This window comes from Mustela putorius, unplaced genomic scaffold, assembly GCF_011764305.1.
Source record: "Mustela putorius furo isolate JIRA1106 unplaced genomic scaffold, ASM1176430v1.1 tig00003867_pilon_pilon_pilon, whole genome shotgun sequence".
Lineage (NCBI taxonomy): Eukaryota > Metazoa > Chordata > Mammalia > Carnivora > Mustelidae > Mustela > Mustela putorius.
Genome location: NW_025422019.1, coordinates 20,448,934 through 20,737,291, shown reverse-complemented (window position 1 = coordinate 20,737,291; position 288,358 = coordinate 20,448,934). Strand labels below are relative to the sequence as shown.

The window sequence follows — 288,358 nt, the reverse complement described above, 5'->3', positions numbered from 1 at the left end:
CCAGTGATTTCAAGTTAGAGTTTCTTAAAGGTCCGACTCCCAGCACACACCTTTATAACCCTAATTACCTTTTCTCTTTGATTCTTCTCTGAAATCTGGCCTAAACCACAGCCTTTGCCATCCCCTGGGCACAGAGATTTAAGATCTCCCAACTCCATCACAGCTTTGTCTCAGATCAATGAGGTGACCTTGAAAGAAACCCACTCTCAGTGCTTCAGTTTCCTTGCAGACAACACGGGAATGCTACCAAGTTTTCATACTTGACTAGAAGCACAAGGGCAAAGCCCTCTGAGGACATAAGGTGCTAAGTAACAAACAAGATGGAATATGTAATTCAATCAATCATGTCCCAACACTGGCTGTGCCCATTTATTATTACTTTTCAATTTCTAAAGTGATGGCAAAATGGAATTTCCACTAATTTTTCGAGAACCTAAATCTGATTCTTATAATCCCAGGCTTTATGTTGCTGATATATTGTAGATATAATTTTTGTGTGTTCCAAGAGGCTTTCTGCTCACAGGGCATTGCTGTAAGTTGTGGATAATTTATTTTCCCCTGCTATTATATTGTGTAAATTACCATGTTGGCAATATTTTAGCCTTTCACACTTTGAATCAGTGCCCAGAATAATTCTAACAAGGTTTTGATTCTCCGGAAGCAACTCCAGGAAGAAAGCCCTTCAGAATGCCTGCATATTCATTTAAACTTCAGCTGAGAGAAACATCTCCTCCAGGTCAAGTATAAGGTGCACCTGAAGGGTAAGTGATACTTATCTCATATCCCTGCTGATATCTATATCCTCCTCTGCTGTCAGGAACAATTGTAGAACCTTGCCAGCTGAGCACACATTCTCTGGCATTTCCACCTCAGGGTGCAAGTTCTAGAATTGGAACCCAGTTTGAAGCCTTCCAGAAACCTCAAAGATGAATTTAATTCCAGTCGTCCAGCCACATAACCAAGTCTGTGGTTTAATTTTACACCCAAATGAGATATTTTGGTTTTCAGGCAGGAAATGGCTCATTTCTTAGTACCAGGAGTAATCAGGAAGGGCAGAAAATGGAAATCAGGCTGCCCAACGAGGGCAAACGGGGTACTGCGGAAGCAGACACAGAGCCACGTGGTCATGAAAGGCTGAGTAAGGACAGGGACTCTGTGCAGCTCTTCCTTTGCTGTTGAATAAAGAGACAGCCTCACACAACAATAGGAAAAGAGGAAACATAAAGCTTCAATTTTGTTTTGTCCCCCCTACAATCCCACTCCTATACCAACTTCATGGGGAAAAAAGTTTCTAGAACTCATTACTGGGACCCCAGGGACCAAATCTGCCTCCATCAAACCCTCCAGGTCCAGCAGAGAAGTATGCCCTCCTTAGGTGGTCTGCTTCAATCCTGACAACTTGAGAGTCTGGCAAGGTATTCTTTCTCAATATTCTTCATTTTAAGAATGTGGGAATGTTGTTAATAATGTGCTAATCTCACAAGGATGTTGTGAGAATTCAATGAGCAAATGTCTATGTGCCTTGCCCAGCATATGACACAATACAAGTTATCGACTGTTACCATTCTGAATTGTTCTCATTGATATAACATTAATAATAAGGATATTCTGGCATTATAAGGAAAGAGGCAACATCTCAATATCAATGACTGGTATTTTTCCTTAAGAAACTCCCGCTCCAAGTCAGGATTGATTATGAACACCAGGGAAGGGAGGGCCCAGCTAGAGGGAAATAAATAGTCTCATTTCCCCTTCACACACTCCTCAGAAATACATATCAACTTTTATTTGTTTTAGCTAAGCTCTTCTTTTATCTATTCATGCTCCTATCTAAAAATGCAGAAGTAGCTTGAGAAAGGAAAGAAAAGGCCCTTTGAAGTACTTTTAAATTTCTTCAAGTTTTCTAATGAACTTAATAAGCTCCCCAGATACATCTTACAAAGTAAAGAAACCTTCGAAAATATTAAAGTAATTTTGTTTTCTCCAGTGGTAACAGAACATTCTAGGTGACTAGTAAGATATATCATCATCAATTTTACAAGTGTTCAGTTAACAGTGAAAGGAAAATCACAAGAGAAAACACTTCCTCTTTGATGTCTTTTAATATATTTGGATGGCGCACTGTTGCAAGATTTTTCACTGGACCAGTTTCTCTGAGTTTGCACCTCAAATTCCAGTTCGATGATGACAATTCCAAATGTTCCTCCTCTAACTGCCTGGCAGGCCAAGCGATTTTTGACACCACCAGGAACTTGCCAAGATTTTTGATCAAAGGAATACACTAAATTGAAATCACTGTCACTCTTGTTGCTATTCTTACTTTCTCATGTGAATGCTCCCATGAGAAGGGCACTGCTGTGGGATTCCAAGACTAGAAGAAACAAGTGAAATACCTTGAGTTTTGTCATCAACATCATAAATCTCCTCCAAATGGCAAAACACACATCAGAGTCCCAACCAGAAGAGGCATAAAACCACATATGAACCACAGATCCATAGTCAGAAGCAATATCTAAGATGCAGGGCACTTTACTGGTGATCAACTTCATGTGACTATTTTTATTGTCCTGTTGGCTTTCTGCAGACCAGATATCAGGAGTTTCTTGCCCAAAGCTCGTAACAGGCAGGAAGGTGTTTTATTCCCCACTGTCTAGGCAGGGCGTAGATTTATTTACTAGGCAGTATTTCCCTGATTGCAATCTCTGGACCACTTTTATCAATCTCACTCCAGCTGCTTGATTAAAATCCAGATTCTTGGGTTCTCAGTCTAAGCTTCCTCAACCAAAGTCCCTGCCAGAAGTCCTGAAAATCTGAGTATTTAGTAAACTATCTAGGTTATTTCCAGGAAAGCAGGCATTTGAAATGAGAACCGACATTATAACACATGAATATCAAAACTACATGTACTCCTTATGTACAGAATCACTTCCAAGGTGATACTGGGGGATTCCAAGAAAAAGAAGTCATGCCCAACTGCCCTTAAGCAACTGAAATGCAACCTGATATGAGTATCTATAAAATAACAAGACTAATTAACCCTGAAAGGGATCAGAGTAAAGTCAGCATCTTCCTTAGGTAAATGGCCAGTAGCCTGGTCACAGAGTTGTGTCACTCTTCTTGGCTAAAATGGTTTCCTGCTTTCTTTTAGAGTAGAATCGAAGAAAAGGGTGACTCTGGCCTCTGTAGACAATGTAGATCTGCAAAACTAAGGATGCATTCTTCTTGAATGTCTAGAAACTCATGTTTCTAATATCCACTAAAGAAGGTATGAAGATTAGGTTCCTTTGGAATGGTGACAATTCAACCAGGAGATGAGGCTATGTGTCCTTCTTCTCCCCATGCTGCTCTGCAAGACCACCCCGCCTCTCCAGGGTCTGGAGCAAAGTCATCCCTGCAGCTTCAGGGTCTGCTTGTTCTGAGCATGCAATCTAGTTAGAGGGGGATGGGTAAAACAAGTCTATCCAAGGCATTGTGTTGACTATCAGTCACTCGAATCAGTTTCTAAGCTGCTCTGTATTAATTAACTAAATAGCTATCATCTCTCAGGGCTTATCTTCTATGAAAAATGTCTAGCCTTTAAATTATAACTAATTCATAAAATTATGACTTCCTAAAGCAGGAAAGAAATACGGAAATTTGTGCATTACTTTGAATATAGGCTTTAAACAGACTTAGCTCATTATCTCATACACATTAGATGCTCCCCGAGATTTGGTTTGATTTCCTTGTTGTTGTTTGGATTGGTGGATGTATTACGGAGATAAGAACTTCAAAGCCCATTTGGACTCCAGGAATGAAGGAGAATACTTGGCCCACCTAAGTGAATAATAAAACAGTACTCGAAGCAGGTGTTTTCCTAAATCACTATTGCTGAGCCCAGACAGAGGGAAAACTGAGTTCCTTCTTTCTGGAAGATAGGGAGGCACCTATAAGTAATGTTTTGGGGTCTTAGATTTTTCAAGGTGATGTCAACCAATGTCTTGGTATGTATCTGATTCAGCTTTCTGTAACCAGCGCTACAGTTAATGGAGATTTGTGCTCCCTGCATGGGATTTCATACCTATAGATCAGAGAGCAGAAGCCTAAGCTGGGGCCCGAGAGAACAGGGGGAGCTGCAGGGGCAGTGTGACATGCTGGGATGAGCTCTCTGTCCCTGTCAGAGCAGTTTCTCACTGAGCCAAACTCCTGTCATCATGTGCTATTATCTGTAGGAGATGAAGCAACAATTCTATAAAAAGGACATATTTTGAACTATGCCTATAAAAGTGTAAAACATCAAGATGAATATTTTCCAGATAAATAAATCTCCAACATAAGCAAAAGAAGTAAATAATGAGACTGATTCTGGGACAGATACTTAAAGAAAATGAGAAAGGGCTGGACCCTGCTGGGGGCCCCTTCTGTAGGATTAAGCAGGAGGGCCAGAGTACTTTTTCCACCACCTCTGAACAGTGGTTTCCATGACATCCACTGCACCTAGGAGCATAAACTCTGCCCAGAAGGAGACAATCATAAGGATACTACCTGAAGCTACTACTAGCATTGCATTTTCCAATTAGCTTGAATAATAAACAGAAAACAGCATGGTGTGAGAATACTTAGACTAATAAGCCTGCCACAAACCTTGAAACAATCCAAATCTTGAAACTATTTGGAAGTCCAGTTCATACAAGCACAATTTTCTTAATGAGATTGAGACTACGATGTCTTCCATTTCCACATCCCAAGACCACTTACTGTTTAGTAGTCTAATATCTCAGAGTCTTTATATTAGGATGCTAGCACTCACAAAATCACTTTTAATGAAAGAAATCGGGAAACTATTCTAGAGCAAACAGTCAAATTCTGATCCATGGACTCCTGGGGATTCCTGAGACCCTTTTGGGGACATGTTCATAGGATTAAAACTATCATCATAGTAATACTAAAAAGTTATTTGCCATTTCATTGTGTTGACCATGCACTGATGGTACAAAAGCAGTAGTGGGTAAAATTGCCGTAACCATAGCAAAAGTCGGATCAGTGGTACTAAGCTGTGCTAGTAGTCACAGTATCTTCCCCACCAAACAGTTGCAGAAATGAATTAATCAATTAAAAAGAATAAATGTTAGCTTCACTTAAGAATTTCTTTGATCAAACAATAACAATTAATTTCATTAAATCCTGACCCTTGAATGCATATCTTTTTGATATTTTATGCCATGAAATAAGAAGCACACAAAAAGCACGTATGTGGCTTACCAAAGTCCAAAGGTTATCTCAAGTAAAAGCATGGGTGTGATTGAGTTATGAGCTGTTCTAGCTCATTATTTCACATAAAATCATTTCCACTTGAAAAATAAATGACAGATAACTATGGTTACCATTTGGGAATTTGACAATACAGATTAATGAAGTAAGCTTTCACATCAGGGCAAATGAATGACAATGTGTGTTTTTAATGAGAGAATTTTCAAGTGAATATTAGAATTTCAGAAAACTTGTAACCATACAAGTTATAAGCCACACAGTTTCCTCATACATAAAGACTTTTCTGCTGAGAACAGTGGTAATATTAACTAATATGTTTTTGGGATATCATTTAATGAAACATGTCAATGTCTAAAAGAAATGATCAATACATGATACTACAAAATAATGCATGGATACATGATCCAGTCAGAGTATAAGATAGACAAATACATCATGATAGAACTGAGGATGAAAAGGTTTATTTTTAGCATTTCCATTTCAATGTTTCAATTAGCCTCTAAGAAATTACCACTTGACAAGGTTGAATGTCACAGCAAAGAAGAATATCTACAATTATCTAACAAGACATTAAATATTCCTCCCTTCCAAATAGGTATCTGGATGATACCAAATTTTCTTCATATAGTTTATCCAACTAACAGATTGTTAGATATTGAATACAGAAGTAGATTTGAGAATCCAGTTGTCTTCTATTAAGTCAGTCATTAAACAGATTTGGAAAGTGCAAAATATGTCATTTTTCTCAGTATTGTTGCCTTATATTTTATATGGTTTATTTTTCATTAAAAAAACATGGTATTTATACTAATAGGTATTGACTATTACTATTTTTTAAATAAAATAAAAGGGAAATGTTTTAGAATTCTTTTAGTTTTAATTTCTTATGTTGTAATTGTCAATTGATATAAACAATTAAAAAAAAACCTCACAAAACAAACTGAGGGTTGCCGGGGGGAGGGGGTTTGGGAGAAGGGGGTGGGATTATGGACATTGGGGAGGGTATGTGATTTGGTGAGTGCTGTGAAGTGTGTAAACCTGGTGATTCACAGACCTGTACCCCTGGGGATAAAAATATATGTTTATATAAAAAAATTAAAAAAAAAAAAAAAAAGAAAAAGAAAAAAAAAAAACCTCTCCCTAGCCCCCAATTTTTAAAAGAGGAAAGTGTTCCTAAAACCGAACAGTGTAAGAACCGCTGCCCAAAGTCCAGGGAGGAACAGTGGGTCTATTCCCCATTCCAAGAAAATCACAAGGAGATGAGAGTAAGCAACATAGCAAAGAGCAATGCAAACCGTTTAAGAACCATTATTGGTTTATATCCTCTAAAAAACAAAATTTAGAAAATGCAAAACATAATGATAAACCGTGAAACAACTAGACCACCTTTTAGTGGCCCAAAGAGCAGCAAATGCTTGTAGGTCAAGTCATTGGGAGAACATAAGAGGGTAATTCTACAGAACTAAAAAGTGAGACCTCCTTTCTCTTAGATTATAAAAATCTATCACTTTTGACAGGAATCAAAGCAGAGGACAATGATTAATAAGGAAATAAAGAAAGAGGGTCTCCGAAGCAGGGATGACAACGGCAGGAAAGGCAGTCATGTGTGTGAGTGGGAAAAGGTCATCCCAAAGAATGGTAAGAAGGAAGTTAAGACAAAAACACTAGCATTTGAGGGACACTTGTTAGGTATAGAATATGACCTCTACCCTTCACATGCGCCCTCTTAATTCATTTAAAGGGCAAGACCAAAAGGTAGGTATTGTCATCACAGAAGCCAGAGTCAAACATCTTTCTTCCAGGTGTCTTCCTCACAAACTCTTCCCGGAGTTCTTCAAGACATGAAGATACTCTGCTACTTCAGCTTCTCTGAGCTCCTCCCTGGGGCTGAGAATTAAACAGAATAATGTCTGTAAAGTTAGTAAATTACTCATGTTTATATTCTTAAATACATAGCTACTTGTGAAAATGCTTTTATATTTTCCCTTTGATATTTTTTGATATTTATTAGGTAGAATTACTACACTTTCAGATTGTGGGTACTTAAGGTACTTAAGAGCATGCTAAATTTGCAGTAGGCAGAGTAAGCAAAGCAACAAAATGTACAAAATGCAAAACATAATGAGGAAAGTCACAAGGGAATGGCACAAATACAAACACCTCTTATTAACAATCATCTCTAAGGCATTAAGCTTCTCAGAATCCATGTATGGAAATTCATGTTTGGTGCCAATGGGATCGATTCAAAAAGGTGCTGTATTTAGAACTCTGAGCTGTTGCGTGCACCAGTAACTTACAATCATTTACTATAAATATAAGTTAGCCTTCCTGTCGGAAGGTCCTAGCACCCAGCACCCCTACACTTGGACCTAGGATTGTTTCAGTGGTAGGAAGGTAAATTTGCCTGTAGCTCTCTGTGTTCTCCTGAGTGCTGCTGATGACTAGTAGCAGGACTGTGTGAGCTGGTTGCTAGCACTAAATGGCATGCCCTCTGGCTACAGAACAAAGCTTACCTAAGTGGTCGATGCAGGGATCAAAACTGCAAATGAGTTCTTGCTTAGCACTGAGTTGACACAACTAAAATAAGCAGCCAGCATAATCAAAGAATCCTATGAAAAACATGTTAGTGTATTAAAATCCAACATTTTTATTAAATACCTACTTGCAGAGGTCATCATGCTGCTTGTTGTCAAGTAATTAAACAGGCACCAACATTAGGGGTGATTTTAGCTAATGTCAGAGGCATTCCTCTCATTAAAGTCTGCCTAATCACTACATCGTGATTGCCTGAAAAAAGTAAAATTCAAAATTGCTGAAGGCATAAACAAAATCTATTTTCATATTGCCTAGTTATCTGAGGTGTGAATATAGATGATTTCACAATTTGGGGAGCAGAATCTCCAGGATGATTATATGCAGCAAATTTCTTTTTATAACTGTGAAGGAAAAGTTTCCCAAATCTAGGGGGAAAAAAAATGTTTGTTAACATCTGTATTCAACATGTTGGGAATTCATTTATGCAAGGTTTGCACATAAGTCCTAAGCATATTTTGCTGCTTTATTACAACCAAAGACTACTCAAATTTTTATCTTTCATTTCCTCTAAGATTCTTCAGTTTTCTTGGTTAAAAAAATAGTTCCTGCATGTCAAGTTTCTTAAGCTCAATTTCACTGCACATAACAAGCAGAATACATATTTCAGAAGCTTATAAATTTTCCCAAATAGCTAGTAAGTTCAGCATACTTGCCTGTTGTTTAGTTCTGCATAACTTTTTGTTATATTAAGAAACATAATAGAAGATAAGTAAATTCTATTATAAAATGAGCATCCTTCTAGTAATTTAGCAAGAATCTGCGTTTATTAAGCATGTCTTAATATCAGTCTAAATATCTAATGTCTAAATATCAGTGAATCATTCAACAGGAATTTAACAAATCCTTATTTTCTGTGTGGTCCTGGGCATTACAGGAGATCTAAAAATACTAAAGCTGCCCTTCTTTAAGGAACTTACTGGGTATTATGAGAAGTAAATAGGACTATGTCAGAATATTTTTGGCATGCTAAATCATAGAGGTTTTTACATATTTGTGAGTGTTTTTCTACATATTCTGAGCCATTTCTCCCCTCTCTCCAATGGTGCCTCCATATTTAAATATTTAGCTAGGCACAAATGCTTCCAATTTTCACTTTACATATGAGATGTGACAGCATCAAGTAGAGGAAAAAATATATTTTTTCCTTGTCTTTTGATTTTCAAAAGACTAGCACTTAGGAGAATGCAAAAGATTGCACATAGAAGAGAAAGGTTTTGCAAAACACAAATAAAAGTAAGCCTGCACTGTTCCCGATCTTTGTCCATCCAGATTAGAATAGAATGTCTAGCACTAGGATGGGGAGGAAGAGAACGGACAAAGGCATAAATATTGAGGCATCCCAAGGATAAGGATCACATACCCACATGAAAAGTAACAAAATTCTAGGAAGGCTTGTGGTGTCAGAAAGCAAGAGTCCTGTACCCCACTTCTCAGATAAAGACAAGAAGAGGCAGCAGGACTCCTTCCCCGTTGAAGACATGAGAGAGGAGTGGCCGCCTGCTGCACATCGGCAAACACAGCCTTCTGTGGCCTCTGGGATTTCCTCCCCTTTCCTGGTGCAGGAGCACAGAATGATGGCCACATGCCAAAGATGACATCAAGGCAGCAGAGAGAGCAATGGACATGTCAGGGCCATATTGATAGGATACAGATACATCTCCAAAACACCCTAATTACAGGTGAACGCTAGCAGGAAATATACCACCCCAAAATATGACTGAAGGAGCTCAGGACTTCCCAACACAAAATATGCTGCAGCATATTGATTGCTTTGAACCACAGGTATTGGAAAAATCGCAAACGTGGGGAGAAGCTTTTTCTGAACTCCTTTTATTACCTAAAGACAGATATTCCAAAAGAAACTTAACTGTCACAATTCCCCTCCCTAAGAGTTTCAACAACCAAGGAAAATTGACTCTTACGGCAGGAGAAAGAGACACCACACTTAGACAAACAGTCATAAACCATCATGCCTCCCACCTATTCTTCTGAGGGCCCATTCATCTTTCTTAAAACTCATGTACTCTCTCCTAAGAGACCTCTATCTTCCCTCCCTTTTATCTATTAAAATGGCATTTAAACTTGAATTCTTTTTTTTTTTTTAAGATTTTATTTATTTCTTGAAGAGAGTGAAAGAGAGAGCCCAAGAAAGGGGAGGATCAGAGGGAGAAGCAGACTCCCCGCCAAGCAGAGAGCCCCAACAGGATTACATCCCAGGACTCCAGGATTGTGACCCGAGCCCAAGACAGAGACCCAACTGGCTGAGACACCCAGGTGCCCCTAAACTTGAATTCTAAGTTACCTCAGAAACTTGGTCATTTTCCCCTGGGTATCTGCTATGTATACATGAGGTATACATGTTAGTAAGTTTCTTTTGCTTTTCTTTTGATAGTCTCTTTTTAGCATAGGAGTCCCAGCCAAGAACTCATAAGGATAAAGGGGAAATTCTTTTCCCCTACAACTGAATGGCCAAGGCAATGAATACTTTAGTGGATTTGAGTTTTGACTCTGAACATTGAAGATCTAATGACCCAACACCCACTGCAGAATTCCTAAGGCTTTAGGATCAGATCCTGTAGAGTTTAGACAATATTGGGGTGGAAGGGGAGTATAACTTCTCACTGGGATTGTATGTTGATCACCCCAGTAAGACAGTCAAAAGGGAAATTCACTATTACAAGAAATGAACAAAGTTGTATTTTTCCCCTATTTTAAAAGTGTGGGCTGATATTTATAGCCAGCGTTCTAAAGCAAAATCATTAGCATCTGATTAGATCCTACCCTACAGATAGTAAGAGCTCTCAGATCTCCCATTTATGGAAGGGCACTTATGTACCTGCAATGTACAGTAGCATTGCTACTGAATAAAAGTAATCTGGAAGGTTTCACAAGATAGAATGAACCAGAGCTGGCCATTGGAGGACAGGTAATGTTTAGGGATGATGAGTATCAGGAAGGGAAACTTTCTTGATAGGAAAGAAAGAACAAAGAAAAAAGGAGCAAATGGGATCAGCATTACATGTCACAGAGGAAGATGAGTGACCAGATAGGAACTGAACTTCTATGGATGGAGAATAAAATGAAAATATTTGACTAGGGATTGTAAGGTCGTACGAGCTCGAACACCAATGTGTCCTGCATGACCATGCATGACAAGGCGCGAAAAGCTCAATCAATGTTAGGATTCTCTTAAATATGATCATTTTCAACCTTTATAAGCAGTCTTAAAGATGAGGTTTTCTGAAATGAATGGGCACACCAGATCATTCTTCTCACTTTCCCGAGTGTTTTGTGGCTGGAGGTACCGATAATAAACCACAGAGCAAAACAGTATAATCGGCAAGGAGGAGGGCTTTGAGGGAGGGTCTTTCATCACCAGCACTATAACACAATGGCATTTACATGAAATTGATTTTCGGTGGTAAAATTATGCTTGTGATGTTCCATTGTAAATATTGACAGCATTAAAAGGAATGTCTAAAAGACGGGCACTAAAATGTCACCAGAAAAAGGCTGACGAGTATTTATGCTAAATTCCTCAAATTGCATCCCCTTTTTACATAAGTAGTGATGCCTCAAGAAACAAAGCAGATAATTCTCTAGAGCTATGAAGTGAAAGGAAATGAATGTGCCTACATTCATGTAGGAAGACACCCACTGCCCCTCTCGTCATAATGACGCAGGGTGCTTTTTCTCCCCATCTTTGAGGATTTTCAGATAAGAAAGCTTACATGTTTCCTATCTTGAGCTCAGAGGATGAATAGACAAAACAAATCACCACAGAAATAAAGCACCCTCGCAAACATGAAAGGATTTCTAATCCTGAGTAGAGAATCATTTATTGATGGGACTTCGCATTTGAACTTAGAATCATGTTTATCTACTTAACGAGGAATTAGACGAGCAACTTGTTAATTATGGGAGGGGATAAAATCAGACTCTGTTGCTTCTCTATTAGTTGTCATAAAACAAAGGCCAAAAGGCATAATCGGAGGATTTCACTCAGCTAAGTTTCTAAAAGCTTTTTGTATGTCTTCTATCATCTTCTCCCTTGACATCTAGCAGTTTCATTATGAACCATTGGTAGCCTGTGTACTGTCTAATTCAAGAAAATAGGCTGCAGTCTTGTGATCTCCAATATAATTTTTAGAATTATATGCAATTATTCTGAAAGAAGAAACTGAAGAACTATCCTGGAATTCATTTTAAGAATATTATTTCTCACATAGTACATTTATTAAGTAATTTAGAGCAAAATATTTTATTGGGTTGCTAATTATATTACAGAACATTATATTATATTTTTGAGCTTGTGCTAAAATATCCTTGGAATGAATCATAATTCTAGGATTAATAGACTTACAGGTTTTGAAAAAAAGAAAGGTTCTCTTTGAAATATTGCAATTAGTGCTTTGCATTGCTACTGAATAACACTTTCTTCCTCCAGTTATTCTGAGGAATGTAATTTAGAGTGCTTTGTACAGAATCTTATTATAAGTTTGAATTTTGACAATGACATTTCACATCAAAAGGCAAACTTGTTGAGAAACACCAAATGCAGAAATTCTAAGACTGCCTCAGAAAGGTAAATACCTTCTACTATGATCAATAACAAGCAGAGGCATAAAGGTACAGTTGCCATCTCATAAGAAGTCTATGGATTTCACGAAGAATTACAATCAGCCATTTACTTGGAGTCAGCTAAATAGTGAAGGTACTGGTTTAAGTTGAGTATTTGTGCCAAAGCGACGATAGAACTTACTAAAACAGAATAATTGGCCGAAAATAGACCTGTTCTTCAAACGCCCTCAGAAAACTTTGGGCTGTGAGAAAGTTCAGTGCTCATTTCCTGGAGATCTATTAGACTGTGGCTTCCTAACATGAAGATGGTAGGTGAACTCAATGAAGAGCCAATGAAGCAAGTTGCTGGCCTCAAGGAGAAAGTTGGGACGACTTGGCTAAGGTCACCTGGGGACAAAACTCAATTCTGAGTAGAAGCTTCCCAATTCCAAAGTGAAGTCTACACACTACAGTCTTCCTGATTTTTTTTTTTTTTCAGGAAAGGAAATAGAGGATATTGTACATTTATTTATTTGTCTAGTTATGTATGTGCTTATGCATGTGTCCGTGATTGCAGGCTGGAGCGGGGTAAACTGGCTACTTATTGGGGAAGAAGCATAGGTTGGGAGCTCAGAGTTTGGAGCCTGAATTAGAGCCTAAGGCTGGAGGTTTAAAATCTGACGAAAGGGCTGTTTTAATGATCAATGAAAATAATGCCAGTGTGAAATAGTGGAAAGTTCACGAGAAAAGTAATAGAGAGATGCAAGCTTTCGTTGCAAAAACAGTTAAGTCTGAATGATTAGCTGTCTGTGGGCAAATAACTTAACCCCTAGATCCTGAACCAGTAAAATAAAGAAACTGGAATAAAATCACTTTGTATTACATGAGAACTTTTGCATTTGTTCTATTTAGGAAAAACAAAACACAATTTCAACCTTTCTTCATTTTTTCATTAGTTAAATAAAAACTTCAGATATTTTGATTCATCCTTAGTCTAATCAAGGTATTATGCCTCATAAATACTAAGCTTGCAAAATACTCTGTTCAATGAGTGAACTTATTTCTGAACAAATTAATAAGTAAAAGGTTTCATAACATAGGATATCATTTTGTAACGGACAATGAAATCAACAGTAACCAAATTGATTTCTCATGCTCACCACTATTTCTCTATGACTGTATCTTACAGGTCTGTCTGAATGTACATACACTATCTCTATTCCTCTGAAACACCCTCCAATCCTGGATTTCCTCTTGCTATCTATTTTGAACACTATTGTGTTCTGGGGCTGCAATCTGTTTGTACCAATAATAAAGTCAATGGCTCCCAAACTTTGTCAGCTTCTAAAAGGCAAGGAATGCATCTGTCTAGATACCCCTTAAGCAATTAGCTATAAATTATATGGTTTGAGAAGGGAGTAAGTGGTATGTTTGCTGAAGAGTTCATCCAATTTGATCCCCAAAATTACCAACCTAACAAGGCCAAAAGTTTGATATCCAAATATTCTAGTCATTTTAGTTACTAAATCATACCACTGAAAAATGTTTCTAATTCATTACTATGAGATTAACCTTAAGAGTAGTTAAATTGACAGGATTTACCCCCAAAGCCTGGTGAAAAGAGAATTGTCCCATTGATCATGGTTAGCATGCCTCCACCTTAACCATTCTCTGGACCCTGGTCTCAGGCCCCATTACTTAAACCTGACATGAGTTTAGAGGAGAGAAAAATCACTATCAGGCTAGAAAAAAAAAATAGTTCAGAGTCTATCATTGTGTTGGAATTATTAGTAGGATTCTAAGTAAACCAGGCCACCTTGGAAGGACCAAGAGACCAGAAAATTGGGTAAAAGACCTCTCCTGAGGGGAGACTAAAGGAATCCTGAAGACAGTCTTTGCCCATTTAAATTTTTCCAAGGATCAGTTCAACTCACTAAATTCAAATACAATTTTTGCCATTGGATGAGAACTCTAAGGTAATATTATAATGAAGAGAGACAAGGTATGTCTACAGTTTGTTGAAGATTAAATTGGGAGGTAAAAGCCAAATCATTTATTATCTATCTTAATTTGATCTAGCTACCTTTTTTAGAAATACATGTTAAGCCAATTCTAAATGAGGGTTTGGATCCTAAATCCAGGTTTGAATCCCGTCAGGTCACTGGGCACTGCCTAAAAATTGAGATCTTGAGAGAAAACTGAGTTTGTTTTCCCCTGTAAGATATCCTTAATATGCCTTAACAACCTGCAGCCATAAATTTTAGTGTGTGTATGAAAGGTCTACAAAGAAAATTTTAGCCTCGGAGCTGGGTCAGCAGCATTCAGTTGAAGCCTGGCCATTCAGCATTTATGCTACTTACCAAGTGGCAGATACCTATAAAGGTAATGAGTTCTAGGGGCTTCATCTAATGTAATGGTGCTTTAAGCCAATGTCTAACAAAAACTCATTTGGAAGTGAGAGAGGAATCACTGCTTGATTGGGGACAAAACAATAAGGTATTTCCATCCTCAGCAGAGATAAGAAATGAAGTGATAACCGTGAAGTAAAGCAGCATCCTCCAGAAGGGGTAATGTACAACCAGTGGCTCTAAGTGACAGGATCTGGCCATGGCCCAGCGTACGAGAGGCTTGTGTTTGGAGTGGGCTGGGCCAGGGAATTAGTCGTGGAGACCAGCAAGATGGGAGCAGAAAGAGAGGAGCGAAGAGGAGAAAGGTCAGGGTGGGCAAGAAGCAGGAGACTGAGGCAGGAAGCCAGTACGGTTGGGGGTGGGGAGCAGTTGGGGGAACAGTCTTCAATTAGCATCATACTCCCACAATTTACTCAGCTATTTTGATGTCCCAGATTTCCTCTAAGTAAGATCCCCACAGGATCTGCTAAGTGCAGATCATTTTTCTGTTTGTCCTCTCTTCCCTTTCTTCTTCTAAGGGCCTAATGAAATGAAAAAGAGGAAGAAGAAAAGAGATTTTTAAAATAACGTTGTTTCAGGAATACAGACAATAGCCACGTACCCCCTCGGTATTGATCCAGCACTCTGCCTTGCCAGCCTCTTTTTAAGTAATTTTAGAACAAATGCAACTCAACAGGTCTATGAACTACCTAGAATACATGAAGAAAATAGGATAAGAGGCAGAGTGCTCTAAAGATCCCTGTAATCCCTAGTCACCATGGGCTTTTTTCAAAGCTTATGCTCATCTTACGTAAATATATTTTCTCCTGAGAAGAATGGAGTGTTAAGAAGTTGGAAATGAAATCAACTAACCTATATTCCTTATATTATACCAGAAGAAATTGCACCCCAAAGCCATTGAATGTTGTCCTAGAACATACACAAGTCTGATAATGATAACAAAGTAATGCCCAATTTTGCTGGTATTGCTACAGTATTAAGGATGGTATCTATGCACACTTAAATGGTTATCTGTAGTTCAGTACACTACTCACTCTTTTCTTATTCACACAACAAAAAACCATTGGGGCACCTGGGTAGTTCAGTGGGTTAAGCCTCTGCCTTCAACTCAGGTCATGATCTCAGGGTCCTGGGATTGAGCCCCACATCAGGCTTTCTGCTCAGCAGGGAGCCTGCTTCTCCCTCTCTCTCTCTGCCTGCCTCTCTGCCTATTTGTGCTCTCTCTCTCTCTGTCAATTAAATAAATAAAATCTTAAAAAAAAAAAAGCTTTAGAAAAAATCTTTTATTATATTTTATTTTCCCTAATCCATGCTTCCTTGATCTCCTGAGACTAATTCTGAGCAAACAAAAACCTTATAAACAAGTCTTAGAAATGTGATATCTTTAATGCAGTGTGAATTAAAATGTAATTACCAATAATCTTAAATTGATAACATAATGAAGAATTCACTTTTATGGTTCTTTCTGTCTTAAACAGTAGGTTGAATCTTCAAGAAGTTTCTTAAATGAAAATAAATGGCCAGTTAAGAGTTGAAAAATGTGTTTGAAATTTTGAATATAGTCATCTATCTATTATTTCAAAAAATTTTCAATATTCAGTGACAATGTATTCCACTAAGATGTCTTCAGTGATAACCTGAAAAAAATAAACACAAGTTGAAAGGATAACATCGGGGGCATCTGGATGGCTCAGTCTAGTGAGCACTTGGCTCTTGGTTTTAGCTCGGGTCATGGTCTCTGGGGAGTCCCGCATCAGGCTCCGAGCTCAGTAGGGAGTCTGCTCGTCTCTCCCTCTCTCTCTTCTTCTCTCTACCCCTCCCTGTGCTCACGTGCTTGCTCTCTCTCAAATAAATAAATAAATCTTAAAAAAAAAAAAAAGAAAGAAAGGATAATGTCAGTATGCCACACTAATATGAAGAAGAAAGTGTGACAAAAAATAGCCATTAGTCCTTTGAGGGGGGAAAAATATATAGATAGATAGATAGATAGATAGATAAAACTTCTCAAGTTTAGTTCTATCTTTACCAAAAAAAAGCCAAACAAACAAAAAATGAAAACAAAACAAAACAAAAAAAATAGTGTAATTCTTTTAAAATGTTCACTGATGAAATGGAAACTCTATAAAAGGGTATGTGGAATGTAAAGCATAGGAACTTACTGCCATCTTGTGGAATGTTTGTATTCTGAAGTATCTTCTCCCCTTTATTTTCTGGCATGTCATTTTCCCTTGCTATTAGTTAGAAAACGACTCAATAGTTCCCCAGCAACTAACCAGAACTAATATTATTTACAAAACAAGACTCACGAAAACTCATGCATTTTGCATGATGGAGATTTTGATTCCTTAGTTGAAGATTTGATTTCCTCAGCACCCCTTGTTTTCAGTCATTTACTTATCTACTTCCCCTGGTAAGTGGATTTCCCTCTTAATTTAATGTTTTTATTTGTCAGAGATTCAGCATGGAAGAAAAAAAATGTTAGCAGAGTGTTAATTGGCAAAGAAAAAAAAATCAAAGAGCACATTCTATTCCCAGCATCTAGAGCAATTGTTAGAGAGTCTTTCCATCCGCGCTACCCAAAGCTGGGTCCCGGGCCTGGCATCACCTGGGAGCTGTTAGAAATACAGAAACCTGGGCCCTATTCCAGACCTGCTGAATCAGAATTTGCATTTTATGAGATCCCCAATTGATTCACATACACAGGAAAATTTCAGAAGCACTAGCACAGGTCACCTTAATTCCCTCCACTTCCTTAGAGCAAAATATGCATACACAGACACACACACACACACAGTGTTGCGTGGAGTTATGAGAAAAGCCAAGCATCAAAACACCTGGACTCAAGTCCCTATTACTTAATTGTGTGCATCTGACTTTAAGCCCCAGTAATTTAATTTTTGCGAACCTGAGATTCTGCCATCTGTAACTTGGAAGAAGGTGTTTACAAGATGATTCTAATGTCCCTTCTCATTCTAAAATTGTTAGATTTATTATTTATGCATCAGTTGTTCATTGGGTTAAACATCCATGCATGAGCAAATTGACTGTCTCAATACTGATTTTTTGACATAATGATTAAATTTTAAAATCATAGCTGGCAAGCTGTTTTGTCCCAGGAGAAATGTTTCATCTGGTAAGCAAGGTATTTTAAAAGTTTGAAATTATTTACCAACATTTTTTAAAATTACGATTTTACCACAAAACTTTTGGATTGTCTTCTCTTGAAAAATTAGAAAACCTGCCAATTCTTAGCTCATATTTCCACATGGAAGCAATTACCAATGGTGGGCTCCCTGTCTGCCCTAGTCTCCACTCACCCCTATTCTTTACATTGATGGTGGTCCCTACAGGCTTTGGTGGTGTCCTCAACCAAGTCTTTTAACATGTTCAAATGCTATTATGGACTAAAGGAAAACCTGCCCTTCACAAACTCTAATCTTCAAAGCTGGATGGTCTATTTCTTCATGGTATTAATACTCTCATTTGAAAGTGACGGCTAGAGGTGTCTGGGTGACTCAGTCAGTGGAGCTCTTGATTTCAGCTCAGGTCATGATCTTGGAGTCATAGGACCGAGCCCTCCGTGGGGCTTTGCGCTTGGTGGGGAGTCTGCTTGTCCCTGTCCCTCTATTCCTGCCCCTGCTTACACTCCATCTCTCTCTTAAATAAATAAATAAGCAAAAATCTTTTTTTAAAAAAAGATATTTTTCTTCTTTTTTTTTTTTTTAAGATTTTGTTTATTTATTTGACAGAGAGATCACAAATAGGCAGAGTGGCAGACATCGGGCTCACTGCTGAGCAGAGAGCCCTATGGGGGGCTAGATCCCAGAACCCTGAGGCCATGACTTGAGCTGAAGGCAGAGTCTTTAACCCACTGAACCACTCAGGTGCCCCTAAAAAGATATTTTTCAAAGGTAACCACTGAGTGCATTTAAACAAGTAGAAGCCACATGAAATGCCTTCGATCATAGGGGTTTTCATACTGCAAATATTTATTGAACAATGCCCAGAGTGGTAGAAAAATTTTACACAAGACAGACAATTCCTGTTTTGTCTTAGGCCTTACAGCAGAGAAATACAAATGAATGAGCAATTCTAATAACATATGATGGTGGTTTTTGTTTTGTTTTGTTTTAAGATTTTATTTGACGGAGAGAGATCGCAAGTAGGTAGAGAGGCAAGCAGATAGAGAGGGGAAGCAGGCTCCCCACCCAGCAGAGAACCAGATGTGGGACTCGATCCCACATGACCTGAGCTGAAGGCAGAGGCTTAACCCACTGAGCCACCCAGGCGCCCCTGAAGGTGGTTTTGATAGAGAATTTGAGCTGGTCTAGGCGTTCATTGCTCACAATAGCCTTTAAGCTGAAGCCTAATGGGCAATAGTAGTTAGTGACCAAGATGGGAAGAAGGTTCCAGAGAAGGAACAGCATGAGCAAAGCCCAACAGGGAGAGAGAGCAAGGCAACAAAGTAACTAAAAGATAAACAGTGCTGCTGGAATGAAAAAGAAAGAAGCAGAAACCTGACATGAAATGAGCCTGAAGAGACAGGATAGTTTCTAGATGTTGGACATTCTCCTAGGAGCCATGGAAGGTGACTGATGGGCCTTAAGCAAAGAGTCATTTTTGAGCTTTTAAAGCATCACTCTGAGTTAAGTATACGTCTATGAGCTTGCACAGCCACAGAAATTACAGACATCAAATAAATTCGTAAATGCACCACCATCAGATTCATATTTTGCAAATGGATGAAAAATGTGAATTTCTCACACCCTAGAAACACTGTGGCATAGGACTAGGACATAGCTTTCACATTTTACAACATATTTTTCATCCAGTTATGAATCTCCGAGATAGTATGTAGAACTTCATTGGGGGGTAATGCTGAAGTCTCAGTTCGCGCCCTGTGGATGGACAGGCAGGTGGAGCCCAGTGCCCCCCCAACCCCCCGCCCGCCCGGCACCACTACCACAGGGTCTGCTGTACCAAAGAGCCAGAAGTATAGCCAGTGATATTCACTCCTGGGTGCACAGGAGGGTGTATGCATTATCCCTTGACCTCCTCTCTTGACTGAAAGCCAGTCTTGTCTGGATGATCCTGCTGTTTCAAAGCAGTTCACAGCTGGGTGACTCATTTAGGATGGCACTTCAGGGTTTTTAAAGCATTCCTTCTGTTCAACCTACTTATTTCATCCCACTTAATGCAACGGCTAAGCACCGCTTGGGTCCCCTGCTGTTGGACATTGACTGCATGTTTCAGTCTGAGCAGAGTAAGATGGATATTACAAATAACAGAGAATGCCCAAGTCTCCGAAATTAATTGGGAATTACTTTTTTTTTAAAGTTGCAGAAATCTGGCCCACCCTCCCCCACCCCCCAAATTGTCCTTCATTACCCGATTTTACAGCCACTTTAAAGGGTAGAGTGGCCTTCCTTTTTCCAGGCCATTATTACCATGTACTAGCAGTTTTCCTGTCAATTACCTGTCATAAGAGCCTTACCCTAGTCAAATTGTGAAAGGGATGTTTCTTCCACTACAAAAATATTTTTCTCTGTTTAGCTCTAGACATCTGAACCAGAAAAATCACCTTAAGTGATGAAAAGCATGGTGTGCAAATCGACTCTCCGGGTGCTTGTAGAGATTCACATCCAGGTAAATAACTCTTTGGGCCCCCTGGTCAGGACTTATCAGTGGAGGCCCTTCCGGGCAGGTAGAAGCTGAGAGGCAGGCGAGAGCAGATGCGCACAGTGCAGCTTCAAAAGGCAGGCAGATAACTAGACAGATCTGCCTCGAGGCAGGTCCTCGACAACAGAAAGCCTATCAGACAGGGAACAGCTCTTGCCTGCCTAGAAAATAAACTGAAGCCACCGGGGTGCTGGGGTTCTGAGCTCGGAAACTGCCTCAGCATGTCCTGGAAGGCAGGTCCGTGCAAGGCAGACGGGGCCATGGGGCACGGAACCACAGAAGCCCACCGTGTAGGCTCCTTTCAATAAGCCTTCTCGCACCGTAACAGTATCTCTGGAAGAAACATAATTTCTTTTAATGAAGTACTGACATAGACTGTGAGGCAATGCCGAGCAATCTTGCTCTCAAAAGATAAAGGGAGGGTATAAGCACTCGCGTGTGTTTGTTGTGTGGGGCATATACCTGTAGGTGTAATTACGAGTGTTCTGTTCATATGCAGTTGTAGCATCGATGAACAACCCCGTTAATGATTCTTATATTCTTATCTTGAGCTCACAGCCTATGATTTCAGGAAATTTATTTTTAAGTCAAACCCGGAAATCAAATAGGAGAAAGGAAACACAGCTGGCAGATTATTGAAAACAGCCACAGCAATAACAACTTATATATTCTTGAATTTCCTCAGAGAGGTAATGGATAGGAGAGAACAGTGATTAGAAGAGATCCTGAATCTGTCTTGCACACCCCAACTAGGGATGCCCATTGGCTAGTTGTCTCTGGGAAGTCAAGTTAGAAATTTGGGAGTCTCAAAAAATAGACCATGAAAGGGTTGAGCAGATAATTGTGACTGACTTAATACCAGTGAGACAGACACGATGAAGACACAATGAAGTCTGAATCAATGGTTTGATATCATGTTGCTCTAAATTTCCTGTCTTTAAAACCAATTAGACCGTGTAAATTGGGTTGTAGTACACAGTGTATCTTCTAGAAGTTTTTGGTTACCCAGACTGGTAGGAGGCTAAAAGAATCCCAGCCCCTAAATGCTACCAATATCCCAAATCTAGATCAACTCCGCTTCCACTGGAAGTAACGCCATTTCTAAGAGCTTGTTTGTAACTATCAGATCAAAAAGTGACTGCTTTTATTAGAGAAAGAGGAGGAGAAAGGTCAGAGAAATAAGAACAATGTGATCTTAGATAAAGACCCTGGATAGAGCTAGGAAAGACATGTGAGTAGAACATTTAAACACCCAGAAGAAAGTCAAGTATGAAAAGCGAGAAGTATGAAGAGATCAACACAGATGGGATTTTTTTTTTTCCTATCCTGGGTTAATAGCAACTTCTCCAAATGTATATATATAATGCATTATATGACCAAGTAATGTTAGAAAGAAGCCAGGTCACTGGGCGTCAAAGTATGAAATTGTGAGAAAACATTCCAAAATGTCTATAGTCCAGACGATTAAAATCTGGATACTAGAGAAATTATATGGAAAAAAGCACTGACTCAAAAGACATACATACCACATAGTTCCTATCACATTCCAACACATCATTAATTCATCCAACCATCCAAGAAATGTTCATGGAACATGGCATCTGTTGTCGTAATGCACACACATTCTAGTAAAGGAGACAGAGAAAAACATAGACAAATATGTGACATGAGAAAAGATTGTGATGACTTTTAGGGTAAAATGCATAGGGTTAATGCTTGGGCAGAATATGAACGGGGAGCTCTGGTAAATAGTAGCTCTTCTACACAGGGGTTTGAAAAGTCCTTCCTGATTAACACAGTGAAGTCAGACCAGTGAATATCTGGAGAAAGTCACGTGAAGCAAGAACAATGAGGGTCCAGCTGGAAGAGAGTGGTAAGTGTCAGATGCTCAAGGAAGAGGAATGAGCCGGAGTAAGCAAAGGGAGAGTGGCAAGAACTGAAATAAACAGATGGGCAGGGTGACCCAAGCGGGGCTTTGGCCTTCCTTTTCTACATGCATAATTAGAAATCACTAGGGATATGGCATGATCTGGTCTTTGACTTTTTTTTTTTTAAGATTTTATTTATTTAATGGAGAGAGAGAGAGAGTGAGAGCATAGCCACAGGGAGGGGCAGTGGGAGAGGGAGAAGCAGACTCCCCGCTGAGCAAGAAGCCTGATGTGGGAATCGATCCCAGGACACTGGGATCATGACCTGAGCCGCAGACAGATGCTTAACCAACTGAGCCACCCAAGCACCCCAGCTGCTCTTTGTTTTTAAATGATTTTTATACCTCCTGTCCAGGAAACAAATTATATCCCAGAAAGAATGAATGGAAGCAGGGAGAGCAGGGATAGGATGCTGTCACGGTAACCCAGAAAGAAGATGATGGTATCAGAACACAGTGATGGGGAGATGGTAGAATGTGGATTATGACTTCAGTTTCTCTGTGCCTGAGAAACCTAACAGAATCACTATATTTCAATATACAAATTATCTCAAAACAGGCCTCTCTATTCCGTCAATTACTTTGTACCCTAGGGCTGTGTTCCCCTGATCATGGGGACTACTTCAGCACCCTGACTGAGCCTTCACCTGGAGTTTCTGATTCTGTAAATGTGGTTTAACAAGTTCTCTAGGAGAATTTAACGATAGGCAAGTTGGGGAGTGCTGGCTTTAACAACCAAATTTCCTTATTCTCTGCATTAATATAGATAACTCTGCCTCCCAATGAAACAGGGAGTCCTCATGATTAAGGGTACGGAGGATGTCACCAAAGACATGGCTGCTGGTTCTGGATGCACTTCAAAATCACACAAAACCCTGGATAAAAATGCTTTCACTCAATAGAACAGAGCGGGCATGTGGTTTCACTTCTCCTACACATGTCTTCTATTTCTACTTGCTACTGTGCTGGTTCAGATTCTTATTATTTGTACTTAATTTCATTTTTTAAAAACTCCATCTGGAATTCCATTGCCAGTTAAATCTTCATATCACACCATATTAAAAAATATTTTTCCCTGCTTAGAAACTCTCCTTGGGTCCCATTTTCTAGAATTCCCCAAACTTTGGTTGACTTTTCAACATGTATGACTGAGCCTCTGCATGACTTTGTAGTTTTCTCTGTTCCATTTCCTTTATGTATCCTCCTATACTGCCCTTTTGGGGCCAACCCTAACAAGGACTTCACATTTTCTGCTGTTTGCTCATGTCAATCTTTCCTTCTTTCTAAAATGGTGTCTTTCAAAACTTTCCCCCTCCTTCAAGGCCAAAAGTGGGCTGCTATACTCCGCTAACTGTCTTGGAACATTTTAGCTGGCCAGAAGTGATTTCTCCTTTACCTCAACTCCTATAGAATGACTCTTGAGGCCTTTTCAATGGCTTATCAGCTCCATATTGTGGCTCTTAGTTTAGTGTTCATTGCTCAGTGATGACAAGTATTCTTTTTCAGGAGAGTCTGTCATATCTAATGGATATTTGTTTGTATTCCCAATTGGCTTTGCATAAATCAAGCATTTAAGTTCTCTATGATGACATTGGAAACCAGAGGAATGAAGATCTAGAAGCTTACGGCAGCTCCCCACACAAGTCAGGTGTATCTGTCCTCTGGAGCCTGCCATGGATGGTACACTGGGATGTGGAGCCTGCTTCCCTCTCCAGTCTTATGTCTTCTTACTAGTCTCCTCCTAGTTGGTGCTCCAATAAAATCAAACTGCTTTTTGTTTCCCCCAGCACAACAAAGGAGTCTTTTATTCATCCTGCAGCTGGTATAGTCCTTTGTCACGAAATTCCTTTCATTCTTCTCCATCCTGCTTATTCCTTAGCATTCTACAGTGAGGACACAGCTCAGCAGCCACTTTCTCCAGGAAGCCCCTCTTGCCACCAGCTGCACCCCTTCTACCACTAGGCTAGAGGACCTCCCTTCCTTCTCACATAATTTGAGAACTAGATATAGAAATGCTTTTCATTAATCTCCTATCAGTAAACTGTAAGCTTCTTAAAGTCAAGAAATATGTCTTTTTTCTTTTAATTTCCAATATCTGACACAAATATAGCTCTAATAAATATGACACCATATAAATATACATTTGACAAAATAAAAAATAAGCATATTGACAATGTGCCCTGAACTTGTTTATATCCTTCTTATTCCCCCAGGTGATTCTGATGTTGCACCCGGATGCAGCATGGCCTTAGACCAAATGTCATTGGCACTAAGTAAAAATCAGCTGAATTCCCTGACTGGACAACACAGCCCACCAATTCTAATAAAAAGCAAAAATGTCTACACTGTAAAGCTTAGACACAATTAATGTTCAGGATCGAAGCAACTTCGTTAATAATCTAGAGGTATAAAACCTTCCAAAATGAAGTTGTCTGATTTGAATTGTCCCTGTGTTCTCTATAGATTGATCTAACTCACTGAAAAATTAAACTCATTTTTACTTCTTCCAGCCTCAATAGGACACAGCTGCACTGATGTTCATCTCAACTGATGGAGTGAAGAAGCCTCATCTTTATTCAGTGTGAAGCAGCTGCCAAGAGAAATGGCCTTTGAGAGAGGTAATAAGTTCATGAGGATCACCTGTGTCGTGCAAAACAATATTTGATTTTTTTGAAAGTTTAAGCCGATTGGAAAGAACATATGAATTAAGTATCTTGCTCGTGGGTGAGAAGTTTGGCTGCAGGGTGACAGAGTGCACCATCAAGGTGATACATTTCAGACATCGCCTTCCTGTGACACGAGGGAATCGCGAAGCAAATGGGAACAGAGGAAATGATGACCCACTGGCCAGAATGGATTTGTAACACAGGAATACCACACAAATATACTCTGTTCTTATCTCAGAGAGTAAGACTTCAGACAAATAAAACAAATGCCAAAATATAGGCTTCCTCTGTGAATGAACATAGTCAACAAAACAAGGGTGTGATGGAAATTTGTGATATATTTGGTAGACTAGTCTCTGCTCTTCCACAAACGTCTCGCCTTTCCTCCTTATTTTCAAATTATGAATTTCTCCCTTTCTTCCTATTCTATTTGGTTCCAAAGCTTCTTGTTTGACTGCTCACAAAACCTTTATGCTATGCTCCAAAGGAGGTTCTCTCTGCTGCTGTCTGTCAAACAAATGACATATGTTCAGTTTAACAGAATTGCTACCAAGGGAAGGCACACACTCTCTAAGAATTACAAAGCCATTTTCTTAGACTCATCAAGGTTTGACCTTTTAATAGAAGACAGTGTTTACTTTAAGGTGCTATTATATTGAAATCAAGAATGAAATATTGAGTTCTTTCAGCTGGAAAAAAAATGTGGAACGAAGATAAACACTGGCAAATCTCCCCATACGTGACATGGGCAGTTATAAGTAATTTACATATAGCTATTAATTTGCTTTCTGTAACAACCCTTTAAAATCCCATTGTATAGATGAGGAGGTAAAACAGAAATCACAAAGCCAGGTCATCCAGCTAATAAGTGACACAGCCAGGATTTGAAACTAGGTGGTGTGGCTTTGTCGTCCTGATTTATCCTCTTGAATACATTATGTTAAACTTCTACAATAGATTTTGGTTGGGCAATGTAAGCATTCATAGACCCTTGAAAAATTTCTAGCTAAAGTGGTAATTTCTCTGATATAAAGAATCTAAAGAAAATGACATACGATTGTCTGGGATAATTATAAGGTAGTCCATCTTCTGAGCAAGTTATTATACTGATTTTTTCTTTGTGTCCTTCCTGTTACATTGCAACAAGCAATAGCAAAAAATGTAATATTCTTTCTGCTCCACCTCCAGTGGAGCTCTCCAATGTACTTATCATCATTCTTAAACTTGAACCCTTCTTGCTATTGCCCCCCATTCTAAGCACAACTTAGGGAAAATCTCTATATTGATTTTGTGTTTTCTCATTCAGAGTGAGTTAAGTATTCACTTACTCAGTTACCCAGAATAAACAAAGCTTTTAGATTACTTTCATTATTATTCATATTATTATGAATCCACTCATAGTATGCACTCACATAATCTTCATTTAAATTACCTCATTATTACTTTTAATAAGGGCTGTATTCATCTACAAGAAGAAGCCTGAGCAGGTTGGTCTAAGAGATCTAAGCACAATACAAAAGATAGTAGACAACAGGTGAAATAAATTCCCCTTAAAGGTGGTTCTTGAACGTATTTGCAAAGGACTGTTATAACAAAACCAAAGCCAAAAATCACTCTTTAAATCTTAGGTAAATTTCATGAAAATATATGCCTTGGTCATTAAACAGAGTTTAAGAGGATAAGTTCAATGTTGTCCTCAAGGGTAATAGAAAAGCAGCACACAAAGCATGTCTTTTATGCCAGATCATATAACATACAAGATACTCTAGGAGTGGCCTAAAATATATGCAAATACAATTCAATTGACAGGAGTTGGCAAGACTGGACCTAAGAGAAATACATTGAAGAATAAAGTGGTACCAAGAAAGACTATATGCCTTAGGGACATATATGGCATATATGAAGGACTGAGCTTCCTTCTCAGACTCATGCTTCATATCAGGAGAGAAAGCCAGGCATTGGGAAAAAACCATGGATCATGGTGCCACTTAATGTCAAGTTAATAAAAAGGGACTTTATTATGTAAACCATGACCTGAAGATCAGAGACTAGAAAATGGTTGGTGCAAAGGTGATTATAAGAAGCCCACTCCTCTAGCTTGTGAAATGGCTCGAGGGGACATCCTCTAAGGGAGAGCAATGGAGACTTGTGCACATGAACTAGGGAACTACATAAGGACATGGGTACCCATAGAAGGTACATTACATAAGATACATCAGGTCCACCATTCATGGCACATAGTTTTCCATCCCTTCCAACTCTTTACAGATTAGAGAGATAATTATAAAGTAATGGAGAACTTAATTAGAAGTCTGCTTGAATTTATTTTTTTTTATTTTTAATTAATAAAATAATTAATTTATTTTATTTGAATTTATTTATAATCTTTGTGAATTCATCTCAGAGAGAATAATGGAAAAGTTAACATATGGCATCAGATGGCAGTCACTCTAGGGCATCTGGGTGGCTCAGTCAGTTAAGTGCCTGCCTTCGGTTCAGGTCGTGATCCCAGAGCTCTGGAATGGAACCCTGTGTGGGGCTCCCTGCTTCGTGGGGAGTCTGTTTCTTCCTCTGCCTCTTAGGGTTCCCTCTGCTCATTCTCTTTCATTTCTCTCTTACTCTTTCTCTCAAATAAATAAAGTCTTGGGGGGGGGCAGTCACTCTCTGTTACTCTCCCAGCTCTGTCTCAATCACCCCAACATCAGGCAAAGAAGATGCCTTTACTGTGAGACACAGGCTGAGAAGTACCTCACTGGCAGATGTCAGTCCCTTAATTTTGCCACCTCCTCAGAAAATAATGACAGACATGTTCTGTGGCCCAAGAATAAGTAACCTGTCACAGAAGTTACAATTAAATACTTCAAAGTTGAAGGCCCACTTAGACAAACATGGATGTTGGAACTTCTTTGCCCAAGGTCTCCGAGGTGCTCGCAGCCAGCTTTTCATTTTCCCAAGTTGTTTAGCTTCCCTGTACTCCCTCATTTCAAAAGACTTAATTCCATGCCTTGATTTTGTGATGAGCTTTGAACACCTTACTTTGGTTCTCCACAAGTAATACTATTCACTACTGCAATAGCCCTTTCTTTTCCTGACCTTCCCTCCAGGGAATCACAATTAAATCTTTTCCTGCATCAAACAAGAGATACCTCTAGGCAGTTCTGATTATTTGCTCTAAGAGTTACATAGTCAAGAACAAAAAGCAAATCACTACAAAGAGTTGCTATGTCTGTGTGGTCAGAAGGCAATCTAGTCCCTTCCTTCAAGGGTAGATAAGGCTAATTCTCCCAGGTCATATCAGCCAGGGAATAGAATAAATTCACAGTAACATTTTCCAAGCCAGAACTCTCTGGCCCATCTCTCTCCAGGAATATAGGAAAAAATAGCACACAGTTTTTCTATTTTACATATATGGAAAAGCAGATAATTTTTCTGTATATTGAGACGAACCAAACTCAGAGGGGTTCACCAAATGTCTTACATGCATGCTAAATAACTATAGTAAAATACCTGATATGCTACATGACATCAACTATTTCCTCTTTTGCGGTTCCCCAAAATAGTTATGAACTTACATTTCTTTATTATGCTGCAGTAATTGTTCCACAGAGGTAAAGTACATGCCCTTGGTTCACACTCTCAATACGCTATAAACCACAAAATCAAGTTTCTTGTGCTCTGACTTTATAGCAAGATCTTTAGTTATACTACATATAATTTCATTAGCTCTCATTTAATCCCTTTTCCATCACATCCTTCTGGGTTACACACCCTGGGGTTTTCCTAGAAGAGCATTCTAGTCCCTTTTCTCTTTCCTATGACCCTCTAATAGATGTCTACCCACTAAGCCTTTCCGTGTAAACTCTTTCTTTCCTCAAGAAAGTTCCTTCTTCACTAGACCTACAGCAGTGTAGGTTACTGCACAGATAAATTCTGTCCCTCAGTAGAAACTTTAGGGACTGTGATATCAGTGCCAGATCAGCCTCAATACTGTGATTTTTTTTAAACTACATGGGTATTCCATCTGCAGTTAGGATATACAAGGTCTCATGGTTTTGTGCTATCATTATTTCACAGTTCCAAAGTCTAAGGGACTTCTAGTCTTACAATATCACAATCCATTTCAGCCTTTACTTTTCTTTGTACATAATGCCCATATTTCAATGGACTCAAAGGACTTCAAAGGACTATAAAGAAGCAAGAAAATGTGACTCTGGTCAATAATCAGGAGAAAAATCAGTTAATGAAAATAGCTCAAATTCTGGAATTACAGAAAAACATAAAAATAATGAGGATAAAATTTGTATGAGAATCTATCAGATATTATAAATATAATGAACAAGGAAATGTGAAATTTCAGGAAAGATTTTAAAACCACAAAAGAAAACCAAAATATAAATCTTGAAACTAAGATGTAAATATTTGAAATAAAATATTGACTAAATGTATTTAAGAATATACTGGACACAATGGAGGAAAAAAATCAATACAGTTGAAGAGAACATTAGAAATCACTCAAATTGAACCATAGGTAGAAAGATTTAAAATAATGATTAGAGTGTAACCGTATTAAACAGTAAAACATATATTATTGTCATCCTACAAAGAAAGAAGGAGAAAATGACACATGAAAAAACATTAGGCAAGATAATGGCTAAAAACTTTTAAAAACTGATCACAAACATCAAATCAGAGATCCAGGAAGTCTAGTAAATACCAAACATAGTAAATATAAAGAAAACCACAGCCAAGAATATCATACTCAAATAACAAAAAAACAAAATAAAGAAAAAAAATCATATGGGGGCATAGGAAGATCCTAAACTCACCCCATCCCAGGGACACACCAAATTGCAGTTTGCATATGTATCATTTCCCTCTGAAAAAGATTTGAAAACTAGATGAACAGGTTCTCCACAATAAAGAATAAAAGAACCACATTGAGACCAGTAGGAGAGGCAGAGACATAGTCTTGGCAAAAGACCTCCCCCTAAGTGCTACCATAGACAATAGAAAGAGATCTCACCAGTCCAATACTTTTGCCGGAGGAATAAGGGATTCGTTCCCCACATCAGGCACCTCAGACCTTGAGAGAGGACATGAGAGATGAGTTTCCAAAAATGCCACGAATTACAAAACAAATGGAGTTAAGGGACCTAAAGTGCTATAGAAACTGAGATTCTCCCTTAAAAGGGCTCACCTCAGGTCTCACTTGCCCCAGGATCCAGTGCAAAAGCACCAGTTTGAAAAATGCCCAGACTATATGTGAAGGAAATTCATTTTCTCGTCTGGAGGCAACTGCTAGAGGGACAGGGACAGTTGGGGCTCTCTCCAAAGACAGAGGCACTGGCAGATGCCATCTCTATACTCCCCACCTACCTGTTAGCACAGCTGGGCACACATGATGCAGCACCCTCCTGCTGCCTCCCCAGGACAAGCAGAGGCACAGGGTTACGGCACTGTCCCACTACCTTGCTGAAGCAGAAAGCATGATTGCTGCAGTGATCCTTAGCTCATGACTGGGGCAGATGACCTCCAGTATTCATGACATCCTCCTCCCCTCAGCCTGGGGCCTGCATGTGTCTGCAAACAGGGCACTCTCCCCTAGCATTACTGGAGCCTGAATGAGCTCACAGTCAAGGCATTTCTCTACTGCCTTTGTAAACCCAGTGAGTGTGCCCTGTCCTCCCACTCCTCCAGCAGCACTGCTAAAGCTGGTGGGTACACACAAACCACACAGGGTGGCCAAGGGGGCTGGTGCTCCTGAGCTGATTTCAGAATATACTCTAAAGCTACAGAAATTAAGGGATGCCTGGGTGGCTCAGTCAGTTAAGCATCTGCCTTCAGCTCAGGCCATGATCTCAGAGTCCTGGGATCAAGCCTCACATCAGGCTCCCTGCTCAGCGGAGAGCCAGCTTCTTTATTTCCCTCTGCCCTGCCCTCTTGCTTGTTCTTTCTCTGTAGCTTGCTTTCACTCTCTCTATCTCAAATAAATAAATACTCTCTTTAAAAAATAATTCTAAAATAAGTAACTATAAAGCTACAATAATTAAGACACATGGCATAGGCAAAAGGATAGAAAAATAGACCAGTGTGCTAGAATTGGCTCTACAACTGGAGCCACATACACAGGGTTCATTGATTTCAACAAAACTTCCAAGATATTGAGGAAAAAATCTCTTTTCAACAAATAGTGTTAAAACAACTGGATATTCATATAGGGGAAAAAAATAGGAGATCTACCCCTTCCTCATACTATATACCAAAATTAATTTCAAATGGATCAAGACCTAAAAATATAAAGAGACTAGAAATATAAAGTATACAGAAGATAAACATTAAAAAGTTATACAGACATAGTGAACAGAAGGGCCATCTGTACCCCAATGTTCATAGCAGCAGTGGCCACAGTCACAAAACTGTGGAAAGAGCCAAGCTGCCCTTCAACAAACAAATGGATAAAGAAGATGTGGTCCATATATACTATGGAGTATTATGCTTCCAACAGAAAGGATGAATACCCAACTTCTGTGTCAACATGGACGAGACTGGAGGAGATTATACAGAATGAAATAAGTCAAGCAGAAAGAGTGAATTATATGGTTTCACTTACTTGTGGAGCATAATAAATAACACAGAGGACATTGGGTGAAGGAGAGGATAAGTGACTTGTGGGAAATCGGAGGGGGAGACGAACCACAAGAGACTGTGGATTGAGAAACAAACTGAGGTTTTGGAGGGGAAGGGCGTGGGTGGTTGGGTGAGCCTGGTGGTAGGTACTAAGGAGTGCACATATTGCATGGAACACTGGGTGTGGTGCATAAACAATAAATTTTGGAACACTAAAAAAATAAAATTAAAAAAAGAAATTACAAAGATTTCTAGACATAAACTAACCATATTGAAAAAATAAACTATCAAAATGTAAAATTTTTGTTTTTCAAAAGGCAAGACAGATTGGGATAAGATAGCCTCAATACATATGTATGGCAAAGAACTTGTGTCCAAAATATATTCTTAAAAACTCTTAGAACTCAATAATGAAAATTAAACAACTCATTTAAAAAATGAGCAAAAGATTTGAACAAATACTGCACAAAAAAATATTCCAGTGGCTTATAAGCATATTAAAAGATGCTCAAAGTCATTCTTCATTGGAGATATGCAAATTGAAACGACAGTGAGAAAAAGCTCCAGTCATACTAAAATGGCTAAAAATAGAAAGACTGACAGTACCAAGTGCTAGAGCAGATGTGGAGTAACCGTGCTTCTGGTAAACTTGGAAAACAGCATAATCCCTTTGGAAAACAGTGTGAAAACATAAACTGAGGCATATTAAAAATTTAAGAGTTTATCTAAGGCAAAAATCTATTTCACTTGGTTAGTGCCAAAGCAGAAGCTCTACCAAAGGAGCTCCTGGAAAGATTTTTACAGAGAAAAAAGGAGAGGTAAAGTAAGGCAATTCCTGATAGGTTATTGTTTAAAGCTTAATTTGGCTCTTCGTGATTGGTTGTTCTTAGGTTTCAATTTTGTAGCCTTGAGGCATTTGTAGGCTTAGATTTTGGTTTGCAAGCATTGAAGATACCTCAGTCTAATGTCTCCTAATGTAATGGTTAACCATTTTCTTAGAAAATCAAACATAATTTTGCCACATGACTTAGAAATCCTATCGCTAGGAATTTCCTTGAGAGAAATAAAAACATAGGTTCACACAAAAACCTATACAGATATATTTATAGCCTTTTTATTCACAATGGCTCCAAACTGGGAAAACCCCAGGTGCCCATCAGTTGGTAAATGGCAAAACAAAAGTAATAACAAATAAAAAGGCATAACTTATTGATACACAAAACAGCAAGGATGGATCTCAAAAGCATTATGTAGAGTAAACCAGATAGACAGAGGAAAACATACTATATGACTTAATTTCTATAAAGATATAGAGGAAACAACACTAAGCTATGAAAATAGTAATCCTATCCCTCAGAATAAGGATTGAAAGTATGGAAACTGATTTTATACATATTGAAAAGGTAGGGGAGAAGGTGTTTCTCTTCCAGCTACTAGCGGTTAATGATAAAGGCAAGGGTCCCGCAGCATTTCCAAAATGAAGGCAGTGAAAATTAGAAAGCATGGTCTATTTGGCTCCCTGATCTATTCACACTGGTACTAGGGTGACCTCGCACCCAAGGGATAGCTGCTAAAGGGAATAATTCGGAGATACAGAGCTTCTGATTTGTTATGGGTTTTTGTTTTATTTTGTTGACTCCTGCCTCCACACATGTTCTTGACTGATAACTGATTCATGTCCCTGAATTAAAATGACTGACATATGACAGCATCAAAGAAAAAAAAAAAAAAGAAAGTATAGAAATTACCTCTAAAGTAGGGTATTGGAGGCATTTTGCGATGATGGAAATACTGTATCTTAAATAAGGTGCCTGTAACATGGGCATACTCATTTGTCAAAAGTCATCCCACTGTGCTTTTATAACATGTACATTTTAATCTGAGTAAATGATACTTTAATAAAGTGATTAAAAGTTAGAGAGGAAGAAGGAGAGAGAGAGAAGGAATAAGTAGATATTGTTTGCACAAAAAGGTTGATTTCCAGATGTGCACCTTTAAACCCTTCAGTCCTTTTGTCTGGGTCCTTGTTATTCTCTAATGCTTTGGAAAGGCAATTTCTCATTCTACGAGTGAACTGGGGAAACCTACTCTAATTGATTTGATCAACAAACCCAAACCCACCTCTGTTTAAAGAGAAACCAATTTGAACATTCTATAACTACATGCAGACCCTGCCTTGCTTGAAGGGGTCTGCCTAGCAATGCCATAACACATAACTCTGCTTCAAATGAGATTGTGGGTACTGAGGCAGAGCAGAAACATTTGCTGTGCTTATTTGCATTAACCAATAGTCAGACTGGCCTTGGGGCTCAAAGCTATTTGTGGAAGGCTCTGTGGTCTACTGAGCTGATGAAATGTAGAGGTATGGACAAAGGGGAGGTGTACAAAACAAAATTGGCATATGTAAGGTGGGATTTTCCTGTCTAGCTTTTTTTCCTTTTTATGCTTTCTTTTCATTGTTTTCACATTTTTAGTGAAAAAGTCATATGTGCATATGATGAAAATCATAAAAATAAAGCAATAGTACAGAAGACTGTATAGAGAAGAGTAAGTATCCCTCCCACCACAAACAGCTCACCCCTCGTCCTTCTCTATCTAGAGGTAAAATCTATTACTGTTTTCATAAAGTTTCAGAAATAGTCCACATATTTGTAACTATATTTGCTTCAAAATGTAGCAAACATGACATAAAGCAGGAATTCCCAGGTTAGCCTGCCTGAAAAAGCATCCTAATCCTATTGTGTCCTGAGTAAAGATCACTGAAGGTATGCTCTCAATTCCCTCATTTCTAAATCGTGCAAAATAATCACACCCATTTTATGGGGTGTGGTGAGTATTCAGCAAGTCAACCAACAGTAAGTCGTCCCCTAGAATAATGCGTATTCTGTGCCTTGCTTTTGCCACTTAATGAAGTGGTATGGACACTTACAGGTCAAGTCATACAGAGGCATATGAGAGCTTCTGACCCGCTTCTTTTTGTTTCCATTTCACAGTTCCTTTTCACATCATTTGCCCCCCTCCAAAATGACCACCAATAGTTTGAGTTGACTGTCAGCCCTTTTGCTTCATATTGTCAATAGCTTAATTTTTCCTATTGTACAGCCTTTAATTTACTTCTGTTGATATTTGTCCTGGCTTCTCTAGCAAATATTTTAAACATTCAGTTATTTTCTTGCTCTTGCCAGACTGTTACTACTGAGAGAATATGTGAACCAGACTTGGACTGCATGTCAGAATTCAGTTTTTCCTCAAGCTACCACTCACTTCTCTCAAAGTGGATATATATGTGCTCTTGATGTACATATGCTGAGGGGCTAAATTAGCAGCCTTCTCCTTTATCACATATTTACTTTTTACCTACACATCTGCTAAGTGTAGGATTCTGGTCATGGAATATTACTGCTAATAGTAGTAGCAAATACCACATTAACACTTATAATAAGGCTGGTTTTGATCCAGCCATTTTGAAATCAGACATGGCCAGAAGCACAATGTTTACTGTTGCACAGATAAACCAGGCTTCTCTCAGGACCCAAGGTTGAGATTGGAGATTCTTGGAAATACAGCTCTTTGTTTAAGGAAAACAGACACACCATTTTTATGCACTTATTATTATTCTTCAGTCTGGAAGAAAATGCCATTATGGAGAAAAGACAGTCTCCGTTAACATACAGCCAAAAAGGGTAGGATCAATGTTCATAACCCTTACCCTTCACAAGAAAAAATGAAGTCAGAATCCTAGTGGTACTTTCATATTAACCTTGTGTCCAGGAAATTGGGAAATAAAGGCTAAGCTCTATAGCTTAAGCTTTTCAATGTTGCCACAAGACTCTGTTTTCTTACAAGTAAAAATAAAGAGTATAATATTATCTACCCTCATAGGTCTGCTGTGAAAAATAGAAGTTAGAGCAGCCAAGTACACAGATAGAACTCACTAAGCATTAGCTACAATCATAAATGTTTGCCAATAAAATCTTCCAGTGATGAGGATTTATCTGTTGATTACCCAGGAGAGGAACAAAATGAGACTGTGTGTACCATGTCTACGTAAAGCTTGGGATGAGAGGCCCCAAAAAGGTGGGCCAGATGTGAGGCAAATGGTCTGAGCAATAAGTCAGCTGCAATGAAATGAAAACCAGGGAGCAGGTGGGGGCCTGAGGAGAGTCTCCATATTTAGGGGTACAGCAACCCAGGCAGAGTTTCTGGATTACAATCCAATAATGTAAGTTGAATATGGATTGCACACCATGAGACTAAGTGAATTGTTCAAATGTATACAGCAAATCCACAGTAAACAGGCTGAGGATCCAACCCTTCTTTTTGAAGACAGGATCCATTCATCAATTCAAGCAAGATTCAAGGAGTGGAACACAGTGCATGCAATGCTCTTTTTTTGGAAGTTTGTCAAGATTCAATCTCTCCCTTAATCATGGAGTGAGGGGGAAATGCACTGAGTTGACCCCCAGGGCTGCCCTTGCATCCCCTTGCTTGGCAGCCAACCAGCCTCACAGGGTATGAAAGGGGTAATAAGACCACCCTTTGGAGACACTCCATACAGTCCTGGAGGAATGATATGTGGAATCATATGTGGAAAAGGGGACAGTGGCAGAGGACTTTACACTTTCCTCATATACCTCCCCAAACCTCTGCTTATAACTTTGGCAACTGATCCAATTTTTTTCTTTAACACCTAATATATACCTTTTTTTTTAACTACTAAGTAACAAGCTCCTGTTTTGAAAATAATAACCCTATACTACTCTTAATCATGCTTTGATATTCACATATTTATATACTGCACATTTTTCTTACATAAACTCATTATTTCTCTAAATGAAATATTCATGCTTGTTACTATTTTAAACAGACTAGGTATACAGGCACCTCCGTTAGAGTAGAATTTTTTTTAGGATTTTATTTATTTATCTGAGAGAGGAGGAAGGGATTGGGGAGAGGGAAAGCAAACTCCCTTCTGACTGGGGAGCCCAACAGGAGCCTCAATCGCAAGACCCTGAGATCCTGACCTGAGCCGAAGGCAGATGCCTAACCGACTGAGCCACCCAGGTTCCACTAGAGTATACTTTTTGTGTTATGTCCTTGGGCTTCAGTCTCCTCACCTCCATTTGTGGGGCATTAGGTTCCTTCCAATTCCAGAACTCTATGAATCCTACTTCTCTTGGAGGATTTTCACTGTGTGAACTTAGCTAAGCTGACACTCCACTGCCTCAAATTTTCTTCATGGCACAGCTTCTGATTAGCAAGGGGCCATGAGAGATTTTGTGCAAGAGTTTGAAGACAGAAGCAATATAATGGCCAAGTGCTTTTAGATGGGAAAGTCAGCACATGGGAAGGTTTCTTAGCACAAGTACATGGCACTTACCTGCTGCCTCATTTTGTTGGTGTTTGTAGCAGCATCTGGGCCCACAGCAATTCCAACTCCTTCCAGATCCTTTTTCAGCCTAACTCCTTAGTCAAGGTGTGTTCAGCTTCATGACAAAGAGCGATTGCTTTTCTAGCAGGATATTCCCATCATAGAACGTGGAGGCTGGGAGGTAGTGAGAGACTAATGTAAGTTCTAGTCTGTTATTGTGGTCCCCTCCCCCCTCATCCTCATTGCTTCTAGTCTGTTCCTGAATTACATGCTTCACAGCCATCTTCCCTTCCTAACTGCCTACCCTCAGACTTCAGGATCCTGAGACAGAAGAAATAGCCTCCTATGACTATTTAGCCAGTCTCTATGGCTTTTCAAGGTCAAAATGCTGTAATAAATCCAGAGATAGACAGATGACAGATCAATACATAGATAGGTAACATATGGATGACAGCTGGATAGAACCCTTGTGATTCCGCTTCTCCTCCCTCACCAAATCCTAACCTCCTTTCATCTCTTTTTATTTTGTGTGTTATTCTCTACTTGATCATAGTCAACTAAGCTCCTTGAGGATAGAAGGCTGCATATATGTTTGCTGAATACCTCAAATACTTACTAACACAATGCTGGCACATCGTAAACTCTGAACCAATGGATCCTGTTGTTCACGGTGTGATGTTTTTTCTTAATACATTTACATGCACCAAATAACTCCCAGTCTTCCTAACCTTGTGGAATGTTTCATCTTTTAAAACCTTGTAGTTACAGTCATAGTAATAATAATAATAGTGAATCATGAGAGACTATGGACTCTGAAAAACAATCTGAGGTAGGAGGTTGGGGTACCAGGTGGTGGGTATTATAGAGGGCACAGATTGCATGGAGCACTGGGTGTGGTGAAAAAATAATGAATACTGTTATGCTGAAAATAAATATATTAATTTTAAAAAATAAAACTACATTGAGATATCACCTCTGTGTTATTCTTCATGGATGTGATTTGAGAATAACAAGATGTCCTATGACAACAGAAGAGAAAAGAATGATCAATAAAGAAAAATTTCACAGAAAAAAAAATAATAATAGTAACTTGTACTTATATGGTGCTCACTAAATGCCAGACACATATATTACCTACCTGAATCTTCACAACAACTCTGTGCAAATCACAACCAAGCAGGCTAGCTCTCAAGTCTGTGTGCCTAACCATTATGCTACCCTGCCTTTCAATGCAATGGTCTGTGATATACAGATTTTATACTCTCTAAGATTACGCTAACCAAAATTTCTAGTGAATGAAACTTCTATTTGTAGGATGTATCTTTTTGAGTAATACACATGTCAGTCAAGGTCCCAACAGGAAACAGATGGCACACTCAAAATAGGATAACTGCAGAGGATGTATTTACAAAGGGAACAATTACATAATGAAGGTGTAGAGGAACTAGGGGTGGTGTGTTAACCAGTGCCTTCATAGCAGCATGATGATGAGTATGCACCATCCCCTGGGTCTGTGGAAATAAGCAGGCCAGTTTCTGGAAGGAGAAAGAATTATAAAGTGTGCCACCATGAGAGGTCAAGGTCACAGCCAGTCTGAGGTGACTTTGAGGCAGGAACTAGAGAAAGAAACACTATGAGTTTTCCTTCCATTCTCCAATCTCCTCTTGGGGATTCTCCACTGGTAAAATCCAACTGAAGGTCAGACAGGTGGAAGGGGTCTGTTGATGTGTCCTGTACCAAACAGCCTCCTAGAATCAGAAAGTGGAGGTGGAGGGGGTGGGAGGAACGGGGGCGGGGATCATGAAATATTCTGGCATGGGTAAACTCTGAAATGTTACCAAATAAAAGGCGTGGGGCAGCTCACATGCTCATCACCATCTTCCTCCCTGGGATGTGAAATATATGTTTTCAAAGAAGACAAATTAAAACCTATAAATTGGGTAGTAGTACAGATTCTCTTTCTGCCAAACAATTAAGCTATATCTAATATATGTAAACTTAATTTTAAAATTTCTCCTTGATCATAGATGAATCTCTGCATAATTTCCAAGATATTCGTGATTCAGTTCTGTTCCAAGTTCATCCTGATGACAGCTGGCTTTTTCTATGGCTTAACTGTGTCTTTAAAAGCAAATCTCCAGATAACCATGTCACACAGAATAAAGAAGGCATTTCCTTTTTCCCCCTCACTCTGCAACCCTTTGCTTTCTGATATTGGACACATGCCATGCATTTTGCATTAGCTCTGTGGCAAATGTCTAGTGTTACAATCCAAGCACCAGTGCTCATTAGCCTTTTTAGGAACTTGGAGACCAGAGTTGGAAAGGTACAACTCGGAGAAATAATTCTCAGTGAGCAAGTAGCAATTTGCCAAGCAGACAAAAAAAACTGAGGAAGGGGGAGGAGGAAACCCAGACAAAGTTGTCTGAGTTAATGAACCAGAGTCTGAACTCATGACAGCAAAGGAAAAATAAAAATAGGGAAAGAACTTCTGCACAGCACTTGCTGTAAAGAATAAAAAAGGATGCCACAAGTAGGATTCTGTGAGTTGTTTCTTGTAAATTCACTGATGCTTAGCACCTATGTCAAAAGAGAAAGGGCCAAGTGGTTGGGGAGTGAACCTGGACCATCCTGACAGATGGAGGGGAGGGCAGATCATCAGGAGGCCATATCATGTTGAAAGAGGGCTGGGTGCCCAGCCTGTACACCAGGGCCTCTGCCCACCCTGGGCAGAAATACCTCCAACTGGAAGGATAGGCATAGGTAATGCCAGCCTCTGTTGAAAGACCAACCCATACCTGCTCTGTTCCCATCTTCATTCAACACACATACATATAATCATGAATACCCCAGGCACCTTTCATGCTTGCACAAACATGAGAATTACATGTTAGCTGAAGCCAAATACTATAGAATATCCTATGAATGATGAAACAACCAAATCTGCTGGGGTTCTTTGTGTTTATCTGGCATGATAGAGCCTGAGGAATATTTAAGAAGAGTCTTGCCAAGAATTCACTACAATTCTAGTCACAAATTACAATGTGTGGGTGATTTTTCTCACACCACCAAGCAATACCTGGACACCAGCATGGTGTCCTACGATTCAACTCAATTCTAACACTATCTACCTGGAGGGAGCATCAGATTTCAAGGGTTGGGGGCTCAGTCAGATTTATTATTATAAATTGCAATGTCACAACCACAAAAGCAAAAAACAGCATTTTAATCATGGAGGAATATAGACAAATAGGAAACTTGTCTTACTCATTATTGATGTTTTTCCTATTCTTAAAAAGATGTGGAATTCCAAATTTTTCCCAATCCATTTAAGGAAGCAGAAGGTTGATATAATGATAAACTAGATGGCTCTGTCAGGATGAAGAGTCTTTATGAGAATGCTTAAAAAAAAAAAAAAAAAAAAAAAAAAAAAAAACAAGTGTCATCCCATGAACCAAGGAACAGGGGCCTTCTGCTCTATAAGTGAGAACCTTCATCAAAAGCTATGTGTGTCTTAAAAAATTATTTATAAATGAAAAGCTGTGTATCCTCTCCTCTTCTTCCTCCCATGGGCAGGGAAAAGAATTGGATGCAGTGTCAAGTTCTATAGTAAGTTTAACAGAGTATAATTATCATCTCCCTCCTTACCCCTCTTATCCAGACAGTGGGGAGAATGGGACCAAGTCGTCATGTGCATTTTGTCTGCCCTAGAGATCAGTGGAAGTCCTTGTTCTCATCATCTTGGTCCACATGATCATTGTTCTCCCTGTTGATATCACCCATTAGGAAACTTCGTAATCACCCAGTCTAACCTTACCCAGACCACAATACATTTCTACCATTTCCTCAAATTACCAGAAATTTCCTATCTCATGAACAATCTAATAAACACATGTGTGGAGAGGAGTTGAAGTATATATACATTTCAACTCAGAGTTGCTTACTACCTTTTTTTTTTTTTTCCCTAAAACTAACCTACTCTAGAATGATCATTATAAATTGTGGTGGCTCCATACTGAGTACTTTTTTGTTAAGTAGGCATTGTATCTGCCAGTAGATTCTTGTCTGTGTAGTTCTGAGCTTGGTTTGTCACAGAGAAATACTCATGAGAGTTGGAAGGTCGAGTTGAAGGAGTAGCCATTTCTACGGTCAGGAGGTTGGTCACTGTGACAATAGCCTACAGGTTCCATCACTGATCAGTAGCTTACCTTGTTGGGGGAGTAACAAGCCAGCCCTTGGTGGCCCTCTCTCTCCTGCCATGTACCCCCCTCCAACTTCTCCAAGCCCTAGGCTGGATATGTGTACACTTCCATGGTAAAGGCACCAGCTTCTTCTGCAGTCGCCCACACCATGAAGATTTAGAGATGGCAAACTTCAGGTGTGGGTTCCACTTTGTCCCCATGGATTCTAGTTCGTCCTTAAAGAAATAATTTGTCCTTGTTCTTTCCAACTTCATATTCTGATGTCCTTTTCCATTACAGCCAGTACATAGTCACTTCAGGCCCAACACCTCACATAAGAGGAATAGCCTTGCATAGACTAATCCCACGATTTCATAAAACTTACCTGGTTTTCTGCCTTTTCCCTATTTTAGGGGAACTGGCATTATGGGAGAGCCAGAGCACTCCATTCGATGTTCACTCTCTTCCCTCCCACCTCTACAGAATCTTCTACAAGCACAGGAAGCTGATGACCTTCCTTTTATTAGTGAAGAAAAGAACACTTCTGTTTCATTATATACTTTTCCTTCTCCTCTTATATTCTATGACTTCTATAAAAACTCTATTATCTGAGTCAGCCAGGCTTGGTTCCCGTTAGAAGAGAGATGCTTTTGGAATTTAGAAAACTCCCATTCCCTCTCAATAAAGCCTTGCTCTGAAGACACTATGTCACTGTGACCTATAAAACGCCAATCAGAAACTAGAGTTCAACAATAAGCCTTCTGTTTAAGGCTTCCCTGAAGCAAATAAATAAATAATTGCCTCTGAATCAATGTCATTTAGGTACTGGGGACAATATAGAAAAAAACACATCAGTGTAATGTCTCAATATTATTCTAGCATTATACCTTTCCATTTTTAATTATCATATGTAATAGTTTATAGGGATTATAGGTAAAAGTGAAATAATGAACTTTTTAATCCATAGATGCTTAAAATTGAAAAAGACCACAAAGTTGGGTGGTTGACTGTACATGTTTCTGACAGGAATTGCATTTGGCTATCCATGAGAAAGGCGGGAAATGCAAAAGTCTATAAAAGATGGAAGTTTTGTTTTGTTTTCAGACTACAAACAAAAGGAGGTAGGCAGTCCAAGCTGATAAGGCCCTGAGGAACTGAGGCTGTTTCTGTCTTTTTGTCCAACCATACTAAATGTGTCTCCTTCATCCTCAAGGTCATACCATCATTCTAAAGACAGCTGGAGCCACCACCAACACATCTGCATTTCAGGCAGGAAGCCAGAAAGAGACAGGAAGGACAAAAAGACTATGTCAAGAGTTCCATCCAATGATTGCTCCTTATTGATCACACTTATCTGCAAGGAAAGCAGGGAAGTGTAATTTTTCATCTCGAATAATAATTTCAGATCCTGTCAGTAAGAAAGAAGAGAAAGGATCCTGGTTAAGTGCTGAGCCATCACTGGTACAACACATCTCTACTAAATCTTCATCCAGTTTTGGGTGATCATCTGCAGTGACTGCAGTGATGGAAAATCTGCCACAATAAAAAGAAAACCAACTGAAGAACAGACTGACTTTTTCCCAAGTCCACCTGAAATCTGCCTTCAAGGTGCTCCTGCCTAGTCACCGGCTCTGCCCAGTGCAATGATGAGAACAAACAGCATTCCTCTTCTACATTTGCCCTTCAGATACATGAAAACACACATTTTTCCCAAAACTTCTTATTGTTGTCCTTGTTATTTTGTTTTGTTTTAAATGTTCTACCAGACTTCATCTGAAATAGTCTAGATTAATTATTTTCTTTTCTTTGAAAGTTTCTCTGAAGGCAGAATCTCAGGTTCAACCTATCAACAGCTCCAGGTGTTGTACCAGATCTAAGGAATTGATTGAAATGGACACTTTCTTAGTTGGTTAGTATACTAAGTTATAATTAACTTGTCTTTATGGAAATAGTGGCATCAATCCAGAGTAGTTTCCACAGAACTGGTATACATTGACTCTGTCTTTGTGTTTTAACAGAAGCGATCATTTAGTCTCCTGAGTGCAGAGCTAGTTATAAATACACAGACATATAAAAACGAACAATACTCCATAGCTACAGCATTGTTACATTACTGAGAATATAATTCCGTAGCTTAGAATGAGAATAATATGAATAGAAAAGCCAGAAAAAACTCTCGCTCAGACTATTTTTACCTCCCACTCGGTACCTCCCACTCTGGCTTAGTCCTCCCTTCCCTAAGCCTGGACCAAACTCTCATTTTGCCATATGCTGCCTGGAGTTTGAGCAGTACACTTATTTCTATATGACATGGAAATGGCACTCGAGAGGAACTAAATGCCTTTGACTTACACGACTGAGTGAGAATTTGGAGGGAAAGGGCCTCTAGATGCAGATGGAAGAGGTACACACATGCGGCTCAGCTGTAATTGCTGGAAGGCTGGGTTTGCTGAGGAATAAAGATGCTGACAATAGATACCCACATAAAAACCAGGCGTGTCAGACCTACCAATCTTTAGGTCTCACTGAGGAGACAAAGCAGGATAATATTCTCTACCATATGGCTGCCATTGATCATTCTTCCAGAAAAACCCAGCCAGTCCCATAAATCCAAGTCACCAGAGAGAATAGCAACTCCATCCTTCAGCTCACCTGTAGTCCCCTGGTACCTGAGGGAGGGGCTGGCATTGCTGGTTTACATTATTAGGAAAGTGAGGTGTTCATCAAACCACTCAGAGACAATAAACCAACAGGAAACCAAGCCACAATCCTTGTGTTCAAAATATTGTCCATTTAGCATGCCCCAGATGCCAGAAGACATTTGACTATGCCTGTCCAAGAAATATGCTTTTTGAGGCTATAATGCTTACTATGAGTTATCACTGGGTTTGCCCACAAAATCTTGGGATTTTGTGTTGATCCCAAACTATTTAATTCATTACAAACTGTATGAGCAGATTTGCATGCTAAATCCACACTAAGCACTTGGAATAGTAAAATAAGCCATGGTGGCTGCCCTCAAGAAATTCACAATCTAGTGGCAGTGAAAAGGGAGGAAATAAAATTTGAATATGCTAAAGTGATTTCAATTTCAAATCAGCAAACTAGACCAAACTGGACTGAGTAAGCCAAAAGAAAGAACTGGGTGTCAGGAGGCAGGCAGAATTTATTGACAACAAAACTAGATGCACCTGGTTTCTTCCACAGATGGATGAAGACAGGTACTTAAACAATATTATCAGGACTCTGGCAATGTCCTGGACCCATCCTCCTGTTTTGCTTTTATTCTCACACTTGAACTCTTCCCAAGATGTCAGGGATGACCCCTCCACAGCACCTGATTATATGAAACTCAGTACCCTCAATCTTTGAAAGAGAAAAAGCTTCTCTACAAACGATTCCAACAAATATCCCAGAAAAGTGTTATCATTCACTAGCTTGGTTCACATGCCCTGACCAACTTCCCCAAAGGGCAAGAGGTTTGGGAGATATGGCTTCATCTTCACTACATGGTGGCGAGGAGTCCCTCAAGGAGACGAGCTGTTTTACCACCAGAAGAAGAAATAGACAACTCGACGGACCAAGGCAAGAAGGGATCTTCACACAAGCAATCATATGAAATAAGAATTATGCAAGATAGAAACACAGCCTTATGGAAGAACAAAACAAAACAAGACAAAATAAAAAGCTCAAGTGCAGAGCTTTTTATGAATGAATGAAGCTGGATTCACACCACCAGTGCTGTGACCTTAGGATTGTTACTTCAACTCTCAGCTTCAGTTTTCTCTGCTGTAAAATGAGGATAATAATCCTACCTGAATGACATGTAAATAGGTACTCCACATAAAATGCTTAGCTTACAGCCTATACAGGAATAAGTGCTCAGTGCGTCTCCATCATCATCCTCATCATCATCATCATCATCATCGTTGTTATCATTACTATTATTATGGTCATTATTTTAAGAGAAAAGAGGAAACTAAGGGCAGGAGACGGGTGAGAGTTTAGGATAGGCCTGATGTTTTGTGTTGATTAGGATGGTATTGGCATTAATGGACTGAGGTTGGGACCAGACTTTGTGCTACAGTTAGGGGACTCTAACTCACTGCGTGTCTTGCACTTTGATACCCTAGAGAACCATGAAATGCTTCTAGTACAAGAAGCTGCAACAGAAGAGGTTTCAGGACATCACTAGGAAGCCAAAGGACAGGGCTCGTGGCCTAGTGGCTACGGGTGGGTAGATTGCAGTCGCCCAGCCCAACTGTTCACTTCCCATTCCATAATCTGCACATCTTGCCTCAGCAGAAAGAAGGTAAGTACTTCCTGTCTTAATAAACCTCTTTCTTGCCTCTCTCCTCTACCGACCTGCCATCACTAGCACTAAATGTAGTGGTCACTGCTGAATAACTTTGCCTATTCCATGTGCCCCTTACCAGTTTGGGTGACCTTTTCCTTCCTACTGCCAGCACCTCTGGCTCTTCAACATACTGCCCCAGCTACTGACGATGCTTTGTGCTTTCTTACAGAGAGCAGAAATGGCTCAGAAATTCATATTTCCCAGGGAAACCTTTAGACAATGAGGAATGACAACTGTAATGACATCCCAGAGTCCCCAGCAGGTGGGGCTGAAGCCACCCATCTCAGTACTGTGTCCAAAGCTGTGCCCTTGCTTGGCTTCTGTGCCTTCCCTTTCCTGCTTCCCCTACTACCCCACCACATCCTTATGGATTTACTACCTTTGAATCGGGGTCTACTTCGGGGACCCAACCTAAGAAAGTTGCTGACCATCCTACCCCTGGGAGATATTCAGCAATGTGGACAGCTTATATGCTGCCCTCTGTCATGTGGGTTTCTTAAGTAAGCATAAACAATAATTTATTGGAAGCTATGGATTCTGCCCAGAGATGGGGGGGGTGTATATATATATATATATAGAGAGAGAGAGAGAGAGTTCCTGAGCTCCCTGAAACTTACCCATGGACTTCAGTTTCCAAACTATTGATTCATAATTTAATACCAGGAAAAAAATATATAAGATACCCAAATGCCAGAGAGATTAGGAAAAAACACACTTAGTGTTTTTCACGTCTCAAGGCCATATTAACTATATATTCTATCTCGTCTCACTTTACTTTTTTTTTTTAATTTCCTCAAGTTGGCAGTTGTACTGGATGTGTTTAATTGACCCTTCAGAGCACTTTTCCCCACCTTCTCTGTGCTTCAGTAACTGCCCATGTGAGCTGCCTTGCCCTCTGGAATTCCACTTGGCCAATGGGAACAACCACTCAGAGGCAGGAAGGAAAGGGCATAAGAAGGTCTGAGGTTTCTTTTCTTCCACAAGGTAACCACAGACAGGCAGTGTCCTCCAACCCAGTTTCAGAGCTCCGTCATGGGACCCTCTCCACAGGATCCTCCTGCTCCACATTCTGGAAACAACTCCCTCCCCTGTACCTTCAGGCTAATTTTAAATTCCTGGGGTACCCCATTCTCTCATGTGGTTTCTCTATTGCTTACACAACTTTGTAAATAGCCCTTTTATTAAATTCACATTAATTTACTTTAATTTGACTGCCACCTGTTTCCTGATAATGCTTTAATTGATGCATAATAATTCACCAAAAGGCACTGACTACTCCTTTGTCAGGGCAGATGGAGGTAAGGACTAGGCTTGAGCTTGGATTAAGATTGGAGTTGGTAATAGCTGACACTAGGCAGGAGATATAGAAAAGTTGTTTAAGGGAGGAAATCACCACAAGGAAAAAAATGTGGGGTTTTTTTCTCTGGTTTTTTTTTTCATTTTTTTTTTCCTTCTTTTATTTTAATTGTATGTATCTGAGAAAATGGCAGTCAGCTGAACCTATTGTGGTCATCATTCCAGGAGAGATGAAAATCAAATCATCACGGTGTGTGCCTTAAACTTACTCGGTGACGTATGTCAATCATTTCTCAATAAACCTGGCAGAAAAAAGAGTAGAGCTGAGAGATAGTAGCTATAAGGATGTGCCCTCTTGTTCTTCTTTCTCAGCTAGAAATTTCAAGTTCAAACACCAGCCAGGATGAATTTGATCTCCTCCCATGAGCTACCAGCTGCATGACTATTGAGCACTTCACACATGGGGACTGATTTGCTGAGACAGAAAAATACACACCAGATGTTGACAACCAAATATTAAAGTGAAGACTGTGAAATATCTCAATAATTTTTAAGTGGATTTCATGTTGAAAGAATAACATCTTGGAAATATTTGGTTAAATATATTATTAAAATTAATTTCACTTATTCATCTTTACTGTTTTTACTAATACTACTAGAAAATTTTAAATGGCATACAGGGCTCACATTATATTTCTACCAGACACCGCTAGCATATTGTCACCTGGTTATGTTTGTTTCTCTTTAGAACTGCATAAATTTCGGTCCCTCACAGCTAGTTACTCTCCTAATGCCCTGCCCTAAGTGCCCTACTACATAGTCACTGTTCTACAGAAGCTCCTTCTGGGAACTTCTTCTGTCAGTCTTAGTGTCCTCTATTTTAACTTCGCTGCTTTGTTGCAAAGTACATGGTTCACCGAAAACACAGAAAGCTAAGAGTATAACACCCAGCATACAATCACTCCTGTCTAGAACACAGGCTCTGCCTCTAATTTACATTTTTTATATGCTCTTGTTACACTGAGAAAGTAAGAAGTGCTAGTCCATTTAAAGGGCACATAGCCAGCCATTCAACGTGATAGGAATTTTCGCAGGCATTTTACTGAAGGGTGAGCAGATTTACACAAATAATGCACATGTAAAAATATCCCATCTTTTACTGAGAAAACAACATGGATTTCATACTTTTATAGTGTAAGAAGTTTTTTCATGGTATCTTGAAAATAAAACTGGGCAGCAAACAAGTGTTACACATAGTGTGGCCGTCACCTTAGGGCTAGAAATATTAAACCTAATACACATTCCTGCTAAAACTATGCCATGTGAAGTAACATGAACTTCCAAGCAAAGACTCTGTCCTAGTCACTATAGAGCAGAGTAGGATACATCTGTTACCTTTAACATGATGGGAAAAACACATACATACACACTAGGTTCTTTTTAGGAGAACAATAAGATTTTCTTTCAATGCCAATGAATTGTACAGAACTCTCAGTGGCAAAAAACCCAAAGCAAACAGGCCCCATTGGGAAAAGGGAGTTTATCACTTATAATGAAAAAGTGTTCAAAGTCATATAAAATCTGTTTCTTGCTATCTCTCAGTTCTTCTTGCTTCAGCATTAACTTGTTTTTCAGGAAACCTCTTTCCATATGTTGACAACAAGAGGAACAAGCTAATCAATGCATATAGTCTGCCATCTCAGCAACCTGACCAGAAAGGAGTCGCCTCTTTCCCAGACTTCCAAGGCAGCCTGCTCCTGAGTAGAGCTCTGCCCTTGCCTTCATCAATCACTGGGACTCCAGTTGGCCAGGCTGTGGTCATGAGCCTGACTCTGAAGTAATAAGGAAGGAAAAACTAGGCTTGAGAATGTGGAAATAGCATTACCCAAAAATGAAGGGGGACTCAATTAGCAGTGTAAGAATTACTAGATCTGCCAAATTATCAGATGTGCCTAGCAACAAGAAAATAAGCAAATGATAAGCTAAAGGGAGAAATAAAACCCTCTTTCCTTAATCCAAATTGCTTATGACACATCACAGACTGAAATTCTTCAATTCTTTTTAACCATTGTTAGTGAGACATGGAGAGACTTTATCAGTGAAAGTTCGAGAAAGGATGTTCTTTCCTCAACCATTAAGCCTAGACTTAATTCTGAATAAGAAATGGCGGGGGGGGGGCAGGTGGTCTTTTCAATCTAAATGTATCCTGGGGAATCATGATGAGTAGAAGCAGAGAAGTTAAAATTCTCAAATCTAAATTTTAGATTCCACCCCGTTGTGTCACTCAACCCCATTTCTGTTTGATACTTTCCTAAATTGATGATCTGTCTTTGTCCAGTAGCACAGAAGCAGTCCTAGACTAGAAATGTTGACTATGTTTAGATTACTGTCAATCAACAAATAAACTCTTAATGTTTGCTGTGAGGCTGGTGTAATGCTCAATGCTCTGAGAGATACTAAAAATGCCTTAGACATGATCCTTAGCTTGAAGGAGCTCACCATTAAACTGCAGAAATAAAGCTAACATGCATGAACCAAAACCAGACAATATTGAACAATGGCAAAACATACAGCTAAGTGATCTGCTGCAGTTCAATGCTATGGAAACTCAAGGCAAAGGAACAACACTAGTCATAAATTATCATGTGAGAGTGAAGAATCCAGTACTTGGGGCACATATGGACTTACAGGAAAGAGTAAATAAAGGTAAAAGGCTAAATTATTAAATTCTGACTTCCTATCACTTAGCACTCTATTTTCTAATTGTTTACAAGAAATGCATAAACATGTTTTTAAGCATTCTCTTTGTTTTTAGACTATTTCTATGCTCTTGAACCTCTTAAACATTTATGAATACAAGATCAAGTGATGTTCAAAGAAACAAAGAATCAAGGATAAAGAAAACCTCAGGCAGATTGTTGATATAGTGTAAACATCAAATTCTTTTCTTAGGGTCACTATCAATTCACTAATTTTCACTTCAAATGAATCCAGTCCTCTACAGTAGCTGTCATAAGCAAAGACTAGGCAACTGATATATGTTTGTTGCATAAAAAATAAGAAAGTCTTTCTGTAAGAGTCCATTGCATTGGTTAGAATTTGGGGGATGTTTTGTGTATGTCATTTCATTAATTGTCTGAGGCAGGTGTCTGTTAGGGCTGCTCCCAGAAGAGGTCATTTATCTTTGGTTTGTGGAGCTACAGAGGAACCAAACTTTACTGATCCAAGTACTCAGCTGGCATTCTCTCCACTGATTGGCAGTCTGGAAATCCCAGTGGGATATAACTAATGTGTAAGGTTTGTAAAGGTAATTTACTAACCTAACAAAACTGTAATACTGTTTCAAAGACAATTATTGTGAAAAATCACAACTACCCTTAATTGATTTCTACCTGATTGTTGAAAATGATAAGGAATCTTGGAAGGTGCTTGCAAATATGTCAGGGTTTTAATAAATTTAAATGATGCACTTTTAAATGCACATATTCTAACTTTCTTTCTTGCATTTTAGCCAGAATTTTTTTTATGATGCACTTTTAAATGCACATATTCTAATCTTCTTTCTTGCATTTTAGCCAGATGCACTTTTTTTTTATGATGCACTTTTAAATGCACATATTCTAACTTTCTTTCCTGCATTTTAGCCAGAAATTTAACTCCCAACATTCTTTTAATTTTAACCCGTCATAAGAACTATTTATTTATTTATTAAGATTTTATTTATTTTTTTGATGGACAGAGATCACAAGTAGGCAGAGAGACAGGCAGAGAGAGAGAGGAAGGGAAGCAGGCTCCCTGCCGAGCAGAGAGCTCGATGCGGAGCTCGATACCAAGACCCCGGGTTCATGACCTGAGCTGAAGGCAGAGCCTTTAACCCACTGAGCCACCCAGGTGCCCCCATAAGAACATTTTAAAAGTCCTTTTCTAATTTATTACATCAAATATAAATAAATGTTGTTCAAGGTTAAAACAATTTTATGCTGACAGAAATCAGATATTATACATTTTTTAATTTAGAGCCTAATAGTATATAACTTATAGCAGCTTGCATTTATGTCTATTTAAAGCAGCACTAAGTGACTAATAATATCATATGATTTATATTTTCATATATATATAGTCAAAAACCTACAATTTTATATACTTAAGGCTTAAGTATGGGTTACAAACTACAAATGTTCTCCATTGAAGATCATATTATATTAATAAAATAAATATTTCTGTCTTATTCTTAAAGATACATATTAGTTTTAAATCTAATCTCTTGCCCACAGAACTGATGCAGTTTCATTTTTATTTAATAAGCAGTTTCCTTAAGAATTTTTGTCATTATTTTTTTAGTGTTCTGTTGTATTCTGATAAGCAGATATTTTAGCTCTGAGTATTATTTAGCTTAGTCTTCTGCCTTCCCATTTCTTCTATTCGAGGCTCTCCCACAAATATATACCAAGAAATGGCTTTTTTGGTTTTATAAATGCCAGCCTCCACCAAGGTTAAAAAATGAAGTTGGCTCTTTTTAGGATATCGATAACATTAACTTGCCTTTTGAATACTTGTGATTCTCAAATATTTTTGAACACAGCAGATTTAAATTGGGCAAAACTCAACTGATGCAATACTGAACTGAGTCTCACATTCTACTGGAAATAAAACAGTGTGAAAAAGAATTTGAGAGGACCTCATACAAATTACTTATCATTTACTTTTTTTTTTTAAGATTTTATTTATTATTTGACAGACAGAGATCACAAGTAAGCAAAGAGGCAGGTAGAGAGAGAGAAGGAAGCAGGCTCCCTGCTGAGCAGAAAGCCTGATGCAGGGCTCACTCTCAGGGCCCTGGGATCATGACCTGAGCAGAAAGCAGAGGCTTTAACCCACTGAGCCACCCAGGTGCCCCATCATTTACTTTTTAAAACAGGGGTCACAAAACTGTGATGTGTAAGCCACACTGACTCATCAATTGCTTTTGTAAATAAAGTTATTTTTTGGTTTTTGGTGACTTTTGTGGTTTGTTTTGTTTTTTTATCATAACCATGCCCATTTGTCTATTATCCATGGTGGCTTTTGTGCTACCTCAAAATTGAATAGAAGTTATAGACTCCTTAGAGTCTGCAAAGCCTATATTACTTACTATCAAGCTCTTTACAGAGAAAATAAAGTGCCTATCCCCTGCTTAAAACAAGTACAACAGCATATATACTTGTATATAAGAGCAATAATGCTCTATGAACTTATAATCAACTGATTAATTTTATAGGCTTACTTTGATCATATGTTCAAGGTACTTCACAGCCCTAGCCAGAGAACTGTCATAATAGAAGTAAAGTGTAGGGGCAATGTCAATATGTCTGCTTTAGGAATTTTCATATGGGTGGAACCACAGTGCAAAAATTTATTTTTTTTCTTTGTGTCATATTATTTTTTTAATTTCATTTTTTTCAGTATTCCAAAATTCATTGTTTATGCACCACACCCAGTGCTCCATGCAATACACGCCCTCCATAATATCCACCACCAGGCTCACCCAACTCCCCACTTCCCTCTCCTCCAAAACCCTCAGCTTTTTTCTCAGATTTGCCAAAGACAAAGGAAATAAAAGCAAAAATGAACTTTTGGGACTTCATCAAGATCAAAAGCTTCTGCACAGCAAAGGAAACAGCCAACAAAACCAAGAGGCAACCCACAGAATGGGAGAAGATATTTGCAAATGGCACTACAGACAAAGGGCTGATATCTAAGATCTATAAAGAATTCCTCAAACTCAACACACACAAAACAGATAATCACATCAAAAAATGGGCAGAAGACATGAACAGACACTTCTCCAAAGAAGACATACAAATGGCTAACAGACACACAAAAAAATGTTCATCATCATTAGCCATCAGGGAGATTCAAATCAAAACCACATTGAGATACCACCTTATACCAGTTAGAATGACCAAATTAGCAAGACAGTAAACAACAAGTGTTGGAGAGGATGTGGAGAAAGGGGAACCCTCTTACATTCTTGGTGCAAATATATTTTAAAACTTCATTTAGAAAAATGTAAATGTGTTATATGCAAAGGGTTAATTATGCATAAACTAAATGGTGGTGATATAATAGAAATTTATAATGACAAAGCAAAAATAGCTATTGAAAGCCATCACTAAGGCAAGACAATATTGATACTACCCTACTAATAGCTAAAAGACCATCCTACTTTGACACATACATCTGTGCTTTTTTTTTTTTTTTTTTTTTACTGTTATGTTAGGCACCATACAGCACTTCATTAGTTTTTGATGTAGTGTTCTATGATTCATCATTTGCATGTAACATCCATGGCTCATTGCAATATGTGCCCTCCTTAATACCCACCAAGGGGCTAACTCATACCCCCATCCCTCTCCCCTCTGAAACCCTCAGTTTCTTTCCTATTGTCCACAGTGTCTCATGGCTCATCTCCCCCTCTGATTCCCCCCCTTCATTTTTCCCTTCCTTCTCCTAATGTCCTCCATGCTATTCCTTATGTTTCACATATAAGTGAAACCATATGATAATTGTCTTTCTCTGCTTGACTTATTTCACTTAACATAATTCCCTCCAGTCCCATTCATATGGATGCTAATGGTGGATATTCATCTTTTCTAATGACTGAGTAATATTCCATTTGTATATACAAACCACATCTTCTTTATCCATTCATCTGTGAAGGATATCCTGGCTCCTTCCACAGTTTGACTATTGTGGACCTTGTTGCTATGATCATTGGGATGCATGTGCCTCTTCTTTTCACTACATCTGTATTTGCTGCATCATTGGGTAGCTCTACTTTTAACTTTTTGAGGAACCTCCATACTGCTTCACAAAGTGGGGGTACCAACTTGTATTCCCACCAACAGAGTAAGAGGGTTCCCCTTTCTCTGCATCCTCTCCAACATTTGTTGTTTCCTGCTTTGTTAATCTTTACCATTCTAACTGTAAGGTGGTCTCTTAATATGGTTTGGATTTGAGTTTCCCTGATGGCTAATGATGTTAAACATTTTGTTCACGTGTCTGTTGGCCATTCACATATCTTCATTGGAGAAGTGTCTGTTCATGTCTTCTGCCCATTTTTTGACTTATTTGTTTTTTGAGTAATGACTTTGAGAAGTTTTTTATAGATCTTGGATACCAGCCCTTTAATGTCATTTGCAAATGTCTTCTCCCATTCCATGGGTTTCCTCTTTATTTTATTAACTGTTTCCTTTACTGTGCAGCTTTTATTTTGATGAAGTCCCAAAAGTTCATTTTTTCTTTTGTTTCCCTTGCCTTTGGAGATGTGTCTTGAAGGAAGCTGCTGTGGCTGATGTCAAAGAGGTTACTGCCTATGTTCTCCTCTAGGATTCTGATGGATTCCTATCACATGCTGAGGTCTTTCACCCACTTAGAGTTTATCTTTGTGTATGGTATAAGAGAATGGTCAAGGCCCCTCCCCAAGAAGACAGGGTGGAGGAACAAGAGGACTACAACCCTAAGGTCCCTATAAAACAGCTGCATCTTGCTTGGATTATGGTTTATACTTTGGACTCTGTACATTCCCTCAACTACCCCCAACAGAATGACTAAGAGGAGGAACCCCCAAAGAAGAAAATATTCAGAGACTGTGACCTCTGCAACAGATCTAATGGATATGGATATAAGCAAGATGTCAGAAATAGACTTCAGAGTAACAATTATGAATTTAATATCTAGGCTTGAGAAAAATATTAGCAACAATATAGAATCTCTAAGGGCAGAAATGAGATCTAATCATTAGGCTGAACTTAAAAATGTTATGAATGAAAAGCAGTCTAAACTGGATACTCTGGCTGCCACAGTAAACAGAGCAGAAGAATGAATTAGTGAGCTAAAAGATAAGATGGTAGAAAAGAGGAAAAATGAGGAGGCCTGGGAGAAACAGATTAAAGCCCAAGAGAAGAGACTGAGAGAGATTAATGATGCCATGAAACATTCCAATGTCAGAATTATTGGGATCCCTGAGGGAGTGGATAGAGAGAGGTCAAGAAGATATATTTGAGCAAATTATAGCTGAGAACTTCCCTAATCTGGGGAAGGAAACAAACATTCATGTCCTAGAAGCAGAGAGGACCCCTCCCAAGATCAGAGAACAGATGGTTGCGCTATGCACAGAAGTGTTGCAACAAGACTTTGAGTAGAGTCCTGAATTCTGGGTCTCAGTAAACACTAGCAATGCAGTAATTTTACATTAAGAGAAGATGTTGGTAACCATTAGTCAGTCATCTGTGAAAGCGAAAGTCTTTAGAACTATGAAAAAGCTTCTTCTAAAGATCCAGAAAGGACTTGTCCAAGGTCCACAGTTGCTAAGCTGTGTACCAGTACCCCTATCAAGGTAGCTTGACATACCGGCCCTCAGCTGATTAGTTGGCTAAACTTAACAGCACATTCTAGGAACGGGTATAGTAGATCACCCGTAATACAGAAAAAATAGAAGGACTACTTCACACTCCTTTTCTGTGATTCTCAGTTATCACTGTTCATCAAGCCAAGGCCCAAATGGAGGGAAGAGTCTAAGACAAGGAATGAACCCAAGCAACACTTTCAGCATGTTTTCTTTTATCATGTTTCTTTATAGTGTGAACTTCAAAGAGATAAATTCTCCACAAGCCCAGAATGAAAAAGTTATAAGGCTGTTTGATCCTGCCCCAGTATTTTGCAGATGAGTACCCACAGCCAAAGGCAAAGTGGTCTCCTCAACCATAGGTCTCCTGATTCAGGCCAGATGCTCTTTCTCCTACCAGTGGTACACCCTTCTTAGATGCTTGGATTGCTCAGCACATGGAGAGCATACTAGCTCTGAGTTCTAACAGGGAACTCCTTGCAAACCCATTCTCTCTATCCACCATTATTTCTCCTTCCCATCTCATTGACCTTAAACTGCTCCAAAATCCAATGAACCTTGGTCTGTAAAGTTCTTTAAGAACCTCAATTACAATCTTCTTCATTGTATTGAGACACTACAGTCTTCATACTTTATAGGTTGAATAAAATTATATGTATTTTTAGATTTATTTTCTTACAGAAATTCAGAAAATTTCTAAACTGCTCTGCATTATTTTTTCTTCATTTTGTTTCAGTTCTTCTATGAAATGGACTCTTATTCTTAAGTCCTTTGCTTGATGTGTCCATGGCAAAGGGATCTTTGTCTTGCTCATTCTGTCATGAAGGTTATCTAAAAGGGGATATATTCATGCCACTGCCTTCAGATGGAGTGCTGCAGATGGAAAGAGGGTGCTCGGGGGAGAAGAGAAATGAAAAGCGGGATCACACTGTGTATTTCATTAGTATTTTGTAGAAAGATTATGGTTCAGTGGGTTGAGAATATCATATACATCTATTTTCCTAAATGGTGAATAAATTCAAAGCTTATGCCTAAACTAACTTCAATTCTATAAATATAATTCAAAAGCTTTCAATGTACACATGATGGCATATACTTGCATTGCCCTGGATTGAATACCTAAAGCAATAACTCATTTGTGGGAGGCAGCACAGGGTGGTGAACATAACACTGGCCTCATGGACAGAAAAACAGAACTCTGAAGCATGCCTGCCCCCAGCTAGCATTAGGAAACCTCAGCAAGTCACTCAACTCACCTTGAACTTGGGGCCCCCATCTTTAAATAATTGGACTGTGATAGTTTTAGTAATGTGCCCATGAATCCAGGCAAATCCTTAGTACAGCGACCTATCCACCCTGGAGGAAGCCAGGGCCACAGGTTAGTCCACATATCCAGTGGGTTCCATTTGGAGCTGGCCATCTAATGCCAGGTCATCTTACCCAATCAGTAGCAAAGCAATCAGTAGCCTGGAGTACTATTATTTGGGAACACATTTCTAATGATAACCTTAAAGATTTAAGGGTCAAAATTGTTCAGGGGGGGAATAATGAGGGAGCACGAGGCTGGTTGAGGACAAAGCAAAGGCTGGCACCTTGCACCCCCTCTCCACTCGCTCTCCTCCCCTTGATAATGTGTGTGGCATTTCTCAGGCACCCCTGACCGCCATAAGAAACAAATAGTTAACTTGCAGAGATCACATCTTGCCAGACAGGAGTCTCCCTTGCTTTACAAATATCCTAGAGATCTATAAACAAAGAAGCTACCTTATCAATAGCACAATTTCCAGAGGCAAATAACTCAGTTCCTCAGCCCTAAATAAAAGTTAAATTTCTTCTAAACCCAAGTCTCACTAACAAAGACACTTGATAGCAAAAATGTGAATTGGTCTTCCGGCACCTCCTAGGCCTTCTTTAGCATATGAAAGCTCCATTGAAACCTCCCTTCCCCTCACCTTCCCCCCAACCATAGGGTACATAACCTGCCATCCCTCACAACCCATGGCAGCAGCTCTTTCTGCCCATGGGTCCTGTCCCCGTGCTTTAAAAAAACCACCATTTTGCACCAAAAAAAAAAAAAAAAAAAAGAGAGAGAGAGAGAGAGAGAGAGAGATAATTGATTAAAGATAAGCACAATCAACTCTTTTCAGTACTAACATTATATAAATCAGCAAATTTCCCCAAAATCTTTGCCCTGAAAGAAATTGGACTTGAGCAAAACAAAACCAGGCAGTGCCAGTTGCTAATATTCCCAGAATTACTGAAATGATACCAGAAAGTCTGAGAAGGCAATGAAATTTGTTTCAGATTAGTGGAAGTCTATCTGAGCCTACTGAGTAAGTTACTATAATTTAAATCACCTTGGGAGTCCAAGTAGCCAATTCAATACTGAAACCATATAACTGAGAAGGGAAATCACTTTTGCTTGAAGCTTCTATTTCAGAAACCAGAAAACTATTTTAGTAAGATGACCACCTGAATTTCTACTACAATCTTAAGATTCCATGTACATTTTTTTTTTAAAGATTATTTATTTATTGGGGCACCAGGGGAGCTCAGTTGTTAACCATCTGCCTTCGGCTCAGGTCATGATCCCAGGGTCCTGGGATCCAGTCCCACATGGAGCTCCCTGCTTAGCAGGAAGCCTCCTTATCCCTCTCCCACTCCCCCTGCTTGTGTTTCCTCTTTTGTTGTCTCTCTCTTTCTGTGAAATAAATAAATAAAATCTTCTTTTTTTTTTTTTAAGATTATTTATTTATTTATTTGTGTGTGAGAGAGAGAGAGCCCAAGGGGGCCGGGAGGATAAAATCTCCACAGATTTTATATAAAATCTGCACAGAGCAGAGGGAAGGGGAGAAGTAGACTCCTTGCTGAGCAGGGAGCCTGATGTGGAAATTTATCCCAGGATCCTGAGATCATGACCTGAGCCAAAGGCAGACACTTAATTCGTTGAGCCACACAGGCATCCCAGAATCCTCATACATTCTTTTTTTTTTTTTTAAGATTTTATTTATTTATTTGACAGAGAGAAATCACAAGTAGATGGAGAGGCAGGCAGAGAGAGAGAGAGAGGGAAGCAGGCTCTCCGCTGAGCAGAGAGCCCAATGCGGGACTCGATCCCAGGACTCTGAGATCATGACCTGAGCCGAAGGCAGCGGCTTAACCCACTGAGCCACCCAGGCGCCCTCCTCATACATTCTTAAGTCAGTCTATATTCTCTCCAGTTGGTGTAGATGTATGAAGCATAGCTGGAATAGAAGTGGTGCCTGGTCAAATCCGTAAAGAGCAGACACTCTGTGAATACCTTTTGGGAAGGTGACTCATGCCATCACTTTAGAATTTTTGTTACTAGAATCACATTTTTGATCAGCATCTTTGATTTTTCATTCTTATTATTTGGCTGGCAGATTCCCATAAGCCCCAGTGTTGGTTTTGCTGTTGTTCAAGAACAAAACTATGGGAAATTTGTTCTTTTATTCATCTATTCATTTAAAAAGAAACCACTATTGAAATGTGCCAGTCTATGCATCTCCTGAGAAATACAGAAAAATATCTCTTTTCCGTCAAGGAACACAGCCATAACAAATGACAGCAACATATCAGTGCCATAATAAAGATATACAAGACACTGAGAAATCACGGGGAAAATGCATTTGATTCTTCTTGGTGTGGGCAGGAGAGCTTCACAGAGGAGGTGACAGTGTTAGAGAAATCAAGGATTCTATGCAAAGAGAATAGCATTTACAAAGGCAAAGTGGAAACTACTCTAAGTCACCTTTAAATAGCTGTTTGCATTTAGCACCCTTAAAGCTAACAATAAGAAAGTAAGTATGTATCTTGTTAGCTGTAGCCCACACCCTCAATAATGTAGAATATTCATTGCTAGGAATTGGAAAAGAGAGGATAGAGTGGTGGGAGAGATGTTTTCTGTCAAAAGATGTCACACATTCCAAAAGAAAGAAGAGTAAAATTGGTAACAGGAGAACAAGGCTACTTCCACACAGCCCCACCTCGTTCTACTGATTATCAGTTTGTCAGGGTGCCTGGGTGGCTCACTCAGGTAGGTATCTGCTTTCAGTTTCAGATCATGATACTGGCATTCCAGGATCCAGCCCCACTTGTGGCTGCCTGCTCGGTGAGGAGTCTGCTTCCCCCCCTCCCTCTGCCCCTCACCCTCTTCCTCTCTCTCACTCTCTCTCAAGCAAGTAAATAAAATCTTTAAAAAAATTATCAGTTTGTCTCCAGCCTACGACTGTTGTCTTGGATCTCAATTCCTGGCCTATAAAATGGGGTTAAGTTTTTATACTATACTTTTATACTATAGGATTATATACTTATTATATATATACTTACTATATATATACTTATTATATAGGGTTATATAAAAGTATATACTTTTATACTATAGGATTAGTGGGGATAAAAGTTCCTGGATATTCTGTAAAAAACAAAAGCCCCCCAAATTTGATATTATTATTATTGTTGTTGATTTGTTGATGGTCTATATAAATTCTGTTCTTTCATTATGCTTCTGTTTTCTTATTTCTAAATCAGGAACAATAATGCTGTTTCTCAATAATGTGTGTCATGTAACTGTCTACTAGGCAAATATTAAAATGCTTCTTTCATAGATGACTTGAAGAAGCATGTCTACTGCCACTCAATTTCAATTGCACTAATATTTACTGAGAATCTACCTTATGCCAGACATGGTATTAACTAGCAGAAATTCAAAGTTGAAAAAGCCAAAATATCTGCAAATTACACCTGTGGTATAATTTAATCTCTTTAATTTTTAGAAAGTTATACTGGCTTTTACTGTATAAAAAAAATCTTCAATATCTTCAAATTTTATAAAGAAAGCCATTATGTATATTTATGGACACATGCCAATATGCATTTATGATCAATTGTGACAGATTTCAAACTTGTAGTTCTATATTTGTTATACAAATTCAGGTATTCTTTAATTTGTAGCTTTAAAAAAAGGATATCTGCCTATTGAAACCAGTTGTATTGACTTTTTCTCTTCTGACAAAACACAAGGTTCATTGATTTCTCTATATTAGATATAGGTAAATGTATTTAATTTAATTTAATTTAATTTTAATTTAATTTAAATGTATTCTGGAAACTTAAAAAAATTAAGTTTGAATTAACTGCAATGAAAGTTTATTTCTGCTTATACATAATTTTGTTTTCTTAAAATAGACTGGGAAAGGAGATTCGCTTCCCGAAGCTTACTTGGAAATCAATCAAAAGGAGTATAAAAATCTAATGCTCTTCACAGAGAACAATGTGACTACTGACAGTTGAACTGTATTTTTCCAAAGAGTTTTTTAGTAAACAATACAGATTGGTTGCTGTTAGTCTCTTCCAATGTGGGAAATCAGTCTTGAACCTGGGAATTCTCTCTAAATACCAGTGACTAACCACCATTGTTCTAGTAGCCTAGGAAAGGACATAAAAGTATGGCATTCTTTATTACTGTCAATATCCTTCACCTATCTGACTTCCTTCTTCAGTCCGTATTCTATTTTTGAGAAATCTTCCTTGACCCAGAATAATAGCCTTTGCCTGGAGACCAAGCATTTAATCTTTCTTCCACTTCCTTGACATTTATGCCTTCTTGTACCTTTACTTTCATTTCTTTATGTCTTTCTCCCCTCCTAGACCAGAATCTTGTATTTATTTCTCATAGCCTCTGGCACACAGTAGGCACTTGATGTGCTTCCTAATGATCCTTTTATTCCAGGAGGTACCAAATGCAATAGAAGGGGGGGAGGTAAGGGAAAGAGTGGCTAACAGAGCACGCAGATATAAACAGGTCCATTTATTCATTCAAGTGATATTTATTAACATGATTTTTTTCTAGTTTGCCAGACACATTCAAGGCATTGGAAATATGTCAGGGAACAGAACAACAAAGTCTCTGTTCTTCTGAGTTTACATTTTAGTGGGAAGAGATGGACTACAAAATGTATGTACCCATACACACACATTTCAAGGGTTGATAAGTGCTAGGACAAGATCTATAGAGAGGTCATATATTGTCAATGGCTGCTTTTTAGATAAGGCATGGGGAGGTTAGACTGAGGGCAGTAAGAGGAGAAGAATAAAGAGGACTTAGGAGGCTACCACCTCAGGAGGCGGTCATCCGATGAGATAAATCAGACTAGAACACTGGAAGTGGTAAGAAGGAATCGTATTCCACATGTATTTTGAAGATATATTTAACAAGATTTGTTTCTTGGATGTGAGATGTGAAAATAAGGTCAGAGTTGACATTAGGATTTTTACCTGAGCAACTGGAAGGATGGAACTCCATGTACTAAGATGGTAAAGCTTGAAGAAGCTATTGTGGGAATAAAATTTAAGATTTCTGGTGTTAATGGACTGAATTGTGTCCCTCCAAAATATGGTGAAGCACTAACTCCCAGTATCTTAGAATGTGGCTCTATTTGGAGATAGGGACTTTTAAGTGGCAATTAAGATTAATTGGGTCATAAAGATGGGGCCTTGATCCAATCTGACTAGCGTCCTTAAAGGAAGAAAAGGAAGAGACTCCAAGGATAAACATGCACAGAAAAAAGTCCTATGGGGACATATCAAGAAGGCATCTATCTACCAGCCAAGGAGAAACCCAGGAAAACCAAAGCTGACCCCTTGATCTTGGACTTGCAGCCTTCAGAACTATGAGAATACCCATTTCTATTGCTTAGGCCACCTAGCCTGTGGAATTTTGTTTTGGCAGCCCTAGCAGACTAGTACATCTGGATATATTGCCTTTTATAATTATTTACAGTTGTTTAGAGGTGAACAGACTTCTGATGTTACCATATTTGCTCACTTGTTTAGTATTTGTGCACATGAGTTTGCCTAACTGCCTGGGAGGGCCACATGACGAGCCACAGGGAGGGCACACAAGTATAAAAGCTTCATCTTGCCAAAGTGTCTTCCTCATCAGATAACATGCAATTCCTCCTTTCCTTTTGAATTAGCTAGTTTCGATTTCTTGATCTTCCATCTGGTAATCATTGTTCTTGTCTTCACGGGGTATAGTTTTACAAGAGTTTCACATATATCCTCCATTGCATTCTTTCAGACAGGTTGCAGGCCAAGTCTTAATACTGAATTCTGGGGCATCAGTACAAAAGCCTGGTTAACTTTTAAATCTCTGATTAAATGTCAGAGCTATTGCTTGCCTATTGTATTCTTAGTTATGTCCTGGTAAACACACACACAGAGGCTTTGATTCTTCTGTTTCCTTTGTATCACAATTTGAACTCATATGGCTCCAGTATTTCTGGACAAGCAGAGAGTATAAACTTTATTGGAAGTTGAAGCCTCGAGATAGACATCAGAGGCAAGGAAGGGAGGACAGTATTAATTTTCTACCAAAGTAATTCAATTCTCCACCTCACTTAGTTTGTGCAAACCTGGCTTAAAGACCTGGTTTTTAACAGCACCATCAAGGCCATTCCTAGAAATTGGAGCATTTGCTAACCCAGAGGTAATGGCTTCATCCCATGTGCCTCTTTCAGTATTGAATTCTAGAGGGTGCATAATTGCTTTGGTGAAATATTGCAAAATGATTTTATACTGCGATTAAAATATTTTCACAACTGTTGTCAAGGGAACAGTGCAAATAGATTTTTTTAGTCTGATTACTAGATAACCCTGAAGCTTAATGATGTGTCCCTGGCTTGGAGCAGGTTAGCATGAAATTTAATTTGTGGTATTCTGCCTCAGACCAATGGAGGACAACCTAACCTCTAGCTGAAGTTCACCCAGCTTCCAGCACACAATAACTCCAGGGTGGCATCTCTCTAGAATGGTGCTTTCCTGTGCAAGGAGGTAAGGAGTGTGTCTCCCCAGAAGAAATCATTCACCAAAGCTTGTCTGTTCTCCCTTTGTTATAACTCTCTCTTTCACAGTTCCTCTTACCATTGCTGTCACCCTTTTTGAGGCTCTTGTCACTAACTGTGGGTGAGGAAATGGCCTTCATCTTGGATTCCCTACTTCTCTCCACCATTCCATCTATTTTGCTTATTTCCACCTGGTGAATCTCCCTAAAGTATGTATAATACCATGAAGTCACTTACTGAGAAACATTCAGTGGCACATTTAACCTGGCATTTGAAAACAGGTGCCTTTCCAAACTTCACCTCAGTGAGTCATGGTTTTAGCTCTTCTATTCTATCCAAAGAGCATACTGACAGACAGTCTTCCCAAGATACAATGCCTTTAACTGTCCCTCTGGTCTTTCTGTCAGTGTCACACCTACCTCGAACGTACTTTTCCTGCCATTCTTCCTACCCATCCTTTGGGACACTTAAAACTGTGCCTTAAAGTTTTTCTAATCTCAGCCTTGACCAAAAGCAAATTCATTCTCACCCTGACTGTGCACATCATTTTCAGTATTCAGATCACAATGAAGCATTTCTTGTATTACCTTCACCTTAACAAAATACATATACTTAATAGCAAAATACTAGAAGTTGGTTATCTGGAGTGGGTGAAATAAATAAAGGTCAAGGATGTTGTGTTGAAGCCAGGGATTTAATTAGTGTTATTAAAATGAAATTCAAAACACTTTAATTGGAAGCATCAGTCAGCATTTGTCTTTAACACAGCCTACTGAAGAACTATCTTTGAGGAATCTGACCAGCCCCCAGGAAAAAATCTAGGTATTCTGATTTGAGGATTCTTCAGTGAAAGATGCGAGTTAAATCAAGCTCCAGCAAAAACTATAGCCAAATTACCCCATGCATGGACATAAAACTTGGAGCTTTTTATGACCCTCTCTTAAGTATAATGTGACAGTGGCCACATTTCAGAAGTACTCAAATACTGAATACAGAACCTGAACCAAAGAGCAAGAGTAAACGTGGAGAAAATAGAAAGTATGAGGCAGAAGAAAGGTTCACACACAAATAATTATTTTTATTGTCCTCAGGGATAAGATGATATTGCTCTCCTAAGAGAATACCATAAACACAAATATTCAGAAAATAGACTGGAGTTTTTAGAAATTAAAAGAAAGATGAAGACATTAAGAACTCAGAAGAATACTTGGGTGATACATTTGAGGAACTGTGGAAGGGAAGGAAAAGGAAGGGAAGAAAAGAAAAAGGGGAGGACACATTACCAGCCTTTGAGACCTAATAGCTGACTTATAGGAATTTCAGAAAGGCCATGAATGAAAACAGAGTGAATAAATTATCTCCAAAAAATAATTAAGTTAATTTCCAAGAACTGCAGGCCTTGGGCTCACAGAAAGCAAGAGACCCTCACAGTGCACACAAATGCTCCCTACAGCACAACAAACCAAAGCAGTCACACACCGTGGCTCATCATTATAACATTTCAGAACCTGGGGGCAGAGAAAAGATCCTCAGATCTTCTAGAAATAAACAAACATATTCTCCACAAAGAATTGAGCAATACTGTTGGAAGAGATCACTGAAAAGACATGACCACAGGTTGACCTGTGAGCTGAACTCAGGCAATGGGACTCTCCTCACCCCACGAACCCTCACTCCCTCCTACCCCAACTCCCCAACTCAGGCTTCCGCATCCTGCTCACCTACACCCACCCCCCAAGCTTCCCCAAGGACACAACCTTCAGGTAGTGTCTGCACAGTGTTCCTGAGGGAACCCAATATCACTTTTAATATTCATCAGGCAGGGGCACCTGGGTGGCTCAGTGGGTTAAAACCTCTGCCTTCGGCTCAGGTCATGGTCTCAAGGTCCTGGAATCGAGCCCCACATGGGGCTTCTGCTCTGCAGGGAGCCTGCTTCCTCCTCTCTCTCTGCCTGCCTCTCTGCCTACTTGTGATATCTCTTTCTCTCTCTGTCAAATAAATGAATAGATTAAAAGGAAAAAAAAAAAAAAAAGATTTGTCAGGCAAGCACAGAGAACCACCTGTCCCAAAGCCACCCAAGACAAGTCTCGTGAGTAAGTTCCCTTTGCTTATTAAAACTGCCACCACCAACCTGGAGTGGCCCACCCATTTCTTGCATATCTTCCTGTATCCAGTGTACCCCGGGCAGTTCGAGATGATGCCGGGATGCTCCCAAGTTGCTTGTGTGTTCACAGAAACAAGAATGCATTGGAGGAGCGAAGTCTTTGAAATTCTGAGAGAAAATAATTTCTAATGGAATTCTACATTCAGCAAGACTATCAGTTCAGTGTAAGGATGATTTCAAAAAGATGTTCTGGGATGTGCAAAGTCTCAAAATTTACCTGCCAGGCATTCTTTTTCAGGACTGCTGGAGAAATCTGAGAAGTGGGAACACAGGGGAACACAGGACGAAGAGAAGAGATCCAGGAGGGCAGCACCATACAATTTAGCAGTGGAAGCAGCAGGACTGGAGCAGGTAAAGAGGCTCAGGACACAGCGCTGCAGAAATTGAAAATGAGAGGATATTGATGGCGAATGAAACACTGAATTGCCATTATACATCTGGGAGACAATTTAGGAGTAAATTGGTCTACTTTAGTGAAAAACTGAACAAATTAAAAATAACATAAGAGAACAATCACCCCAGAGAAATAAAAGTTGATAAAGAAGGGAAGAATCATCATAATCAGAGTTCAGCTAAGAATCATATTTACATAATCATAGTGATGCAAATCCTGCAAATTAGTGTAAATTATAATTATGATGGGAATTTATTGAAGCTAATAGATGACAGATGTGTGTTTGCATACACGTGGGTGTGAACATTTGCTTGTGCTTGTGTATAAGTTGTGAGAAAGTGTGTAAGAGGTGTGAGAAGAGTATGTGAGAGGTGTGAGAAAATGTGCTTCTTTAGTAATGGGAATTCAATATATTGGTAAGGCCTACAAAAGAAAAATTAAGAAGTCACTGATTTAGAGACAGAGATATTATTTTGAGAGAGAAAGAGATAAAAAGTATTTTTTAAGTGTCTAAAGAATGGAAAACATTGAGAGATGTTTTGGGAAATTGTCCAAGCATTCTGTAGAAAAAAGAAAATGTTCATATACGATTTGAATAAAAATTAAAACTAAGTTTAAAGGGAAAGAAGAAGCAAGATGGCAGAGGAGTAGGAAACTGAAATAGCATTAGACCCCAGGAGTTCAGCTAGATAGTTTTCAAACCATTCTGAATACCTACAAACTCAACAGGAGATAGAGGAGAAAAGCAGCAATTCTAGGAACAAAAAATTTACCACTTTCTGAAAGATAGGAGTGAGGAGAGATGAATCCAAAGCGATAGGAAGATAAACCCGGGGTGGGGAAGGGGGGGCAGGGCTCCTGGCAATTGGTGGAGCAGTGGAGCACGAAACAGAACTTTTAGAAATCTGCTCCACTGACGGACATCACTCCAGAGGCTAAGCAAGGGTGGAGACCTTGCAGGGACAGTGTAGTCTCAGGACCCACAGGGTCACAGAAAGACCAGGGGTGTCTGAGTGTGGCAGAGCTGCCAGGGAGCAGGGAAGGCAGCTATAGAGCCAGAGCCGAGGAGGCAGCTCTCAGCTTGGGGTTACCTTAAACTGTGATTCAGGCACAGTCAGGTCACTGCTCTTTGAGCAGGGACCCCACAAGTAGCAGATGCAGAGAGACCCCCGCCTCCTCCAGGGGAAGCAGTGAAGAAATGCAGGGCAGGAATCTGCTGGGATGGGAGAATCCAAATGGGGCTGTGTGCCAGAGAAAGAAACAGTAGGTCACAGGCCTGGTGAGCATGGAGTGCAGCCAGGGACAAGGAGACAGGAGGGATTGACTGCTATTCTCCACTCCTCTGGGCCGGAGACTGGGAGGCCGCCATCTTCATTCCTGTCCTCCAAAGCTATATGGGAATCATTCAGGGAACAAAAGCTCCTGAGAGCAAACCTGAGGAAAATACTTAGCCTGGCCCCTGGCAAGGGTGGTACAATTCCACCTCAGGCAAAAACATTTGAGAATCACTGCAACAGGTCCCTCCCCCAGAAGATCAGCAAGAACATTCAGCCCAGACCAAGTTCACCAATCAACGAGAACAGCAGAACTCGAAGCTAGGAGAAACCACACATAGAATTCATAGCTTTTTTCACCTAATCCTTTAGTCTTGCAAAGTCAAATTTTTTTAATTTTGTCACTTATTCTATTTTTTTTAACTTTTCCTCTTTCTTCTTTTAATATTTTTAAATTATTTTTTCTTATCGATACCTTATTTTAAAAAGTCTTTTTAAATATTCACTGCTATAGTCATATTTTATCCCTTCATTGTATTTAACCTTGTTTTTTGTATACATATTGTTTTTTTTTTCTTTACATTTTTGGGATATAATTTCTTCTAAATGTATACCCTAAATCTAGCTCCGGCCTGATCACATTCTCTCCTCTTTTTTTTTTCCAACCAACTTATCTCATCAATTCCTTTTTTAGAACATTTTTTAATTTTCTTCTTTTTTTTTTTTAAAGATTTTATTTATTTATTTGACAGAGAGAGATCACAGTAGGAGAGAGGAAGGGAAGAGATCACAGAGAGAGGAAGGGAAGCAGGCCCCATGCTGAGCAGAGAGCCTGATGTGGGACTCGATTCCAGGACCCTGAGATCATGACCCGAGCTGAAGGCAGCGGCCCAACCACCTGAGCCACCCAGGCACCCCTAATTTTCTTCTTTACATCATATTCCATCCCTTAATTATCTTTACCCTTATTTTATTATATACGTAGGGTTTTTTTTCTTTAAAATTTTGGGAAGTAGTTTCTTCTGAGGTACCAGAATACACCCAAAATTAAGTGGGTGGCTCTGTTCTACTCACCACTCTAATACATATATTTTTTTTATTTTTAATTTTTTTTATTTTCCCCCATTTCTTCTCCCTCTGGTTTCAGAGCTCTTCTGTTTGGTTAGCATATATTTTTTCTGGGGTCTTTGCCACCCTTTTGGTATTTTACTTTCTCATTCATATATTATTACATGAATAAAGTGACAAGGTGGAAAAACTCACCACAAAAAGAAAAAAAAGGGGGAGCAGTACCAATGGCTAGGGACCTCATCAATATGGACATTGGTAATATGTCAGAACTAAAGTTCAGAATGATGATTATCAAGGTCCTAGCTGTGCTCAAAAAAGGCATGGAAGATATTAAAGAATCCCTTTCTGAAGAAATAAAATCCTTTTCTGGAGAAATAAAAGAACTAAAATCTAACCAAATTGACATAAAAAAAGCTATTAATGAGGTGCAATAAAAAATGGAGGCTCTTACTGCTAGGCTAAATGAGGCAGAAGAGAGAATTAATGATATAGATGATCAAATAACAGAGAATAAAGAAACCGAGCAAAAGAGGGACAAACAACTACTGGAACACTAGGGGAGAATTTGAGAGGTAAGTGACACCATAAGACAAAACAATATTAGAATAATTGGGATCCCAGAAGAAGAAGAAAGAGAAAGTATATTGGAGCAAAATATAATAGAGAATTTCCTTAATATGGCAAAGGGAACAAGCATCAAAATCCAGAAGGCACAGAGACACCCCCTCAAAAATCAATAAAATTAGGGCCACACCCTGTTATCTAATAGTAAAACTTACACGTCTTAGTAGACTTGTAAAGTCTTGTAAAGAGAAAATCCTGAAAGCATCTTGGGACAAGAAGTCTGTAACATACAATGGTAGAAATATTAGACTGATAGCATACTTATCCACAGAGACCTGTCAGGCCAGAAAGGACTGACATGATATATTCAGAGCATTAAATGAAAAAATATGCAGCCAAGAATACTATATCCAGCTAGGCTGTCATTGAAAATAGGAGAGATAAAAAGCTTCCAGGACAAACAAAAATTAAAAGAATTTGCACACACCAAATGAGCCCTCCAGGAAATGTTGAAAAGGGTTCTCTAAGCAAAGAGAGTGGCTAAAAGTAGCAGACCAAAAGGGAACAGAGAAAATATACAGTAACAGTCACCTTGTAGCCAATACAATGGCACTAAATTCATATCTTTCAAGGTATCCTCAATGTAAATGGGCTAAATGCCCAATCAAAAAACACAGGGTAATAGAATGGATTAAAAAAAAACAAGACCCATTGATATGCTATCTTCAAAGAAACTCATTTTAAACCCAAAGACAACTCCAGCTTTAAAGTGAGGTAGTGGAAGACCATTTACAATGCTAATGGACATCAAAAGAAAGCTGGGGTGGCAATCCTTATATCAGACAAATTAGATTTTAAGCCAAAGACTATAATAAGAGAGGAGGAAGGACACTATATCATACTTAAATGGTATGTCCAATCTAAAAATTTTAAATATCTATACCCCTACCATGGGAACAGCCAATTATACAAACCAATTAATAATAAAATCAAAGAAACACATCAACAATAATACAATAATACTAGGGGATTTTAACACCCCTCTCACTGAAATGGACAGATCATCTAAGCAAAAGATTAACAAGGAAATAAAGGCTTTCAGTGACACACTGGACCAGATGGACATCACAGATATATTCAGAACATTCCATCCCAAAGCAACAGAATACATATTCTTCTCTAGAGTACATGGAACATTCTCCAGAATAGATCACATCCTGGGCCACAAATCAGGTCTCAACCGGTACCAAAAGATTGGGATCATTCCCTGTATATTTTCAGACTACAATGCTCTGAAGCTAGAACTCAATCACAAGAAGAAATGTGGAAAGAAATAAAATACATGGAGGCTAAAGAAATCCTACTAAAGAATGAATGGGTCAACCAGGAAATTAAAGAATAAATTAAAAAATTCATGGAAACAAATGAAAATGAAAACACAACTGTTCAAAATCTTTGGGACAAAGCAAAGGTGGTCCTGAGAGGAAAGTATATAGCAATACAACCCTTTTCCAAAAAATAAGAAAGGTCTCAAGTACACAACCAAACCCTACACCTAAAGGAGCTGGAGAAAGAAGAGCAAATAAAGCCTAAGCCCAGCAGGAGAGGAAAAATCATAAATATCAGAGCAGAAATCAATGAAATAGAAACAAACAAACAAAAAAGTAGAACAAATCAGTGGAACTAGGATCATTGAAAGAATAAGATTGATAAACCCTTGGCCAGACTTATCAAAAAGAAAAGAGAAAGGACACAAATTAATAAAATCATGAATGAAAGAGAAGAGATCACAACCAACACCAAATAAATACAAACAATTGTAAGAACATATTATGAGCAACTATACACCAGAACTACCAAAACTGAGCCAGGAAGAAATAAAAAACCCTAACAGACCCATTGGTTATTACTGGTTAATAAGGACATTGAAAAAGTCATCAAAAATCTCCCAACAAACAAGAGTCCAGGGCCAGATGGCTTCCCAGGGGAATTCTACCAAACATTTAAGGAAGAATTAATACTTATTCCCCTGAAACTGTTCCAAAAAAATAGAAATGGAAGGAAAACTTCCAAACTCATTTTATGAGGCCAGCATTTCCATGATCCCAAAAGCAGACAAAGCCCCATCAAAAAGGAGAATTACAGACCAATATCTTTGATGAACATAGGTGCAAAAAATTTCACCAAAATACTAGCCAATAGGATCCAATAGTACATTTAAAAGATTATTCACCATGACCACGTGGGATTTATTCCTGGTCTGCAAGATTGGTTTGACATCTGCAAGTCAATCAGTGTGATACATTAATAAAAGAAATAACAAGAACCATATGATACTCTCAATAGATGCTGAAAAAGCATTTGACAAAGTACAGCATCCTTTCTTTTTTTTTTTTTAAGATTTTATTTATTTATTTGACAGAGAGAGGGATCACAAGTAGGCAGAGAGGTAGGCAGAGAGAGAGAGAGGAGGAAGCAGGCTCCCTGCTGAGCAGAGAGCCCGATGCAGGACTCGATCCCAGGACCCTGAGATCATGACCTGAGCCGAAGGCAGCGGCTTAACCCATTGAGCCACCCAGGCGCCCTACAGCATCCTTTCTTGATCAAAACTCTTCAAAGTGTAGGGCTAGAGGGTACATACCTCAATACCATCAAAGCCATCTATGAAAAACCCACAATGAATATCATTCTCAGTGGGGAAATACTGAGAGATTTTCCCCTAAGGTCAGGAACACGGCAGGGATGTCCACTATCACCACTGCTATTCAACATAGTACAAGAAGTCCTAGCCTCGGCAATCAGACAACAAAAAGAAATTAAAGGCATCCAAATTGGCAAAGAAGAAGTCAAACTCTCACTCTCTGAAGATGATATGATACTTTATGTGGAAAACCCAAAAGACTCCACTCTAAAACTGCTAGAACTCACACAGGAATGCAGTAAAGTGTCAGGATAGAAAAATCAATGCACAGAAATCAGTGGCATTTCTATACACTAACAACAAGACAGAAGAAAGAGAAATTAAGGTGTTGATCTCATTTACAATTGCACCCAAAACCATAAGATACATACCAATAAACCTAACCAAAGAGGCAAAGAATCTATATTCAGAAAACTATAAAGTACTCATGAAAGAAATTGAAGAAAACACAAATAAATGGAAAAACATTCCATGCTCATGGATTGGAAGAACAAATATTGTGAAGATGTCTATGCTACCTAAAGCAATCTACACATTTAATGCAACCCCTCTCAAAATACCATAATTTTTTTCAAAGAAATGGAACAAATAATCCTAAAATTTACATGGAATCAGAAAAGACCCTGAATAGCAGGAGGAATGTTGAAAATGAAAGCCAAAGTTGGTGGCATCACAATTACAGACTTCAAGCTCTAATCCAAAGCTATAATCAAGACAGTATTGTACTGGCACAAAAACAGACAAAAATATCGATGGAACAGCATAGGGAGTCCAGAAATGGACCCTCAGCTCTGTGGTCAACTAATCTTCAGCAAAGCAGGAAAGAATTTCCAATGGAAAAAAGACAGTCCCTTCAACAAATGGTGTTGGGAGAATTGGACAGCCACATGCAGAAAAATGAAACTGGACAATTTCCTTACACCACATGCAAAAATAGGCTCAAAATGGATGAAAGACCTCAATGTGAGACAGGAATCCACCAAAATCTTTGAGGAGAACACAGGCAGCCACCTCTTCAACCTCGGTCAGAGCAACTTCATCCTAGAAACATTGCCAAAGGCAAAAGAAGCAAGGGCAAAAATGAACTATTGGGACTTCATCAAGATCAAAAGCTTTTGCACAGCAAAACAGTCAACAAAACTAAAAGACAACTGACAGAATGGGAGAATATATTCACAAATGACATATCAGATAAAGGGCTAGTATCCAAAATCCATTAAGAACTTGTCAAACTCAACACCCAAAGAACAAATAATCCAGTCAAGAAATGGCCAGAAAGACGTGAATAGACATTTCTGCAAAGATGATATCCAAATGGCCAAAAGACACATGAAAAGTTCTCACATCACTGGGCATCAAGGAAATACAATCAATACCACAATGAGATACCACCTCACACCAGTCAGAATGGCTAAAATTAGCAAGTCAGGAAATGACAGATGCAGGCAAGGATGCGGAGAAAGGGGAACCCTCCCTCCTATGCTGTTGGTGGGAATGCAAGCTGGTGCAGCCACTTTGTAAAACAGTATGGAGTTTTCTTGAAAAGTTGAAACTAGAGCTACCCTATGACCTAGCAATCATACTACTGGGTATTTACCCTAAAGATACAAATTTAGTGATCCAAAGGGGCACATGCATCCAAATGTTTATAGCAGCAATGTTCACAATAGCCAAGCTATGGAAAGAACCTAGATGTCCATCAACAGATAAATGGATAAAGAAGATGTGGTATATATACACAATGGAATACTATGCAGCCATCAAAAGAAACGAAATCTTGCCATTTGCAACAACATGGATAGAACTAGAGGGTATTATGCTAAGCGAAATAAGTCAATCAGAGAAAGATAATTATCATATATCTCTCTGATATGAGGAATTTGAGAGACAAGGCAGGGGGTTGTGGGGGGTAGGGAAGGAAAAAATAAAACAAGATGGGATTAGGAGGAAGACAAACCATAAGTGACTCTTAATCTCACAAAACAAACTGAGGGCTGCTGAGTGGTGGGAGAGTAGGGATATTGTGATTGGGTTTTGGACATTGGGAAGGGTATGGGCTATGGTGAGTGCTGTGAAATGTGTAAGCCTGATGATTCACAGACCTGTACTCCTGGAGCAAATAATACCTTATACGTTAATAAAAATAATTAAAAAAAAAAAAAGAAAGATGAAAGGGTCTTAAAATCACTAGTAAATTAATTTAACCATTTTTAAAAAACCCTAAGTTTAAAAATTCAATTAACCATACACACACACACACTCTCCCACAGACACAGATTGGAAAGCTTCTGAAGGCGCACCAGATTAATTTCCAGCATTAGAATAGCTTGTCCCTACAGCATTAGATCAATGTCATATCAATTTGATGTGGGAAAATCCCCACAGATCTGCCTTCCCTGATTCCAAGACAGATATCACTACTAGCTCCAGGCCTTGGGCTGCCCTCCAACATAGGTAGAATATCTCAATCTCTAGGTCACAACACACTGGTATAGAAAGATCAATTAATTTGTAAGTTCTAGAGAACTTGTTAATAAAATACATTAATTAGTGAATAATTTTCTTGTTTTCTGAGTTATTGCAGATGCAAATTTATTCCTATTGCAGATTGAAGTTTTTACACATTCTTTTATTCTATTTTCTTGGGTGGCAGAGAAATGTGTGTAATTACAGAAGTTATGGCAGAAATTTGGCTTAAGCTGAAACTTATCTAATTAATGTTGCTACCAAAATATGAGTAGTCTGAAAAATCATCCATCATGTGTCTTTTATTATTTTTTTAAAATGTGAGTTTCTTTGGTGTAATTAGATGCGTGAATATATAAGAATCAATGTTGTTTGTTACAAATGACAGAAACTGCTGAAACTAACTTAAAGCAGGAAGAGCTATATTAACTCATGGAGTTTGAAAGCCAAGGGGTGATACCTTCAGGTATGGCTGGATCCAGGGGTAAAGATTTTGTCAATATGACTCTTTATTTATATGTATCAGTGTCAATTGCAATTGGTTATTTTCTTTCCTAAAAGAGACACATTTTTCCAAGCAGCTAAGATTGATGGCAGTAAAATAATCCAGGTTTTCCTAACCATAATTTAGAAACTCCAATAAATTTCTTTTTTTTTACTTCATGTATGAATTTAAATAAAGAATTCTGATTGATATTCATGAGTGATATGCCTACCACTTGGACTAACTCCTTTTCTGGGAGACAAAGGTTCAGTGATTGACCAAGCCTATATTGTATACATTCTTATGGTATACTAAGATCACCAGTCCCACCAAAATTACACAGAATGGGAGTAGAGCATTTATTTAAAGAAATGAACTTTAATGCACCCTCAAACCTATCACCTACTCCTTCACTGGTATATGACATTTGTCCCATCATTAGAACTAAATATTTTTTTTAAGGTTTTGATCTTTTTTAAAAACAGGTTCCAAGAGAGGAACCTGTTTAACCTATAGACATATAAACTCTCTGCTCCAATCAAAGTACTAAGACCAAGTTTGATGGGTTGAAGGAGGGGCATGGGATTTTTTATGGTCAAATTCCAAAGCAGAGGTAGAAACAACATGAAATTACTAGGAGTGAAGGCACTTTAAATACTTTGAGGGCACTTTGATTACTTTGTCTTGATTTCTGTTGCACTTAGCTGTGAACGCAAACAAATTGGTCCCAAAACCTAGGTGCTTAAAATGACCATAATTTTGTTCTTATGTCTCATGGTTATGAAGGTTGATGGATATATGTGTAAAGATTCTTACTTGGCATCTGCCATCCAGAGAAATTCAGATGGTAGCTGTGACTGGAGTTATTCAAAACTCCTCACTTACATATCAAATACCTGGCCTGGAAGAATTGGCAACAGGTCAGCAACTCTCTCGTCGTGTAGCCTTTCCTACCTTTCAAGTAGGAGCTTCTCCACAGTATGCGGGTTAGTCAGAGCACTCCCATTCTTCATGTGACGTGTGCCTTCTACTATAGGGTGCATTCCAAGAGAGCCCTGCAGAGTTCCCACTTCTCTTAGAGGCTAGGCTCGGAACTGGTTTGGCATCACTTTTGCCATATTGTTCAAAGCAGTCACAGACAAGTCATACTGAAGATGACTGAGGAAGAGGTTCCATCTGTTAATGGGAGAATGGTTAGCACATACGGGAAGGAAGGAATTGACAGCAGCCATTTTGCTGACAAGCTGCTATAGCTACCAGGGATATTTTCTGGAAACAGCAAGCAGGAAATCACTTTGTACCATCTTAAAAGGTATAGAGGACCACTGACGGTTCGTTTGCTCACACTTCACTGCCTCCTCTTACATTCTTTTTACTTCAGAGATGGATGGAAGTTTTCAAACCCAAAAACACTGAGTTGTATAATATGGTGAAAAGTTGCATAATTCAAATCTTAAAATAATGCAATTTTTGGTGGGGTCTAAAGGAGCTTTTAGTTTGCTTATTGATTTTTTACCTACCAAGTTATCAAAAATTTAAAAACGTATTCAAAATTGAAAGTGTGCTATGAAGGATATGGTTTCATATTTTATAGTTGAGAATATAATATCAGGAATATGGCAACGTAACTATGAGTGTAAAGAATATGAAATGCTAATTTTCTTTGCCACATTAACTCCTACTTTGGGAAATCTATCCTTAGCTAGTTACTTGATAAGTATGGGGAGAACAACAACAAAAAAAGTTGTATGTAGAAAAGCATATTGTTGCATAATTATTTATAATTGCAACAGTTTAGAATAACTTAAGTGCCCAACCATGAAAATATGGATAATAACATTGGTATACTAACTTAATGGATCTTATTTAGTCATATAAAAATGTATTTATAAATAATATGTATTATGAAAATACTTTTGCTTTCATTTTGAAAAACGAAAAGAAAACAGGCTGCAAAATCATACAGAGAGAGCATAATCACAAGTATGCAATACAAAGGAAAAGCTATACTGAGGAAAAGGACTAGAAACAAAACCATCAAAAGATGAACAATGTTTAGACCGCTAGTTGCTTGAATGTGAGTAAATCATTTTCTTTTTCTGACCTTTATTCCTGCTCTACCAGGCACCACGGATAGGGATATGGGAAAGCTAACTTGGGTAAGAATTCTCACCTTTTGCCAGCTTCTTCCAGTTTTCCCAGGATCCCTCTCTCTAAGCTCTGGAGTGAATGACCCCATCCTTGCCACCAGAAAATACAGAGGAAGAAAAATAACTTTCCCTCCATCCTGAATGGTCAGGGCTTGGCTGAGATCCCTTTTCTCTAGGACACCTCATAAATGGATAAGCTTATCTAGGTTGAAACTGTTCCACTGTGCCCACTGTAAGTCAAGGTTTTCTTTGGTAAGTTTAACCTGCTTGTTCAGCCTTAAAACGACACTCTATTCACTGGAGACGTCACACTGGATGAAGCAGTCCAGCTGAAATCAGACCGGGTAAACCCAGTTCATTTCCAAGTCCAACCCCATCCAACACCAGCCAGTTTCTGGACCCAGTCTGGAAAAGGATATATTCAAATGAAGTCTGAAAGCTCATAACGAAAGAGCCTTGAGGTGGGGTCTGAGAGGGACTGACTAATCCTCATTAGAAAGCGGCAAGCTGGGGGTTTGGGGGGGTGGCGAGGGGAAGGGGCTCAGCAGGCACTTTGCCTTGTTGCTGCTGGGTCAGGGGGACTCTGGGGCTCGCTTTTGGTTTCTTCTTCTGACACCAGAACTAGCAGAAGGTAAACTGAGACATTGTAAACATTAAGTTTATTTGAGCAAAAATCTATTCAAATCAGGCAGTGACAAAAGAGAAGTGGTTATGAACCTAAATTTCTGTAATGACAAATGTCATTCATGTTCTTTAAAGAATGAGTTCAGCCTTTCTCCCCTTATCATATAATCAGGCAGCCTCCAAGAAGATAACACCTTGGCAAATGGAAAGAGAACATCGTCTCTTATTACTCCGACCGGGGGAAAAAAAATCCAGATGAAGATGTAGGGGCACTTGACCCGATGGGAAGTGGAGTCTCTCCCTCTGTACTGGGCCTACACTAAACAGTGACCTTTCTGTACTGAAGTAGAAAGCCATTGTGCAGAAACTCCAGGCATTTGTTAAAAGTTCAAAGGCCCTGAGGAAAAGGAGACAGATGGGCTTTAAATCATCAAAACACTATAGGCTGATAGCAAATCATAAATGATCCCAGAGTCTGAAAATTTTGCTGCTTTATAGACCTTGGCTGTAATTTGAACAGAACTTAGATGAATTTCTGCTGAAAGTTCAGACTCTAAAATGCTTATGAACATGTTCCAATTCAATTCAACAAGCATTTATGAGATAGTGTGAAAACATTTTGTAAACCTGATGTGCTAGACAGCCATGAGGAGTAGATCATAAACCCACACCATGGGTGTAGCTCCAACCTAAGTGGGCAGGGGTTAATCAGAGAAACAGGAGTGTCCCTCACAGCACTGTGTCCCCATAATCTGGTGCACCGTGTCCCCATAGTCTAGTACAACCACCCCTTTGAGAGAAAGTGGAAATAGTATAAGCATCACCCAGTGCGGCTCTACTTGTGAAAAGCCATGTGTTTGGCCTTATCCCAAAAGAAGGTGATATTTTCTGCTTAGAAAAGAAGCAGAGATTCCGTCTCATGTTTTCACATCAAGGATTAAAGCCTCTCTTGTTTTCTTTAGCACCTTAAAATGAAGTAAAGCAAGCCTTTCTGCAATTTGCCATCTCAGTTTTCTAATGAAAAACTATGGCCTAAATTAGAACATGTGGCCTCTGACAGGAGATGTTCCAGGTCTTAGAGGAGGCATTTCATTACTGTACCTGTTTGAGTATATGTGGGGTTGACTGGCAGTCATTGTCCATAGGGACAGAGTCCCATTCATTCTAGCAGAGCGGAGCTGAGGTTACACCCAAGACCCCATGTACTTTTTAAGGCCCGGTACAAAATAAAATGTAGGACACTTGTTTTAAAAAAAAAAAAAAGTATTAAGAATTTTAAGGGGAGATGAACACTAAATGAAGCACTGGGCCCTTCTGACCATGAATCCCTTCTCAGCATGAGACCCTTTTGAATCAGGGGCCTCTGTGACAGCATGGGTCATATGCCTGTGGAGGTGGCCCTCATGATATCTATCCTTCCAGGCTTGCATCCTAAATTCCTTCCTCTTTGGATTCTCTAATAAAATAGGCTGGCCTTCCTCAAATTTAGAAGTAGTGATTTCTGTTTCCACCCCCATCTCTCCACCCCCACGACTCCCAGGAGTCGGTGATTCTCTGCTTTTACCCGATTGCTCACAATCTTCCTTGATGACATCCTACCCAGGCCAGACTCTCCGGAGAAGACTCCTGCTTAGGACAACCTTTTGACCCCCCAAGATGATTCATTTGACAAATATTCATTGAGCATCTACTTTTCACATTGCTCATTACTTTAAAAAAATACATACAAGATTATAGCCCAAATATTGTCTAGACATGGCTTATCACACCAGTTGTCTCAAGTCAAGTGTTTTGAGAAACAGATTCTGAGATGGTTTTTCTTTTTTGTTTGTTTTCTTTCCTTTTATTTCAGTATAGTTGACATGCATTGTTACATTAGATTCAGGTGTGCAACTTAGTGATTTCACAAGTTTATATGTTATGCTATGTTCACCATGAGTATTGCTACCATCTATCCCATTGTATCTCTTACAATACCACTGTATTCTCTCTGCTTTGCTTTCATTCCCATGACTCAGTCATTCAATTACTGGAGGCTTATATCTTCTACTCCCCTTCACCAATTTTTGCCCAAACCCCCACTCCTTTCCCCTCTGACAACCAACACTTTGTTCTCTATATTTATAGATCTGATTCTGATTTTTGTTTGTTCATTATTTTAGATTCCACTTATGAGTAGATCATATGGTACTTATCTTTCTCAGCTTGATCAATATCACTTGGTTATACCCTCTAGGTCTATACATGTCTCAAATGGCATAATCTCATCCCTTTTGATGGCTATGTATTATTCCTGTGTGTGTGTGTGTGTGTATGTTTGTGTGTGTGCACCACTTTCCTTATCCATTCACCTATTCATGGCCACTTAGGTGCTTCCATGTCTTGGCTATTGTAAACAATGCTGCAATAAACATAGGGGTGTATATAGCATTTTGAGTTCGCGTTTTCATTTCCCCTGGCAAATACCCAATAGTGAAATTATTGGATCATATGGTATTTCTATTTTAATTTTTTGAGGAACTTCCATACTATTTTCCACAGTGGCTGTACCAGTTGGCATTCCTACCAACAGTGGATGAGGGTTCCCTTTTCTCCAGATCCTTGTCAATACTTGTTGTTTTTTGTCTTTTTGATTTGAGCCATTCTAACAGGTGTGAGGTGATATCTCACTGTGGTTTTGATTTGCATTTCTCTACTGATGATATTGAACATCTTTTTTAATCTGTTTGTTGGCTATCTGGTTGTTTTCTTTGGAGAAATGTCTACTCAGGTCCTCTGCTTATATTTTAATTGGGTTGTTTGGTTTTGGATGTTAAGTTGTATAAGTTCTTTATATAATTTGGATATTAACCCTTTATTGGATATAACACTTACAAATATTTTCTCCCATTCCATAAATTGTCTTTTAGTTTTGTTGATGGTTTCATTATGCAAAAACTTATTTTGATGTAGTCCCAATTGTTTATTTTTGCTTTATTTCCCTTACCTCAGGAGACATATCTAGAAAAATGTTGCTGCAGCTGACATCAAAGAAATTATTACCTATGTTTTCTTCCAGGATTTTTTTTTTAAAGATTTTATGTATTTACTTGAGAGAGCACGAGAGGAAGGAGGTTCAGAGGGAGAAGCAGACTCCCCGCCAAACAGGAAGCCCAGTGTGGGACTCAATCCCGGGACTCCAGGATCATGACCTGAGCCAAAGGCAGTCATTTAACCAACTGTGCCACCCAGGGTCCCTCTTCCAAGATTTTTATGGTTTCAAGTCTCATGGTTTTGTTTTTAATTCATTTTGAGTTTATTTTTGTGAATGGTATGAGAAAGTGATCCAATTACATTCTTTTACATATAGCTGTCCAGTTTTCCCAGAACCATTTAGTGAAAATACTATCTTTTCCCTACCGTATATTCTTCCCTTTTTTGTCATAGCTTATTTGGCCAAATAAATGTCAGTTTATTTCTGGGGTCTTTATTCTGTTCCATTGATCATTGTGTCTATTTTTCTGCTAGTACCATACTGTTTTGATTCCTACAGCTTTGTAGTATTATCTAGAAATTTGGAATTTGGGAATTGTGATATGTTCAGCTCTGTTCTTTCTCAGGGATGCTTTGGCTATTTATGACCTTCCGTGGTTCCATACAAATATTAGTATTATTTGTTCTAGTTTCACGGAAAATGTTATTGGTATTTTGATAGGAGGTACATTCAGTCTATAAGTTGCTTTGGGTAATATGGACATTTTGACATTAATTCTTCCAATCCATGAGCATGGGATACCTTTTCGTTTTTTTGTTTCATCTTCAATTTCTTTCATCAGTGTTTTATAGTTTTCAGAGTGTAGGTTTTTCACCTCTTTCATTTAGTTCATTCTTAGGAATTTTATTCTTTTTTGGTGACATTGTAAATGGTGGGGGATGTTTTAGATTTTATTGATTTATTTTTGCAAAGGAGACAGAGAGAAGGAGAGAGCAATCAAGTATGAGTGGGAAGAAGGCCCAAGGGAGAAGTAGACTCCCTGCTGAGCAGGGAGACTGATGTGGAACTCCATCCCAGGACCCTGGGATCATGACCTGAGCCGAAGGTAGACGCTTCGGCTGAGCCATCCAGGTACCCCAGTTTCTTTCTTTCTTTTTTTTTTTAATTTCTCTTTATTCAAACTTGTTGTTAGTATATAGAAATGCTACTGATTTCTGGGTATTAATTTTGTATTCTGCTGCTTTACTGAATTCATTATTTCTCATAGCTTTTTGGCAAGTCTTTAGTATGTTCTATAGATAGTATCATGTTGCCTGTAAATAATAACAGTTTTTCTTCTTTACCAATATGGATGCCTTCCATTTCTTTTTCTTGACTAATTGCTGTGGCTAGGGCTTCTAGAATTATGCGAAATAAAAATGGCAAAAGTTGACATTTGTCTCATTCCTGACCTTAGAAGGAAAGTTCTCAGTTATCACCATTGAGGATGATATTAGCTATGGGTTTTTCATATATGGCCTTTATTATTTTGAAGTATATTCCCTTTAACCTCATTTTGTTGAGAATTTTTGTTATGTATAAATATTAAATCTTATCATTTTTTCTCTATATACTGAGATATGACTTTTTTATCCTTTGTTTTATTGATGTGGTGTATGACATTGATTGATTTGTGAATATTGAACCATCCTTGCACCAAAGGAATAAATCCCACCTGATTGTGGTGAATGATCTTTTTAATGTATAGGTAGTTGTATGCAGTTTGCTAATATTTTGTTGAGAATTTTTGCATATATATTCATCAGAGATATTGATTGACCTGTAACCTTTTTTGTATGTGTGGTGTCTTTGTTTGGTTTTAGTATTAGGGTAATAATGGCCTCATAAAATGTATTTGGAAGTTTTCCTTCTTCTATTTTTTGGAATTGTTTGAGGAAAATAGGTATTACCTCTTCTTTAAATGTTTGGTAGAATTCACCTTGAGTCCATTTCGTCCTGGACTTTTATATTTGGTAGTATTTTGAGTACCAATTTCATTTTGTTACTTGTAATCAATCTGTTTAGATTTTCTATTTCTTCTTGGTTCAGTTTTAGAAGATTGTATGTTTCTAGAAATTTATGAATTTCTTCTAGGCTGTCCAGTTTGTTAGCATATAATTTTTCATGATATTTTCTTATAATCCTTTGTATTTCTGTGGTGTCCATTGTTAATTCTCCTCTCTTGTTTTTTATTTTATTTATTTGGGTCCTCCTTCTTTTTTTTCTTGATGTGTCTGGGTATGGGTTTGTCAATTTCATTTATCTTTTCAAAGAACCAATTCTTTATCTCATTGATTTTTTTTCTTTTCCTTTTTTTTTTTTTTAATCTCTGTATCATTTATTTCTGTTCTGACTTTTATTACTTCCTTCTTGTATTCCCCTTGGGCTTTTTTTTTTCTTTCTTCTAGTTCCTTTAAGGCATAAGGTCAGTTTATTTAAGTTTTTTTCTTGTTTCTTGAGGTTAGGACTGATTTTGCTGTATCCCGGAGATTTAGGACCTTTGTGTTTTCATTTTCATTTGTCTCCCTGTATTTTTTTTTTTTTTTTGGACTGCTTCATTGACCCATTGATTGGTTAGCAGCAAGTTATTTTGTCTTCATCTGTCTGTGTTGTTCCCATTTTTTTCTTTGTGATTTATTTCTAGTTTCATATCATTATGATAGGGAAATATACATGGTATGATTTCAATCTTCTTAAATTTATCGAGGCTTGCTTTATGTCTTAATATGTGATCCATTCTGGAGAATGTCTCATATGCATTCAGAAAGAATTTATATTCTGGTGTTTTTGGATGGAAGGAATGTTCTGTATCTATCTATGGTGTTCAGCTGGCCCAATGTGCCATTCAAAGACATTGTTTCCTTATTGACTTTCTGTCTGGAGGATCTATCCATTGATGTAAGTGAGGTGGTTAAATTCTCCTACTATTACTGTATTTACATTAGTTTCTCTTTTTGTGTATATTAATATTTGCTTTATGTATTTAGATGCTCCAGTATTGGGTGCATAGATTTTTAAATTACTGTAAGGTCACATTGGATTGATCCTTTTATCATTATGTAATGTCCTTCCTTGTCTTTTGTTAGAGTCTTTGTTTTAAAGTCTATTTTTGTCTGACATAACTATTGCCACCCCAGCTTTTTTTCATTTCCATTTGTGTGGTGAATATTCTTCTATCCCTTCACTTTTAGTCTGTATGCATCATTAGATCTGAGGTGAGTAAAACAGTATATAGTTGATTCTTGTTCTTTTTAACCATTCCACCATGTCTTTTGATTGGAGCATTTAGGCCATTTACATTTAACTTAACCATTGATAAATATGTACTTATTGTCATTTTTAAAATTTGTTTTCTGGTTCTTTTCTTCTCCTCTTGATCTCTTTCTTTGTGATAATTGAGTACTTAGAGTGTTTTGCTTGGCTTTCTTTCTCTTTATATTTTGTGTGTCTATCATAGGTTTTGGGTTTGTGGTTACCTTGAGGTTCATATATAACATCTTATATAAATAACAGTCCATATTAATTGAATGTTCATTTAAGTTGAAACACATTCTTTAAAAAACAAAACAAACAAACAAACAAAAACACCAAAACTAATTTTTCTTTTTCCCTTTCTCTTCTCTTTTTATTCCCTTCTCCACATTTTAAGTATATGTGTCATATTTTATATACCTTTATTCATATTTCTCTTATGTCTAATTATGACCATGTCTTTTCCATTTACATAAGTCTCTTTAATATTTCTTGTAAAACCGGCTTAGTGACAATAAACTCTTATTTTGTTTGTCTGGGAAACTTTATCTCTCCTTCAAATCTGAATGATAACTGTGCTGGATGGAGCATTTTTGGTTATCTGTTTTTGGTTTTGTTCTTGTTTTTTTTTTTCCTTTTAGCACTTTGAATATATCATGCCGCTCTCTTCTAGCTTGCAAAGTTTCTGCCGAAAAATCCTCTAATAACTTTACAGATTTTCCTTGTAGGTAACTTTTTGTTTCTCTCTTGCTCCTTTTTTTTTTTTTAAGATTATTTATTTATTTGACAGACAGATCACAAGTAGGGAGAGAGACAGGCAGAGAGAGAGAGGAGGAAGCAGGCTCCCAACTGAGCAGAGACCCTGATGCAGGGCTCAATCCCAGGACCCTGGGATCATGACCCGAGCCGAAGGCAGAGGCTTTAACCCACTGAGCCACCCAGGCACCCCTCTCTTGCTCCTTTTAAGATTCTATCTTTAATCTTTGATATTTTAATTATTATGTGTCATGTTGTGGGCCTTCTTGGGTTTGTCTTGTCTAGAATTAGATATCAATTTTTCCCCACTGCGTTAGGGAAGTTTTCAGTTATTATTTCATTGAATAAGTTTTCTTTTTTAAAAAACGTTTTTATTTATTCATCTGTCAGAAAGAGAGAGCATGCACAAGCAGGGGGAGCAGCAGGCAAAGGGAGAGGCAGGCTCCCAGTTGAACAAGGGGCCTGATGTGGGACCTCCTGGGATCATGACTTGAGCTGAATGCAGATGCTTAATTGACTGAGCCACCCAGGCATCTTGCATCAAATAAGTTTTCTATACTTTTTTCCTCTCCCTCAATTTTCTGAGACCCCATAAAGCAAATGCTTGTTTGCTTGATTATTCAAAAGATCTCTTAATCTATCCTTATTTTTTTAATTCTTCTCTTTCTTTGCTATTCAGTTTATCTCTTTTCATTACCCTATCTTCCAGATCACTGATACATTCTTCTGCATCCAAGTCAACAAATGTATTGTTGATCTCTTGTAGCTATTTTTTATTTCGTTTATTATATTTTTTTCAACTCTGGTTGGTTCTATTTAATATTTTCTGTTTATTGAAGGCCTCTGAAATCTTCCTTTTTTTTTTTTTTTTTTCTCCAGGCCAGTGAGTGTCTTTACAATGATTACTTTAAACTTTTTATTAGGCATTTTGCTTCTCTCTATTTTATTTAGTTCTTTTTCTGATGTTTTCTCCAGTTCTTCCTTTGGAGCATATTTCTTTATCTCTTCATTTTGCTTGACTTTCTATGTTTGTTTCCGTGGATTAGATGAAACGATTACTTCTCCTAAAGTTGAAGAAGTAGTCTTGTGTATGTTGTCCCTTATGGAGACTGTGTGCACTTGGTGATTTTTCCTGACTGTCTGGAGCTGTGGCTGTACGTACTAGTTACTCATTTATAGAAAGAATAAAGAAAAATAATAATAAAATAAAAAATAAAATAGTAAAATAAAAGAAGGAAAGAAAAAAATAGAGAAAAAGAACAAAACCAAAAGGAAAAAAAAATAATAAGAGGAGACAACATTTTAAATAGTTAAACACACAGACACACACACACACAAAACCATGGCTCATTTTCTGGGACCCAGCACCACAGGGAGGCTGGTTGGGGCTTGCAGACCCTTAACTGGTTGAGGTCACAAGTTCAGTGTGAGCCAGATTATGCTCTGGCCTGGCCTTTTAAGGTGGTGGGGGAGAGAATTTTCCCATAGTTTTTCTACCCTTTGAAACCATGGCCTTTTTTCTGTATCCCAATGTGACTGGGGCTGATGTGGGCATGAGGACTCTGGGTTCACTGAGGTTGCAACTTCCCTGTGACTACCAAATCCACTAGTTATGGTGCCTAGATATGGTGTTGGGCCCTCTAATTACAGAGTCTGAACCTCCCTGTTATGGCATCCAGGCCCTGATCTGGTCTGTGCTTTTAAGGCAGAGGATTGGGGAACCTTATCACAGTTCCTTGTCCCTTTTAAACTACCACTTTTTTTCTGGTCCCAGACATACTGGTGCTGGTGTGAGCTTGAAGATCATGAGCTTGTTGAGGTCACCAGCTTCCTGAGATGATCCGACCCACCAGCATCAGGATCTACTAATTATAGGGTCTGACCCTTATCCTTAATGGCAGCCAGAATCTGCTCCAGTCTGAGCTTTTAACATGGAGGAATAGAGAGCGCTCCTACAGTTCCTCAGCCCTTTTACACCATGGCTTTTTTCTGTGTCTGCATGTGACTAGGGGTGGTATGGACAGTGGAGCCTGAGCTCACTGAAGTCACAAGTTCACTGAGACAACTGGATCTGCCTATTATAGCTTCTAGACCTTGCTCCTGTCTAGGCATGTAAGGGGGACTGAGAATGTAAATCCTGTTGATCTCCAGTACCTCTGAGCAGGAGAACTTCCCCACGGCTCCTCTGCCACTTTGCAGAGTTCTAGTATTGTCTCTTTTATATGTTAGCTGCTCTTTTAAACTGTAGTGCTTTCTTTATGTGTCCAAGGACAGAACTTGGATGTCCAAAGACATCCATCTTTCCTGCTGTTCTCTTGCTATATTCTCTAGGGCTATTCAGTAGCTGTTCAGTCAGCCCTCAGTACTTCTTCAGGAGGAATTGTTCTATGAATAGGTATAATTTGGTTGCTCTGGAGGAGGAGAGTTCAGGGTTCCCCTACAACCCTGAAGTGGACCATCTGAGATGGTGTTTTACCTGATGGGTCTTTCACTAGGGAAAGCCCTTGAGATTACACTTAAAGAAAAAAGGAAAAAGAAGAAGGATTAGTCAGAAGGAGAAACAAAGCTGCAATTTAGGCAAAATGTCAACTTTAGCCAGTCCCGTGGGGTCTCTGGATCTAGAAGTCCCACACAGAGAAATCTCAAATAGGAGCAAAAAGATCAGACATTTAAGCTCCATCATCCATCAGTCATTGAGTTTGTGCAATCCTAGTAAGGGATGGTTCTTTTCAACTGAAACAATCCTTAAAGAACCTAACAGTTGCTTCCACTACACCAGCTGTTAAAACACTGAAATACTCCTTCTATGTCTAGTGTGACCAACGACTATGCTCCTACCTGGGCCACCTCAGCATCTTCTGATCTCTAAAAATGATCTAACCATATGTTATGACTAGTGTCTGTTCTGATTAGTGCTTGTGCCATACCAATGGTTAAACATTTTGTCTTTGTTTAATAAGTCCTTTTGTGGGCTTTTAAAATTTTTTATTTTAATTACAGTTAGTTAGCTTACAGTGTTTGATTCATTTCAGATATATAATATAATAATTTAACACTTCCATACCTCACCCTGTGCTCATCACAAGTGCACTCCTTAGTCTCCAATCTCCATTTAACCATTTGAACATCACCTCTAGACCACTAAGAATATCAGCTGAAATCAAAGGGTAAGACCATGATAAGGGAAGCCTAGATTTATACATCAGGCTATTTGACACACCCTTACAAGAACTTAAATTTGTCTGATTGCCTTTAAGGTGCTGAAAGGGATCCTATGTATAAATATTTAGCTAAAAATAAAGTTTACTAGAAATTGGCATTCTGGATAAATTAGAGAAGAGAATCTGAGAGACAAATAAATATAAAATGAGGAGGGAGGTGGAGAGCTCTGGAAATGTGCTGAATCCAAAATATGCTAAATTCAAATTTGGGGGAATCAAAGTTTACCAGTTCAATTTTAGATGATGAACTCCAAATTTAATTATCTTTTTTAAGTTACAATTCATTGATTACATGAAGTGCTCTTCATTTCTGTCTTAATTAGAAAGATCGCTTAATTTAATTTAGGCCTGCTGACCAAAAGACGATTGAAGAGTTTTTGAATTCACAATGCACAGTGACAACCAGGTTAAAGGGATTTTTCTCTAGAGTGTTACAAGATGGATTCATTAAACAGCATTCAAAACATTTTGTTAAATGAAAATTTCTGAATCACAGCTAATTTTAAAATTCCCATAAAGTATTTCAGAAGATTTATAACGTCAAATTGACATTTTGTGATCAACTCTGGAACTGAGGTGAGAAACCAGTTATCAGTGTGAGGTTAACTTACTCCTATGAAAGAACCATTTAGGAAGAGCAGGTCAGAGAGGAACACAGAACAAAAAGCCCTAAACACTTTATTGTCTCATTGGCAGACCCACCACCTCAACTGTGCTATTAACTCATTCTCATATTCAACACAGAGACCTTCCATAAATAACGGAAAAATATGGAGCCTGGGACACCTTAAGACATTATTTTCCAGTGATGCTCAGTGAGTGTTAGTAAATATGCAAGATGCTTAGGGTGCTTACAGAGGAACAAGAGGCGCTGTGCAGGGGGCTCCTGGCCTCCACTTCAAACTGACCCGGTCTCCTGTATTTATGTTTTTAGAGAGACTTCTTACAAAACATTTACCTAAAACAAAATAAAACAGATTCCATGGTTTAAAAAAAGTTTTCAGACAACTACCATGAAGTGGCTTAAATTAGAACTAGAATAAAAAAATTACAAACACATGTCATTTTAAGATGACTAAATATATGCAAGTTGGATAAATTGAGAATTCATAAATTGATCATGTATAGTAATGTAATCCTAAATCATGATCACATAGCCCTTTTCACTATGTGAGGAAAAAAAAAAAGGTCAGCACAGAAAAGTTCTGACTAGTCAAGAAGGAAGGTTTAAGAGACTGACCCAATTTCAAGGTAAATTTGCATACAGTTTGATACTTACAAGTGATTCTGATTAAAGCAGGTGAGATGAGCCCTTACTTATTGTTAGTAAAGAGTCACATTCGTATAATTGGTTTAAAGAAAGTTTAATGACATGTCAACATATCTAAAACAAGAAATATTTTTACATTTATGAGAGTAACCTTTCAATTCAATCTGAATTAATTACACATAAATATGGGCTAACTTAATTAATAGAAAAAATATACAGCTAAGTAACATAATCATATAGGCAAAAGCAGAATTACCTGATAGCAGCCATAATAAGTCAAAAAGCCTTAAATTGAGGAATGAGAAAAAGAAAATTTAATCATTATAATGTTTGTTTTATTTAGAGAGTATCTGTTGAGTGTGACACAGAAGAAAATTAAAGCCAGCAGGAGAAAAAAAAAAGAGCATGAGTTTCAAATGTCAAACTGCTTAAGATTTAAGATGATAATCCTTTGATTCAAAGTATTTTTCTTTTAACATTGAGTTAAGAAACTGTTATCTGTAAGGAACATTTCACAAGGAAAATAACAGTTACATTTATTCTTAAAGAATGATTTCAATTCCTTCAAAACAAAAATTATTACACTTGAACTTGAATCTGGTCATAAGCTCTGATCTAACAATCAGCTTGTAGGAGAAACAAGCCCCAGAGAAGCAAATACAATGATACCATGGAGAAGTGGACAGCAAAAAGCAGAATAAGGGGCATGCTATTTAGCCTGGACTTGTCCGCAAATCAATGGCAAGAAGAAACAAAGAAAGAGGAGACCTTGTAGACTAAGAGATTTAAAAAACATTGCAATGAATTATAATATATTTTTCTTTTTTTTTTTTAAGATTTTATTTATTTATTTGACAGAAAGAGAGCAAATGAGCACAAGCAAGGGGAACAGCAGGCAAAGGAGAAGCAGGCTTCCTGCTGAGCAAGGAGCATGATGCTGGACTTGATCGCAGGACGCTGGGATCATGACCTGAGCTGAAGGTATGCACTTAACCCACTGAACCATCCAGATGTCCCTACAATGTATTTTTTCTTATTTAGATCCTCATTTAAAAACCTAAACAAAATATGGACAGTGGGGAAATCTAAATATAGCCTAGGTTTAGATTCTCAAATGTTAGAAATACATACTAAAACATTTATGAAAAATTATAAGATTTTATAAATTTCCTTCAAAATAATCTTGCAAAAAGAATGTGTGTCGCTGTATATGAAACAAGACTGGCTATATGTTAACAATTATTGATACCGAGTGAAGGGCACATGGGGTTTATTGTGCTATCCCTCTGCTTTTGATTCTGAAATTTTCCAAAACAAAAAGTTACCAATAAAACAAAATAACAAGACAATCATATTTGTCTATGTAAAACTAAAATGATTGAAATTTGAATATAGTAGAAGGAAATTCCACATGTTTTATAAGCAGTGGAACTAGTCTTGCTCTGTCTTGATTTCCACTGGTCCATTGCATGTCAGCTTTATACCTACAGCTTCCTTGGCTAAAGGTGCAAAGTAAGCAGGACACGGGAAACTGAGATCAGATTTAGATCTTCCCATCAATGAAGTAAGCAGTTAAAAGTATGTTACAGACAGACACACACAATATTTCCTGAGAGTTCTCTAAACTGGCCTGCCAAGGGACTACATACATTACAATAGTATATGTACTACATACATTAGTATCCTCAAACTCAATCCATGCCTCGGCTCACTTTTTTTCTCTTGTCCCCTCATGGTCACCTCCCAATCATTCGAATCCCCCATAGATGGGTGTCTAGCCCAACCAGGATTTAACCCAGCATCAGGCTCCTTGCTCCACAGGAGGCCTGCTTCTCCCTCTCCCACTCCCCCTCCCTGTGTCTGTCTCTCTGTCAAATAAATAAAATCTTTTCAAATAAATAAATAAGCAAGTAAGCTTGGAAAAATAAAGCCAAATGACACCATAAAAAAGACTCTCAAAAACTGTAATATCAGGTGTAGCAGAAAATATATTCTCCCTTTCTTCCTTCCAAAAAAACTTCTGTATACTTAATTAAAAACCTTTCCAGACTCTCTCTCAAGAGGGTTGGCCATATAACATAGTCTCTACCAAAGAAGTTTAAGTGAAAGATTTTGAAAGAAGATCCTGAGAGAATATGGACTCTGAAAAACAATCTGAGGGGTTTGAAGTGGCAGGGTTGGGGGGGAGGTTGGGGTACCAGGTGGTGGGTATTATAGAGGGCACGGATTGCATGGAGCACTGGGTGTGGTGAAAAAATAATGAATACTGTTATGCTGAAAATAAATAAATTTAATTAAAAAAAGAAGAAGAAGAAGATGATCCTGGAAATAGTCTTTCAAAAAGAACCAACTCATTGGGTTCTTCCCTTTCCCATTTTCCTGTGTGGATTGTAGCATTATACCTGTTGCAGCAACTGCCATATTGCATCCATGGGAACAATGGCCACATGCTAAAGATGACAGAGCAGGAAGAAGAAAGAAGCCTCATTCCTTAAATAGTTGGCCAGCCATGACCTACCTACCCCCCAGGCCTTATGACATGAGAAAAATGGATCCCTATTTTATTAAACTACTGCAATGAGATTTCTGCTATATAGAGCTAAAAACAATCCCAAAATGATGCAGCGGCCTTCTGAATGGCCAAAATGTGAAAAACATTATTCTTACTATTAAATTCTTGGGGGAAATAGCAAAGTCCAAAAATTAAATCTACAATGTTCTATAAGTATAAATCAAATTGTAGTAAGGTAAAAAATGCTGTCCTAAAAATCTCTCACTGGGCTTGATCTCAATGACAAGGTCCTCAACCAGATCCCTTGGAATTACAGATGTCTTTTCTATCATTAATATTCCATGTGCCCATGACTCAGTTTAACAATGTTCTATTGAGAACACACTATATCCTCACATTTTATTTGGGCTAGCAGTAAAAACAGATGTGAAATGTAAGCTTCTAATCTAATTCTAAAAGAAACTCATACTTTTACTGGAAAGAAAAACATGCAAATGTACTGATTCAAAATAAACAAAGATTTACAGCATCCTGTTAACCACACTGTAACATAAAAGGTCAGAATAAGGCAGCATCACCATAAGACCATATCCTGCCTCAATGCAAATTAGAAAATCGTGCCTCATACATGGAACACCTTACTTCTATCTGATCTGTATTACACAAATATACAAGGATGATATACAAAATATATGATGTCATCAGCTCCCCTGGAGATAGGCAATGTACAGCCTGCCCAGGGATCCGCCCAATGCGGAATAAGGAGAAACCACTGTGGGCTGAAGAAGGCAGAGAGGACACATACGGGAAGAGTTTTGAGTTGAGTCCTCAGTAGATTAGTAAGACAAAATAAAGGAAGTGTCAAATTTTGTGTTTTAAGGATTTTAAATCAGATTTTCATTATTTTGAGAAAGAGTGTCTATCCACAGGAGTCACTAAACCCTAGTTCCAATACCAATCCCTGTATCCTGCTAAGTCTGGAAAAGTAAAGAACTATTTAATTTCGCTATTAGAAATGCACAGATGCCTACTTTCCCATGCCATAAATGAATTCACTCACAGAGTGGCACTAAACCAAATTTCAGGAGAGCTTTTTTATGGCCTTGAGAATCACACATTTGCTGAGGAATGAACATATGTGGTGGGGGGAGCAGAGTAGCGATCGCCCATCCTGCGATAGTCCACCTGCAGCTGCGCATATCTGCGTGGCCGCAGCTCTCCTGGCTGAGACCCCCGAGTGAAGCTTTCATTTTGTTTTGTTCTAAAGAATAGAGCTTTTAAGCCCCTCCTGAACAAGATGATCACAAAGCAGAGGGTCTTGATTTAGTGGCTCTTTCAGTAAAAATCCTCACTTGAGGGTCCTGGAAAATGCCCTTCTGAATTTCCCTATGGCTCTTTTCAAATAAAAAAGGGGCAGAAAGGATGAGCTCATCCTTGGGTGGAATCAGGTGGAAATTCATTTCTAGATAGCTGAAGTCAAGAGCACTGAGCTTGATAGAGCATCCAGTCACCTGCGGAGTTTACAAAGCCAATGAACCCGCCCATCTCACTCCTTTCACCCCTGCGTGGAACCAAGAGTCTCACTCCTTTCACCCCTGCATGGAACCAAGAGTCTGTAATTTTTTTTTAATAATCCCATACACGATTCAGGTGTTCGTGAGGTATTAGACTGATAGATCAGTTAACCTTTTTAAGAAAGTAAACCATCTCGTTATCCTGTTTCACATTTATTTTTCTATAAGACAATGTTTTCCGATTTCTCTTGGGCCATGTCACTCATTGAGAATAGCCATATTTATAAAGCACACTGGATAAATCGATGAGGTTGTCATAGTCAGAGACAAAATATCTGGGGGTCCTAACGTTGCAGTCTCTGACCAGTCCCCAGAGATCGAGAAAATCAGGAACGTATGAGCCCGGTCCCATACATACCTATAACCCATTCAAGGAAGAGAAGGAAATCTCATGGCCATTATTTGTAACTTAGAAAAAGAAAGAAAGGATCCAGGACATTGGGGTCCAATTAGTTTTCCTCTCCTCCTCAAACCCAGAATGGTTTTAACTCTCTTTAAGTAGTAAGGGAAAAAAAAAAAAAAAAATATATATATATATATATATATATATATATATATAATATATATATATACCTAATTTTGCTCTGCCTATACTATGATGTTTAGAAAATATGTAAGTTCTATTCCATCTGGTTTGGAGTATATAAACCCAACTCCTAGTGAAACTTGAAAATCAAAAGCATTGATTTTAGACTATTATCTAGCTATGGACTTTAAAACTTTAAAAAGTCTACTTTGAAACTCAAAGACCAAGGAGGCTGCTTTGTTCTAGATGGAATTCACCTTCAACTTCCCTGGACAATACATTTCAGCTTCAAGGCAAATGCCTCAACATGGAATACAGTGAGGAAATTTATTACACATTGTATTATGTATTCCTTTATTAGGTGAAGAGGTGATTCTTCAATAGGATATGAACCAGAAGGTTACATATACTAGAGAAGAGGAATATGCAAAGGGTTCTTGGAAGTCCTTAATTGAAGTGATTTTCCTAAAAGGCAAAGAATATTTTGGGAGGTATTAATCTGATATTTACTCATAAATATTCCTTATATGCACATTACTTTTCATTTCAGCAACATGTTTGTATGCACAATGCACAGTAATGCTTTATTAATTTAACCATTGTCAATCAACAAGAATTCAAGTATATGAATTTTCTAGACAAGTACAGCCTACCTCCTAAAGATGTGATTCTAATATTCTGCTTTACAAGCATGGGGGCAGCAGGCAGAGGGAGAAATAGAAGCAGGCTCCCCACTGAGCAAAAAGCCTGATGCCGGACTCGATCCCAGGACTCTTAACCAACTGAGACACCCAGGGGCCCTTCCCTTCTCTTTATCTTATCTGTACTCACTATAGGTTTTTGTTTTGTGGTTATACTAAGGCTTACTTGAAACACCATCACACACACACATATATATATATGTGTATATATACATACACAACACATATACATATACGTATATGAATGATGGTGTTAACCATCATTCATATACGTATATGTATATGTGTGTGTGTATATATATACAGACACACATATACATATACGTATATGAATGATGGTGTCCTTGTTGGACAATTCTTGAATCTCCATTTCTCTCGGGTCAGTTAATGGAGTTTACTGTGTCTCTTTGGTGGTGTATTGTTTCCCTGATTTGTTATGACCCCTGTAGCTTGTGTAGGTGTCTGCATATTTGAAGAAACAGTCACCTTTTCCTGACTTCATGGACTAACTTCAGTAAGGAAAGGCCTTCTACAGTAGGTGGGGATATGCTAGAACATTCCATGATCCAGAATCTCCTGATGTGGGGTATTAAGTGCCAAGGTGTGTGGTGGCTCTGGGTCTGGGGTGGGACATGGCGTCTCATCAACTCATGCTTCTTGAGTCCCAGCATCAATAACTGTATGGTCCTTGGCAGCGCCTGGGTTTGGGGGGGCAGGGAGCAGAGTGCTTTCGAGAGCTACTGGGATCTCCAGTCCAGCATCTCCAGCATCCAGATTGTTATGGACTAGGGCAGACAGTGGGGCTGGCAGGAGCTGGTGGTATACACAGCCCCACAGTGGGGGCTAAATACAGATGTGTGTGTGTAGTGGCAGGGACTGGTCACAGACACATATAGCAGTGGGGACCAGGGCCAAATGCAGGTATGCTGGCTGGTGCAGAGGCTCTGGCTGTAGGCATGCACCCCTGTGGCTCCAGGTGCATGTCCTCACAGGTGCATACCCGGCAGTGGAAGAGGAAGGGAATCAGGCCAAAGTGTGCAGGTGCATAGCTGGAGGGACTAGCTGTGGGTTATTCCAGTGGTGCAGGCCAATGAGTGGAGATAAAGCCAAATCTGGTCCCACAGCAGTTGTGGGGCCTTGGCTGTCAGCACGCACTTCCATGACATCAGGATCTCACCAGCATACACACAGCAGCAGAGACCAATGAGAGGAACCAGGCCGGCAACATACAGGAGCACAGCTCGGGGGCTAGCCCCAACTGCACACACACACACACACACACGCACGCACATGCACACGCGCGCACACACGCGCGCGTGCACACACACACACACACACACACACACACACGGGGTCCACCATGGTGTCTACATGGTATCTTGCACTCACTCTGCTGCAGAGGTTTGGCTGGCTGCCTGGGCAGATCCCAGGCTCCAGTTTGGGGAGGAAGGTTAGGGAGAGACTCAGGTGGCTGACATTGGTGAATGCAAGTATCTGGAAACTGATGAACTCTGCAGGAAGTTCACGGGAGTTTTGCCAACCATCAGTTCCTTCAGAGGGTGGAAGGTGCTAGGGTCCTTTTCATGGCAGGTCAGGAACTGTAGTCACTCCTGCTGTGTGACTGATATTGGCAGCCCTTGCTCATCTTCCTTGTTCCCAGCTGTCTCTATATGTCTCAGCTTTGCTGCTTTCTGAGCGGGATAAAATTGACATGAGTCCTTGATGAGGCATCCTGAAAAGCTCAGGACGCTGGTCACTTACTCTGCTCTCCTTCTCAAGTAAAGAACTCCTTGTGCTTGGAAAGTGATCTTTTGGCACCCAGCAGTGCCGGCATGGGGGCTGGGAAGATACAGGCACAACAGAGCTGCTCTCCCTTCCCTTTTTGTGCAGTTGTTCCCAGGATTTTTGTACCTTTCACGGTATTGATCAAGTTTCTTAAGTGGATACCTCAGCAGTTGCGGAGCTCACACATTATTGACTTCTGTTGGGTGTGGGTGGAGGACTACTGTTGCACCATCTTGGTGCCATCACTCTTATTTCTGCTGATTCTTTTTCATGTTGCCTTGTTTCCTTGTGTTCCCAGTTATCTTTGACAGTTTGCTGATTATTGCTTTTGGACAATTATTTGTGAGGGTTCCCTGGGACCAGGACTTACTCTGTCCTCTGCCAATAAGATATTGTGCCTGCTTCTTCCAGGTGCCTGGCAAACTACCACGAGTGACCTTTTTAATCCAAATTCAAAGGTAGTAGTTCCTTGACCAACTCCAGCAATGTGTAACCTATGACCACAAAATCCTAGAGGTGATATTCATTCATTTTTCTTCTGTTCTACTCAACGCAGGATAGCTTTCTTCGAAATTCAGGGTGTGAGGTTAGCATTTATAAGTATACCCAGTTAAATTTGAATTTCAGATTAACAAAAAATCATATTTCTTAAGTTTAAGTATTCCCCCAGATATTATATGGAGCATAATTAAACTAAAAAGTTTTTTTTAATGTTTAGCTAAAATTAAAATTTAACTAGACAACCTATTTTATCTGACATTCCTAATAATAGGTTCAGTTCTTGTTGTACTTATGCTGTTAGTGTTCCCCCAGTCCTCAGGCTTTGGCTTTTCTCCCTCCTGTCCCAAAAGGCTGCACATAAAGAAAGGATATAGTAGGGACAAATCCCCCCTCAAGACAAGTGGCTTTGATGCCTGGGTATTCTTTTCTTTTTTTTTTTTTTTAAGATTTTATTTATTATTTATTTGACAGAGAGATCACCAGTAGGCAGAGAGGCAGGCAGAGAGAGAGAGAGAGAGAGGGAAGCAGGCTCCCTGCCGAGCAGAGAACCCGATGCGGGGCTCGATCTCAGGACCCTGAGATCGTGATCTGAGCCGAAGGCAGAGGCTTAACCCACTGAGCCACCCAGGTGCCCCGATGCCTGGGTATTCTGTTTGTGTATCTGATTCAGGTTGTCTTCTCAAAACTGCTCTGGCAGTGAGCCACTATCTTTTTAGCTTATCGATGTGAAATGGGATTTTTTTTTGTGGGTGGTAGTAACTTCAACCCACTCTTTTGTTCATGTTGCTTAAGCATAAGCTAAGGAGGCTTGACTTGGATAATCTAGTCCCACTGGCCCAGAACATTGGGGGGACCATCTTCAATCACTGAGGCCTGAGGACTGTCTTCTAAACAAGCTCCTTGACCAACCATATGCAGTGTAATTGCATATTAAGTGTGTAAAAAGGGAGCTGCTCCTCAAGAGGCAGGCATAGATTCATTTAGCAGGTATTTTTTCATACGTGAAGTGTAAGTGAATTGAACATGTAAAACTGAAGCTTTCATCCCAGCTGGAATTAATTACCCCTTCCTCAGGGCTCTCAGAGCAATTTGTAACTCTAATATGGCACAGACACCTTCCCTGAGGTTATCGATTTGTGTAGACATGTCTGCATTTCTGTTTCAGTTGAAAGCTACTTGATGGTATGGTTTTGTGTCCTCACCTTCAGAGCGAGAGCCCTCGGGATGATGATGGCTGATACGCTTTCTGTACTCAAAAGGTATTGCTAAATTACATGGAATGAAAGGGAAAGTGGTAGAGATTTTATCCCAAAGCAAAAAGCAATGTGCTTTCTGACATTAAAAAAGTAGAGACGCAAACAGGCAAAACCAAGCTGAAGGCAGCCCTTCTTTGTGAGTATTATGCAAGATAGGCAGCAGAGCTGGTATATACTATTAGCACCTCTTTCCAAATCAACTTGCTAATGGCCCAGGTGGGGACAATACTCAGAAAGGATGACACAGAGGACGAATCTATGTTAATGAAGCCAGAGAGGAGGTTATGTCTGGAGCTTGGGAACCTCATGAACTGTTGGGGGGCACAGTGTGGGACCTTAGAAAACCAACTGCAAACAAGGGATGTGCTGGGCAGCGGGGTGGAGCAACAGAGCTGAGTGTGTAGGACTGGAAACAGGAACGGAAGAGGAAAACTGTACTGTCAATGGTACCTAGCATGTGCAACCATCTTCCTGCCAATGGCCTTTATAATGTTGGCTGAGGGCAAGAGAGGGGGTCTGATAAGAGCAGGGTCCCAAGAAGCTAGATCTAACCCTCCTTGGCTTATGTCCCCATGATAAGAAATTTGGGTCCTGGGGAGCTGATTGCTAAGTCATCTGTATATCTCTCTGCACTCACAGCAGTCTATCTTGCCATTTTGTGTCCCTGCTTCCATCAGGAGAGTTTGAACACAAAGCTCCTGCTCTAGGGCCTCAGAGACAAATAGAACAACGAAGCGAAAGAGAGGATTAGTGTTAGTAAAGGGCATCACAGGCAGTGCCCAGAGCAGAGCAGCCAATCATCATCTGATGTATCATCTTGCACAGGGCAGGGGAGGCAGGGCAGACACCACAGGAGCCCAGATAGAAGGCAGCAGGTAGGGCTGACTGAAGACTTTCCTTTTGGAAAAAATGTGTGAACATATGGTTTTATGGCTGCTGTGTGTTTGGCTGGTGTTCTAGGTTCTGTCAAATGACAACTGCATTTCCCTGCCTCAGGTGTGATGGGCGACTTTATGTGTCAACCTGTCTGGGCCACAGGATGCCTAGATGTTTGGTCAAACATTATTCTGGGGGTCCCTGTGAGGGTGTTTTGGGAGGACATTAATGTTTGAATCAGGGGACTCTGAGGAAGGCCAGTCGCCTGCCCTTAAGTGGGTGAGCCTCATGGTACCAACTGAAGGCTTGAATAGCACAAAAGACCAACCTCCCAGAACAAGAGAGAATTCTCCAGCATTTGGCCTTCAGATTTCGTCTGCATCATTGGCTCTTTCTGGTTCTACAGCAGACTGCCTTCACCCTCGAAGTGGAACAAGGGCTTTCCAGGCTGTCTAATCTGCCAGCACAACCTGCAGTTTGGGACTTGCAGGCTTTCGTAATTGAATATAGGGAATGAGCTAATTCTGTTTATTACATCTCCTCATATACGCATGACTTATGTGTTAAGTTTCTCCAGAGAACCAATACAGAAGGATACTTACAGAGGCTGAGAAGATGGCTTATAGGCAAATAGAATAAAAGTGACTCCACCCCGCACCCAAGAGAACAACCACATGTAATATTTTTGAATAATTTTTTAAAGATTTAATTATTTATATGAGAGAGAGAGAGCGTGAGGGTTAGTAGGGGTAGGGGAGAGGGAGACAATTTCAAGCAGGCTCCCTGTTGGGCACAGACGCTGATCTCAGGACCCCAAGATCAGGACCTGAGCCAAAATCAATAGTTAACTTAACCCTTCACTTCACTTAACCCACTGAGTCACCCAGGTGCCTCTACTTTTGAGTAATTTTTATGGCCCATTTCTTCATTTCCTTCTAGCTGTGACTCCTTAAGCCCTGCCATGTCTTTTAAAAGACCCTATTGTTTGGCACAATACTGGTGAGTTCGTTACACATGTAGTGTCCATTTCAAGGAAATCCAGTCTCTTACCAAGACTACTCCAAGAGATTACAAAATTCTTCGTAAACATCACTATCCAGAAACACTACCAAGTTTTATCATTAGGGAGGCCAAACAGTTTTTAAAATATTACCCTTTGACTACCCTCTCTATGTGACTTATTTTTTAAGAAAAAGAAAAGCAAAACAAAATACTATTTTCAGAAATTTTACCCAACTGGGATGGTTGGTCTCCCACCCTCTGTAAGAAACAGGATGCAGGGGAAGGATGTGAGGATAATGGAGAGCTCCTCCATCAATTAACCTTACACAGACACCTTGCAGCTCATGCCCAAACTTCAAAACTCCCTCATTTTAAATGTTTTATAAATTAGAGAAAGGAAAACCATCTTTCTTCACTTATCTTACCTATACCCAACTTTATGGAGGACTCTACTTGACCACAAATACAGGAATGAACCACCTCAACACAGAAGGAACAAAAGAAAGTCATGACATAGGTATCAGTCCATGCAAAAGCATTGTCTCAAAGGCCATTAGAAGTGACAGAGTCAAGAGGTTACCCCGAAAGGATTATTTCATGTCTAGGTCTATGGAGATATATCTTTATGTATATAAATATTGTAATTCCACTAATTCACTCCAGTACTTTAAAAATAATGATCATCCTGGTTCCAGATGATTTGGGTACTATAGGACAAAGTTGCTTGGCACATGCAGTGTGGTATAGCAGTTAGGAGCACAAGCTCTGGTGTTGGACCACTGGGTGAAAATCCTGGGTCCACCACTTGCTGTGTGTCTATGGCTAAGTTATTTGTCCTTTCTTAGCATAAGTCTCCTGTTTTTAGAAGAGGGAATGATGAAGTACATACTACAGGGGATTGTTTTAAGGATTAAACAAATCAACTCATTCAAAGTGCTTAACACTTGGGAAATGTTCAATAAATACTCTCTTTATTATTAGATCATTATTATTCCCAGATAGTTCATGTGCATCAAGAGTCCTAGCAAAAGCTTGGGGTAGACAATAAACCAAAGAGGTAGGAACCTTGCATGAAGTGGCTGTGTCATGAAAAAAAAAAAAAAAAAAAAAAAAAAGACCTGCTTAGCATTCCATTAAAAAAAAAAATCACCTAGCAAACTATTTTGTGCTTGTTGCCATACAGAACCTGGTCCATCTGTAGATGGCCACAGGCCTTACTTCAATATGGAGAATCACTAGGGTCATTCAGACCCTAAGCACCACTGGATTCAACTTCAAATAAGTCAGATGAATAAACTCCTGACCCATTAGGAGCCAGTTTTGGCTAAGAATATTTTGCAAAATGATATATCAAAACTGGTCTGAGTTATTGCTTGACAGCTTCTTTATCAGCTTTTTACAACTATAGAAAACTTTTCTTATTGAGATAATTCATAAATATATTAATATTTTAGTAGGTAATAAGTATTTCTTATTTTTTCCCAAATTTAAACTGATGGTGCTTATTTGCAGCTGTATTATTTCATACCCATGTGCTAAAATGCAAGTAGCAAAGAACAAAAATGATGTAATGTGAGCTTGATTTTTACCAGAACTGAAAGAACTGAGTTATAATGGCTCTCAGAAGGCCTCCCTGCTGGGAGAACAAAGCTCCAGTGGGAGATAACAGTGTGCATTTGTTCTGTTTGCTTTGTTGGATTTCCAGGACACTCTTCTGTTCCCTATCTCCATTCTTCACTAAAAAAAAAAAAAACAAAAAAAAACGGTAATTTGTCATTCTTATCCAGATCATGTATTCTGCCTGCTAGCAAGTGAATAAGTAAGTTTGAATTTTCCAATGTACAAGAGGAAGGATTTTGAAAAAATTCTGCTCCAGAGTTTCTCATGTCCATTGAAAGTGAACTAACTCTCTGCTATCTGTGGTGCATATGAATTCTTATTTGAAAGCTATCACTCTTGGGGTTAACAAAGACTCTGGACCTGCCGGGATCAAGTTCAGCTATGAGAATCTGTTATAAACATCTCGTCATAGGAAAAGGTCATTCATTATTTCCTCATCTTCCTGAAGGAAGAAATTCATCCTTCAGCCTGAACTTGGCCTTGAGAGAGAGAAACCACAGATAGAGAATCTCTGCTTCCTGACAATGAAGGGAAAAGATGTCTTGGAGGCAAGCCTGTGCTGGAGAATAATGTTAAAGATGACAACCTTCCTGAAGTCACCCTGCAGTTAAGAAAGAATGAACCATGGGAAAGTGACTTGGAAGATGCCCAGTCCTTCTTAAAGAACCTGTATCAATTTCAGTACAGTTTTTCTTGATATTTTGTGAGACTTTCCAAAAAGTTCATACTGGAAGGGAAGAAGTAAAACTATCTTTATTGTCAGACAACATGATAGTGTATAAAGAGGGTCCTAAGAAATCTACAAAAGCTATTAGAACTAATAAGTGAGCTTAACAAGGTTGCAAGAAAAAAGGTCAAAAACAAGGATTAATCTCATTTGTATATATTGCAGTATATGAACCCTTGAAAATTAAAATTAAGTCAATAATTCAATTTATAATAGTATCCAAAATGTGAAATACTGAAGGATAAATTTGACTAATATGTGATAACTATTGAAACTACAAACCATTATTAAAAATTTAAAGACCTAAATACATGGAAAGATACACCACTTCATAGATTGGTTGAGTCCATATTGCTAAAATATAAATGCAATTCAAACCAAAATCATATTGGATGCTTTTGCACAAATTCACAAGCCAACTCCAAAATTTAATTGAAAATGCAAAGGACCTAGAATAGCCAAAACAACTTTTTTAAGAAGTACAAAGTTGAAGGACTTAAACTCTTAATTTCAAGTTCTACTTTAGGGCTAGAATAACCAAGATGTAAGAAAAGACATACAGAACAGAATTGAGAATGCAGAAATAGGTACACACATTAATTTTTCACAGACTACCAGTAAAAAGGGGAATGTCTTTTCCATAAATGATGTTGGAAGTGAGAACAACTTGAAAAAATTAACCTCAATTTTTACTTCAGTGCACTCACAAAATTAATTCAAATAGCTTATAGACTTATATGTAATAGTACATACTATAAAACTTCTAGTTGGAATATTGTGATCTTGAGGAAGACAAGGATTTCTTAGGCACAAAAAAAGTACAAAGCATATTAGAAAAATTATATATTGCATTTGATAAAAACTAGAAACATTTGTTCTTCAAAAGACACTACTAAAAAATGAAAAGGCAAATCATAGACTATAAGAAAATGTTCATAGCAGATATATGTGACAAAGAACTTGTATTTAAAGTGTATTCCATTTCTGTTAACAGACAACTTAATTAAAAGCACAAAATGATTTCAATTGACACTTCACAAAGTAAGAAATTTGAGTAGCCAGTAAAGACTTGTGAAGCTGTCCATCTTCATCATTCATCCAGAAAATGCAAAATGTTAACTATAGTAGACTCCCTCTCTATACCTATATGCATAGCTAAAATTAAAAAGACTAACAATATCAAATGTTGGCAAGGATATGGAAGCAACTGGAACTCTCAAGCTTTGCTGGTGAAAGTGTAAAATGGTCCAAGTACTATGAAGAACAGTCTGGTTGTTTCTTTAACTCTTGTACATACACCTCCCCTATGATCCAGCCACTCTACTTCTACATATCTACCCAAGAGACTTGAAACTATATATCCACAGAGTCTCGCACACAAATGTTTATAGCAGCTTTATAAATAAGATCTCCAAACTGGATGCAACCCAAATGACTACCAGCAGTTGAACAAATAAATTGTGGCTTGTCAATATACAACAGGGTACCGCTCAGCCATAAGGTCCAAACTATAGATACATGCAACATGCATAAACCTCACAAGCACTGTGTAAGTGAAAGAAATGAGACTCAAAAGAGAATATACTGTTACATTTATTTGAAACTCTAGAGAAGATTAATCTAATCTGTAATGACAGAGGCAAGTCCGTGTTTGCTTAGGAGTTGAGCTGTTAAGGGAGTTGACTGAGAGGAGCAAAGGAATCTTTCATAGTGATCAAAACATTCCATATTTTAATTGCACTGGTTATTACATGGGTATATACCTTTATCAAAACTCATTAAGCTATACATTTAAAATGAATACATTGGATTATATGTAAATTATACCTTAGTAGTCAATAATCATAAACTTCACTGAAACAAATGTCAAAAGGTAACCTCCAAAGTCTGTTTCTGCCATCTTTCCCCATTGTCATTTTGCCTTCTCTCAAGCTGTCTGTCACACTTAGAAATAAGAGTACATTGGTACTTGTTAGAGTTAACCAGTCATACATACAGAAAACTAAATATCATGGGGGAGAGGGACAGGGAGGGAAATCAGTCTATCCTGAAAATTATTTAAAATTTTGGATGCTTAGAGTTGATCACCATAAGCATTATTTTTTTTTTCATGTCATTGGTCCAATTGTTTGTTTGTTTTTTAATTTTTGTTTTTAAAATTTCTTTTCAGTGTTCCAGAATTCATTGTTTATGTACCACACCCAGTGCTCCATGCAATACGTGCCCTCCATAATACCCACCACCAGGCACACCCAACCTCCCACCCCCTTCCCCTCCAAAACCCTTAGTTTGTTTCTCAGATTCCACAGTCTCTCACGGTTCATTTCCCCCTCCAAAATCCCCCAACTCCCTTCTCCTCTCCATCTCCTCGTGTCCTCCATGTAATTCTTTATGCTCCACAAGTAAGTGAAACCATATGATAAGTGACTTTCTCTGCTTGACTTATTTCACTCAGCATAATCTCTTCCGGTCCTGTCCATGTTGATACAAAAGCTGGGTATTCATCCTTTCTGATGAAGGCATAATACTCCATAGTAGAAATGGAAGATATGGACCATAACCATTATTTAAACATTTATTTAGGGACACGCGGGGGGCTCAGTCGGCTAAGCAAGTTCCTTTGGCTCTGATCATGATCCCAGGGTCCTGGGATCGAGTCCCACCTTGGCTCCTTACTCAACAGGGAGACTGCTTTTCCCTCTGTCTGCTCTGCCTACTGCTCGCCCTGCTTGTGCTCTCTCTCTCTCTGACAAATAAATAAATCAAATCTAAAAACATAAATAAATAAAAAACAAAACAAAAAGTTATTTATATTTCCTTTCTTTTCATTCAATTGTAGAATAAACCAAGAAAATAAAAAGGCATAGATAAGCAGTAAATAAACTTTTTTTTTTTTTAATCGCCTGCCTGAGTGCTTTCGAAAATAGCCTGATTTCATCAACACTGGGGATAATTCTTCCTAGTGTAGAATGACTTGGCAGGCTACTGTACTAACATGAACTCGGTCATGTTTCTTGTGCCCCTCAAAAGTGCAGGCAACAAGGAGAAAAACTGAAATCTCTGACGACGCTGCCCACCCCTGTCCATGACTCACACACCAGCTGTGGGCTTTTGCACTTTCTCATGTTTTCAACTCAGCATGTGCAGGATATCAGAATGACCATCTACGGTGCAACTGAACCTTAGTTGAAGTTTGAAGAAAAAAAAAAAAAACCTGAACGAAATCAGCTCCTGTTCCTTCTGATTCCCAGCCCCTGGGGCTCAGATATTTTATCAAGACACAGACGCTGGGAAGAAGGTCAGTGGAAATGTTTGGTATGACAGGATAGATCCTGTCATAGATAGATCCAAACACTGTTGGGACTCCCACTGTCTGGGAGATAAAATTTTATGCTTGATTAAATGGAAGAAAAATCAAATATGAAAAAAATAAATATACCAGTTCTCTCCTGCTTTTTTTCAGAAGTATGTTTAATCTAGAAAATTACTGTTCAAATGCTCTTCCAACCAGCCTTCACTCCCTAGTGCTAACTTGCTAGCATGTGAAAAATGCTGATACTGGAGGGGCTAAAGGTCACAAAGAAGAAAAAAATTGGAAACCAAGAAAGATCTACAAGGGCGGCTGCAAATAAAAAGAAAAAATATATAATAGTAATATGATCAGGCTTTCAAAAATGAGTCCAGCTCCTGTTCGGTTACCAAAGATTGCCCAGTCCTCTCCCCTTTGACCAGTGTTGTGGAACGGTTCACATTACTGATCCCTCATGCACGTACAACACACACACACACACACACACACACAGCCACATTCTTGCCCTTATCCCCTCACTAAGCTGAAGAACAGAACAACAGTCTGCAGAAGTACATTCCCAATTCCCTCTCTGCCATCACACAGATTTCTGCAGCGAATTAACCCCCAAACTAAATCATCAATACATTCATGTCTTTAACACATTTTTAAGGATCGGTTAGATACCTTACTGACCTTGTTTCCAAATAGTTTCCAGCACATCAAGAATGCTTCTGGTTCTTAGTTTTATAAGGTCAAAGTATGCTTGACATTAATGGTTTTATAAATGTCAGCATAAACAGAAAGTCTACTCTAAGGATGAAGAAATGGGAGAAGAGAAAAGAGAAAAGGAAGTGCATCAAAGGACATCAACGTCCGTTGCCCAAGTGCAGTCTTCCATAACACTTAGCGGAGGGCCTCATTCTGGACTGTTTGCCCGGGGAGTGCCATCAACTCAAAACTGCAGGATGGACCAGTGACTCAGAGCGAATGGTCTCTGTCTCCTTCCACCTGCCCGCCTTCCTTCCTCACTTCTTTCCTCCTTATTTCCTCTCTTCTTCCCCCCCCTCACTTCCTCTCCTTCTTTCTTCTTTAATCTTTTGAAAATTCAAATCACCTGTGAATTCATTTACATCTTTAAAACACATATGCTTATTTTGCACATATTCATGTTTCTTTGTAATGTTTCTCTGCCATTTTGCTTGCCGTACGGTTTTTCTCTCCAACTCTTTTAAGCACTTGGAGGACAGAGTCCACCAATCCTTTTTGTCAATGTCTTCCCTTTTCCACTTGCTTCACAGTCCAGTTTACAAATATAGGTAGAGGCTTGCAAAAGCTTCTGCTCAAGATTGGTTCTTGGTACATTCTTATTCTTCAAGTGGGGGGCATTAGATAAGCCAAATAGAATTGCACTTACCATGTGAAATCATGTAGGTACATTAAAATTTCATTAAAAAGAAACAGTACTTTTTCAAATGACACTGAGTTGTCTAAACATAGATTTACATTTATCATATTTTTTCAAGTTGACTCTAGGAGGAGCGTCTTTTTCTAATCCTGCATCATAATGAAATATTCACAGGATTAATTTAGTAGATGCAATGTACTGCATTAACAGCTAAATGACATCCACTTCGTATCACTTCATTCGTTGATCATATTAAAATCCTGAGACTACATTTGAATTACCTGTAATTTTGAGAACTTCAGAAATATTCATATATTCCACACTTTCAGCTTTCTAGTCTTGAGAAGATCAAAGAGATTTGTTCAACTGTGAAAAACCTTCTTAAGAGCTTTTTGAGACTCTCCACATCATACACATTTCATATATAAGCCACGATGTAGGAGAATTTAGGCCACAGTGGTATAAATGTCAGATTCATTTGCTTATAATACAAATAATGCAAATATTCTTGTAGAGCAGGCATGAACAAATTCTGCTTTTTGATGAGATATAGAAGCAGATGGCCCATTCATGGTGTAATGATTAATGCTAAGTAAAGTATTTTAGTATGACTAATTTAGGGAAAGAAGTAAGGAGAGAACGTGGAAAGTTGAAAAGGAAGAAAGAGACAGAGAGGTTCTATTTAAATAATTTTGAGAGGTTCTATTTAAATAATTTTATAATTAGAATAGCTGGTGATAGATGATCTGGTCCAAACAAATTTAATTTTTCAGGTGTGGAAGCTGAGGCCCAAAATTTAGAAGTAGCTTGCCACTTTCCTTATGTTTCTGTTTGCTTATTAGAACACCACTTGCCTTAGTAAATATATGCTACAGTGTCCTAAGAAACAGTCAACCTGTCATCTGCTAGATTTAAAGAAACATAAGAATCCCTTTATCTTACTGGAATCCCAAGTTAAAGTACTTTCATTCTGGTAAAATCAAAACAAAACAACTGCGTCTATTGAATAAATAAGATCAAATAATGAGCCTAGGGTCAATCTCTAGATCTCGAATGAACATGGAAGTGGGAAACTGTTATATTTACCCTAATATATTAAAGGAAACGATGAAGACTAAATGCTTCCTTAGGCAAGAGTTTAAGGAGTTCAGGGGAAAATAATGGAAAATAAATAGGCTTTAGAATTAAAAATAGTAGTAATAATAATAACTGAATTTGAATTCCTCATCTAATTCCTAATGGCTATGTATTATGGAGCAGGGAACATAACTAACTTGACCTTGGTTTCTCTCATCCTTAAAATGAGTATAATGTCCATGTTATGCAATTATAGTGCAGATGGTAGGAGACAACACATTTAAAAAGACAGTACACAGTCTAGCATGTAAAACTCTTCAGTCAACATTATTATTGTGATGTGTATTATTTACCATCATCTTTTTGGCAGCATTGTTAATCACAATATTATTGGTTCACCTTCAGAAAATCACCTAATCTGTGGCCAGATCCTCATCTTTGCAGGAGATTCTAAAGCTTAATTGTCTCACATTATCCAAACTCACAAGTGATAAATTTGAATATGAGAATGTTTGTTTATATTTTCTTTCAAAATGGAAATTGGTTATGGATGGGGGCTGCCACTGTACTTGAGAGACAAAATTATATATCAAGGCATGTTTGATAGACATAACAAAAGAAGGTGAAAACCAGTAATAATAGCAAGTATCAGTTGGCGGTCACACTGTGTGGAACAGCTTTCTCATTCTTTTACTTGATCCAGTATAAACTCTGCGAACTAGGCACTTCCTGTATCTCCATTTCACAGATGAGATAAACTAAGGTATGGCAATTCAGTACCTTGCTCAAGTTTACAGAGCTGAATTTGAAGATAAGTGCTCAGCTAACATTATATTAATGTGAAAGAAAAGGAAAACCCTCAGCCTTCCACACCATCCCATTTCTGTCTACCTAATCTAGGAGTAAAGATTCAGAGTCTCCTCTCCCTCGAATGTTGTTATGAATATACTGACACGTTCCATACTCTGCATTTACATATCCCACTATAATTGAGCTTGCTTTGGCATTAACATTTTTCCTGGCCAGTGATGTGTTACTGGTCCATGGAATTTTAGCTCATTGTGCATTAATCATATATGCTCCTCAGCCATAAAAAAGAATGACTACTTGCCATTTACAATGACATGGATGGAGCTAGAGGGCATTATACTATGTGTGTGTGTGTGTGTGTATACACACACACACATATATATACAGATATACACACACATATATACACATATATACACACACATATGTATATACGTATGTATATATGTGTGTGTATATATGTATATATATGCATATATATGTGTATATGTTTATCTGTATATATATATACACATATATATGTATGTATGTGGCTGGCAATCCAGAAGAGCTGATGTATACTTCCATTCTGAGCATAGAAGACCAATATCCCAGCTTTAAAATAAGTAGAGGACAGAAAATTCTTCCTTACTCTGCCTTTTGTTCTGTTCAGGTCTCCAAAAGTATTGGATGAAGCTCATGTGAATGGGGGAGGGCAATCTGGTTTACTTATCTCCCAATTCAAATGTTAATCTCACCCAGAAATATCCTTAACATGCCTAGAATAATGTTTAACCAAATATCTGGGCACCCATGTCCCAATCAAGTTAATACATAAAGTTAACCATCACAGGAGCCAACAGACACAGAGAAAGATGTAATCAGTGAAATGTGAATCAAAACTACAATGAAATTATCACCTCTCACCTGTCAGAATGGCTAAAATTAACAACCAGAATTAACAAGAAACAACAGGAGTTGGTGAGGATGCAGAGAAAGGGAAAACCTCTTGCACTGTTAGTAGGAATGCAAACTGGTACGGGCACTGGGGAAAACAGTATGAAGGTTCCTCAAAAAGTTAAAAATAGAACTACCATATGATTTAGCAACTGCACTATTAGGTATTCAGCCAAAGAATACAAAAATACTAATTCAAAAGGATACATGCCCCCCCAATGTTTATAGTAGCATTATCTGTAATAACCCAATTATGGAAGCAGCCCAACTGGCCACCCATGACTGATAAAAGGATAAGGAAGGTGTAGTATACATGTAATGGAATATTACTCAGCCATTAAAAAAATGAATGAAATCTTACCATTTGCAATGACACAGATGGAGCTAGAGGGTATTATGCCAAACAAAATAAGTCAGTCAGAGAAAGACAAAATACTCTACGATTTCACTCATATGTGGAATTGAAGAAACAAAACAGACAAGCAAATGGGGAGAAAAAAGAAAGAGAGAGAGAGACAAACCAAGAACCACACCCTGAACTATAGAGAACAAACTGATGATTACGAGAGGAGAGGTGAGTGGGGGGATGGGTGAAATAGGTGATGGGGATTAAGGAGGGCACTTGTGATGAGGACCGGGTGATGTATGGAATTGTTGAATCATTAGGTTGTCCACTGGGACTACTACACCATATTTTAACTAACTGGAATTTAAAAAACAATACTTTAAACTTAAATTAAAAAATTAACCACCTTAGGATGAAAAGATAAAAACAGGGATCTTGATAAAGGAATTGCTAGATTTGCTAAGCTGTTGGAGGAGAAGGCAGTGATATGAGATCAAACCCCAGTCATCTAAATGGACTGGAGAAGCAACTATCCAGGGACTGAAGACTTATTAGACAATCACCTCGTTAAAAGTTAGGGCAAATTGGATTATTTCCTTCCTGAAAAACAAAACAAAACAAAATAAAGCCAAAATGAGTGAACCACAAAAACACTGTGAAACACTATTCTACGCTTTGTTTTTATTTTTCTTATTCTCTTAGGCAATGTCTTCAGCAAAAATTCATAAAACCATAACCTCCTCTTGACTTTGGTCTTTAAAATAATCAAGCTAGCTGGTTTCCTTTAAGTTCTGCCAACTCGGAGAATAGCACCATGGCAACAGGATCAACTGTGTTACCTGTAGAGGACCACAAGGGTCAAAATGTGGTGATTGTTCCTTTAGCAAAGTTTCTTTAGAAAGTAACTCCATTTTATTTTTCCTGCCAGAGTCAGAAAACAATGCAACAGGCTCGCTTCAGTAAGTACTGGAAAATCAAATGGAAAACCAGACAAATATCAGAATGGGTTTGGAACAAAGCAGCAAGGTTTCTGGGCCTCCCTGGGCACAAGGTTTCAAATATTCACATCATGCTGTTCAGAAGCAGAAGTAATCATGGCTCTGCATCAATGTCCTTTCATTCTCCAAAGGCAGTGCACTCAGAAGCTGAATGAGAAGGGACACCAACCTGAGCCTGATCAATCACCCTAAAACAGAGACATGCACGTGTCTCCCCTTGCGGGGCCCCCTGCTGCCCTGACGAGTAGACACAAGCCTTTCTAAAGAAGGACAAAGCTTTTGGCAGCTTATTGCCCTGACTCTGATAAGGACAGCTAACTGCACTTGTTTTACCCCATGAAATTGTATCTTCTTGGTGCACTGTGGATTTTCAGAGGGTCTCTGAATGCTTCTTCAAATGACATCTCTTCCTCAAATGGTGAAGATTCTTCGTGACAAATGATGGACCCAGGGGAGAACAGCATCACAGACAAGTTGAAATTCAAGTCGTTCTCACTGGAAATTGACAGCAACCTCACACTGAGGCCTGAGATGTTGTTTTATTGAGCATGGAGAGAGTATCTGCTTAACAACCTTGAAAACCGAATTACTCGGGAACGGGGTGTTTTAGTTTATTGGACTTCTGGTTCTCTGAAAGCCCTTGATATTTCAACTTTTATCACTGGAAATCTTTGAACTTGGAAGAGTCAGTTTCCCATGTTAGTATGTATTTTAGGAGTACATTGAACATGACTGAAGCCTTGGATAGGGGCTTGGCACAGACACTTGAATTGTCAGTAGGTAATGGATGAGGAAGGTGAGGAATTGGAGCTGAGTAATACTGACCCCAGGACATATACCAAAAGACATAATTCATTAAGCAAATAATTATTCAATTTCTATTCTCTGTCAGGCAAATACGCCCGAAAGGCAGGGGAGGAATCAACAAAATATTTCACAAATAAATATTTAATCACAGCCAGCTGTGTTTAATGCTATAGAAGCAGTGAGCAACTGACAAATTACAAGGGGATGTTGTAATTCCTGCCCTGGTAGTTAGGGAAGTCTTACTTGAGGAGTTGATGTTTAATCTAAAACCAAGCAGAAGAAAGAGAACTTACAATTATTTTTAAAGCAAATTTCTGTTATTTTACACTATTTTTAAAATAAGCTGCAAAAAACTACAATATACAGAAAATCAGTGTATCTTCTTCCATAGTTGAATATGGTACTCAAATAGCACACTTTACTAGTAAAATGTATTTGCAAATATCATAATTGCTTTAATTTGCATTTTTTATTGTTTGTGAGGCTGAGCATCTATTCAAATATTTATTAGCCACATGGATTTTGCCTTCTGGATATACCTAATCATATCCTTTATCCATTCTTTTGCACTTTGTCATTTTCTTATTGATTTGGGTGACTTCCCCTGTTCCAGAGATGAGCCCTTTGTCTATACACTGCAAATCTCTCTGATTCTGGTGTTACCATTCTGCTCACAGGCTTTTACCTTGTGCAGAGATTTTTTAATATTAACCTGGTCAACACAAACAATCTTCTCCTTTAAATTGTGCATGTTTTAGGCTTTAAGATATCATCGTTTACTCTCAGCTTGTAAAGGTATTCTGAACATTTTTAAATAAACCTTTCAGATTTTGCTATTCACAATTGCTCTACATTTAATGTGCTTTCTGGTGTGAATAAAGCAAATTGTTTTATTTATTTTTTATTGTGGACAGGACACCGATCACCACAGCATCATGTATTGAAAACATTTTTCTGGGACGCCTGGGTGGCTCAGTAGGTTAAGTCTCTGCCTTCGGCTCAAGTCATGATCCCAGTGTCCTGGGATCAAGCCATGCATCGGGCTCTTTGCTCAGCAGGGAGCCTGCTTCCCCCTCTCTCTCTGCCCGCCTCTCTGCCTACTTGTGTGCTCTGTCAAACAAATAAATTCTTAAAAAAAAAAAGAAAGAAAGAAAAATATTTTTCCTCATTGATCTGAACTGTCTCCTCTGTCATTTACCGAGTTCCAGTAAGTGTTCCTGGGCTCTCTAATCTGCCCACCTCCCTTTATTTCCATTTGTTTACCTCATGACCTCTAAATACTACAGTTTTATAACCAGTCATGCTATCTAGAAGAGTTGTTCCCCAACTTTGTTTATTTAAAAAGAATTTTGGGGGTTTTGTCCCTTCATTCTGACATCTGAGTTTTAGAATCTCCTTATTAGGATTATGATTGCAATCATACTGAACTGGAGGGACAGCACAGCCATCTTTAGATGCCATCTTTAGAGCCACCTGGGTGGCTCAATCGGTTAAGCATCTGTCTTCATCTCTGGTCATGATCCCAGGGTCCTAGGATGGAGCCCCACATCAGACTCTTTGCTCAGCAGGGAATCTGCTTGTCCTTCTCCATCAGCTCCTCTCCCTTTGTCCCTCACCCCTGCTCATGTGCTCACTGTCTTTCTCTCAAATAAATAAATAAAAACGCAAAAAAAAAAAAAAGAATAGCCATCTTTATTATATTGAGACTTCTAGTTCATAGATCTGGTTCATACCTCAATTTTCTCATTATTAAACTTTTTTGCCATCTTATTGCACTTTACAAAGAAATATTAGAAAAATAAAATTCTGATTATCTTAGTTTTCAGATGCCTGATGTTTGAACCTTAAGACACGGGGCTTCCAAAGAGCCTTGGATGTAGTGGCTTGGACTCAGAAGAGTTAAGTTCCTCATTCTGAAGTGTCCTAGATGACAACTCTAGGAAAATCACAGTTCATAGCAAGTACAATGTTTTGTGAACCATTCTTAAGGATTACAAACACCATTTTATCTCAGGAATTTCCTTTTACCGTGATCTTTGTCTGCTGAGTCTTGGGGGATTTTTTCCCTATTGCCTTTCTTATTTCTAAATTGGTTTTAGCCAAGAAGAAAATTGCACATCTGCAGGAGATACAGCTCCGCTGCAGTCTGATTCAGTTCTACAGCAGGTATTTGATTTCAGGCCAAAACTTCTAACAGCGAGTATAACAAATGTTGAAAAGAAAATGAAAGTATAGTATAACTTCATTATTTTTATTTACAGTCATTTTGGTCTTGAAATAATCTTTTCAGACCTTCTTTCCCAGCATACAAACATCTGTTACGTTTCCTTTTCTTTCTGTTTTTCTAGCTCTCTGCTAATTCCATTTTACATTTTCTGATAGACAAGGAAAGCATATTCTCTAGAGTTCCAGCAGATGGCAGCATAGAGCTATTGTTCCAACTGGGATGCGCCCTCAGTTCTGCAGAGCAGAATCAAGACTGTTTAACAGTAGTGAGTCCCAGATACAGAATGTGAGCTCAGTGTGTAAGCCAAGTCCAACCCAAGTGACAAATATAACATCCCCAAATTTCCTGTGCACCATCCAATGAGCCTTCAGAGTGAAAACTATCATATTGCAAATAGCAAATAAAAGGAAAACAAATAAACTTCTTACATGCTGGCTGGTTCACTGGAATCATTTGGAAGGCAGTAAAAAGAACATTTATGAATTTGAATATTCTTTATTGGTCAGTTAGGAGAAACAAACTAGAAGCCTAAGTGCTTCCTGCTGATTACTTTGTTACCAGGACTGATTAAAGGTAGTTAGCTGCTGGTAGGACACAGGGTCCCCAGCCATCAGAAACTTGCCTGACCCGCCAGCGTAGGATGCAGAGAGACTCATCCCCTTACCGTGCTTGAGGGCTGAACAGCATCGGTCTTCCTGGAAATAACAAAAGCCCTGGAGACTTATTGCAGGGAGACTTGGGGATAACTTAAAGCTCTTCCCCTGTTGGCCATCTTTTCTGACTCTCAATTTTTTCACTTGCCAAACTGCAATAATAGGACCTTCTCTGCTTCCCCTATAGAGCTGTGATGGGGACTGGAGGAGGTTAGTAACATGGTACCAGACATCAGGGGTAGACTGAGGCAGCAGAATCTGGGAATACAACTGTGGGCTCTGCAGCCCCCTATAAGGGCTTCAACCCAGAGTCACACCATTAATCATTCAACTGTGGACAAATTATTCAAGCTAAGTAAGCCTCAGTGACTCCCATTGTAATATAAAAAGTTGGATTTTAACCACATTTGTTTCAAATACATATTATGTATTTGTACATTGAAAAGCACCATATAAATAAGAAATACCCTTACTGGGTGCATGGGTGGCTCAGTGAGTTGGGCCTCTGCCTTCAACTCGGGTCATGACCTCAGGGTCCTGGAATCGAGTCCTGCATCGGGCTCTCTGCTCGGCAGGGAGCCTGCTTCCTCCTCACTCTCTCTGCCTGCCTTTCTGCCTGCTTGTGATCTCTGTCAAATAAATAAATAAAATCTTTTAAAAAAAAAAAAGTACCTAAGTGGAACTCTGAAGGAAATAGATAAACTCAGCTGACAGGTGTTTTCACGGAAGTGGCCAGGTTTGGGGACTGAGTTAATCAGAGGCTTGTTCCCATGGTCTATAAATAGGGCTCCAGGTAATCAGAATACAATCATATACTTGATGGCTGTTAAATAGGTGATGGAAGCCAAGGGCAAACCAGTAGCAACCGCTCCTGGAATGCTGGCCAACGCTGGGCCATTAGGGCTTGAGGAGCTGCAGGTGTTTCCTGAGGGGAAGAAACCTCAGAGCCAGGCACCATTTGACACTGACACTAGAGAAGACTCTGCTAGACCCTTCACGGTAGTTCCGTGAATGTCAGCCCTGGCTCATCCATGGCTTATCCTGGAGAGTCAGAGAATACGGATTTGTACCATTTACTCTCCCCTCCCCCCAAAATCAACTCCATAAATCTGCCAGAGGTTTCCAAAATTAAGCCATGCCAATGAAGAAATGGACTACTTACCTGTCAGATGTTACAAATCTGGAATGTTTCTTTCTTGTTACTTATCAGGAGATCAGAGCCTAAGGAACCATCATGAGCCCCTTCAACGGAGTGATGAGGAAAGGCCACGGTGAGGCGCTCAGGCTCAGAGCCCACTGGCGGAGTGCTCCAGTGAGGAGCCCAGGACACATGGAGGAAGCCCAGGACACATGAGGAGCCCAGGACACATGGAGGAAGCAGACGCCTGACAGATGGGAGAGTTCACCCAGGTGGGAGAAGAAAATGAGAAGTTCACCAACACTTCTCAGGGCTCCAGAGCTGAGTCTATCATCACCAGTCGTGCGAGAGCTCAGTGAGCTAAACAGAAGATGGAAAGGCCTGATAAAATGGACAGTGTGGTTCAACTTCCGTCAAGAGTAAACCATATATTTTTTAAGGATTTTATTTATTTGACAGACAGCGATCACAGGTAGGCAGAGAAGCAGAGAGAGAGAGAGGAGGAAGCAGGCTCCCTGCTGAGAAGAGAGCCCCATGTGGGGCTCAATCCCAGGACTCTGGGATCATGACCTGAGCCAAAGGCAGGGGCTTTAACCCACTGAGCCACCCAGGCGGCCCCGAGGGTAAACCATATTTTAAGACATTCCAGGCAAACCGAAATAAAGCCAGAGGCTTCCCGGTGAGTGTAGTGAATTGGAGCTAAAAGACATCTGGAGAAGATCCAGGCCAAAGATGCCGGGGAGAGCACCATCTCAGCTAGGGCCTACAGACATCCCCAGTCCTCCCACTGTCCTTTATTGACGGACAGTTGACCTCACGGTCCTCCGATGATCAGCAAGTGCAGGTTGGACGAAGAAGGAAAGTTTTCTAGCAGGTTTCTCCGCCATGCCTACAGGCGCTGCAGGTGCTTCATGAAGGAACAGCTTCTCCCTCCTGCCCGCCCTTTCCTCTGATGCCACCAAACGAGATTTCCTGCTTTTAGTCTCTGATAAACGGTAAGGATTTGGGAGGGGAGCACTTATGAAACCCTTTATGTATTAACAACCCTCACCTGATGCACTGATGCACATTAAAAAACCCACTTTATTCACAAGGAAGATAAAAATCAGATAATTTAAGTAGCCTAATGCATGATATTTAGTAAACAATGTTCGAAGGTTTGAACCCAAGAGATCAATCCCTGAATCCATGTTTCTAACTACACCAAGAAGCAGGCAACAGCAAAGTTGCCCAAATACATAGAGATTGGGAGTTGAAGTGAAATGTGGGCTTTAAAATCCCTGCTATCATTCCCTTCAATAATCCTCTGTGTGCTATCCCCTGAAAATAGCAATGTTATCAATCCAATCTAGATTAAATAAATTAACAAGCAAGATCATTCATCATATAAAGAACTTTCAATATTGATATACATGGTGTTCATTCAAAATTAACAATAGGAATTTAATATATGAAATCAGTATTTCACTCACAAGCTTTTGTTCTATTATACTGCAGAATGATCAAAGATAGGAGTATAATAGTGATTCTCTATATTAATCATCTTATATTCACACCTGGAAAGAACAGTGTGTATTGTTTTCAATTTTTCATTCTTTTTTCATATGTTGCTTTTTCTTAATTACATTTATTAAACTGTAATTTTGCCTATTAAATCTAAAAATAAAGAATTGAGACTTGCATGTGTAGTTTTATTTATTTCATTATTCTAGTAGTTAATTTTTAGTTTATTTTATGAAAGTGTCCACCCCAGTGGCTTAAGACGGGAGACTGGTGTTTTAGCATAGTTAATTAGGGAAACACTAGGGTTATGTATACAAAGGTAAGTCAGACAAGAATTTTCCTGCAGCAGAGTCTAATGGACCTATCAATAAGAAAAAAGTTCATTTGCTTATAAACAAAACCAAAACAGTTGTGTTTTAAACCAAAATAGGTCTCAAGACCATTTCCCAGCCCAGACTAGCTGGTGCATTTCAGCTACTACCTGCATTCCAGATAGCACAAATGAAGTAGAAAAGAATGGCTTGCCTCCCAACTTTTATATAGATTCCTAGATGTCTCATACATTTCTGCGTATGTATCTTTGGACAAACCTTACTCAAATAATCAGTTACTGCAAAAGGGGGCTTTCACTAATGCGGTATTCTATTACTCAGAAGCAAAGCAGGGAAAGGTGCCTGAGTGGCTCTGTTGGTTGAGCATCGGACTGTTGGTTTTTACTCTGGTCATATTCTCATGGGTTGTGGGATCAAGGCCCAAGGGGGGCTCCATGCTTAGTTGGGTGTCTCTGCCCCTCCCCTCACAAATAAATAAATCTATTTTTATAAAAGGGAAGAGGGAATAAATGCTAGATCAGAAACTAAACTAACTCTGTCATTCTCAGTAAGTTACAAATTGCATGTCAATAAATAAAATTAATGTACCATCTAAAGGCCATGAAAGAAATGCAGATAAAAAGCTAAGGGACTTCCAAACCTTCATCTAAAAGGAAAGGAGATAACAGTACTGAATACCACTATCTATTAGGTATTGTGCTAGGTGAATTACATACTTGACCTCATTCTTTCCCATAACAATCCTACCAGATACGGTAAGTAATGGTTTCAAAATTACACAGTGGATAAGTGGTAGAATCCTGATTACGAAAGAAGGGATAAGAATATTCTAGCCAAAAGAAGCAGGACTAGATGAGTAAAGATAAGAGATTGCATTTTTCTTCTGCACCAGTAATTACTTCAGTTTCTCTGGAACACTGGGATCCTAGGAGGGAATAAGGCTGCTGGGTGGGCCCAGGCTGGATCCTACATAGAATGGATGAATCCCAGCCTGCAGAATTGGAAGTTTAGTTTGTCTCTTGACAGGATTGTGGAACATGCCATAGATTTCGGCCTGGGAGAGTAAGAGGATAGGAGGTGGGGAGTAATCATTTATAAAAATAGAATCTAGAGGAAGGAGAGCAATTCAAGTTAGAAGACATCTTACTAGATGGTCAGGAACAATACCTACTCACATTTTAGAAGTGGCCATAATGGGGATTATCTAACACACTACAAGCATGCATTAAACATGTGTCTCAATTGTATCAAAGTAGACAGATGCATTATCTTTTTACAAATAGTGGTAAGAATTCCTCATTCTCTCTTGTATAAACTACCTCTTAAATGCCTCATCTATAATTTCCAGGCTTTTCACAGGTCTTAATAACATTGTGAAGCAAAGTGAGTACAGAGTCATTGTAGATTTTTACAGTTCCCCAAGAAACTTTTAGATGTAATTTGACATCATACTCTAACAACTGGGCCTTATTAATTCCAAAGCATTAAACATATTTTTCATAGAAAAAAGAAGTTTCTTTCACACTTGTATTTCATCACTTAGTCATGTAATTACAATAACAAGTTATATAATCACAATAACAACTCCAACAGGCATAACAGGTTTGGGAACCAACACAAGTGACCGTTGGTAAGAATATGACTCAGTAGATGGGTACATAATTTCAGGGTATCTGATTAGCCATGAGATATGTAAGTCATACACTTATGGGCCCAGCCAATATAATGTATGTCATAGAAAAAAGAGAAACTGGTCAGTTAAACAACATAATGGGTTAAACAGAAGTCAGGTAAGAGAGCATCTACTGTATTAGATATGAGGTATCACTATTCATTTTTTTTTCCTTAAACTTTTCCCCCATAATTTTGCTTAATTTTTTTTTTTTTCAAATACTTTCCTCAGGGAGTTTCAAGCATCTATGCCACGTGATATTATTTCTATTCCCCAAAACTTAACTCATGGATTGCTCTTGCACTAACTCCAAAATGATACATATGATATGTTCCATCCTAATCCTCTCTGAGGTAATGACACATAGTTCACAAGCTCTCTCAATTCAAAAACGGGTTGAGGCAGAAGGATTTTAAAGATCATTAAGTTAAACACCTACATCCTCTAAATGAATGTTGCCCAGTGGAAATATAATGCAATTCACAAATGAAAATTTTCAAGAAGTCATATTAAAAAGTTAAAAACAACATGAAATTAATTTTAATGTATTATTTAACCCAATATATCAAATATTATAATTTCAACATGTAAACAACATAAAAACAATTATCGATGAAATATTTTACCCTTTTTTGGTACTAGGTCTTTGAAACCAGGCATGCATTTCACATTTATAACACATCTCACTTCAGACTAGCCACATTTCAAGTGTTCATCCGATGCATGTTACTAGTGACTACTATACCGGACAGTGGCGCTCTAGGTAACTGGAGTGGATGAATCTCTCCTTCAGGAAGTTTAAACAGCTTGCCGGAGGTCATCTAACCATGATCAGTCTTAGGCCATCAAGACTCTTCATTCCTGCCCCTAACATTGTGGGTAAGGAATGGTGTTAATGTAGATTGCCAAACCTAACAGAAGGTTCACAGATCTAATGACTTACCTAATATTGCATTCTTCTGATTATAAAATGTAATCTCAATCTCAGGGTCATGAGTTTGAGCTCCAGGTGGGGTGTAAAGATTGCTTAAATAAGAAAACTTAAAAAAAATAGTAAAATCAAATGTAATAGAATATAATCTTATGGAAGAGAATGTGAAAAAACTAGAAATACATGTAGGAAAAATTTTTAAAATCACTACTGAAAACAACCACAAATTTTTTTTGAAGAATTTATTTATTTATTTGACAGAGAAAGATCACAAGTAGGCAGAGAGGCTGGCAGAGAGAGAGGGGGGGAAGCAGGCTTCCCCACTGAGCAGAGACCCCCCCAATGTGGGACTCAATACCAGGACCCTGAGATCATGACCTGAGCCGAAGGTAGAGGCTTAACCTACTGAGCAACCCAGGCACCCAACCACAGATATTTTTTTAAAATACTACAAATGATACCATACTCATTTTTTTAAAAAAACTAAATATTCTAAATACTGTTTTGAGGCTTATTCCCTTCCTTTCCTAGTCTTCACATATATTTCTGTGTTCTCAAAGTTTTCTCTCTTATTTTAAATTGTTCTGTCTCTGCATTTAAAATATTGTGTAATTTTTTAATCCTACTACCAAAAGAGCAGCTGTCCAAAATGTCCATTTATTAGCATGGGGCAGAGAAGCACAGCTAGGATCTGGCATCATTGTATATTTAAATACTTCTAATGATCCAAATGTAGGCCTGCCAGAGTCTTCCAGCTGTTAAGAAAGGTAGACGCCAGGTTTATGAATTCATGTATCCCAAATCAACTTACTGTTAGATTAAAATATTTTTTTCAATAAAATAAAATTTCCTTTCTCTAGAGCACAGCCTGAAATATGTCACTGGGGCTGAAGTACCTGATAATTTAAACATAGTATGTTCATTTATATTTAGTTTTACACAACAACCCAACCAACGGCTAGATACAATAGAAAGTCAGAATGATCTGTGTAAGAATCACATTCTGCCACTCAAATGGAGGGCTACTTTAGGTACTTATACACATGAATAAAGTTATGATTATAAAAATAGAAGTAAGATTTTTGGAAGCATATGGTATGTAAGAGAAAACTCAGGACATCAAATCACAGCAGAGAAATACAAAGAAAATTGAAAAAGTGAATTAGAGGAGGTAAAAGGATAATTGAGTTATTTCCAGCTAATATCACCTAATTGTGACCAATCCAGGCAATACCAAATACTTATGCTAATTGGCCCCTTGTTGCAGCTAGGGAGTAACTCAGCATACGTGGAAGAATTATTGGCCATATTTGTAGGAGGGGACAGAGTTCTGCTTTTAAAATGCACTCTACAATCAACAAGCAAACCCCTCCCTGAGCAACGTGTGTTGAAGCACACAGAGCCAAATTCTCTGACAGCCAACTACTCCCCACAATTCATCATATTTGGCTTCACGTTTCTCAGTCTGTTCTGGAACATTTGACCTGGCTTTGATTGTGCATTTAAAGGCGATCTGTTCTGACTTGGGCTCCCCAGCTGGGCAGGAAGATTTCATGGCATCAGGCCACGCAACACAGGCAGCATCTCCACATCTCTGCCCGCAGACTTTCAGCAATTGTGTTACAACGGAAAGGAGGGCTGGGAACCTTTAGGGGAGATTTCTTCTATATTTTTAGTGGCTTCTAGAGTTAGAGGAGGTTGTTGATTAAAACAGTTTCAGAGGGTAATCTGATATTCATTGCAGTTGGGCAGGAAAACAAACTGGCACTGATGTCTCCCTGAAATTTACCTGAAATATCCATCAGTCTTATCTCTTCATAAACATGTTAACATAACCCCCTTCTGGCCAAATTAGTTTGTTTAATATCACCTCCACACACAAGGCTTTTAACTTCTGCAACCTTCGTTCATGCATGGAAAGCCCTTCCAAGCTCAGGCTGCCGCCAGGGCTTCCCAATTCTGATGGCCCAACTGAATCGCTCACGCGTGAAGCTTTTCAGGATCTCCAGAATGGAGCCCAGGCAGCTGAAGTTTCCAAACCTACCATGGATGATTCTGTGCCACAATCAGTTACAAATGACTGCTTCAAGCCACCTTCCCCAAATACTGATGTGTGAGAGAAATAGAACACTGACACAGTTGTTCAACAGAAACAAACAAACAAAAACTAGTCAGTTAGCCATTTCTGTGGCTTCACAACGAAGAGGAAAGAACATGTTTACCCCTGGAGGAGCCCCTCTCCTATGGGGGCAAAACTAAAAAGACAACAACACAAACAAAGCCTACTTCTTTATGCCCTGAGGTCAAAATCTGCCAAACTCAGAAGTATCTTGCTACTTTCGTTTTTAAGGGAAGCAGCAATTTAAATATGAAGATGGTGCATAAATTTGAGAATAAAAATAGCTGATTACATTGCAGGTGGTTGCTTTTCTTTGATATCTAATTTAGAATATTTTTTATTGTTCATTGTCCTTTCAGCGTATGTGTGTTCCCCCATTACATATCCCCATGAGTTGTTCATCGATTTTTCACTGGTGACTATAGAGGAGGATTTGGAACGAGTCCTATTACAGCCGGGAATCAGCCAAAAACTTGTGATTTAAGGTATATATTTTATTTCCTAAGCCAGACCTAGCTGGTGGGATGCCTGCGGGTAGAATGCCTGGCCTGAGTTTGCAAGACTAGGAAGATGACAAAACTAATTGTCTCTCAGTGTCACAGCTAAAGGAGCTAAAAGACTTTAGCTCTTGGCATTCAACAATCTCTCTCTTGAGGAGAAAAAGTAAAGATAAACCAATGTGCAAAATCGAAAATGAGAAATCAAGAATTTCTCACCCTAAACCAAATAAAATAGGGGGGAAAATGTGAAAAAATTCTCATCCTCCAATTTTTATTTGTTCACCAATGATCGCCCAACATCAAACACAAACTGGAACATAGGAGGTGCTTATTTGTTGAATGGTGAATTAATTCATAAATAAGTTAACTACTTCTGAGAAAATGCTTGCTGATACTCTAATAGACTTGGAGCTTGAATATCAATAAGACCAAAAGAGAATAATTTAGATGGATTTGTATAATAAGATATGTATGATTATCATTTACATAGTTCTTTCATTGCAAAAGACACCTTAGGTTAATCAAAAAGTATAGCAGACTAGTTAATAGCATGGATATAGTAAGCAGTTTGGATTTGACATTAGGTAATTAGACAACTTTGGGAAAATTGCATAACCTCACTGAAATTCATGTTTTATAATGAATATACATCAATTTTATAATTAGGAAATATTAATAAATTTTAAGATTAAACACTGTGCTACATGCACAAAAATTGGTTACCCAGCCCTAAAATAATATATAAATACAGTAAGGTGCTAGAATTGCAAAAGGAATAATTATTTGGGAAATGAGATATTGACCAGAGATGAAAGGGCAGCAGTAGAAAAGGTTTCCCTCCCTGCCCCCAAAATAGAAAATAATTTAAAGAAAGGAATGTGTGGTAAATCTAGTAGTTATAAAGACATCACATATGAAAATGATTTACCTGATAGGATATGGACTGGTTGGGATGAGACTGGGGCTGAGCTCAGCAGAATAAGAAAAACTAAATTTTATAAGAGGTAAAGGAGGAGGAGAAGGTGGAGGAGGGAGAAAATCGTGCCATTAGGAACCCCCACTGCCTTTCCCTGAAAATTTCAGGGAAAGTTGGACACAAGAAGGAAAAATTATTTTCCTGCTGGCCAAGAAGGGCCAAATCCTAAGAGGCTGACTGCTGCAAGGGGCTATGGGAAGCACAGCTGTAATGGTTTCCCCAAAGGAAACAGGAGAAGAGCCCTGAGAAGGACAGCTGCAGACATGCAAGCAGTATCTCTGATTGTGAATATGGGTCCTCTCCTGCAACCTCCCACCCCACCATAACTAGAAGAGAGGTAGACCTCTTGTGAGTCAGGCTGGACCATATTTAAGTGTCAGTGGAAATAACACCAACAATGGTGTTATTGTAAAAGGCTCCACAGTGGAGCACCTGGGTGGCTCAGTGAGTTAAGCCTCTGCCTTCAGTTCAGTTCAGGTCATGGTCTCAGGGTCTTGGGATCGAGCCCCGCATTGGGCTCTCTGCTCAGCGGGGAGCCTGCTTCCCCCCCCCCCCGCCTGCCTCTCTGGCTACTTGTGATCTCTCTCCTCTGTCAAATAAATAAATAAATCTTATTAAAAAAAAGGTTCCATGGTGCTTCTTGATTAATTGGGTATAAAGAATCAGGGTAGACAAAGTTCAGCAGAATGCTGTGACCATATAAATACATCCTGTCCAACTAAAATACATTGAACAAATTATAACCAGATGTTACATGTAAATGCTTCCTGTGGTATCTGATGGACCAATGAGAAATCCACACAACTTAAAATATATCTCCCATAACCTTGTTCCATGTGGAATATTCCCCATTCTTGACTCCACAAGTGACCTTTCTAAAGAGAAACAACGCTTATAGCCAGTGAGATGTGGTATAGTAACTAAAAGTCCAGGTCTTAGAAGTAATCAGATTGAGGTTCAAACGCCAAATTGACTACTTCCCTATCTTACGACTTTACAAAATGTTCTTTAAATGAAGTCTTTGCGTGTTCTTATGAAAAGCAGTATAGTAACACCAGAAATTTAGATTGTTTTAAGGATTACGTGAAAATGTGCGTAAATCACTTAGCACTGTTTCAGACATACGGAAAATGCTAAATAAATAATAGCCATTACTATATTCTCAGGGAAGGATTACAGAAAAACAGGGACAAGGAAACTAATGTGGAGTGTGCTTCTCAGCACTATATATGCTTTTAGTTATATATGCTTTTAGTTAAACTTCACAATTCACCCAAGGTCACAAAGATAGTAGAGTTTGGATTTGAATATAGAACTATTTGACATCAAAGACCTTGCCCTTCTCACCAAAATTCCCAACCCGAATTTTGTTAGCATATCATCAGATCAGGATCCCTTTTCTTTTTCTGATCTCCACACATTGCTTGGAAAAGACAGTACCTGTGTGGAAATGGTACAGCTGAGAAGGGATGTTTGATCAGAAGAACAGAATAAATAGTCTCATAAATTTGGCCCCTCCATAGAGGATCTAACACAGGGGACTCCCCCGCCCAGTACCATGTGAACTCACCCAGATGCCAAGGGAGTAGGGGAGATGAAGAGGAATGAGGAGAAAATGAAAGAGACAGTTTAGAACCAGGAAGATGAACTGTATAAACAGACCTACCCAAATACAAACACTTACGAGGCCAAATACTTAAATTTGGAGTCATATTAGGCATCTTAATATTTTATTATAATATCAAACACTGAAAGTTCATTCAAATTTGTTAATACTTAGAGATATCAGTCTTGTACACCGCATACTCTCACATTCTGTAGAGATAGAGAAGAACATAAATACCGTCTCTCCCTTTAGGGAGTTTGCCAGGTGGTGCTTCTGATAAGAGAATCTCAGATAAAAATGGCACTAACAGACACCACAGGTTTGAGAAACGTCTAATGAATGGTGCTCACAAATATATATGGAAGGAATGCAGATGCCAAGATATGACCACCAGTTTTGTAACCCAGAGAAAGTTTCACTTGAGTCAAACTTTTGAAAATGGATTTGAAATAAAGGGGGAGGTGGAATTTTGGAAAAGGCAAGGGAATAAATTAATGGGCATGAGGATAACACTGTACGTCAGAGAACTCAGAGCTGTTAGTGATTTGCTTTGACTGGAGATGAGAATCTAGGTTGAAAATTTATAATATATAAGGCTGAGAAAAAAAAAGTTGTTGCTGAAGGATAGATGACTTCCAGTCTCAGGCTATAGGAAGGAGCCTTTAAAGTTTGGGTTTTGTTTGTTTTCTTAGTCAAGAAATGATCAATAAATTTAAAGATTCTCTCTACTAACAAAAATGTTCCTTATCTTTTACCAAGCTTTCCTCTGGGTGCCTAACAACGGTTTAAGGACATTCATGATTTTCATCTCCCTTCAAAGGGAGGAGCTATAGCCATTCAGTAGGTAAACACAAAACCAAAAGGAGACATCAGATTGCTAACAGCCAATCTCCAATCTCCTGGTTTTTTGTTTGTTTGTTTTAAGGATTTTATTTATTTATTTAACAGAGATCACAAGTAGGCAGAGAAGCAGATAGAGAAAGAGGGGGAAGCAGGCTCCCCGCTGAGCAGAGAGCCCGCTATGGAGCTTGATCCCAGGACCCTGAGATCATGACCTGATCTGAAGGCAGAGGCTTAACCCATTGAGCCACCCTGGTGCCCAAGTTAAGCTGAATCTTAACAAATGTTTGAAAGCAAGTCAATGGAGAAAGGCTTTCAACAAATGGTGGTAGAATAAATGGACATCCATGCAAAAAGCAAACAAACAACTTTGATTCTACCCCCTGGGATATTTAAAACAAACCAACAAAAAACTTAAAAGGATCATAAACTAAAGGCAACATGTAAAATTATAAAAATTCTTCTAGAAGAAATCTGCATTGCATTGGGTATGTCAAAAAGTTTTTAGATACAACTCTAAAAACACAACACATAAAAGAAAATATTGATTACTTGGATTTGAAAATTTTAAACTTTTCTCTGTGGAAGACACTGTTAACAAGGTGAACAGACAACCCGCAGAAGAGGAAAAAAAATTTGTAAATCATGTATCTCATAAAAGTCTTGTATTGAGGATATATAAACACTCCCCAAACTCAATAATATAAAAACAAAAACAAAAACGCCAGATAGAAAATGGGCAAAACAGGGACGCTTGAGTGGCTCAGTTGGTTAGGCCACTGCTTTCAGCTCAGGTCATGATCCCAGCGTCCTGGGATCAAGTCCCACATTGGGTTCCCCGCTCAGCGGGAGCCTGCTTCTCCCTCTGCCTTTGCCTGCCACTCTGCCTGCCTGTGCTCTCTCTCCTCTCTCTCTCTCTCTCTGACAAATAAATAAAAATATTTTTTAAAAAAGAAAAGAAAATGGGCAAAACATTTGAACAGACACATTACCAAAGAAGATATGTAGATAGCAAAGAAACAGATGAAAGCACCCTCATCAGCATTACTTTTTAGGGAAATGCAAATTAAGAACACAATGAGAATTTACCACCTACCAATTAAAATTGTTTTTTAAAATCTGACAATGTCAAATGTAAATGAGGATGTAAAGCAACTGTAATTGTCACACACTTCTTGTGGGAATTCAAAATGGTACAGACACCGGAAAATAGTTTGTTGGTTCCTTTTTAAACTTAAACATACGTTTAACATATGATCCAGTAATCCCACTACTAGGTATTTATACCGAGCTAAACTAAAAAACAAAAGTTCACACAGCTTTATTCATAATTGCTCAAAACAAGAAAAAACCTTGATATCCTTCCATAGGAGAAACAAACTCCAAAACATCTGTCCAACACAACATAGAAATTATCTATTTAGTCACAAAATGACATGGATGAAACATGTGGACATTTTGCTAAGTAAAAGAAGCCAGACCCCAAAGGCTACATATTTTTTGTTGTCCAGAAAAAAGGAAAGCCATTGGGATGGAAAATAAATCAGTGGATGCCAGAGTTTGGGATTGTGGGTTAAGTACAAAGGAATAGCTAAGACGTTTGTAAGGAAATTGAAACTATACATTTGCCAAAGTCCAGGAAACCATACACGAGAAAGAAAGAGTTTTACTGTATGCAGAACAAAAACAAAAAGCATCCACTTCTATTCTACACTAATTTTAATTTTCTCAGAGCAGAAATACGTTACCTATTATTAAGGGATAAAACTGGTTATTACAAAACCTGGTCTCTTACCAGGTCCAATACGTAAGTTTAACTCACAACCTTTGCTCTCATTTTTTCCTTCCCCAGGATCAATGCAGAGACAAAAATCCAGACATATTTGACTTTGTACATGACCCACTAAATCCCTCTTGTGCGCAAAAAGACAAGGCTTTTATATGGTTCTCTTTGTGTTTCCCAAAATACATGTTTCATTACAGTAGTCACAAGAGAGGCACTCAAAAACTTCCAAGAAAAACAAATTAAGGGCTTTAAATAGTCTTTGAATAAATTAGTTTAATTTTATTTCATCTAGTCTTCCCTAAACTTGGTTGAACTCAGAATTTTTTCTTCTTATCTATTAACTTTCTTTGGAGGTGTTTCAGTGAAATATACTTTGAGAAACACTTATAGATGTTGAAATACATTTTGCACTTTGGGTAACACTTAAAAGATTAATTTTGGATTCAGAAAAAGTATTGAGGGTCTTGAGAAATTTGAAAGATTTGAGTGAATTATTTTGACTGACAATTTAGAGACCATGAGGCATTTATGAAGCCCACTTATATGCCTATAACCCTTACAAAGTCACAGCCACGGGCTTCAGTCCCCCAGAGGGGTCATAGTTTAAAGGACCCAATCCATGGGACTGAAACTCATTTTAAAATAACTCAAGCTATTTACTTAATAAGTTATTCATTTTACTTAACCTATTTACTTAATATTAACTTAATTTTTTGAATACCATGAAAAAGTAATCTAGTCCATGTAACATTTTTAGAATCCCCCTTTTCCCTTTGCACTGTGTTTAGATACTAGAACTATTTTCACCTCTCTCCTATTAACCACTCCTGGAAAACCCCTCCAACCTCACTACCCTATGTCTCCTTCAGTTCTGCTTCTCTCAACATTTACTCTTGAAGTGCCACTTAGGTCCAGTCTCGCAAGGCAGGACTTTCTTCCCGGAGGAGAAAGGGGGAAACAATCAGCAGGCCCAAGAAGAACCCTCTTTAGCAGGCAGAGGAAGGAAAAGCCAAGAAATACTCAGTAGTAATATTTTATTTATTTATTTATTTATTTATTTATACTTTAATTAATTTATTTATTCCATTAAAGGCTAAAAGAGGAGCATAGCACTCCTTGAGAAAGACTTTTTTGCAGTCAGTAATCAGGCAATCAACATCAGGGAACTGAGCACCTCAGTGCTTATTAACCAATTGTGACCACTGTGGCCAATTTTCAGCTGGATAAATACAAAAGGAAGATAAAACTGAGAGACGATGTCAACCAAGGTTCAGTCAGGATGGGCTGCCTGGCTTTCTCAGTCAGGTAAGAGCATGTGACTCTTACCTCTGGGTTGTAAGTTCAAGCCCTACAATAGGTGTAGAGATTATCTAAAAATAAAATCTTAAAAAAAAAAAAAAAAGTTCCGTCAGGATATCAGGCTATTCTGAGAAGCCAAGTAAGGTCATAAAGGGGAATCCATTAGATGTCCTTATGACCATCACTCTGTGGATCCACACCAAGCATCTAGAGAGGGGCCTGGGGCGGTGACTGGGAAGAGTGGGATACGGTGGAGGAGAGAGAGAGAGCAGGCTAGAACTCGTGGGTCCCATATGTGTCCCTCTGCTAAAAATCGAAGACATTGAAAGAATAATGGCTGTGAGCTTTCAGATCTCATGCAGACACAGATCTCTTTGGCCAGATCTACCACACAACACAAGAGAAAGGACATTGGGGAATGTGGTTCCTAGCTTGATGGAATCTCATAGAACAACCTAAATCAGGGGTTATTAATGAAATGAAAAGAAGTAAAACTTCTCCTTTCTAGTTGAAAACAGCATTTACATGATTCAGATTTAACAAGTTTTGGGGTGATCCTCACTCAAAGTCAACATTGTGGCAGATATTGACATACATACACACATGTACACATAACTTCTTCAGTGGTATCAAATTATATGCTACTTTTCCCCACTTCTGTTGTTTAAAATAAGAAAAATGAAGAGTTTGGGCAGATCTGGAACTTTACCAAGATGTAAACAACAGTAGGAAATAATATTGTGTGATGGTTAGGATAGAAAGTTCCAGATCGTCTGGGTCTAAATCCTGGTTCCTGTCATCTAAGAGATAAATGATCTTTGGCAAAATACTCAGTTCCTCTCTCTATTACTTAGCTTTATCATTGCAAATTTCAGATAATACCTGCCTTACAAGGTTGTTATAATAATTATATGTGATAATATATGTACAGCACCTGGGGTTAAAAAAAATAGAAAGTCCAATTTAGGAATGATTAAAAATAAGTATTAGTAAGATTCCTGCTTATGCCTATAAAAATAATTTTTTAAATATTCAATTGCTGAAACAGAATGGTTTTATAGCTATATATTTATAACATATGTTCTCTTTTTTGCTATCAATCAAAATGCTGATATGTATTATTTAATAACATACAGATAACTCAATATGTTGCATATATCATACAACCCCAGAATCCAGGACATTTAATTTCTAACTTTAGTTAGAAGTAGAACACATAGGTATGAACTGACATGTACAACCCCAAATTACTGAATAAACAATTAAAAATAATTGAGTTAAAGGCAGAACAAGTTGTATTTTAATAACTTAAAAATTCAGATAAGACACTCTATTGCCCTGTATACTGTTATAACTACAGCTTCATAATCTGGATCCTTGCCTAAGTATATGTCAACCCATTAGTTCTTTCTCTTTATTTTTTCTTGATAATCAATAGCGATCTCCTGTCCTTGGTTCTTCCTTTATAGCTATTTGCCTAAATGGGACAATCATTCATTTTGCTATAGTAAGTAAGATCTCATGGCTCTTTGGCTGTGTCTCTCAAATCACTTGACATTGACTCTTACTTGTTCACTGTTTTTCACGCCCTCCTGATGTGCTCTTTTCTGCAATCCTCATTAAAGCATAATGTACATCTCTAGATAATCTATAAGATTCTTAAAAAGGAAAGACCCTGGACAGAAAATATGGTTTCGTGAGCATAAATCAGATGAATTTTAACTCACACAAAATATTGGCTATCTCTTAGGTTTCAAGTGTTCTGATCAATACTATTAGTATTGGCATGTGCCTTTTACCTAGTAACAGTGCAAATTAACTGGAAAGGATTTTTTATTAACTTCTCTCTTCTTCCTTTTCATACGCATGAAGACATGGGAACATTGATTGATTCCGTATAGCTCATTTTAAATTAATGGCTTATATTTATCCATTCACATTACTCAGGAAAGTTGAGAATCAGATTTAGGCTAGTGATAGTCATCCATTTAAAGGAGGGACAAGCAGGCCTGGGCCTGTCTGTTACATTTCACTTACGTTACACTTGTATGACTCCTAATTGAGGGATCCCCTGATCTAGAAGACAATGAGTGATCCCTAGCAATGAAATCACTCAAGAATGCAGGTCCTCAGTGTGTGTCAATATGTGCTAAAGAGTATGGTCTGTACTCAGTCCCTAAACAAAGTCACACTTAAAAGAGTCATGACAGTTTGCCAGCAGCTCATGCTTTATGAGGCAATGCCACATTTGGCCAGTAGATAGCACTCAAGATATTTCAATAAATGAAGAGACAGTCTCTGTGCAATTATGAACCCTGCCAGGGAAACATCAGACAAGTTCATTTTAGATCAGTGAAGGGGCAATATAGATGCCTCCAAATGCTTAAAAATTGGGATTTTTGTACCAAATCCCAGTAGCCTTTTAAAGTAAATCTGCACTTCATTAGGGTAGGAAAATTAGCCCACTTGTTTCCTAAGACAATTGTTGTCTGAAGGCAAGGAGACTACCATTCATTTGACACAGCTTGAAATAAAACAGGAAGGCAGCACTTGAATAGCAATGCCCAGGTTCAGAGGGACCACAGAGTGGAATACGGCAGTTGCATTTCACAAAAAAAGACTCAAAATGTAGTAGACATCCGTCCTGCCAAAGAGCACAGTTCAAAAGTGACGTGTATTTCTGAATGCAACGTTTGAATAACTAAGAACCTGGCTGTAAACAAAAAACTGACTCATAATTGCTGGAAGCCCATGCACAGTGCCTTGGTGTGGTTACACCTACTAGTAAGTGTGGCTGCAGCTATGCCTTGGTAAGTGACGGCCTCCGTGGTGCATAAGGAGGAGCTCTTGTTCTTTAGAGGCAGGAAGCAGTAAAGCTAGCTGCTGCTGTGATTTTGCATGCCCAGTTCTTCTGATACAGCAAGTGTGGGTCTGTGCTTACAAATGAGGTGATGGGTATTGAGGTTCTGTCCAGGCCAACACAGAAAACCCAGAGCGTGAGCAGTTAGGAGCTGAGAGTCATTCAGATATCTACCAGAGAAAACTGGAGGCACTTTGGAGCAAGAAAAGACCATGTTAAGAAAAAAGAAAAAAAAAAAGACATCTGAAAAGAATCAGTGAGGAAACTAAAGAAACAACTTCAGTTTCCTTCTGCAGAAAATTGGAGGTGGTCGCAAGTGTCAGGCTATTACAAAAGTCAGCTCTTGGGAGGACTGGTTTTATTCCCTCCTCTCAGGGGTCAGACCTACCTCAAGCTGTCTGCAACTGCTACCCCCAGCCCACTTTAATGCCCTTACACACTCAAGAAGGCCAACCCAATACTCTGTGCAAAAATTTCTAAATCTAGCCTCAAATTGAGTGAAACTCCTTCAACCTCCGAACTTCCATTCATGGGAGCCATTACAGGCTTCTGTTGTCATTGTTTGATTTAAGTCTGGGTTTGGGCATGAGCAACCAAGAGTGCCTTGTTAATATGGAGGGGGGAGGGAGTCCTCCCAAAACTTTCTGCATCCCAGATTTCTGAACCCTAAGCATTCAATTCAAATTGGAACATTTCCATTTGATTACCCAACATAGTATTGTGCAAGTGTGTTTTTCCTTTGCTGTCTCTTTCTTAATCATTGTGGATCGGCTAGGCACTCCATCCCATGCCAAAATAAGCCTAGCATAGTTGGTCAGAAGAGCAACTGATCTGGATCTGGTGTTCTCGGGCCATGGCCTGGCTGTATGACTTTGGGAATATTGCTTTCCCTCTCTGAGCCTCAGTTTCCTTATCTATAAGGATATCTATCTATCTATCTATCTATCTTTCTATGAGGGGTTAAGCAAGATGTTATAATTTTAGCTTTCTATGCTCTGTTCTGCCTTCACACCACCTAGGAAGCAACATTCAAAACAGGCTAAATGATTTTCTAGTTGTGATACCCATCATATTTAATGTATAAGTGGAAAAGGTGTTTATTCAGTCCAATAATCAAACATATATGGACAATGCATGGAAACATACACGGAACAATAATGAAAGGTTTATAAAAAAAATCATTCCTATTTGTAGAGATGTAGTGAGATGTAGCACTCAGGGAGAGGCTCTCTCCTGCCTTGTAAGAATTGATGTTCTCTTTACCCAGCAGCCCTCCCATCACAGGACCCACTGGGAACCCCAGGTCACCTATCTCCCCACTACCTCTCCTTTTGGCTACCGACAGTGGCATCAACCAGCAGCTCACTCCTGGTAGCACCTTCTAACATCCATGGACAAGATGGTGAAGACATACTGTTGTGGCCACCAACTGTGGAGAAAAGAACATTTCACTACAGAGGAATCCTTTGATTTGTGTCTGAACCAGGAGCCACTGAGATGTTTATGTGATAAAACTTTTATAAATTCCCCAGACATTTCTACACAGAAGATCTCTAGTTCTCTCCTGGAAGTCCTATGTAACTAAGAATGTAAATAGGTTCAAACAATATTCCATTAAAACCTCAATGCATTCCAAAGTTGGAGGGGTGGCTACAATTCTGTAGGGGAAAGAAGGAAGGAAGAAGGGGGACGGGAAGAAAAACAGAAGGAGAATGGGGAGAAGGAAGGAAGGAAAAAATACATTTCTGGTAGACTAGTACTTCTCAGCCATGACTGTATAATGAAAACTGGGTGAAAAATAGCAGTGCTCAAGCCCATGTGAGAGATGTTAAAATTCCCCAGTGACTCCATGTGCATTCAGGGTTTAAAATCAATGTCATGTGGCATCATATTTTATTAAATAGCGACTCAATAATATTCAGTTACTCAACAAGAGTGGGAACTAAAACAGATTTTAAGTTGTTAAGAATCGCTACTAAAAGCCCACCTGCTTATTACAGGGGTCTAAGAGTTCCAAAGGCTCTCCGAGGATTCTCTCTTTCCTTGGGGTAGGTACTGCCATATTCCTGAGTCCTGAACCCCACTTTCTGAGGGCTGCAGAGGAGCCCCACACCTTGTAATTCTCCCCATGTCTCACTCTTCTAAAATTGTTGCCAGATCGATGCTTCAGGCTCAGTCCAGTCACACATCTTTTTCTAATAATAAGACAGACTCTGGGGCTTTTAGCATCCATAGATCATTCCCACAACTCTTATTAACTAAAGGTTCATTCATTCACTACATCAAAACTTTTATAACTGCCGGCCAGTTGAAAACGACCTGAGGCAGAGTGATGAATTGGAAAGATCACCACCGCATAGGAAGCTGAAGGCCTTGAATCAAGCTTCAGATCCGTCTCCCGATGACCTGCAGCTAGTCACGTAACACTTGGAGTGTCTGTTTCCTTAAACATAAAGTGAGAAAGTTGGTTAATGTCTACTATCTCTTGCGACTCTGAAATGCAACTCTGCATAGAATATTCTTATCCATGTGCTGGTGATGGTGCCAATGGACAATAGAGCGAGAAAGTAAGTACAGAGAAGCCTAAGAAGAAAGTTAATGGTCCAGATGAGCAACAAGTTGACAAATTTGCTCTCAAAGCATTGGCATCCCTGTAAGTCGCCTGTTTGAAAGGCTACAATGGAGTCATATGGCAGTAAAATTTGTTAGGTTCCACTTTCTGCCACTTGTCTGTATGAAAAGACAATTTTCACTCCCCTCACACTGTGAAAACCACCCTTGCAAAATGAAAAGGCAATGATCTGATTCTCTAGCTGTTAAATTGCCTATACGAGAGAAAGTGGTGATGTTTAAAGTGAAGAAAAAAAAAATTCCTCCAATATGCCAGGAAAGTGTAAAAATATTCCAACCCCAAGTTCAGCTCACTGTTCCTTTACAGCAGCTCATGCACCCACATCTCTGCATTCTTGTCTTTCCAATGACCATGGCCATCTCATCATGTGACCTCCTTCTCAAGACCACCCTTCATGTACATCTTTGCCACTTGATGTGACCTTCCTCCTCCAAAAAGTTGTAAGACTCCTTATTTCCTGCAGATCAAGCTAACCTGTTCAGCTTGGCATTCTCAGATCTCCACTGTCTAGCCCATAACCTAACTTTCCTCTCACTTTTCTTCAACATATTTCCTCCAGCCACTTTGCTCTACTTATTGTCCATCTATCAGTGATGGCATACGAAGTCCCTGCACTTTGCCTTGCTCAAGCTCTTCCTCCCACATGGAATGGCTCTTCCCATTTTCTCCCACATAGACTCATCTCGGGCATTCTTGGCAACTGAGCCAGCTCCCATTTCATCTCTGCCATGAAGCTTTTGTGTTGGTTTAGAATGATCTTTCTCCCCTCAAATTGTACGAGGTAGCACTTAAGCTTACACTTTCCTGTAATGTCTACTGTGTTGTTTATTATGTGTTTCCTGATTAGACTGTATATTCTGAAGGACAAAGCAACACATTAAATGCTACTTTCTGCCTGTTTCTTCTCCTTTCTTCTGTCCTTTCTACCTTCTTTTCCTTCCTTCTTTCCTTCCTTCCTTTCTCCTACTTTCCCATAGTATGCACAGCGGAATAGAATAAATTATCAGTAGTCACCTTATTAAAAAAAGAAACAGCACAGTAATACCAGATCTTAATCAATCAATGGAATACAAAAGTTCACTCATGTCCCTTAGCTTTTAGCATGGAATTCGACACCTTTCAGCGTATTCCTTGGTGAGTATACTTTGTACTACTCAGACACATTCCAAGTTTAGGTCCCCTTAAAATGGTGTGTCCACAAAGGTATAGAGATGTCCCAAGAAATATGAGCCACCTTAAAAAGTTAAGTATTACAGTAATTAAATCGCTTAATTATTTCTTTCAGTTGAGTGTTAAGTCAACCACTCATCATTTAGAGAGTTAAGGATAACAGAATTAGAAACTACTAAGTCAGGAAGGGAGCCCACCTTCTGGTTTTATAGATGAGTCAGCTGAGGCTCAGACACCAAGTCTAAATGAATCTAAATCTCGCAAAGTCCTTTGCCCTCCCCTTCCTCTTCTAGCAGCATGTCTCTAAAAAGGGGTTCCTCGATGTCTGCCAAACCCTTCCCCATTTAGTCCTTTTTGTTTCCCAAAGACTGTCTATAAATAGCATGCAGCCTTACACAGGGACCTAAAGTTGGACAAAAGGATCAACCCATAGAGATCTCTTCCAATTTTTGAAATGATCTTATTTATGCTTTTAGGATAGAAAAGCTTTCTAGAAGCAGCCTCTAAGCCTTGGTGAAGAGAGAATTTTTATGGACCTGAGGGCTAGCTATAAGAGGTGAGTTATAGATTTAGATATGTAAATAATGATTGTGTCTAAGAGGCAGTTGCATGGAATAGTAAGAGTCTGAGGACAAGCAGAAGTGGGACAGAGCTGGTGCATCCTTTGCTACTGGGTTCTGGAACTCCCAGTCAGGCTTGGCAAGGGGTTAAGAAGAACACATGGCCCTCCTTTACCTTCCTCTCTCCATACACAGAATGGAGTTATGTTAGAGAGATACCCCACCTGTAGCCTCAGAAACAACATGCTTTTAAAGTCACACTGGGATCCCAGAATACTCTCTCTCTTCGTCTGTATAATCTTGGCACACCCAGTGAAAAGGTGGGATCTTGCCGCACCCAAGGTAATCCTACTATTCTTGGAACCTACCTGCAAGACCCCCCTGCTTCAAACGCGGTCCTGGACCATTCAAAGACTTTTCGACTCCCTTTTCATTTCTATTTTAGGATGGGAGGTGGGTTGTAAGCGGAGAAGAAAGGTTTTCCTAAAATTCCCCTAGGAATTTCCCCTAACATTTCAGCCCAAACTTCATTTTTGTTGTTTTATTTTTTGAAGACTGGAAACCAATTGCAGTTCTTCTCCCTTGCCTCAACATGTTTTTCTTCCATAAGTAAGAGTTTTGCGTTTCTGGAAGCAGGAAATAACCTTATTTTGCTCATTCTTTTTGAAGCAGCTGCTTCGAGACTCATCCCTGGAAAAGTAGTTTTATTCTCTCTGGATCTTAAATTTCCCACCTGCTCAATAAAAGGGTTGATGAGGGATGGTTAAATTCTCATCCACCATAAACAGTGGAGGAGTCTGAGGCCCACTGCCAGTTGACTTTTCTCCTGGAATGTCCAGCACAGAGGTAGTTGAAGGTTAAGGATCTCTCCAATGCCATGTGGTTAACATGGGGGTGAGGCTCACTGGCTGCAAGTTTGCAGCCTCTCCGTGGCTCAAAGACACCCCTCTCCAAGATTCTCGAGTGTAAAGCTGCTGCCGGGTCTTCTCCATTCTTTCCCGCGTCCTGGCGGAAGGTTTGTGTGGCCCAGCTCTGTCGGTCTCCCGGCCACCCAGCTGTCTATACCATCTTTAAACCCAGTCGAGCCCGCACCGCACACCTAGCTCGGTTTCTCACGGTTCTGCCACTACCCCTCTCCTCCAAGTGCCTCTCGGTTCCCACTATTTCGCACTTCCAGAAATCCCTTCAGCCACACCAGCCACACTTTGCACTCCTCGCTTGAGGCTCTGGAGCTAGGCGCGGAGGTGAAGTGGGGCGCTCTCCCGGGGCGTCCCGGGCTCCACCTCCACCTCCCCACATCAGCCTTTCTTGTTCGCTGCCCCCCACGCCCCGCCCAGACCCCTGCTGCCTTCCCTCCAAACTCCTTGTGTGTTCTCCCGGAGCCCTTTTCCTTGCATCCTTGTAGGGAGACTCCTCCCCGCCCTTACCTCCCCAGTAAAACGGGAGCGGGTCAGTGGGTAGGGCGGCTGGCCCAGCCGAGTCACCGGACCGGCTCTCCGTTGGGCGGGGACGGGGACAGAGAAGGCTCCGGGCCTTCCTCCCGACTCCAGGGAGCGCTGAGCTCTGTCGGGCAGCCGCACCGCGGGTCCGGATCACTAGAGCAGCCTGGAGCGGAAACCCGGCACCAAAGCGCCCGAGCCACTGCCTCCAGCCCGCGGGCGTCCCCCGCGCTCACCCCGACTCCGGAACGCCGGAGCCTCGGGCGCCCCTGAAGCCCCGCTCAGCGTGCGGGTCTCGAGCGGCACAGCGCGCTCTTTTCCAGGCCCCCAACAAGGAGGGGCGCGCGGGGGGCCCCAGAAGCACCTCCCGCCAGCCCGCCCTCCCCCTTCCCCGCCCGCGCACCGGGTCCGCGCGGCGCGGCGCTGCGCTCGGATTCCGGGAGGAAAGCGCCGCGCGGTGTCCCTGGCGTCCTCAGTCCTGCCCCTCGAAGTGGAGATGCGCGAGAGGCAGGCGAGGGCGCGCAGCTCGTGAGACGCCGCGCCAGCCGGCACCATGCGCCTGCGGCCGCTGCCCTTCGTCGTGGTCCCCGGCTTGCTGCAGCTGGTGAGTGTCCGGCTCGCCGCGCGCCTAGCGCGCGGGGGACGCGTTTCGGCGGGAAAACCGCGTCCGTGGCCGACTCAGAAGCGGAGACTGAGGTTGCACGGGACCTCGGGGCTGGGAGCACGCGGGGTGGAAGGAGTTTGGGGTTGCTTTAGGGGTTGGAGGGGAAGAATCGCGGAATTTAACAGGGGGACCTAGAGGCGTTTGGAGGGTTTAGCCAGGATTGGGACTTGAGGGCTGGGGTAAAGTAGGCAGAAAGTGACCGGGGAAGAATATGCGAGAGGGGATGAGAGTAGAGGGGTACGATGAGGATGATCCGCAAGATTTGCCTCCAGGCCAGAGTTTGAGGGGCTTGGTGGTTTTTGTGTTTCACATGGTATTTTGCCCGGATGACACTCCTTTCAAACCGGGCTTCGTGCATCCTTGTTCTCAGTGTCAGTTAGTAGCTCCTTGCTAGGGGAAACTTAGGCAAAAGACAGATTTGGGAATCGGGGGGAGATTGGATTTGTCTTCGTTTTCCGTCTGGCTCAGGGGACTAGGATGGGGCTTTGCGCCGGTGGGGTTGCGGGATATAACTTTCACGCCCAACTCCACGCTGGAGCCCCCTCTCCGGAATCTCTTAAGCAGTTTGCTGCCAAAGACCTCTCCCACCTCGTCTGTCTGAGGGGGCTCTGAGTAATATGAAGGCCGTTAGAGAGTGGTTCAGGGTTCTCCGGCGAGAACTGTTGGTGTTAGGTGACTGTTAGTCCTTTAACTATCTTCTCTCCCTGGTTTTCCCGCGTGGCGCCGCGCTCTCCTCCTTCCGAAATATGCCTCCATTATATATATATATATATATATATATATATATATATATATATATACTGTTAGTTAATTATACTTAAGGAAGATCCCAAGTAAAACCTTCCAGAAGACAACTTTTAAAGTAAAATAGAGAAAGGGACTGCTTTCGCCTGTGGATTTCAGTTGTTCTCTAGGCACTTAACCTTGATACAGTGCTGTTAAGGGTTTTCTCCAGGTTCCACGGCTTCTTTGGTCCTTACACTTAAGATTTTGCTCAGTTAGCTCTGGGCTGTTAAAACAAGGTTAAGGAAACCAAGCTCTCAGAGAATGATTCATCTCTCCTTTTCTCCTCTCCTCTCTTCTCTTTCTCTTTTCTCTTTCTCTATTATTTCCTTTTAGAGGGAAAGATAACTAACTTAAGAAAGTTTCTCTGTGAGATGTGTGATACTGTAGATGCCGAAGTACTTGCACATTTTGAGAATGGAAGGGATTCTAAAAGGTCTTAGTGAAGGGGAGAGGATAAGGAGAGGCCTGTCCATTCTGGTTACAACAGAGATTAGCTTTACTTGCACAGCATTGGGTAAGAAATTCTTCAGTGACATCAAGAAGAAAATGCAGTGATGTTTCCAAATGTCCTTCATGGAGCCATCACATCCTGCCTATATACAGTATTGCATATTAAAATAAATTTTGCATCTAAGGCATTGTGCATGCAACATATATGCCACATTAGACTTTAGTATCACTTGCTTTTTAAAAATGTTTAAGCTGGATTCCAATAAAAGATGGTCTAACCAGCAGCATTTGTATGGTGTATATAAATAAAACTCCAAAGGCCTAGAGAAATCAGGTACTTAAGTAAGATTTCCAGGATATCTTCATGAATCTCTTAGTTAATTTAATTTTGCATTCAGTGATCATGAACTGTGTATCTGTTCCACTGTGTAAGACTCTTAAAGATGAGGAAATATATTTGGGCATATGATGGGAAAAAGTTCTCCCATCAGCCACCGTATTGGAAATGTTACATTTTTTTTTTCACACCACCAGAGTCAATAAGAAATAGGAAATACATCTTGAAGGGATTATATACCCTCCTTAAGAGCTAGATTCTAATATTACAGCATGGATTGATTGATTCATTTTTAAGGAAGCTTATGTCAAATTCTAATCCGTTTTTGGATTGTGCTTGGGTTGTAATGTTTTTTTCCTGGAGCACTTTATCATGGTAAGTGAGGTGTGAGCTGCAGCTGTGTGATAAGCACACATTCCTTACTCTGCCATCCTTTTGGACAATAAAAGGCTGTTTACATTCTCCACATTCTTAGAGCTGTTTCCAGCCACACAACACAAGGGGGTTAGGATGTGAGCTGAAAACAGAGTGACTGAGGAAGGTAAAGCTAAATGAAACCTTCCCCAGGCCCACCATGTACCCCACCCTGGCAGGTATCAAGGAGGGCAGGTCATAACTGGACCCTTTGGATGACTCACAGTTTTATTCTACCTTTTCCAAGCTGATATTGGACTTACTTGCTCAGTCCCAACAGCAAGTGGATAAAGTGTTTTCTAGATGTGAAACTGGACTTTTAAATTTCTAGGAACTAGACATAGTTGTATTTAGTAGATCTGCCATGGGGGGAGTGCAGAAGTGGGGGCAAGGTTGGATTATTGCTGGAATTAAATTTCATTTTTTCAACCACCTGGGCAACCTGAAGAATGTACTTTTTAAAACACGCTAAGTATTTTAAACCAGTAGTGGATTCATTTGGGGATTTTGAAATGGAATTTTAAGAAAATGGTCTGTTTCATCGAAAACAGTCACATGGAATTGGGTCCAAATAAGTCAATGGGTCCAAATAACCACATGATACTGGTACAATAACTAGAATGTTTTTACTTGTTTTTGTAATACTTAAAATTTGTAAGAAAACAGTCGGATGAATTGGTAAATATTGCAGGTAGCCTATGAAGTACGTGCGTATTAGCTGCCCTTGTCCAGTTCTCCTTCCTGCGTCCAGTGTTTTAGCAGATAGATTGCTCTCCTAATTAATAGGATTGCTAGGCAGTTGCAAAATTTAAATATCAATCCTGAATGTATTATTTTTTCTGAAATCCTTATTCAGCAACCATTCTTTATTATTGTATTAACAACACATTATTTCTTTTCTGCCATCTAATGATGAGAAAATTAGCATTTGAAATTAATATTATAATATAATGAGTGTTATTTCCTGACATGATGCAAAGTAAAGACTTCTCCAGATGACAACTTCTTACAGATTTACATGATAATTTAGGACTCATAATAAGTGTGATTTTTGCCTTTAAGTAAAATGCAGATTGTAAAAGATTAAATTTGAATTTAAATAGATTATTAGCTTGAGTTTAAGTTAAAATTCAGTGATGATTTTTAAAATAAGTTTGTCATACATTTCATCTTGTTTTTCTGTGTTACAATGATTTTACAAAGTAAAATATAAATTAGAAGTGATGTAAGATAGCGAATTTTTAGAATTCTATAAAATCAGAACCCTTGTGAGGAAAGGTGTTATAATTTTAAGTTTATCCTCATTGTGTAGTGTCTTCCCACATGAACTTCCTTTGTTTATCTTTTAATAAATTAGTAATTTTAGGATTTGTTTACTATGATATTCATAACATACATTATTCTCAGCTCCTTGTTTACTATGATATTCATAACATATATTATTCTCAGCTCCGTATTTACAAAAAGTGGTAACTCATGACTGTCTTCCATTCAAAAATCGTAATTTCCCTCATACAGTTCTGATCAATAAACATCAAAACAGTATTTTCTAGTGTAGGATCAATAGTCTCTTGGCGAGATGATGATAACGCACAGCCGTAAAAATACTGCAATATCATGGCTACGACTTAAGAGTTGATGGGGCATTACAATTAATTCCTCATTAAAAACACCATTATCTTAGACGTTCTTAAAAATGAGAATTAGGATTAGACAGCTAAGTCCTCTATTCTCGCCATTCATCTCTCCGTGCATGTTGTGTTCTCTTGGCCTATTCTGAGATTTATGTTATCTGGTTCAGTTTTAAATGCCTTCCACATAGGAGATTGACTCCTCTTGGGAACTTATTTTATAGCTTAATAGATTTCCAAATGGAAAAGAAAAGCTTTCTTAATCTTCGTTGTTGTTTGTTTTTCTTTAAGATTCTTTTTGTATTGTTTTTGATTAGTGATCAAAATGCTCAATAAGGCAGAAGGCTTTTTGGAAAACCTTTTAGAGGTTTTACATTGTCAGCTTAAAATGTGTAGCTCTTGCAAATCGAATGAATTAAGAAATGTTGATTTTATAATATGTTGTTCACCTTTTACCTGTTAAAGAGCTAATCAATACACTTTGAATGATTTAGACATTTGGTAGTAGCAATCAAAGGTGAATATAAATGTGTCACAGGTTTGTGATTTTGTAAAAGCTCTAAGACTGTCTCTTACTGTTTACATATTCTGTGGACTCCTTTACCTGAAGCATTGCTGGGTAAGATTTGAAAAAAGAATTACAGCTGCACACTCAAGTGCCTACAGTTAGGGCTGTGTCAGCGTTTCTGTAGAGAATCTCATTTCTATCTTAGCCATAAGCATTATTGCTGGTAAGAAGTTGGCATTTAATATCTTGATCTGGGAGTCAATTATTTTAAAGCTGCTTTAAAAAATTGGTCCAAATGATCTTGAGCACTCATCCATGTGAGGTTACTCTCGCAGTATTCGTACAGTACGGAAGACCATGATTTAACAAACTAATTTCTGTATTAGTCTGGCATAGACATTATAATGTTTAAATTATTTTAAATAATCCTTTCCCAATTAACCCATTTATTGCACTGTTGTAAGACTTTGAAACACTATTTCATCATAAGTGTTTTTTACCGTGCCAAAATCAGATGCCCTAATGATTATTTTTATGAGTTTTTACTTGCTAACAATCTACTTGATTTTTCAAAAATTATTTTTGAAATGATCAATGGTGTTAATACAACTCCATTCCTTATTTCAAAACCCTGTTCCATTAAAAAAAGGATTTAAAACAATTTACCGCATAGATTTTCATATTATAGAAGGAATTCTAAGATATGATTGAAAACGTTCATTTTAGGTTATTTTTAATTTATGAAAATCTAGATAAAAACCTTCAAACAACTGTTTGGTTCATTGTGCTATAAGATCAGTATATAATAAGGGATTCTGTTTCTTTGTAGAATGACCATTAAAAATTAAAATGTCATTATCTAAACCCAAAAGCTACAAATCGTATTTTCCTTTTTTCTTTGTCAGATCATTTAAGAAGTTAAAATAATGTCTTTAAACTTGCCGTTCTTATCAATTTTGTCTGTCCTTGATTTATGGACGTACGATAAGGGACAAGGGAAGTTTTGTATACTTAAATTACAATAATAATGCTGTCTTAAAGGTGCACGTACTTACTATTTTCAAGTTTCTTCCATACAGTTTATCATGTTCTGTTCTCATAATAAAACTATAAGATCAAGAGGGGCATTTTAAATGTCTCCATTTGTGTATTGGAATGAACAATGTTCCTTTTTTTTTTTTTTAAAGATTATTTATTTATTTATTTGACAGAGAGAGATCACAAAGTAGGCAGAGAGGCAGGCAGAGAGAGAGAGAGGAGGAAGCAGGCTCCCTGCTGAGCAGAGAGCCCGATGCGGGACTCGATCCCAGGACCCCGAGATCATGACCTGAGCCGAAGGCAGCGGCTTAACCCACTGAGCCACCCAGGCGCCCCAACAATGTTCCATTTTTAAATAAATTGCACACTCAACAAATATTGACTGACTGGCTGTTTTGACCCAGACAACCACACCGAGACGACAGGAGACATTGTGGATGTACCAGTAAGCAGAGTAGGACTGCTCTGAGAGTGTGAGTGTGTGGATGTTGCCCACACATTTGTGTGTATGTGTCTTGTGCAAGTCCCTTAACAACCTCAACCCTTCATCTATAAATGAAGTCATTAATGATAAAGTGGATGAAAAGTGCTTTCTTGCATCACTTTCCTTTTTATCATATGGTAACAGTGTTTCTGGATTTTTCTTTTTATGAATTACATCTTTAATTACTGTAAAATTTAAAGTATGTCTTAACACAAACATAATTGTTTTAAAGATAAGTTTTACGTGGAGTTTATGCTGTGTAGCCACATCACAAATGATATGTGTATTTAGAAGTAGATTTAAAACACTGCAAGATTGATTAATGTTATCACTGTTTATGGGAAGAGAAAATTAGTGAAAGTAGGCAAAGGGAATTGATGAACATTTATTTAACCCATATAATCACAAAATCAATAAAATTTAAATTAAAATGGTGTATTCAGGCTTTTTTCCCCATCTATACTATTTTTAAATTGTAAACTACGAAAATCCTGTTATTGCTTTAATTTAAATAAAAGTAAATTGATGCTGAGTTAAATTCTAATAATTAAGATAAACAACGTAACGCTGTAATACTGTACTTCAACCAGAAAATGATCATGTGACTTTTGTACACCTCAGTAGAATCCAGCCTATTTAAATCAGAAATAGTTTTAACTAACTAAAAAGTTTTCAGGAATTTAGATGTAAATGGTATGGAAATTTTAAAAGAAAACCAACAAAGAACTGGCATGTGAGACCCTATCAAAGGTGGAGAAAATGTTAGTGGTCTTAACATTAGGAAAGGAGCCATCTGAAACAGACCTACTAGTCCTGGGGTTCACTCCAATTACATATTAAACAATGTAAATGTCTTTAAAAATGAACCCTGACAGGGCACCTGGGTGGCTCAGTGGGTTAAGCCTCTGCCTTTGGCTGAGGTCATGACCCTGGGGTTCTGGGATCCATCAAGCCCTGCATTGGGCTCTCTGCTCAGCAGGGAGCCTGCTTCCCCCTTTCTCTCTACCTGCCTCTCTGCCTACTTGTGATCTCTCTCTGTCAAATTAAAAAAAAAAAAAGAAAAAAGAACCCTGACATTGTGATATTACTGTTTGGGCCAGATAAGCTAAGTTTATGGTCATAAAAACACTTGTTTAATTCTCTTCATGTAAGAATATGCAAGATTATGACTTTCAAGCATTGTAGTATAATACTGACAATATAAAAACCTTATCAGTTTTACCTTAAGTTACATAGATGTATATTTATTCATTCACAATAGTAACTTAAGAAATAGTCTAGATTATTTGCAGAGGGAGACCGCATGTTTAATTTATATAAAGTCCATGTGATTCCCATTCCAGAATTCTACCCCTCGTTTATGTGTACAGACTTAACTACTGAAAGTGTTCGATTGAGTATGACAATCGCATGACATTTTGAATGGATAATGTATGCAATAAGAGAATAGGGACTCTAAAGAACTATTTAACCTTTTGCAGTAGTGATAACAATCATTTTTATTAACAAAGTCTTACTTTTAATAACCCAAACAGAAGACAATTGGGATCAGTAAAAAAGAAAGGGAGGTGAAGTTTTCAAACGTGTGTTTTCCATAACTGTGAATTCACCTGTTAATCCCATGTCGATGACTCCCAAATTTGCACCTCGGTCCCTGACCTGCTCTTCAGACTCCAAGACCATATCTCCATAGCTCCCTGTTCATTTTGACTCGGATGTTTTATTACCAACTCACACCCACTCACCATGTTCAAAGTCACATCTTTCCTGAACAAGTGCCTTCTAATATTCATGGGTTCAGATCTTCAAGTCACAACCTCCCCCTTTTTAATGTCTGGTATCTTTGTGTTCAGACTGTGGAGACAAGTGACTAGGTATAAAGCGCTACATGGTTTACTAGATTCTTTTCCCATATGTGATCCTGTGTTTTATCTTCGCATCAGCTGTGAAAGGTAAGCAGAACAGTAATGACTTTAGTGCATCCACTTTGCAGATGAAGAAACAAAAGCGTTGAAGGTTTCAGAAATGGGCTGTAGACCAGAAAAAGATAGTTCAGCTAAAAGGTCAGGGCAGTATCCACTCACAGCAGAAGGTCATGAGATCTGACTTTGACCTCCAGAACGCCTCACTCTGTTCAGTGTCCATGCTGAGGTAGAAACCTCAACTCATTCATTTTAGGAAAGTTTTACAAGTTTGTCATAAAGTCAAAGAAGGTAAACACAACAAACAGGTTCTTGGATCATGTCCTTTGGTCAGCAGTTCCATTTAGAATTTAATCTCCCAGAGTCCAGTTTGCCAAGTACTTTGGCCAGTAAATGTAGCTCCAGTTATGATCAACCGAGGATCTAAGAGTTCCTCTAATTTCTCAAGATCTCAACCTGCACCACTTGAGATGAAAAAGATGAACAGGAAGAGAGCAAACGGTCTTAATTTCTGTTAAGGGCCACTTAATCCCAGGTGTCTAAGGAGAAGGTCGCAATGTGAGAAGGAGCCTGGGGGATGGGGCCGGGCTACATAGTAGGTACTTACCCTTGTGCTGAACTTGGGAGCATCCGTATATGATTGTTCTTTAGCAGTAGCAAACTTCCTCTTGTTTTCTTTTCCCTTTCTTACATTTGTAAAGGTAGTATATTATTGACTCTCCATCCTGATCTCTTTGGATCTCTTTTTAACATTTCTATGCACAACCCCCTCCCCTCCACTTTTTGATTTCCATTCTAACTCTGGACAACGGTAAATCTCCTGCAAAGAAGTACCCCCAAGTGCTGGTGTTGGATGCACCTTGCCAGGAAGCACTCAGAGTCAGAATGTCCTTCTGTTCTCTTCCCTCCCCCTTCAGCCAGCTTTTAACAAATGACTCACAGGTGCCAGGGTTGTCTTGCTTGGAGACTTGGCGGAATATTCCAGAGTTTCCTTTGAGGCAGCAGGTTGAATCTACCTCAAGTGGATTTTGCCTGACATCATACATTTCCATGGTTTCCTTCCACTCTCTCACCTGCAGCTCCACACTCTTACCAGACTTCCCTGGAACCTCTTCATTAGAAATCACTCGCATTCAAACACTGGCTCAGGGTCTGCTTCTGGGGAAACCGACCTAAGATTTCTGTTTAAATTTTTTTTTTTAAATATTCAGAAACTTTTAAAATAGGTATTCTCATTCCTTTCTGCTTTCTGCCATCTCACAGTAAGAGATAATCACTACGAATACTTTAATGTGTATTTTTCCAGAAATTATGGATATGTATGCTTTTATCATAATTATATCAACACAACATAATGTGCTATAACATTTTTGTTATAGAATATATATTATGGCCATTTTTATATAATATAGAACAGCTTATATTTTTGAGGATTCATAGTATTTCATAGCATTGACATACCATTAATGTATTTGATCAATCCCTTATTAATATTTTAACTGTTTTGAAGTTTTTGTATATACTTGTAAATATGTAAAATGAATTCCTAGAGTTGAAAATTCTGGTTCAATGCTGGGAATGTACAATATGATTTTTGATAAATATAAATTGTCCCCTAATTGCCCCCTAACAATACCAAAATAGAGTACCACACACAGTGTATTGGCACATGTGCGTTCCTATCTGGATAGTGTTTTCTCTTTTTTTTAACTTTTCCAATCTATTAGAGGAAAGAACTTCATTGTTTATAGTGAAGGTGAAGTGTGTTTTCATATTTAACCATTGTATTTCTTATTCTTATTAATTTTCTTAATTTTTCCATTCTTTTTTTCTACAGCTTTAAATTTATATGTCTTTTATATTGCTCTTGCACAATTGTTGTTTATTTTATTTTATTTATATATATATTTTTAAAGATTTTATTTATGTATCTGACAGAGAGAGACACATGGAGAGAGGGAACACGAGCAGGGGGAGGGGGAGAGGGAGAAGCAGGCTCTCACTGAACAGGGAGCCCAATGTGGGACCTGATCCCAGGGCTCAGGGATCATGACCTGAGCTGAAGGGAGATGCTTAAGGACTGAGCTACCCAGGCGCCCTTGTTGTTTATTTTATTACTCCTTGGATATTTTATACATTATGGGGTTGTTGTGGATACTGTTTCTATGCCTGACATTTTAAAATTATTTTTTGCTGGCATAGAAGGAAAGATATTTATTTTAGTGTATTTATGTTTGTATGAGTTCTATTTCTGAACTAGATTCTTTTTAATAATCCTTTAATTCGATTCTCCTGGATTTTACATATAGATAATTTTATTACCTGTAAATAATCTTACATTTGTCTCTTTAGTAAACATTGATGCCTCTTGAGTTAAAATTTTTATTCTCCTAGTGTATTGAGTAAAACCTTCAGAATACTGTTGACTAACACTGGGAAAGAAAGAGTTCTTGTATTTCCAGTGTCAGTGAACACTTCACTCAATATGTTTACTTTTAGCTTCTGGTAATTTATCAAGTTAAGAATATACTTTTATATTTTACATTAAAAAAATTGTTGATCTCAGAGGTCGATTTCAAATATGTTTTTAGCATCCTTCAAAATGATCATATATTTTTAAAATGCTAACCTCCATGTATTTCTTACTTATATAACATAATTTTCCCAATATTTTTCCTAAAATTTTTCCAATATTAAGCTGTTTAAACCAAGTTAAATGATCTATATTTTAATATACTGGTACATGTGTTTTTATCTTCTTAGTATTTTATTTAGGAACATTGATAATAATACATAAGTAAAGTATAACAAAAGTGGTTTTATTTTTATTTTTATTTTTTTTAATTTTTTTATTTTTATTTTTTATTATTTATTTGACAGAGAGAAATCACAAGTAGACTGAGAGGCAGGCAGAGAGAGAGAGACAGGGAAGCAGGCTCTCCGCGGAGCAGAGAGCCCGATGTGGGACTCGATCCCAGGACGCTGAGATCATGACCTGAGCCGAAGGCAGCGGCTTAACCCACTGAGCCACCCAGGCGTCCCACAAAAGTGGTTTTACATCAGGATTATTCTAAGGTCGTAATTAGAAAGACTTCTTTTTTTTTTCCTTAGTTCTGGGAGAAATTAAGATGAGAATTGCTTCTGCCTTGGAAGGTTGTTGGGAATCATTTTAATCCACTTGAGGCTTTTTGTTTCAGGAGAGATCTATTGGAAACATTTAATTACCATTATGACTACTTATCCCCTCAGATTTTTTTTCTTAAAAATTTTATTGAGTCCCTTTTGTTATTTTAAAAGAAAAGTATGCATCTTTGCACATCTTCAAATTTACTTCGTGTAATATCATATACGCTATTACTTTAATTTTTAAAAATTAACTTCATATCTGTGAATTTACACCAAATCCCCCGGATCCTCCTGCCCCAACCAAGTTTGTGTGTTTCGGAACAGCCGTTGCTGGGGGACGGCCTTCATTCTTTTTGTAGATCTATGGCTGTAACTAGAAACTTTCTGTGGCAGATTCCAGAGTTAATTCTGTAAGCTGTCCAAGATGAATGAAGCCTCACGTTAAAGGGTGAGCATCTAGAGCCTCAGCCCTCTTTCTGCTCACTGGACAGACATTGCAGCCTTCTGGGAACAGCCCTGGTACCTGTGTGAGCTCCCAGCTCTCCCTGGGCTGAGCTTGGTGGTGGGAAGAGGGTATTCGTGGGTGGGAGCGATGGGGAGGGGTGGTTGGGAGTAAACCCCAGCTTACTGCTCAGGTGTTGTTCTCCTTTGTCTTTGATTACGGGCTATTCAGCACATCTGGCTTTTGCATCATTCTGATCCACTCTTCTTTCCTTCCTCTCGAGGTTCTCACATCTTGTGGACTCTTGGCTCCTTTCCTCTTTCTAGCACCACTATGCATTCATTCTTGTTTTTGCATTCCTAGTTCATGTCGTGGGAAATCTGGGAGGGAGGCAAGGTAAATACATTCACTCAGCTTTCCCCATTGCAACTGGAAATCTTTTAGTCGTTTTTGGCTCATTTTTCTTCATCCCCTACAATATCCATTCAGTCACAAAATCCTACGAAATTTCCTTCCAAATCCTTCTGTAAACTGTCTCTTCCTCTCCACCTGGTGCCATTTCATCACTACAGCAGCTTCTAGCTGGTCTACTTTATTCCAAAACAAGCCTTCTAAATTCATTCCACATGCCATAGAATCAGCTTTCTTAAATCCTCTTTGAATTTACTGTATCACTCAACTTTTTTTTTTTTAAGATTTTATTTATTTGAGAGACAGAGTGAGTGAGAGAGAGAGAGAGCACATGAGCAGGGGCCAGAGGGAGAGGGAGAAGCAGACTCCTTGCTGAAGAGGGGGTCCAACATTGGGGCTTGATCCCAGGACCCTGGAATCATGATCCTAGCCAAAGGCAGACACTTAACCAACTGACCCACCCAGGTGTCCCTGTCATTCTACTTTTAAGAATGAGATTGTGATTCCCGTTTTCCTAACATGTGGTATCTAAGTTTTTTTGGCCTGGGTTTCTAGCCTTTAATCTCTTGTCCAGTATTCATCACATGCTACAAACTGCAGCCAGGTCTGCATCCTTAATACTCTATGGATCCTTTAGAGTAGAGGGAAAGCTTAGGTTTTGATGACAGAATGATTTGGATTCAGTGCTTTCTTTGGCATCTTGGACAAGCCAATACGTCTACTCAATGTCAGTTTCTTCATAAAATAATGTCAATTATAGCTATTTCATAAAGTTGTGATGATTGTCTAAAAAATGTAAAATGCCTAGTACCTAGTATTAGCTTAAAAAAGATCAGCGTTCCTTTCCATCGGCAACATCTTAGCTTCTTGGTATGCAAGCAACGGAAGCTGACTCTGACAAACTTAAGCAGAGAAGAAATTCATGAGAACAGGGCAACTCACGGGAAAATTTGGAGAACCAGGCATGTCTAGAGCAGAATCAAGGATCTGGGTATCAGGAAAGTATCATTTAGACAAGAGGATGAATAAATGCCAACTTTTTTTTTTTTTTCCTCCAGTCCTTCTTTTGCTTCATTTAGGATGTCATGTTCAGGTTAAGAGTGTCTGGTAGACTTGAAAAAGTTGGGCTGCTTAGACCAACAGTTCTACACATCCTAAGGAATCAACACTCCGTGTTCCCATTAGAGAGAGCTTGTGATCAGAACTCCTGCTAAAGGAAGAACTCTATCAGAGGAGGAGACCCAAACTCCTACAGCTCTTCATCTTGATTAGTGTGATTTTTTTTGACTCATAGATTTAAAAAACCACAGATCACCAGACATTTAAGAGAAATCATTGACAAAAAGGAGGAGGAGGAGGAAGAAGAGGAGCTACCCTGCAGGAAACAAATAATATAGTGGATAGATTTCAATTTGAAGGATTCCTAATTAGTATTCTCAGAAACTCAAGAGGTTATTGCATCCTGAAAATAAGAATAGACTGCTATGAAGAAAGATCAATTACTCAATGAAAAAGAATTCCTGGAAATGAAACGTATAACAGATGAAATTTAGAAGTTGAGGAAAAGATTGAAAAGAGCAGGGCTAAAGTTTATGCTGGTGAACTCTTTTTACTTTTTCTTTTTTTTTTTTTAAGATTTTTTATTTATTTACTTATTTGTTTGATGGAGAGAGAGAGGGAACATAAGCAGGGAGAGTAGGAGTGGGAGAAGCAGACTCCCTGCTGAGCAGGGTGCCTGATGCAGGACTCTATCCCAGGGCCCTGCGATCATGACCTGAGCTGAAGGCAGACGCCTAATGACTGAGCCACCCAGGCACCCATGCTGGTGAACTCTTAAGAGGAAGTCAGCCACAACAGAACCAAAAGACCAAAATAGGAAATAGGAGTTAACAGTGATGAGACACAGAAGACAAATTCAGAAAATCCAGTTAAGATGCTCCAGAAACAGGCACTGTGAGGGGAGGGAACATAGTAAAAAATTTAAAAACAAACAAAACAAAACAAAACAACAACAACAACAAAAAAAACAGTGTTGAAGGGGCTGATTTCAAAAGAAAAAAAAAATCTGGTGAAATTTCTGAACTTGAAGGAGAAAATAGAAAATCCTGAGAGTTTTCAGAGAAACGAGATTACGCCCCCCCCACACACGCATACACATCTCATTAACCACACTGGATGTTGGAAGCAAAGGAATAATGCCTTCATCGTTCTGAGAGGAAAGGGGTATTGAACCAATAGCAAAACTATAAAGTATGAAGGAAAAAGGAGAAAGAAAAAGCAGAGAAAATAAAAAATGACTTGGGCATGCAAGGATCTCAGGGGAATTGCTACTCACTCCATATGGAACAATTTTCAAAGAAATACCTCAGCCAAGCAAGTGGAAATATAGAACGGGGGGATGATGTGGGATATAGTGGTGTCTGAATAGGAGTCAGAAGTGAAGGAAACTGGAAAAGGATCCGTTAGCCTCTGACCTTGGAAAGGTATGGGGTTCCGTTTCCTTTTCTAGTTCAGTCACACTGTGGCTCTACAGGGATTTCCATTTCAACCGTTTCAGTTCTCTAAATGCTGTTTTTTAGTGTTTAGAATGGATTTACACACAAAGCATGAATGATTGAAATATAGTCTAAGAATGGAATGTAACTGCAATGAATATTAATGAACTTAAGTAACAGAATATTTTAAAAATTTGGAGGTAAATGGAAGACACAGGTGAAGATAAGCAAGCATGCCAGTTTCCTTATCTTTCATAGGAAGCAGTTAAGAGGAGCTGTCTAATGTTAAAAAAAAATTAAGAAATAGAATTCAAGGGGCACCTGGGTGGCTCAGTGGGTTAAGCCGCTGCCTTCAGCTCAGGTCATGATCCCAGGGTCCTGGGATCGAGCCCCGTATTGGGCTCTCTGCTCAGTGGGGAGCCTGCTTCCTCCTCTCTCTCTGCCTGCTTGTGATCTCTCTCTGTCAAATAAATAAATAAAATCTTTAAAAAAAAAAAAAAAGAAATAGAATTCAAGTATTAAAAGCTACCAAACAATAGAAGAATTAAAAATAACACAACCAACAAAAATTCTCATGTGAATTTATTTACAGTGCGCTTTTATTTTTTCCTGTCATATAAACAGATTAGAATACTAAATTTAATAGTAACATCAGGAGATGGGATTGTGACCTTCAAATGTGATTGTATGAGTGCACTTCTTTTTGTGTAGTGTTTTTGACAAATATTATCACTATGAATTTCAAAATAAGGGAGGTCTTCTTCGTAAAGGGAGCAGTTGTAAAGACATGCATGTGAGGTAATGTGTGCTTACACAGGGATGTGATGGGTATGTTAATAGCATAGATTGCGGTGATATTTTCATGAGTGAATACTTATCTCCAAGTGTATATGTGATAAATGTATAGCTTTTTGTATGTCCATCATGCCTCAATAAAGGATTTGAAAAAAGGGGTAAGCAGAGGTCATCTCTTGGGTCTTGCCATAGGGCAGGGTTTCCCAACCTCAGCACTATTGACATTTTGGGCCAAGTAATTACTTGAGTGAAGGGTTGGGGTAGTGAAAATGGGGCTGCTCTGGGCATTGTAGGATGTTCAGCAGCATCCCTAGCCTCTACCCACTAGATGCCAGTAGCACACTCTCCCAGCTGTGACAACCAAGAATATCTCCAGAAACTGACCAATGTGTCCTGGAGGACAGACACTCCGGGACTGAGGCCCACCATGGTAGGAGATTCCTGGCTGTGAGAAGCAGAGCCACGTGACCTCTTTGGCCTCTGCCAATTAAATACTCTATCTTTGCGCTATTGGGAAGGGATCAACATGTTGCATAGACCTAATTTCTTAACACTTTTTTTTTTCTTTTAACCCCATCTCAGTTTCCTTCAGTTCAGTTTTCTTCAGGTCAGTTCAATTCAAACTGTTTTTGAGTGCAGCTCTGTCAGACACTCTGCCCAGGGTACCCACCTCTATTAATTTTCATTTATAAGGCAAATGGATAAGTAATTCCTCTGATATTGCCCTCTTGGATAAGATTTCCCTCTTAGTAGAAATTCACATGCTTCATTTTGCCTCAGGTACAGCTCTTACCAGTTGTTAGGGCTGCTCAGAGAGTTTTAGTAAAGCCTTTGAATTTCCATATTTTAAAATGTGATAATAAGAAGTTTAAAGACAGCAAATAAAAATGAAAATGGTGATCATCAATGATAGTTGGCTAATAAAAAAGTGAACTAAATCACACTTGATGTATGTATTTGTTACAATTAAAATGTAGTGGGATTACAGTCTTCAAAAGAGTTTATCACAAACCTAGATTACATTATGCACATCAGAACTAGAGAGTAGCACTTTTTTTTAAAGATTTTATTTACGTATTTATTTGTCTCAGATTGAGAGAGAGAGAGAGAGCAAGTGCACATGCGCATAAGCAGTCAGAGTGGCAGGCAGAGGCGGAGAGAGAAGCAGGCTCTCCGCCGAGCAAGGAGCCTAATGTGGGACTCGATCCCAGGACTCTGGAATTGTGACCCGAGCTGAAGGCAGTGGCCCAACCGACTGAGCCACCCAGACGTCCTAAGAGTAGCACTTTTGAATGGAAAATTTGCTTCAGTGTTTTTGAGATTTTTAAAAAGTAGCTTAAAACTATTAAATTCAACTCTTAGGAGCTAGAATATGTTTCCTTTTTATTGAAAAATTGGGGGATTTCAAATTTGCTGAAATGTAAACGCTGAGGTACTCTATTTTTATAAATAGTATGAATCACTTTCTTCTACAATGGAATGCTTTTTTAATTAAATTTCTTCCTTAAGGCAATTCTTAAAAAAAAAAAATGTATCTATGAAGGTATACTAGAAGTTGCATCTTCTCCCCTAGAGATAAACATGGTAAGAAACAAGTAAATAGACCCTGGCTGGTGTTAAAATTTGAAATATAGTATATTTTCATGAAATTACAGATATGTATAAATGGTGACTTTCCTTATTGGGATAAAGTCTGGGAACCACAGTGGGCTATGCACTATGCTTTTCTGTCTATGGTGGATAAGCCTCTGCATAGGCTCCCATAGCCTCTGGAGTGAGTGTGTTGCTCACCCCCAGGGCAGGCCAGTACATCCTTGTTCCTGCCCTTATACACACACACATGCACACAGATATACTCTCCGACTGAACTTTTCCCACCGCATCAAAAGTGGTATCTTTTGATTGGCAGGGAGGATATTTAGTCTCTACTTCGGCAGTTAGAGACCTGATTATATTGTGCTAATGTCACTCTCTGCAAATGCCCAAACAAGCCAGGATTTACTGGTACACTCTTAGCTTCCCTCAAAGGTTAGCGTAGGAAATAGCCATAGAAAAACATTTTTTTGGTAACACATATATTCATATTTTCATTCACTGCTTTGTTTGCCAGTTTAAGGGTCTACTGTAGGCGTAGTATTCTGCCAAACTTTTCTTTAGAATATTTTCCTAGGGACAAAAGTATTTTTCCTGGTAAGTCAAGAATCCTTAAAGAATGAAAAGTTTTCTACTCAGTGTTTCCTATTAACTTTTCCTACCAGGAAGAGCAGAGCTAATTTATAGCTCATTGCAACACGTATCTTTACTAAACCCAACTTTCTTCAAGTTTTTCTCTCCCACTATATAGTTCTTGACCTTCTATTCTATTACATTCATAATAGTCCTATTATGTATAGCTTATGTCACGTGCCTTGAAAATACTTTTTGAAAGTATTTGAGCTGAAATTTTCTTTGCCAGATGTTTCTCCATTGCTGTTCTGATGTTCTTGAAATTTGGTGGGGTCTTTTCACTTCTGTAGGTATGAATTTCCTCAAAAGTTTTCCTTGTGAAAACTGAGGTGGTTCGATTCCACTGTCCTTGTATGCTGGCCCCCGTGACAGCCACAGCGAGAAAGCCTATTCAGGGCCTTTGGGCGTGTTACCTCAGCGTCTCTGGGTTGGGGCCAAGGCACCAGGTGTTGCTGGGGCCCAACCAGGTTTAGGAACCCCTAGACCAGATGGTCTCCTAGATGTTCTTTGGGTTTATGAATTTACAATGCTGTTGAGAGCCCTGACCCCCAGTGGGTGGAATGTAAGCCAGCCCCAGGGAAGGAGCCTAACTCTCCTGATTACACTGCCATTGTTACAGGAAGGAAACCCTCAGGTCACACAACAGTGTTCTTCCCAGCTTTTGCAGACCTTTCCTCCCGAGGCACGTGAAGTGCTTCTCTCTGGGCTACTGCACACAGGGCACACCTGCGTTGGAGCGTGTATGTGATGGTATTTACGGATGTGCACTTTTGTATATCCCACTGAACTTAAGTGCAGTCCGCAAACAGAGAGCATGGCTGTCCATCTCTAATGCCACAGCCAACCACCAGTAGGCATCCAGTAAATGCTCAGGTGACTGAATGAATGAGCTTTTGAGAGAAATCAGCCAGGAGCCCCCTGCTAAGCTGTGCTTCAAAGCTAATGGAAAACCACCTGGGTGACAGATCACACGGAAGAAATTTCAGTGGCAAATTAAATCTAAGCCTTTAGATGTCAGCGTCACTGACCTCCTCCAAAGCGTACCTGAACCCCCTTTTTTTGGAGCTCTGGATTTCTACAGGAGAGGGTTCTTAACTTTTCTTAACAGTATTACAAGGATCCTTTGGGACAGAACTTTTACACCTAGGTTACACCATCATACAAAAATAGATTTATTTGTTGTGTCTGTTATCTTCTACTAGAATGAAGAAAGGATATTCTCAATAGTCAAGGAACTGATTGATTCCATTGTTTACTCTTTTATAAGGCAATATAGATAAGCACAATTAAAATTTGTTGTTCATTAGCAAATATGCACCTTATAATGCTTTATAATCTCTTCCCATGATTATCATAGACTCATGATTTTAGTAAAATATGCTTTGCTGTTGTTCTTCTTAATATATTAATATTTAAATAATTAGAGAAATAGATAATATAGGAAATTTTTAAAAAATTTATTAACATAATGCATTATTTGCTTCAGGGGTGCAGGTCTGTGAATCAACAGTCTTACACAATTCACATATTTCTAAAGGTTAGAGTCAATCATTTGATAGAAAAAAAATCATGAAAATAAGGATTTAGATATCCAACAGTTTTATTTTTTTTAAAGATTTTATTTATTTATTTGACAGAGAGAGGGAGATCACAAGTAGGAGAGTTAGGTGGAGAGAGAGGGGGAAGCAGGCTTCCCGCTGAGCAGAGAGCCCGATGTGGGGCTCAATCTCAGGACCCTGAGATCACAACCCGAGCCGAAGGCAGAGAGAGGCTTAACCCACTGAGCCACCCAGGCACACACATCCAACAGTTTTAAATTTACGATCAAGTTTTCTGATCTGGTTTTAAATTTTGATATTTTAGTGCTTTTCCACACAAATCTCCTTATTTCAGCTATTTATTATTTTCTGAGACCGCAGGTTTAATCTGTTGATATTTATATACTAAGGCCACTTTCTTGGTATAGCTTAATTTACCCTCTTTTTAGATTGTAATCATATATCAGGTTTTTATTTAGCATTAATTAAGGTGATTATTTCCTCGTTGAATCTTTAAAAAATCTCAAAGGCCACATGTGGTTTTAGCAATCATCACCTTACCTATGAGTAAGCACCGTAACCTCCTTGTAACAATGAGCTATGCCCCAATTCTCCCACCTTATGTATAAGTAGATGTAATGCAACACAATGGCGCATGTAAGTAAGCATGGCCTGACCCGAGGAGCCAAGTATGGCTCTGTAGGGAATGGTGCCTCTTCTCATTATACTAAACAAGCATATTTCTAGCAGATAAGGGAGCAGGTCTACTTTCAGTTGAAGATTATTATGTGTAGACAGTTATGGTTTAAGCAGGACACAGCTCAGCAGCTCCGGGTGATAAAGGCATCCTCTGTTTACCCACAGCAACACAGACTGTCAGGGAAGGTTTTTGCATTTTCATTCGGGACCAGCTTTTCTTCTGGGTTCTGAACAACAAAATATTATGGTATAAGAAGCCCTTTTAATACATTGTACCACACTTAAGTTAGCACATCAAAATTGACTCAACAAAGGCATATGACCAGATCATTAAGCAAATTTCTTTTATAATATTTAGTTTTGATTTGTTTGTCTTTGGGTTTATACTGGAGAGAGGTAGAACCAAATCAAATGTATCCAAGTGGTTATGAAATGACACGCCTGCAGCCGAAGAACAGTAGTTCACGAGTGCCTCCAGTGAGCAAAAGCTGTCATCTTTGAATGTTATTAATGAGAGACTTAAAAGTTTCTGTTAAGAATTCTGGGGTGCTAGGGACTGCTGGGTAAAGTGTGAATCATGGGGGGAGATGTGCCAGTATTGGTGTGAAATCTGGTTCCTTTAGTGATGTGATAACATGTCATAGCTTGCGGACTCCCATTATCTCAAGCTGACCTTGTTGATGACATAATACAGTGTAGTTCAAGGCTCTTGTCTCCAGACATGTCAGAGAGAGGTTACAGGGTGTGCTTGTAACAGAAGCAAAAGTCATGCTTTTTCACTTTACATCTGTTGCCTCTTCTCGCCTCACATACACCCAGCTTTGAATCTACTTAATATGCTTTCTAACAGAAACTTCTACTAAGCTCTTTCTCTGGGGACCCATGTGGTCCTGGCTATTTCCCAATTCTGTATATACCGTAATTCTCTAAGACAGGAAAAAAAGCTCTCTAAATATCAATTGTGCCTAACCTGTACACTACGCTGGATTTTAATAAGCCTAATCTAGGATTTCAGCCTTTGTAACTGTGTACTGTGAAATGGGGCGACGTTTTGTATGGTTAGCTCTACTCCCATGTCACCCTCATGAACACCTACAAGCATCTTAAATGGTTAGCTTCAGATGCCTGGCTTTTAATTTTCTAAATCTCAGAGCCCCTAGGTTTCTCTTTAGCTGAATCTGCCAACCTTCCTTTTTATCTTCAGATAATCCATACATTTGAATGCACATGATGAAACATATTTTGCTTTAGATAGGTACTTCAATCAGAATCTTTGAAAGTTAAATTTTCTTGTATCAGCAAGTGGCCAGAAAACCACTTTCCCAACTTTATTTTAGTGACATATAGGGGATAGAGGAAGATGTACTTGGGTACTAAAGCCCAAGCCAGGATCCTCCTTTCTCAGCTTCAAATGGCACAGGAAACCCCCATCAGATTTCCAGCATGCTGTCCCAGAATAGCACTCATTCCTGTTGCCACAGAACATGCTTTGGCTTCTTGCTGAGAGCCAACAGGAGGCACAGCAGATGTATTAGTAAATCACAGAAATTACAAAACTATGAAGAAATACAGCCACAGGACACTGAAAAGCTCTGCTGCATAAATGTGACTGGGAGTATATTGTGGCCCCTGACTGTTGAGGACCTGGCCAAGAAACTGGGTGTTAAGGTTGTCCCATTGCTAGGACAATCAGCCATAGGTGAGTGGTGAGATCAGGTACTACAGATCAGAAAAAATGTGAGGCATGGGGGTTAGGCAAGGGCGGCCACAGAATGTTTTCGAGACTGGCAAAATGACTGAGGTTAGGCAGGGCATAGGCAGGGAAGACTGGAAAGATCTGGAGAGGTTCAAATTGAGGGAAGGGTTGGGGCAGGTGGCAGCAGTAGGTCAGGCACAAAGACAGAAGATTTGGTCCATGATGGGTCTCTAAGTTTCAGGTAGAGTTAGCTCTGGCACCCTGAACATCTCTGTAGGACAGGCATCTACTTGGTGGCAGTGTTATTCAGTTGGAGGCTTGTATGTGCCATAGGCTGGTTTCATCTGGTGGCTGCTCATGCCCTGATATTTGCTTAGCAAAGGGAGCTCAGGACTTTATCCTCAGCCTTGCTCCTGTAAAAAAGTGAAATTATTGTTCTTTCAGAATTTGGCTTCAGAAGGAAGGTCCATGTCTGGTCTGACTGACAGTTCTGCCAGCCTGTCCACTCTGCCCTGAGGCTGGCATATTAATCTAAGAGACTGGTCTTCAACTTTTAATTTGCAACCACCTGGGAAGCTGCCTAAAACTGCAGGTTCTTAGCTGCTGCTCAAGGAGATAGATACCAGGTGTGTAAGGTGAGGCCCAGGAGCCTGGATTTTAAGCAGCATTTAAAGGGTTTCTAAGCCCTTAAGATTTAGAGATAATTGGAGAAATACTAGCCTAAAGGGAGCTGGTTCTACTTTATTTTAGAAAAAATGTTGCTCTAGGGCCATTAATGACTGAGCATTTCTAAGGACCCTGACTGAATTTGTTCTCCAAAGCAGGGACCCTCTGCAACAGATGAAATGTAGTTCCTACTCATTACACCTTCCCAGGATTTCACCATTGCTAAGCGTGTTTCTAACACACAGTCTTTTTCGTTATGAAGGGTCAGGTTGAGTCATCTTAAAACTTAAGCAGATATTGAGTATGTGGACAGACTCTGAATATGCAACGGAGCAAATAGGAGAGTGGCTTACAGATAGATTTATTATTCACTGGTAATTGGGGAACTGGAGGCCCATTTATTTTACTGTTGTGTATCTTAGACATATGGTATTTATCCAATTTAGGGTTGGCTTTGTTAATTTCCTCACTTGTCTTTCAGAATGAACAAATTGCAGGTAAATTTTAGCTTTTCAATTTGGAAAAAAAAAAAAGTTCATAATGGCTTATGATTTTGAAGCCTTTTTCGGAATGATTGTTAATTTAAATACTTTATTGAAGAATAGTGGTATAAGTGTCTGTGACAGATACTACTGGCTGGCTGTCATAATCACCATCAACAGACTCTTTGTTCTTTGTAAAATTCTGGCACAAGTAGAATTGTAAAATTCTTAAAATTCTTAGAAGATATTACTAGGGACAGTGGCATACAAGTAAAAATTTGCCAGGAAACCTTTTGCTTTTTTGATTAAAATAAGGATATATTTGGTTGGAATGCCTTTTGCCCTTTGGCACTTTACCTCCTTTCCACTTGGATTGTAGAATTGTAGCTAGGGGGTGCAGCAGCCATCCTGTGAACATGAGGCAGCAAATGCAGGCAGAGAGCTACATCTTGAGGACAACAGAGAGGAATGATGACAAAACCTGGGTCTTTTATAGCTTTGTGGCACATCTGTGTCAGCAGTTGCCTGCCTGTCTTAGGGCTTCTTGTTTCTTGAGTACCTGACTATTTAAGCCACATATTGTCCTAATTGATACAGGATGCTAAAACATTTTGTGACATGTTCCACCTTAATAAAAATATCCATTATTGGGGCACCTGGGTGGCTCAGTCAGTTAAGCATCTTATTTCAGCTTAGGTCATGATCTTGAGATCCTGGGATAGAGCCCCACTTTGGGCCCCTTGTCTATGCTCAGCGTAGGAGTCTGCCTCTCCCCATTCCCCCTGCTTCTGCCCCTAGCTCACGTGCATGCTCTCACTCTCTCTCTCTTAAATAAATAAAATCTTTAAAAAAATTTTTTTTTAATTAAAATACCCATTATCAAACATAGTTGCAAACCATTATGAACAGGATATCTTAGTTAAAAAGAAAGGAAGAAAGATGGTGGGTGGCTCAGTGGTTTAAAGCCTGTGCCTTCGGCTCAGGTCATGATCTCAGGGTCCTGGAATTGAGCCCCGCATCTGGCTCTCTGCTCGGCAGGGAGCCTGCTTCCCTTCTTTTCTCTCTGCCTGCCTCTCTGCCTACTTGTGATCTCTGTCTGTCATATAAATAAATAAATAAAATCTTTGAAAAAAAAAAAAAGGAAGGAAGAAAGAAAAATGTCTTACAGATCATTTATTAGAGCCTGGTGGGATTCAGAAAGAATTACAAGGAGTTTCGAATGACAGTCTCTTCCTCTTAACGGCATACATGATGGCAAATTACTTTGTAACTTGAGGTAGTGGCTACAGAATATCTCAGGATCTGAGATGGTGAGTTCTGCATCTTATAAAGTAGCCAGAGGAAACACTTTCATAACATAAGCATATTACGGTGTAAGAACTGGACCAACTCTCATCCCCTCAAAATCAGAGACAGAAAATGGAATGTTTCAGTATAGATCTTCAGTGAACTTTTGCTGGGTTTCTTGGTGGGGGACAGTTGGCGTAAATAAAACCTGAGTACTTAAGAATTCTCCAGACTTGGTAAACCAGTCAGAGAATTAGATCTGCAAGGCCACATCTCTAATTATGAGTCTTTCAATTTTGAGAAATGGAATGTGGAAAGGTTATCATGTGACTTAACAAACTTGAGATGTTTCATAGTGAGATGGGGCATGTTTCAACCAGAAGGCTTATGTAGGAGTTCATGGGGCTCAATCAAGTGGAGACATGAGTCAAGCACAAAAATAGTATTGTGTAAGGAACTCTCGACTGGGGACATGAATTTGAACTTGAAAATTAAATTCTTGTTAACTAGCTGCTTGACTCAGAGTAAGTCATATCACTCAACCTCGGTATTTTTCCCTGAAAAATGTTATATACACTTTAAAGTTATGCTTAGGCTTAAAATTCTGTGATTCTACAGTAATTTCACAAGGATAGAGGGAACAGGTCCTTCGTGTCAAAGCAGATTTCAAGCACAGGCCTCCTACATACCTGAGTAGCTCCTTGGCCAAAATACCCAGGTGATAATATTAAAAATTCAGTGATCAGTTTTTTCAAAAGAAGTGCAGTCTTATTCAGCTATGATTTTTCATTCTTCTGGAGTTCTCTGTGTTAAAAGAGCTTTGGCCTCTTTTCTGAGATCTAGTCTGTGGAATATACGAGATAGAAATTTCCTTAAGAAGTTGCGTCTGAGAGTCATCCCTGATTCAGCCTGTGCCTCTCCCTTCTCTCATCACACATCTTGTTGAAAACTACATCATAACAGTGGTGTTCCTTGGACCACCACTCTTGTCACTCAGAAGTATGATGCTGGGAGAAAGTTCATTGGTGTGTGCCTTAGTCAGGCTTCAAGTAGGCAAGCAGAACCAGTGAGAGATTAGATAGATGAATAGAGAGAGGATAGATAGATAGATAGATAGGGACACACACATACGTGCATGCATACATATATATCTATCTAGCCATATATGTGTGTGAACACATTGTTCACTATCCACTGATCCTAAATTAAGGTTATAATTTAATAAATTACTTTTTAACCCACAGCCAGACTAGTGGCTTTAACTCTCTCTGTCATACTGACAAATCCTAGGGAACAGTGAGAGTTTGAATTCATTAGATACCTTCCTGAGCACTTTCGAAGCAGAAAGTGATGATGAGACAGAGTTTCTGTTGTTGAACCCATTTTCTTTCTCACGCAGTTTATTCATGCCACCTTCAATTGTTATTGTGATTCTGTAACATAGTTACTATTTTGAATTGATAAAAATTCTTTCTGAAGAGAAAGATAATGTCATGTATAAAACTTCAGTTAGGTGTCTTTGAAAAATTAAATAAGGGCTAATTATTTTTCTAATTGCTGGAAAATTAGGAATGGGCAAGACAACTGGAAAAAAGACAAACACTTTTCTAAAACTCTGGGCAGATTCTGTATCCAGATTACTTTGCAAGTATGTTCATTTGGGAGGTACTTAAAGGAATTGATACAGTAAATCGTAGAGAAATTATGGTTTTCATAAGAAATATGACATTGTAACTGCGATCATGGGCCCATTCTCAGAGAGAAGCTTTTGATCTTACAAAAATGGACATATTTACATTTTGATCAAAATAAAAAAATGTTTATATTAGAAGTCCTTACTAACGCATTAACACAAGGAAAGTAAGCAGTGTTCATATTAGAAAAGGATGAATAAAATGGGTGATTTGATTGTGTAACTAGAAAACCCCCCAAAATCAGTAACAGCAAAAAATCCTAGAACTAATAAGTGGGCTTAGCAAAGTCTCAGGATATAAGGTTAATATACGAAAGTCAATTTCTGTCTTATATACCAACAAAGAACAACTGGACTTGAAAATTTGAAAAATAATAGCATTAGAACAACACCCAAATTAATGAGGTACTTATGTAAGAAATCTGAAAAAAAAATGTCAGGATCTATCTGTGAAAAACTACACAACACTGATGAAAGAGGAGCTAAATAAATGGAGAGAGAGGCCGTGTTCATGGTTTGGAAGTCTCAGTGCTGTTATGATCTCATTTTTTACTAACATGATCTACAGATTAATGCAATACTATTAAAAACAAAAACAAAAACCAGAAGGCCATTTTGTAGATATTGACAAACTGGTCCTAAAGTTTATATGGAAAGCAAAGACCCAGAAAACCAGTATAACACTGAAGAAGAAGAACAAAGTTGGAAAACTACCCTAATTTGGGGACTTACTATTAGGCCATAGTAATCAAGACATTGTGGAGTTGGTAAAAGATTGATCAATAGAATAGAATAGAGGGACTAGAAATAGACCTGCACAAATCTAGTCAGCAGATCATTAACAAAGGAGCAGAGGCAATTTAATAGAGAAAGGACAGTCTTCAACAAATGATGCTGAAGCAATTGGTTATATATATGGAAAATACATAACTAGACACAAATTTTACATCTATCATAAGAACTAACTCAAAATTATAAACCTAAATATAAATTACAAACCTATAGAACTTCTAGAAGAAAATAGGAGACAATCTGGGTGATCTTGGGACTATTGATGAATTTTTAAATGAAAACCAAAAGCACAATCCAGGAAAGAAAAAAGTGATAATATGGTCTTCATTAAAATTTAAAAATTCTTGGTGAAAACAGTAGTAAAAGGATGAAAAGAAAGACCACAGACTGAAAGAAAATGTATGCTGAGTGTGTATCTGATAAGGGAATTGAATCCAGAATATACAAGGAATTCTTATAACAATAAAAACAATTTTAAAATGGGCAAAAGATGTGAATCTCATCATAGAAGATATATAAATGGCTAATAAGCATATGGAAAGATGCTCAGTATCATTTGTCATAGATAAATTGAGCATTAAAACAATTATGAGATACCGCTACACACCTGTTAAAATACCTACACGCCAAGTAACTTCCAATACCAATTGCTGGCAAGGATGTGGAGCAACAAGAACTCTCCTTCATTGATGATGAGAAAGTAAAATGGTACAAACACTTTGGAAGACAGTTTGGTAGTTTCTTACAAAGCTAACCATAGTTGTATCACAAGATTCAGCAATTGAGCTTTTACATGTTTATCCAATAGAATTAGAAACATATTTATACACAAATATTTATGACATCTTTATTCTTAATCACTAAAAACTGGAAGCACACAAGATGTCCTTTAATAGGTGAACAGATAAACAGATATTGGTACATATGTATAATAGAATATTATTCAGTAAAAAAAACAAAACAAAACAAAAAAACCGTGAGTGGTCAAGCTACACTTCATGGTTGCATGACAGTCTGGAAAAGGCAGAACTGTAGCGACTGAACAGATTAATGATTGCTAAGGGTTCAGGGGGCAGGGAAGGATATGAATGGCAAAGCATAGGAGACATTTTAGGGCAGTGAAGCTATTCTGCATGATACCATAATGGTGGATATATGACACCAGGCATTTGTTACAATGCATAGAATTTTGTTGCACAAAAAGCGAATCTTAATGCATGTTTAAAAAAAAAAAAAGAGTTTAGGAGCGCAGGGGATTCTAGGTTGGAATACAGAATATGACAAAACAGTTTAACTGCACTAAAAATGTATGAGGTGACCTCACTGAAGAGGATAGGGTTCGGGGAGTTGCTGACCTAAGCAACTATAAATGAGTCGGGTCTGCAAAACTAAAGGCAAAAATCTGTACATAAGCACCGTACTTGAGTTGATAAAAATTTTTCCCTGGAGGTCCAAGTCACTAGTCCTTACATCACTATACATGTACATTGGAATCAATCAATCAAGTAAGTGCGTGGTGCATGTTGGAGCTAGACTTCTTACTTTGGATCTGGAATCTACAGATAAGGAAGGGAGGAGGCTACAATGATCCATGTGGTAATGGGTTAGACTTGGAGTCACCAATACAAGCTCATGTTTAGAATAAATATAGATGGTTGTACTTAAAAATATTTATAGATGTGTGTATATATGCAAGTTAGCACACACCCATGTATTTCCTTGCTCTGCCTGCTGAGAGGACCTTGCAGCAACAACACCCCAGTAGCAATGAGCACACCCATCAACCACATCTTAGTTTCTAACACCATTTTTTCAATAAAAGGAACCAGAGCTCCTTAGAAAAACAACCAATTCTAGAACTAAGGCAAGAGATACACAGTTCATGTCTGGAGCATCTTGCAGTGTCAGAGAATAAGAAATTGTTCAAAAAGAGGGGAAAAAAAAAAGAAATCCTCAAATGATGACAAATGTCAAAAGGACACAAGAGCCAACTGAAAGAGCTTCCAGTGGCCAAAGCTGGGTAATGTGAGCAGCAAGATAAATCATTATGGGATGCATTGTAACCCAAGGTTTAAAATAAGTGAGTCTTTATTGATACAAATTACCAAATAAGCAAATCTCCACACGGAAGGATTCCAAATGATTTTATATAGATACGCCACCTTCAAGGAGGAGTGAAGTGTGGCTCTTCTCCTTAAGCTTGGTCTGCGCATAGTGACTTCCTTCTAAGTAGTACTGTATGGAAAGGGGAAAAACTAATTTGTGGAGAAATCTGAGTGAAGTATGGGCTTTCATTGATAATAGTGTACCAGTATTGGTTTCTTAATTACAACGAGTATGCCATACTGATGGAAGATGTTAATAATAGGGAAATCAGGGAGAGGGTAAATGGGAGCGTTGTACTACTATATTCATGATTTTCTGCAAATTAAAAACTTATAAACTGAAGTTTCTTTAAAACACGTTTAAGGTATGTGTGATGTGTAATGTACATATCCATCTCTTTTCAACTGGCCAAGGCCCAAGGGTCGGGCCCAATCTCATCAGATCAGAAGCATTCTCCAGAAAGCTCTGCCATTAATTCAGGACCTGGAATTCCACTCGATGCCTTTCTTTTTTATTTTATTCAGTCCCTACCGCAACACTGTGGGGATGGTGTTTTTCTTCAGCTCTATGAATAAGGAGCCTGATGCTGAGAGGAAATGGGGGGCTTGTCAGAATTCTATTTCTAACAAATAAGATTTGAGTGGAAAAGAATTCATATGGGGGCTTTTCCGCTTTACATTTCCTTTTTCACACTGTTAGATATAGGAAGCTTTTAAAGCCATGTTGTTAGCTAGAATTAAATCATTCTCTATTGCTCTATTCTCAAAATTTATTTTTTAATCCCTTCAGGCCTCCATTTCATTAATGTGTCTTTGAGACCAAACACAAAGTAATTTAGGCATCTCAAATATTCCTGAAGTTATCGCCCTATAATCTCAATGATGTCTGTTACTCAATTTAGTATGGAGTATTTAGTGTTGAGTATTAAATTTAATATTTAGCATTACAATTCAAATTCAGTATTCCCCACAACCTTTAAAATAAGAATTGAAGTTACCCTAGAAAGAAGAATATAGTAAGATTAATTTAAGAAAAATCTAAACAGAGTTATGAGGTGGATAAACAAATACTTTAGCCATAAAAGCTAATAGAGTTGTTAAAATTCATCATGAAAGCTGCCAGTGTTTTATCTGGTGGCCAAGAAAAAGAAGGAAATATTAAGTTATATTTCTCCTTTGAAGAGGGAACATACCAGATTTTCAGTAAAACTTTCCCTTAGTTCAGATTCTGAAAGAATTTATTATTTAGGGTATTTCGAGGGGGTAAAACAAAAAAATTGTTCACAATAGTTTCACAGCCATTATGAAAATAAAATTTATATAATTGTTTCTCATAAAAACTGACTAAAAGATTGAAGTCGTAACAATAAAAAGCAATTCAATGCTCATAGTTATTTGAGAGGATATTGTGATGTAGTCCATGTATATTGTAGGAAATTCCAAATTCTAATTCACTTTGAGGATACATTAGACAAGTAAGAGTGTATATACATAGCTTGTTCCTAAAATGATCTTCTCTAAATATTATCCTTCTCCTCTGGGTTTCTGGGAGTAGCTGGGTCTCAGAGAGAGCATGGTATATTTTCTAGTACGTGATCTGTACTGTTCATTGATTTCTTGCACAAATATTTCTTTCCGAGGAGCTTCTGTGTCCCAAGATATCCTGGTTCATCTAACAACAGACATCTGTCTCCTGAGCATGTGCTCTAGTGAGAAAGACCCAAGAGAACAAGGAAATAAGTCATTAGGAGATGGACAGACAGTAAGGGGTGCTATGGAAGAAAAAACCCAGGGTAATGAGACAGAGGTGGGATGAGGGGTGATGGTGGGGACGCATGTAGGGTTGAGCAGGTGGAAAAGTTTTATAGAAGGTAGTAAGCCAAGGCTTCTCAGGCTCAACAGTAGACCTGAGGTCAGAGGGGAAATAAAGAAGCCAGACATGTAATACCTGAGGAAAAAGAATCTGTTTCCAGAAAGAGGGAACAGAAGATGCAGTGATGCCTATTTGGCTCATTTTTGCCCATTGTAGGCATTAATAGCTTACATAACAACAAGGTTTAAATAGTAAATTATAAATGTTAAATGAAGGATGCATAGGCTTCTTCTGGCATTTCACCTTTCACATTATCTGGTTCAGCAGGAAGCCTTTTTGCCTCCCATGATGGTGGTGGTATCACAAGGCAGCTTTTGAAAAAGTTTAATAAAACAGGAGACTGTGTCCTTGAAAGATGAAAATAGACTTAAATTTTTCTTGGAATATTTTTCCATAAGATGAGGAAGATTTTAATGAGGACAGACTTGCTTCTTCATTAAAAAAAAAAAAAGTATACTGGATCAAGAGACATAAATTTGCTGCTTATTAAAAATAAATTTTTTAAAACTGGAATAATTCTGAAATCTAGTATTGAAAGACTCTAGTAACTTGATGGGCCTACCATTGTAAACACCAACTGTATGGTCATTTTAATTATAATTTTAATTTATGTCAGGGAATTATCTCTGAACTAAAGGGTAAAATGGGGAAAATGATCTGCCAGTGGCCAATAGAGGAGTGTAGGTGTTAGCAGAAAGAAGTATTTAACGAGGTCTTCTTGCCTAATCTAACGAGAAGCTTAGGACTATGGATTTTGAAGCATATTTCCGGGAACTAAAGAGCTTTATGTCATTACTTTATGGTTATGTTACACACCATTCACCAAGTAAATACATTCCCAAACTTATTACAATTCTAAGCATTAAGCTTAGGGCCTCCCATAGGGATTTATTTTATACTTTTTTTTTTTATACTTTTTTAAAGTAACAAACTATTTGATAGAAAATACTGAATAAAATAAATTCTTTGTTTAGTTTAACTCAGTACAGTCAGCTCACTTTCGGTTAGTTTCTTCTGAATGCTTTTAAAATAATCTACAAATGTGTGATCATGTTCGGGGAGTGCATTTGGCTACAGAATGTTCTCATTCAGGCTTGCCAGATCCTTCAGCCGAAAGATCTGTCCATACCACACCACGTGAGAAGTCACAAAATAGCCTCTGGCACTAGAAACCACAGCTATCATTTGTAACTTGGAATGAGTGCCTCAACATTTCTGATTTTACTATAGCTTGTAATATTTAGATTTTTAATTTTGGCTATCTTAACATGGCTGGGGCTATGCATACATCTCTTTTTCCTTTTAATTTCATTTAAAAAAAAATTTTTTTTAAATTATTTGACACAGACAGAGATCACAAGTCGGCAGAGAGGCAGGCAGAGAGAGAGGGAGAAGCAGGCTCCCCACTGAGCAGGCAGCCCGATGTGGGGCTCTACCCCAGGACTCTGGGATCATGACCTGAGCTGAAGGCAGAGGCTTAACCCACTGAGCCACCCAGGTGCCCCTACTTTTAATTTCATTTTTGAAGTCATACTATTGCCCAGTAGATTTTGGCGACAGTATCTTCATTCACTTATCTGGAAGGTAAAGACTGGTTCTTATTCACCTTTGTGTCACTAGTACCTAAGCATAGCTCCCATCCTTGTAGCAGTTCTCGATAAATGTTTGGTGAATGAATGAACGGACACCAGGGTGAGTCTTCACTCTGCCGCTACCCAGCTACAGCTCTGCTGGCTGGGCTGGAGCCATGATGTTGGTGACATCTAGACTATATTCCAAATAGATTTTCTCCTTACTTCATGAGCTTCTTTTATTTGAATGCCTACATTGAATTATTTAATTCTTTGTTTGCTTATGTCATTGGCTGAATTTGGACTGTATATTAATGTTTAGAATTAAATCATTTGCATACATTCCAAGTTTGGGGCTTTTAAAATCTTTTTTCCGTGGGAGATACTAAAAGCAGAATACATGGATGACTTTCACATTCACAAAATGTTTCTTTTGAAAATAGTAAATGGTGAACTATAAAAAGAAACATTTCAGTCCTCACCATAGAGGAGAATAAAATAAGACCTATATTTTGGATGAAACAAAAGATTGCATTATTATTTTCATCCTGTAGGAGCCTCACATCACCCCATTGTGTGTGTATCACTTGTGTTTTCTGGTTAAGATCACAAGGAAAAAAATGTTGGAGCTAAAATGCCTACCATTTCCCTATCTTCCCTGAGATTCAAAGGAATGGACGCCTGCCCCCTAGGTTTCTGGCTTCAACCTGACATGTAAGCATCTTTTGAAATGAAAAAACAAAACAAGTCTTTTGTAGAAGCAACACAGTCCCTGCTATTGGTTTGATTTAAGATACCAGAAAGCGCTTGCACTGGTCTTAAATTAAATTGATAGAGGAATGTTTGCTCATTTAAATTCATCCTTATGAGGAACAAAACTTAAATGTAGTGTTTTCATAAGAGAAACCTTTCCTGTCAGTAAAATTTATTATTGCATCCTGATATTATAAACTGTACTCTTAACTATTTGTGATTTAAAATTATCATTTCTTACCTCTGTAGTTCAAGCAACTATCCTCAAAACTTTGAATGTTTTTGCTGTTTTACTTTTTAAATTAAGAATTCAGCTTGGGATAAAGAGGCAGGTGAAAGGTAAGGTATAGAGAAACATCGAATTCTTGAATTTGTTTTAGATTTTCTGTTTTCTGAATAAAAAGTTTATTCTTTGCAGGATCCATCATTAGAAAATACAAAAGCATATTAATAACATAAGGCAAAGATATGAAAGTAATTTGATAAAAATAAAGGAGCATATAAAGTATTATCATTAATAATAACTTTACTAAATCAAATCTGAAGATTCAGGACTGAATGAATGAAGTCATGCATTTCAGCCTTTTGGTAGGAGAAGAAGCAGGAGCAAGAATGCAAACCTACATTTCTTTTATTCCACTTTATTATATAATCACAGAAGAATCCTGAAGTTTGCTGACCACAATGCATACTTTTTTCTAAAAAAACTCCTTTCTCCAACTGCTCTGTTTTATGTATTGCCTCCCCTTATTCTTAGGGTTGCAGTAACATGCCATCTTTGATTTCTAAAAGCAAATCTAATAGTAAGTAGAAGTTTCATTTCCGCTATTTAGATATGTCAATTTCTCCTTCCTCTCCTAATACATTTTCCACAGTATATTACCGTGTGTGTGTGCGTGCATGTGACCATACATCTCAAAGGCAGACATTTTCCATTTCCAGCTCATTTCTATCCATTATAGTAATAAATCTTTCTAGCGGACACCATAACGTTTGCACACCTTTGTGTTGTTTGTTCTGTCGTTCTTGTCCAGCTATGGACTGGACCACGATGGGGAGTGGCCCCGCTGGACCAGTGGATACTCATGCCATGCAGACCTGTAAAGGCTATAAATGACGACTCTGAGCTAGTTTTTAATGAGCGGCCACTCTGAAACACTAAGCTAAGTCAGAACTTCCCGGCAGTCCTCCTCTCAGCAGTCCTCTGAGATTGATATAACTCTTTTGTTCCCATGTCACAGAGGAGGAAACAGACTGGCGAGGTTAAACAAACTAATTGTTTGTCATTCCTCATCCTTCCTGACACACGGCAGGGTCACTAGTACGTGGCATGGGAGCAGGCACCTAGCAACATCCCTGCAACATTGCATGAATGACTTCATGAAGTCACTTGCCCTGGTCAGTGTCAAGGCCAAAAGGGATCCATGGCCTCTGATTCCAAACCCAGTCACCTAACCTCAAGTATACCGTGTCAGAAAGAAGCTGTTAACATCACCTAGAAACAGCGAGAGGAGCAAGGAGAGCCTGGAAGTGAGAGCAATAACGGCTAGGGGTGTGGAGGCAAAATTGAGTCTAAGTCAGGACAGAGGAAGACAGTCAGCAGATGCAGCTGTTTCCGTAGCTTTGCCAACCACACAAGGAAAAGTGAGAGCCCGAGGCACATGTCTGCATTTGCACCCGAAAGGTTGCATGGCTGAGGTCCTCGACTCTTGAGGAACAGGTGACCACTTACTTGCCCACTGGGCATGGACATGGAGATGGGAGGAAGTCTCTGTAAGCAGCAGTCTGAACTCAGAGACGCCCACCTAACCTGGGGAGAATGAGTCTGACTCGGTCCTTGCACGGTGGGACTAGAGCCTGGAAGAACTACTCCCTTCACAACAGTGGAAAAAGCCAGACGAAAAGGACCAGAGTTGTGACCAAGAAGCAGATTCAAGGTGGTCCATAAAGGAAGGGAGACTTATGAAGAGGAGGGAGGTCTGGACACCAGAAGGAGGGAGACAGGGAAGATGATGGTGGAGTAGCAGATTGAGGGAATCAGTAACTGCAGGGGGGATCAGATACACCCGCCCAATGTCAAAACATTGAGCTCATCAAAGCAAAGCTTGGTCTAGGAGGTGGTGGTATACACTGATAGGATAACATGTTCATACAGGCCTCTGAAGACTGACGGGACATAGTAGGACCAGTGCCAACGATGACAGTGAATAACTGCCCTCCTCCCCTCTGAGAGCCTTTCGTTTGTCCTTTTCTTTTCTTCACCTTCTTTTCTTTGGACAGAAAAGACATCCATTCTTAAGCCAGTCATCAATTCACATATTATTGGTCTGTACTTGTTAGGGGGAAAATGCTCTCATATATTTTATTGGTGGAGACAAAATTCTTAGAACAGTATATTCTGATAGTCACAGCCAAACCACATTATATGCCTGCAGAAAACACACAGTGTTTTTTGTTTGTTTTGTTTTGTTTTGTTTTTAATGGCCAAGCCACTCTTCTACTAGTAATGATCATAAAGAGAGAGTAAGATGTTTAAAGCTATGGATTTAAAAATAAAATAACAGGGTAGCTTCAGTCATTTTAAAAAAGATTTTATTAGGGGCACCTGGGTGACTCAGTGGGTTAAAAATATTTTATTTGTTTATTTACTTACTTACGATGAGAGGACAGAGTGGGTGGGGGGAGGGAGAGGCAGGAAGAGAGAATCTCCAGCAGACTCCCAGCTGAACGTGGAGCTGATGACACAGGGCTCAGTCCCACCATTCTGAGATCATGATCTGAGCCAAAATCAAGGGTTAGAGGCCCACCAAACTGAGCCACTCAGGTGCTCCTAGCTTTAGTCATTTTTATAAGTTTCATTAATATGTAATTCACAGACCATAAATTTGACCCTTTCAAAAATGTACAGTTCAGTGGTTTTTAGTATATTCACAGAGTTGTGCAATTGTCACTATCTAATTTTAGAACATTTTCATTTTATCCCCAAAAGATATCCTACCCATTAGCAGTCACCCTCATCTCCTACTTCCTCCAGCCAGAGACAATTCAAGTTATTTCTTTATGGAGTGACTATTCTGGGCATTTCATACAAATGGAATCACATACTAGCTGGTCATTTATGACTGTCTTTTTTCACTTAGCATAATGTTTTCAAGGTTCATCTATGTTATAGCAGGTATCAGTACCTCATCCCCTTGCATGACCAAATAATATTCCATTATCAAGATACACCACAATTTGTTTACCCACTTACCAGTTGATGGACATTAGTTTGTCTTTTTCAACTAGAAGTGGTTCATGTCTGGATAACTATGACCTCAAAGTGATACCCCATGGCATATGTAAATCCATTTCTTCCTATGTTGGGTGCAGACTCACGGCCTTAGTCACAAACACCCAAACAACTACATGGTTGCAATGGCAACTTTCTTGAAATATATTTGAGAATTCTTTCTTTTGGCCAGCTCTTTGAAATGTGAATTACCTATATTAACCAGAAGAAATAGTCTTGCAAATTAGAAGTGATCTCATGGACTTATACCAATACATGTTGAATTAGAAGTGAAAAGTCATGAAAAAATATTTTTGCTGTTTGTGTTTGCCATATCCATGTCCAAGCAATATTTGTTACATTTAAACCACTACCATATCTCTAGTCTCTATTATGATGTTGATAATAATAGTAGTAGTAATGTTGTAATGTTCCAGGTCAGTCTATATGCCTCCCAGATACCTTCGGACATGGCAAAACTTGAGTCGAGATTTAAATTAAGTCACTATTTCATTTTCTTTGAATTCATGGAATAAATAAATAGGTAAATAAAGCTGGCTTGCTCTGGACCCAGGAAAGGTTGGAGGGAAAGGGAGGCAGTGCCAGCTTGCTGGGAGTGAATACAGTGTCAACCAAGTGAGGGATCTGCATTGCTCATTGGTGTGTCCTGCTGTTGTTTTACACACACTCCTGTCACATTCATACATTGTGACATCCACAATGTTGATGTTTTGGGAATCTTGGGAAGAAATCTTTATTCTCATTTTATGTGATTATATATTAATGTCTGAGTTTTTTGTTTTTTGTTTTTTAAGTTGAAATATAGGTACACATAATGTTCCATTAGTTTCAGGTATATAACATAGTGATTTGAATTTCTTTCTTTTTTTTTTTTATAAACATATATTTTTATCCCCAGGGGTACAAGTCTGTGAATCGCCAGGTTTATACACTTCACAGCACTCACCATAGCACATAACCTCCCCAATGTCCATAACCCCACCCCCCTTCTCCCAACCCCTCTCCCCCCAGCAACCCTCAGTTTGTTTTGTGAGATTAAGAGTCACTTATGGTTTGTCTCCCTCCCAATCCCATCTTGTTTCATTTATTCTTCTCCTACCCACTTAAGCCCCCATGTTGCATCACCACTTCCTCATATCAGGGAGATCATATGATAGTTGTCTTTCTCTGCTTGACTTATTTTGCTAAGCATGATACCCTCTAGTTCCATCCATGTTGTCGCAAATGGCAAGATTTCATTTCTTTTGATGGCTGCATAGTATTCCATTGTGTATATATACCACATCTTCTTGATCCATTCATCTGTTGATGGACATCTAGGTTCTTTCCATAGTTTGGCTATTGTGGACATTGCTGCTATAAACATTCGGGTGCATGTGCCCCTTCGGATCACTACGTTTGTATCTTTAGGGTAAATACCCAGTAGTGCAATTGCTGGGTCATAGAGTAGTTCTATTTTCAACACTTTGAGGAACCTCCATGCTGTTTTTCAGAGTGGTTGCACCAGTTTGCATTCCCACCAACAGTGTAGGAGGGTTCCCCTTTCTCCGCATCCTCACCAGCATCTGTTATTTCTTGACTTGTTAATTTTAGCCATTCTGACTGGTGTGAGGTGATATCTCATTGTGGTTTTGATTTGTATTTCCCTGATGCCAAGTGATGTGGAGCACTTTTTCATGTGTCTGTTGGCCATCTGGATGTCTTCTTTGCAGAAATGTCTGTTCATGTCCTCTGCCCATTTCTTGATTGGATTATTTGTTCTTTGGGTGTTGAGTTTGCTAAGTTCTTTATAGATTTTGGACACTAGCCCTTTATCTGATATGTGATTTGCAAATATCTTCTCCCATTCTGTCAGTTGTCTTTTGGTTTTGTTAACTGTTTCAAAAGCAAAAGCTTTTGATCTTGATGAAATCCCAATAGTTGATTTTTGCCCTTGCTTCCCTTGCCTTTGGCGATGTTCCTCGGAAGATGTTGCAGCGGCTGAGGTTGAAGAGGTTGCTGCCTGTGTTCTCCTCAAAGATTTTGATGGATTCCTTTCTCACATTGAAGTCTTTCATCCATTTTAAATCTATTTTTCATGTGTGGTGTAAGGAAATGGTCCAATTTCATTTTTCTGCATGTGGCTGTCCAATTTTCCCAACACCATTTGTTGAAGAGACTGTGTTTATTCCACTGGACATTCTTTCCTGCTTTGTCGAAGATTAGTTGGCCATAGAGTTGAGGGTCTATTTCTGTGCTCTCTATTCTGTTCCATTGATCTATGTGTCTGTTTTTGTGCCAGTACCATGCTGTCTTGATGATGACAGCTTTGTAATAGAGCTTGAAGTCCGGAATTGTGATGCCACCAACGTTGGCTTTCTTTTTCAATATTCCTTTGGCTATTCGAGGTCTTTTCTGGTTCTATATAAATTTTAGGATTATTTGATCCATTTCTTTGAAAAAAATGGATGGTGTTTTGATAGGAATTGCATTAAATGTGTAGATTGCTTTAGGTAGCATAGATATTTTCACAATACTCATTCTTCCAATCCAGGAGCATGGAACATTTTTCCATTTCTTTGTGTCTTCCTCAATTTCTTTCATGAGTACTTTATAGTTTTCTGAGTATAGATTCTGTGTCTCTTTGGTTAGGTTTATTCCTAGGTATCTTATGGTTTGGGGTGCAATTGTAAATGGGATTGACTCCGTGATTTGAATTTCTATCGGTTACGCTAGGCACAGCTCACCACAAGCATAGCTACCACTTGTCACTCTACATTGTTATTACAATACCATACCAAAGTGTTTTTGAAATGAATATTCAGCAAAAATATTAGTAAGAAAAATCCTGTCAAAAGTGCATCAATACTTCAGATCCAAATTCATCTCTTCATTATTTAAAAAAAAAAAAACCTGCTTTTTGTTTTTTGTTTTTTGTTTTTTCTCACTGTGCTCTATTGGAGATCACTCACTTTCTTCCAGGATTTCTAAGTATTTTAACCTAGATAGGTTCCAGAAAAACATCCACACCTCCTTCGGGCTCCAGCCCCTCATCCAAGAGATTACCTGAAGACAGATTCAAGTGTTAGCTCAGAGACGTCTCACGTGTCTCTGATACATGAGATACCTAACTCAGAAGTTGTGGAGGATAAATAAAACAATCTGAATTTTGAGCCCAAGACTCATTATTCCTGGGATTAATACCTTCGTAATGAACTGGTTCAATTCGAGCCAAATTTTATGTTTCTCCCTTTCATTTGGAATGCTGACAGTTGGCTGGAATTATGGGCTAATGATGGCATGGGATTGACTTTTCAGGCTCATAAATAGAGAGCAATATGCTAGCTTCTGCAGAACGTGTAACCATGAATTAGCAATAGTGCATTTTACCATGGTAACATTCTACCCATTAATGCCTAAATCGAGTGCAATACAGGGCTTTCTGTACTTCGGGGATCCTCTACTTCTCTCTGTTCTGCATCTAGGTAATTATATCAGATCTGGGGAAGCAGAAACAAATGTAGTTAATATCCAAACAGTTCTAGTAGCAATCCAGAATGGAATTAGATGTAACCACTATGGAAAGTATATAATGCACTAAACCTTGCTTTCACATCAATTTCTGCTACTTTTGTTCAATTAACTTGGGTTTTTTTCTTGTGAAATTAAGATATTTGTGTTGAGGTTATTTCATTTCAGGACCACGAGTAATTTACAAGTGGTACAAGTTCCCCATATAGGGAAATTAGATGACAAGAGGTACCGTCCCCAGTTGAGAAATTCGTTTATCTCTTTCAGAAATAACTGGGATTTGGATCATATAATTTCAGAACTTCAATAGTGAGAAATATGAACCAAAAAATGGGGGATGATTTCCTGTTTTTCTAACATTCTCAAAAATCACGTCAAACAGAAGGTAAGCAAAGGTAGCTCTCAGAGACCCTGACCTAACGTTTCTTTATTATTTCTGAGCTCCCCAGCTCTCATCCCTGAGTAGCTGCACGAATGCGGGTGTGCATGGCTGTGCAGGCCATCCATCCCTTGGGCCAGTGGCCTCCGCAGCTCTGCCAACACCATCTCAGATGGTAGCTATCTTTGAACACTATGCTACCATGGACCGATTTCCCTCATTTCCATGCACAACAAAGGCGAACCATCAACAGCGTTCCCGTAGCAGAGAATCAGGCCAAGTTGTCAGACAAAGGTGTTTTCATTCCTGTTCTCAGATCTGTTAAGTGGATTTCTGTTTTGTTGTATTTTAAAATAAGTCATTTTCACCAGGAGTTGATACAACGCCTCAGACTTGCCAGGAAAATGCGGAGGGGGAGTGGGAAGCAAGGGGATTGTCCCAACATGGCTCTTCTCTCTAAGGATCTGTTTCACAATGTATTTTTTTCCCACCCAACCCCCACTCACATCTCTCCTTACACTGACTGTTCAAAAGTACAGGAGGCACCAGCACTGGTTTCTGACACTGCCTTAGCGAATTTGCTGTGTGGCTTCATGCTTATCCTTTCAGATCTGTGGTGAGGCCTCCTTCCCCCACCCCCCCCAAAAAGCCCCATCGTGAACACATTCTTACTGTGATCTATAAAGGAAGCAAGAGACTCTAAACTTTATAATGCAATAAGAATTAAAATTTGGATGATAAAAGTTACTACACATGAGTGAGTTTGTCTCTCCAAATCAGGGAAATAAATTAGGTTCCCTGCTTTGTAGCATATGGTATCCTCAGAATTGCCTTCATATAATTATAACTCTGTTTATTAAAAAGAATTATGTAACAGTATGGTTGATTTATTCTGATGTGATTGGCTTAGTAGCTTAATTGGACTAAAGCAATATACTCGAGATAAAATTAATTTAATTAGCTGATTCATTTCAGGATGACTAGAACCCCTCATCACACTTTGATAATCTTCTGAAAAGGTGTGTGGGCAAACAAGCAAAGTTCAAGAACAATCGGATACCCGTGTGGTATGTTGATTAAGAGAGAAAATAGGGGGAAAATAGAGTAGCGGAGTACCTATTGCCAGAGAGATGAAAAATAATACTTTACCTCAAGCTCTTAACTCTTTTTTTTCCAATGGACAGATTTTCTCAAAGACGTCTGCGGTCCTAGAACCCTGTCTTCCTAAGTTAACCAGGACCTAGTTACTAAAGTCTACTCCTGACTTGTCCTTCCTTTTTCTGCCGCAGACTGCAGTCATGATCTCCAGCGGGGCAGGCCTTTTGTGCCCCCTGGGCGCTAAGGTGAAGAACTGAGCATGAACTTGAGCCCAGTATGAGCCAGTGTGCACGGTTCTTTTCTGTGGACTGAGAACACCAGTGTGCAAATTTGTACCATTTCAGCAAAAGAGGATTTTAGGGATATGGATGGATTAGGGAAAAACTGCCATGGCTGTTACAAAAGCAACTCAAAGTGCGCATATCCAAATAATTCTAGAGAGTCAAGAACTGTATCTTCTCACCTGCTTCTGGTCTGTTCTCCCTGCTCGTGCCCCCCCCCATAGTCTAATCTGTTCTGTACAGTGCCAGTAGATAATATATTATATATCTTTTTGTTTCTTTATACGTATGTACAGCTTCTGCCTCATTCCTGAGGCAGATTCACTACTGCTGGGTTAATCTTACACTGCATCTTTGATCATATGTCATTTCCCTACTTGAGAGCAGATGGCTTTTCATCAGCTAAACTGCAGAGGAAGAAAATCACAGTTCTTCAACCCGGTGCTCATGTCCCTCTGTAACCTGCTCCCACCATAGTCCTCTGGCCTCGCCTAATGTGACCCCCACTGAGGGTGACAGGAACTTGGGACTTCTTGCCCTTTCCTCCCGGCCACTCTCGTCCTGCATACCGTGGCTCATTCCGTATTCTCTTTCCACAGTAGCTCCTCACCACATTTCATTTCTGTTTACCACAGGAAATCTTTTCTGATCGTCGGGGTCAATACTTACTTCTTCCTCTTCTGAATGTGTGTGTGTGTGTGTGTGTGTGTGTGTGTGTGTGTGTAAAATTTCAGGGGATAAATATTGTGAATGTTTGTTTGTGTCTACCTAGTTTTGTTTCCACGAGGGCTGTGGCCCATCTTCTCTACCCCCCGCACGTCCTGGTGCAGCAGTCAGATCTGAAACCTGAGGTGGCATTCGATGATTACTTGTTGCATAAATGAAAGCACATTACTGTGATTGTGGTTGTGGTGTTGCCTATCATTGTTGTTACTTTATTTTTATCACTGATACAGACATACCTAAGAGCCTGCGGGTTCGGTTCCAGACCACTGCGATAAAGCAAATATCATATTAAAGCAAGTCAAATGATTTTTTAGTTTTCCAGGATCTATAAAAGTTATGTTTCAGGGTGCCTGTCTGGCTCAGTCAGTAGAGTGTGCAATTCTTGATCCCCAGGTTGTGAGTTTGACCCCATGCTGGGTATAGAGATGACTGAAAACTAAAATCTTGGGGGAAAAATGTTATGTTTACAGTCTACAGTGGTCTGTTGAGTGTGTACTAGTATTATGTCTGAAAAAATGTACATACCTTAACTATGCAAAACTTTGTTGGTAAAAAATTGCTAACCAGGGCACCTGGGTGGCTCAGTGGGTTAAGCCGCTGCCTTCGGCTCAGGTCATGATCTCAGGGTCCTGGGATCGAGTCCTGCATCGGGCTCTCTGCTCAGCGGGGAGCCTGTTTCCTCCTCTCTCTCTCTCTGCCTGCCTCTCTGCCTACTTGTGATCTCTCTCTGTCAAATAAATAAATAAAATCTTTAAAAAAAAAAAATTGCTAACCATATCTGAACTTTTAGCAAGATGTTAATGGCTACTCAATAATCAAGAAGGTGGTTGCTGAAGGTTGGAATGGTTGTGGCGATTTCTTAAAATAAGGCAACAGAGAAGTTTGCCACATTAATTGACTCTTCCTTTAACATGAACAATTTCTTTGTAGCATGTGACACTGTTTGTTTGATAGCATTTTACCCACAATAGAACTTCTTTTAAAGTTGGAGTTAGTCTTCTCCAACACTGGCACTGTTTTATCAACTAAGTTTATGTAATATTCTAAATCCTTTGTTGTCATTTCAACAATCTTCACAGCATCTTTACCAGGAATAGATTCCATCTCAAGAAACCACTTTCTTTGCACATCCATAAGAAGCAATCCCTCATCCGTGAAAACTTTATCATGAGATTGCAATTCAGTCACATTTTCCGGCTCCACTCTAATTTTAGTTCTCTTGCTGTTTCCACCCCATCTGCAGTCATTTCTTCCACTGAAGTCTTGAACCCCTCAAAGTCATCCAGGACGGTTAGAATCAACTTCTTCCAAACCCAATGGATGCCTAATGTTTTGACCTCTTCCCATGAATCATGAATGTTCTGGATGACATCTGGGAAGGTGAATCCTTTTCAGAAGGTTTTCAATTGACTCTGCCCAGATCCATCCAAGGAATCATTATTTAGGGCGGCCACAGCTTTGCAAATATATATATTTTTTAATAATAAGGCTTGAAAGTCAAAATTACTCCCTGATCCATAGGCTGCAGAATGGATGTTGTGTTAGCAGGCATGAAAACAACCTTAATTTCATTGTCCCTTTCCATCAGAGCTCTTGGGTGACCAGGTGCATTGTCACCAAGCAGTAATATTTTGAAAGGAATCTTTTTTTTTCTGAACAGAAGCTCTCTCAACAATAGGGTTACAATATGCAATAAGCAGTGCTGTAAACAGATGTGCTGTCATCTAGGCTTTATTGTTCCATTTATAGAGCACAGGCCAAGTAGATTTGGCACAATTTATGAGGGCCCTAGGATATTCAGAATGGTAAATAAACATTGGCTTTGACTTCAAGTCCCCAGCTGCATTCACCCCATCAAGAGAGTCAGCCTGTCCTTAGAAGCTTTCAAATCAGACATTGACTTCTCCTCTCTAGCTATGAAAGTCTGAGATGACATCTTCCAGTAGAAGGCTGCTTTGACTAAATTGAAAATCTGTTGTTGAGTGTAGCCATCTTCATTCTCAGAACTCAGATCTGAGATCTTCTGGATCTAGATCTCCGCTAGATCTTCTGGATAATGTGTTACTTCTGGATAATGTTAATCTGTCAGCACTTCCTGCTTCACCTTCTACTTCTAAATCACAGAAATGGCTTCTTTCCTTAAACTTGATGATCCAAACCTGGCTAGCTTCAAACTTTTCTTCTGCAACTTCCCAACCTCTCTCAGCCTTCATCGAAATGAGGAGAGTTACGACCTTTTCCTGGATCAGACTTTGGTTAAGGGAATGTTGTGGCTGGTTTGATCTTCTCTCCAAACCAAGGAAACCTCCATTTTAGCAGTAAGGCCATTCCCCTTTCTTATTCGTGTGTTTACTGGAGTAGCAATTTTCACTTCCTTCAGGAACTTCTCTTTTGCATTTGCAACTTGGCTGGCTGTTTGGTACCGGAGGCCTTGCTTTCAGCCTGTCACGGCTTTCAACACACCTCCCTCACTGAGCTTAAGCATTTCTGGTCTTTGCTTGAAAGCAAGAAGTTTGTGACTTTTCCTTTTGCTTGAGCACTTAGAGGCCATGGTATGGTTACAGGCTGGTCTAACATCAATATTGTTGTGTCTTAGGGAATAAGGAGGCCCAAAGGGAAAGAGAGAAAAAAGGGACTGGATGGTTGGTGGAAGAGTCAGAACACACATTTATATATTATTTGCTGTCTTACATGGGCATGGTTGATGGTGCCCCAAAAGAGTTACAGTAGTAACACTCAGGATCACTGAAGACAGATCCCCATAACAAATACAGTAATAACAAAAAAGTTTGAAATATTGTGAGAAATACCAGAGTGACACAGAGACAGACATGAGCAAATGCTATTGGAAAAATGAAGGTTGCCACAAACTTCCTGTTTGTTAGGAAAAAAAAAAGAAAGAAAGAAAGAAGAAAACGAAATAAAAGAAAAAAGAAATATCTGCAAAACGCAAAAAACTGAAGGCAAATAAAATGAGCTTTGCCTAAACAGTGCTTTGTAGTTTCTGCTCCTTCTTGGGCAATAAAACATCGCCTATGGAAGCAATCATTGCTAACTTATTCACCATCCTGTATCCAGTGTCAACTTTAATCTGTTGCTTAAGAAGTATTTCCTCTTAAAAAATAAGACCCTGTTTCCTAAGAGTTTGTTAATTTTTGAAGCCTTTGAAGGCTTTGAGGGTTTTTCTGGCTCCCATCATACTGGGTAGTCTGTGGGTTGCAGGCAAATAAGGTCTCTGAGGATGGTGTCACAGGTGTGTCCATAACCGAAGAAGCTGATGAGAGACAAAATCCCAGTTCACCTGCTTCTGCCCCCTTTGATGCTACAGCACATGTGGCATGTGTGATAACATGTTTCCCACAAGCAGCACTAACCAGGCAGAGCAAGGGAAGCAAATTCAGGCAGTCCCCTCGGTTCTGCCTCTTTGTTTCAGTGAAGTTAGATTAGGGTTGCACTGCATTGCATTGAACTTGGGTGCTTTGATTTCTTTTGTTGTAGGAACAAAACTGTAAAAGAGAGAATAGAACAGAGGTGCTTCTATAATGAGCATTGAAGTGATCGAGGAAATCTATATTGGACAAAAGACCCATTTATCAGTGCCATGAAAATCCTTTGAATAACCACAGTGTTTTTTTTTTTTCTTTAAAGTCTTTTATCCCTTGTCGTCTGAGGTAATAGGTATATCTCTAAAGGTTAGATAAAGATTTTTGCACACAATGAGAGAAGATGAAAATATGTTTTCCAAAATAAAATTACAAATAGTGATTACTATATGGAGGTGAGTCGATTAATTGTTGTGAGCTATTCCCAGTATTTTTTTCCTTCATCATTTTATTTAATTACAAAACAAGCCCCATATTGTTACCATTGTTACCATTTTCCAGTTTAAGAAATTAAGTTTTAGAAAGCAATAAAGTGGTTTGGAATCCAAAACCTAATCCAAACTCTGCTTTCTTTCTACTACACTGGATTTCATCTATATATGAGAATGAAAATGTACAGCTTAACTGGACAATGGAACAACTCCTTTGTGTTGGTCACTGGATTATTAACCACAAATTAGACTGGCAGTGACTTTGAAAGGATGACACACCACATAATGTTTCAAAGAAGCACTCTCCTTATTAGTTGCCTGAAAGTTGTGTGTTGTGTATTTTATAGACACTGATTAGGATACCAGCAATTTGGCAGGGCTGGGCATCCAGTTCTGACTAATTCCAACACATTGCTCTTGACTTGAGAGATAATATCCCTGGATGGCCGAGACATTCCAAAGACAGATTGGCACTGAAATATGTAGTAAAATGTGTGGGGATTGGTGATAGGGGAAAGTAAGAAAGAAGAATACCATATAATGGGATCCTAACTCTAAAACCCACAAAAATCAGTCTCAACCATCAGCTATTTTTTATAGTACCTATGAGATTTATGACCTTTTAGATCAATAAAAACCAAGTCCAGACATCCAATATCGTTTCCAGACTAGTACCATATTTATGTTCAAGAACAGCTTTTTGCCTGCCACAAACTCCTTTCCCACCTGACCTCAAAAGACTGACTTTTCAAGATTTTATTCTTGGCTTTCTCGCTTAGTAAAATCTTCTCTACCACACCCCAGTTAATATCTCCCACTATTAAGACTAATTACCACTTACAAACTGATGGCTACTAGATCTATACCTCTGACCTTGATCATTTTTCTTATTTTCATCTTTTGATTCTACATTTTTACCATGATGCCTCTGAGCTACTATAAGCTTATTGGATTATCTATTTTCTCTTCCTGTCCCTGAACATCCCCTGCTCACCATATTGCCTCTGTTCACCATGGTACCATCAGCCATCCAAGCATCCAAACACAAATCCCTAGAATCGTCCTGAGTGCATTTCTCCTTCACCCCCCTTAGTCTCCCCCACCAACACGAGGTCATATTTACTCTCTCCTGTCCTCCTGTCCAGATCTCCTCCCACTCCTGGCATCTCCCTCTGGCTTTTGATTGTCACCTTTCTAACTGGTGCTTACTCCCTCTATTCCATATTCCATTCTTCTACAAGCACACATTCACTTCTCAAGATTTAGCTCAAACACAACCATGTTTGTAAAGCTTTCTCTAGTTTGGACATTTCTTCCTCTCTGCCACCAATCACACTGAATAGATACTTTATCTCATTGCCTCCCTGTGATATTGTGAGTTACAAGGCGTATATATTTGGTCATTCAGATAGATATAGAGAAAATATATTTCTCTTACATATTTGGTCTTTTGGGTTCTTGACTCACAGCACACCAAATCCTTGGAATTTCCTGAACAGTAAGCATCTTTTGTTGTAATATTTGGTTTCTCATCTTCAGTTCCTAATACCACTTCAGAGCCATACAGGTGTAATGGGTATCTCATGTTCACAACAAGCCCCTTTGCACCACAACTGGGTTTATGGTAATGAGATGACTTTTGTGTAGCACCTAAGGATGGGGACTGGTTGCCAGGGGAATCAACCCTGTGATTAGAGGGTTGGAAATTTCAGTCCCATGCCCCTGACCTCTAGGAAGTAGGGAGGAACTAGAGGTTGAATCAATCACCAATAATTTAATGAATCATCAGTGATTTAATCAATCTTGCCTATGTAAGGAAGCCTCCATAAAAACCCAAAAGGAATGGGTTCAGAGAGCTTCCAGGTTGGGTGAATACATGGAGATTTGGGGAGAGTGGCCCATTTGGAGAGGGCATGGAAGCTCTGCACCTCTTCACCATACCTTCCTCTATGTATCTCTTACTTCTGACCATCCTGAGTGATGTTCTTTTATGATAAATCTGTGATTAGTAAGCAAACTGTTTCTGAGTTATGTGAGTCACTCTAGCAAATTAATTGAACCCCAAAAAGTCACTGGAACCTCCAACCTGTAGGTGGTTGGTCAGAAGCACAGGCAGTGACCCGGACTTGCAGTTGACATCCCATATTGGGGATGGGAACAGTCTCATGGGACTGACTCCGTAACCTATGGGATGTGACCTTATCTCTGGATAGATAGTGTCAACCTATAAAGGAGGCAAAACTGAAAAAGAACAAAGACATTTATCTGGGAGTCTCAGAATTGTAATTCAGGGAGGGCAGATTCCAGCAGTAACCAGAAAAGTGTCCTGCCTACAAGGTGAATGCAGGGGGTTTTATGAGTCAAAAAAGACGGGGAACAATTAATGACTCGAATAAATGAGGACAAAAAAAGTATTCATTGATACTAACAGGCAGAGCTGCTTTTGGTTACACATTGATCAACTCTTCTATTGATGTTAAAAAATGAAACTACTCCTGGGTACCTTAATTAGTTTAGCTATTATGTCTTTAAAAAGTCCACAACCCATTGTCTTATGATGAAGATGTCCATTGTCCTGTTGACTTTATAAACAATTGCTTGTAAAATATTTGCTTGCTGTTTCTGGCCCAGTCCAAAGGTCTTTTTGCCCAGTTCACAATGAGTTCATTAAAAAGAAAATGGAGATTTTCTCTAAATGGAGTCTCTCATGCCCTGAAATTTTATCTAATTCCACAATAATGTCAGATTTTGAGTTAAATTAAAAGACACCCAGCTGGTACCAGAACATTGCTTATTGGTGGGGAGAAAACAACCCCCCACACATTGAGATTGGGTGCTCAGAACTTTACTCCCTTTTAAAACACAAAGTTGAGAACAAAGATGGAGCCCTATTGATCTTTGTATTCCTGATGCTCAGACTGTAATAAGTAGTTAAGTTTTTATTAAATCAAATATCCCCAAGCTGAGTTCTGCTTCTCAGTAACTTCCATGCATTCTGTTAGACCTACTCTTGACAACTACTCCAAATGTCTCCTTTTATTTGACATTTTATCTAATATTTACAAACAACATTCTGATTGATTCTGAAATCTTCTTGCTTCCTGATGTAGAACTGCAAATCTTTCCATTACCACTGTCTTTATGTTCTGGAAACTTCCAGATCCTGGTCCACCCATCTTCTGGAGACAGTTCATTACTTAATGCTCCTTTCAGAACCAAGTGTGAATATCACGACGTGATCTGAAGTCCATGAGTGCAGTGACCTCCTTTGATCACCCCATATAACGTCCTTCTATAATGCGACCAAAAATTGGGAGAGTTTTCTTAGGTGTTATATCCCCTTCTTGCTTAAGTATAGCTGGAGGACAACTAAACATAAAGATATTTTTTTCACATGAAACAACAATTTCCACAGAAAGTTTTTCCAGGTTTAAGTGCAAAGACTTCCATTTTTCAACATTAATTTCATATTCTTTCCTTTTTGCCTTTCAAGATCTTTCAGATTCTCGGTTCTGTAATCTGATAGGCAAATAATCTTTTCCAGTTTAGAGTCACTGCAGATTTGATAAGTGGTTTCCCCCTTGATTCACACAGAAATAAAATATCTAGATATTTACCTCTGTTTTAAGTCAGATATTCTCTCTAAATCTCTGTAATGTTCTATTCTGTCTTTCTAAGGTACCCCCAGTTAACAAAATAGCCTTCTGTTTATATTGATTTCTTTAAATACACTTATCACTGGATCACTCATACTAACCAATTTCATAGAAATTTTTCAGTTAATAGAAAAATCATTTTAAGGGAATTTCTCCTTTAAATCATTTCATTATAGGTCATGTTGATACATGGAATGAGAAAGAATTTTTAGAAGATACAACACAGCTTACTTCAATAAATTCACTTTTCTCAAATTCTTAATAAAAGAAAAAAGAAAGAAAGAAAAGAAACAAGTCCTGTAAGGTATTGGAAGCATTTGTGCATGTTAAACAGGACAAGAAATGATTTAAGAGCACAGAAGCTGCATTTTGAAAAGGAGAAAATGTAGTCAGTTGCTTGAAAGTCTATTTTGCACAATACCAAATATTTGTGATTTGCCTCAGGTTTTTTTTTTTTTTCTATTTAATCTGGAGGCTTTATGTCAGATATGTCATGAGGCATACAATCAATGACAGTGAGCAAACTTTTAAAAGTGGAATAGAAAGAATAAGCAATGGAAGTAGGAAGAGCCATATTATTCAGAATTATGCAGAGCCAGTTATTAGGACTTCACATAAAAGTTTAAGGGCACAAGCTAAAACCAGAATGCCAGCAGAAGGAACACTGAGAAGACCGTAGGCTCAGAATGATAGGTCAAAGAGATCACAGCACAGGCTCGTAAAACCAACGTGACAAGACAAGAGAAGGACACTTCTAGTGAGGCTTTGAGGTACATGACTCAAAAGGCTGGGCCAGCAAACCTGAGGATCTCCCCTCATTAGAAAGAAGTCCACATCCTCAGGTCTGATGCAGACAGAACTTTAGATGAGACCTTCTCCTGAAAGGAACTCCCACCTTGACAGTTTAACAGAGTTACTTGTTCAACTTTTTCTCATTACCTAACCATGTGGCTGCCTTTTAAAAAGTCCAATTATACATCCGACTCTCCTCCAGGCCCATATGTATATAACAGGTCACCTAAGAAGCTTCTCAACCCCCTGCTCTTCTCTAGGACTTTCATGGGCCAAATTTCTGTACAGGATTCTTGAAACATTTTTAATTGCCTGAGATGATTGTATCCCTAATCACAGAGCTTCCCCTTCTGACACAAGCACGTACAAGATCAGCAGACTTGGAAAGCAATGATTTATTTCTAATTCGACATACTTTGGATGTAAACCAAGATGTCTGAGAACAATCAGCTAGTTCCTTAACCTTCTTTGCCACATTAGTCACATTTTTCTCATTTCTGTTTCCTCTTTATCCACACATCCATCCACACCTGCCTACTCAACACAGCCTACACAGATATCATTTTCAGATTTTGGCTGAGGTGCATACACACAGATCAGAGGTTGAGGCAATGTATAAATCATGAGAACTGAGAAGCATAACTAGAAACAATGCAGAACTTTTGAGCAAAAACAACAAAGAGGTACTATTACAAAAAGAAGTGAGTTTTAAGAATTGTGAAGCTGGGCTTGTCAAGGCCATGCTCCTGCCTCCTCCTTGTGATGGTTTTAGTGGCGCTGCTCACTGTAAGACCAGAATGCTGACCTTGGCCCTAACACTCCACCCCTCTCCTTGGGTTGACCTCTGTGATTTCTAACAGATCTACCACGGACTTGCTTAAATCGTTCATCCATGTGTGCATAGACTTCTAAAGACTCAGCCTAGTATTTATCGAAGAACTTGGAAACAGCCTCACCCACCAATGACAGAATGTCATGGGCATTTTGAGCCAGTACTCGCATCACTTTGATTCCCATCTTAAGTTGCCAAAACTCTGGGGAGACTGTGCCAAAGAGTAGACCATTTGTGAGTTGCCACAGTGCTGTCCACAGGTGGATTTATTTGGCTTTTGGGTTTCCTTGGTCACCATCACATTGTCAGCTCCTAGATTAGAGCCAGCAAGAACAGGTACTCAATCAAAGTGTGCTGCTTACATTTAACCAAGGCTCTTCCAAAATCCCATCAGTTCACTTTCAATGATTTTTTTTCCAACAAGAACAGAGTAATGCTGACCTGATAGTCATCTGTCTATTCACCAAGTACCGTGCCCCCTCTGATTATGAGCACATACAGCATATCTGATCCAGGCAAACAAATGGAAAGTGGCTCTTGCTCTTAAAAAGCAAGTAGTATTATGGAGAAGGCAGAAACTGAATGATAAATATAAATGATTAAATGCCATTTAAGTGTCTATGGATGCTCTGAAGGGGAACAATAAGGAACTCTAAGACAATGAAAGGGGGGGAACACTTTATACTGGCCATCAGAAGAGACCTTTCTAAGGAGGTGAAGTTCAAAGTGAGAGAGAGAATGACCAAGAGCAGAGGGAAGAACATTCCAGGGAGAAAAAAGAACATAGATGAAGCTGGAGATGGTGTTACTATTATCTATTGCTGGGTAACAACCCTACCCCAAATTTAATGACATAAAACAACCGATTTACGAGCATCTGGATGGCTAAGTTGGTTAAGCCACTGCCTTCAGCTCAGGTCATGATCCCAGGGTCCTGGGATCGAGTCCCACATTGGGCTTTCTGCTCAGCAGGGAGCCTGCTTTCCCCTCTCCCTCTGCCTCTCTGCCTACTTGTGATCTCTGTCAAATAAATAAATAAAAATCTTTTTAAAAAAATTAACTGTGCTTATAGGTCCTGTGGGTCAGGAATTTGAAGAGGCTGCAGCCAGGATAGCTTCTCCCTGCTCCACAAAGTATGGGGTCTCATCTGTAAAGACTAAAATATCTGGGTGACTTGGATGACTAGGGGCTGAAATCAGCTAGAGTTACTAGGACTTTATTCCCATGACTGGCTCTTGTGTGGGCATAACGTGAAGACTGGGCAGAGCTGGGGCCATGAACCCAAGCATCTACAGGTGGCCTCTCCATCGGCTTGGACTTCTACACAGTATGATGCCTCAGGGAAGTCATATTTCTTACATAGAGGCTTAGGGCTTTAGAGTAAACAACAGACGATTTCTAGCCTTCTATACCTAGCCTCAGAAGTGTTTTAGGCTGACATACATCCCTCCAATTTCATATATTGAATCCTGGGCTCTAGTACCTCAGATGAAACTGTATTTGTAGATAAAGCTTTTCAATACATAATTAAGGTTAAATGAGACCGTGTGATTGGCCCTTCCACTATGAATGGTGTCCTTATGAGGGGAGATTAGGACACAGACAGCATCAACGAAGGGACAAACCATATGAGGACACAATGAAATGATGTTTGTCTACAAGCCAAGGTGAGGAGCCTCAGAAGAAACCAACCCTCCCAGCACCTTAATCTTGGACTTCCTTCCTGCCTCCAGAACTGCAAGGAAATCAATTTCCATTGATTAAGCCACCTAGTCTTTGGTCTTCGTTACAATTACTTCTTATGTCACTCTCTTGGTATGAGCAGTCTCAAAGCCACTCAGATTCAAACAAGAGAGACATGGACCTCATGATTTCTTCATGATGAGTGTCGAAAGATGGGGGGCAGTGTTTTAAAACTGCAATGTGTTGGAAAAAACTTGGCAGTTGGAGGACCTAAAGGCCAGTGTGGCTTGGACATGGTGGGCAAGGTGTCACGCGGAAAGAAGTAAACACCAGGGGGATTGACTGTTCGAGGACTTTTTCATCCCGGCAAAGAATTCAAACCGTGCTCTAAATGCAGCGGGATTTTTGAAGGTTAATCCGGAGATGATGTTTTGATTTATATTTTTTAAAAGCACTAACACAGCTTCCACATCTAGAAGCAGAGTGACTGATTATTACATGGACTGAGAGATTCAGAGGAACAAAATCATTGACTTGGAGGAAGAGACTGGGGTGAAGATAGAGAGGGACAGGTAGGTACAAAATAGGATTTGAAGGTAAAACTGGCAAGATTTGATGAGGAACTCAATGTGAGTTTGCAGGGAACTGAAGACATGAGGGGTAACTACCAGATTTCCAGCTTGAGAAACTAATGATGCTATTTTCTGGGATGAGAAAAAAGAGAGAGACAGATCGGGTGGGAAGATGAATGCAAATCAAAGGCTTATTTTGGATACATAAAGCATCTTTTGAACTTCTTCAAATGGAATTTAGCAAATCTTCCCAGAAACAATAATCCAGAAATGAAAAAGCCCCCATAATTTTACTCATGTTTCTCTCTTTTAACAAAAGTAGAGTGGAAAGAAATTAGCTGGAACTACCCAAGGCAAATGTCACCTCCAGCTTCCAAGCACCCCTCCCGCCCTCATCCCCAGCTGAAGGGAGACTCCAAGTATGCAAGCATGTACTAAAAACTGTGCTTGTAATTAGAAAAAAAAAAAAAAGGAAAAGATTAGACCTGTAAAAAAATATCAGTCTCACTTTATAAAAGAAGGAATATTACTTTTTAAGAAACAAGTAAATCCAATTTGTCCAGGAAAATAATCAGAATATATTAGAACTCTCTAAACATCAAGAAAAGAATAAAACTCTAAGCAGAATTTGGTACTGATCTCATTTTTTAAAGAGGAAATAACAAGTTTCCTTCTTATTTTAAGATTTTTTTTTTAATTTATTTATTTTGACAGAGGGGGAGAGATCACAAATAAGCAGAGAAGCAGGCAGAGAGAGAGGGGGAAGCAGACTCCCTGCTGAGCAGAGGGTCCGATGCGGGGGCTTGATCCCAGGACCCTGGGATCATGACCTGAGCCCAAGACAAAGGCTTTAACCCACTGAGCCACCCAGGCGCCGTAACATGTTTTCTTCTTAAGAACAACAGGTATCACCTGTTCCATGATGCAATGTTTAGCAAAACATAAACAGAGTTCTGAACGTTGGGAGAAGAACGGACTCAGACACAGTCTATGGCTTTCTTTGGAAAGCAAGTAATTTAGTATAATATTTGGGCCAATATACATTAAAGGAAATATAAAAAAGAAATATAAATAAAATTCTGATCTTTTTAACCTTAGAAAACTAATCAGAGTCATAAAATACCTTAATTATAAGTATGAGGAAATGACTTAAACCCTTTAGCGAAACTTTGTGTCTACTTGAATCCTTACACTTAGACTGAAAAATGAAAACAGAAATAATTAAAATGTTTTATAAAGCCACATCTGAATATTTTTACTGATTTTTTTCCAATTTTAATCTATAATTTTGGTTTTGTTCACTATGCACAGCTTGATGCCTAGATAATGGCAAACATTTTTTATGAGGGACTAAGTGTGCCCACATTGTTGTTACAGCCGTATTTTCACATAAGAGTTTTTATTTATACTTCATGTTTATAAACATTCTTTATGTCTTAAGGAAAAATGTATTTCTGTTAAAAGACTTCTGTTCGACTTCTGCTAGATTAAGCAACTGCTCATTAAAAATAATAATAACTAATGTTTATTGAGACCTTTCTGTACGTCAGATACTATGCTAAGTAACTGAAATGACTTTCTTTTTCATCTAAATACTTTGTATCAGGTATGTGCTATTTTTGTATCCAGAGGATTAAAAACTCCATATTAGAGATTGTGTTAGTGTGCTGGGGCCGCTATAGGAAATACAACAGACTGGGTAGTTTATTTTATTTTTTTTATTATTATTTATTTATCAGAGAGAGAGGGGAGAGAGAGCCAGCACAGGCAGACAGAATGGCAGGCAGAGGCAGAGGGAGAAGCAGGCTCCCCGCCGAGCAAGGAGCCCGACGTGGGACTCGATCCCAGGACGCTGGGATCATGACCTGAGCCGAAGGCAGCTGCTTAACCAACTGAGCCACCCAGGCGTCCCTAGACTGGGTAGTTTAAACAACAGAAATTAACTTCTCACAGTTCTGGAGGCTGGAAGTCCTAGATCAAGGTAGGTGGGGCTGGTTTCTGGTGAGACCTGTCTTCCAGATGGCCTTGCAGACAGCCGTCTTCTCTCTCTGTCCTCATGTGGCCTTTCCTCAGAAGGTGAGCATACAGAGAACTCTAGAGACCCTTCCTCTTGTAAGGACACCAGTTCCCTCCAGTAGAACCCCATTCTTATTACCTCATTTAATCTTAATTGCCTCTTTGAAAACCCTATCTTCAAATATAATCACATCAGGGGTTAGGACTTTAACATAAGAGTTTTTTGAAGAACCCAGTACAATCCATATGGAAATATTAAGAAACTCACCCAAGATCACATACCCAGCAAATATTGGAGCCAGGTTTAGAACCCAGGCAGTCTGACTCTAGAGCTCTACTTGACATGTTCACTCATTCTGCCTTATATATTAACCTCTGACTCTATCTTCCAGAAACCTTGGCAGGTAAACAAAAACTAGAAGCAATGTAATCAGCAGAAATTTATTTAGGTCAAATAACATTAAAACATGTTTCATGTACTCAACCGATAAAGTTGGTCTTTCATTCTGTGTTGAAGATAGTGTGTGTGTGTGTGTGTGTGTGTCTTTTTTATTTTTTTCCAATTGATGCAAAAAAAGGAACTTACTTCAGTATGGATTGAATTTTTTTAATCTCCAGAGATCCTAAGTATAGCAGTAATAATAATAGTCCATTTCAGTAACACAATTTCTATATCTAGGTTAATAATCTAGAGGGAAATATATCAACATTATGTTAATTAAACTCTCAGTTGGCCGTACCTTGGGAGATGTTATGAATGGTCCTGGAGAGAGAGTCAATATGCAAATAGTTATAGTATCAAGATATAGTCAGGAAATTGTGGCACAGATGAGACAAACTCATACATGCATGGAAGAATATAAATGTAGATAATGTGAATGGCAGTAAACACTAGAAGCAGGCATACTGGAACAATGATAATACTTCTTACCTGTGCACTTGAGAATGGGTTCCACACAGTAAATGGGTTTTTTAATGCAAGAGAATAAAAAAAAGCACAGAGACTGTCAGAGAAAGCCACTGATCATTGAAGCTGGAAAATACAATTCATTGTCAGAAGGCTATTTTGAAATACAAAAAGCAACTATATACATAGCTTGGTGGAACAAATGTGGGATAAATTTAAGAATAGAAAGCAATGTATCTACAATGCCAAATATTATGTAACATAAGCCTAGAATATCCTTTTGCCTCAATCTGGAATTAAAACTATCTATGTAAAAGAGCTTGCTTCCATGAAATTTATCTAAAACAAAGAGTCACAATTTAACATCTATTAATAATTATTTGCTTTCGGGTCAACACACATTTACTGACTCGGGCCCTCAGATGAGAAATCGTAGCTTTTTGGGTTCATCTCCTTCCTCTATCCCCTTTCACAGACCTCCTCTCTCTCCCAGATGGGAACATTAGTAAACTACCGTAAAATCTGCGTGTAGAAGATGGGTAGATGCGTGGCTTAGTCTTCCCTCTGGGGAGGCAGAGCCTATTTAACACAGCATCAGATTAAAAATTTAAAAAGCAACCACTAAGTAAATATTTGTAGTGAGTTGCCTCAGATACCTGCGCATTTAAAAAACTTGCAGAGGTTTAAAACAGTAGGATAAAATATTCCGTAATTAACTGTCCTCTCTACTTTTTTGTTATGGAATAGACCTAATCCGTGTTTATCTTCCAGACTGCATTTTCAAAGCAAATACCAATTGTATTTTAACCACAGTATGTCTTAGCTCATCTTCACTGCTCACACTTGTTAGCACAAAAAAAAGTAGTGAAGCCTCCACAATGTGGGACACAGCAGGGAGGGGGCAGTAGTAGTGACAGCAGGCAAGGCAACAGGCTGTCCCTGGTGTAGTTTCTTCCATTCAGACTGATTTTCAGCTGTGTGTAATCCTATTGTGTTATGAGCGCCTGGTTCCCTAGAGAGCACATAGCATAATGCCTGCTGCATAATAAGCTCTCCATTGCTGTTTGTTTAATTCATCAGTTACAATCTTGGTCTTCTTGAGCCACTAACAGACTCATTCAGACAAGAAACAGACACGCATCCCCCCAAACAAGTATCAGGAGTGGCGTTTTGTCATTTCATCAAATCCCTTTAGTATTGAAGCAGTCATATATTAGGAGCAATTCAGGGTATCCCCCATTTTCTCTGAGGAGGCTATGCTTTTCTTAAAGGTAGAAATAACATTGAATAGTTTTGGGGGAAAAACAATCAGAATGGAAGGGAAAGGTATGGAACAGCCCACAATGACCTGCTGAGCTCTGTCCCACTGTGCCGTCACACTGCCATATCCAACGTCCAGAAGAACACACACCTACACTCATCACATCAGACAGAGGGGGGTTGGTGAAGTTAGGGCCAGCTTGAGTGTGTGACTTGCTGTAGCCGCGTCACAGGCCACAAACTGAAGACGTGAGGGAAAACAGTCATGCTAAATGTGAGGCAATGCTCCCTACAGTTGATAAAATGTCTTATGTACCTGAAGTCGTGCCTGATAAAAATATTAGTAAACCAGGAAATGCTGGTTTAGGAGGGATGGTGAAAGCGTGCAGGGGCTCGGGAAGTGAAGGTACCAACCATGGGTAGAGAAGGACGTGCGAGGCCAAAGAGGAGAGACTGTGGGGTCCGTGTGGGCTCAACCGTGTGCAGCTTCATGGGGTAAGAGCTGCGAGGCTTGGAATGAGGCTCAAGTGCCCCCTCTGAAAACTGGGGACAGTGAAAGACAGCCCAGAGCCGCACTGTGAGAGCTGAGCACAGTGCCGGGACCTGACAGGAGGCAGATGCCCAGTAAATATAAGTTTCTCGTTTGGATATTAAACCTAGGGGCCTTTTAGATGCCTTAGGAAAGGGCCAGGCTTAGTGTTTTCTAATGAGATGCAGCTAGGAAAAGCTAGGATGGTAAGAAATACCAAGGCTGTGCCCCTATCACTTGGATTAACATGAAAACCTCACTCAGAGAAGAGAAGCCTTATGGTGTAATTGCTAAAAACTAGATTTTAGGGGCAGGCTGGAGCCACATGGTTTGGTTTCTTTTTGAATGTCAGGTATTCTGCCAAGTACTTAACCATGGCTTTTCCATCGATTTTCCAGTATTTCTAATGTTCAATGAGTTTCTTTTTTTCATCGGTTCCTTCTGGAACGAAGTCCACTACCACTGTCAATTGTTGCTATTCAAGGCTTCATTAAAGCTACTTGGATTAAGGCTTTGAGCCTTGAGAAACACTGTTTGTTGGCTTGGCTGTGCTTTAATGTGAAAGGCTGTAATGAATTTCCTCAGTGTTGTTCTGAGAAGGAAAATATCTTGCGTCGAGCAGTTCTTGTCTCTGCTTGCCCTAGTGATAGATATTAAGTAATGTGGTGTTTAACGTCTTCATTTTTCTTCACCCAGAAAACAAGCAGTCAGAGACACAGGAGGCAGTAGGTAGGAGCTGAAGAAGAGAAGAAGGGCCGTACGGCTCTCCCCTGTACCCCCCACTTTCTTGTATTTTTCTTTCTCTGTGCCATTTTTAATTTGGACATCTACTGATGAGGAGAGAACTTCTAGTGAAAAATCCAAACTCAAATCTAATTGATGTGGGGTTTCACAGTGTTCTTTCTTCCTCTCCTTCCCCCCCGACTTGTGATGCTCTTAACTATGTTCTGCCTACGAACAGCTGGAGACGCTAAAGAACTTCCAAGGAAGATGGAAGTGAACTCGAGTTCTTGAGCAACTATCGAATTTTAGGAATTTTTTTTTAACTTCGTTTTATTCTTATAAGACCAGCCAAAATTTCTTGAGCCGAAGATCACACCTTAACCACCTGTCAGCAAATCCTGCCAGAACTACCTACTAAAAGTGGTTCTAGAAAATTCCACTTCTAAAAGTGGAATATAACCACTCTACCAACCCTTCCCCTCCTAGTCTCATCTTCAGTGTGTGGCCCATCTCAGATCTCCCCGTGGTTGGAATGGTATCTCCTCCTGACACGCTTAGAGTCCGTACTCAGCCCAGCAGCCTTGTGATGCTCAAAGTGAGTTGATGCCCCTGCTCTGCTCAGGACAGCTTCCCCTGTCTCTAACCACTCCGAGGGGGGCTGGCTGAATGCCTATCTGTGCTGACTGGCCGACCCTCCACGTAGCCCACACATCCCATCTGCTTGCTCCGTGTCCACGGTTTTGTACTCCGATCACACTCACCCCCTCAGCATTCCTGCCCCTGTGCCCAGCTTGCTTCCACACCAAGGCCTTTGCACTTGCTCTTTTTTAGGCCCAGAATTCTCTTTTTTCCAAATAGCCTCAACACTTACTTCTTCGCCTCCTGCAAGCATGTGCTCCGGTGGAAACTTAGCGAAGGACGCCTTCGATGACCACCTTCTGCAAAAAGCTGATCTCAGTTACCCTCTAGCCCCTCGTGCTGCTTTGCTCCTCTTTACAACACATGCCCTCTTTGGTGTATATTTATTTGTTGCATCCATCCACGTTCACGTGTATGTAAATTTCATGAAAGAGATTAATCTCAACAAATGAGATTAAGTTTGAGAGCCATGAGCTTACCCATAGTGTGGATGGAGCAGCTAGACCACAGCGTCCAGTCTGGCAGTCTCTGCAGCGCGTGTGCTCCCTGCCACACGAAGATGCTGAGTTTGAAGCAAAAATAGCCACGCTCCATCCATCGCTCCTGTGGGTCTGCACATTCAATAAAGACAGGATGCTCAGAGCACACTACACTTATGTATCTACCTGCTGCATCTACATCCTGCAGACTTCTGGCATTACCCACTTGCTGACAAAGGTTACTCAGCCTGGGGAGGTTTACACTTTTGTCAGTCTTAGGTTTGCAGGAGAGGAAAAAATGATCAGGAACATGACTGAACACAACACAGGATTCCTTAGTTCCCAGAGCCTGTGTCAGTCACCTATCTAGCTATTCAGCATACTCTTTTCTTAGTAAGCTTTATTTCCTGCACACATCATATCTCACCCATTGCAATTAAAAAAAAAAGTCTATATGCTTCTTTTGAAATAAAATAATCTTCTGCCTGCAATATTGCTGCAAATCCTTTGTACTGTTGCCAAAAGGGTCTTTATAAGACATGAATCATACTATTTTATTCCATTTTGGGGGAAAAAAAAACAAAACAAAAACCCGCTGTCATCTACAATCATGATTCCTTGACCTAGCGCACTAGCACAGGAGGCCCTTGCTAATTGAAATCCTGCATCCCTCATAGCCCTCTGCCCAGGCTTGCCCCCTCTGGCAACTTTTAATTTTACAACAAAGAAGTATCCATAAGGGCCTGCGTACATCATGCAATGTCCCATTTAGACACTTTCTTCTATTCTGCACACTCTGAACCACGACCTGCTCTGCCCGATTCCTGTCTGTTGTCGTTAACACCGGCCTCTACGGAGAGCCTGCGACCTGTCAGGTGCTGTTTGTCCATAAACATAAGTGAGACACATTGCTTCCTGCTCACAACAGCTCTGCTCACAGCATGTTGAGCCCAGACTTTACAGATAAAGGAGGTGCAGCTCAGAGAGCCCAAGTCCCCATGACTAAGCAATGGGAGAACAGGGATCCGAGCCGCGCTTTCTTGCCACGACCCCAGTGCGTGCCAACTTTCTACCGTGCTGGGTGCCATGCATCTGCGCCTGTCATCCCATCTCCTGCTAAGATGGCAGGCCCCTCTGGCAGAGTCGACTCGTTCTCTTTGTAGCTACAGTGCCTCGGTGACCCGGGTCATCAATTTTGCAGTTGCATAAATAGGATTAATTATCTGTGAAAAAGAGCGTGACTAGGAATTACGTGTGAACACCAACAGCTTTGGGGCCGTCAGCTCTCATCTTGACTGTGTGGCCTTGTCCCTCACCACACAGTCATGGCTAACAAATGCACACACCTCAAGGAAATTTGCTCCTTTGGTTGATGATGACCGCAGGTCTATGAACACAGCCATCCACAAAGACTCATGCTTGCTCCGGCTTGGTGTGAGGGAGTTCACAGGCATACCTTTTTCTATTACTAAGGGTTTAGTTTTAGGTAAGAAGATAGGTTTTCAATACTTACTGCTGGTGTTCTTCATACACTCAACAGCACACCTGCTTTGCATTGTCCTTTCAAATGACCTCTGTTGATTTAAACATACTGCTTTTTTTGTTTAAAATTTTTTATAACTGATAGTGTGTTTCATGTGATTCTCCCAAAATTCAACAGATTTATTTTTTGTGTGTGGGACTAGGTGATTTGAAAGTTCATATGGAAAAATAAATGCAAGAATTCTCAAGAATGTAAGAGAGAGAGAGAATAATGAGATGGCTCAGGTAGTACCAGATATTGGAATTTACTTTAAAGCTAATGTAATAAAAAAAAATGCTATTTACACAAGAAAAAGTAAATAGAGCAATGGAATAGGATCAAATCAAGAAACGTGTAGAAGTAAATGTGGGATGTTACTATATGATAATGAGAGCATTTCCATTCCGGGGGAAATTGAGAGTTGATTTAATAAGTAATATTGGCATTATTTTGTTATCAAAATAAAAAAATAGTTTGAATCTTAATAATTTCATTTTAATTGAGGAAAGGAAGAATAGCACTCTACATTTATAAATTTATATTTTTGACTTGTTACAACACATATTACCTTTGTAATTTAAAAGAATTAGAATTTATCTTAAAAGTAGTATTTATATACTGCATATTGTATATTGTATATTACATGTTCCTAACATTAAAACAATTCAGAGATCATAAAAGTAAATACTGAAAGACTCCTTCCTCTTTATGGAAGCTGAAGTTTATAATTTCAGTTTATAATTTCTCCTCCCTAACACTTTGATGTGCATTTACCTATACACATGCAAATGGATTTTTTTTTTTTTACCTTAAAGGGCATGACATGATATTTTGCAAATTATATATTTTTTACATTAAATATATCATTGTGGATGACATTCTGTGAAAATATATATTGACAAATCTCAATCTTTCCAAAGGCTACACACAGTATTCCGTTATATGATTCTACCTTCAATTTATTTAAGTAGCCCTTTATCGATAGGGATGTCTTTAATATAGTTAGAAGTCATATCATACAGAAGGAACAAAAATGAAAAGTCAAGTTCCCTATGGCTCTATTTCTAGCATTCTTCCCCAGGGATAAACACAAAATGGGTCTGTGTCATAGTTCTGAGGTTACCATTGCAGCTTAAATGACATTTTCTTCTTTCTTTGCTTTTTGTTTTTGTTTGTATATTTATTGTTATTGTTGTCTTGACTTTAGAGAGTAGCTATGGCCTTCCTGATACAGAAACTACACCATCTAGTGAGTCTGCTCAGTCTCCAACTTCCTCCACTTCCTTATGTCTGCCGTTCTGTGACCATGATTATGTATTACTTGTTTAGTCTATCAGTCAATGCAAAGCTTTTAACCTAGATTTAAGAGACATTAATGAGATCCTGTGCCTATCGATATTTATTACAGAACAAATTATGTTGTTGGATTTAGAGAGAGAGAGATATAATGTTAAGATACTAATCACCAGCCACTCAAAGCATGATGCCCCAAACCTGAAGATCTAATTGTTTCTTTTAATTTCTTTGGAGTTTTTTCTCTTCTTCTAAGTCGTGTCAACTGTTACCCTTATGGCTTATCTCATACTCTTTCTTCATTATTTCTCTTTTGCTTGATCTTTTGGAGGGCTTTATTGAGTAATGCTTTTGGAAAGTTTTTTAGAGTAACAAACTTTGTGGGAATTTGTATGACTGAGAATGTTACATAAATAATCGTTTAGATTTGGAATTCTAAATTCATAGTCGCTATCCCGATGAGGATTTGGACAGTCTTTGTTCCTGTGAGCTTTAGTGTCCAGTGTGGCTAATAGAAGAATCTACTACTAATCTAATTCTCCTTCCTTTATAAATAACATCATTTGTTTTTCCCTCTGGAAGTTTTTAAAATTTTCTTTCCAGAGATTTCAACAGTGCATATTGAAGCATGGATTTTTTTCCCTCTGCCTTACCTCAGTGAGACTTTCAATGTGAGAGGTCATCCTTCTTCAGTCTGGAATATTTTTATTACATTATTTCTTTCATTATCTCCTCTCTCTTCTGTCTTCTCTTGGAAATTCTTTTAGTCAACTTTCTCTTTTTTTCTTGTCTTTTTTTTTTTGTTTTTTTTTGTTGTTTTAGGTTGTTGAAAACCTCTTTGCTTGTGCTTCCAAATCAATAACATGGTTTCTAACACCATTAGAATGCGGTGGTCCATTGATTTTTAAATTTCAGCCATCAAACTATAATTTCCAAAAGTTCTTGTTTTAAAGGTACAGTAGCCTCCCTAATTTTTCTGAGGATAATATTTGGAATTTTTAAGGACATTTTGGATCTCTTTTGTTTCCTCACATTCCTGCTGCTCTTCTGCTATCTGCTTATATTTGTGAATCTTTTAGGTTGACCTGAGGTGCCGTGTGGTGAGTAATTCAGAAGTTCTTCAGGCAATTCTTATCTGCAGTAGAGACCTAAGAGTATCTCTGTCAGTTAATAAGTGTAAGATGATGTACATGTTGCTTCACTTGGTCTTCTTTCATCTAATAATATGTCCTGCAGATTTTTCCTTATCAATGTATAGAAAGATCCCTACTTTTGGAGAGCTTCATGGTATTCCACTGTGTGGATGTACCATAGTTATTTAATTATTTCCCTATCGATCTGAAGCACTTGAGTTCTTTCAAATATTAGGGGAAGGAATTCTTTCCTTAATGCTGGAGTGAGTAATCATATCTAACTGTCACTTTTTTACCTGTGCAGTTATACCTGCAAAATAAATCCTCTAAAGACAGAATGCATTAAAACAATATATATATATATATATATATATATATATTTTAAACAATATATTTTTAATTTTGGAAAATATTGACAAATTGCCCTTCAGTTTTAAACATGAAGAAACAGGGGCGCCTGGGTGACTCAGTCAGTTAAGCCTCCAACTCTTGGTTTTGGCTCAGGTCGTGATCTAGGGGTCCTGAGACTGAGCCCCACAGTGGGCTCCAATTCACTGAGGAGTCTGCTTAAGGCTCTCCCCCTTTCCCTTAATCCCTCTCCCCTGCAAGCTCTCTCTCTTTCAAATAAATAAATAAGTCTTCAAAACATAAATAAATAAGTCTTCTAACAAACATGAGAAAACCTCCCCAGAAAGATGAGGTGACTTAAAAATAGGTAGGTATATAGCAAATTCAAGCTCGGGTGGGGAACAGAACCATTACCTCTGACATTCGGTCCAGTATTTGTTTCACTGTGTAACACTTCCTTCACTATGTTCTATAACTAGGGACTATAGCTATGTCAGGCAATTTGGTGGAACTGATTAATCATCAGGGGCTAGCCAAGATATCATGAATCAGTGCCTGGAAAAGCACTAAATACCTGCCTCCCATTCCCCATAGCCTCACAGAAATAATAAAACAGATATTTGCATATAAAGACAATGCAACAAGGCAAAATGATATGAAGAGAAAGTGAAGCAAAATAAAAGTGGAGTTAACAGTGGACTGGAAAGTTTAAGGAAATTTTGGAGTAAGGAAGCAGGACAGGAAGAACGATAGCCAGAAACACGAGAGACGAAAGCAGTTCTTCTCAAGATGGCTTCCAAGGGGGGCACCTGGGTGGCTCAGAGGGTTAAGTCTCTGCCTTCGCCTCAGGTCATGGTCTCACTCAGGGTCCTGGGATAGAGCCCTGCCTCGGGCTCTCTGCTCAGGAGGGAGCCTGCTTCCCTCTCTCTCTGACTGCCTTTCTGCCTACTTCTGATCTCTCTCTCTGTGTCAAATAAATAAAATCTTTAAAAAAAAGAATGCTGCAAAATGTTTCAAAAAAAAAAAAAAAGGAAGATAGCTTCCAAGGAAAGTCTAAGATAATTAGGACAATGGCAAGAGTAGATCATCAGAAAAACACCAAGATTTTTAGATTAAGAACTAAATTTAGAAGAGCCAATTCAGCTGCCTTGCTGGCTTTCAATCTACCCCAATATACAGAGGCTCCTCCAGAGCTGGCATGAGATGTTTTGCCCTTAATATTGAAGACCATCCAAGTTCTAACTAGACTCAACCCTGCTTAGCTTCCAGTATCAGACAAGATTGGGTATGTTCAGGGCGATTTGGTCAGGGACTGAAGCCCTATTCTCTAATGAACAAGTGGCTGATGGATTGGGAAAGGGTCTTAATATATGTACTGGACCTGAGAGAGAACAGAAATGGAGATTTGGGCAACCCTACATGTCTGTCTACTTCAGAGAGCAAAGGGGAAAAACAGGAAAACCCTCTAACCATCCAAATAAGGACTTTCTTCCTTGACTGTTGTGGGATGCCCAGCCTCCTTCCTAATCCAAGCCAGCATGCCCTACTGGGAAGCCTGTCAGAAACCTGAACACTGTCACAGGTGAATTCTGCCCTTTGATCAAAAAAAGCATTTCTTAAGTCAGCCTGCGCCAGGACTATGTTGCTTTGTTACACTTCATCCAGCTGTGCACAAGAATTTGTGCAATATTGTTTACCTCATAAAACCTCCCCGAGCGATTCTAAGTAGTATCCAGGACTGAAAAACCCTGCTCTAAACAACTGAATGGAATAGTTGTATGTGTTTAATATAAAATGATCTCTGCTCTTTTGAAATTGAGTTTAGAGTGAAAAATCAAATCCTAAATCTACTTAATAGGTAAGTGTTTTTGTGTCCAGAAAGCTATTAGCTTATAGTCAATTATAATCAAAATACAGAGACTCTAGTTAAAAATAAAGTGACTGTAGTGGACTACAATGAAATATTATTTTTAGCGTGTTCAGATGAGCATACCTAGGGTTGAGAGAACTGTCTTGTTGCTTCAGATTTCATGTCCTTGTCATTGATTTGGGAATTCCACTATGATGGGTCTACTCCTGGAATTGTTTTACTCATTTCCTTTCAGTTATTATCTGTAAATTAGTGTCTTTCATTTGGTCTGGGAAATTCCCAGTCATTACCTCTTCAAATATTTCTTCTCTTCCATTCTTTCTGTTCTCCCCTTCTGAAATTCTACTTAAACATAGGGTAGAACTTTTTATTCACTTCATATTTTTAAACTTTTCTTTCATATTTCTATCTTTTTTTCTCTCTATGCTGATACTTTCTTCAGATGTCTCTTCCTGTTTCTCTCTTTAGCTCTATCCAAATGGCACTTTTGCCTTTTTCTTCCCAAAAATTCTTACCATTTTTAGAGTTTCTGTTTGATTTTTTTACAAGCCTACCAAGTCATTCCTGGTAATTCCTTCTTTCTTGCCTTTTTTTTTTTTTTTAAATTCCCATATTGATTCTTTAAATTGTTCACATGTAACTGTTCTACATTCTTTATCTGACAGTTCCAGTCTCTGCAGTCCTGGAGGATCACCTCTGTTCCTTGTCATTTGCTCTCTTTGAGCTTGCTTTCTCTTATGCTTGGAGCTCTTTGATTTTAAGCTTTTTGTTTGCACTTCCTCTGTGGGGATCCCGTGGGGATGCTTTCGGCCAAGAGAGTATCCATATCTGCTTCTACTGTGAACTAAGGGTCTGCACCAACCTGGGACCACTTGGTCCCTCTGAGAGTCAGAGTTCAAAGCAGGATTCTCAGGCTCAGCTTGTCTATGATGTTGGCCTAAGATCTAATATATGGCATGAGACCTCAGGGCAACCCTTCCCCTCCCTGCCATTCCCACTCCCAAATTGCTTGCAGTTTGGGGTTCTATGACCACCAGGAAGCATGCCCCAGCTAGGGTCATTTCTATAGTAGGAGGGTCCCTCCCAAAAGTTATGGTCCACCATATTGCTGGAAGCAGTTATTGTGATGAAATATTTTCAGCACTGTTCTGGGGAGCCAAGCATGATTGTATCAAAAGTAAATCAGTACAGCAAGGGAGAATGTGTTTGGTGATTAGGATAAACTGTAATCAGCTGGTTATCATATTAATATAGTGAAAATAATTTTCTGTCTGATGTCTTTGTATCAGTCCAACATTTCTTTTTCTAACATCTCTAATTAATTCCTAAATTAATTTATTTGGCCACAGTGTCTTATGGATTTTCATTAAAAACTGTGACAAAAATGTGCTAATAAGCCTTTCAACTGACTTGGCAAGTAACTTTATGGCACATATGTAATGCTTCCTCTGATTTTCTGTCTTTCTAGTTAAAGAAACCATAGAGGTTATGCTAATGGACATCAACAGTTTGAAAAGAGAGAAGTATCAGCATTCACCTTTGTATCTGTCTATATTGTATATGTGTATGTCTTCAGATGTTATAATATGTGGCATGAAGTCAGGTTCTTTTAGTACATGGTCTAATTTCTTCTAAGTGCTAGACCTTTGTCTTTGTGCTATTTTGCTCATGGTAGAAGTAAAGTAATCCAAATGACTTAACACCATTGTTTCAGAGGTGGACCTAGTTCTTCAGCACCTCACCTCTTGCTTTTTTATCAGGCTATTAACAGCAAAGTGTGTCATTTCCAGTTTGTGGGGAAGCAAACATAGCCTGCTTCCTGCCTTTGCATTTAGAAAAGTCTGGCATTCTCCTAGCACGTGATCTTCAAAAAGGCTTGAAATTTCTTCCTAAGGTGCTGGGAATAGGGGAGTTTTGTATTAATGTGAGAAGGGTTGCTCCATTTCTAGGAAGCCAAATAAATTCAAGATATGAATTTTTCTAAATGAGAGTATATTCAGCATGGAGTAGGGTATCTGACAGACACTTAACATTTATTATTTGTTGAATGAACAAATGAAAAAAAAATGAATGAAGGAGTCTTTTAAAATAGGGAACCAATAATCCAAAACTATCCTACTAGTAGGGATCTCATGGTGAGATTTTATTTGATGTTTTATTCAGTATACCCCATCCCACCACATGCCTACATACACACACAGCAAGAGAGAGAAGCAGGGATAGAAAATAAATTTAATTTATTCCAGTGTGAATTTTGAGGCTGGAAATAACCAATTATTATAGTCCAAATGAGTGACCTATTGCATTAAGACATATATTTAAGCTCCTATACTTTTATAATAACAACGAAAAAGAAAGAAACTCTTCTCACTAATTTTCCTGGCCTATTTTGTTCTACTGACTGTAGCTTTTTTGTTTTGTTCTGTTTTGATTTTACATAATTTGAGAGTGGTGCACTGACTAGGAATGTGCCAGTAGGAACTAACATTTATCTTGTGAGGAGATAAAAATCAGTATCTGGAGGATTGTTTGGTAATTCACACTGAAAACAGAAAGCTTTGATAAGAAACACATTGGATTCCCCTGGCGAGTACATTATGAGTCCGTGAGAAACAAAAGGCCAGGAAGGATCCCTTGGGCCCACCATCCTGTCCTAGTCTATTGTCCAGACCCACAGCCTCATCGCAGAACACGTCACACGTTATGACGACATTTCTCTTGGGATCCTGGGCAAATGGAGATTTTGCTTGCACTAATGTTGCAAGTTTAAAAAAAAAAAAATAAAAAGGCTTCTATAGTTGACTTTAAGTGCAGTTAAACCACCCTCTAGAAAGGGTTTTTTAAATTTCTCATGTTCTCATTTCTTATTCATTCCGTTTCCCTCACTGAAATCAGGAGAAGAGCACTGAACACGCCGGATAACCCAGTACTAGGCAGCAAAGCTGTAACCAGAGTTCGCTCCATTTTTATTTTGTCTCCCTTCATTTGCAGGCTTCTAAAGATGGCGGAAGAAAAAAAATACAAACTTAATCTGTTACTCCCAGTGGATAAGTGTTCCTCTTCAGACTGGGTCCTCCACAGAGCCAAGAACATTCAGCAAGCTCTCCTGTCATGTTCTGAGGCTTGCTACTTGAAGGGAGGCAGGTTAGACCTCAGTAAGAGGGCAGCAGTTGGGGGGGTCTGTGTGGCTCAGTGGGTTGGATGTCCACCTCTTGATATCGGCTCAGGTCCTTATCTCAGGGTCATGGGATCAAACCCGGCGTCAGGCTTAACACAGTCTCCTTATCCCTCTCCTTGTGTTCCTCCCCACTCTCTCTCTCTTCTCTGTCTCAAATAAATAAATAAATAAAATCTTTAAAAAAAAAAAGAAGAAGAAGAAGGACACAGCAGTCAAGGTCAGGGGCAGCTCCCAGGAAGAGCCATCTTGAGGGTGGGGGCAAATCCTGAGTGTCCTCCCAATCCAGTTTTTTCCCAGCAGGAAACCACTTTGGAATTAGCAGCGATAATGTATGTAATCAAAACTATGTAAGGCTTGGAAGCATTGGATAATTAATTTAATTTTTTTTTTCATTCAGAGCATTTTTTTTAAGCAACCAGCATATAAAACTGTCTCCAAACAGTTAGTAACGGTAGGCATAGCTGCGAGAAGGAAGAATTAGAGGGAATTTATCACAGTGTTTACTATGATGGTCTCTGGTTGTTCCTTTACTCAGTAGTACTGGCTTAATACCTGCTGTGTAGTAAGCCATATAGGGTGTAGACAGATACAGGAGACATTGACCTTGTCTTCAAGGAGTCTTTCATTCATACATGGAAATAAGGGCTGAACCCAAGTACTTACAGTGCAATGGATTTTCTGCTCAGTGGCACAGAGTAGTCAATGTATAACAGAAAAGTAAACTAATGCCTAAGAACATAAAGAATGGGGGAAATAAGCTTTGCTTTCTCAGAGTTAACCAAGGAAGATACACTCAGCTACATTCACAGGGTTGAACTTGATTTGAGGATAAACCAAAGATAGGACGTTGCTGTGGATTTGGGGAAAGTAAAACCAGACTCACAGGTGCCTGAATATCAAGATGGAGGACGGAGGGCAGGAGGAGGACAGGTGGGGTGATACTGTGGTGAATTGTATTTAGGCTGGTGAGAGTAAAACTTAATCAAGAGAAGGCCGTCAGCTCAGAGAGAGAACTCCCAATTCCAATGCTCACCAGCTGAAGATAAGCAGTTCAGACCCTGGGACAGAGGAATGAATCCCTTCAGTGAACCAGCACCTTGTTATAATTCTGTACTCACTTAATATTCTGATTATAAATTGGCTTCCAGTTTAATTCTATCCACCAGGGGAAGAATCTTCCTACCTATGTGACTTATGCTTCTATCCATGTAGGTTATAATGTAATAGTATTCTGCAGTGCACACACCCCTGCACACACACACCAGTTCCGTGAGCTCAGGTAGTGTACATCCATTTGTAAGAAACAGTTCTGCCCAGCATGCACTGCTCAATGTCAGGTTCCCCACCTACCATACTAACAATTAGACCCTGACATTGGTGCATGCCCCAAGATCTCCTGATTGAAACCATTTGACAGACAGCCATCTGCTCTCCTGTAGTGACACCCTAAGCTCACTGGATCAGGCTTCAGATCAAGCTAAAACATACACAAAATGCTACAAACGACACGAGACTAGAAAATGATACACATTTCTCTTCTAACTAGAATGACCACAGAACCCTTGAACAAATGTAGAGTTTCATTAAGCAAAGGGCTTTGGTGAATGGGAACCCAAAGGCCATGTCATGAGCCAGATGCAGAGGGACATGCATGGGCTGTGCAGATCCGAGCTGCTAGGAAATAGTGGAAGCTGGTGTGAGAAAGGTGGGTTGGGCCACTGTGGGAGGACTGAACCACTAGAACTAGGTGTTTGAATCATACTGAGTAAGAACTAAGGAACAATTAAAGAGTTTGAGTAAAAGAATTTGTGCTGTAAAAGATATGCTATGATTGCAGTCGACAAGATGGATTCAGCGGAATTAACTCATGTCACGACATTCTGCAGTGCACATACCTACAGATACCTACACACACGCACCCGTTCCCTGAGCGCAGGTCATGTGTATCTGACCGAGGTGCAGTTGAGAGGTCAAGGGACAAGTTTGGAAGCTGTTGTCTTGAGGTAACTATGGCCTCAGGTAGGATGGAGGCAGATGGATGACTGAAAGAAAAGCCTAAATGCTAGAAGAAACCGAGGAAATTCCTCTGGAAGGGCTCGTTAATTAGTCAGCCTCCTTTCTCTGGCTAAGATTTTTAAATAGAATCATGCCAGTCATAAGACAGCATTGTGCAATATCAGATTTCAAAGGAGCATCTCACTTCATTTTAGTAAGTGAGAAGCTGGCTCTAGGGAGAGGGCAGCAAGAGGAATGGAACTAAGGAGCAGGGAGCATCTCAGCAAAAAGTGCTGAGTGGCCCAAGGGAGATCAGGGAAAGCCTGAGGAGGGGTTGGGGAAGATGGGTGCCAAGTTGGATCAGTGTTGTTAACCCCTGGCCATTTAGATGCATTCGAGGTGGATTAGACACTTCAAATGGAGAGTGAGGGAATAAAGGCTGTGTTCATGGAGCAGTGATTCATCTGAGATACAGAAAAGGAGGTCTCAGCGAGTGGACTTCCAGGGAAGAGCTGTAGGTGAGGGCCTGGTGAACGACAATAATTTATAGAAAAATGTATCTTACAGAATCTGAGGTGGAGTAAAGAGGCCAGGTAACTTGAGAGTAACCCGCGGGTGAACTAACCCCTCTGCTTGGGTCTCCTCAGCAGCAGCAAGTTGGAACTCTTATACATTGCTAGTGAGAATGTGAAATGCTGCATTCGCTGTGGAAAACAGTTTGGCGGTTCCTCAGACAGCTAAACATAGAATTGCCATGTGACCCAGCATTCCACTTCGAGATACTGAAAAATAGAAAAATTGAAAAGAATTGAGAACAGGAACTCAAACTGATACTTGTACACCAATGTTCATTGAAAAATTTATTCATGGTAGCCAAGGGTGGAAATAACTAAAGTGTCCGCCACCAGATGAATAGATAAACAACACATGGTGCATCGGTACAATTGAATGTTCTTCAGCCAGAAATGAATACAGTTCTGATATATGCGACCACATGGATGAATCTTGAAAGCATTATGCTAAGTAAGATAAGCCAGGCCCAAAAGGGCAAATATCGTACGCGTCCACTTATAAAAAACATCTAGAAGAGGCAAATTCTTTGAGCCAGAAAGTAGGTTTCCAGGGTCTTGAGATGCATAGATTTATTGCTTAATGATTACAGCATTTCTCTCTGGAGTAATGAAGAGATTTTGGACATACTGGTGATGCTTGCCTGCCCAACAACGTGAATGTACTTAATGCAACTAAATTATATACACTTAAATATCATTAAATGGTGAACTTTATGTTGTGTATATTTTACCACAATTTAAAGACTTTTTTTTTTTTTTTTTTTTTAAGAGAAGCTGCAAAGGCTGCTTGTAGGGTGAAGAGTGAGAGAGAAAATGCAGTTTGAACTTGTTCCTGAGGGGCCTGCCTCAGGAATGCCGGACCCCACACCCCACAGTTGCCCCCATTACCTGAGAGGATGGGAGGCTCCCTCTGCCCCACCGTAACCCACGATGGGAACTGACAGCCCTCATTCCAGCTTCCCTCCAGTGGCTCCCAGAGTCAGTCCTGTGGGGTCTCAGTAGCTTCATCGTTGATTACGGTTAGCTCCACTGCCAGTCCCTGCTGCTAGAACACACATGGGGACCAGTGGAATATTGTAAGTGCCCGTTTCCGCAGCTTTTGTTTGGTAGAATGCCAGAGAACACAGCTTTTGCTGTCATAATTGGTTTAAATTTAAATACTCACTTGTTTTTGTTTCAAATTGGTTTGCGGGTGCGTGGACACAGCCTAGGTTTGTGGGCACAGAGTCTATTTTGTCAACATGGAGAGAGTGAATCAGGCGTTTTTGTTATCCAGCCCAGCCCTTGTTTTCAGTCTTGATTTCCCGGCGCCTTGATAAATGTCCTCCAGCCTTTGAGTCAAGGAGAGGTTGGAACCCAACCACTTAATTGGAGGTTTTCCAGTTCACAGCAGTTAACTTTTCTACAACTTGTCTCCTTAATTTAGAACAACATTCAAAGAGTAATGAGCACTGTAACTCACATTAGTTTGGGCCTATTTCTAGACTGCTGTGTCGAATATTCAGCATTCAAAGACATTTATTGTCTTTCAAGAGTTTTCAGTAAGATTATGAAGGAAAACAAAGTTGTCTTGAATTTTATAAGTTAATTTCAGTCAAATTGCTAAATGGGGTGATTTAGTATTTTTCAGTGAGTGCAGCATTAATTTGCATATTAAATCACATTACATCTGCCTCCATTAATGAAATTATTTTTAGATTTAAGCAATCAATACAGTCTTCTCCAATATTCAAATCATGGTGCAAGAAATAGCGCTGCCTGAATTGCATGCTCAGATACTTGTTAAAACATCTTAATTAGTCTATGCTCATTCTTCTCCTGCGTTCAGGTTCACGGCTTTGGTGATTGTCACAAAGTGGTTTGTGTGGATGACAGCTGGAGAAGTTAGCAGCTGTTTTTGTTATTGTTTTATTTTGGTTTTTTTTTTGTCTTTTTCCCAAAAAGGTCCTCCTTGTCATTCTATGCCAGAAAAAGAGTTAAATTCTCTGCTTTAAACAGACTTATTAAATGCCCTGTGTTTAGACTACATGCATTCGTGCTCGAGACACCACGTGTCTTGGGACAGCCAGCGTGGTGACTGCAATCACAAATTATTCCAGTGAGGAAGAAATGGAGGAAGTATCTATAGTTATCAGCTTGACTGCCCAGGGAGCCTTCAGACAAGGTCAGATTTTAAAAGGGCGGAGGAGACGCAAGTCTTACTTATTAAATTAGCTGATGACATGAGGCTCAGAGAGAGAGGGGGGATGTGTTGGCTGACAGGATTCCAATGGAGCTCAGCAGCTTAGAATGATGGGCCAAATCCACAAGGAAGAAAGTTAAGAGGGACCATTTTGAAGTCGGATACTTGGATATAGAAAGAACAACCACCAGAGGACGGAGGATGTATAGTGAGCAAGTATGGAAAAGTTTTAGCTGAAATAAACTAAAGTTGTGAGTCATCAATATGGTGAATGCTTTTCAAATGTGCATGAGCTTTCCAGAATGCTTATGCAATCCTAGACTATATTAATAGACTCTGGTATTTAGTAAGAGAACAGCGATAGCATAAAGCATTTGCAGGCACTATACACAGATGTCAAGCAAATGCTCTTTGGGATCAGACAACAGTTTTCTCAGATACCATCTCCGGCTCATGGTGTAGTAGAAGCTCTTCAGGAGTGATTCATAAAAATGTCAAATGTGCATTAAACTTTTTAAATGACACTATGAGTGTTCATTCTTCCACAGATTTTTTTGGTGTAGGGTCAAACCTTTTCCTTTGAGGGGTGGCTCGTACCTTTAGCCAGTGCACACAGCTATGGTCATGCCTGTGGTTGGTGGCAGACTCCTATCCTCACGGGCTCGGTGTATGTTCTCATTGGTTTTAACAACATTTGCAACATCATCCCCTTAAACATGGGTCCTGTCACTGGAGTTTTTATTTTCTCATTATAAATAAACCCCCTTCTTAATGAATTATCTAAGATTCCTAACTTCTGCTTTTTTTTTTTTAATAGAGCACATACCTAAAGATATCTTTCAATCAACTCAAATTGTTCTGCAATTTTTACCTTTCTTCCTCTTACAATTCTCTTGCTTTCACTTATTTTAGCAGCAATATTTTAAGAGACTCATCTGCAAAAAGTTTCTCCAAGCAGTCGACTTAATTTTTACATAATTTTCTTTCCTCACTCATATTTCATCGGTTTATGTAATATTTTATTAAATAATTAAAATGACCAATATGACTGACATAAACAAGACGGAGACAAATAGCTGTCTCCCCTACAACTCAAGAGAAGTGGGTGGGTACCCGAGAAGAGTCCACAAGGGGTGAGCAGTCAGTGTGCTGTGAAGTAAGACCGTAATCAGAGGGAAGTCTCCAGGATGGGTATGGGAATCGAAGGGTGGCTTATGATTGATCAAGTGGAGGCATTTAGTCTAAAAAGAGGCTGAATGGGGCGCCCGGGTGGTTCAGTGGGTTAAGCTTCTGCCTTCAGCTCAGGTCATGATCTCAGGGTCCTGAGATCAAGCCCTACTCATCGGGCTCCCTACTCAGTGGGGAGTCTACTTCTTCCTCTACTTTTGCTGCTCCCCCTGTTTGAGCTTTCTCTCTCTCTCTCTCTCTCTCTCTCTCTCAAATAAATAAATAAATAAAATTGAAAAGGAGCTGATTCGCAGATGTCTTCAGCTGTTGGAATGTTTATTAGATGGAGGATTCTTCTCTAGGACTCCAGAGAGAGAGTGATAGAGAGAGAGAAAGAAAGAAAGAATGAACACAAATCACCAAATAACATTATAGGCAGACAAACTTAAGCTCATACTAGTATGAATTTTAATAGAGAGTTTAAAGATGACACAGGCTGTATTTGAGATACCTGTCACTGGACATGTTCAAACACAGGCAGGATCACCATCTTGGCAGCAGTGATATAGAACAAATACAGGATAGTGTGGAAAATTCAATTAGATGATGGTAACTTCTCAAATCATAGTGGCAATGCCAGGAAGTCATAACTCAGGACAATCTACTAAAAAGGATTAAGCAAAAGACTTCCCTTGAGCTTTTACATTGCCAAAATAAGGGCAGTCTTAACTGTTCCTGCTTCAGCTTAATTTTAAAAAATAAACTTCTCTTCAAAAGAATGATTATTGTGTCAAGATGCCAGAAACATAATTAAGAATATACACACCTATATGTAAACACACATAAATATGAGTCTACGTGTGTATATATTCTCTTCCAGTATGAGAATTCCATATCTCAAATCAAAGCAAAAGAAACAAAGAAACATTGGTCTTCTTAATATTATTAACAATAATTGCTTCCTCGAACAGGGTAGTTTTATATCTCCACTACATGAAGATACATTAAGTGAATTTGTCGTATGAATTTAAAATGACTTACAAATCTGAAAAGACATATGAAAGTCTAATAAGACTTAATCATCCTTACTTTGGAAACTATGGTGGGTCCTACTCTGTTGGATAAAATCCACTTGATAGAGTTACAGCTGCCAGAGTACAGAATTTTAAAAGCAAAGGCATCCCTTTATTTTGTTATTAGGAGACAAGACACAACAGCAGCATTATGGTAGTTTCTAACTCTGGACGGTTGTCACATTTTGAGGGATACGATTTGAGCCTCAGTATATCTTCGCTCCATTCTATAATGGACTTTTACTCAACTTCACGGCCAGTGTGTACCTATAAATTTCCAATTTTGAACCCCTTTAAAGCCCATCTATATGGACTGGAAAAGTATCTTCCCATCACACGTGGCTGCACCTGTCATACTAACTCAGAGCTCTTCATGACGTGATTCATCCCATTTGTATCCTGTAATAGGAAAGGCTGCCCCTCAGCTGCTACGGGTACGGTAGCAGGATTGTGTACAGCCCGCTCGGTTCTAATTGGTGGGCGCTTCAGATCTGGTCGGTTAGGAACGGTGTGGGACCAGTCCTTAGATCTATTTAGCAGCACCACCTGAGAGTTCCCTGAGGGTTGTAAAACCCAGGTGACTCTCTGGCTCCGCATCTCCCTCATTCTGATTTTTTTAGCTGGTCTGAGGTGACACAAGCTTTCTAGGTCAGTTTTCTCGGACCATCTCTGTAAATGGCCAGTGGTGATTTTTTGCTGTTGCTTGTTTTAAGTTCCAATAGCTGTGTAAAATGAAAAACTGTAGGACTGAATGTTGTTGCAACATCTTGGCTCTGAAAGTTTCTAAACACTGAAATGTTTTTCTTGGACTGGTAACAGTTTGTGGCTCCTACTTTAAGAAGCACTGATTCTAACCCAGGCTGGCGTACGGAACCACAGGTTTTAGAGAGCCTGCCTTGCGGGCCGGCCATTGCCTTCCATATAACTTCTTACATATCTATTTGTATTTTACACTCCAATAGCCCAAAGAAATGTTCTAGTCAGGACCATTTATTAGAAGGAATTGGCTCACATCGTTATGGATGCTGGCAAGCCCCAAGGTCTGCAGGGTGAGGCAGCAAGCTGGAGACCCAGGAGAGCCAAAGATATCTTTCCAGTCCAAAGGCCAGCACCTGAGAGACCCAGCAAGAGCCAACATTCCAGTCTAAGTCCGAAGGCAGGAAAAAAGCCAGTGTTCCAGTTCAAAGGGTATCAGCCAGAAAGAATTCTCTCTTACTCATGGGAGGGTCAGCATTTTGTTTCATTCAGCTCTTCAGTGGACTGGATGAGGTGCACTCGCATTCGGGAGAGACCTCTGCTTTACTCAGTCTCCTAATTTAAATGCTAATCTTATCCCAAAACCTCTTACGGAAATGCCCAGAATGTTTGACCATATATCTAAGCTCCCTGTGGCTCAGTCAAGTTAACCATAAAATGAAGCATCATGTTGTGACACATAGGAAAATGCTAGCCCTTTGTTAAATATGCTACATCACAGGTATTGTCTAAGTCTCTGAGGGACACAGGTGCCTCAGATCCCGCCGTCAGTTCACGGGGTGTGCTCGAGGGGAACATAGCTAGCATGCTTTCACACCGTTGCAGCACTAGGAAGCACTCGTTGCAATGAAGTCCCATCTAGTGTGGTGTGGTAGGAGAGGCCCATAGCTCCCAAGGCTTCTGCATGTTTGGAATGAATCCTAACCATGGGTATTTTTTCAAAAGTCTCCCTACTCTGCCTTGTTAAATGATAAATAGGAACAGGCACATAACAGATCCCCCGTAAGCACGTGTTTCTCAGTTAGGAGGTTGTCTGCCACCCTTTGGACACCGGCTGCCTCACCCTGCTAAAGCAGCACCCATTATGATGCGTATGAAGGGTCGCTGTCATCTGTGTTCTGTCCTGTCAGCCCTATTCACATTTGTCACATCAGATCCCAAACACCGTAACTGAAGGAGAATCCTTGAGACTCCCTTAAAACAGGAGTAACAGTAAAAGCTGCTCTCACTGAAAACTTGGTGTGGTTAGAACCTGTGCTAGGTTTTGGTCACATACCGCTCACACACCTACCAGGCTGCTTGATAATGACCCCAGGATCCGACTTTCTATTGTACCCAAGTGGTCGGGAATAGCTTGCTGTGACACCTCTGCCTTTAAAAGGCACCGGGGACTTATTATTTTAATCCTTGTACAGCCTGATTTATCCCTCCCAACATCTGTCAGCTGTGCTTTGTCTTGAAATTGGTACCGATGCTGCTGCTGATTTTCCAACAGCAGCTGGGAGACGTTCATTAGTTAGACTCTCAGAGGGTGTGTATAGCTGTAATATTTTCTTTTACTAATGATCTCTGAAGCATTAAATATTATGCATCCCATATCTACAGGAAATCTTGAATTTTTATTTCCCTGCTTCAAGATTTGAAGCATTAGGTTTTACTCAATTAGCTAAATTATTAACAGCCAAGTCCCTGGGTCCTGGAGATATAAAAGAAAAATGGACTTTTAGTTCCTAGGTTAAATACTTGTTATTTAACACAGGGGAGAGAACATGGCCCATTCTCTGCGGCAGATATAAATAAGAGCTGAGGCACAGTTTTTCTTAAATGATTTCCAAATTAATTTGTCAAAGGAACATTCCTTGATTTAGCTCTCATTAAGCCTGATTTAGCTCTCACTTGCTTTACATTCTATGCTCACGACCGAGGAGAGGTTCTTCTGCCCTCCTAGTCTTTTCTGTCCTACCTTTCGTTGGCCATTATTAAAGCTCCTATTTGTCTGTGCAAAGATCTTTCTCATTTCTTGTTCTGGGCACCTGGGAACTTGCTTCTCCCATGTGGACAAAGGCAACAGCATTTTATACTGTATCTGAAGCCTTGAATATTCTCTGGGAAAGTAATCTATCCCTCTGGCCCCATTGTTACTGCACTTCCATCATGAGTTTTCACTCCCCAAGTTAATTCATTCATTCAGGTTATTTGGGGGTGCATGGGGGTGGAGAAGAACGGAAACTCAAGAAAAATTTTGAATCATCTGTAATTCTTCTGGGAGTGGATGCTGTGGGTAGGAGCCACGAGACGATATGATGCCAAGGCCATATTTATAATTTTACTTAAGTTGGGACCTGAGTCTGGAATATATTAAAAGATAAAGAAACTTCCTCTGAGAAATCATGATCTGAACTGAAGGCAGCCACTTAACCGACTGAGCCACCCAGGCGACCCCATAAAATAAATAAATAAATCTTAAAAGGAGAAAAAAAATTGATGTGTACTGGAGGCTGAGACATCTTTAAGGAAGGATCTGTGTCTTACTCATCTCTTTCTCTCTGAAATAATGAAAATTAGTTTCACGTAAAGGAAAACACATAAAGTGTGGCATTGGACAACCAAGGTCTTGAACGCAGATTCGCATCTCTCCAAACCTCAGTTTCCTCATCATCACTATGCAGCCAAGTCTTATCTAACCTAAAGACCCTAATCAGGCTCACAATAAATGCTCAAGAACTGCTCCTCTCTCTGCTCTGTCTCCTGCAGTGAGCTGCAAGTAGTGGGTGCTCAGAAACACTAGCAGCTCCTCGGGACGTGCTTCTCCTGCCCCTCACAGTCATCCCCTGTGCTGTCCATCTTTTGTTCCTGGTCTGTTGTCTTAAACTTGTTTTATTTTCCTTAGGTTGCCTTTTTATTTTTTTTTATTTTTTTGTCCTTTCTTGTGTATTTTATACCTTAAGTCTGAGAATTGCACTCAGTTCTGCCAAGCAGTGGGCATTTTCTAGGCTGGCTGATGCCATCCCAGGATAAAGATATCATCGACCTCCATCCAAAACGCGGAATAGCCCACCCCACCCCGCTTCCCACCCATGTGGGCCAGCAGATTGCAAATCCTTCAGGAGTTAGATCAGCTGATGCACAGTTAAAATCCTCCCAACTTGACAACAGGACTATTACCTGCTATGCTTCCTATTTGATTGCTTTTGTTTTGTTGTGTTTTTTTCCCCCAGAAGGGATGATCATGAAAAGTTGTACAATTGAGCCTATTTAGCATATTTACAATTCTTCCTGCCTGCCTTTGCTGCTTTTCTTAAAGCACAGTTCTCTACATTTCTTTCAAACTGCCTCCTTCTTTGAGAGCCAAGGTAACTCTTGCTCGAGGCTCCAGGGGAGGAGAACAGATGTGAAATTCTCCTGCAGTTAGGAGATAGCACCACTGCGTTTCAATCGCCGATATGAACCAACAGATAATTACAGTTTAAAATTAGTATTTTAATGAACCAGTCTTAGCAAATGTGAAGTGAAATCTCCCAGGCTTTCAAGAAGCGAGCAGGAGGGAGGACATTAACTAAGAAGTCCAACAGACGGATGGTCAGCAGGTGCTGGTCTGATAGAGGGTTGAACGTTCCAGTTTTTATGTGCTGCACAAGGCAGGGAAAAGCCCATGTTTAAAGGTGAGTGGAAATACCTAAGGAGTAGTGTCAAAGTCAAATCAATCATACATCTGAGGCCTCAGTCCAAGAACTTCAAATTAAATATCAGTGCAAAATCTAGGGAAATAAATTCCTTCTTCATTTAAGCCTAATGTCAAGGTTCTCTTTGTCTCATTCAGAAATTAATGACATCATTAAATATGTATGTGGCCTGATACCCAGCAGTAACTGTTAGCAGTATTATAAACCATTTCAGCAAAATAGAAATATGAGAAACCAGATGTTGGTAGGTGAACAGATCATCGGACTGTTAAGGTTTAAATGTCTATAGTGCTGAATATGTATTTTACTAAGGGCTTGGGTGTTATACCATCTAGTCAAATAAAAGAAAAGGCATAAATCATGTTAAAAATGGTTTGAATGCTGGATTGGAATGGACTAGTAGATGCATCCCTGTAGGGGCAGGAGAAGCAGGGCTCTGTTTGTTTGGGGGGGCTCACCTGCTTACAGCACTTGGATTAGTTGCTTAAACTCTATGCACCTTGATCTCTCATCTTCAAAATGAGGCTGTTACCCCACTTTGGAAAACGGTGTGGAGATTCCTTAAGAAATTAAAAATAGAGCTACGCTATGACCCTGCAATTGCACTACTGGGTATTTACCCCAAAGATACAGACGTAGTGAAAAGAAGGGCCACCTCAACCCCAATGTTCATAGCAGCAATGGCCACAACTGCCAAACTGTGGAAAGAACCAAGACCCCCTTCAGTGGATGAATGGATAAAGAAGATGTGGTCCATATATACAATGGAATATTATGCCTCTATCAGAAAGGATGAATACCCAACTATGTATCAACATGGACGGGACTGGAGGAGATTATGCTGAGTGAAGTAAGTCAAGCAGAGAGAGTCAATTATCATATGGTTTCACATACTTGTGGAGCATAAGGAATAACATGGAAAACATGAGGAGATGGAAGGAAGTGAGTTGGGGGAGATCAGAGGGGGAGACAAACCAGGAGAGACGGTGGACTCTGAGAAACAAACTGAGGGTTTTGGAGGGGGGTTGAGGGGGTGGGGTGAGGCTGATGATGGATATTAAGGAAGGCACATGTTGTGTGGAGCATTGGGTGTGGTGCATAAGCAATAAATGTTGGAATACTGAAAAAAGTTAAGTAAATTTTTTAAAAAAAATTAGGCTATTACCATTTGCCTATATGACTTACTGGGAAGCAGGGAAGATGGAATTCAGTAATGCTCTCCAACAGCACCAGCCCGCATGAGGACGCTCCCACATATGCATGGAACAGTCTGGGTTATTGCACAGAGTGTGCACTGGCAAGACCTACCACAAAAGCTTCAGTTTGCATTTGAATATATTTTGGCCTCCTGTAGAATTTTGGACTAAAGATTGCCATGAACGAGAAAATACATGGACATATTTCCATAGCTCCTGCTCTGCACCTCAGCAGGAGACTGATTGGGATCAGTTGGATACTTGCTCCCCCAAAGCTCTGTCTAATCCCTGCAGATAAGTGCCCCCTTGTGCTGACGTCCATCTTCCGTCATCTGCCTTCTCAGAAGCTGGACATAGCAATATCGGCCCTCATTCTCACCGCACCATAGGCTAGCTCCTTTAGCGTACTTCAATCTTGAACCCTATTCATCTGTTCTCCCCACCATGTTTCTAGGCCAGCTCTCATCCCAGGGACTGGATGCTGCTGGAACAGGAAGTACTTTCTAGATTAGATCAAGCACAAAGCCAAGAGGGGAATATTTGCCCTCTCTTCCTCTGCTCTGTTAAGGATGAGTCTTCCTAATGAACTGTTCACAAGGTGTCAACTGCTAACCCAGGTTGTATTGTTCCTTGATTTCCTCTACTTTCAACAGCTCCCTGGTGGGCCAGCTGATGGGATGAGGAAAAGCACTTTACTCCCTTCCTCCCAGGGCTATGTGGCAGCACTGGCATTTCAGTAGACACTTCATCCTTCTGCCCACAAAAGATTGAACTTGCACTTCATTGACAACTGAAGAAGGGGGTTATGTTCAATCCAGTGTTTTCTACATATATGGTTTAAACCTTTTACATATTGTTGAGTGATATAGGAGATTGCTTTATATCGTGCGTGTATTTATGTACATACGCATTCATATACATCTTCAATATTTTTTTCATTTCTATTCATTGTAAGTTGCACTTATTTAGCCATCTTGTCCTAGAAATTATGCTAAGCATCATAGATACAAATCTAAATTTATTTAATGCCTTACTGTTTTCTGTCCAGACACTGAAGTAGTTTGATTCCCAAAATTTATTGCCCTTTTCCATTTCACCAGACACTAGAAGACTAAAGGATTCTACATTTGATAGCAAACTGCCTGAATGTGTTAATCTTGGTCTGGACATATTTTAACTTCAGAATTTTATTTGGGAGTAGTTGTATTTATACCTATTTATATTGTTGAATATTTTCAAAATATACAAATACATTAAAAATAAGGGGAGAATTGGGTGCCTGGTTGGCTCAGTCTGTTAAGCTTCTGCCTTTGGCTTAGGTCATGATCCCAGGGTCCTGGGATCCATCCCACATTGGGCTCTCTGCACAGCCAAACTTCTGCTTCTCCCTCTACCCACCCCCCTGGCCCCACTCGTGCTCTCTCTTGTGCCCACACGCACAAATATAAATAAATAAAATCTTTTTTAAAAAATAGGGGGAAAATCATCAGTGACTTTTCTGCCTAGTTGTAACCTATAAGTATTTTAGGATATTTATTCTAACCTCTGTCCCTTTATTTTTAATACAATATAGTTGAAATAATACCTTATAGACAATTTTGTAGCCATTTTAACTTAACATTATAGAAGTAAGCATTCCCCCACATTATTAAAATCCGTATCATTTTTAAATATCAGTTAATAAGCTTTTAAATAAATGTATCAAAATCACTTAGCAATTTTCATAAATTTTTAGAGATTTTGGTTGTGTGTAGTTTATCATAGTATAAATAACACTGTAGTGAACATCATTGTACATACATCACAGCTGTATTTTGAAAGAATTTTCTAAGGCTAATACTTCAGAAGTGCAATTATTACATCAAAAGGAATGAGGAATTTTAAGGCTTTTTCATATTGTAAATCACTTTCTAGAAATACTCTGTTAATTTATATTGCCATAACAAAGTAGGGAAAATATCCTTTCCAGCAGTAGATATTCTCATTCTAAAAACATAATCTGTTTTCATACATTTTATATTTGCTGATTCATTAGTCATAAAAGCATCTGTTCTTTAATTTGTACTTGATTGGTTAGTAATAAGGTTGAATGTTTTATTAAATTGTTAATATTATCCATTTATACTTAATCTAAAGAGAATTATTTTGTCAGTTTATAATTTTTATTTTGTTTTTCTTCAATACTTGCATTTTTAATTCTTTCTGAATTAGAATAGTAGTACAGATTTAATGTAGAAAATGAAACATAGTGCAACTACATAGAAAAGCACCAAGAATTCATTATCCTGAGACAACCAATTAGCGACTTGTCCTGCCAATATTTTTTTATACTCTTGCCAATTTTTTAAATTGAAGTATAGTTGACATATAATGTTATATGTGTACAATGTGTACAATATAGTGAATTGACAATTCTGTAGATTCTTCAGTGCTTACTGTGCTAAGTGTCCTTACCATCTGTCACCATACAGTTCTTATGTCAATATATTGACTATATTCCCTATGCTGCACATTTTATCCTCATGACTTATTTATCACTAGATGTTTGTGCCTCTTTATCCTCTTCACCTATTTCACCCATCCCCTGCCCCCTTGTTCACTGTATTTATGAATCTATTTCTCTTTTTTTATTTGTTCATTTGTTCTGTTTATTAGATACCATATGTAAGTGATATTATATGGTATTTGACCTTCTCTGACTTACGTCACTGAGCATGATACACTCTAGGTCCATCCATGTTGTCGTGAATGGACAGATTTCATTCTTTTTTATATGGCTGAGTAATATTCTATGGCACATATATACCACATCTTCTTTATCTATTCATCTATCAGTGGGCATTTCTGTTGCTTTCATACCTTGGCTATTGTAAATAATGCCACAATAAGCAGAGAGACACATTATGTCTTTTCAAATTACTGGTTTTGTTTTCTTTTGGTAAATATCCAGCAGTGCAATCACTGGATCATATCGTATTTCTATTTTTAATTTTTTGAGGAACCTCCATACTGTTTTCCACAGCATCAGCACCATTCCCACCAATGGTACATGAAGGTTCCCTTTTCTCTACATCCATGCTAGCTTTTGTTCCTTCTTGATTTTTTGATACTAGCCATTCAGGTGTGAAGTAAGATCTCTTTGTGATTTTGATTTGCATTTCCCTGATGATTAGTGATGTTGAGTGTCTTTTCATGTGTCTGTTGGCCATCTGTATATCTTGTTTGGGCCTGCCAATAATTTTTTAATGTGTATATAAATTGGTTTCTTCCAAAAATGGGTCATTTTTTCCCACTTACTAACATTTCATTTTTCTTGTTATTAAATGTTCTTTGTTTACATTACTCTAATGGATCCTCATATCAGTTACATTTTATTACTTCCATTAAATGTATACACAGTATATTATTGCCATTATGAATAATGCTATAATTGATAGGCTTGTACATAAATTGTGTGCATCATTTCTTTTAAATTTTTAATCAACTTATAGGAGATATGATTTACACATAATAGACTTAACTATTTTAGAGAACAGTTCTGAAAGTTTTGAGAGATATGTACACATGTGTAACTACCACCATAATCAAGGTATAGAACTTTTCCATCACTTGGAAAACTTCTCTCCAAGTCCCTTTGAAATCAACACCACCACCAACCCCTTGGTCAAATGCAACCTTTGACCTGCCTATAGCTTAGTTTTGCCTGTTCTAAAATTTCTTATCAATGGAACCATGCAGTGTATATGGACTCATATTTTCTTAGTCAGTAGTTTGTTTTTTTTGTGCTAAGTAGCATTTCATTGCATGGAATTATCCATTTATATTCCTCCTTGGAGAATTACTTTTTTATCTAAATTTTTTTTTATTTTCCATTTGATTATCCATTACTTAATCATTCATTCATATTTGTCCATTATTTGGATATTTGGATTGTTTTCATTTTGGGGCTGTTATGAGTAAAGTTGATATAAATATTTGTGTTTAAGTCTTTGTCTGGATATACACAGGCATACCACGTTTTATTGTACTTCAGTTTATTGCACTTTACAGATAATTGCATTTATTTAATTAATTTATTTTATTTATTTTTTAACAAATCGAAGGCTTACAACAACCCTGTGTTGAGCGAATCTCTCAGCACCATTTTTCCAACAGTATTTGATCATTTTGTGTCTCTGTGTCACATTTTGGTAATTCTTGCAGTATTTCAAACCTTTTCATTATTATTATATTTGAATTGCTGCAATCTCATGATAAACCTTTAACAGGTAAGGAATTGCTTCTTATGGATGTGAAAAAACAGTGGTTTCTTGAGATGGAATCTACTCCTGGGGAAGATGCTGTGACAGTTGCTGAGATGACAACAAAGGATTTAGAATACTACGTAAACTTAGTTCCTAAAGGAGTGGCAGAGGTTAAGAGGATCAACTCCGATTTTGAAAGAAATTCTACAGTGGGTAAAATACCATCAAACAGCTTGCATGCTATGCAGAAATTGCTCATGGAATAATCAGTCAATATGGCCAACTTCACTGTGGTCTTAATTTAAGATATGGCCACAGACAACCCCACCTTCAGCAACCACAACCTGATCAGTTAGCAGCTCTCAATATTGAAGCAAGACCCTCCCTCCACCTGCAAAAAGATTACAACTCGCTGAAAGTTCACATGATGGTTAGCATTTTTTACCCATAAAGTGTTTTTAAATTAAGGTATATACCTTTTTTGGACATAATGCTTTTGCACACTTGATAGATTACAGTAGAGTATAAAAATTACTTTTTTTCGAACATAACTTTTATATGCACTAGAAAACCAAAAAGCTCATTTGACTTGTTTTATTGCGGTATTTGCTTTATTGCAGTGGTCTGGAACCAGACCCACGATATATTTGAGGTATGCCTGCATACTCATTTCTCTTGGATAAATAGCTAGGAGTAAAATTGCTGATTCTTAGTGTAGGTATGTCCTTAACTTTATATGAAACTGTCAGATTGCCTTCCAAAGTTGCATTTTACATTTTACTTTCCTGACAGCAATGTACAGGAATTTTAGTGAGTCCACATCTGATACTAATGCTACCATCTGATATTGTCAGTCTTTTTCATTTTGGTCATTCTTGTGGGTATGTAGTGCTATCTCTTGTAGATTTCATTTTAATTTCCCTGAAGACTAAGGAGGTGGAACATTTTGAAAAGAGCATATTGTCCATTTGTGTCTCTGTAGTGAAATACATCTTCTTTTGCTCAACCATTTCCCTTTGTAAAAAAAATGGAATGTTGATCTTACTATTGAGTTGAATGGATTCTTTACTCATCCTAGATATGAACCCTTTGTAAGTTAAATGTATTGTGAATATGTTTTCCTAGTCTGTGGCTTGTCTTTCACTTTCTTAACAGCATCTTCCAAAGAACAGATCATATGAATTTTGGTGACATATAATTTAAATTTTTTTTCTTTTATACTTTTTGTTTTTTATATCCTAAGAAACCTTGGATTTTATATCCTATGAAACCTTGGCTGAAGATTACTTCCCTTTTTTTGAGGTCTTATAGTTTTAACTCTTACATTTACATCTAAGATCCATTAGATCCAATAATTATTGGATTTATCTAATTATTGTGTTTGGTGTAAGAGATTCATTTTCCCCATGTGGATATCCAGGTATTTCAGCACCTTTTGTTGAAAAGACTACTCTTTTCTGATTCGATTACTCTGGCACTTCTGTTATAAATCAAATATATATATGGGTTTATTTCAGAGCTTTCTATTTTGGCCCATTGTTTTGGGCATTATTTTGCCTTGGACTGAATTCCTAAACATGAAATAGTGGGCTTGAAGGTATCACAGGTTTTAAGGCTATTAGTTTATGTGCCCAAATTTCTCTCTAGAAAGATGACATCTTATTTATTTTTCCAGGCATGTTCCCAACCTTCGGTGATTGTGTCACCTTAAAAACTCCATGCCAACTTAACTTTTGGAAAATATTGTCATTACTTTTAAGTAGGTATTTACCTGTTTATCCTAATATTCATTGGCTACTTGTATATCTTTTCTTGTGAAATTTATGTATCTTTTGTGTTTCCATCATAATTCTTAGCTCTTTTCTTAATGATATCTAAAATCTCTTCATATGGTAAGATATGAATCTCTTTTCTACCATATTTATTCAAAGCAATTTATTAGTTTGTGTTTGCATTTTAGCTTCATTAATCTGTACTTTTTATACATATCAAGAGGTGTTTAGTACTTTTTTCTGATTGGACTTTAAAATCATTTTTTCATGTTCTCCAAAAAATCCCATTAGGATTTGTAGATCAAATGGCATAAAAGGTATACATTTACTTGGCCAGAAGTGATGTCCTCACACAATCCGTTCTTCCCAGTCAAGCACATGTTATGTGTCCACTTGTTTGGACACATAGAGAAACAAGAGAACTCGTTTCTCTTGGTAAAGTTCTGTAAATTTACCCATAGAAGTCCTAGATATTTCCTGTTAAAGCCATTTCTACATGTGTCAAACTTGATGTTGCTACCATGATCAGCATCTTTTTCAAATTACATTCTAGTACTTTTAATACTAAAATATAGAAAATTATTTATTTTTGTTATTAATCGTTTATCTAGCTACTTTGTTGGACTAGTATCAATTTTGAATCCTTTTCATTTGATTCCCTTGGGTCCCTTACTTATGCAACTTATTGTTTTCAGCAACTAGTGATAATGTAGTCATTTCATTACCAGGATTTTTTCCAGTTACTTCCCTTATGCCTTATTGAATTGGTCAGAACTTCGGCAACCACTTTAAATAATAACGGTAATATAGCCTTATAATCTGAGAGGCTCCAGTATCATTGACAGACCATAGGAAAGCATATTAAAAATGAAGGTAATTGGAGACTAGAAAGATCATAACGTTTGTTTGTTTGCTTAGTTAATTTATGGATTTCCCTTACAACCTCAGATATTCTGCTTTAATATCTGGAGTGATGAGGACAGAAGAATCCACTGTCTGCATTGGTTTTCTAGGGCTGCCATAAAAAAAGTGCTACAAACTGGGTGGCTTAGAACAACGGAAATGGACTCTGTAGGGCTTTGCAGCCTCCAGGTCTGAAATCAGGGTGTCGGCAAGAGCAACACCTTGGAAGCCTCTGGGGGAGGATGCTTCCGTGCCTGCTTCAGCTTCTGGTAGCTTCAGGTGTTCCTTGGCCAGTGGCATCCGAACTCCAGTTCTGCCTCCAGCTTGAGAGATTGCATCTGTGTGTCTCTGTCTGCCCAAGTTTTACCTGTGTGTTTTTTCTTTTCTCATAAAGACTCCAGTCTTACTGGGTTAGGGTGCACCCTAATGACCTCATTTTAACTTGATTATATCTGCAAAGACGCTATTTGCAATAAAATCCCATTCACAGGTACCAGAAGTTAGGACTTAAGCATGGGCTGGACATGCTGAACCCATAACCCATGGACACAGTCCAACCCATAACACTCTCATAGGAGCTGTTCTATTGGTGGGCAGTCCTCTGGTTAAAAATGCCTTCCTTTTACCAAACCATGATCTGCCTACCTCTTGTCTCCATACATAGACCTAGGGCAAACCACTATAAATCTCACCTGGCTTCTGTTGGACAGCCCTTCAGATATACCAAAACCTCATACATAGCTTACTGTTTAGAGATAGTCACACCTTTGATGCAAAAGAGAGAGAGAGAGGGAGAAAGAAATCAAGAATTGGCCACAATCAAGAATATATACATTATATGGAAACACCTTCTCACTAGTTGGTAAAAGAAACTTCAGAGGTGCCCATAATAAGCTAGGTCATAGGACTTGTAAGTTTTGAATATGCTTTTCCTGATCCTCACCAGGTATCTCAGAGCATAATCTCAAATTCTGCTGATTTGCATGCTCTTTGAGCATCTGAATTAATCTTCAGCATACTTGACCCAGTGTACTTGCAAGCGTAGCCCTTACCTTAAATTTTTAACTTGACCAAAAGCCAGTAATAGAGAACCACTCACACTTTTGTAATAGTGAGTGCTCTCCTTCAGATGCCTAGGTGGTGAAGAAGTGGGTGATTTCTATTTTTCTTTAGCCCCCTTTTTGCTGACCATGGTACAGAGCAGGTAACTACCTGTTAACTACCTGTATATGTGTGAGCTATGCTGAGAGACAAAGTATGAGAAGCATAAGTACATTCATGAAACCAAATCAAGCAAAGATAGTAAAAAAAGAGATACAATGGAAAAGAAACAGGAAGGTTTTTAAATGTTATTAATCATTAATTCCTTGCTTGAATCGCCTTTTAAGAAATGCCTGAAATGGAAATGCAACCTACATACACTTTGTTAAGAGGGGGAAAACTTGAGCTTATTTGAAAAAGACTTTCTTGGGACTCTGACAACTGACTTAAGAAACTAGTCCTCTTCCAATTGTTTTTTCCTCTGCTAGCGCCCTCTATAAATATGATTCCTTTATAAATATTGCAAATCTCCAAATATAATGAAGCACCCACTCTTCAGAATTAGGTCATAACAAGATGAGGAGTGAGATCTATTAAAGATCAAATAAGCCCTGTAAAAAATGATGTCTGTTGTTAGTATATATTAAATAAATAAAAACCAACGATCCTGAATTTTACCTGGTTTCTGCTGACCTGGCTTAGCAATATATACTCGATCATTTTCTTCTTTTTAGATATCCATGCAGAATTAACCTTTATGAATCCTCTTCAGGGCAAAAAGTTGACTGATTAAGACCCAAGCTACCTAGGAATTCATAAGCAAAAAAACAGAGGGATGGTTACTTAACATTGGAGTTTGTCTTACATGTTTCTTGAATATCCTTGAAATAAGTAAATTGACCCAAACTGCACTGGCTGGCGGGAGCTGGCATTGGTTCCTTGGTGGTTGGCACATGTCTTATGGAAGTCATACCAGCATTCTGGACTCAGGTGGTCATATTTAGGTGAGCTTCGGGTTGAGTCTGGACTTTTCTGGAACCATCCCAATGATGACTGTGAAATCCTGGAAGCAGAGTTTAGGAAAGCCCTCAGGCTTGGTGTGGGATCCATAAATCAGACTGACTCCGGCTGAATCACCCAGGCTAAGGCTGCAGGTTGCTCCACACACACACAACCTCATCTGCAGGACAAAGCTCCGATTATCTTTTTAGCACTTGCACCTGTGTGGCTCCTACTCCTTCCGCTCACAGACTTAGACACGCCCTCCATGTTTCCCTTATTAACTGCATTAAAAAAAAACTATCCTGGGGCTCCCGGATGGCTCAGTGGGTTAAGCCACTGCCTTTAGCTCAGGTCATGATCTCAGGGTCTTGGGATCAAGTTCCGCATCAGGCTCTCTGCTCATCGGGGAGACTGCTTTCCCCTCTCTTTCTATGTCTGCCTCTCTGCCTACTTGTGATCTCTGTCTGTCAAATAAATGAATAAATTTTTTTTAAAAGCCTCAAAATTTGTGGAAATCTTAAGGCAACAGCCATTTTATTATATATCATGATATCGTGGATCCAAGATTTGGACAGGGCTTAGTTGATGGAGTCTTTTGCTTTGAGTGGCAATTACTGGGATCCCTTGGAGGTACCCCGTAGCACTTGAACAGCTCTGAAGAGCTCAGGATCGCTTTACTCACATGAAAGGGCCTTGGAAGTTTGGCCTCAATGGGCTCTTTGCCCTCACCATGTAATTTCAGAATGTCTACACCCAGTCTCTCAGAGTAGTTCGACTTGATACCTGCCTGTTCTAAGAGTGCATATATTAGAGAGTTATAATTTGGGCCCAATAGTGGGGAAAGCTTTCCCTGATAGAGAAAACACAGGGCATAAAGAGCCCAGAGGAATCAAGGGACGAGGGAGCTTTCAGGCAGAGAACAGCATTTGCGTTAAGAGTGTGGATAGATTCTGGGAAACTGTCACTAGCTGTCACACATTCTGAAAAAAGACTGTTGATTCATGCATGTCAGTCACATTCAGTGTGTGCCTGATAGAAGCTGGCATTGTCCTCTGCAGATGCTAAGTAGTCCCATCTCCACACTATTTCTGGGTCTTCATTTATATGTAATAGTCTATAAGGATACTAGAAAAGGCTCTTAACAAAGAATGAAGAGAACTTAGTTCTCTATTTTTTTATTAATTTTAAGGATCTCAGTTTCTTAAACCTGTAGAATTTTGTAGTTGGTGTATAGTCACTTCACGAAAACTCAACAAATATTTACTAAACACTTCCTACAAGCAAGATGCTCAACTTGATGCCAATTGACTTGACCCTTTTCTTGCCTGGTTCTCCAAAATCACCTCATGCCCTTTCTCCTGGCGCTAGCTGCCTCCATATAATTCCTGGAATTCTCCGAGCTTTATCTTGTCATAAAGCCTTTCACAAGCTGGACTCTGGACCCTCTGCCCACAGCACTCCTTCTGCACTGTCCCTGTAATTCTGTCCACGTGAGCTTAAATGCCACCCCCTCTAAAGACACTTAATCCTATTCTCTGGTGCATCTTCTGTTGGTTTTCTTCTCTTCACTGCCTGCCCCCCTTCCCAGCTTGCATTTATTTTGTAAATACATTTGCTTACAAATTTCATCTCGGTCTTCTCCCACTGGACACCATACTCCGGAAAGTAGGAGCTGTGACTGTCTTACTCACCACTACACCTCATTGCCCAACCGAGTGGCTGCAGTGCAGATGTTCCTGAAATGTGTGTGGAATACATGTAAGAGGAAACCCAAAGTAAACTTACAGTCTAGTGAGAAAAGGCAACATGAGTCAGAATATTAATATGTCTTACGATAAGGACCATGAGCAAAGTTCTTTGTTGGTTTTCAAGAGGAGTAGACAGAAGACGTCTGCCCAGGAGAAAGTGGAATGCACACTGGAAAGGCAAAAGGAGCCACAACCAGAGGACTTTGCTCACCATTTGAGAAGTCTGAATTTTATTCTTAATGCAGTGGAATATGCTGACAAGTTTGTACTGTGGAGGAACATGGCCTGGTTGTATAATTGTCACTAGGCAGAGAATGAGTGAAAGGTCAAGATTGGACACCGGTGATTCTGAAGGTGTCCAGGAGAGAGATCCTCCACCTTGTTGATGGAGGAGACAGCAGAAGTGAAGGGAGGGATACATATTTAAAATAGATTTGGGGGGCACCGGGTAGCTCTGTTAGTTAAATGTCCCAAATCATGATGTCGCTCAGGTCATGATTTCAGGGTTGTGAAATCGAGCCCTGAGTCAGGCTCCACCCTCTGCAGGGAGTCTGCTTGAGATTCTCTCTCTCCCTCCCCTCTGCTTCCCCAACTGTGCACTTGCTTTCTCTGTGTCTCTCTCTCTCTCTCTCTCTCTCAAAATAAAATAAAATAAAATAAAATAAAATAAAATAGATTTGAGAACAGAATACAGGAATTAGTGATGAATTAGATGGAGAAAGGTGAAGACAGGGGAAGGCTTCAAGCATAACACAAGGATCTGGGTTGAATTTTGGAGGGAGGGAGATGCACCAGGTGGGAAAGATAAGGCAGCAAAGGGAGGAGAATATGTTTGAAGAAGGAACTCAGAAAGGAAATGAGCACAATGATCCAGTTATTGAATAAGGGATGGGCACTGTTGAGGATAGGTTCACATTTCAAGTTTGTCAGTCTCTGGATATTTGCTTTCTAACCACTTCCTCTGCTACCACCTCAGGCTACCCATCCATTTCACTGCAAGTTCTTAATGAGGGAATGTTCCCCAAGTGGTCTTTACATCATAGTTGTTCAATAAGCACCAATCTGAACCAAGTTTAATTAACAGGTTGATTAGTTCTTAATACTTGTATGTAAAGACCTAGTGAATCACTGGTTGTTCCTCTTTCCCAATAACACATCAGGAAGGTGTCCACTGGTTATTAAGTATTCTGACTTACTTAATAGATTGTTAAAGGTGTCTACAAAAGCCAAGGGCAGTACAGTGAGAAATGGAACATTTATCTATGTGGTTCAGGTCCAAAACACTTTTAGTCTGAAAAAATCAGATCTCTCCACAACACTGTAACTTACCTAAGTATCTTTTTCTCTAGTCCTTTATTTGATGGGAACAATTCTAGAAAAGTATACTCTCTCCTTAGCAATTCAGTGGATGCTGCACCAATTCTCCCCTTGTCACTAAAGGACACTTTTCACAGAAGTCTTTTTCCCTTTCCCTAATCAAATGGAGGAAGCCACAACATCCCCTTTCCAGATCCCTTCCTAATCTGACAGTATTCCTCAGCTAAGCCTAACAATGCTTGTCTTCTGCTGGATCCCAGAGGCTGGGATTATGCTGGAGTCTCCAAGGGCCAGAGTGGCCAGGATCCCATCAAACATTGTTTGTAGCATCCCATTCTCTTCCTTCTGTAAGTGTGGCTTTTCTCTCCAGGTTCCCTACAATAACCACAGTTAAACTTTTTGAATTTGATCCCCGATTATCTAAAAATGTTTCATGGTTATTTGGGTACAGCCCAAGAATGATTTTACAATATACAAAGTCTCCTGAGAAAACTTAACCAAGTCATTCTGTTACTATTGAAATTATATTGGCACTTTATATGAAGGATTACACTTTTTCAGCAATGTATGCTTACTACACGTGCACTTTAGACATAAAATAAATGCGGGGCTTTGAGAATAGAATGAAGGATAAGAAAATGTCTGTATCTTAAGATAATTCAGCCTAACGAAGGGACACCAACCAACTCAGGCACTATTATAGGAGTAGAATGGTGGGCCCACCAAATCCCATCTCCACACTACTTCTGGGTCTTCACTTAATAGTCTGTAAGGATACTAGAAAAGGCTCTCAACAAAGAATGAAGATAACTTAGTTCTCAATTTTTATTCTTAATTGGGGTGGGGAATGACCAAGTCCACTGATTGTCGAAGACACTCTACGGTGGAGATGTTGCCATGAGCTCTTCTGAGGCTCATATGACTGTAGTACTCCTCTACTTCCCCTGATTTCAAGTAATATGTGTAAGATCCTTATTAATCTCATTCATGAAGTTTGTAAGAATTGTTACACATTTGAACTCACATATAATTGCATTAGTAAATAACACTGGTGTCTCTTGTATGTATTAAAATTCTACCAAACCTTACTTTGAGGCAAAACAAAAACAAAAACACATTCCACTGCTTTTAATTGTGAAGGCATCAATTTAGGTAACAGGGAGATTTTTAAAGGCTCACAATCAAATCCCAGTAGATCTTAGAAAATGCACCAGGCTGGATACCTGATGGGTGATGGGTGTGGCTTGACCGAAAGTGTTTCAAGAGAGAGCCAGGGCCACTGTCTGTGGGCCTGAACCAGCTCCTGATCCCAGGACAATCCTTTTGGACCTTCCCCAGGACTATCTGAACCACATGTTGGGAGAAGGAGGTGGAGAGAACAGAGGGAAGGCTACTCAAGCATTTTCCAGAGAGACAGAAAAGACTTTGATTTGATCCTATTTGCAAATGATTTCAGACACAGAGAAGAAAGAAGGCATGAGTGATCTTAGCCAGTATCAGATGACTGAAAGTTGTCTGTTTGCAATTATACGAAAGCCCTCAGGGCTCTGTGAGCACAACTTCAGCCTAGTAGAGACTATCTGAAGCAATGTTGCAATCATTTGAGTTGTAACAAAGAGCTCCCTTGACCGCCCCCCATTGAAAAAACCTTCTATCTGCATTATCTTTAACTGCTACTTACACTATCACAAAGGAATCATACTATGTTTTACAGAGTTTTATAAACTGGTGTGTACTTTCCATGGCTAAACTTGTTGCAAGCTTTCTTTTCCTTTAGTGCCCGTGGTTCTTGGTTGTGCCCTTTAGAAGAACGAAGAGGTAGAGCAGAGGGAGAATGGTGGGGAGCAAAGCAGACTTTATTGAGAGTACAAAGTTCCAGAAGAGGGAGGGGATTTGAAACATTGACAATTTGATATTTAAATCTAGGATGTTTTATGGGCTCTTTGATGTGGGCTATTTTAATCTGATTAACCCTCCACATCCCTGTCATCTACTTACCAGGTGGTTGTTCAAGTGAGAGAGGTGGAGGGCTCCTTCCAAGGTGGTGTTTCTGTAGCCTCTGGGATCAAGGGGGTGGTGGCCCCACTGCCCTAAGGTGCACCTTCCAGCTACAGGCCACCAAATCAAGCACTTTGTTTAAATATTAGACTAGCTATTCAGCAGGCCCCTGGGCCTGGGTAAAAACACCCAAAACCATTCCCTTCCACTATTTTAAATACATATTGTAAGGCCTCATAGCAGGAAGATTTAAGGCTGTAGCACTGAGTAAAGCCTAGAACAACAGGATGCGATCTTTTCCTTTTAAGGGTAATTTTACTTTTAGGACAGGGCCCCTGTCTCTGCCTGCTTTTCTCCTGACTATCCTTCTTTAAAGTGAACCTGTCTGTTAGAAAGCTAGATCCATAAATCTTGAACTCCAGGTTAAGTTGGTACTAACAGTAGAGATTTGTGAGTAAATCTCAACTTCTAGGGAGAAGACAGTCACGGGAATGAGTACCCCTTGAGAGTAATAGAATTGTCTTTTTTTTTTTTTAATAATACTCTCTAAATTAAGTTTTTCATTAATTCCTGCCAAAACTTTCAAATATTATTTTGAATTTTTTCTATTTAATTTTCATTCTTCCTCTAACACATTATCATTTCTGCTTATTCAGTTCCATTGTCCCAACGTGTAATTCTTTTTTCCCTGTCTCCCCTACTTTTTCTACTTGACTACTTTATCGACTCCATTTTATTTAGGATTTAGAACATTTTCCAAAGTGGCCTAAGAGTAAAGCCTAAGGAAATAAAAAGTAGTGAAAGGTCCAGGATGTTACACACTGCTGGTCAGATTTATGTACTCAGCTTTCATTGGACGCTTATTGTGAATCAAACACTGAGATAAGCACTGGAAACATAAAGGCAAGCAAAACAGAGCAGCTGCCTTCAAGGAGTCTACAAGAGGAAGAGTCAAGTAAAAAATAAATAATAATGATCATAACAAACAACATGGCAGGTGAAGTGATTTGAACTTGCACAGGTTACTTTTGGGAGACCATGGAGACACTTGACCTTAAATCTGAACTTGCGATGAAATCATGATCAAGTATCTCCTCTGCTGGGTTCTATGGATAATATAAGAAAGCAAGAGACATAAATGAGTCATGAAATAAGATATTTACACATGAACATAATTATTGAAATTAAAAGGTAGTGTATTGGAGTTAGCCAGAGATACAGAATCAACAGGCTAGAGAGATGATAAAGAAAAGACAGGTAGATGAGTAGATAAATGGAAACCTAAAAAGCCACCTTTCAAGGGATTGCTTCTTGCAATTGTGGGGGTGCCAAGTCTGACATTTGTAGGGCAGGCCCCAGAAACTTTCAGGTAGGAGTTAATGCTGCAATTTTGAGGCCCAATTTCTTCTTCCTCAGGCAAACCACAATTTTGTTTTTAAGACATTTCGACTGATTGGATAGTGCCCACCCACAACAAGAAGAATAATCTCCTTTACTTAGAGTCAAATGATGGGCTCTGGGGAGAACACCAAAGGTGTGAGTGCTTTTGCTAAAGACTTTAAGTCTGTGACTCATGGATCCAATCAACTACATCAGCAGAAACCAGGAATAGATACAGTTATCCAGAAAAGATGTGTGGAGGACGTTCTTGTTAATGGTTTGGACCCCAGTGAATGACACAGGAAACTGATGTGTTTTTAAGAAATTCATAGCACCAGAAATGTCACCAGCTTGGACTAAGGCACTTTAGAGGGAAGGGTCAAGATGAAGAAGGAAGGCAAAGCCATGGATACAAAGACTAGAGCCCACAAGACCTCTTTGGGCTTCAAGGATGTAGCCATCCCAGAGAACAAGTTTGGTTCTGCCCAAAATGATCCAAATAATTGACTTGGACTTGGATGACAAATGATGGAACAACAAAGTGTGGAAGGTTTAAGGAGGAGGTCTACAGAAAATGGGCCCAGATTTTTACTCTTAGCAATAGTGAGATTTTTTTCTTCTAAAGCATTTAAGCTGTATGCAACTGAATACAATGTATTTTCTTAAAAGTAATTAAAGATACTATACAAAAGGTTGTTGTACCCGTTTTCGCATCCAAGAGACCATCAAGGAGCCAACACTGATGCAGTCACATGAGGGTTTATTCGACAAGCTTCAGCTTGGGCCCAAGTATACCCAGCACAGAGGAGTAGGAACTTGGACCCCGAGCTTAGTTAAGGCCAGGGGTATTTATGCGTTCCTGTTACTAAGGCAGGGTGGGGATTCCTGTTACTAAAGCAGGGTGGGGGTCTCTGGAACCAAAGCAGGGTGGGGCTTCCTGTTACTGAAGCAGGGTGGGGGAGGCTCTGGAACTAAAGCAGGGTGGGTGTCCTTAGAACTAAAGTAAAGTAGGGAAAAGTTCAGCCCTTGGGCACAGGAGTCTGAGATGGCTTCTGGAGCTAAGATGGCTGTACTTATGCTAAGGCTAAACTTGAGGTGGGATGGCCTTAATTTTTCTCGACCTCCACATTGATGTATCATTTGTATTACATATTAAGAAAATATAAATACTAAAATACTCATTTACCTGACTTTAATTTTTAGTTTTCTTAGTTTTATTTTCTAGAATAAACATTTTGTAGTGAAAAGAAATTTTTTATTTGTAAGGTAAATAGTTTATATTATATCATATTATTTGTATTATGTTGATCAAGTTGTTTTTTTGGTGTCAGACCCATTAGAGTATTAGTGTGAAAAAAACAATGACTTGATAAAAAACTGATTTCTGTATTTATTGCTGCCTTTCAACATTTGGACCTTAGACAACCCCTCATAAGCTCTCCAAGGCTATCTTCTGCCCACTACACCTCACAAAGTAGGTATAAGAATCAAATGAGATTATTTATGAAGACTGTAATTCTCAGTATAAATATTAGGAATGATTATTGCAAAAAATAATTTTAACACTGTTATCAGTTTCATTTACATGAGTAATAATGCAGTTGTGTTCTTTGTGAAATAGATACTTTATCATATGGAAACTATCACTGATTTTCTAAAACATTTATATTGTGTCATAATAAAGCAGCACATTTATGTAGGATCATGTAAAAATCCCCAGTACACTGCAAATGTTTGCATTTAAGTGAAATACCAAACTATATATCTAAAACCATTTGAAGATTTATTTTAAATGAATAAATGTCATGTGTTTGTTGAAAGAACAAACCAATAAACACTGAACATTTTGAACGAAAAAGAGAAGGTCAACTAATTGTGAATGTCAACCACATTGACAATATACCTTCACAGCAACACCTAGATTAGTGTTTGAATAACTGAACACTGTCACCTCGCGGAGCTGACACTTAAAACTAACCATCACTGGGTGCCTGGCTGGCTCAGACCGTGGAGGATATGACTCTTAATTTTGAGGCTGTGAGTCGGAGCCCCACACCGGTGTAAAGATTCCTTAAAAAAAAAAAAAAAAAGAATAAGAAGAAATTTTAAAACTAAACATCACAGACAGTACATGCTAATTGCCAGACTAATTGTACCTCAAGACTGAAATATCAAAAGGATTTGATGGTGAAGTACACAGCCCTGCACATGTGCACTTCTAACCCCCATCTCCTGTCTCTCTCTGTACCCACCCCCCACAATGTGCTTCCTTATCCCTCATCGAAACTCTGCTTAAAGGGATAGAAATAGCGATATCTGGCATTTCCACTCCTCCTTTGACTGTTTTTCCCTTTGTGGTAAATTTCCCTTTCAAATGCCAACATTTACAGGTGAAGACACAGATTCATGGGGCATCTGGGTGGCTCAGTTGGTTAACTGGCTGCCTTAGGTTCAGGTCATGATCCCAGAGTCCTGGGATTGAGTCCCAAATCCGGCTCCCTGCTCAGCGAGGAACCTGTTTCTCCCTCTCCCTCTGCCTCCTGCTCCCCTTGCTTGTATTCTCTCTCTCTCTGTCAAATAAATAAATAAATTCTTAACACCCCCCCACATACACACACACAGATTCATGTTTCCCAGGCATTATATTTGAGAAGTATTTATGTGTTCCTATCACGTGAAGCTTTTCTCTCTCATTAAAAACTTGGGTGGGGGGATGCCTGGGTGGCTCAGTTGGTTGGACGACTGCCTTCGGCTCAGGTCATGATCCCGGGAGTCCCGGGATCGAGTCCCGCATTGGGCTCTCAGCTCCACAGGGAGTCTGCTTCTCTCTCTGACCTCCTCGCTCATGCTCTCTCTCACTGTCTCTCTCTCAAATAAATAAATAAAATCTTTAAAAAAAAAAAAAAAAAAACTTGGGTGCAGTTCATAAGGACACATGGATGAAAACAATACCGCTTCACATGCTGATGCATTGATTCCTTAAACTGCAAATGGACTATTTTTCTTCTCTTAGATTATAAAAAAAATAATAAATAAATAAATACCTTGTTTGACTTTGCAAAACTTGCAGTAATGGAGACTACAGTCTGACCCCATTTCACTCTGGAAGCATGGTCTTGTCGTGACACTTAGCCCCCTCCCACAGGACATCCTCAACATTTGTTTCTAACCTGTTCATGCTTGTTTAAGAGCCCCTTTTATTTAGCTTGCTAATACAAAATGAAATCTAAGTTTCCTTTCACACCATTTCCCCTAAATGTTTTCAGAAATTATGGTACGTGCATGTACGCATGTGTTTATACACATGATATTTCTGTGTATCTGTGTGTGTGTGTGTGTGTGTGTGCAATTTTTTTGTAGAAGTTATGTCATTGATTTTCCAGATTACTGTCATCAGGATAAAATAGGAATTGCCATATTTAACCTTAGCAATAAAACTACTGCCAAGCATTGCAATCTAGCTTTTTGGCTCTTATTGCTAAGATTTCTGTCTTCACATTTATGTTTCCTGTTAGTTCCTGTATCAATTTAGAAAAATGTAAAGGGTAGCTATTAAAAGATATCTGGAAGGTAAAATGAATTTGCTACACTCAGCAGAAAGGAAGGATGTCGACTGTTTAGCTTTCTTCTCCTAAGCAAACATTTGTTTTTCAACATGCAAAATGAATTTTGAAACAATGCCACTTTATTGCCACAAAAAAATTAATAGGCACAATTAATATATTGATACAGGTTTTATTCTACCATCCTTCATTCCCTTTATGTCATTCTTCTTTTAATCTGCTGTGACAGTTCAGTAATAGAGCCCCAGAAATATGACTTTAGGGCCAGCCACACTACTAATCATCAATATAGCATTGTGTGTTGTCCATCAGGTACGTGCTTCTATTTTGTCGGCAGTGACGATAATCTGTAAAATTTCTACTCAGAAAAAAATGCTTTCCAAGATTCCTTTACAAATAAAAAATTTAATGGGATGCTGAGTTTGATCATGACAGGGATTTTTTTTTTTTTCTTTCTGCTGAGCTGGTTGTCATTTTAGTTTTAACCACAAGATACAGGACAGAATTGTTAAAGCAGTGCAATTATATAAGCTATATATATGCAACAAAGATAAGGCTTTAGACCACCTTCATTATTGGCTCTATAATATACAGCTCTATAATGGCATCTGTGGGCCACTTGTAGGTTGTATAGCAGAGGTCACTTTGGGGGTTCTTGGCGTAAGCTCATACGCTCAGTAAAATAATTAATGGCCAGCTACATGGATTCCATCATGAACAACATTATAAACAGAGCTATTAAACAAACCAGTTCTCCTTCCAAACTGGCACTTAGCAGTGATTGTCACTCGAAAAGAACATTAATGAATGATTCCAGGATATCAAAGGGAGGGCAAGCCAGCTGCCTTTAAAAAATATTTGTACAGATTGGTATCAATTTATCTCTTGTAGCATATGCCACTTCTGTTATTAAGGAAAAGCCAACTTTCCCAGCTTGGTACAAATCCACAAGTTTGGAGCATTTGGTTCCCTCTGCCTCATCCTGGAAATTCGGATTTTTTTTTCTTTTAATGGACAGAGGAGTACATTTTTTTTTTTTTAAGATTTTATTTATTTGTTTGACAGAGAGAGATCACAAGTAGGCAGAGAGGAAGGCAGAGAGAGAGGTGGGGGGAAAATAGGCTCCCTGCCGAGCAGAGAGTCCGATGTGGGACTCAATTCCAGGACCCTGAGATCATGACCTGAGCCGAAGGCAGAGGCTTAACCCACTGAGCCACCCAGGTGCCCCCAGAGGACTACATATTTTTAGTGCAGTATGAAACAGTTAAGGGTATGGCCTTCCTTGTTAATGGTAGGTAATATATATAATCTGTGCATTGTGTGTTATATATATTATGGCAAGTGTTTCATGGTAAAGCAGTATGAGCTGTAAATACTATATATTCATTGTAAACACAGAGAACTGAAAACATCCTCTTGAGGTATAGATGTCTTTCAGTGCTATGATTGTGAAAAAAAAATATTTGTTTTGTTCTTCCTTTTATTTAGAACAATCAGTATTTCTTATGAAAATCATAGATATCATTCAAATTTATTGTCTACTAGCATCTTTTCACATACCTAGAAACATAAAGACAAACCTACCTTATTTCAGAATACTTATCCAGAACATACTTAGTTTGTTATCAATCAGCATTAATATATATTGTATTAGTTATATAGTATTATAGGAAAGAGCTATAACATAATCATGGCAAAGGCCTGACTCTCCCAGAACCCAAGAATGTATACAGTTACCCTTGAACAACACAGTAAGTTAGGGGTACTGACCTCCACACAATCAAAAATCCACATATAACATTTAACTCCCCTAAAACTGAACTACTAGTAACCTATTGACTGGAAGACTTACCACCCATAACCTAAACAATTGATTAACACCTATTTTTGTATGTTATATACTGTTATATATTCTTGTGTACTACTTTCTTAAAATAAGGAAGCTAGAGGAAATAAAATGTTATTAAGAAAATCATAAGGAAAAAAAAAAGAAAACCATAAGGAGGAGAAAGTTAATTTACTGTACCCTATGGTATTTATTGAAAAATATCTGCATATAAATGGACCTGCAGAGTTCAAACCCATGTTGTTCCAGGGTCAAAGGTATTATAAACCTTCAGCATCTCGTAGGAGGTTTAAGGGTGAAAGCCCAGGCTGGCTAGGGTTGCTACCTAAGAGTACTAGACTTCCTAATCAGGAATTCAGTGCTGAGAACGTTGGAGTCCACTTATGGTTAACAGAGGTGGTCATGTACTTTTAGTTATAAGACAAGTAAGTTCTTTAGTTCTAATGTACGGCTTGGTGACTGTAATATATAGTACTGTGTTGTACAATTGAAATTTGCCAAGAACCCTTTCTTAAGGGTTCACTCACCTTCCCCCTAAAAAGGTAACTCTGGGGTGAGGGATGTGTTAATTAACTGGGTGCTGAGGATCCTTTCACACTGTCAACATGTATCAAATCCTCACATGGATTGCTTTAAACATATTACAATTTTGTTCGTCATTTATACCTCAATAAAGTTGGGGGGGGGGCAGAAGAAAAAGAAAAAAAATTAACCTTTCACTAGAAGAAATATAACTATTGTCTTATAATGTTATCATACTCTCATTAGTAATTATAAACAAATCAATACATAATTTAGAGTAGGAAAAAAGGAGTATAAATACCAAGATCAATATGTTTCCTTGTCACTGATTTATTCATTATCAATCATCAACTGGTAAATCTTGGATTTCATTTCTCTCATCAGAATAAAGGTACTAATTACATGGTTCTATTTACTCCCTGTGCTGTTTCTCTCCCTGTTGAGGACTAGGGCTCTTGACTTCCTGCTGTGCTGATATATGTAGATATAGATACAGGTATAGATATAGATACAGGTATAGATATACAGATAAATTTCCTGGCCCTTATGACAAGCATTAATAAGTGAGATTTATGTATGATTTATTCTTCTTGTTCCTGCTCTTCTACAAATCCTATGAAGGCAGAAACTATCTGCCCCTTGAGCAACGTTCTCTCAATACCTAGAGCATAAATGCTACATCTGGAAGGCACTCCATAAATAGGTGTTCAGTCAGTGATTAAACATGAACGCTTACATCTCTGGCCACGGTTCTGTGTCTCCTCAATCCTCTGGACTATAGAACTCACGTCATTATAAGTGTCCTGCCCACAGAGCGGCCTCACCCTGATTCACTTGCTACCCTCAGGACCTCCTTCTCTCCCAAGTTCAACTCCAACCCTCCCTGCCTCTACTCTTACCATTGAAAAAACAGTCATGACTGGCCCAGGATGATGGGATCATAAGTGATGATGCCAGATTACCAACCCAGTGCTCTGACCCCAACTCCTTCCAGCAAATCAAAGCACTGCTATTTCCATGCCTCATTCTTCCCTGCCGTAGTGTTTAACATATTCTGATCGAATTCCTTGTGTCTGCTTCTTTCATTCATTCCATCACTCTTGGGACAGTTTTTCTGTTGGGCAAATTCAGCTGCTGGAGGATATGCCGACAGATTCTTTTCGACAATGGACGGACTTGTTTGGGACTTTCCATTTTGTCTCCCAGTCCAGTCATTTGTAAATGCAATGTGTCCAGTCACATTCATCTGGCTGCAGGTATAGGCAAAAGCCAGTGAGGCAATTAATTTACTCCTCCAAAAGTAAAATAATTTTTGTGGAAACATTTCTAAGCTGTTTCAGGCTTCCTCCTTTCTTAAGAAAGGTATGTTAATGTCATCCAGTCTGGCCTTGCTAAGTCAGGAGAACTATATATAGAAGCAGCGAGCTTCAAGTGCTAAGCTTCAGTTACTTAAGAAATTCAAGCCTTTCCTACTCCCCTGGTGTCATGTCAGTGAAGAGTTAGTGGGAACAAAATAAATGTGTCAGCTGTAACTGTTAAACACTGGACCGGGACAGCAGGGCTGGTGGAGAGATCTCTTCTGCTGGCATTTCTTCAAATGAAAACACCATCTGCTCAAAGTGCTGTAAGATAGAACTACCTGGACAGATAGTGGCATGGTATAGATTGAATGGAATTTGAACCCCAGAAGCTCAAAGCTTTAAATGCCCTTCACTTCCTTTCTGTTATGCACTGTGTGTAAAGAAATCTCCTCTCCTCAGCCCTATAGCGTCAGCTACAGAGAAAAAGCAAAGCTGTCACAATGATAGACGTAGAGAAAAGGGTTATCTCATAATTATGCCAAAGGTCTCACTATCCCCAGATCCCAAGTGAGAGCACATAGCATTCATGATCCTTTAGCACCCAGAGTACTATGAATATAGAATGCTCTTTTGTGAGGCTTTCTTTCATTAGCTCCATGCCCCCTTGATAAACAGGCACCCAAGAGAGCCTCATCTCAGAGTTGATAAGACTCACTCGGGGTGTCTAGAGACAAGTATGGTGGGCCGGCTCCAAACTTGAGAGAAGGGACAGTTGACCCTGTTATAGTCAGCATCTAATTCTATGAAAGATATTGATAGAATAAGCTCTTCTGACTGAGCTCTCAGTTACTGAAATGGACCCAAGTTTTTAAGAAATTAATATTAAATAAAAACAAAATAACTAATCACGAGGACAGGCAAATGTATAGCATGCAGTATTGCCGAAATACTTTATAAGGAGCATATGACTTCCTAAACAACTCTGAGGTTATTTTAGATAATTCAGTGATTCAATAGTTATAAACTGAAAGGCTTGAGAATACCTGGTTTAAAAAATAACAATAATCCTAAACCAAGTGCCACTGAATTAGATGTGAATTAAACTAAGCTTATGATAACAAAAATGAACACGTTTTATGAAAATTCTGAAAGGAAAACTTTGAAAAAAGGAACTTTTCTCCCAGAATAGAAAGAATAACTTCGACAGTAATAAAGTATGTTGCTAACATGTGCCCCTGAGATAAAGTGATGAAAATGGCACTTCCTCCCCCACCTATAACCCCAGTGTAATCATGGAACAAAAATCAGACAAACTCAAATTGAAGAACATCCTACAAAATGCCTAACCGGTACTCTTCAAAACATACCATTTCATCAAAAACAAGAAAAAACTGGGGTGCCTGGGTGGCTCAGTCAGTTGTGTCCGACTCTTGGTTTCGGCTTAAGTCCTGATCTCAGGGTCATGGGATGTGGCCCTGTGTCAGGCTACATGCTCGGTCTGGAGTTGCTTGAGGTTCTTTGTCCCTCCCTTCCCCCTGCTAGCTCTCAAATAAATAAATAAATAAATCTTTAAAAAAAAAAAAAAAAAAAAGGAAAGACTAAGAAGCTGTCACAGCCAAGACAAACCTAAGGATTCATGATGGCCATAACGCGGGGTTCTAGATGGGATCCTCGAGTAGATGAAGGACACTAAGGAAAAACAAAGGAAATCCGAGTCAACTATAGACTTCATTTCGTAATCATGTGTCAGTGTTGTTCATTAGTTGTTACAAGCACATAACGTAAGATGTTAGCAGTACAGGCAGTGGGATGCCAGGTATATGGTAACTCTCTGTATGACAAAATTTTTCTATAAAACTAAAATTACTATAAAATAAATCATTTATTGAAAAGTATATGACAGATATCGTTTTTAAAAGGATCTTCTGATATAGTATTTGCAGATATAGTATTTGCAGATATTTGATATAGTATTTCCTCTGCAAATACAAAAGGATCTTCTGATATAGTATTTGCAGATATAGTATTTGCAGATATTTGATATAGTATTTCCTCTGCAAATACTTTTTTAGTTTATAAATTATTTCCATAATTCGTGACAGTTCTCACATCTGCTACTATAAAATCCATTGCAGCTTCTTTGTCTCTTGGGAAAAAATGCATTTAATTATCAGCGAAATTCAACTCCTGCTTGTTATGATGAATGATTTGAACCTGCCAGCTTCCCCCCCTAAAAACAAAGAACTGAGATGAAATACAGTCTTCTTTCTCTACTCCCTCCCTTCCACCTGCTTCATTTAATTGATGAAGGTTTGAGCTTTTATTAATCTTTCTGAGCTCCTCTGTAAGATGCAGAAAAAGCTAATATGATATCATTGTATCTCGCTAATGTGTGTGCTTTGTGAAATTGATACACCCTGCCAAGACATAAATTACTTAAACTTTGATAAATGTGTGGAAATCAGGGAATGTTCAAACAGATAAAGCACAGCAATTCCTTTTTTTCTCCCTTTTTGAAACTCCATTTTGGGTTTGCTTGCGCTTAAATGTTTTTGCATTATTATTGTGATACGATGGGACCAAAGGAAGCAGTGATAGCCATAGAAAGCCACAGCAAATAGAAAAGTAAGCAAAAGGATACAACCATGTGTTTTGCAGATAACATCTAACAACATTGACTTGGACAGAGTGTTAGCCAACAGATTCAGAACCACCTCCAGACTCTCCCAGCATGTCCTTTCGCTGACTCAATCGGTAGGTTGGAATCAAAGATCCACAAACAGGTTCTGTTGGCAAAGAGGGCTCACCTGTGCCTATGATCTGGCTGTGACTCAGATGCCAGTGAGAGTGGAAACATGAGGAAATGATTGATGTTCTGGGGTTGAGAAAGGTGTTTTCTACTCAGTCACTAATTTATTATATGGCACCGAACAAGTTGCTTGATTAACCATTAATCAGCTTCCTGAAGGCCCAAGAATTCATACAACCCTTTGAAGACAGTTCTTGAATAGGAAACATGGTACTATCCATTGGACCGTGCAAGAGCCATCAGTCATTGAATGCCTTTTGCCAGAAATTGGGCTCGGTAATTTCCATCCATTTTTAAAATTTGGTCCTTACAATCAATCAGCAAGAGAGAGATAGGTGAGGAAATGGGCTCACATCAAACACTCAAGTAAGGGGTGTGAGGTCATCAGGCACCGGATGCCTGTGCCTTTTCCACCGTTCTGCTTCCATACTGGGAGTGTATGAATGAGTGTGGGGCAGGGTTATAGTTCATCCAACCCCTAGTCACCCTTGTTTAGATCTTTGATGTTAAGCATGAGCCTTGGAGACTTAGATCATACAACCTATCTTTGCAGACCTGGTTTAGAAGGGGGTACCCTCTTAACAAAATATTCCTGGGGGAATGCTGAACATGTTATACCAAAGGGACAGTAAGTTGGGAGAGGAGGTACAGTTGTCAGCTTTGTAGGACAATTAGCAATATATTTACCCATTTAATTACACTGTTCTCATTATTTGATAACTTTTTGAGATTTGGATTTAAATTTGGAAATCAGTATTTTTGATAACTGTCATGTATTTTGAAGTAAAAAACGGCTGCCTGGGCAGCTCACTTGGTTAAGTGTCTGACTTTGGTTCAGGTCATGATCTCAGGGTCCTGGGATGGAGCCCAGCATTGAGCTTCTTGCTCAATGGTGAGCCTGCTTGTTCTTCTGCCTCCTCCCCTACTTATACTCTTTGTCTCTCTCTCTTAAATAAATAAATGAAATCTTTAAAAAAAATTAAGTAATAAAGAGATGAAGTTATACACAGCTTTTCTCAACTTGTTTAACGTTGTTGTCAAAGTAAAGTGATGGTCTAGGGCAAAGCAAAAAAAATAAAATATATGTATATCTACTTTTTATATAAAAATGTCTTTTATCTAAAATACTGTTAGTATTTTCCCAAGAGCAGGGACCAATTACAGGCCTGTGCTATTAGTTAAATTTTATTATGTTTTTGTATAAGCCTACCTTAAAATCATGAGCTCCTTGAATGGGTTTGAATCTGTAGAGTATTGTGTTAGAATATACTTTTTAAAAGTCAAATTACATTTTAAATTCTTATATGAAAAATATTTTCTGAAGGGTTGAAGAGCCTTTCTAAAACCAAATAATTGCATATAAGTTATCTGTTTGATAAACTTAGTTTTTGTTTTTGTTTTTGTTTTTACACTTTAATTTCTTAGGGTTAGTCACATATGTTTGGGTCAATTTGTATAACATAAATTACTAAAAAGAAAGTTTTCATATTTTTTTGACACTCAGTAAATGAATTTTTAGTATTATTATTCTTGTTTTTCTTATTACCATTGAATAATCTCAGAACCAGCACAGCAGAAGTCCTAGAGGTAAGAGGATTTCTTAACATCTGTCTCATAATGGCATCTATGATGAGTAAAAGGCCAATACCAGTCAACTTGCAAACTTACTTGTCATTGAATGAGGTTTTCATCATTCATGTTTATAAGTTTTCAATAATGGAAAAGTAAGGAGAAAATCAGGTTAAGCAGTAAGTGAGAAAAAATGATCCAGGTAGAAAATTCAGGAAAATGTATAATGTAAAACAAACATTTTGAGGGAGCTAAAAAACGATCATGTTGCCCCTGGGAGCAAAGAATGTGCTCATACTTATGAGCAAAAAAAATATTTTTGAATGGAAAAATCAGCCTTAGTCCTGCTAATAAAACATTGATTGACAGCATGGTATATAAAGATAAGATCTGAGTTTAAAAAAAGAAAAAAATTTAGAAGGGGAAAATGTTGGAAAAGATTTACTCTATCAAAGAGAGGAAGGAAGGCAGGAGTGAGAAAAGAAGTTTGTAAATTGTACCAAGTCTGGGAGTAGAGATCAGGAAGTAAAGCTCTTACAGACAAGATTCTCAGTAAGTGAAATGTATGTCTTGGTCTATCAGCATGGACTAAGCAAAGCACATCTCATGAAATACTGGAAATGGATGAAAAACAGATAGTAGACTCTGGGCAACAAGAATCACAACCACAGAAAAGAGAAACTGGACCTTGATCAGGAAGGGGTTTCTTACCTGCCCATGTGTCCTTGGACGTCTTGCTGGGGAGAGGGTGGCATGTCAGTTGGACCAGGCTTCTTCAGTCAGCTCTCAGGGAACTTAAGTCATAACTGAAGCCTCCACTGAACCCCATGGGCAAGTACCAGAGGATTTGAATGAGATTTACACATCGTAGTAAGAGTATTCAGAATAGGGGGTACCTGGGTGGCTCAGTTGGTTAAGCCTCTGTCTTCGGTTTAGGTCATAATCCCAGGGTCCTGGGATTGAGCCCCACCTCATCGGGGAGTCTGCTTCTTCTTCTCCTTCTATCCTCCCCCTCCTCTACTCCTGCTCTCTCTCTCTCTCTCTCAAATAAATAAAAAAGGGACGTGGGTGGCTCAGTTTCAAGTGTCTTCCTTCAGCTCAGGTCATGATTCCAAGGTCTAGGGATCAAGTTCCTCATCAGACTCCCTGCTCTGTGGGAGGCCTGCTTTTCCCTCTCCCACTCCCCCTGCTTGTGTTCCTTCTCTCACTGTATCTCTGTGTCAAAATAAATAAAATCTTGAAAAAAAATAAAAAATAAAAATGTAAAAAAATATATATATATTCAAAATCAGAAATCTAGTCTCACTGTCAGAGATACCCAGAATATTTTGAGCCAGAAATCCAGAGTAAGGATTCTTCTTTTCCTGGTGAATATACTCACCTTTCAACATCAGCAGAGGAAAGAAGTATCAACTCAGGATACATAAACCTCTAAGAAGGTTGCACAGATTTAGGTTCTCCAAATAGTAAGACTGTGCATTGTTTCAGTTTGCCCTTCTGCCAAACCTTAGTAATTTAAGGGAAAAGAATTTTTAAAAATACTAGACATGAAGAAGAAAAGCCATCAGGAAATTAATCAGAGGCAAATATATTACGCACCCTACCCCACCTCCTCACCCAAAGTACACAAAAAGAAAAAACCCATGCATTGAAGTCCTGCTTTCAGACTCTAACGTGATCTTAGGGGGTTGGGGTATAGCTGAAAATACTTTTCACAAAACTCTATTAGAACTTAAACTTCTAAGCTCTCATGAATCTATAGAAGATAACCTCATGTTATTATTAAGTTCTACCATATGGTGGAGTACAATATTTATAATCCAAGCTGTGTCTTCTTCTCCTTTTTTTTTCCTCAAAAATTGGATTGAAAGCAATAATTTCTGTAATAATCTTTTACTAGGTGCTTTGCCAAGTTTGAAAGGGTTGGGGAAACAGTTCATAAATACAGCTTCACTTCTCTCTCATCCTTTTCATCATGCTGACAGTTTTCTGGAGAATCATTACCAGAGTGGTTTGTGCCATTAGAGATAAGAGGCTATCTGTGTTTCCACTAGAAACCTCTATTTTCCGGACTTTATAACTCATCCATAAATATTCACTCCAGGCAACAGTTTCATATATTATGACTCCATCCCTCAAAATCAATATTGGCTTAACTAATTGATTTTTAGAAATTATGGGGACTCTTGCACTACAAAAAGAATAAGAAGAAACATCAGATCCAGATAAAGTACTATGTTTCAGTGGGTGTGATCTGAACCACATTCTATGGAATCCATAAAACTAATTTGCATTCTTTCTTAGCAATCCTTTCAGGGTATAGAATTCAATTATAATAAAATTTATTGGATAATCTATGGTCTGTTATTAATTCAAAATAGACATTTCTAATTTGTTTCTGTTTTTGTTAGGACCACAAAATTTGAAATTTTTTTTCAACTCAAACTTTTGTAGAACTTTCTCTTACTATTCATACTCCTTTTTTTTTTTATTACAGAGGTTGAGATGGAATTATATCAAAAGCTATGAAATTATTTGACATAAGCCTTTGCATGTAATAATATCCTTAATATTTCCAAGTATACTTAAAAGACTTAAGTATACTTAAAAAAAAGACTTAAGTATACTTAAAAGACTTAAAAGAATACAATATTTTGCATTCAGATGGCTTCAACCAGCATTGGCTTCTACCTGAAAGAGAAGACCACACAAATGGAATGTTTTTATGAAATGAGATGCCAAAATATATTACTTCCTCCAATCTCAAAAGATAGTATTATAAATATGAGGAAGCAGGGATGAAAACCACATTAACCCATTAAAATGAAATACTTTCTTCCTAATTTGAATTTTGTGCTCACAATTTTACATTGCTTGAATAGATGCTCATCTTGTTAACGCTGTTGAGCCCAGCTCTGTGAGTGAAATGCTATTTGTCAAGAATTGAAATAATACTGCAAGCACTTCCCCTTTGCTTTGGCTTTAGTGTGTGTGCTCAAAGCCTAACCTCAAGTTTATTTCTCTTTCTTCTTTTCAAACAGCTATTCTGTGACAGTGAGAAGGCAGTGCATGCCACAGAGGGGCTGGACTGGGAAGACAAAGATGCTCCCGGGACCTTGGTTGGAAACGTGGTGCACTCAAGGATCATCAATCCTCTGCGCCTGTTTGTTAAACAGTCTCCTGTCCCAAAGCCTGGACACTTGGCATATGCGGACAGCATGGAAAACTTTTGGGATTGGCTGGCCAATGTCACGGAGGTTCAGGAGCCACTGGCAAGAACTAAACGGAGGCCAATAGTAAAGACAGGAAAATTTAAGAAGATGTTTGGGTGGGGCGACTTCCACTCCAACATTAAAACTGTTAAACTCAATCTCCTCATCACAGGAAAAATTGTTGACCATGGAAATGGAACCTTCAGTGTTTATTTCCGACATAATTCCACAGGCCTAGGCAATGTTTCAGTGAGTTTGGTACCCCCCTCCAAAGTGGTGGAATTTGAAGTTTCCCCGCAGTCTACCTTGGAGACCAAGGAATCCAAATCTTTCAATTGTCGCATTGAATATGAAAAAACAGACCGGGCGAAGAAGACTGCCCTGTGCAACTTTGACCCATCGAAGATCTGCTACCAGGAGCAGACTCAGAGCCATGTGTCTTGGTTGTGTTCCAAACCCTTCAAGGTCATTTGCATTTACATTGCCTTTTACAGTGTTGATTATAAACTTGTGCAAAAAGTCTGTCCTGACTACAATTACCATAGTGAGACTCCATATTTATCTTCTGGCTGAATCTTTCCAACAGTGATATAAATGAGGGGTGAATACATATTTCATTAGAATGACCAAGAACCAAGGCCAACTCTTCGTGGTAAAGGATCCCTTTTGTTTCTGGCAGTGAACCTTAGTTCCCTATTAGGCTTTCAAATTAAAAAAAAGAAAAAGAAACATCTTTAAATGTGACATGTGTTTGTTTCACTCGTACCTTAATCTGAAAAGTCAAACTGTGTATGAAGCCATCGCTTTCATGTAGGATGGCTAAGTCCTAGAAATATTGTTGTTTCTCTAAAATCAACATCAATGGTAGAAACATGTAACGAAAAAGAACCGAATTATGCATGTGATACACATTGCTCTTGAAATGAGCCTGCCTTTGAAATTTGTTTTGGAAGGTTACCTTAAAATTAGCAGATTCAGTAAAGTAACTGAAAAGATAGCATTTGATAGATGAATCACATTTCTGACATTGAATTCTTTTTTTATCTCTGTCCTTCCCCCACATCAGTGCTGTTATTGATATGAGAGATGAAGGGGTAAAATTTGTTTCAAAACCCATGTGTGAGGTTACAGTGCCACAGTGGAACTAAACACATGATTATCTGAGCTAGGCTGGGATGAGACTTAAACACTTAGTCCTGGGTTGGCCACCATCTTTAGGATTCTCATCTGAGTAGTAATAGTGTGAGTTTATATACACACATAGAACAACTCCGAAACTGAGAGAAAGCGATTTTGTTCTCTAGGCAAGAACAGAGAAAATAATTGGAAGTGGATTGACAAAATTCCAGGATTATGGATTCATTATTTCTAGCCTCCCAGATTAAGTCCTCTTTGCATTTCATTAATTATTTGAGTGGGGATCAAACACTACCTGGAGATAAAGAGTATATTGAAACATGACTGATTATTATTAAGTGTCAACAACCTGACTCACCAGGCTTTTGAAATCACTTCCAAATTAAAGCGGCTTCACCGTTGGAGTCATTGCCATCTTCTCTGGGGGGGAGCGGGGCGGGGGTGTGGACAGGTGTCCTGCAACATAGATGTGAATGATCTTTGCATCAGCACAGAAAGAGGGTCTGGCTGGCCAGCAATAAGGTTTCTAGAACTCTTAAGACTCATGGAAAGGTTACTCTTTTTACAGTAGGTGTTCACTTTTGCCCCCTTATCTGTAAAATACCAGTTGAAGTAAAACATTAAACTTAAAGAAGACAAGTCTAACCAACAAAAATGCTCTTTCTACATTGTTTGAAGAGCCAACAGCTCTGTTCTCTATTTTGCATCTCCATTCCTTTCTGTTTACTGGTGATCTCTGTACAGTGTTTGATTTTGTCTTTTGTAAAAAAAAAAAAAATGTACTAGGCTTAGTGTGTGGTAGTACAGGCTTGAAATTTTTGCTCTGAGTTCATCAGGTGCTTTCGTAATTTTGTGGTTGGTGTGAAATATTTTGAGGCATCCTTTTATTTTCATCTATAGACAGGATTAAAATACTATTTATTGTAAAATACGTGGGAACCATATATGTATATATACTTAGAATTTTCTGTGTACAGAGAAAGTATGTGTACACATTTCTATGTAAATAAAAAGAATTTGCTAAATCTGTCACATAACTTCAGGGTTTTTTTCTTTTAAGACTATTCTTGGTTTTGTTCTCACAAGGGTTTTGTGTGTGTGTGTGTGTGTGCGTGTGCGCATGCGCGCAGATCCCCAAGTGAGCCTTATGATTTTCCTTATGTATATATTAAACAAAGCACCTTGACTATGAAGACATTAATGTAGAATAAAAGGATAATTCATATAAAGCACTTGGCATGTAGCCTGAAACCTGATGAGACCTCTACGAGTGTGAGGTTCTATTATGATTGATATTAATTATTATTATCACTATTATTATTATTACAACATGAAATATGGTTAAGAACTCTCTGATGTTCAAATGTTGAGTAATATAAACATATCTATGCAAAGGGTAAAAATGGAGATCGGTTTACACAGTTCTTAGATTTTAGCAGGGTTTGTGGAATTAAAAAAAAAAAAAAAAAGGAAAGAAAGTTTCCCTAGGCATATTTTTTTTAATTGGAGTAGAACATATGCCACATACATTTTTAAGTCATAATTTCATTTCAAAGACTACATAATTGCCAGTAATGGTACTTGGCACAATATAAATCAGATCCCATTTAAACATGCAAATGCATACATTTCTACAAAACCATTTTTGCCTTTGAATATTACAGTTGAGGGAAAGGACATTCATGTAAGCTAACTTTACACACAATTACAAATTCTTCAAAAGTTAAAGAATAGACACTTTTAAAAACGAAAACATAATCATTGTACACCTGAAACTACTATAATGTTATATGTCAATTATAATTCAATAAACATGTTTTAAGTTAAAAAAAAAAAAAAACTTAGCAGAAATTTAATCTTCAGGGAGATGTTAGGCGTCTTTCCAGGGGCTCTGCAGGCTTGCTGCTTACTAGAAAGCAAATTAGTTTGAAGACCTTTTCCCCCTCAGCATGACCAATCTTTTTACTCATCACACTGAATCAGGAAAGAAACCATATTTCCAAGACTAAGAACAATGTAATCACATCAGCCACAGACTCTGTAAGCTCTGTGGAAGGGCAATGAGAGAAAGAGCCTATGGACAGCATCCAGCAAAGCCGCAATCAGTAAAAAGGGAACAATTTCCTTCCTACTGCTGGGTACTTGGAATTTCAGTGCATTCTCATGATTACAATAACAGCAACAAAGGGTATAGTTCTCTGATATGACCGCCCATAAGAGCACCTGATGCATATTGCATTATAGTCTTTCATCTTTATTCTGCAACACCTTTCTACTTTACTTTATATGACTTGGATGCTACATGCTACAATTTAGGCATGAGTGCTACATTTTAAACATTCCACAATCTGGCTAATTCTGTCTTCGCTCAAGACGTGGTTCTGCCAGGTTGGAGGGGCAGCCCCAGCTCTGAGAGCCCTGCCTTTCAGAGTGTGGTGGACAGATCAGCAGTGTTACCTCTAAGTTTGTTAGAAATACAGAATCCCACGTCCTACCCCCAGACGCACTGAATTAGGTGTTTTCCTTTTTAACAAGATCCCCATGTGGCCCGTATACACATTTAACGACTAAGAGAACTATTTACCTAGGAAGCCCGATTTAGTGAATGTGCTACAGGGATCATATACTTTTTATAGGAAATCTACATTTTGTTAACCTTTAATTTTTTTTTTAATTTAAGTACAGTTGCCACACAGTGCTACATTAGTTTCAGATGTACAACATAGTGACTCAACTTCTCTATACATTATGTTATGCTCACTATGACTGTAGCTACCATCTGTCATCATACAATGTTATTACGGTATCATTGACTAGAGGAATCTACATCTTAATAAGCATCCTAGGTTATGCTGGTTCAAGTAAGCTTCTGAAAATACTTTCCAAAACAAAAAAATAAATAAATAAAGGAACAGGCCCTTTTAATAACAAAAATTAAAATAATAGGTTGATAATCAAATAAAAAGTGATAGCCTAATATTAAGATATAGAAGAGTAGTAGAACTTCAAAGAGAGTGCAACCTATCTTCTAGTTCAGCTCCCTCATTGGACAGACAAGGAGACCAAGGTACCATCATAGAAAAGAATATGCCCAGTAGCAAGCGGCAGACCCAACTGAATGCATGCCACCTGATTCCTAATCTCAGGCTTTGTGTTACATAAGAAAAGTAAATTGGGACAGATTTTCAAGACGAAACAAAAATAACTGCAGTCGGGGTGCCTGGGTGGCTCAGTGGGTTAAAGCCTCTGCCTTTGGCTCAGGTCATGATCCCAGGGTCCTGGGAGCCCAGCATCGGGCTCTCTGCTCAGCAGGGAGCCTGCTTCCCTTCCTCTCTCTCTGCCTGCCTCTCTGCTTACTTGTGATCTCTGTCTGTCAAATAAATAAATAAAATCTTAAAAAAAAAACAAAAACAAAAACTGTAGTGGTTGTATAACAAGACATGATGCAGAAGGCAAACTAAACATGAAATGCTCTCCCTCCAAAACCTTCGAGGTTATAATTTCCCTAGGAACATAAAATTTTTAAAAACTAACCACTATAGAAAAATAAAATCAAGATAGAGTCATTATATCCAAAGATAAGAGCCCTGGGATATATTAGAGGTATGACTGGCTAAGAATTAACAGCGGTAAAACACCACATTTGGCAGAATTTTCCAGTGATTATAACACCTGAAAATATATTTTCATAGAACTAGGTAAATTGTGTGAAATACTTTAATTGCCTGGAGGTCCAATTTTACCTTACAAAGAATCTTAAATTAATTGGTCTATAAAATAGAGAATGAAGTCATGCATTTTTACTTGCAGTAAAGCTATAGTTAACCCCAGCTTAATTAATCAAAACTTTCAGTGAATGGAAATGTAATGCGTTCGATTGTCAGAGACAAATCGAGGGAAACAAAGTTTCACTGGAGATGTTTTTCTTCACAAAAATATTATAGAAGATAAAGGGTCATTTCATATTTGCTTTCATCTCCTACTCCATACTGTGAGGTCTGGAATCCTAGGCATGTAACCTCTTCCACTTCATTTTTAATCTTCCCCTTTCTTCATCCAGCTCAGCTCCTTCATAAATAGGATGTAATCTATTCTCAAAAAGAATGAATCAACTCCTTTGTGTACCCCACAGCTCAAAGTGTCTGGAATGGAGTGGTTACTTGATCAATATCTGTCATTTGATTTTTTAACAAATTTCAAGCACAATCCAAGGATTTGTCTAGACCCACTCTACCGACATAACCCAAGAGTTATCATGCACCATTTCCAACATGAACACATTGCTCCAGCCCACTGAATGCTAGCTCCCAGAACCACAGAAACATAAAAGCTAGAAACAATTTTAGAAATCATCTGGAATAAGTTTTGTTTCTTAGATAAAGAAATGGAGGCCTGATGAAGTTTAACAACATGGGTGTTATTGTCCTTCCTGCCTGGGCAAATGCATTCATTCTCTTTTATTCTTCCCAATCATTGATGCTACCCGCGTCTGTTACAGAGACTGTCAGCTGTCCACCAGAATGGACCTTCTTCCTTCTCCCATTGCACTAGAAGATCAATATGTGGCTGGCCAACTAGATTGCATGACCCTGCTTCTCCTGCAGTGAGCTACGGTTAATGAAATACGGGAGGAAGGGAAGAAGGAATGTGTTCATTCCAGGAGTAGACTCAAATAAAAGTGCACTCGGGCATCTCTGCGTTCTCTGCCCCTTGGCTGTCTCAGAGAGATGACCTGAGGGTGCTGAGATACTGGACAATGAAGGAGGCAAAGCACCTGCCAGTCTGAGTGCCTTTCCGACCACAGAGCAGAGCCACCCTGCCCACAGAAAGCCCACCCTTGAGGGCTACATAAGAAATAAACCAACATAAGGGTGCCTAGGTGGCTCAGCCGGTTAAGTGTCTGTCTTAGGCTCAAGGCATGATCCCAGGGCCCTGGCATCCGGCCCTGTGTCAGCTCCCTGCTCAGTGGGGAACCTGCTTCTTCCTCTCCCTCTGCCCCTCTCTCCCTCTTGTGTGCTCACTCGCTCTCTCTCTCACACGTTCTCTCTCTCTCTAATAAATAAATAAATAAAATATTCAAAGAAAAAAAAAGAAAGAAACCAATATATCCCTCTTGAAGTAACTGAATTCTTAGTGATAACTGAACGATTAATGATTTACTACCGCTTGACCTAACGAATACAAATGTTGCATAAAATCTTCTCTGTGGATTTGAGCCCACTCTGATCTCCGTCTGTTTAAATTGTGTCTTTAGTCTATTCTAGGCATTGCAGTAATAATTCCATACATACATTTTTAGAGTGTCTTATTATTTATACTTCTTCATGTGTCCTAGAAAGAAAATGTTTCTGAGAAAGCCAGAGATTACATTTTATACTTAATTTGAATGTCCCACAATGCCCAGATAAAGCCATTGCCTTTTAAATGGTATACACACGTTAAGTTGCATTCGAAGATAACATAGGAAGTTATTTACTTGAAAAATTGGTTTTAAGAATGACCCATATAAAATAGTGATGGAAAAGTCTTAAAAGAGAATGAAACAACAATTTAAGAGTCATGCTAATTCTATTTCACCTACCAAGACACGGAAGAAGTCTATCGGTATTCTTTTCTATTTTATTTTTTTGTTAGTAATCCACTTACATGAATTTATAATTCCCAATCTACTGACACAGTAGACAGAGCAGGATCTCTCTCCTACCCCTTTTCTATACCCAGGCTTTCCCATCTCAAAAGGAAAATCATAATATAATCTTCTCGTGTATCCTGACAGAGGTATATTAATATGTGTTTTAAGTGATTACAAATGTTTTCTTCAGTTTTTCATGATGCTCCCTTTGGGGTGTATTTTGATTAGCTAAAGCATTATGATGCATTTCTTTGTTATTGTTTCCTCTTTTAATTTAATAACTCACTTTCAAATACCCAAATTTTTAAAATTAAAAATGCTATCCATAATTCCATCACTGATAAATCTATTTATTCTTCTATTTTCCTTCTCATCTTTATTCACATATATGAGTATGTGTGTATATATAAGAATAGCTTTTATGTAGTTGTAATTATGTCCACCATATTAACTAATAAATAAAGCATTATATCTTATGTATAATCATAACTCTTGGCTGGAATAAAAAGAGACCTAGAACATTTCCTGAGCGAACCATCTAGGATTTAGCATATGGCTTGATATGAACTCAAAAATAGGATACCCTGGGACTATGTGAGTAAGGGGATGCCCTCCACCTTCTCTCTTTTTGTCATCTACCCTATGACAAATAGAGCATAGAATGATTCTAGTCCCTGAACCATAAAACAGTTTTGTAGAACTTGCTATGTCAAAGATTATATTACAAAACTTAATTAAGAGGATCCACTCACAGTAGAATCTAGGAAGCCAACTCACTCTCAGAGCCCTTGTGGCATCTAACATGGCAAGTGGAGCCTATCATTAGCATAGTTCCACCCCACTCCCTTTCTGAAAGAACCATGCAAATCATAGTATTAAGAAGTGAAAGAGTCTTTACGAAGAACTAGAGTTAATGTCCACCAATGTCTACTATGGGTCCAGTACCATCTGACATAATTTACAAATAAGCACAGAGTTTTGAGTTAGTGTAACCTGGATTTATGACTTGAATTTGCCACTGGGAATGAGCATCTCTTGCACACTGGGCCAGTCAGAAAACTCCTCTAGGAGTTTAGAATTAGGACAAAGGGACAGTTCATTGTGTAATACTACATTTAAAGACTGTTGGCCATGACATTTTCCAACATACAGGAAAGAAGCAAATGAAACTATCCTACAGAAAGAGAAAGAGAAAAGCAAACACAAGGGAACAGAAAAGCAAACACAAAAGCAAAAACAAGTCCTGAGAATACTTAGGTCTCATTCTGGTTTATTACCAGGGAAGGCTGCAATCTCTGCCTTTGGGTTCAGTAGGTCTACTCTATATATCATTGTAATAAATGTCTTTTTTCCCCCACTAAAGATAACTGTATTAGTCAGTCCCAGCAGAAAACAGAAATCACTCAGTGCAAGAATCCTGTGGGAAAAGTGCGACTTGTTTGACTTTCGGCATGGTCAAGTTATATGCTTTGACCACTCAGATGTGAATGGACTTGACATTTGCCTTATCCAAGCAGAAGCTTTACATGTAATTCTGGAGTTTGGGTTGGGCTTTTCCTTGAGTTTCTCCCCTCTATCATGAAAAGATCATATTCTTTCAAGCCAAGGATTTAGAATGCAAAAACACCCAGCATCTAAGCCACAGCTGATCTAGAGCCCTCATGTTACATGAGCAAAAAGCAGAAGTCTATTAAGCTGCTGAGATTTTGCAGTTGTCTGTTGCCACATTAAGCTGACAAAGAATGTGATGCACCCATAGATGCCCAACAGCTAGAAGCCATCACCATCATTAGGCTAAAGAAATAAGGAAAGGGGGGCGCCTGGGTGGCTCAGTGGGTTAAGCCGCTGCCTTCGGCTCAGGTCATGATCTCAGAGTCCTGGGATCGAGTCCCGCATCGGGCTCTCTGCTCAGCGGAGAACCTGCTTCCCTCTCTCTCTCTGGCTGCCTCTCCGTCTACTTGTGATTTCTCTCTGTCAAATTAATAAATAAAATCTTTAAAAAAAAAAAAAAGAAAGAAATAAGGAAAGGAAGAGTATGCTGACAGCCAGGGGAAGCTGGAATAGTAAAGAAAGGGCTGTGTAGCCTGGTGGGAGCAGTGGTCAAAAGAATGCAGCCACCACTCAAAAACAGAGTGAATAAATGAACAGCCAGCTCTCGCTCTCTTCTTGCCCTCATTCATATCTGACAGTGCCTCCCATTGTCAATCAACAAGATAGTCTAAGAGAATGAGTCCCCAGGGCTCAGCATCCCAGAGCATAGAGCAACACAGTAGCAGACAACAGCCACTAACCAAAATGATTTTGGATTGAGTGAGTGGGAATGGCAAGTGTAGAATAAATCAAGAAATAGCTCAAATAGATTATTCTATATGCAACCAAGAGCCCTCTTAACGTGAAAGATAAAGAGTAAGTGAGAGAAAAGAGGGAGAGAAACAATGATTTCAGATAAATCTCTCAATAAAAAAGAACATAGAGACCACAGGCTCCTACTGAGCTGTCAGCTACCTTATGGGGGCAAAGCAACTTGATGGGAACAGGAATCACATTGTATTAAGCAGATTCCATGATAGCTACCATTGCTCCACTTACTCTATATGTTACGTAAGTACTTGATCAGGACAATGACTTCGATGACAGATGTGCTTTTCTTCCAGCATCAGTTCAGGAGGTGTCTTTCTATTTTCCCCGATTACTCAACCCAGAAAAAACTTTGTACAGTAGTACTCAAAGATTTTAGGTAAAGAAAAACAGAGAGCGTTCTTTTGCAAAAGACAATCCTGAGATGTGGAATTCTCCTAGTGATTTATTCCACTACGTCATGGGAAAATAAATGTCCTTTCCAACTGACCGAGACTCTTTCCATTTGTCAACTATTGATCCCCTCCCACAACCTTTCTTCTTAGCTCCATGATTCTTCTAGAGGTTAAACCAATGAGGCCCCATCCCATTTATTTCTTCCTACTTTATGCTGTGGTATCACCATAGATAACATCAGTGCAGCCAGCCACTCATCTTTGGGGAGCAGCACAGTGGCAGATACTAGCTAGACAGAAGCTTTCAGTTGTTGTCTAGGCATTGCCTTTCAGGGCCCAATAATATAAATTAAATCTTGAAAATAATGACAGAATGTATATTTTTAAAAAGTACTTCCTTTACATTTTATGTCTGTCTACATCTGCCTTGCCCCTTTGTTTGCCATTCTAAGAAAAGTAAGAAGGAAGATCGTAATAGGCATCAGCATATTGTATGTTACACAGGAGGCTGGTAGGTTACAAGAGGAAGAAAGAGAATGATCAAGACTGAAGGTCGAAGAAAAACCTCTGTAACTCACAAAGGCCATAATCTTGATAATTTACTTCTAGGATCCATGGACCATGTTCCCTTTACCTTAATTTCTTGAATTCTGCTGAAGAACATTTTGCTTCCTGAAGATTTATACTTACTGTACAGATTCATGAATCACTGCTTCCTCTTTCTGAACTATAATGTAGAGAGACTCATCTCCCCTTTAGAGCCTCCCGTGAGTTTGGCGTGGTTCTGAATACCCAGGTGTTCAGACTCCTCCACAAACACTTAGAATACCCAAATACTAGCGTATAGTAGTAGGCTAGTAGAAGCAAGAGGCCAAAAGAAAATACTATCTGTCTAAATAATTGCTTTCGATTCCTTTAGATGGAAGGGTGATTTTGTCATTTCAGGGATATTGTCATTTGAATTGTACTGACTTTCCTATTAAACTGGAAGCTACCCAAGGGGGGAAAAGTGTTCCTTTCAATCTCTTTTCTGGTCTATGTAATATTCACAGCAATCATCTGCTCTTTGTGGTGCCTGACCAGTGTTGTTAATATACTAGTAGATCAGTCTATCTCTCAATTTACTAATGCGCCATTTTGTCCAAGATACTATGTAAGGTGGCTTATAGGAATGGATTTTTTTAAAAATATAAACTACTATAAATCAAGAATAACAAATGAGTTTTATGCTACGTGAAACTTTATTGTTTGATAGAAGAGGCCCAGATAGGTCTAATGGCTAATAAAATGGCTAATAAAGAATGAGTGGCACATTCAGTTAGCATTTTCTGCCATGAGTGTGGGAGGGGAAAATATGGATATGCCATTCTAGTTTTTTTAATGCAGAAAAATGAAGCCAAGCTTCAAATGAAAATGTAAGTAAATTCTCAGGTGCTAAAGATCCTCCCGAATATGACACCAAGACAGAAACCATTAAAAAAAAGACTGCTAATATTGATAATATAATATTGAAACAGACCACCCCAAAAAAAAGATAAAAATAAGTTAGAAACTGGAAAATATTTGACAATACCTTTTTTTAAATGTGAGTGTAGTTGACACATAATGTTACCTTAGTTTCAAGTGTACACACCTTAGTGACTTGACAAGTTTATACATCATGCTATGTTCACCACAAACAGGGGCACCATCTGTCCCATTACAGCTCTATTATAGTATCATTGATTGACAATACTTAGTAAACAGGCATTCATACCTTTTAAGTCTAAAGACCTCTTCTAAATCAATAACCAATTTATGGTCTTTACAATTAAATATGGACAGAGAATATTATCACCTATACCTAATGGAAAACCCAACTTATAATAGCTTAAGGAAATAGAGGTTTTATTTTTCTCATGTACATTTACATTTACAAATGTAAAGGTAGGTGATCTGGGGCTATTATGGAAGCATTATGATGTAACCTTGCCAACGAGGACCAGCAAATTATAGGAAGGAAGGAAGTGATGGATGGAAGAAGGAGGAAAAAAAAAAAAACTTAGTTCAAGGGGGATGGCAGGAGGAAGCTTAGGAAGAAAAATGACATGTAACTATGTGAAACAGTTAACTTTCTCATCATCAATCAAGTTAATACAAACTAAGTTATTTTTTCACAAAGCAAATTGGAAATTTAAAAAATATTTTGATATTCAAATTAAAAGGTATATAAGAAAGAAAAGTATGCATAGTCTGCCCTTCTTGAAGGCAATTTGACAATGTCTTCAAAGCTTTATGGTTTTGCTTATTCTTTGGCCCTGCTAGTGGACTGCTTAGGAGCAAGTCACAGATAAGAGTGAACACTGAGCAACAAGGATATCCACTGAAGTGTCATTACTAATATGAAATACTAAAACAACGGAGATTTTCAGATAGGAGACTAGTTAAGAAAAATGAGGCACATCTATACAAAAGGGTTTACTCCCCTCCCCCCACTCTCTCAAATAAAGAAATCTTAAAAAAAAAAAGAATGGTCACCTTTCTGTTCATTGGAGTGAGAGGTGGGGAGAAAACAGGCAAAATGCAATTAACTCACTCACAAGTAATATGTGTTTAATAAACAAGTGAAGGAGAAAACACTTCAAAACATCCTGGTGTTATCCAACAGAAAATTTTTAACTCTCTCATCCCCAGACCTTCTCAACTGACTCATACATAGATCCTGTCTGAGTATCAACATAGAAAACCCTATGCTGAATATGAGCACCTTAGTCCAAGGATAGGCCCATGAAACTACAAATCATCAAATATTATTTTTACTTGATTTTCTATGAGGTGATAATGAATATAATAGTCTATAGCACAATAGCTGTGTCTAGAGACCATGTTCTTGTTAATAGATGTTGTCTTGAGATGCAACCTTAGTTACATGGTATCTGGCCAGGGTACAATATGGATGCAATGATAAAGAAGAGATAAATAAGTGCTGTGAAGTGTGTAAACCTGGTGATTCACAGACCTGTACCCCTGGGGATAAAAATATATGTTTATAAAAAATAAAAAATTTAAAGAATAAAAAAGAAGAGATAAATAATTTGTATAAGGAAAGCACTGTCAGCTTGTTTGGACGACGGACCTCTTCTTAGCTGCTCTTGTTCATTGCTCTTCCCTATCACTTAGCAAAGCTCCCAAACCCTGGTGTGCTCACTTACTTGTGTTATAGTCAACTGCCATCCATTTAGGGCCATAGTTGTAGAACTATTAAAACTCTAGCTTTCAAATGGCTCTTTAAGAGCTAAAGAGATGTATCTATTAGTCAGTATTCTATCAGGAAACAGAAGATACCCTAAAGAGGTATTTTGAAGAAAATTTAATAAGCGGGCTGTTTTTGGAGGTGTTGCAAGGACAGAGGAGCTACCAAGGCATATTGAGGCACCCAGGGAAGGCATCAGTGGGAAATTCCTACCATTTCTCATCCTGAAGGGGAAGGAAAGGGAACAGTGTCACACAAACCCAGTGAGTTGGAACTACAGAAGAAGAGATGTTGAATAAGAGCTGGAGCCCTACTGGGATGAAGACACACGAGAGACTTAGCCTGGAGCAGAAGGAAACAGGGAAAGAAATACCCCAACAACTCTCTTCAATTTAGGCACTTTATTTATCTATTATAAATAGTTATTGAAAATAATAATGAGATAAACATCTTGTGCATATTTTTTTTTACCTCTCTGATTATTTTCCTAGGATATATTCATAATGGTAGAACTGATGGGTCACAGGCCAAGGGTGTTGAAATATGACTAGCCCTCCAGGAAAAGTGTACCAATTTATACTGTACAACAGAACCTTGGTGTATGACGGTGCTATTTCTTGACATTCTTGCTAATTAACACCCCCGCCTCCAGGTGTTAAGTTCTCTATCACCTCAATGACTTTATTTCTATTATATTCTTTATATTCTTTTCCTTTATATTCTTTATATTATAATATTCTATTGTATTCTTTATATTCTATTATATTGTATTTATGCATTCTATTTATTTCTTTTGTATGCTGGCTAACTCTGCTGTCCTCCTAATACTCATGACCTCGTCTTCCTCACCCATCTCTGCCAGTTCCTATTTGTTCTACATTTCTATCATCCCCCTGGCACCTGACCAAGCATAATGCATTGCAATCATTTGTTCACTTCCTTGTCTCTTAAACTAGGCAGTGAATTATTATTGAGGAAAAGGATGATTTATTAATAGTGGTAGTAAAAGTATTCAACTCTGTAACCTCACTACTTAGCACTATCTGAAATGTAGGACATACACAGAGCTATGCTTTAAATGAAAAAGATATGGAAGCTGACCACCACTGTTGTATAATCCAAGGATGATCTGTCAATCCCCACACTGCTATTGTACCACTTAGCCTGGTTCTAGTGTTAGTCCCATATGGCTGGCACAGCTCTGGAGAAGAACATTTCTCTTGAGAGTTCCTCAGAGCCCAGCCAGTTATAAGAAGCTGCCCAGCCTATTCTTTAGAAGCTGTTGTTAGCCTGTTCTTTGAGTATTACAAGTAAAAGAGATCAAGGACACCTGGGTGGCTCAGTCAGTTAAGCGTCTGCCTTCTGCTCAGGTCACGATCCTGGGATTGAGTCTTGAATTGGGCTCCCTGCTCATGCGGGGAGCCTGGTTCTCCCTCTGCTTGCAGCACCCCCTGCTTGTGCCCTTTCTCTCTCTCTCTTTCTGACAAATAAATAAATAAAATCTTTTAAAAAAATAGTAAAAGAGATCATCAGATTAAGGAGATGGGGAACTGTGTGGGGATTTATCGAGCTCTAGACCCGATGTCATTCCAACCTCTTTCTTTCAGGACCTGTTCACATTCATCAATATACTTGGCACATATCTTGTTATTCAGAAAAACAGGAGACTTTGAACATTATAAAAGTGGGGAGTAGATGGGGAAACCTGAGGGGGAAGTCAGAAAACAAGGAGCAGAAAGACATCATTCCCCATTTAGCCAATAAACTATACTTACATCTCTATGATAAAAATGTAATGGCAGGAAAGACAGAACTGTCTTTGTTAGTGTTTGTTATTTAATGAGAGTTTTGAAAAGTCATCAGGGCATTGGTGATAACCAGAAACTGAGGGAACCCTGCACCTCTGAGCTTAAGCTGAGTGGCCTTGGGGTTAAGTGGTGGACAAAGGCAGAGAAGTGCTGGTGGGCATGGTGGGCATTGTGCCCCATGGCTGCAGGGGGCTCACTGAGCAACACTGGCTGCTGACAGACAAGTTCTTATGCACCTTGTGGTCACTGTAAACAGTGAGGCCTTGGCAAGTGGCTCTGTAGGCGACAAAAGTAAACAATAGAGGAGGAACCACAGATGGTAACTAGGGCATATTTCACTATTTCTTGTCACTATAGCTGACAACAAATCTGAGAAACCCCTTCAATGATTCCTTTCCTGGAAGACATAGAGGACTTCCTTCTTCCCCTTCTTTTAGTCCAAGTTTTGGGCTAGAGTTCTCAGTGGAGCTTGAGATATAATAGGAGGGACCAATGTGTCCAGGGTCAAATTTTCACCTGATATGGTCAGGAAATTGAGCATAAAAATAAATACATTGAGAATAATGGAAGCCAGGTATTTTATTGCCAGATAGGGGAGTTACAATTAAGAAGAGGGGAATGCTAATAAATGTTAATAGTGCTGGACTGAACTATCTTGTGATAGACAGACAGATAGATAGACAAAGAGATAAAGAGATGCAAATGTATATGTCTACATATGTACGTAGATTTCCTCGTGAGGTCCTATGAGAGGCTCTAGAAGCAAGAACACTCTGAAGGTTAGATCTTGATTTCTTATTATCATTCTCCATTAAAAGGAATTAGGGTTCTTGAAGAAATGGCTTTCTCCAGGACTAAGACAAGAAAAATACAAAATAAAGCTAATTTTTTTTTGTGCCAGAAAGTACTGAAACACTCAAGAATGATGGAGAGGAGATATCAGAAGGCCCCCCAAATCAGTTTAAAGGGGCTCCCATTGGCATAACTCAGGACAGTTTGAATATTAAAATAATCATTTTAACATACTGCAACCCCTTAAGTAAATAGAAGGCCATGAGTATATGCTGATAAAAATGAATAAACAAAGGAAGAAGGGAAAGTTTACCTTACAGTAGATTGCCAATTAGTAAGTCTAAAGAGATGATGGAGTCAGAAAACCACCATTCAACATCGTGAGTTTCATTTCAACCACTAAGGTAAAGGGACACTCTCTTGGCAAGGTTCATCTTTTTCTTCACTATATGTAGTTCCTTTATCATTCTGGATATCGTCTTCTCAGATCATCTATACTTTCACCATTGTATTATTTTTCAGTCCCCCAATTTGACTCCTTCCCAGTATGGTTGAATGGGACCTGCCCCTTGAGACTGTGCTACTCCTTTGGGCTCCCCCATTACTTCCACCATGTGTCTGGCTTCCTTTCCCTTCCTTCAGCCCAAATCCCCAGCCACAGCCCAAATCCAGAGCTCCCAGAAAAAAGACAAAACTGATTAACTTCTGCTTTCTGATATAAAGACAATGGATGCAGTCCCCCCCCTTTTTTTTTCCTACCAGTAGTTCATCATATTTTCCCCCTTTTCATCTGAAATGTGTTTCAGGATTGGCTACTGTTCAGTCTCTTCAGAATTGAAAGAATATGAAAGTGACCTAATACTTTATCCCTTTCATAGAATGTGTTCTGCAGTGATTAGAACAACGAAGAGCAGGATGGCGGGGGTGGGGGGGGGGTGGCAAACATATTCTCCAGCGCACTTTATTTCCCTCCTTTTTTCTTGATTCTCACTGAGTCCCTTCTCTTATCTTTCACCACAGGAATTAGTATTTTGATTATAAGATAGACGAGGAAGTTGTGGGTGAGTCACCTTTAGCATCTGGATTGTAGCTGAATTCAGTGAACACAAATGATGTGATCTTAGGTAAACAATGGAATCATTCAAGCTTAGTGTCTTCCCTGAAAAATGAGAGGTTTGACCTAATAACTTCTTACAGCTTTTCTATTTCTTAGTCCATGAGTCTGTGATTAGAACTTTAGATATTTAAATGCTCCTGAGCGTGGTCCTAAAAATTCTTTCTTCTTTACTGACATCAGTGACTTCCTGAAAATCTCCTGATTTCATATACCAACTCCCTGATAACCCCAAATTTTATACCTCCAGTCCCTATCCCTCCTTCCTTCCCGCCCACCATGAGCTTCCTATCTACAATTGCCTGGTTGATAGATTCACCTGGCTGTTCAACATGCATTATAAACACAATGTCTGGAAGAGAAGTCTCCATTTCTAACCCGTTGTCCCTCTCTGGTCTCTGCCATCTCAGTAAAGGGCAAAACCATTTACCCAGTTTCTCAGACAAAACATTGAGCAAATATCATTGATTACTCTCTTTCTGTCAATTTCCACATCCATTGTAACAGTAACTCCTCTTTGCTTTTCCTTTACAACTGTGTTCAGTCAGACCACTTTTCAGCACTTCACCATAGCCACGACTTAGTCCCTGCTCTCATCACCTCTCCCATGAATTATTATCATAGCCTTTCTTGTCCCTACTTTATAGTCTCCAAAGAGCTTTCAAGTTCTTTTTGAAAATTGAAATCCAAGCATATCATTCCCTTGTTTAAAATCTTCTGGTAGCATGCCAATATACTCAGGAAAATAACACAAAGTCTGTTCTATGACCTGAAGCCTTACCTGCCCTGGCACATGCTCACCTCTCAAATGTCACCTTCCCTCAGGAACAGTCACTCTGGCTCCTCCTCTATGTTCTTTATGTATGCTGGAAAGAGATGGGCTAACTGCTTCCCAAACCTGGATTCTCTTCTTCCCAAACACACAGCTAAGTTGCATTTTCCAGCCTCCTGTGCGGTTAGGATGGGCATGTGACTGGATTCTTGCTGACGAAACAAGAAAATGAGTGCTATGTGCCATTTTCAGACCTGGACAATAAAAACTTCCCATATGACACATTCCCATCACTTGCCATTAGGATAGAGAGGAGCTAGGATGCTGGAGGGCGGTAGAGCTACCAGGGGAAGGGTCCTGGGTCCTGGAAACAGTATGGGAAAACACATCCACTAGACCCACAGTGACCTCTGCAGTGAGCAAGATATAAGCATCTTTTATGTGAAACCACTGAGTTTCCATGATGAGCACAGGTGGAATGGGTATGGGTTCTCAGTCACCTCAGGAACTTCCCTGTTATAATCTAAAACTAGCTCATATGTAGGACAGGGAGAGGCCAAAGAGAGAGGCAGGCCACTCCAGATTGGTAGGTAGTAGGTTTAATAAGCAAGGGAACTTACTTACGAGTTTTATCTTGGGTGCCCACATCGCAAGTAGATCTCTGCCTCCACTTATCAAATCTTGGAAGTTGAGATAGCAGTCTTAACTGGGTTTACTCATGTATACCATCCAGGTAGTCTCAGCACCACATCGCTGTCTTAAGGCTGTGTCCTTGGACAGTTTCTGGGACCGGAGAAGGCAAACAGAATGCACATTTCAAGGACAGGGAAGGGAGTGAGGAGTCTCTGACTGTTGGGGTCCAGTTCCAAGGTTACCAAGTGTTCATATATGCTCAGTGACCTCCTCCAATGTTTGTTGAAACATTTAGCTTCCGCTGACTGAACAGTGAACCAAACTTCTTCCTATGTTACTTACTTCCTTTGCTTGGAAAGTTCTTTTTGTATCCATGTGGCCTATTTCATTAGATCTTTGTTTAAATGTCACCTCATCCAAAAGGTCTTCTCTGACTACTCATTTAAACTAACCTAAAACAAACAAACAAACAAAACATAAATTAACCTAGTCCCATTTCCCTATTAGCTCCTTACCTTAAACTAATTTTTTTCAAAATGCTTATCATCACCTAATATTGTTAGATATTTAATTTTTATGTTTGTTGTCCCTCTTATACTACAATATCAGATATGTGAGGACAGTGCCAGCCATTTTTTTCTCTCTCTTTTTTTTTTTTTGTGGTTCTATATTTCATGCTAGATCAGTGCCTCACACATAATAGGAGCTCTATCACTACCTGAAAGAGAGAATGAATGAATGAATGAGTGAATGAATGAGTGAATTTCAGCTGCCCTCTAGCAGCTTGGCCCTGTTTCAGCTGCAACTATGCCCACAAATCCAATTTCGGCTCGCACACCTCATTTTCAGATCCAAAGCAGCACCTACCTCCTCACTCTCCAACAATTAAGCTTTTGCTTCCCTTATCTTAACAGCTCTAAATGAGGCAGCGTGCCTCCTGAAAGGTGATATACTGTCATGGCTTTAAAAGTTGAGAGAAGCAAAAGAACGAATGTAAACTCTAAGAGCAAGAATCTAAGGGGTCTGGAAGTCTGACGGGGACGAAAGGGAACATAGCATCCTCCAAGCACTTTGGCCGAGACAGGCCCCTGCAGGAGATGCTTCCTGGTTCTTGCTTCCAGGCAGAACTCTCTATCCTCTACTCCTCTCTGGCCCGTTGGTTGAAGGAAATTGCTGTAGTTAAGAGTTGGACAACCTTAGGTTCAAAGCCAAGTTCTAATGCCAGCAGGTCCACCACTCGAAGTGAGCGGGGCCTACTGAGGGGAAAGATCGTAATTGTGATTCTGGATGTTGTGACTTTGCAGCGGCAGCCGCTTCCTGCCTGTGAGTATTGAGCCCGAGTGTGGCATAGTGAGAACATGACTATCCTGAAGAGTGACTAGAAAGCCTGCGAATGCTCAGCAACAGTATTTCTCTTTCCCTTCTCACTTCCAGCCTTCGGTCATTAATTCATTCTATCCCTGTCAAGCAGTCTTCCAGATCCATGCGTGAACCCATAACGTCCCTGTTGTTATGGGGCTTACTTCCTAGAAAGACAGACTGATGATGATATAAGCAGACAGTACTCTGGGGAAATGCTCCGAAGATGAACAAGGCAGGGTGAGGAGGAGAGATGCCAAGGAAGTCTCTGTGGGGCAGTGACAGTTAAGCATAGACTGGAGTGAAATGAGGACGCCTTGAGTGCAATGACGGTGGATGGGGTCCAAGCAGAAGGGGCCGGAAATCATGAAGACCCTCAGAGGCCATTGCTTGGCTTGTTCTAGGAGTAGCACAAAGACCTGTGTGGCTTGAAACCAGTGAGCGAGGGGATCCTGGTGGAGCTGATTTAAACAAGTGGCCAGGACGGGACCATACAAGGTAAGGACTTCGACTTTCACATGGAAGCTACTGGAGGATTGTGAGCTGGGGATGAAAAGAGCCACATTCTATAGGACAGAATATTTTAGCCTGTGCCCGAAGCAAGAACCTTCATCAACGGAACCAGCTCTCCCTAATGTTCCTTCTTCTTTTTCCCATTTCTACCCCAACTCAGTGAATGAATATAGAGAACAGCTGTTGAATCCAATTAATTTTTTTTAAATGGCATTTATGGAGTATTTACTATGAATCTCTTCCAGGTCCTTTCCCACATGTCAAGCAGTTCAGATAGCAGTCTCTGTGTTATACCTTCACCTGGAGATCAAACACTGGGCTCACCTGCTTTAACAGTATCTCATTTGCTGTTCATGTCAACCAAGGAAGTGGATTTTATTACCTCCCTTTCCCAGATAAGGAAACTGAGGTTCAGAGAAGTTAAATATCTTATGTAAAGTCATACAGACAATAAATGGTAGAGCCAGGATGCCCCACATGTGCCCAAGGCTTGCTTCCATGGCTCCGTGATAAGATGTGGCTGTGGCACTTAATTCTTCCCTTGAGGGTGTTTTATATTGAAAGGAGTGGATCTGAAAACAGACAGACAAATGACCAACCAGCACAGAGTATGTTCACAGTTCCAAAGAAGGTGCATCATTAACAATGAATGGAAAGGGAAATCTTCAAGCATAGAAGTGGGAAGAACTTTCCAATCAGAAAGGACGGCAAAGCATACATACTGTTTAAGGTCCCATTATACTGGTTCCCCGCCCTAATGACACATTAGAATCACATAATATGTGTTTGTGCATGTGCTTGTATGTTCACACATACCCGTGTTTACCGTGGCCCTTAGTAAGATCGGGGAAGTCTCTATTAAAAAATCCCAGGTCTGTCCTACTATGCAGCCAGGATGGAAAATGCCGTGACGGATCAGTTGTCAAACTGCACCATCCACAGGCCTGGCCTCCTCCTCCTGTGCCGGGTCACCTGTGGGGGGCTGGAGAGTCTATACGCTAAATAATAACCCAGGTGATTCTGAAGCCCGTAGCGCCAGGACTGTGCTCTGAGGAACATCTGAACACGATTCCATAAATGGAATTATATTTGCCATAAGCAGCCATTGTACCTCCAGGCAGGAAGAGGGTAAAAGGCCAGGTAGTTGTTTAAAAGGAGAGGCTGCCGGAAGTTAACCAGAGTGGAAAAAGCCATGATTCAGCAGAGCTCAGCAGGGACTTCGAGGGGCCTTCTGACTTCTAATCCGCCCAGCTGAAAAAATGAAAAAGAGAGAGAGTATCCATTACTATGAACAGGAAGTACAGAACTCATAGAATTTCAAACATTTTCAGAAAAAAAGTACTGCCTCTTTTCTGAGTTTCCATTTTCCAAGTGGTTTCTAAGTGCTTTTAATATGGAGGGCAATAACACAGGCTTCTTCTTCTTTTTTTTTTTTTAATAGTGCCGAGCTAATTACCAGACGTAGCCGTTCTGCAAGCATTTAATGCCTACATAAAACATGGGGCCATAATGAAGATAATTGAAAGTATGACTTTCATCAATATTTAATTAGCATTTGGTGCTAACTCATTATTTCGGTACAATTAATTTGACATCTTGCTCTAAGTCCCGAACAGATTTCAATCCAGAGGGCTGTTTTATTGGCGAGACATGTGTAACATCACGCATGCCCCTGCCCAGAGGAAACAATATGAAATATGGGGGAGATGATTGACAGTTTAATCTAGCTCCGAATAGCAAAGCCTAATATATTAAAACCAAATAAGCATGTTTACTTAGCAAGGCGAATCCAGTACTAATGAAACTCCAGGCCTTGCTTGCCAGCCAGTCAGGGCGAGAACCCCGCTGCACAACTTCTGGGGTGTCATCTGTCACAGTGGTCTGGGGAAACATTCAGAGTAAGGGCATGCTGTTGGTTCCCCGCGAGCCAGGACTTAACACCTCACACACTTGAACGACCTAAGCTCAATGTATTATCAAGCTAACAGCAAGAGATTGCACAGCAGAAGGGGACTGAGAACACAAGGAGGCCATCCAGGGATCTGCCAATCCTGCGATCTAGCCACTTCTTAGCTTTTGGGCAAGTCCCTGAACTTTCCTATGGCTCAGTTAATACATGTGTGTAAATGATAAACAAGACCCATTAAGTCAGTGTCCCTCAAACTATCTGGGGTAAATGTCCAGTTTTTTGTCTTACACTTTTTGTTTTTCTAATTTTCAAGTGCTTGTGAATGGATACATCCTTAAAATACAATTTTTAAAAAAATGAAAAGAAGGGAGGGCTGGGTGGCACAGTCGGTTGAGTGTCTGCCTTTAGCTCAGGTCATGAGCCCAGGATCCTGGGATGGGGTCCCTCACTGGGCTCCCTTCTCAGCTGGGAGTCTGCTTGTTCCTTTCCCTCTGCGTGCCTCTCCCCCCGCTTGTGCTCTCTTGCTCGCTCTCTCTCTGACAAATAAATAAATAAAATCTTAAAAAAACAAAACAAAACAAAACCAGAAGATACTATATTCCCAACACTGTCAGGGACCCTGACATGGGACCCTGTTCTAAGACTCCAGGATCATGACCTGAGCCAAAGGCAGATGCTTAACCGACTCAGCCACGTAGGCCTCCTGGTCAATATGTTTTTTTAAAAAGGCTCTTTTTATTTTGTAGTTATAAATATTTTTCCATGCTAATATTTGGTTCAATTATTTTGCAAATGGAAAGTCGTATATTCTTCATTAAAATAACTTATAATTTTTAAAAGAATAGAAAAAATACAATAAAAAGACATATAAAATAAAGCCCCAATTTTTAATTATTAGGCCTAGTAGATGTACAGTTATTCTTTGAAATTGTATAATCGTTCCTATATTCTTCAATCTGTGTACTTGCCTGTTGTGGATCAGTGATCACTTGTGGACCGTACTTGAGGGATACTGCTTTAGACTCCTCTTAGGAAGAATTAAGGAATTAAAGAGGTTTTAAAACAATAGGAAGAAAAAGGGAAAAGCACTCAGACTATAAGAGGCTACTTCTGAGAGGAGGAACACAAATAGAGAGGAGACTGTGGCTTTTCTTAGGATTTAAGTGAGAAACAACAGACTTCCCTGTTCTTGAGTCAGCCACCCTTAAGCCTTCCTGGGTGACATGTTCAAGAATAACACACTTACTTTACATTGAGTTCTGCTGTAAACAGAAGGGGAATAAACTAACTGGACAAACTGGGATGCTAATGGTATGTATGTTATATCAAAACCTTGGAAAAGCAGAGAGGGGTCTGCTTTATAATATCCTAAGATGGGTGCTATGTGTGGGTTTTGTTTTAAACAGTTTTGTTGTAGTTAAACTGGCAGAAAATCAACTGCCCATACCTATTTTTTTTTAAATATTTTATTTATTTATTTGAAAGAGAGACAGAGAGAGCAAGTTTGGCAGGGGGGTGGGGTGGGGCAGAGGGCAAAGGAGAAGCAGGCTCCCTGCTCAGGACCCTGAGATCATGACCTGAGCTGAAATGAGATGCTTAACCGACTGAGCCACCCAGGTGCCCCATGTTTATTTTCTTCTAAAGTCTTATTTATTTACTTCAGACAGATCAAGAAAGTGAGAACACGTGGGAGACAAGGAAGATGGAGAGGGAGAGAGACAATCTTCCAGCAGAATCCCCGCTGAGCGGGGAGCCCAAGCCGGGGCTCAGTCTCATAACCCTAAGATCATGACCTGAGCTGAAATCAAGAGTTGGCGGCTTATCTGACTGAGCCATCCAAGCACCCCTAAACCGCACATGTTTAGTGCCCAGTTTAAAGTAACTTTTGACATGAACATCCCCATCACCTCCAAAGTTTCCTCATGCCACTTTGATCCCTCCCTCCTGACCTCCATTCCTTTCCCTCTACCCCATCCGCCAACCCCAGATAACCATGGCTCTGCTCTCAATAATATGTCAGCATTCATTTTTTAGAAATGTATAGTACTGGAATCAAAAGTATATACCTTTTTTAATCTGACTACTTTTACTTTTCATAATATGTTGAGGTTTATCCATGTTATTATATTTAATGTATTATATATAATAATTCATATATGTATATAAATACAAGTCCTTTATTAGATGTATGCCTTTCAAATGCAAATATTTTCTCCCACAAAGGTGTGGCTTTTCATTCTTTTAATGATATCTTCCAAAGACTAGATGTTTTTAATTTTTATGAAGACCAGCTTATTTTTCACTTTATGGATCTATAAATTTTATAGTTTTGGATTTTACATTTTGGCCTATGATTCATTTTAAGTTAATTCTTACAGTGTGAGGCATGGATGGAAATTCGTGTTTTATTTTTTTGCATATGGATATCTAATTGTCCCAGCACCATTTGTTAGAGTATCTTTTTTCTGCTGAATTGTCTTTGCACTTTCACTAACAATCAATTGATTGTTGTGTGTAGGTCTATTTCTTTACCCTCTGTTTTGTTCTATTGATCAATTTGCCTATCAGGAAGCTAATGCCACACACTGCCCCCATGACCACAGCTTTATAATAACTCGCAGTCAAAAAGTTTGAGTTCTCTAACTTGGTTCTCTTGTGCAAGGTTCTTTCGGCCATTTGAGGTCATTTGCATTTCAGTAAGAATTTTAGAACGGGCTTTTAAATTTCTTTTTTGTTGTTTTAAATTTTATTTATTTATTTGAGAGAGAGTAAGAGCAAGAACAAGCAGGGGGAAAGGCTAATGGAGAAGCAGACTCCCAGCTGAGCAGAAAGCCTGATGTAGTACTTGATCCCAGGACCCTGGGATCATGACCTGAGCTGAAGGTAGACACTTAACCAACTGAGCCACCCAGATGCCCTAGAATCAGCTTTTAAATTTCTGAAAGAAACCTCTGTTGGAGTTTTGAAAAGGACTGTGTTGAATCTATAGATATGAGAATGGACTCCTCAACAGTGAGTCTTCTGATCCATAGTGTGCTCTGCATCTCCATGCTTTTAGGTCTTTACTTTGTCTCAGTAATGTTTAGATTTTAGGGTATTGGTCTTGTCCAGCTTTTGTCAGAGTCATCCCTAAGGATTTCGTATTCTTCTTTGTAAATGGCATTATTTTCTTAAATTTAATTTGACTGTTGGCTACTAGGATATAAAAATACAATTAATTTTTTTTCAAATATTCTCACTCACCATGTGTCTAAGAAAACTAAACGGAGTTCTGAAAAGATGTTAGATTCTAGGAAATGCAGTAGTCCTTCAGAAAGGAGATGGTCAGTAGGACTTGTTATGGAGAGCCCTAGGTAACTGACAGTCTTCTTCCTGTGCTCAGGAGAGTGGGCTAGGGCACTGGGGTGCCTGATGGCCCTGGATGTGTAAGAAGTGATCCCATGGGTAAGAGATGGTTACTTCCACTGGAGAGATCAACGTAATGCAAAGTGTCAGTTAGTATCCCTCTTAAAGGAACCAGTGCAGAGTTTTCTGAGGAGCCCTGGGCTATGCACTAAGTTCAAAGACAGGAAAAAGATGGGCAGTGAGGTCTTGAGGGGATGAAACAATTTGAGAAATTCTGGCCTCATGTAGAGAATTCTACAACTCAAGAGGAGGGAGCCCTAGGTTGAAATCTTTTTGCTGAAATAAGCTGCTCAGTGAGAACTGCTTCAGCTACCATCCTGAATTGAAGAGATCCCCGCTCCCAAATATACTCAAGTTGTGAGTGCCTGGATAGTATGGAGGGGGTTATGAGCAAACGTCTTACAGGTAGGGTAAAACAGCCCCGATCAGCAGAGGACTGGGCAGCTAACCATTTGGCCAAATTAGCAGCAAGTTCAACCACTGGACAGATCATGCCATCGGAGAGATGTGGTGATTCTCTTGAAGTGGTCATAAGAAGGGAGCACCTATTTATTTATTTTAATTTAATTTATATTAATCTTTTAATCTCCTAGCATATAGTGTTTTGTTCGTTTCAGGTGTACAATATATGATTCAAAATTTTTATACATTACTCAGTGCTCATCACAGTAAGTGTACTCATAATCCCCATCACCTATTTCTCTCATCCCCCCTCCCACTTTCCCACTGGTAACCACCAGTCGATTCTCTATAATTAAGAGTCTATTTCTTAGTTTGCTCTTTCTGTCTTGTTTGTTTCCCTTTGATTATTTGTTTTGTTTCTAAAATTCTGTATGTGAGTGAAGTCATAGGGTATTTGTCTTTCTCTAATTGACTTATTTCATTTAGCGTATTTCGTAACTCACTCTGTGTTGTTGCAATGGCAAGGTTTCATTCTTTTATTTTATTTTTTTATTAACATATAATGTATTATTAGCCCCAGGGGTACAATGTTTTATTCTTTTTTCATATCTTCTTATATATTCATTTATCGACAGACACTTGGGCTGCTTCCATAATTTGGCTATTGTAAATAATGCTGCAATAAACATAGGGGTGCATGTATCCCTTTGAATAGTGTTTTGTATCTTTTGGGTAAATGTCCAGTAGTGTGAATACTGGATCATAACATAGTTCTATTTTTAGGTTTTTGAGGAAATTCCAGACGTTTTCCACAGTGGCTACACCAGTTTGCAAAATTTGAGGATGTGCCAAAAAGATTCAGAAATAAAGATAGATTATAATTTGAATTTACATTTTAAAAATAAAAATTAATTAAAATAACTTAGGACAAAATATCAAAATTTTATTTTTTTTATTTTTATTTTTTTAAAGATTTTATTTATTTATTTGACAGACAGAGATCACAAGTAGGCAGAGAAACAGGCAGAGGGAGAGGAGGAAGCAGGCTCCCTGCTGAGCAGAGAACCCGATGCGGGGCTCGATCCCAGGACCCTGGGATTATGACCTGAGCCGAAGGCAGAGGCTTTAACCCACTGAGCCACCCAGGCGCCCCAAAATATCAAAATTTTAAATGAAGATAATATATTGAGCTCTATTGGAGCTTCAGGTAAAAGGAAAAATGTTCTCCCTTGATTTATATTTTTTAAATATTTTATTTATTTATTTGTCAGAGAGAGAGAGGTAGGCAGAGGGAGAAGCAGGCTCCCTGCTGAGCAAAGAGCCCAATGTGGGACACGACCCCAGAACCCTGGGATCATGACCTGAGCCGAAGGCAGATGCTTAACTGACTGAGCCACCTAAGTGCCTCTATATATATTTTTAATGGCCATTTTTTTCCTAGAATATTAGAGTAGTTGGAAAAAATCTTGAAAAAATTGAAAAGCATCTGTATTAAAACTCAGAATAATATTTTAAGCATAAGTATTTTATTTGTTCTGAAGATAATTTATTACAATTTAACTCTAGTGAAAGCAAACTCATCATCAATATTTTAAACATCTAATTCCAGACCTTGCAAACACCATCATACCAGAGTCCCCTACACCTCCCAGCCATGGTCAACCTACCATGTTCTTCAACATCATTGTGGACAGTGAGCCCTTGGGATAAAGTTCCAGAGACAGCAGAGAACTTTCATGCTCTGAACATTGGGAAGAGAATTTGGTTTTAATGGTTCCTACTTTCACAGGATTATTTTGGGATTTCTGTGCCAGGATGGGGATTTTATAGGCCATCATAGCACTGGTGGCAAGTCCGTCAATGGGTGAAGTTTGATGATTAGAATTTCATCCTGAAGCACATGGGCCCTGGCATCTTGTCTGTGGCAAATGTTGAACCCCACACAGACAGTTCCCAGTTTTTCATCTGCCCTGCTAAGACTGGGTGGCTGAATGGAAAGCATGTAGTCTTTGGCAAAGTGAAAGACAACATGGATATTACCGAAGCCATGGAGCGGTTTGGGTCCAGGAATAGCAAGAAGATCAGCAAGAAGGTCACCATTGCTGACTGTGGACAAATCTAACAAATTAGACTTGTGTTTTATCTTAACTACAAAACCATTCCTTCTGCGGCTTAGGAAAGCACCCCTTTAGCCCCATCTGCTCAAAACAACCTATAATCTTTGTGCTCTTGCTACCATTCTATGGGTTCTATATTGTCCTTATTCCCTTCCAAGTCTTCCAGCTGGATTGCAGAGTTAAATTTATGATTATGAAAAGAAAACTAAACAACAACAATAAAAAAGTAAAAATAAAAATCTAATTCTGGAAAAAAAATTAGACATTAAAAATGTATACAAATATGGATTAATGAGGGCACACTTTTCCTTTTGCCTCAGGTACCATCATGACTTCCTGAGAATAAAACGATACGAAGAAAAACAAAACAGAGGGAAGTCAGGGCCGAGAGAGAGGTGAAGAGTCAGAGAGAGAGTCACAGAAAGGTTAACGTCCTTTGCACGTGAGCAGCTGACCATGTCAGAGGCCAGGTCTGTACCTGGACTTCTCAGCTATGTGCATTAGTTTCTGTTGTTGTTATCACTGCATGATTTGTGTTTCTGTCACTTGAAATTCAAAAACCATGTTTAAAAGCTGGGTCTTTGCCTTAAGTTGAGTTCCTGAAGCAGACTGAGAGACAAGATGTGAATTCAAGTAGTTTCCTTAGCAGGTAATTCCCAGAAAGTACCAGGGCAGAATGAGAATGTGAAATGGGAGAGGGAAGGAAGGGGATAAAAGGAAGCTTTGGGAAGCAAAGCTTGAACATCTCTGGGGTGTCTTTGTAGACACACCTCAAAGTCCCCTCACCCACTCCAGGTGACAAGGCTATAACATTTACCTCTAGCTCCCATCTGCCACTGGCTCCTGGGGGCTCTGACTCTGGCATTTCAAGCCTGCCTGTGCTCAGATCAAAAGAAAGATATTAAACAGAGAATCTTAAGTGTTTGTGGTAGAAGGCCAACCAACCATGTGTACTGGAAAGGTGGTTTGTTCGGGGCTATGGTGAGAGCATCTGTAGACACCATGGTCTTGAAGAAGGACAAAGTCTCCTTTACAAAGTCTCTCCCTTTACAGATCAAAGTGGGAATCTGGTAATATACAGTAGAAAGCTCAGGAAAGAGCAGACTAAATGTTATATTATCTCTAGATCTTATTGGTAGTGTGGATTGGAAAAATCTCTTCAAGTTTTCAATTGATCTGAATAGTTTCCTCATCTGTGGAATGAGTAGAATGATGATAAAAACGACTTCAAAGCGGAGTGCCTGGATGGCTCAGTGGGTTAAGCCTCTGGCTTCAGCCCAGGTCATGATCTCAGGGTCCTGAGATCAAGTCCCACATCAGGTTCTCTGCACAGTGGGGAGCCTGCTTCCCTCTCTACCTCTGCCTGCCTCTCTGCCTACTTGTGATCTCTTTCTCTCTGTCGAATAAATAAATAAAATTAAAAAAAAAAAAACACAAAAAAATGACTTCAAAGCAATGCAATGAGGATCCAATGGGGTATGGAAGTGGATGAGAAAAGCCTAAATAATCGATTTTAATTTTTCTATTAGGTGGTCTTAGCAAAGAATTTTCTATATTGTAGAGCATTCAAAAATCCCCATTGGGGAGGGTATATGCTCTGGTGAGTGCTGTGAATTGTGTAAGACTGATGATTCACAGACCTGTACCCCTGAACCAAATAATACATTACATGTAAATAAATAAATAAATAAAAATATAGAAATAAGTTAAAGAATGTAAAAAAAAAAAAAAGAAACACTTAAAGACCTAGTTGAAAATAGAATGACATCTAGAGTTTCTGATTCAGGGCACCTAGAATGTCATCTCAAACTCCACATTGTTTAAAAGTTCCCCTACATACACTAAAGCAGGTAGCCTGGGAGTCACACTTTGACAAATGCTACAACAGCACAAAATATATGGAGAGAGGGAACATCTGGCTATGATAGAAAGAGAAGCCTGAGTTGGGAGGTGAAGGTCATACAGGACATAAAGGGAATCTGCATTTATCCTGTGACCAAAAAGACAATATGTCAAAGGCTTTAAAATAGGGGAGTGAAGTGATTGGTACCATAGTGGAAAAAAAATGCCTTTGACTGCAGCATTGGAGATAGACTAGGAGGCAGCAAGTTGAGGATGGAGAAAACTCTAAGTAGGGGGGCAGGATGGAAATGAGATCGGGAATTGGGGGAATGAATGTGAGAACAGAGGACATGGGGGATAGGGAAACAAATGCTAATAATAGATTTTAAGAACAAAAAGCAGAACATAAAGATGCATACGCATACTATATTCTATTTTGTTTATACACTTGTGAGTGTGTGTGTATATATATATACACACACACACACATTTATACAGAAAAAGGAGAAAAGGAAATGCAACCAAATGTTAATGCTTATCTCTGAATAGTAAATTATAATGGGATTTTAAGGATTTTTTTAAATGCATATTTTTTCTTTCAAAATACTCCATAATAGACATGTATTACTTTCGTGATTATATAAAAAGATATAAAAGAGGAAAGAGAGGAAAACTTTATTATAAAACAATTTCACAGGGATGGCTGAGGAACAGCTGAAGAGGAAAATCTATAAAAGAACAAGCCATTCTTCTCGAGGACCTAAAAGCAAATTCTGGTGAACCCTTTGACACTATTAGTTAACTGTGATATGGCTATTTTAGCTCTTTTTCAGCTACTACTTCCACCTCATATGCCTTTAAAATACAATTAAATAAAAGTTACTACAGGTTGATGGATGGATGGAATCTTGCTTGCTTGCAAATTGGGTACAAGTTAAGCTATGTATATATTGCACCATTCAAGGGGTGAAACGCTTTTCTGTTTCTTTAATGAATTTTAACTTTAAGGTAGAGTCAGATACGCACAAGAGAGGAGAAAAAATCCATAGTTTTCAGAACTGACAGGAAAATGTGTAAGGCTTAGTAAAAATCATACCCTGTACCATGGTGTGGTAATATATCTAAGAAAATCCAATATATTGAATAGTTCTTAGATTAGCATCTGTTAATTTTGCTCAAATGAAACTTGATGGTTGATTGGAAGTGAAAAAGAGTAAATGTAATTCATAACTGTAAAATTGGGGGTAACATGGCATGGAGCATTCAGGATTGGCAATTTTTTTACTTTTAATGAGCTTCTGATGAACCTCTCATATTCACACTGTCATTCTACAGAGGAGGTCCAAAGGTTCCTTAGGTTCCATAAAGCAGCCAATAGCTCTGAAAAATCCTCATAGTGCCTTTCCATTGACATCTAATTCAAGAGAGCCAGGACATCTTCAAAGAGAAAAGCCAGACTGACTTCAAACAGGAAAAGGGCTGGTCACCTCATAGGGTTAAGGAAGGGTGGAAAGAGGGGTTTTCATGAAAACCTAGGTTAAGCAGGGGCATCATTATGATGGAGGAGGAGTACGAGGGTTTGTGCTCTGCTATAATTCCAAGCAAGGCAAATGGCCCCAGCAAACTTACCAAGAGAGAAAAGCCTGGTGCATATTCAGGCAAAGCTTGTAAATAGGATTGCAAGGCAGAGTTTGTATTCTAGAGAATATTGGAACGTGGGTAGAAATTTAAATAAAACAATAACAAAAAACAAGTAGATCTCAAGTCAATGCTATGGAAACACCTGCTGTTTGCTGTTTACCACCCAAGAGGTCAAAATGTCTCCCAACAGTCTTGTCCAAGAAAAGCAATTCCTAAATTCAGTGACTTCTACTTTGTGGGCTGTGGACTTCTAAGGAACCAGGAATTTTACAAGGAGATTTTGTACCTATACATACATGAGTCTTAGATGAGAAGATATAAAAATGTAGAATTACCCGTAAAGAGCCTTGGTATTGCTTCTGACCCATATTTATATACTTACTACTGTTTTTCAAATATATGTTCAGTTTTAATAAATTAATTATTAATAACTTTGGATATTTGATCTTTTTGCAATCAACACATACCAAAAATATGTTATATGAAAAGCCGTGAGAGATTCAGACATTCAAGGAGCCCTTCCTTGCTCAAAAAAACTAGGAACACCTGCCTTAAATAATTACAGTTATCAGTACGTAATAGAAAAGAGTTCTGATAAAAGCTGAGAGCAATAGTTCTTGGTCTTGACTGCATGTTCTAATTACCTGGGGAGCCTGTAAAAACCACAGTAAAAACCCCAGTGCCCAGGTCATACTCAGAACCTGTGAGGTGAGACCCCAGCATCAGTATGCTCAAAGCACATGTATTTCAATTGTAATTTTTTTGAAAACTAAAAAGTCACACATGGTAAAAATTTCTACATATAAACAAGTATATCCGATGAAGTCCCTCTCCCACCTCTTACTCCAACACCTATTATCTTTTCAAACACTACCACTATTATTATAGTGGGCAGAGATATCCTAAGCATATATGAGGATAAAAATGATGCAGAGATATCCTAAGCATATATGAGGATAAAAGTCTATATTCTCATTATCATATGAATTAACATTTATCCTCACCAAACATAGGACAGCTTATACAGTACGAATGGATGTAGCATAAAGCCTTGATCCTTTGGGTCGCAAAAAAACGAGCTGCTAACCTGAGTGGGATCACTTGCTTCTACGTCTCGCATAAATATTCTTTTGCTATTTGTTCATTAATTTTGCCATCTGTTAACTCCAGTGACAGAGAAGCAGTAGTAGACACCAAAGGTTAAGAAATACTTTGGGAGATAAACCTTAGTTTGAGAAAACTAAGTTATCAGTTAACTTAATTTTTATGCAAATAGATGCCATTGCCTTAAAGGATTTGGAGGATTTGGAGCAGTGCTTGGGTAGAGAAAGGATGGTTTATCGTGCTCCATCTCTTTAACTATCCAAGTCCTAGAAGATGATGAGCTGGGCACGGAAAACATGTCCCAGGAGTTGTACAAGATTTATTAGAATTTGCTCTAAAGACCATGTCTTTATCTTTTCATTCTTCTGGCTGTCTCTGGGTTTCCCCTCTCAACCATCCACTGTACCCCACCTCCCACCCCTTAAGGTCAGGAACACTATCTTGTCATCCATGCATCCTGAGTGCTTTGCACAATGGCTGGGCCTAGAAGGTAAGACCCACAAGGTCAGAGGACTCCCAGCAGATCTACTAGCAAAAAGGGATGACTCTGGAGCTACAGTGAGAAGCACCTGTGAGTGTTTGGACATGGGGCAAAGGGAGATCGGCAAAAGTCACCAAAGAAAAGTCCCAGAGATTTTTCAATGAAAGAACAAAAACCAGGTGGTGTGGGTCCAAGTTCCAGAGCCAGTGCTCCCTATATGGCCTTGAGCTGGATAATCTCTATGCCTTTGGAACTGGATTTTTTGAAGCCTGGCTTTCTTTGGATACATGGCGTGGGTGGGAGCATTGTGAAAAAGTGGTCACATGCATCAGACTTGACCATCTCACCCCACTTCTTTAAGAACAATGTTGTTCTTATGCAGTTGGGAATTCTCCATAAAATCTTATTTGAACAAAGAGTTTCTTGCTTTGAATTTGGTTAAATTCTACCAGACTGATGATTTCTGAGATTTTCTCTGGCTTAAACTTCCAGGATTTAATAATTTCTAGATTTGGAGGCTATGAAATTAATATTTCAAACTTTCAAATTTTAAAATTTATTTCTTCTTTGGCCTGGGAGTGAATCATTTTCTCAAAAATGCCACTGAAAACATTATAATAGTGTTCTCACTCTGAAACCCTAAATGCACATAGGCATCAATGCATTAATGACTTTTCATTATTTCCTAGGGAAATCAGCAATTCTCCTTTCTGCTTAGATTTGTGTAACAGCAAATAGGATTTTCTAGGTCTATGAATGGCCCACAAAGACTTATCTCTTCCGGTGAAAATTTCCAGTGAAAATCAAAATGTGGAAAATATTTTTGCTTCCCCCCAACTTCCCAACAAGCCAAGGAGGAAGCACCACTTTGCTGATAGCACCCACTTCACTTCATTTAAAGATAACAAATGAGAGAGACACTATCCTAATAGGAATCAGAGGACTGAGGATTAATTATTTTCCAGGCAGCTGACTCTCCCGCCCTGTGGGAGGGCGGGCTGTTCCTGGGGGAGCTCTCCCACACCGCTGATAACGCCCTTATGCCTCGAAACAGCTGTTGTCAGCCTAGATTTTCAAAGTCTCAGGGCCTGGCACAGAAAAAATTTAGATTCCTGGGTTTAGGGAGAGGGGCGTTGGGCAAGTATCTAGCACACCTGAGTTTTGGTCTTGGCTTCACCACATGACATGCCCAAGGCTCAGATTTCTCATCTCAGAGATGGGAATGATGATCCACATTCTACACCTCTGGAGGCATCTTCAGGAAACAAGATGCCCGAAGCTTCTTTATGGAGGGTTGCCTTGGGAAGCTTGAGCTACTGCAACAAAATACCTTGCTGGGACAGGGTTGGGATCTTAAACAACGTGCATCTACTTCTCACAGTTCTGCAAGCTGGGAAGTCCAAAATCAAGGTGCCGGCCAATTCAGTTCCTGGTAAGAGCTCTCCTCCCAACTGCAGGTGTCCACCTTCTCACTGTAGCCTCAGAGCAGGGCGAGAGACAGAGACAGAGACAGAGAGAGAGAGCACGCTCTGGTCTTTTCCTCTTCTTATAAAAACATTAATCCCATCATGGAGAAATGATCCTATCAGCATTTATTCCAACCTCTTTCCAAGATGCCTGTCTGGATCGCAAGCCTGGAAGTTATGAACATTTGTCAGACGACCTTGCAGCTGGTGGATAGGGGTGTGATTTGGACTTTGCCAACCACGGGCGCGTATGAGAGGCTTGAGGATGGTATGGGGTGGAGGGAAGAGTCCTGGGACACTGGCATCAGCTGTCACGGAAGTGGCATGGCTTAGCAGCAGGCAGCTGGAGGGGCAGCCTCCACACAGAAAAGGCAGTTTGGTGAATGTGGTAGAAGCAGTGGCTCCTTTGTCAGCCGGTTCTGGGGTGTGACAGGCTTCCTTCCACTCCTTGGTTCCCTTAGTCCTTCCAGCGATTCTGTAAACCACTTAATAGTAAGCTGTAGGTCCCACCTTAAATTCACTAGAGTCAGAAGCAATTTCTGTTTCTCTGTAGGTCAGGTGCTAGGGACACACAGGCTCTCAGAGAGGTGGAAATAGGGGTTCAGAGTGATGTTCTGATGTTACCATTTTCTGTGTGCATTAAATAAAATATCTCCGTACAGGCTGGCAGAAGAAGTAGACTGAGGAGCAGATCATTGGACCAATTTTGAATGTCCTTGTGTGTCATACTAAGGACAATATGGTTTTATTCTGCAACTAATGGAAAGTACCATATTCATGAGTGTGTTTCTGCATGATCAGCCAGGGTAAAGAAGGATTGCAAACAATCCGGAATTGCAAGGGCTTACAACAGGGAATACTTACTTGTCGCTTCTTCTTTCTACCTGTCTAATACAATTAGACTTCAGCTCAGTTTCACTTGGCTTCCCTCTAGGACCCACGAATAGTACACCTTCTTTCTACCTGGCACCACCGCAGGTCTTTCAACAAAGGGAAAAACAAGTGAGAAAACCATGTGTGGTTGCAACATGGATGAACCTGAAAGTCATGATGCCAAGCGAGAATAAAGCCAAGCAGAGAAAGACAAATATTGTTTGATCTCCCTTACATGTGGAATCTATCACAGTGGGACTCCTAGTAACAGAGAACAATTGTTAGCTAGTTGAGTAGAGAGGAGATAGAGAAAGAGGAGGCAGAGCTAGGAGGTAGAGAAAAGGAGAGATGTTGGTTAAGGATGCAAATTTTCAGTCATAAAATGAATAAGTTCGGGGGATCTGAGTATGACTACTACTGCATTATATGCTTTAAAGTTGCCAACGGTGTATATCTCAAGTGTTCTCACTATACACACACACGGACAATGGTAGCTAAAGAGAAAGAAAGAAAACTGCACAGAGGCGCTTCCAGCTCTTGCCTGAGGATGTCACAGGACAATCCTATCCCATTTCATTCACAAAGCAGCTCGCCCAGACACACCAGATACCAGAGCAAGGAAATAAGAAGGGAGGTATATAAAGAGTTGGCGTATATCCTGCAGTTTGCGTCAGACAGAAAAATCCCTACTCCTGCAATAGCACAAATCAGTAATTGGGTCCTTAAAAGTGTGAAATATGGACCAGGGTGTATGCCAAAAATAATCACCAAACATCAAGCAAGACTGAGAGTCTGACAGGAAGGAAAGGGAGTGATTCTTCAGGGACACCTGAACAAGGTTTTCCCCAGTGCTCTCGTTGGATAAATGTTAGTTATTCTAGAAGGAACCGAGGATACAATGTTTTAAAGCTGGAAAGTTGTCATAATGCCGTTCTTTACAATTTCTGGTGTTCTGCTCCAGAAACTATAATGTATCTTTGTGGCCTACCTTTTTGTTCTGGAAAAAACCCTTTTAGTCTTGCATGTGTAAGATAAGCACCCAGATACTGCCCTGAGGGAAGCCTTGTGTGTAGCAAATATAAATACTCAAGATTGAAATACCGAGTAAACTGTATAGCAATAAAATTAGGAGTTTTAGCAAAGTGTATCCCTGAATTGTTAAATTCTTCACACTAAAACAGGAGTAGATTGTCCTGTGGTTGAAACATGTGGCTATCCTGAGAGAGGCGTGTGAATTCTCAACTCAACAGTTATTTATAAGTAATGAGCGCCAAGACTGGGCTGCTTGAGGAGATGAACACAGACTTGCTTTTTGTTCTTCTTGCTGGAGAAAGCTGGTGCTGGTGGAGGCTGCCCTTCACCCCTTGCTCCTGGGACAGGGCGGGTGGTCTCCACAGGTGTGCTGCATGGCTCAGTGAACAAGACTAGGAAAGGAACTGCAGGCCAGATCCCATCCTGAGAGTAAGGGAATGATGACCCACCTTCTCTAGGTAGAGTAAATTATCTATCAAGTATCCTTCTGCAAGCCTAGTCCCAGAGCCTGAACAAGGTGGGGTTAGTCCTCTCTCTCCCTTGGATTGCAAGTACTTCGAAATTGGGAAAGATGGTTAGGCCATAGTCCCAAGGGAAGTGGGAGTTTGAGTGTATTCTGGGGAGGGGGCACTTTGAGTGGTCTCTGCCACAGGGCTGCCAGTCAGGACCTAAGTGACAAGGACCCATTCGAAGTGCATTTCAGTTAGACTGACTCGCTGGAAGCTGAGATTAGTCTTTGCCGTTGTTATTGAAGTTGCTAAGTTCAGTCCATGCTGTGCTTCTGTTCCCCTCTAGTTTACAGCCAAGTCTCTCTAGAAGTCCCGTCATGATGTGTCTCAGTTGTGCTGGGAGGGTTACCAAGAGCACGGCCAGTGGGGTTTCAGCAGTGGTCTCCATCAGAGGAGAGCTATGACCAGCACATAGGCATCACGTGAAGGTAACAGCAACAGAGCCCCCTGGGAGGGATTGTGTTTTTTTTGTTGTTGTTTGTTTGTTTGTTTGTTTTTAATTCATGCCAAGCTGCACCTTAGTGTGAGCTAGGGGACCTATAGCTGTCTATGCCTCCAACTTGTCTTTTCTATCCAAGAATGCCAGAAGGACTCTGGGCTCAGATACTAAGTCCCCCAGGCATACCCTCTGGCACAGCCTCTCTATTGTGGCCCCCTAAATCACTCTCCTGCTTCCAGTGTGAATGCCAACAAAACACCACCACAAGGAATATACCTGAAAGTGCTATCTTTTGAAAAACACTTTAAATGGCAAAATAAAGTTCTGGACTCATGACTCCTGCTCTTGAAATAACTGTTGACGTCTTTACTGGTTCTTCTTTCTCTTTATATTCTAAATCAGTATTTTCCTTTTTCTTGGTTCTTGGATTTTGCATGCAATAATTTGGCACAGGTTACCTGGACTCTTTCATTACCCCCATGCATTTCAAGCCAAGCTTTTAATGTTCTGTCACAGGACAAAGCCTCCTGAGCAGAAACAGCTCAAAGGGAACACCTCCATTAGCTTCCAGGGAGCAGGATCATATTTAAAATTTGAGGTTTATTTACATTAAAGTTACTAACTGAAAGAGTATTTGAATTTTTCTACCCATGTAAGCCAGTGTGCTTGCTTTTTGCCTCCAGGTACTCGTATACATCTGTCTGCATGCTTTGCTACAGACTTAGGTCTGGAGAAGGAAACAGGGAAGTATAAAGGGAGAACCCTTGGTTGCAGGAGAAGGCGTGGATCATTTACACCCTGTTTGGGGGCCTTCTCACTGTTTGTCTTTGAACATGTCAATTAAATCTCCTACTTTCCATTTCCCCTTATGTAAAAGTAGTATCAGTACAAAGACCTAAGGAGATAGTAATCTGAAAAATTCTTGAAATTATAAAGAGCTTGCTAATGAAAGTATTAATTCATATGGTCTACCTACTCTAGTCCGTGGGAAAGAACACTTGTGCTGGCAGGAAGTTGGACTTTTATTTTATCTCAATGAGTTTCCATAGGCTCCTCAGAGCATTTGGCCTTTCTTTATGTTATTTGGTATAAACGTGAAAAACAAATGTGCACACAAAAAATATTTAACCTTCCAGTCCTACCTTTCTTTTGATGTTTATGAAAATTCGTGGGAGACAATATTTAGACAGTGTTTTGTCCTGCATTCCCAGGAGACTGAGCCTGAGGCAAATGTGTATGCTAATATTTATCAGAGACTATAATTCCTAGGTGGGAATAGGGAGAAGGGAATGAGACAGGCAAGGGTCACCAAGCTGGCCTCCAGAGGCTGGATCTCAAGGGACACTCTTTTATAAAGCCTTGTGAATGACTGAGGCTGGGTGGCCTGTTGTCTGGGGGGAAAAAGGGGAAGCCTGTATTGGTTCTCCACTTCCATTTCTCATTGGTCGAAGGCTTGCTCCCAGGTTTGCTGCCCCTCCCCTGCAGGTTGTGCCCGCCTAAGTAATCCAAGCACCTCCCACTTTAACCAGGGTTTCCACCCTTCCCCCACAGCCCTGGGGC

The 288,358-nt window shown here is 39.1% G+C and overlaps 1 protein-coding gene across 1 annotated transcript; it reads left to right on the top strand.

Annotated features, from left to right (window-relative positions):
• Window positions 1-137,354: 137,354 nt before the first annotated feature.
• Window positions 137,355-251,995, top strand: NXPH2 (neurexophilin 2). Its single transcript, XM_004778363.3, has 2 exons — window positions 137,355-138,170; window positions 249,663-251,995. Exons 1-2 carry the CDS (start codon window positions 138,120-138,122, stop codon window positions 250,404-250,406), a joined length of 795 nt encoding a protein of 264 aa, XP_004778420.1. The 5' UTR covers window positions 137,355-138,119; the 3' UTR covers window positions 250,407-251,995.
• The last annotated feature ends 36,363 nt before the right edge of the window (window positions 251,996-288,358 follow it).

Excerpts from the sequence above, each read along its gene's own strand:
- NXPH2 (XM_004778363.3), top strand. The coding sequence starts at position 138,120 with ATGCGCCTGCGGCCGCTGCCCTTCGTCGTGGTCCCCGGCTTGCTGCAG. Across the intron at positions 138,171-249,662 it reads TCCCCGGCTTGCTGCAGCTG|CTATTCTGTGACAGTGAGAA; the intron begins GTGAGTGTCCGG and ends CTTTTCAAACAG.